This window comes from Coregonus clupeaformis, chromosome 24, assembly GCF_020615455.1.
Source record: "Coregonus clupeaformis isolate EN_2021a chromosome 24, ASM2061545v1, whole genome shotgun sequence".
NCBI lineage: Eukaryota > Metazoa > Chordata > Actinopteri > Salmoniformes > Salmonidae > Coregonus > Coregonus clupeaformis.
In genome coordinates, this window is record NC_059215.1 from 51,688,394 (window position 1) to 51,976,751 (window position 288,358).

At 43.0% G+C, this 288,358-nt stretch overlaps 7 protein-coding genes, 2 long non-coding RNA genes and 1 pseudogene across 21 annotated transcripts; 2 read left to right on the top strand and 8 right to left on the bottom strand.

Annotated features, from left to right (window-relative positions):
- Nucleotides 1–18,333: 18,333 nt before the first annotated feature.
- On the bottom strand, nt 18,334–158,857 carry LOC121565411 (tumor necrosis factor receptor superfamily member 5-like). 7 transcript variants are annotated; one of them, XM_045207311.1, is made up of 15 exons: nt 153,818–154,151; nt 151,383–151,417; nt 134,143–134,261; nt 133,618–133,717; nt 133,396–133,521; nt 133,091–133,246; nt 132,843–132,930; nt 132,606–132,706; nt 132,249–132,332; nt 114,354–114,509; nt 114,155–114,242; nt 113,823–114,016; nt 18,873–18,907; nt 18,697–18,745; nt 18,334–18,571 (listed from the first exon to the last, which is right to left on the bottom strand). In XM_045207311.1, the coding sequence occupies exons 3-15, from the start codon at nt 134,170–134,172 to the stop codon at nt 18,531–18,533; spliced, it is 1,248 nt and encodes a 415-aa protein (XP_045063246.1). In that variant the 5' UTR covers nt 134,173–134,261; nt 151,383–151,417; nt 153,818–154,151; the 3' UTR covers nt 18,334–18,530. The 7 variants fall into 7 exon arrangements, with proteins under 7 accessions (XP_045063246.1, XP_045063245.1, XP_045063247.1 ...); XM_045207310.1 differs by lacking the exons at nt 151,383–151,417; nt 153,818–154,151 and adding an exon at nt 158,587–158,857; XM_045207312.1 differs by lacking the exon at nt 151,383–151,417.
- Nucleotides 36,360–45,129, top strand: LOC121565490. 5 transcript variants are annotated; one of them, XM_045207319.1, is made up of 13 exons: nt 36,360–36,441; nt 37,445–37,499; nt 37,816–37,941; nt 38,222–38,321; nt 38,457–38,582; nt 38,670–38,825; nt 40,726–40,813; nt 40,922–41,085; nt 41,257–41,276; nt 41,518–41,566; nt 41,806–42,378; nt 42,511–43,302; nt 43,336–45,129. In XM_045207319.1, the coding sequence occupies exons 11-13, from the start codon at nt 42,283–42,285 to the stop codon at nt 43,387–43,389; spliced, it is 942 nt and encodes a 313-aa protein (XP_045063254.1). In that variant the 5' UTR covers nt 36,360–36,441; nt 37,445–37,499; nt 37,816–37,941; nt 38,222–38,321; nt 38,457–38,582; nt 38,670–38,825; nt 40,726–40,813; nt 40,922–41,085; nt 41,257–41,276; nt 41,518–41,566; nt 41,806–42,282; the 3' UTR covers nt 43,390–45,129. The 5 variants fall into 5 exon arrangements, with proteins under 5 accessions (XP_045063254.1, XP_045063250.1, XP_045063251.1 ...); XM_045207315.1 differs by having other exon boundaries at nt 42,511–45,129; XM_045207316.1 differs by having other exon boundaries at nt 37,823–37,941; nt 42,511–45,129.
- Nucleotides 62,866–71,306, bottom strand: LOC121537276 (tumor necrosis factor receptor superfamily member 14-like). 2 transcript variants are annotated; one of them, XM_045207334.1, is made up of 8 exons: nt 71,029–71,306; nt 69,484–69,602; nt 67,674–67,773; nt 64,228–64,353; nt 63,923–64,078; nt 63,724–63,811; nt 63,417–63,595; nt 62,866–62,927 (listed from the first exon to the last, which is right to left on the bottom strand). In XM_045207334.1, the coding sequence occupies exons 2-8, from the start codon at nt 69,511–69,513 to the stop codon at nt 62,881–62,883; spliced, it is 726 nt and encodes a 241-aa protein (XP_045063269.1). In that variant the 5' UTR covers nt 69,514–69,602; nt 71,029–71,306; the 3' UTR covers nt 62,866–62,880. The 2 variants fall into 2 exon arrangements, with proteins under 2 accessions (XP_045063269.1, XP_045063268.1); XM_045207333.1 differs by lacking the exon at nt 62,866–62,927 and having other exon boundaries at nt 63,337–63,595.
- LOC123481104 (tumor necrosis factor receptor superfamily member 14-like) lies at nt 79,540–82,007 on the bottom strand. Of its 2 annotated transcripts, none has more exons than XM_045207326.1 (7): nt 81,899–82,007; nt 81,522–81,806; nt 81,323–81,410; nt 81,042–81,205; nt 80,851–80,870; nt 80,625–80,673; nt 79,540–80,387 (listed from the first exon to the last, which is right to left on the bottom strand). In XM_045207326.1, the coding sequence occupies exons 1-7, from the start codon at nt 81,909–81,911 to the stop codon at nt 80,230–80,232; spliced, it is 777 nt and encodes a 258-aa protein (XP_045063261.1). In that variant the 5' UTR covers nt 81,912–82,007; the 3' UTR covers nt 79,540–80,229. The 2 variants fall into 2 exon arrangements, with proteins under 2 accessions (XP_045063261.1, XP_045063262.1); XM_045207327.1 differs by having other exon boundaries at nt 80,345–80,387; nt 80,625–80,742.
- Nucleotides 158,858–172,094: 13,237 nt separating the features above from the next.
- Nucleotides 172,095–172,441, bottom strand: LOC123481845 (annotated as a pseudogene).
- Nucleotides 172,442–190,603: 18,162 nt separating this feature from the next.
- Nucleotides 190,604–192,579, bottom strand: LOC123481846. Its single transcript, XR_006657401.1, has 6 exons — nt 192,381–192,579; nt 192,145–192,232; nt 191,835–192,028; nt 191,647–191,666; nt 191,397–191,445; nt 190,604–191,159 (listed from the first exon to the last, which is right to left on the bottom strand). It is a non-coding gene; the product is annotated as an uncharacterized LOC123481846 (long non-coding RNA).
- A 24,081-nt stretch (nt 192,580–216,660) lies between these two features.
- On the bottom strand, nt 216,661–222,885 carry LOC121560509 (tumor necrosis factor receptor superfamily member 14-like). Its single transcript, XM_045207325.1, has 10 exons — nt 222,861–222,885; nt 220,734–220,852; nt 220,027–220,126; nt 219,805–219,930; nt 217,973–218,128; nt 217,737–217,824; nt 217,441–217,619; nt 217,250–217,269; nt 217,001–217,049; nt 216,661–216,761 (listed from the first exon to the last, which is right to left on the bottom strand). The coding sequence occupies exons 2-10, from the start codon at nt 220,761–220,763 to the stop codon at nt 216,721–216,723; spliced, it is 789 nt and encodes a 262-aa protein (XP_045063260.1). The 5' UTR covers nt 220,764–220,852; nt 222,861–222,885; the 3' UTR covers nt 216,661–216,720.
- Nucleotides 222,886–240,065: 17,180 nt separating this feature from the next.
- LOC123481847 lies at nt 240,066–241,320 on the bottom strand. Its single transcript, XR_006657403.1, has 2 exons — nt 241,035–241,320; nt 240,066–240,917 (listed from the first exon to the last, which is right to left on the bottom strand). It is a non-coding gene; the product is annotated as an uncharacterized LOC123481847 (long non-coding RNA).
- Nucleotides 241,321–241,368: 48 nt separating this feature from the next.
- LOC121537803 (tumor necrosis factor receptor superfamily member 14-like) lies at nt 241,369–275,514 on the bottom strand. The gene is made up of 8 exons (XM_045206930.1): nt 275,274–275,514; nt 254,067–254,209; nt 247,956–248,055; nt 247,740–247,865; nt 247,536–247,594; nt 242,011–242,143; nt 241,703–241,790; nt 241,369–241,576 (listed from the first exon to the last, which is right to left on the bottom strand). The coding sequence occupies exons 2-8, from the start codon at nt 254,094–254,096 to the stop codon at nt 241,423–241,425; spliced, it is 690 nt and encodes a 229-aa protein (XP_045062865.1). The 5' UTR covers nt 254,097–254,209; nt 275,274–275,514; the 3' UTR covers nt 241,369–241,422.
- LOC121538251 (tumor necrosis factor receptor superfamily member 14-like) lies at nt 273,193–274,769 on the top strand. The gene is made up of 5 exons (XM_045206931.1): nt 273,193–273,209; nt 273,781–273,827; nt 273,916–274,041; nt 274,357–274,512; nt 274,678–274,769. Exons 1-5 carry the CDS (start codon nt 273,193–273,195, stop codon nt 274,767–274,769), a joined length of 438 nt encoding a protein of 145 aa, XP_045062866.1.
- Nucleotides 275,515–288,358: the final 12,844 nt, after the last annotated feature.

Below are 288,358 nucleotides of genomic sequence, written 5' to 3' on the forward strand. Positions count from 1 at the left end.
ACATCAACATCACGCTCATAGAAGCAGACAAGGACATCAACATCACGCTCATAGAAGCAGACAAGGACATCAACATCACGCTCATAGAAGCAGACAAGGTCATCAACATCACGCTCATAGAAGCAGACAAGGACATCAACATCACGCTCATAGAAGCAGACAAGGACATCAACAAGCAGATACAACCTCACTATGGACTGTATGGATCACAGAAGCGTGGAAAATACAATATTTCAGGAACTATCCTGAACTGCTTCCCCTCCTATCTCACATATAGGTGAGAAAAAGTATTGTAGAAGAGTGCAGGTCCACTCAGTCACCTGTGGTGTCCCCCATCCTGTTCATCCTCTCCGTACTTCCTCTCAGTTATGTTAATCAGGTGTTCTTCCACAGTTTTTCGGATGACATGCATGTCTACTTCTAAATGGCCCCAAATCCCTCAAAGTACAGGCTTGGTTGAAGCTCAACATTCTACATGTGAGCAGACGCAAAACTGAAGCCATACTATGTTGGCACCCCACACTTTCAAGTGCACCCACAGCCTGATTAGCCAAGAATATTCCAGAATGCACTATATTAAATCTGGTCCAAATAGCTATAAAGTGCCTTTCTGTATGCTGTCCTCTCTGTTCTAGACTGATGATGTAAAAAGGGCTTAAAAAATATATTTATTAGGCTTTATAAATGAATTTGATTGATTGTCCTTTATTTTATTTACCCATAGCTAGAGCCTTGCGTTACCTCGAGGCCGATACAGCGCCTTCTCACATAATGTGTGAAACAATTGTAATGTAATTATCAAATTAGTCCAAAATAAGTTCCCAACCATGTTGATTGACTTCAAATTAAATGTCTGCCGACACTCACAGCATCTTTCTCATCAGCAGGCTACACTAGGACCGGACACAACCTCTAGCCGCATAGGGCCTACAATGTTTTATCCATCTAAATAAATACCATCGTAAAAATAATGAATTGATTGTGTTAAACGCCGCACATATCTTTTTCCAACATGAGGCATTAATAAGTAGTATTTTTAAATAATCAATGGGTATTCATTAATTTATAAGTCCAAAAAAAGCTGTCATCTATTTCATAGATCACGTAGATTCAATTGACAACTCATCAATCAATGGATCATACAGTTCTCAACATGTTGCACTTTATATACAGTTGAAGTTTGTCCAATTATATCTGTATGTTACTGTACTCTGTTGCACTGACTGTCCTCAAAAATGTGAGGTAAAAACATGTAACATGTAAAAGTTATCACGTTTACTATGTCCCAGTTAAATCAGTTCAACTGAAGAGGCTAGTTGACGAGGAGAAATTAAACTACTGGTTACAAATAGATAATCATATTTCTGGCACCATTTAGCTAACCAAGATGATTGTCCATCACAGTCTTTATCAGTTAACTTTACTACAGGATTCGCTACAATCTTTTGCATCCCCAACTGTTTACAGAAATATGAGGTAGGCCATAAGATACACTAGAACTTCTGTTGTGACTTCAAAATCACCAAATGACCAGTCAAGATGTCAACATTATCCAGCAAGTTCTTTACAGAGAAAAAAAGGTGGTATAACCAAAGTTTTACACTGTGCAATACTCCCAATTGGAATAATATCCATTTTATTTAGAGATGAATGTTGTCTAATGATGAGGGATTTGTACAAAGACTGAGTCAATTTTAGAGGCCAATTTGTCCTGGAAATGAACACGACAAAAAGGAGTTGGAAAAATTGGTAATATGATCTCACAAATGTTTATGTAATGGATGTACTTGAAGGTTGAATATAATACTGTTAGATGTTAAATTCAATGTGGTTTTGCTAAACAATGTACACTTGCTGTGTTTATTATTTGAAATGCATGGAGGACATCTACAAAACAAAAACTGCAATATTTCATGCTGTTTTAAAGCTTCCAAATTGTAATGCCCACCGTTCATGGGTAAAGACTTCCATTAGCATGGGAAATTACCATATTTATTATTTTAGTAAATATTGTCAATAGCACATTTTAGAGCTCTACTGAACTGTAAATTAAAGTACAACTATTACACCAGACTGCTACAACATTATTGACCACTATTCTATGAATCCAAGTCAGAGGGTTATTAACCGAGACTCATTCTGCAAAAGCATTTTAATTTCATACAATGTGTACTAATAACATTACATGACTGCCCTCTAGAGGTTACCACAAATGAAATCAGTGGTAAATAACAAGGCAGGAAGCATGTGAAAGACAACCGTTTAGAATGTCCTGGAGGACAGGAGTATAACACAACTAAACCGTCAACATATACAGTATGTTTGGCAACCAAGTTGCATATTAGTTATTGTACACTTACACACAAAACCCAAGACCCTACATAAAGACAGCACTTTAGTTAAAGAGTGTAGGCTACAGAGATAGAGTTGATTGTATGACTGGTACATTGTAAATTAACTGGTTTTACTCAGTGGTTAACAGTTTGTTTGTAAAACAACATTTAGCTGCGTGACTTCAAGATCACCTAATCACCAATAATTCTGTCAACAGTTGCGTTATGAGACATAAATATTCCGTGTTTCAGCCGTGTCACTAGCCCCTCTGTGTGTGAAGACATTAGATCTCTTTTGGTGTTGGAGCTGCTGCTTTCTCTCATTAGATCTTATTCTGTGGTGTTGGAGCTGCTGCTTTCTCTCATTAGATTTTCTTCTGTGGTGTTGGAGCTGCTGCTTTCTCTAATTAGATCTTCTTCTGTGGTGTTGGAGCTGCTGCTTTAACTCATTAGATTTTCTTCTGCTGTGTTGGAGCTGCTGCTTTCTCTCATTAGATCTTCTTCTGTGGTGTTGGAGCTGCTGCTTTCTCTCATTAGATCTTCTTCTGTGGTGTTGGAGCTGCTGCTTTCACTCCCCCCAGTCTCAGCTTTAGCTCCTTGTACCTCACAGAGTAGGTGGAGGGATGTTCTCTCCTTTCTGTTGCAGTTTTTGGTAGAACTTTGTCATCAATTATTTTCTAAAATGAAATAATATTTAACACATAAAGCTCCCAAAATGTTATGGCCACAGTTTATGGCTACATTATAGGAAAGGCAACCATTAGTCAGGGTGTCATAAAACAAGGTTATCTGGTGAAGGGGTGTTTCAAAAGTGGGTATCTTATCTGGTATTCCATTGATTTAAGGGTTTTAACCTTTTACGAATCTAGTATCTACAGGGTACAAAAAATGGACCTGGACATATACACAGCTTATTACACAGTGATTTGTCACAAACTGTCCCCAGACCGAAACTCCCTAAAGGTACCTGCATGGTGGGGGGAAGAGCCTGATCACTGTCTTCATTCTGGGGTTGTTTGGCTCCAGGAGAAGAGAACACAGCCTGGATGATCTTCAATCTCAGCCTCACATGCTGGAAGACATGGAACCAGGTTTAATTATGACTTAATAAACAATAAACCTATAATTAATAGTTGATCTACTTAACTCTTCATAAATCCTTCATTAAGTATGCCTTCCTATTAATACCTTACACTTGTCGTTTGTAATGATGTTTAGGCTACTATTTCGTCATTTGACCATGCATCTTGCTGACCGTGCGTCTTGGTGGTTGGGGTAGATATGTTTTATTTTGTCGTTATAAAAAGAAGCTTATCAAACTGGGTGGTTCGAGTACCGAATGCTGATTGGCTGACAGCCGTGGTATATCAGACCGTATACCACAGGTATAACAAAATATTTATTTTTACTATTCTAATAATTACATTGGTAATTAGATTATAATAGTAAAAAAGGCACCTCGGGGTTTGTGGTATATGGCCAATATACTACGGCTAAGGGCTGTATCCAGGCACTCCACGTTGCGTGGTCCTTAGCCATGGTATATTGGCCATATACAGCGCATTCGGAAAGTACTCAGACTCCTTACTACCACCTTTAATCACAATGTTTTCAATCCTGTTTTATCTATACTTTGTTAGCCCAGCACCTATGTTTTTATGTTTTAAAGGATGTGTGTATGACCACAAAAAAATTATATAGCAATCATGTAAGGCATTAATAGTAAGGCATACTTAATGAAGGATTCATGAAGAGTTAAGTAGATCAACTATTAATTATCGGTTTGTTTATTTAGTCATAATTAAACCTGGTTCCATGTCTTCCAGCATGAGAGGCTGAGATTGAAGATCATCCAGGCTGTGTTCTCTTCTCCTGGAGCCAAACAACCCCAGACTGAAGTCAGTGATCAGGCTCTTCTCCTGGAGCCAAACAACCCCAAACTGAAGTCAGTGATCAGGCTCTTCCCCTGGAGTCAAACAACCCCAAACTGAAGTCAGTGATCAGGCTCTTCCCCCCACCATGCAGGTACCTTTAGGGCAGTGGACGCTGGTGACTTGAAAAATTGAGGAGGATGGGAGACCCACGGTATAGGCGCAGAACGCACAGAGACGACAGTGTGTTTCAAAAATGGTCAAAGACTAATTATTTTACCCTAAAGCGTTTAATAAAGACATAGTACAATAATGGGAATGAGAGGGCTACTTACATAGTGTTGGAAAGGGATCACAGCAGTGATTTAATGAGGGTATGAGGCATGAGTGGCGCAGTGGTCTAAGGCACTGCATCGCAGTGCTAGCTGTGCCACTAGAGATCCTGGTTCGAATCCAGGCTCTGTCGTAGCCGGCCGCGACCGGGAAACCCATGGGGCGGCGCACAATTCGTCCAGGGTAGGGGAGGGAATGGCCGGCAGGGATGTAGCTCAGTTGGTAGAGCATGGCGTTTGCAACGCCAGGGTTGTGGGTTTGATTCCCACGGGGGGCCAGTATAAAAATAATGTATGCACTCACTAACTGTAAGTCGCTCTGGATAAGAGCGTCTAGTAAATGACTAAAATGTAAATGTAAATGAGTTGAGGTGTTCAGAGGCTTGACCAGTGCTTGACTAGGAAGACAAAAAAACATTAACACAACACACTACACAGTTAGACAAAAGAGCTAAGAATGAGTTAGTCCAAGCAAGGAGTAAAATCATTGATGTGTAATAATGTGATTGTGTTTGTGTATATGATTGACTCTACATACAGTACTGAGAGAAAATTGATATGGCTCCTCACAGTGCTTGGACGCAAAACATTCAATGTGACAGTGGATGAGCGGACACATGGGATGTGGCTTCAGTTCATGTCAGGAGAAAGTTGACAATTAGTGGAGTGGAGTAGTCATCACCTCTTAATCAGGGAACAGGAGGGTGTCGTGTAATCAATCTTGTCTGTATGTGAGTAAAATAACTACTAACGGTGTATCTTTTATGAAGGCACATTTATTGCTAACTTGACGTTGCTTCACATTACAAGCCAACCGAGAGAGCGATGCTTTCCTCATGAACCCCTACAGTCCCACAGACCCTCATTAGCGTATGGCCAATCAGGATGCAATATGCAAATAACACCATCTCCCCTTTGTCTCAACAGACCTCAAGGGATTATTCTGCCCTTATGTCGTTAGGTCTGTTCCTGCCTAGTTCTTCTGGAACAGTTCAACATAGACATGAACGTAAAATATTTTCTGTGAATGTAAAATATTTCCTGTAAACTTTAACCCAAAATGCATCTCTCATTTCTTTTAACACAAATCTACCCCACAGGTATGTTAGAACTGTAACAACTTGACAGCTGTAGTTTTGTCTTTTTATACTTTGAGCTCAGTCTTGTTCTTGTTGCTCTGACTAATAAGTTCAGTCTTTGAGGTTTAACTATTACTCGCCCAGACCTTGTTCTGGGTGTAGCAGGTACATCCAGGATTACCTTGGGTGTTGGTGGTTCTGGCAATGCTGTGTGTCGGAGTGGTGAAGACACTTGAATCGTCACCTGCGTTGCGTTGTTGTTCTCAGGTCCATCCATAGGGATGAGGTGATGTCTGTTCCTGCGGACAGACCCGTGGGGAACTTCCACCATGTAGGATCGGCCCATTGTCCGTAACCAGGACCTCAGGTACTCCATGGCAGGCGAAGATGGACTTCAGATGAACTACGACATCCGCAGACTTTGTTAGTGACAGGTTTGCGATTTCCACATATCTTGAGAAGTAGTCCACCACTAGCAAGTAGGTGGTGCTTTTCAGAGTGAATAAGTCCGCTCCCAGTCTTTGCCAGGGTCTCTCAGGTAGTTGTGATGGTATGAGTGGTTCTGTGTGGTTTGTGCGCCCTTTGATGCATGTCCTGCAGTTAAGCACAAGTTTGTTCAGTTGCTGGCTGAGCCCAGGCCACCCCACAGCCTGTTGTGCGCATTCTCTGTACTTGACCACACCTTGATGACCCTCGTGCAGCTTAGTGAGGACATCATTTCGTAAGGCTGATGGAATGACAATTCTTGTTCCTTTCAACAGAAGACCGTCGTGCACTGTGAGAAAAGCGCGTTCTGCCCAGTACAGTTTCAGCGGTCTCAGACTCAGACCATCCTTCCTGTCACACAGTCATGACTTTTGAGCACACACTGTCGGCTTTGAGTTGTTCTCTCAGATTGTCCACGTAGGAAACACATCACTGGAAGCTGTTCCATGAGGGCATCCACATATAGATATTTGTGGTCTCCATGAGCTCCTTTTCTGCAGCAGTAGCTTTAGCTTTGACTGGTGCACATGACACCGTGTCTGCAGTCCACAGACTTTCCAGGGACATGAGCAATCGTGTAAGAGTATCTCATAAGTTTCATCCTGAAGCGTTGGGTTTGTGGGGGGAAGAGTGTCCAAGGTTTGGTTCCCCAGAAGGCTCAGGAGTGGTTTGTGATCAGTTTCAAGCTGAAAGTGTTGACCAATAAGAAGTGGTCTCTGAATCTTTCACATGCCCATGTCAGGCCCGAGAGCTTATTTTTCCATGAGCGTATCTCTGCTCTGTTGGTGTGAGAGACCGGGAAGCGTAGGCAACGGGTCTCCATTCCTCGCTCTCCTTCTGCAGCAGCACTCCTCCTAGTCCGTAGTCATCGGCTGACACCTTTATCTCTTTGTTTGGGTCGTACAAGGCGGCTGTGGATGTCAGCTCCTCCTTCAGCTCTTGGTCGGCCTCCCAGTACCAGTAGTTTCTCTGAGAGGTTTGTCCTTTTCTGCTAACTGAGGGATGAACTTTCCCAGTTGGTTCACCATTCCTAGAAAACTCTGTAGCTCACTGATGTTGGATGGCTCCGCCATTTCCTTGACAGCCTCTGTCTTTGTCGGTTCGGGCTGTACTCCTTTGTCCGAGATAATGTGGCCCAGGAACTTCACTTCCTCCTTTGACAGGTCACATTTGTCCATGTTCAGAGTTAAGCCGGCTTTTTCCATCTTCTGCAATGCGGCATGAAGTCTTGCATCATGCTCCTCCTGAGTTTGTCCCAGACCAACACATCATCCATGTGACAGACCACACCTTCCAGGCCTTCAGTGACCTCTGTCACCATTCTGTTCTGGAAGTGTTCAGGTGCTGAAGCAATGCCAAAAGGCAGACGGTTGAAGTAGTAACGTCCGAAAGGTGTGATGAAGGTTGTTAGCTTAACTGACTCCTCGGCTAGCGAGATCTGCCAGAAGCCCATGTTCGCGTCGAGCTTGGTCTGTTCGACAGTGGGAAGTATATATTCTTCTCTACACACTGACTCATTGAGACTGGTGAAATCGACACATATCCGCACGTCCCCGTTCTTCTTTGGGTCAACCACCATGCCGGCGCACCAGTCCATGGGCTCCTCCACTCTGGTGACAACCTTGAACCCTTGCATGCACTCTAACTCTTTCTTGACTTTTGGCAGCAATGTCATAGGAATCTGTCGTGGAGTGAGTAGGGCTCTGCGCCGGGTTTCAGCTTGATGGTATATGGTTGTTGTACTGTGCCAAGACCGCTGCACAGCTTTGGATAGCTTTCTTTCAGTGTCTGTAAATCAATGCTGTCGTGTCGAGCAACTAGCTCAAGCTTTGTGATAGCTGGTCTGCCTAGTAAAGATGTGTGTAGATCTCTGATGACATCATCCACGTCCTCCAGTGTCTCCTTTTTTCCCTTTCGTAGAACCACACTTGCGACACCGATCACGTCCAGCGGCGCTCTTCCTGGTCCTAGCAGAGGTGAAGTTGGTTTTTGCAGAGCTGGCTTGCTGGTTCCTGCAATAATGTGATTGAACACATTGTCTGGGATAACAGTCACATCGGCACCAGTGTCTTTTGAATTTCACATTTCTCTCCATGACATGAATCTCAATCATCCATGGGTCACCTCCTGCTGTTATTGTTCCTAGGAAAATGCTGTCATCCTCTTCTTGAATCTCTTTTACGGCTCTTGATGATATACACACGTTGGTAGTGTCCTTTTTTCTCACAGGAGTGACACACTACTTCATTAGCTGCACACTGTGCTCTTGGATGTGCAGGGATTTTGTCAGTAGCATTAGCATTTTCATGGCTAGCATTCTCACGCTGAAATGTCTGTTTCCACTGGCTGCCTTTCTGCATAACTCTTATCCACTGAGCATGCCTCTGTTGTTACTGTCTCACCTCGCAGGCAACGTTGCTGCTTTTTCACTTCTTCAGTTTGCCTTGCCATCTCAATGACTCTCTCTAGCTTGAGATCTTTATCTAGCTGCATAAGTTCTGACAGACGCATGTCTGCTAACCCAACGACTAGCCTGTCTCTAATTAGTTCATCGTGCAAAAGACCATAGTTGCAATACTCTGCTAGGGCATATAAGGCTGTGACAAAATAATCCACTGTTTCATTTTCCCTCTGTCTCTGCACGTTAAAGCAGGCTCTCTCATAGATCACATCCCTTTTCACAATAAAGAATGCATGAAATCCGTCTCTTATTTGTCCATACTGAGTTCGTTTAGGTTTAGACCCCTCAAAACGTCATCTGCTTCGTCGCCCATACAGTACCTGAGAGTGTTTACCTGGTTCTCCTCGGTAGATGTGTGAAGATTACACGCATGACGAAAGCGCTCGAACCTCCTCATCCATTTGGTCCAGTCTTGAGGTTTAGAAAAATCAAACGGCTCCGGCGGCTGTTCGCTGAATGTAGCACTTGGGCCTGTACGTGCGAGCATCTGTGCCCCTCCTGCTGCACCTTGCACGGACGGCTGCTGCGCTTCTCCCGCGACGTCTTCCATGCTGATTAGCCTCAAATTTCTTCCCAAAACTTTTCAACCAGGTACTGTAAGCTAAACTCTGTTAGTAAATACACTCGTTCTAGTCCACTTCTGACACCATGTCGTGTAATCAAACTTGTCTGTATGTGAGTAAAATAACTACTAAGGGTGTATCTTTATGAAGGCACATTTATTGCTAACTTGACGTTGCTTCAAGCCAACCGAGAGAGCGATGCTTTCCTCATGAACCCCTACATTCCCACAGACCCTCATTAGCGTATGGCCAATCAGGATGCAATATGCAAATAATAACCTTTACTCGCCTAAATGCAGCAATAGGCACATTGTTATGGCAAAATAAGAAGGCTCGTATTAGTTATAAAAAACTACAGCTGTTCAAAGAATTGGGTGGGCTTGGCCTCCCTAACCTTAAATCATATTATTTGGTGGCGCAACTTAATCACATAGCATCATGGATTCAACAACCGAAGGATTTGTCATGGCTTGAAATTGAGAGTCAATATTGTGATATGCCTTTACATTGTGTGGTGTCCGAACAACGATGCTGATATGCTGCGTTGACAAGGAATCCGCTGACACTGAACTTGATTATAACTTTTATTATATCAAAGATTTCAGCATCAATTTACAGACTTCTGCAGAAATCCGGAGAACAACTAACCCAATCTCAAATATGATTATTCTCCTCGTCCTTTGTTCAAACCTGGTATATATCCTATGTAACATAATATGGCGTGCTTTGAATAGACCAATCCCTGACCTCCACATAGCAAACTCTCCTATGTTTCAGGGGGCCCCTATAGTAATACCTTCCAGATGTTTCAGCAAAGCAGAGTCAAGTTCATCGAACACACAATATGCAACCTCAGCCAAAATTATAGACGGTCAGATACTACAATTGTCTTCTAGCAGACCCTATTTCTATTGACAGGATTAAACAAAACCCAATTATAACTCTTACATTGAAAACATGGAGGGAGGTTCAATGGCAATATTAACATGAGTAATGACATTTATAGACACTGGCCTAAATTCACAACCCAGCCTTTCTTCCTGCTACTAAATTTATGTCCTAAGGATTAGAGGAATGGGAAGAGAGAGGGCTTTGTAGACTCTCTCAACTATTCAAAGGTTACATTTTTTTTAAATATATAATTTCAAGAAATCCAGGAGGAATTCATTATATCCCAAACACATTTTTATAGGTACCTTCAAGTAAGGCAATTCATTGTTAAAAAAGGATTGTTACAAAAAAATGACTGAGCCGATTACTCCTATTGAAGAGATGATTGAATTACTTCATCAAGGGGAAAACATTGGAACCGTTTCAAATTTTTATCACAATATCCTTAACATGCTAATATTATCTTTAGATAATCTTAGTAACTCAAATGATATGTGGTTAGGTCTATGCGGGGAACTTGCTGACATGGAGAGAACCACATCAATCTTACAACATAGACAGCATAGGTATAAAGGTATCTGGTCAGAGTTCCTGACATATCGTACTGGTCTTATTCTGTAAATTCTGTTTTTTTGTTTGTTTCTGTTGTTTTTCTTTGGCTTTATCCAAATTGTATTCTTATTCAGACTCTTGAAGTATTTGCTCTATACAGCCAAAATGTACCCTTTACATGTGAATGTAAATACGCTCCTTTGTAAAGACAGCAAAGATATGTTGTGTATGTATGGTACATGTTCTTGAATACAAATTAATTTTAAAAAACAAACTAAAAAAACAATCCCAATATGAATGAAGAAAAGATCCATGGAATGGAGATCCAAAAGGGAATGTTAGTTGGGTGTATCTATACAGTGAAAAACATATCCACATTTGGCTTTGTATTCACACACATTATTCCCTGCTCTTAAGCAAGATGGCTGAGCTCATTACATTTTCCATGGTCTTAATAACTTTTATGGATTAGGTTTTGACCAGTTCAAAGCCAGGCTGAAACTCTCCCCCAAAAGAGTCTTTATCAACAGGATCATATTACCCTTTCAGGTTAGAACGGGGTTTAAACATCAAGGAGTAAAACTGTGGGTTAACTGAGACGTCTATGGGTTAACTGAGACCTATTCTTAGTTTTTCTAGGAACGGATCTGCATGTAAGTCCGTCTCTCGTGAGGCATTAGCTACAATATCTGTTGTACAGAAACTATTCCACAATGGGTGGTCCCACATACACATAGTTGTGCAGTAGACTCATCATTCTATAAAAACACCTGTTGCCAGTCAACATGCATGAGGACCTGTCTAATCTAGTCTGCCTGTCCTCTGATCATGCGGGTAACATCAGTGGATAAATCCTCTATATGTTGTCAAGGGGGAAGGATAACGATAAAAACAGAAATACAGAGTGTAGCGTATCCTTGAGTCCTTCTCTATCAGGTGGACTAGAAAGTATTTAGCTAAAAAACACCACAGGGACACACACACAATGATTTATTTCTCTCTCATCTGAGAGTGGAGGACTACCGTACCTGAGTCGAAGATATCGTCGAGAAAGGGGGTGGAGAGAGAGGAACATGTGAAATGTCAAAATAATGATAGACGAATGCTGCCAGTTAAACAAGATGTAAAAGGCTGATGTCATAATTGGGAAAAACAGGAGTAGTGATAAAAAAAAAAAAGATAGTTACATATAGGGATATAATTTTTGAATATACACTACCAGTCAAAAGTTTGGACACACCTACTCATTCAAGGGTTTTTCTTTATTTGTACCATTTTTTACATTGTAGAATAATAGTGAAGACATCAAAACTATTAAATACAGTGGCTTGCGAAAGTATTCAACCTTCTTGGCATTTTTCCTATTTTGTTGCCTTACAACCTGGAATTAAAATGGATTTATTGGGGGTTTGTATCATTTGATTTACACATGCCTACCACTTTGAAGATGCAAAATATTTTATTGTGAAACAAACAAGAAATATGACAAAAAAACAGAACTTGAGCGTGCATAACTATTCACCCCCCCCAAAGTCAATACTTTGTAGAGCCACCTTTTGCAGCAATTACAGCTGCAAGTCTCTTGGGGTATGTCTCTATAAGCTTGGCACATCTAGCCACTGGGATTTTTTCCCATTCTTCAAGGCAAAACTGCTCCAGCTCCTTCAAGTTGGATGGGTTCCGCTGGTGTACAGCAATCTTTAAGTCATACCACAGATTCTCAATTGGATTGAGGTCTGGGCTTTGACTAGGCCATTCCAAGACATTTAAATGCTTCCCCTTAAACCACTTGGGTGTTGCTTTAGCAGTATGCTTAGGGTCATTGTCCTGCTGGAAGGTGAACCTCTGTCCCAGTCTCAAATATCTGAAAGACTGAAACAGGTTTCCCTCAAGAATTTCCCTGTATTTAGCGCCATCCATCATTCCTTCAATTCTGACCAGTTTCCCTGTCCCTGACGATAAAAAACATCCCCACAGCATGATGCTGCCACCACCATGCTTCACTGTGGGGATGGTGTTCTCGGGGTGATGAGAGGTGTTGGGTTTACGCCAGACATAGCGTTTTCCTTGATGGCCAAAAAGCTCAATTTTAGTCTCATCTGATCAGAGTACCTTCTTCCATATGTTTGGGGAGTCTCCCACATGCCTTTTGGCGAACACCTATTTTTTTCTTTAAGCAATGGCTTTTATCTGGTCACTCTTCCGTAAAGCCCTGCTCGGTGGAGCGTACGGCTTAAAGTGGTCCTATGGACAGATACTCCAATCTCCGCTGTGGAGCTTTGCAGCTCCTTCAGGGTTATCTTTGGTCTCTTTGTTGCCTCTCTGATTAATGCACTCCTTGCCTGGTCCGTGAGTTTTGGTGGGCGGCCCTCTCTTGGCAGATTTGTTGTGGTGCCATATTCTTTCCATTTTTTTAAATAATGGATTTAATGGTGCTCCGTGGGATGTTCAAAGTGTCAGATATTTTTTATAACCCAACCCTGATCTGTACTTCTCCACAACTTTGTCCCTGACCTGTTTGGAGAGCTCCTTGGTCTTCATGGTGTCGCTTGCTTGGTGGCGCCCCTTGCTTAGTGGTGTTGCAGACTCTGGGGCCTTTCAGAACAGGTGTATATATACTGAGATCATGTGACACTTAGATTGCACACAGGTGGACTTTATTTAACTAATTATGTGACTTCTGAAGGTAATTGGTTGCACCAGATCTTATTTAGGGGCTTCATAGCAAAGGGGGTGAATACATATGCACGCACCACTTTTCCGTTATTTATTTTTTAGAATTTTTTGAAACAAATAATTTTTTTCATTTCACTTCACCAATATGGACTATTTTGTGTATGTCCATTACATAAAATCCAAATAAAAATCAATTTAAATTACAGGTTGTAATGCAACAAAATAGGAAAAACGCCAAGGGGGATGAATAGTTTTGCAAGGCACTGTAACACATATAGAATCATGTAGTAACCTAAATATATTTTATATTTGAGATTCTTCAAATAGCCACCCTTTGCCTTGATGACAGCTTTGCACACTCTTGGCATTTTCTCAACCAGCTTCATGAGGTAGTCACCTGGAATGCATTTCAATTAACAGGTGTGCCTTCTTAAAAGTTAATTTGTGGAATTTAATTCCTTCTTAATGCGTTTGAGCCAATCAGTTGTGTTGTGACAATAGATAGCCCTATTTAGTAAAAGACAAAGTCCATATTATGGCAAGAACAGCTCAAATAAGCAAAGAGAAACGACAGTCCATCATTACTTTAAGACATGAAGGTCAGTCAATACGGAACATTTCAAGAATGTTTCAAGTTTCTTCAAGTGCAGTCGCAAAAACCATCAAGCGCTATGATGAAACTGCCTCTCATGAGGACCGCCACAGGAATGGAAGGCCCAGAGTTACCTCTGCTGCAGAGGATAAGTTCATTAGAATTACCAGCCTCAGAAATTGCAGCCCAAATAAATGCTTCACAGAGTTCAGGTCACAGACATCTCAACATCAACTGTTCAGAGGGAACTGTGCGAATCAGGCTTTCATGGTCGAATTGCTGCAAAGAAACCACTACTAAAGGACACCAATAAGAAGAAGATACCTGCTTGGGCCAAGAAACACAAGAAATGGACATTAGACAGGTGGAAATTTGTCCATTGGTCTGGATTCCAAATTTGAGATTTTAGCTTCCAACCGCCGTGTCTTTGTGAGACGCGGTGTGGGTGAATGGATTATCTCTGCATGTGTAGTTCCCACCGTAAAGCATGGAGGAGTAGGTGTTATGGTGTGGGGGTGCTTTGCTGGTGACACAGTCTGTGATTTATTTAGAATTCAAGGCACACTTAACCAGCATGGCTACCACAGCGATACACCATCCCATCTGGTTTGGGCTTATTGGGACTATCATTTGTTTTTCAACAGGACAATGACCCAGCACACCTCCAGGCTGTGTAAGGGCTATTTTACCAAGAAGGAGAGTGATGGAGTGCTGCATCAAATGACCTTGCCTCCACAATCCCCCAACCTCAACCCAATTGAGATGGTTTGGGATGAGTCGGACGGCAGAGTGAAGGAAAAGCAGCCAACAAGTGCTCAGCATATGTGGGAACTCCTTCAAGACTGTTGGAAAAGCAATCCAGGTGAAGCTGGTTGAGAGAATGCAAAGAGTGTGCAAAGCTGTCATCAAGACAAAGGGTGGCTGTTTGAAGAATATCAAATATATTTTGATTTAACACTTTTTTGTTACTTCATGATTCCATGTGTTATTTCATAGTGTTGATGTCTTCACTATTATTCTACAATGTAGAAAATAGTAAAAATAAAATAAAAACCCTTGAATGAGTAGGTGTGTCCAAACTTTTGACTGGTACTGTATATCATATCGTATCATTTTGACAATAACGTAATATTATTTTTGTGCTAGATAGCTGTCCCTGCACCAAAACGCCAGTATTTTTCCTTCATAGCTTGTTCTCCATCATCTTTTTAAAATAGGGAGCCAATTCGTTTTCAGCACTTTTATTTCCATGACTGATCAAAACTAATTTTCTCATGGCTCTCTGTCTCTCTGCAGCAGACATATGGTGAGCAATATGTTTGGGACATCGAATCGCAATACATTTCGTATCGGCACCTAAATATCGTGATAATATTGTATCGTGAGGTCCCTGGCAATTCCCAGCCCTAACCAGGAGTGGACAATCTTAGGCCCATTTCTGACTAGTCCACAATCTTTATCAATTTCTCCCATCCAATCATCAGTCATTTGTGTAAGTGCCGTGCATGTTGAATGCCCTGCTCTAGAAGCGTGCTGAAAGTCTATTACATTTATTTACTGTAAAATAGCATTGTATCTGCTCAAACAATTTTCACTCCAAAAGTTTACTAAGGGTTGGTAACAGGCTGATTGGTCGGCTATTTGAGCCACTAAAGGATGCTTTACTACTTCCCTCCATGTCTGAGGGCACACACTTTTTTGTAAGCTTAGATTGAAGAGATGGCAAGTAGGAGTGGCAATATCGTCCGCTATCATCCTCAGTAATTTTGCATCCAAGTTGTCAGACCCCGGTGACTTGTCAATGTTGATAGACCCCCCCAAAAAATTCACCTCTTCCACACTCACTTTATGGAATTCAAAATTACAATGCTTGTCTTTCATAATTTGGTCAGTTATACTTGGATGTGTAGGTTCGGTGTTTGTTGCTGGCATGTCATGCCTGAGTTTGCTACTCTTGCCAATTAAAAAAATAATTGAAGTAGTTGGCAATATCAGTGGGTTTTGTGATGAATGAGCCATCTGATTCAATGAATGATGGAGCTGAGTTCACCTCCAAAGCTTTTAACTAACATTCTTTATATCATTTATTTGTTTCATAGTATTAGTTTATTTTTGTTATGTTTAGTCACATGATTTCTCAATAATGTAGTAGGTTTGCCAATCGGTTATGCAGCCAGACTTATTTGTCATTCCTTTTGCCTCATCCCTCTCAATCATAACATTTTTCAAATTCCTCATCAATCCACCAGGGATTTAACAGCTTTTACAGTCATTTCCTTAAATGGGTGCTTGCTTATTAGTAAGTGGAGTAGTGATTTCATAAATGTGTCAAGTGCAGCATCTGGTTGCTCCTCATTCCATCAGGCATGAGGGTTAACCTAATTCTCCTAACCTGCTGCATAAATTCTTCTAACCTGCTTCTAGTTGTAGCTGTGTCGACGTGGCATGTTTTTAGGGAATCTCAAACGCATTTGGGTCACAAACATCACATCCGGTTGGGCCTCCCTAGTGGCAAAGTGGTCTAAGGCACTGCATCGCAGTGCTAACTGTGCCACTAGAGATCCTGGTTCGAGTCCAGGCTCTGTCGCAGCTGGCCGCCCATGGGAGACCCATGGGGCGGCGCACAATTGGCCCAGCGTCGTCCAGGCTAGGGGTGGGTTTGGCCGGCAGGGATGTTCTTGTCCCATCACGCACTAGCGACTCCTGTGGCGGGCCGGGTTCAGTACACGGTCGCCAGGTGTACAGTGTTTCCTCCGACACATCGGTGCGGCTGGCTTCCGGGTTAAGCGGGCATTGTGTCATCGGGAGAGGCGAAGGTCGAGAGCCGTGCGTCCTCCGAAACACAACCCAACCGAGACGCACGGCTCTCGACCTTCGCCTCTCCCGATGGACCTAGACTGTAACTACCAATTGGATACCATGGAAAAAGAGGAAGCGAGACACCCCACTCCCGCAATATTTTATCTTTACATTACAGTAAATTATCTAAGCAGCCCAGACCAAGCTGCTATTGCACTGGTGTCTCAGGGAGAACCCCCCCATTAAGCAGACCCCAACTAACAATTTTTTTCAGTGGTAAACAGGTGAACTATGTTCATTTATCCACCATCCATCTTTGCTGTCAGTGTCAAATATTGGCCCCGTTGAAATTCTTTAAATGTGCATCCTTCCATAAAACCCATGTGGAGCATGGAAGGACTGTCCAATCAGTAAGTCTTCAAGGAAGGATGCACTTCTTTTAAGGAATGTAAACATAATCCTTCTAGTTTGGAATATCTGAAGAAATTCTGAATTGTTTTGGTCCCATTGAATTTAGTCTATAATACACGTCTGAAATATCAGGAGGTTCAGTATACAAATGAACTTAACTGGCCCTTGCAGTTTTCACATTTTGCTTCAATCAATTTGCTTTATTCAATTGCATTTTTACAATGTAGCTAACGTCATTGGGACACGTGAACATAAGAACATTACGAAAGTTAAAGTTAGCTGGCCTAATTCTATTCATTTTATTGCGTATCCTTACAGTGCATTTGGAAAGTATTCAGACCCCTTTACTTTTTCCACTTTGTGACGTTACAGCCATATTCTAAAATGTACATATTTTTTTTCTTCAATGTACTCAATCTACACACAGTACCCCATAATGACAAAGCAAAAACATGTTTAGACATTTTAGCACATTTATTAAAAATAAAGAAAACTGAAATATATTACATTTACATAAGTATTCAGACCCTTTACTCAGTACTTTGTTGAAGTACCTTTGGCAGCGATTACAGCCTCGAGTCTTCTTGGGTATGACACTACAAGCTTGGAACACCTGTATTTGGGGATTTTCTCCCATTTTCTCCCCTTCTCTGCAGATCCTCTCAAAGCTCTGTCAGGTTGGATGGGGAGCATCACTGCACAGCTATTTTTAGACTCTCCAGAGATGTTCGATCAGGTTCAAGTCTGGGCTCTGGCTGGGCCACTCAAGGACATTCAGAGACTTGTCCCAAAGCCAATCCTGTGTTGTCTTGGCTGTGTGATTAGGGTTGTTGTCCTGTTGGAAGGTGAACCTTCGCCCCCAGTCGGAGGTCCTGAGCGCTCTGGAGCAGGTTTTCATCAAGGATCTCTCTGTACCTTGATCCATTCATCTTTCCCTTGATCCTGACTAGTCTCCCAGTCCCTGCCCCTGAAAAACATATCCGGATGGTGCCAGGTTTCCTCCAGACATGACACTTGGCATTCAGGCCAAAGAGTTCAATCTTGGTTTCATCAGACCAGAGAATCTTGTTTCTCATGGTCTGAGAGTCCTTAGGTGCCTTTTGGCAAACACCAAGCAGGCTGTCATGTGCCTTTTACTGAGTTATTGGCTTCCGTCTGGCCAATCTACTATAAAGGCCTGATTGGTGGAGTGCTGCAGAGATGGTTGTCCTTCTGGAAGGTTCTCCCATCTTCACAGAGGAACTCTGGAGCTCTTTCAGAGTGACCATCGGGTTCTTGGTCACTTCCCTGACCAAGGCCCTTCTCCCCAGATTGCTCAGTTTGGCCGGGCGGTTGTTCTAAACTTCTTCCATTTAAGAATTAACAAATGTGCCAGCCTCCAAATGTCTAGATCACATGTCTAGAGTCTAGATCACATTTCCCATGTAGTGGACATAAATTGGGCCCTACTGCCTAGTCTAGTTTTCAAGCCAATGAACCACACATTAGACTGGACTGTTCTGATGAATGTCCTGGAGGGTTGAATCTGGAAAGCATAATATTCATAAGTAGTCAAGTTTACAAAAATATGCAAAGTAATAAATTGGTTCAAATCTGGCTGAAATTCATGAACTCAAGCATATGATTCTGATAAGTTATAGGCTACCTTACCTGTTCTTGTTCCCACAAACAGCATTGATGTTCCCTCTGTGTCTGATACCTAGTAAAAAGAAACCTAAACTCAATAAAACATAAAAAACCGTTGGGGTAATATAAATTCCTGTCAGCCATCTCCTTACCACATTGAGTATGATAGAAAATACTGTGGGTGTTACTCATTGACATACCTCTGTAGGACTTTGTGTCTCTGGAATGGTCCTCTCTGGAAAGGTACAAGAATTAACATTGAGACAAAAACTAATTTAGAAATTGATAACATACACTGTATGGCATTGTCATGATTTTCAAAACATTCTTGTGTATTTCATTCATCTTGTGTGCTCTAATATTTATTTCAGTCAGTCATATGCCAAGATGGCGTAGCAGTGCGGTCGTGTTCTCTTGTGTGTCCATGTAAATAGCCATTTTTTTGTATTTTTTTGTATTTTACGTATATATTTCCCTATCACACTTTTCATCCTTCTACTAAATATACTTTCCTGCAACCCGCCTCACTCAATGTGGAACGGATTCTATTATTTACTCACCTTTATCTAGAATCTCCAGTTGAAACTAGCCAGCCAGCTAACTAGCTACTTGCTATTAGCCACCGTTAGCGGTTTTCACCCAGAACATCGGATTTTCTGCCGGAATAACTGAATCACTGGACCTTTACACCGGATCTAGCTAGCCGCAACCAAATGGATGTCGAATGGATGTTGCTGTAGGCTAATCACCACTGCCCCCAAAGCACCAGTTAGCCTTGAGCTAGCCTCGAACAGGCCCATATCTCGGCTATCTACCTCTCTGTCTACCGGACGGGAGTAGCCAGCTAACCAGCTAACTAGCTACTTGCTATTAGCCACCGTTAGCGGTTTTTCACCATTGTCCGTGGCCTGCACTACCTACCAGCCAGCTCTAGCCTGGACTATTATCGGCCAGTCTGCACTGTCTGCACAGCGCGTTATCGACCCAGAACCTATCGGATTTTCTGCCGGAATCACTGGACCTTTAACACTGGATAATTGCAACTAGCTAGCTGCAACCAAATGAACGTTGTTGTTGTCTAATCAGCCTTGAGCTAGCCTTGAGTCAGGCACATCTCCCGGCTATCTATCTCTCTGTCAACCGGACAGGACCTCCTAGAGTCGACACGGAGCCCCGCCGATCCATCACGACTGGTCTGCCGACGTAATCGTCTGTGGTTTCAACAGGCTTCCCGTTGCGACGACCACGAAGATCCATCTGCTAGCCCCGGCCCGCTAGCACACGCAAACAACAACCGTGCTTCCTGCTCGCTGTGCTGTAGCACCAATTCGAACTGCTCTCGGACTCACATATTGCTGTTCACTGGACCTTATGATCACTCAGCTGCACAGCTGATGCCTGCTGAACTGTTCCTTTACACGGTACCCTGTCCTGTTTCTGTTTAGCCTCAGCCCAAACTTTATCGCCATTACCAGTTGTTGTCTTAGCTCTCTCTAATAACACCTGTGATTGCTTTATGCCTCTCTCCCATGTCAATATGCCTTGCCTATTACTGTTCCAGTTAGTTCTTATTATACAATTTCACTGTAGAACCCCAAGTCCCTCTCAAACTTCCTCAAATAGTTCCTTTGTTCCAACCCCCTTACACGCCGAGACCGGCTCAATCGGTGCCTCCAGTGATGCTATCTCGTTCATTGTTACCCAACGCTTAGGTTTACCGCCACTGTACTCATATCCTTCCATATCCTTGTCTGTACATAATGCCCTGAATCTTTTCTACAACGCCCGGAAATCTGCCCCCTTTATTCTCTGTACCCAACGCACTAGAAGACCAGTTCTTAAAGCCTTTAGCCGTATCCTTATTCTAGTCCTCCTCTGTTCCTCTGGTGATGTAGAGGCTAACCCAGGCCCTGCAGCCCCCATTATCACTCCTACTCCCCAGGAGTTATCATTTGTTGACTTCTGTAACTGTAAAAGCCTTGGTTTTCTGCACGTTAACATCAGAAGCCTCCTTCCTAAGTTTGAGTTATTCACTGCGTTAGCACACTCCGCCAACCCTGATGTTCTAGCAGTGTCTGAATCCTGGCTTAGGAAGGCCACCAAAAATTCTGAAATTTCCATCCCCAACTACAACATTTTCCGTTTAGATAGAACTGCCAAAGGGGGTGGAGTTGCAATCTACTGTAGAGATAGCCTGCAGAGCTCTATCATACTATCCAGGTCTGTGCCCAAACAGTTTGAGCTTCTACTTCTAAAAATCCACCTTTCCAGAAATAAGTCTCTCACTGTTGCCGCTTGCTACAGACCCCCCCTCAGCCCCCAGCTGTGCCCTGGACACCATATGTGAATTGATTGCCCCCCATTTATCATCAGAGTTCATACTGCTTGGTGACCTAAATTGGGATATGCTTAACACCCCGGCCATCCTACAATCCAAACTAGATGCCCTCAATCTCACACAAATGATCAACGAACCTACCAGGTACAACCCTAAATCCGTAAACATGGGTACCCTCATAGATATCATCCTGACTAACTTACCCTCTAAATACACCTCCGCTGTCTTCAACCAGGATCTTAGCGATCACTGCCTTATTGCCTGCGTCCGTAACGGGTCCGCGGTCAAACGACCACCCCTCATCACTGTCAAACGCTCCCTAAAACACTTTAGCGAGCAGGCCTTCCTAATTGACCTGGCCCAGGTATCCTGGATGGATATCGATCTCATTCCGTCAGTAGAGGATGCCTGGTTGTTCTTTAAAAGTAATTTCTTAAATAAATATGCCCCATTCAAAAAATACAGAACTAAGAACAGATATAGCCCCTGGTTCTCCTCAGACTTGACTGCCCTTGACCAGCACAAAAACATATTGCGGCGTACTGCATTAGCATCAAATAGCCCCCGCGATATGCAACTTTTCAGGGAAGTTAGGAACCAATATACACAAGCAGTTAGGAAAGCAAAGGCTAGCTTTTTCAAACAGAAATTTGCATCCTGTAGCACTAACTCCAAAAAGTTTTGGGACACTGTAAAGTCCATGGAAAATAAGAGCACCTCCTCCCAGCTGCCCACTGCACTGAGGCTATAAACACTATCACCACCGATAAATCTACAATAATCGAGAATTTCAACAAGCATTTTTCTACGGCTAGCCATGCTTTCCACCTGGCAACCACTAACCCGGCCACCAGCTCTGCACCCTCCGCTGCAACTTGCCCATGCCCCCCCCGCTTCTCCTTCACACAAATTCATAAAATATATATATATATATATATATATATATAAACACACATTTTAGTAGGCGCTCAAACCCACAATCCTGACGTTGCCATGCTCTACCAACTGAGCCACACGGGAACTTTACTGGTACTCCCTGTATATAGCTCCATTCTTCTGGATTTTATTCTTGTGTGTTACCAAACTGCATCGTTTGGAAGGGCTCGTAAGCAAGCAAGTCTACACTCGGTGTATTCGGCGCATATGACAAATAACATTTGATTTAGTGCTGGATATTTCTCACTTGTTCATCTGGGCAATTAAAACAATAAATGAAACTACAATTCCCCCAAATAATCTCACCATATACATGATCTTTTCTTTTTTTCCTTCTAGTTTTCATAATAGCCGTCACTGCTGCTATCACAGCTAGTACCACCACCACCACCACAACAGGATATATTATTGTAGCTATGGGAAGGGAGGTCTGTGGTCCACATTCAGAGTTGGATGAATGAGTTCCAGGTTTAATTTGCTGAAGCTTCAAGGTATCACATCTATAATAAGAGAAACAGACCACTGGTAACTGACAATTTGGTCACCAAACTTTCAGTTTTACATTCCTATGTGAGCATATTATTGTAGTATTTAGTTTATATTTTGAGGGAAATAACCATTTACTTACTGTGTGTATGGCTGGCAGGATGTAAATGATCCATCTGAATAGGTATCACCAGTGCAGTCAGCACACACAGTATCTGTAGATGTTGTTCCTGCACCAACACAGGGTGAAACTCAGGGTCCTAACTTGAGATGTGCTTAACTCACAACTGCATAAATCATGCACTGATGTCAATGGAAGACTTACATGAATACATACCTGTGTGGCTGATGTATTGACCAGGTTTACAGCTGCTGTGTCTCTGGGCTGCTCTACAACCATCCTTAGTTGGGTCTAGACAGTAGAACCCCTCCAGTGTCCCACAGACAGTGTCTGATGAAGGTCTACATGGCTGCTTTACCTTCAAACCCAAACCTATGGAGAAAACATGTCACTTGGTATCTGAAGCTAAATGTAAAGCCTGTTGTATTTCATTAAAACAACAGCTGATATTAAAGTAGCTCAGTGTTTACGCCCAGAACACATAATTCTCACCTGGATCACATGTGGTACAGTTGTTGCATGTTGTTTTCCCACTGGGCTCATCAAGGAATGTGGAGTTAATACAGGGCACACAGGAAGGTGTACGTGTAGATTTAGTACAATGACTATATACACGATATCCTGTTGAAAAGAAAACCAGAAAATAATTACGTTTTGTTATTATTATTATCATAATTATTATTATTGTTACATTTTACATTTTTTGTATAGTTATTATTATAATTAACCCCTCATAAAAATACACAAGGTCCTTACCAGGCCAACACATTATGCAATCTCTATCGCCTAATTTATAGATGGGGCGATCATATGTGAAACTGGGTTCAATGTTTAGAAGTATAGAAGTTATATGTTGGTGTTGATGATGTATTAATGTCTGGTGATTCATATGATGTAAAGAGACGGTCCTTACCTGGCCAACACATGGGACAACATTCATCCCCTATTCTGTACTTGGCTCTACCACATGAGATACAGGATCCAATGCTTCCAAGCACCAATATAATAGGTACCTGGAAGTAGAGAACATTTTAGAAATAAAATCGCAAAAATCTAAGCTGATGGTGTTTATTCATAAAACCTACAGAAGTAGTTAACAGAATTCTAACCTAAATATTCCCATTTCAAATAAAAGTATTGTAATTATGTGGGACCATTTTAAACAGGCTTTTGTGAGTGTGGTGGCACCCCCTGGTGTGTTTAATTCATCTTTAAAGGTGTGACACCAAAGACCTAGGTCAGCATTGAAAATGTACTTCTTTCCCCCACATTTTTTCTACGAAGGTTTCAGTAAAATGGACAGAACTAGTAGGCTAATAATAACTGATTTATATTTCATAGAGGAAATATTTAAATAGATAATTGGTTTTAAAACATGCCAAGCCACAAAATGTGCTAATCAGAAATGTTTCACTTACAGTCCATATCAAGGTTTCAAACTGTTCCATGGTTCCTCAATCATCTCCAACTCACTGGAAGACCCACACACTGGATTTGTTCTTAGGAGTTTTGAAGAATCGAGATGAACTGACCTGTAGACTTAATGTATTTTAGTACATGTAAATATAATCCTTTCAATTAGTAAATTTCGATATCTTGCTGAATTGAATCACTGAAAAAAACCCAACTGTAATTAGATGGTTAACTTTGAGAAGTATGAAACAGAATTAGGCAAGTAGTTATTAGAGGATGCTGCCATCTTTGCCACTCGATACAGCTATGACCAGAAGTGATTTTTGTCGCAGGTTAGGAGAGCATTTTCACTAACCCGAAACCCTAACCCTTTTCCTAACCTTAACCTAACTCTCCTAACCTGCTACGTTAATTTTCCTAACCTTCTGCGTAAGTTATTCTAACGGTCTGTGCTATCCAGGCTTCTTGGGACGTCCCTACCCCATTGATCTGAGGCATTTGCCTCTCTTGTTTGCTCTCTTTCCTCAACTTGATGTTGGGCCTGAGCATCATCATCATTATCTGGTCCACTGTCTGCTAGGTCTAGCATCATCCTAGTTGGCAATTAATAAATACACTTATTAGACAATTATAGGGAACACACATTATGATCTAATTTGACGTTTTTAAGTGTGTCTATGTAGACATCATTAGGATTATTGTGTCATAAATCATATGTGTTCCCCCTACCCTAGTGTTAATTACATATGAAAAAATACTGAATAAATGACTAATAGGTTACCATTGGCTCATAATACCTTATACAACTACTTATTTAGCAAATGAGTGCGCGACCGGGAGACTCATGGGCGGCGCACAATTGGCCCAGCGTCGTCCAGGGTAGGGGAGGGAATGGCCGGCAGGGATGTAGCTCAGTTGGTAGAGCATGGCGTTTGCAACGCCAGGGTTGTGGGTTCGATTCCCACTGGGGGCCAGTATAAAAAAAAATAAAAAAAAATGTATTCACTAACTGTAAGTCGCTCTGGATAAGAGCGTCTGCTAAATGACTAAAATGTAAATGTAAACCATGCAGCGAAACGCTTACTCGCCGTCTCTCCTCAATAGCGCAACACACATGTAGACCAGAAAAATATTTTTAAAAGAACAAGTCATAAAAGCCTACAGCCAGGCACGGCTGCTAACGTTCGCTTTATTATTTTGTCCGTTTTTTTGGTTACAAACAAACAAGCTTTAAATGATGTGTCTTTTACATCGAAGAAAACGGAGAGAACAGCCTTGTCGTCAAATTATAGCCTTGTCGTCAAATTATAGCCTTGTCGTCAAATTACAGCCTTGTCGTCAAATTACAAATACAGTCATTTATCATGATTAAAATATGTCATTATTCTTTCAAGTAACTGCACTGAACATGTTAAGTAGGCTATTTCTATATATCATCAAATAATCCATATCTTACCCCGCCTTGGTTCACAGTTCGACTGTAAATTTTACTTTTGACATACACTTTTGACATACATTGTCGGTGTGTACTCAGAGCATACTATCAGGTACCAAGTACACCTACAGCTGTGGCATGAAAGGATGCCAAGCCACTAGGCTTACACAACCGAAATGTTTAACATACCATCCATTTGCTTTGAAACTGCGCCATGGTTCTCCAATCCTCACCATCTCACTGGAAGAAGGTCCACCACCTTGGATTCTTAGGAGTTTTGAACAATAACAATGGCACCATCCCTGTTGTCTTCAATCTTAATGTAGATTTTGAGTCACGGACGAATAAAACTATTAGAAGACAAGGGAAAAGGTTTAATACACAATATTGAAACACACAGTACAATAAGATCTGATTAATTCGATTCAATGCAATTTCATATTTGGTGGCAATATTCATGTATTTCAGTGTAATGTGAACCAATATATTCAGCCTGGCCTCACAGCCTGGACAGCCGCTATTTACCGGTATTTTGTCCCTGGCCCAAAAACAGTTGTGGGAACCACAACATAATAAGAATATGACCTAACGTAATAACAATATGACCAGTCACCTTACATTTACATGTTTGTAATTTAGCAGACGCTCTTATCCAGAGCGACTTACAATTTACGGCTGTCCCCAACAACAACAAAAAATCTTTGTCGACCAAGAGTCGTCTGTTCTTTCGACCAATCGATTGGTTGAAATTTTAAAACGTGTATTTTTCCATATATATATATATATATATATCCCATGTGTTTTAATCAAATCAATTATATTCACTGAGCTTGTCTGATGCTTTAAGCACACCGTTTGATTAAATAATTAAGACACACAAATGACTAGAGGGAGTCCGACCAGCAATTGATTTGATTGTGCCGGGCTGGTATCAGACTTGTTTAAAAAAAAGACAGCGAGTAACCAGCATCTTTTGTTGTCTCTCTCCTCCCTGCTGCAGCAGCCACCAGTGTTTATTGTGCTGTTACAATATCATTTATCTGACCGTTTGGAACAATGTAAACACTAAATAAATTATAAGTGTACCAGAGAGTCTGTTGTAAAGTTTTTTTTGTTAAGCCTTTATTACAGCAAAGACTAAAAACGGTCACATTCGTGAATGTAATTTCTGTAATAGAAGGGTTTATTTATTGTTTAAGCTAATTATTCAAGGCTCGCTTTATTTTATTTTAAAACTAAAATGTTTGATTGCATTTCAAATCATGAATGACTCGTATGCTGTGTGATGACATGAACGAATGAATGATTGATACAGTAGCCTATATAAGTATTGAAATATAGGCCTAAGTAAGTTAAGGTATTAAGACTAAACAGGAGGTGCTCTTAGGCCTACAGTGATGGTGGTTATAACAGGCTGCTATACTAAGCCTACTAATGATAATGACATTACATATTATTATAATGATGATCATAATAATAACAATAAGGAGATCAAGAAAAATGAGGATTATTTGTAACTCAGCTGGTAGAGCACAGCGCTTGTAACGCCAAGGTAGTGGGTTCGATCCCAGGGACCACCCATACACAAAAATGTATGCATGCATGACGGTAAGTCACTTTGGATAAAAGCGTCTGCTAAATGGCATATTATTTATTTATTATTATTATAAATATGATTTCCGACAGTTGGGAACAGTGTAAAGAACACTAAATCAATTATAAATAATACCAGAGAGGCTGTTCTAACGAGAAAAAAAAAAGTGTAAAGCCTTTATTACAGCAAAGCAAAGATTAACAACAAACAGACGCAGGATCGGTCTTATTTCTGTAGATATAAATGGATGCTGTATAAAGCCAGGCCCATTTAACAGTTAGGCTATTGATTATAGACCTAATTAAGTTGGGGTTTCCTCTCTCCTCACTTTTCTTAGACAATAAGGCAAGAGCTTTTTTCTCATCTCCTCATTCTGCTGCTGCCTCCGCAGCATTGTTCTCTACACCAATAAGCTGGTTAACTTTGCTATTATACACACAGCAACTTGGTCTAGGAAAAGGCACCAATTCAACAGCGCACTGATGTGTTTCAGAACCGCAGACAGCAACCACTAGCCAATGCGGGAGAAGGCGCATGTTATAAAATAATATTATTTTGATTAGTGTTGCACCATTTGTTCATATGTAATATAACCATATACAATTTCAGTAGCACATATCTTAGACTGATGGACTGTGCCATCCCCACGGCCTCCACAATGGATCAGTCCACTCAGAAAGGCACGAATCCTTGGTTGACCAACAGCCTATCGACCAGTCGACTAAATGGGGTCAGCCCTAATAGCAAATAGGGACGCACGATATATCGGTAAGCATATCGGAATCGGCCAATATTAGCTAAAGATGCCAACATCTATGTCATCAACAGCTCTATGTATAGTTTAACGCCGATGTGCAAAACCGATGTCAAAGCTGACGTGCATACCTGTATAACGTAGGTAGATTACGTAATGGCGCAACGAAAAATACAGCGCTACACGTGCAACACAGCATTCCTAACCTAGCCCACAATGTCTGCTGTGTGGATCTATTTTGAAGTTTCAAAGGAAGATAACAGAAAGGCCATATGCAACGTTTGTGCTGCTATTGTTTCCTGAGGGGAAAAACACGTTTTAATGACTCCAACCTAAGTGTTTGTAAACTTCCGACTTCAACTGTAGAAATCCATAATGCAAAAAAGGCTCAAACAAAGCAGAACAATGCAAAATAAAAGGCTACTTTTAAAAACAAAACTTAGATGGGTTTTTATTTTATTTTTAAGCAAAGTAAAAGGGAGTTGTACTCCAGTCTAGTAGGTGGCGGTAATGCAACATTTATTGGATGCCAACCGCCGTTAAACCTCATCGAAGAAGACATTGTTGTTTTGTCTGGCGACATCCGGGGGTTTCCCACCTCGACCTCGCTCTCGTTTCAAATGGCGCCTGTGTGACTAAAACATATACCACAAAAACAACAAATCTTTGCGTATACTCCCGAGGTTTCCACAGCCACAAAGTCAATATTGGGAATTTCATAAAATGTCAAAAAGGAGAAAAAAAGGTTAATTTAAGGTTAGGCATAAAGTTAGCAGTCTGGTTAAAGTTAGGTTTACAATCACATTTTAAGAAGATAATTGTAGAAATAAGTTGCATTAGTGACTTTGATAACTATTGACGAACATACTCGGTCGCCATATTGGGCTGCAGCTACCCATACTTGTACATACAAATGGTATCCACGGGTTCATCTGACTCGGGTAGTAGATAAAAGGGCTTCGTTGTCAAAATCCCGAAGTATCCCTTAACCATTTAGAGTTAAAACATGCTCTCAAACACAATTTAAGGCGCTCTAGATTATAGCCTCCATAGTTATACTGTAGCCTACAGTGTAGGGCTTTCACTCACTGCTGTACGGTATATGCAGCAGCCGTTCGACGTCGCTAAATCCAGTCAAAAAATAAATACGACATTATGCACTATCAATCTATATTGAATAATTTTACCACACACTGCAGTCTTACCTGATTTTAGGACTAGTTGGCCTATTTGTAAGTCGCTCTGGATAACAGCGTCTGCTAAATGACGTAAATGTAAATGTTGGCTATCACTTTCGTTTGAGGACAGGGTTGCCAGGTGTAGCAAAATCGGGTGCAATGAAATGTATTGAATTTAAAATCAAATCAATCGTAAACATTAAAAATAAAGTTAAATGTAAAGATGATATTTTCGAGGAAGGGTGAAAAAATTACAGGAATAACTACCGTTGGACTAAACTCCCTTCCATACAGTCCCATCTCCTTCGCCTGGGTATTACCCACCCACCAAAAACTCGTGTTCGGTCTTCGCTCATGTTCCCAGCATGCCTGTAAAATCCCTTTCGCAGGATTAAACACCCCATGTCCTTGTAGGTTGACCCAGTAATTCATTGCCTGCTGCTGTCTCCTAATCTGCAATGGCATATCCCCTGTCTCCACCTGTAATGCAGCCACTGGGGACGTCCGAAACGCCCCACTACATATTCTGAGTCATTGCCCCTGTATTTACATTTACGTCATTTAGTAGACGCTCTTATCCAGAGCGATTTACAAATTGGTGCATTCACCTTATAGCCAGTGGGATAACCACTTTACAATATGTTTATTTTTTTTATTTTTTGGGGGGGGGGGGGTAAAGATTACTTTATCCTATCCCAGGTATTCCTTAATCTAGCCTTTCCAGTGAGGTCCAGGCTGCGGAACCATATGCTAAACCTCCGTAGTCTATTACAGATCGGATCAATAGAACATTATTTTTCATGTTTACGATTGATTTGATTTTAAATTCAATACATTTCATTGCACCCGATTTTGCTACAAACATGGTCTTCAATGAGAAACGCCCAGCCCCCAGGGCAGTGTTTTTGAGTGACGGTTCATCTTTAACCCAATCAATGAACATGATAGACAGGATTTTATGTATTGCGAATTTAAGCCAGCAGACTAATCTATGTAGTTAAGTAACGTATTTAAAGCACTCTAGATTATAGCCTCCATAGTTATACTGTAGCCTACAGTGTAGGGCGTTCAATCACTGATGTACGGTATATGCAGAAGCCGTTCGACGTCGCTAAATCCAGTCAACTCACAAAATTATTGCATGGCAGTGTTTGACGACAGAACAAACAAAAATAATGTTGCAAAATACGACATTATGCACATTCAATCAATATTGAAAATTTTTACCACACACTGCAGTCTTACCTGATTTAAAGACTAGTTGGCTATCACTTTCGTTTGAGGACAGGGTTGCCAGGTGTAGCAAAATCGGGTGCAATGAAATGTATTGAATTTAAAATCAAATCAATCGTAAACATTAAAAATAAAGTTAAATGTAAAGATGATATTTTCGATGAAGGGTGAAAAAATTTCAGGAATAACTACCGTTGGACTAAACTCCCTTCCATACAGTCCCATCTCCTTCGCCTGGGTATTACCCACCCACCCAAAACTCGTGTTCGGTCTTCGCTCATGTTCCCAGCATGCCTGTAAAATCCCTTTCGCAGGATTAAACACCCCATGTCCTTGTAGGTTGACCCAGTAATTCATTGACAGCTGCTGTCTCCTAATCTGCAATGGCATATCCCCTGTCTCCACCTGTAATGCACCCACTGGGGACGTCCGAAACGCCCCAGTACATATTCTGAGTCCTTGCCCCTGTATGACATCTAGCCTTTCCAGTGAGGTCCGGGCTGCCGAACCATATGCTATACTTCCATAGTCTATTACAGATCGGATCAATGCAACATACATGGTCTTCAATGAGGAACGCCCAGCCCCCAGGGCGGTGTTTTGGAGTGACGGTTCATCTTAACCCAATCAATGAACATGATAGACAGGATTTTATGTATCGCGAATTTAAACCAGCAGACTAAACTATGTAGTTAAGTAACATACTTCAAAATTGTCACGGGTCAATATACACTGAATAAAAATATAAATGCAACATGTAGTGTTGGTCCCATGTTGCATGAGCTGAAATAAAAGATCCCAGAATGGTTTATATCTTAAATGTTGTGCACAAATTTGTTTACATCCCTGTTAGTGAGCATTTCTCCTTTGCCAAGATAATCCATCCACCTGACAGGTGTGACATATCAAGAAGCCGATTAAACATCATGATCATTACACAGGTGCACCTTGTGCTGGGGACAATAAAAGGCCACTAAAATGTCCAGTTTTGTCAGACAACACAATGCCACAGATGTCTCAAGTTGAGGGAGCGTGCAATTGGCATGCTGACTGCAGGAATGTCTACCAAGGCTGTTGCCAGAGAGTTGCATGTTCATTTCTCTACCATAAGCCACCTCCAACATTGTTTTAGAGAATTTGGCAGTACGTCCAACCGGCCTCACAACCGCAGACCACATGTATGGCATTGTGTGGGCGAGCGGTTTGCTGATGTCAACCTTGTGAACAGAGTGCCCCATGGTGGGGTTATGATATGGGCAGGCATATCTTAAGGACAACGTGCACAATTGCATTTTATCGATGGCACGTTTGAATGCACAAAAATACCATGACGAGATTGTGAGGCCCATTTTTTTAAAGGTATCTGTGACCAACAGATGCATATATGTATTTCCAGTCATGTGAAATCCATAGACTAGGGCCTAATGCATTCATTTAAATTGAATGATTTCCTCATATGAACTGTAACTCAGTAAAAATCAATGACATTGTTACATGTTGCGTTTATATTTTTGTTCAGTATATTAAGCGTATCTTTATACAATACATTTCATGGTATCAAGCAAGATTGGGTCTAGGCTTCAGGTATTGTTATGGGAATAGCTATTTAGGGTTGTCGCTGTTTTATCTCACTCACGCACGCACGCTCACTCACTCATGCACGCACGGCAAACATACGGACAAACCTTTCACTGGCAGTGGCTAGCTGTACCGTGACAGGCATGCAGTCTTGCGTTTCATTTCATTTCCATTTGGCTAGCTAGTCTGACACCAAAGCCAGCCAACTAAGCTAACGTACTTCAAAATTGTCAGTCACGGGTCAATAATGTACGGATATTACAAGCGTGTCTATCTAATACTTTTAATGACAAACCATGTAACTACTTAGGTAAACATATTAAATACCTGTTGCTCAAAGTTCAGCGCAGGTGTTGGTAGCTGGTCAGCCATGTTCAGAACATTGGGCCACTGGGGGAAAGAGTTGGCGTGTAGTCACCTGGAATGCATTTCAATTAACAGGTGTGCCTTGTTAAAAGTTAATTTGTGGAATTTCTTTCCTTAATGTGTTTGAGCCAATCAGTTGTGTTGTGACAAAGTAGGGGGGTATACAGAAGATAGCCCTATTTGGTAAAAGACCAAGTCCATATTATGGCAAGAACAGCTCAAATAAGCAAAGAGAAATGACAGTCCATCATTATCTTTAAGACATGAAGGTCAGTCAAGCCGGAAAATTATGAATGTTGAAAGTTTCTTAAAGTGCAGTCGCAAAAACCATCAAGCGCTATGATGAAACTAGCTCTCATGAGGACAGCCTCGGAAATTGCAGGCCAAATAAATGCTTCACAGAGTTCAAGTAACAGGCACATCTCAACATCAACTGTTCAGAGGAGACTGAGTGAAACCACTACTAAAGGACACCAATAAGAAGAGACTTGCTTTGGTCAAGAAACACGAACAATGGACATTAGACCGGTGGACATCTGTCCTTTGGTCTGATGAGTACAAATTTGAGATTTTGGTTCCAACCGCCGTGTCTTTGTGAGACGCAGAGTAGTTGAACAGATGATCTCTGCATGTGTGGTTTCCACCGTGAAGCATGGAGGTGATGGTGTGGGGTTGCTTTGCTGGTGACACTGTCTGTGATGTATTTAGAATTCAAGGCACACTTAACCAGCATGGCTACCACAGCATTCTGCAGTGATACGCAATCCCATCTGGTTTGCGCTTAGTGGGACTATCATTTGTTTTTCAACAGGACACCTCCAGGCTGTGTAAGGGATATTTGACCAAGAAGGAGAGTGATGGAGTGCTGCATCAGATGTCCTGGCCTCCACAATCACCCGACCTCAACCCAATTGAGATGGTTTGGGATGAGTTGGACCGCAGAGTGAAGGAAAAGCAGCCAACAAGTGCTCAGCATATGTGGGAACTCCTTCAAGACTGTTGGAAAAAGCATTCCTTATGAAGCTGGTTGAGAGAATGCCAAGAGTGTGCAAAGCTGTCATCAAGGCAAAGGGTGGCTACTTTGAAGAATCTAAAATTTAAAATATATTTTGATTTGTTGAACACTTTTTTGGTTACTACATGATTCCATATGTGTTATTTCATAGTTTTGATGTCTTCACTATTATTCTACAATGTAGAAAATAGTAAAAATTAAGAAAAAACGTGGAATGAGTAGGTGTGTCCAAACTTTTGACTGGTACTGTATGTCTGCAATGGGCTGTCTTGCGTTAGATGGCGGTGGTGCTGTATTGTTCAGTATATTAAGCGAGATGGCGGTGGTGCTGTGTTCAGTATATTAAGCGAGATGGCAGTGGTGCTGTGTTCAGTATATTAAGCGAGATGGCAGTGGTGCTGTATTGTTCAGTATATTAAGCGAGATGGCGGTGGTGCTGTGTTCAGTATATTAAGCGAGATGGCAGTGGTGCTGTATTGTTCAGTATATTAAGCGAGATGGCGGTGGTGCTGTATTGTTCAGTATATTACGCGAGATGGCAGTGGTGCTGTATTGTTCGGTATATTAAGCGAGATGGCAGTGGTGCTGTGTTCAGTATATTAAGCGAGATGGCAGTGGTGCTGTATTGTTCAGTATATTAAGCGAGATGGCAGTGGTGCTGTGTTCAGTATATTAAGCGAGATGGCAGTGGTGCTGTATTGTTCAGTATATTAAGCGAGATGGCAGTGGTGCTGTGTTCAGTATATTAAGCGAGATGGCAGTGGTGCTGTATTGTTCAGTATATTAAGCGAGATGGCGGTGGTGCTGTATTGTTCAGTATATTAAGCGAGATGGCAGTGGTGCTGTATTGTTCAGTATATTAAGCGAGATGGCGGTGGTGCTGTATTGTTCAGTATATTAAGCGAGATGGCGGTGGTGCTGTATTGTTCAGTATATTAAGCGAGATGGCAGTGGTGCTGTGTTCAGTATATTAAGCGAAATGGCAGTGGTGCTGTATTGTTCAGTATATTAAGCGAGATGGCAGTGGTGCTGTATTGTTCAGTATATTAAGCGAGATGGCGGTGGTGCTGTATTGTTCAGTATATTAAGCGAGATGGCGGTGGTGCTGTGTTCAGTATATTAAGCGAGATGGCAGTGGTGCTGTGTTCAGTATATTAAGCGAAATGGCAGTGGTGCTGTATTGTTCAGTATATTAAGCGAGATGGCGGTGGTGCTGTATTGTTCAGTATATTAAGCGAGATGGCAGTGGTGCTGTATTGTTCAGTATATTAAGCGAGATGGCGGTGGTGCTGTATTGTTCAGTATATTAAGCGAGATGGCAGTGGTGCTGTATTGTTCAGTATATTAAGCGAGATGGCGGTGGTGCTGTATTGTTCAGTATATTAAGCGAGATGGCGGTGGTGCTGTGTTCAGTATATTAAGCGAGATGGCAGTGGTGCTGTGTTCAGTATATTAAGCGAAATGGCAGTGGTGCTGTATTGTTCAGTATATTAAGCGAGATGGCAGTGGTGCTGTATTGTTCAGTATATTAAGCGAGATGGCGGTGGTGCTGTATTGTTCAGTATATTAAGCGAGATGGCAGTGGTGCTGTATTGTTCAGTATATTAAGCGAGATGGTGCTGTGGAAGTGGAAGGCTGTGCTTTGTCTAACCTCTGTTGAATTATCACAGTCTGTGGGTCAAAAACAATCACATAGATGTGGAGTCATTTGAGGGGCAGTTAGGTCATCATTCTGTGAGTGTGTTCCTTGACAGGAATGACTCCATATCCACTATTTTCTGGATAGTTGATCAAAATAAAATAAAAATCTGTTTCTTTGGTTTATTTTCTATGGCCTCCTTTTTTCTGTCTGGGAAAGTTGTGAGATGGATGTCAGTTCACCACTTTCTTTTCTCTCGATGCATGTTATTTTTGTTTCTTAAGATACTCCTGGTATCTTATAGGATCTTGTTTGATTTTGTTTATATACACTACATTACCAAAAGTATATGGACACCTGCTCGTCTGTATGGACCTCACTTTGTGCAAGGAAAGGGCCTTCCCCAAACTGTTGCCACAAAGTTGGAAGCACAGAATCATCTAGCTTTAAGGTTTCCCTTCACTGGAACTAAGGGGTCTAGCCCAAACCATGAAAAACAGCTCCAGACCATTATTCCTCCTCCATCAAACTTTACAGTTGGCACTATATATTCGGTTAGGTAGCGTTCTCCTGGCACCTGCCAAACCCAGATTCGTCCGTCAGACTGCCAGATGGTTTTTACGCGCTTCAGCACTCTGTGGTCCTGTTCTGTGAGCTTGTGTGACCTACCACTTGGCGGCTGAGCCGTTGTTGCTCCTAGACGTTTCCACTTCATAATAACAGCACTTACAGTTGACCAGGGCAGCTCTAGCAGGGCAGAAATTTGACAAACTGACTTGTTGGAAAGGTGGCATCCTATGACGGTGCCAGTTGAAAGACACTGAGCTCTTCAGTACGGGCCATAATACTGCCAATGTTTGTCTATAGAGATTGCATGGCTGTGTGATCGATTTTATGCTGAAATAGCCTAATCCACTAATTTGAAGGGGTGTCCACATACTTTTGCATATATAGTGTATGTCCTTGTCCTGTTCTTGGTTGATTTAGGGGGTATCCTATAGAAAAATAAAACAGTCAGTAACCATAGTTAGTCACATAAATAGACATAAAAAATCACTCAATCATCCTAACAGACAAAATGTAATGGTCTTATTTAGCAAATAAGTCTTCAATTTCAAAGTTATTAACAATCTTTTAAGGGTTTATGAAAAGTGTATTCCCATACTGACTTTTACATGAGTCCTTTGTATTGGTGTAGACTTGACGGACCTGACGGGATTAATTCCCTCACAAACAAAAAGGAGAAATCAATATCTTCTCTGGTAAGCACAACCTACCTGGCACCCTTAACAAACAATAACCTCAAGTCAAAACCGTTAGTGTTCCAATGACCTTACATTGTAAAAATGTATTAAAGCAAAATGTGAACTGCAATGGTTGGAGTAGGCCAGTTAAATGCATTTGTATACTGTACCTCCTAATATTTCAGACCGATTATAGACTATTATAGACTAAATTCAGGGAAGAAAATATGCATTTTCAAATCATTTTAACGGGGCCAATATGACATTACACCGGATATGATTGTGACCTCACCCTGCTTGATATGCTTGTCATGAGCAACGGGGCTGATGTGTAGGATGTAGATTCTCACTGTCTCTGTTCCACGCCCCAGTACAGTAGGTGTCTGTCTTTATCAAGTCGCAATGGTATGCCTTTCGTCTGAACAGTATTTCCTCATTGGTAATTTAGCTGGTATAGCTACATTTTGGTTTTACATAATTGTGATATAAATTGGCTAGCTAGTTGGTGTCCTGATAAACCATATAGTCCAACTATCAAATTTGAGATTGAATCAGCAAACTTTAGTTAACGATGCTAGCGATCTAGCCACACCCATGGCATGTTGCTAATGTAATGAGGTACGCTTGCGATCATGTTGAATCCAAAGATAATGCTTTAATTCATCCTTCCTTGCCTAGCAGTTGAACCACAGAACAATTTATATTTGGAAGCACTATCCCATAAAATGGTCGGCATGCAAAGTTATAGCTAGCTACAACAATCTGGTTTACGCCATTAGCAAGACAATATATGAGAATAAAAACATGCAATAAGGTTGTGGGGAGCTGAGGAAGTCCTGCGGTACATTCAGACGTTTCAATCTGATGACTGAGATAAAACCCCCAATGATGATTACATGAACGTTTAATGACGGCCTTATCGACTTAGCTAAATATTCAGAGTTACTTTGTGATTAGTGTGGGCAGCTCCCCTGTAGTATAGGCTACATGGTCGCTATTTCTGTGTGGGCAGCTCCCCTGTAGTATAGGCTACATGGTCACTATTTCTGTGTGGGCAGCTCCCCTGTAGGGTAGGCTACATGGTCACTATTTCTGTGTGGGCAGCTCCCCTGTAGGATAGGCTACATGGTCACTATTTCTGTGTAGGCAGCTCCCCTGTAGGATAGGCTACATGGTCACTATTTCTGTGTGGGCAGCTCCCCTGTAGTATAGGCTACATGGTCACTATTTCTGTGTGGGCAGCTCCCCTGACTCGAAGTGGATAGTTTGTTGTCTTTAGTCAGTCTGACAGTCGTTGGTAGCCGGCCACCATCCTGTAGATTTCCACTTATTAGGGGAAGGAAGACACGAAGTCATAATTAATGTTTTAATTATAAATTCCTGTCTGTTTGTACTATTTTTAACTCCTATGTCGTTTTCATTTTATACTTGTATTTGGAAAGGATTGTGGTCCAGCAGAATACAACACTTTTGACGGGCAGTGCTGCCCAATGTGTGGTAAGGGTAATGTTAATTTATGCATTTGCTTTTTCAATGTTGTACAATTGCATGTTACCAGTAAATAAGGGGCAGACACATTTCTACAGGTAGCTTACAATATCTCTCACACACTACAGTATTTCAGTAGGCCTCATGCAGTAAATGGGAGGCATTGGCTGTGTTGACGTTACCTGGCAGCATTCTCTAATAACTATTTGCCTATTTCTGTTTCATACTTTTCAAAGTAATTTTTTTTTTACTGATTCAATTCAGCAAGATATCATAATTTTACAAATTGAAAGGATTATATTTACATGTACTAAAATACATTAAGTCTACAGGTCAGTTCATCTCCAGACTTCAAAACTCCTAAGAACTTCATAAATCCAGTGTGTGGGTCTTCCAGTGACTTGGAGAGGATTGAGGAACCATGGCACAGTTTGAAAGCTTGATATGGACTGTAGGTGAAACATTTCTGATTAGCACATTGTGGCTTGGCATGTAAAAAAAAGAAAAGTGATCAATGTAAATATGTCCTTTATGAAATATGAATCAGTTATTAGCCAATTAGTTTTAGTTAAAATTTTACTGTAACCTCGTAGAAAAAAAGTGGTGGAGAGACGTACATTTCACTAACATTTATTGACTGAATTTGCAGATAACAGGTTATCTTGGGTTTGGTGTCATCTTTAAATGTAATGTATGCTGATGCTGATGTTTTATTTCTTCTCTATTTGCAGATACCTATAACTTCTATACTTCTAAACATTGAACCCTGTTTCACATATATTCGCCCCATCTATAAAATAGGCGATAGATATTGCAGAATGTGTAGGCCTGGTAAGGACCTTGTGTATTTTTATTTACATTTACATTTAAATTTACATTTACAAATGTATTATTATGAGGGGTTAATTATAATAATAACTATAATAATACCAACATTTAATTATTTTCTGGTTTTCTTTTCAACAGGATATCATGTAAATAGTCATTGTACTAAATCTACAATCACCTCCTGTGTGCCCTGTATTGACTCCACATTCCTTGATGAGCCCAGTGAGAAAACAACATGCAACAACTGTACCACATGTCATCCAGGTGAGAATTATATCAGCTGTTGTTTTAATGAAATACAACAGGCTTTACATTTAGCTTCAGATACCAAGTGACATGTTTTCTCCATAGGTTTGGGTTTGAAGGTAAAGCAGCCATGTAGACCTTCATCAGACACTGTCTGTTGGACACTGGAGGGGTTCTACTGTCTAGACCCAACTAAGGATGGTTGTAGAGCAGCCCAGAGACACAGCAGCTGTAAACCTGGTCAATACATCAGCCACACAGGTTGGTCTTCTGTCTCACTCATAAAACTAATTGTGTTGTCATAATTCAATTGAGTCAAGTTGTTAACTTCAGTGTGAATAATCATTACAGTTAATGGAATTAAATGAGGGGAAGAAATTACATTTTTATTAATATTTCAACATGTACAGTTGAAGTCGGAAGTTTACATACACCTTAGCCAAATACATTTAAACTCAGTTTTTCACAATTCCTGACATTTAATCCTAGTAAAAATGCCCAGTCTTAGGTCAGTTAGGATCACCACTTTATTTTAAGAATGTGAAATGTCAGAATAATAGTAGAGAGAATGATTTATTTCAGCTTTTATTTCTTTCATCACATTCCCAGTGGGTCAGAAGTTTACATACACTCAATTAGTATTTGGTAGCATTGCCTTTAAATTGTTTAACTTGGGTCAAACGTTTTGGGTAGCCTTCCACAAGCTTCCCACAATAAGTTGGGTGAATTTTGGCCCATTCCTCCTGATAGAGCTGGTGTAACTGAGTCAGGTTTGTAGGCCTCCTTGCTCGCACACGCTTTTGTGGTCTTCTGTAGCTCAGCTGGTAGAGCACGGCGCTTGTAACGCCAAGGTAGTGGGTTCGATCCCCGGGACCACCCATACACAAAAATGTATGCACGCACGACTGTAAGTCGCTTTGGATAAAAGCGTCTGCTAAATGGCATATTATTATTATTATTTCAGTTCTGCCCACAAATGTTCTATAGGATTGAGGTCAGGGCTTTGTGATGGCCACTCCGATACCTTGACTTTGTTGTCCTTAAGCCATTTTGCCACTTTGGAAGTATGCTTGGGGTCATTGTCCATTTGGAAGACCCATTTGCGACCAAGCTTTAACTTCCTGACTGATGTCTTGAGATGTTGCTTCAATATATCCACATCATTTTCCTTCCTCATGATGCCATCTATTTTGTGAAGTGCACCAGTCCCTCCTGCAGCAAAGCACACCCACAGCATGATGCTGCCACCCCCGTGCTTCACGGTTGGGATGGTGTTGTTCGGCTTGCAAGCGACCCCCTTTTTCCTCCAAACATAACGATGGTCATTATGGCCAAACAGTTATATTTTTGTTTCATCAGACGAGAGGACAGTTGCAAACCGTAGTCTGGCTTTTTTAATGGCGTTTTTGGAGCAGTGGCTTCTTCCTTGCTGAGCGGCCTTTCAGGTTATGTCGATATAGGACTCGTTTTACTGTGGATATAGATACTTTTGTACCCGTTTTCTCCAGCATCTTCACAAGGTCCTTTGCTGTTGTTCTGGGATTGATTTGCACTTTTTGCACCAACGTACGTTAATCTCTAGGAGACAGAATGAATCTCCTTCCTGAGCGGTATGACAGCTGCGTGTTTCCATGGTGTTTATACTTGCATACTATTGTTTGTACAGATGAACGTGGTACCTTCAGGCGTTTGGAAATTGCTCCCAAGGATGAACCAGAATTGTGGAGGTCTACAATTTTTTTTCTGAGATCTTGGCTGATTTCTTTGGATTTTCCCATGATGTCAAGCAAAGAGGCACTGAGTTTGAAGGTAGGCCTTGAAATACATCCACAGGTACACCTCCAATTGACTCAAATTATGTCAATTACCCTATTAGAAGCTTCTAAAGCCATGACATCATTTTCTGGAATTTTCAAGCTATTTAAAGGCACAGTAAACTTCTGACCCACTGAAATTGTGATACAGTGAATTATAAGTGAAATAATCTGTCTGTAAACAATTGTTGGAAAAATTACTTGTTTCATGCACAAAGTAGATGGCCTAACCGACTTTCCAAAACTATAGTTTGTTAACAAGAAATTTGTGGAGTGGTTGAAAAACGAGTTCTAATGACTCCAACCTAAGTGTATGTAAACTTCCGCCTTCAACTGTATTTATGCAGGAACAACATCTACAGATACTGTGTGTGCTGACTGCCCTGGTAAAACTTATTCAGATGGATCATTAACATCTTGTCAACCACACACAGAGTAAGTGTGGACATTATTAGTTAGTTCAAATGGTTAAGATATAAAAATACAATAATTATTATGCTCAAATGGAATCTTTCAAAAACTATATTTATGTCTTTGACATAGATGTGAATTCTTGGAAATTGAACCAGGAACTCCTTGGTCGGATTCAGAATGCGGAGTAACCTCACTTCCCACAGCTGGAATCATAGCTGGTGTTCTGATATGTTTCCTGATATTCACCATAGCTGGTGTTTGTTTATTTATAGTGAGAACAAAACTAAACTTAGGTAAGATTACTGGAGTTTTATCTTTACCATTCATTGTTTTCAATGCCTGTGATACTCAGTATACTCTGTAAATGCTACATGTTCTACTTCTCATAGTGTAGATTACTGTTTGTTAACGTCATGGTTACACAGTATGTTTATTACAATATTGGACATCTGACTTTTTTATAGGCCCTCAAATACATACACAGGTATGTTTGGAAATCTATGAATATCTTTCATCACATTGTGTTACTAAGTGCTCTCTTCTGGCTGTGAAATTTGAATTTAATGGGCCAGTTTCCCAGGCATAGGTTACGCCTAGCTTTGGACTAAAAAGCACTTAAAATTGAGAATCTCCAATGTACGTGCTTCTTAGTCCAGGACTGGGCTTAATCTCTGTCTGGGAAACTGGCCCAATGTGGTTTACTAATTACTGATTCTGTCTGATAGGCATTCCCATATCAGGATATACCAATGCTGTCTGAGGAAACTGTAAAAGGTAAGGCAAACTTTCAAGGTTTTCTAAATATGTGTACGGAATAGTTTTTATGAGTTAAAAGAATTTCAAACATATTTATAAGTAAATGTATATGGTTTATTACTTAATCAAGTCATCAATGCTATGACAAATGATATGATCCAAGAATAAATTACTCTGGATACAAGCAATTGTTCTACAAATCATTGTCCAGAACGTAAATTAATTACTGATAAATTACAAATGACTTCTCTCCCCAGATTCAAGCCCCCATCACAGTCAGTGACTCAACATTCTGTAAGCTGTGCTCCACTGGCTGGCTGGTCCAGCCATCTATAGTGTATTTTAACACTACATGTTAAATGTGATATTGTAGAATCTGGTTGGTATAAAAACAGGATTCTACAGCACATTCAAAGAATATGACCTCTGGGTAGAGGATCACTGTGCATTGACAATTACTATTATGTGGCTTAGTGTATGAATCATATACATCAGCTTCCACCCACACTGGAACACGTGCATCAGCTTCTGCCTACAGCCTGTTCTAAAATGAAAAGGACCATGTGATGAGGATTAGGAACCAGCATCGGTAGGTGAGAACCCTCTGCTCTGCCCAGGGGAAAGTCAAATGTGTTCATAACTTCAGGACCACAACGTCTGTCAGCCCATACTATGGAACTTCAAATGGGACTTGATAATATCTTGAGACACAGATTACTGGATACTGGTGCAGGATGCAACCTTCGCTTGGGGAAGATGCCCCAGAAATTAGAAACGTCGTCAAAAGGATGGGAAGGAAATTCAAATGGATAACTTTACACTACAAGGACATCAACATCACGCTCATAGAAGCAGACAAGGACATCAACATCACGCTCATAGAAGCAGACAAAGACATCAACATCACGCTCATATAAGCAGACAAAGACATCATCATCACGCTCATAGAAGCCGACAAGGACATCAACATCACGCTCATAGAAGCAGACAAGGACATCAACATCACGCTCATAGAAGCAGACAAAGACATCATCATCACGCTCATAGAAGCCGACAAGAACATCAACATCACGCTCATAGAAGCAGACAAGGACATCAACATCACGCTCATAGAAGCAGACAAGGACATCAACATCATGCTCATAGAAGCAGACAAGGACATCAACATCACGCTCATAGAACCAGACAAGGACATCAACATCACGCTCATAGAAGCCGACAAGGACATCAACATCACGCTCATAGAAGCCGACAAGGACATCAACATCACGCTCATAGAAGCAGACAAAGACATCAACATCACGCTCATAGAAGCCGACAAGGACATCAACATCACGCTCATAGAAGCCGACAAGGACATCAACATCACGCTCATAGAACCAGACAAGGACATCAACATCACGCTCATAGAAGCAGACAAGGACATCAACATCACGCTCATAGAACCAGACAAGGACATCAACATCACGCTCATAGAAGCAGACAAAGACATCAACATCACGCTCATAGAAGCAGACAAGGACATCATCATCACGCTCATAGAACCAGACAAGGACATCAACATCACGCTCATAGAACCAGACAAGGACATCAACATCACGCTCATAGAAGCAGACAAGGACATCAACATCACGCTCATAGAAGCAGACAAAGACATCAACATCACGCTCATAGAAGCAGACAAGGACATCAACATCACGCTCATAGAAGCAGACAAGGACATCAACATCACGCTCATAGAAGCAGACAAAGACATCAACATCACGCTCATAGAAGCAGACAAAGACATCAACAAGCAGATACAACCTCACTATGGACTGTATGGATCTCAGAAGCATTGAAAAGACAACATTTCAGGAACTATCCTGAACTGCTTCCCCTCCTATCTCACATATAGGTGAGAATAAGTATTGTAGAAGAGTGCAGGTCCACTCAGTCACCTGTGGTGTCCCCCACCCTGGTCATCCTCTGCCTACTTCCTCTCAGTTATGTTAATCAGGTGACTTAGGGTCCTCTTCCACAGTTTTTCAGATGACATGCATGTCTACATCTAAATGGCCCCAAATCCCTCAAAGTACAGGCTTGGTTGAAGCTCAACATTCTACATGTGAGCAGACGCAAAACTGAAGCCATACTATGTTGGCACCCCACACTTTCAAGTGCACCCACAGCCTGATTAGCCAGGAATATTCCAGAATGCACTATATTAAATCTGCTCCAAACAGCTATAAAGTGCCTTTCTGTATGCTGTCCTCTCTCTGTTCTGGACTGATGATGTAAAAAGGACTTTAAAAATATATATTTATTAGGCTTTATAAATGAATTTGATTGATTGTCCTTTATTTTATTTACCCATAGCTAGAGCCTTGCGTTACCTTGAGGCCGATACAGCGCCTTCTCACATAATGTGTGAAACAATTGTAACGTCATTATCCAATTAGTCCAAAATAAGTTCCCAACCATGTTGATTGACTTCAAATTAAATGTCTGCCGACACTCTCAGCATCGTTCTCATCAGCAGGCTACACTAGGACCGGACACAACCTCTAGCCGCATAGGGCCTACAATGTTTTATCCATCAAAATAAATACCATCGTAAAAATAATGAATTGATTGTGTTAAACGCACATATCTTTTTCCAACATGAGTCATTAATAAGTAGTATTTTTAAATAATCAATGGGTATTCATTAATTTATAAGTCCCAAAAAAGCTGTCATCTATTTCATAGATCACGTAGATTCAATTGACAACTCATCAATCAATGGATCATACAGTTCTCAACATGTTGCACTTTATATACAGTTGAAGTTTGTCCAATTATATCTGTATGTTACTGTACTCTGTTGCACTGACTGTCCTCAAAAATGTGAGGTAAAAACATGTAACATGTAAAAGTTATCACGTTTACTATGTCCCAGTTAAATCAGTTCAACTGAAGAGGCTAGTTGACGAGGAGAAATTAAACTACTGGTTACAAATAGATAATCATATTTCTGGCACCATTTAGCTAACCAAGATGATTGTCCATCACAGTCTTTATCAGTTAACTTTACTACAGGTTTCGCTACAATCTTCTGCATTATCCAGCAAGTTCTTTACAGAAAAAAAAGTGGTATAACCAAAGTTTTACACTGTGCAATACTCCCAATTGGAATAATATCAATTTTATTTAGAGATGAATGTTGTCTAATGATGAGGGATTTGTACAAAGACTGAGTCAATTTTAGAGGCCAATTTGTCCTGGAACAAAAGGAGTTGGGAAAATTGGTAATATGATCTCACAAATGTTTATGTAATGGATGTACTTGAAGGTTGAATATAATGCTGTTAAATTCAATGCAGTTTTGCTAAACAATGTACACTTTCTGTGTTTATTATTTGAAATGCATGGAGGACATCTACAAAACAAAAACTGCAATATTTCATGCAATCTTTTAAAGCTTCCAAATTGTAATGCCCACCGTTCATGGGTAAAGACTTCCATTAGCATGGGAAATTACAGTTTTTATTATTTTAGTAAATATTGTCAATAGCACATTTTAGAGCTCTACTGAACTGTAAATTAAAGTACAACTATTACACCAGACTGCTATAACATTATTGACCTCATGAACTCCTGAATGTCACTATTCTATGAATCCAAGTCAGAGGGTTATTAACCGAGACTCATTCTGCAAAAGCATTAGAATTTCATAAAATGCACACTAATAACATTACATGACTGCCCTCTAGAGGTAACCCCAAATGAAATCAGTGGTAAATATCAAGGCAGGAAGCATGTGAAAGACAACTGTTTAGAATGTCCTGGAGGACAGGAGTATAACACAACTAAACCGTCAAGATATACAGTATGTTTGGCAACCAAGTTGCATATTAGTTATTGTACACTTACACACAAAACCCAAGACCCTACATAAAGACAGCACTTTAGTTAAAGAGTATAGGCTATAGAGATAGAGTTGATTGTATGACTGGTACATTGTAAATTAACTGGTTTTACTCAGTGGTTAACAGTTTTTGGTTTGTAAAACAACATTTAGCTGCGTGACTTCAAGATCCCCTAATCACCAATAATTCTGTCAACAGTTGCGCTGTGAGACATAAATATTCTGTGTTTCAGCCGTGTCACTAGCCCCTCTGTGTGAAGACATTAGATCTCATTTGGTGTTGGAGCTGCTGCTTTCTCTCATTAGATCTTCTTCTGTGGTGTTGGAGCTGCTGCTTTCTCTCATTAGATCTTCTTCTGTGGTGTTGGAGCTGCTGCTTTCGCTCATTAGATTTTCTTCTGTGGTGTTGGAGCTGCTGCTTTCTCTCATTAGATCTTCTTCTGTGGTGTTGGAGCTGCTGCTTTCTCTCATTAGATATTCTTCTGTGGTGTTGGAGCTGCTGCTTTCACTCCCCCCCCCCCCCAGTCTCAGCTTTAGCTCCTTGTACCTCACAGAGTAAGAGGAGGGATGTTCTCTCCTTTCTGCTGCAGTGTTTGGTAGAACTTTGTCATCAATTATTTTCTAAAATGAAATAATATTTAACACATAAAGCTCCCAAAATGTTATGGCCACAGTTTATGGCTACATTATAGGAAAGGCAACCATTAGTCAGGGTGGCATAAAACGTGGGTATCTGGTAAAGGGGTGTTTCAACAGTGGGTAGCTTATCTGGTATGCCGTTGATTCAAGGGTTTTAACCTTTTAGGAATCTAGTATCTACAGGGTACAAAAAATGGACCTGGACATATACACAGCTTATTACACAGTGATTTGTCACAAACTGTACCCAGACCGAAACTCCCTAAAGGTACCTGTATGGTGGGGAGAAGAGCCTGATCACTGACTTCAGTTTGGGGTTGTTTGGCTCCAGGAGAAGAGAACACAGCCTGGATGATCTTCAATCTCAGCCTCTCATGCTGGAAGACATGGAACCAGGTTTAATTATGACTTAATAAACAATAAACCTATAATTAATAGTTGATCTACTTAACTCTTCATAAATCCTTCATTAAGTATGCCTTCCTATTAATACCTTACACTTGGCGTTTGTAATGATGTTTAGGCTACTATTTCGTCATTTGACCATGCATCTTGCTGACCGTGCGTCTTGGTGGTTGGGGTAGATATTTTTTATTTTGTCGTTATAAAAATAAGCTTATCAAACTGGGTGGTTCGAGTACCGAATGCTGATTGGCTGACAGCCGTGGAATATCAGACCGTATACCACAGGTATAACAAAATATTTATTTTTACTATTCTAATAATTACATTGGTAATTAGTTTATAATAGCAAAAAAGGCACCTCTGGGGTTTGTGGTATATGGCCAATATACTACGGCTAAGGGCTGTATCCAGGCACTCCACGTTGCGTGGTCCTTAGCCATGGTATATTGGCCATATACAGCGCATTCGGAAAGTACTCAGACTCCTTACTACCACCTTTAATCACAATGTTTTCAATCCTGTTTTATCTATACTTTGTTAGCCCAGCACCTATGTTTTTATGTTTTAAAGGATGTGTGTATGACCACAAAAAAATTCTATAGCAATCATGTAAGGCATTAATAGTAAGGCATACTTAATGAAGGATTCATGAAGAGTTAAGTAGATCAACTACTAATTATAGGTTTGTTTATTTAGTCATAATTAAACCTGGTTCCATGTCTTCCAGCATGAGAGGCTGAGATTGAAGATCATCCAGGCTGTGTTCTCTTCTCCTGGAGCCAAACAACCCCAGAATGAAGTCAGTGATCAGGCTCTTCCCCCCACCATGCAGGTACCTTTAGGGCAGTGGACGTTGGTGACTTGAAAAATTGAGGAGGATGGGAGACCCGCGGTATAGGCGCAGAACGCACAGAGACGACAGTGTGTTTCAAAAATGGTCAAAGACTAATTATTTTACCCTAAAGCGTTTAATAAAGACATAGTACAATAATGGGAATGAGAGGGCTACTTAGTGTTGGAAAGGGATCACAGCAGTGATTTAATGAGGGTATGAGGCATGAGTTGAGGTGTTCAGAGGCTTGACCAGTGCTTGACTGGGAAGACAAAAGAACATTAACACAACACACTACACAGTTAGACAAAAGAGCTAAGAATGAGTTAGTCCAAGCAAGGAGTAAAATCATTGATGTGTAATAATGTGATTGTGTTTGTGTATGTGATTGACTCTACATACAGTACTGAGAGAAAATTGATATGGCTCCTCACAGTGCTTTGACGCAAAACATTCTATGTGCCAGTGGATGAGCGTACACATGAGATGTGGCTTCAGTTCATGTCAGGAGAAAGTTGACAATTAGTGGAGTGGAGTAGTCATCACCTCTTAATCAGGGAACAGGAGGGTGTTGTGTAATCAATCTTGTCTGTATGTGAGTAAAATAACTACTAACGGTGTATCTTTTATGAAGGCACATTTATTGCTAACTTGACGTTGCTTCACATTACAAGCCAACCGAGAGAGCGATGCTTTCCTCATGAACCCCTACAGTCCCACAGACCCTCATTAGCGTATGGCCAATCAGGATGCAATATGCAAATAACACCATCTCCCCTTTGTCTCAACAGACCTCAAGGGACTATTCTGCCCTTATGTCGTTAGGTCTGTTCCTGCCTAGTTCTTCTGGAACAGTTCAACATAGACATGAACGTAAAATATTTTCTGTGAATGTAAAATATTTCCTGTAAACTTTAACCCAAAATGCATCTCTCATTTCTTTTAACACAAATCTACCCCACAGGTATGTTAGAACTGTAACAACTTGACAGCTGTAGTTTTGTCTTTTATACTTTGAGCTCAGTCTTTTGTTCTTGTTGCTCTGACTAATAAGTCCAGTCTTTGAGGTTTAACTATTGCTCGCCCAGACCTTGTTCTGGGTGTAGCAGGTACATCCAGGATTACCTTGGGTGTTGGTGGTTCTGGCAATGCTGTGTGTCGGAGTGGTGAAGACACTTGAATCGTCTCCTGCGTTGCGTTGTTGTTCTCAGGTCCATCCATAGGGATGAGGTGATGTCTGTTCCTGCGGACAGACCCGTGGGGAACTTCCACCATGTAGGATCGGCCCATTGTCCGTAACCAGGACCTCAGGTACTCCATGGCAGGCGAAGATGGACTTCAGATGAACTACGACATCCGCAGACTTTGTTAGTGACAGGTTTGCGATTTCCACATATCTTGAGAAGTAGTCCACCACTAGCAAGTAGGTGGTGCTTTTCAGAGTGAATAAGTCCGCTCCCAGTCTTTGCCAGGGTCTCTCAGGTAGTTGTGATGGTATGAGTGGTTCTGTGTGGTTTGTGCGCCCTTTGATGCATGTCCTGCAGTTAAGCACAAGTTTGTTCAGTTGCTGGCTGAGCCCAGGCCACCCCACAGCCTGTTGTGCGCATTCTCTGTACTTGACCACACCTTGATGACCCTCGTGCAGCTTAGTGAGGACATCATTTCGTAAGGCTGATGGAATGACAAGTCTTGTTCCTTTCAACAGAAGACCGTCGTGCACTGTGAGAAAAGCGCGTTCTGCCCGGTACAGTTTCAGCGGTCTCAGACTCAGACCATCCTTCCTGTCACACAGTCATGACTTTTGAGCACACACTGTCAGCTTTGAGTGGTTCTCTCAGATTGTCCACGTAGGAAACACTCACTGGAAGCTGTTCCACGATGGCGTCCACATATAAATATTTGTGGTCTCCATGAGCTCCTTTTCTGCAGCAGTAGCTTTAGCTTTGACTGGTGCACGTGACACCGTGTCTGCAGTCCACAGACTTTCCAGGGACATGAGCAATCGTGTAAGAGTATCTCATAAGTTTCATCCTGAAGCGTTGGGTTTGTGGGGGGAAGAGTGTCCAAGGTTTGGTTACCCAGAAGGCTCAGGAGTGGTTTGTGATCAGTTTCAAGCTGAAAGTGTTGACCAATAAGAAGTGGTCTCTGAATCTTTCACATGCCCATGTCAAGCCCGAGAGCTTATTTTTCCATGAGCGTATCTCTGCTCTGTTGGTGTGAGAGACCGGGAAGCGTAGGCAATGGGTCTCCATTCCTCGCTCTCCTTCTGCAGCAGCACTCCTCCTAGTCCGTAGTCATCAGCTGACACCTTTATCTCTTTGTTTGGGTCGTACAAGGCGGCTGTGGATGTCAGCTCCTCCTTCAGCTCTTGGTCGGCCTCCCAGTACCAGTAGTTTCTCTGAGAGGTTTGTCCTTTTCTGCTAACTGAGGGATGAACTTTCCCAGTTGGTTCACCATTCCTAGAAAACTCTGTAGCTCACTGACGTTGGATGGCTCCGCCATTTCCTTGACAGCCTCTGTCTTTGTCGGATCGGGCTGTACTCCTTTGTCCGAGATAATGTGGCCCAGGAACTTCACTTCCTCCTTTGACAGGTCACATTTGTCCATGTTCAGAGTTAAGCCGGCTTTTTCCATCTTCTGCAATGCGGCATGAAGTCTTGCATCATGCTCCTCCTGAGTTTGTCCCAGACCAACACATCATCCATGTGACAGACCACACCTTCCAGGCCTTCAGTGACCTCTGTCACCATTCTGTTCTGGAAGTGTTCAGGTGCTGAAGCAATGCCAAAAGGCAGACGGTTGAAGTAGTAACGTCCGAAAGGTGTGATGAAGGTTGTTAGCTTAACTGACTCCTCGGCTAGCGGGATCTGCCAGAAGCCCATGTTCGCGTCGAGCTTGCTGAAGATCTTTGCCCCGGCTAGTGAGCCAAAGGTCTGTTCGACAGTGGGAAGTGTGTATTCTTCTCTACACACTGACTCATTGAGACTGGTGAAATCGACACATATCCGCACGTCCCCGTTCTTCTTTGGGTCAACCACCATGCCGGCGCACCAGTCCATGGGCTCCTCCACTCTGGTGACAACCTTGAACCCTTGCATGCACTCTAACTCTTTCTTGACTTTTGGCAGCAATGTCAGAGGAATCTGTCGTGGAGTGAGTAGGGCTCTGCGCCGGGTTTCAGCTTGATGGTATATGGTTGTTGTACTGTGCCAAGACCGCTGCACAGCTTTGGATAGCTTTCTTTCAGTGTCTGTAAATCAATGCTGTCGAGTCGAGCAACTAGCTCAAGCTTTGTGATAGCTGGTCTGCCTAGTAAAGATGTGTGTAGATCTCTGATTACATCATCCACGTCCTCCAGTGTCTCCTTTTCTCCCTTTCGTAGAACCACACTTGCGACACCGATCACGTCCAGCGGCGCTCTTCCTGGTCCTAGCAGAGGTGAAGTTGGTTTTTGCAGAGCTGGCTTGCTGGTTCCTGCAATAATGTGATTGAACACATTGTCTGGGATAACAGTCACATCGGCACCAGTGTCTTTTGAATTTCACATTTCTCTCCATCACATGAATCTCAATCATCCATGGGTCACCTCCTGCTGTTATTGTTCCTAGGAAAATGCTGTCATCCTCTTCTTGAATCTCTTTTATGGCTCTTGATGATATACATACGTTGGTAGTGTCCTTTTTTCTCACAGGAGTGACACACTACTTCATTAGCTGCACACTGTGCTCTTGGATGTGCAGGGATTTTGTCAGTAGCATTTTCATGGCTAGCATTCTCACGCTGAAATGTCTGTTTCCACTGGCTGCGTTTCTGCATAACTCTTATCCACTGAGCATGCCTCTGTTGTTACTGTCTCACCTCGCAGGCAACTTTGCTGCTTTTTCACTTCTTCAGTTTGCCATGCCATCTCAATGACTCTCTCTAGCTTGAGATCTTTATCTAGCTGCATAAGTTCTGACAGACGCATGTCTGCTAACCCAACGACTAGCCTGTCTCTAATTAGTTAATCATGCAAAAGGCCATAGTTGCAATACTCAGCTAGGGCATATAAGGCTGTGACAAAATAATCCACTGTTTCATTTTCCCTCTGTCTCTGCACGTTACAGCAGGCTCTCTCATAGATCACATCCCTTTTCACAATAAAGAATGCATGAAATCCGTCTCTTATTTGTCCATACTGTTTTTGCTAGAGTTCGTTTAGGTTTAGACCCCTCAAAACGTAATCTGCTTCGTCGCCCATACAGTACCTGAGAGTGTTTACCTGGTTCTCCTCGGTAGATGTGTGAAGATTACACGCATGACGAAAGCGCTCAAACCTCCTCATCCATTTGGTCCAGTCTTGAGGTTTAGAAAAATCAAACGGCTCCGGCGGCTGTTCGCTGAATGTAGCACTTGGGCCTGTACGTGCGAGCATCTGTGCCCCTCCTGCTGCACCTTGCATGGACGGCTGCTGCGCTTCTCCCGCGACGTCTTCCATGCTGATTAGCCTCAAATTTCTTCCCAAAACTTTTCAACCAGGTACTGTAAGCTAAACTGTTAGTAAATACACTCGTTCTAGTCCACTTCTGACAACATGTCGTGTAATCAAACTTGTCTGTATGTGAGTAAAATAACTACTAAGGGTGTATCTTTATGAAGGTACATTTATTGCTAACTTGACGTTGCTTCAAGCCAACCGAGAGAGCGATGCTTTCCTCATGAACCCCTACAGTCCCACAGACCCTCATTAGCGTATGGCCAATCAGGATGCAATATGCAAATAACACCACACATCAGGCTATAAAATCAACGTTGGTAGAACTATTGCAATGATGATATTTGGTGATGCACCCTCAAGTATAAAAGACAACTACGCATTTAAGTGGACTAATACAAGCATGCGTTACTTGGGTGTTCATATTACGTCAGACTATGGGAAACGATATGCTTTGAACTACCCCCCTGTGATTAGTAAAATCACTGAAGATCTCTAGACCGTTGGATGCCACTCCCTATATCTCTAGCAGGTCGGGTTGCTTCAGTGAAAATGAATGTTTTACTAAGACTGCTTCATCTGTTTTCAAAGCTTCCTGTTAAAATTCCTGCTAAAACCTTTACTCGCCTAAATGCAGCAATAGGCACATTGTTATGGCAAAATAAGAAGGCTCGTATTGGTTATAAAAAAACTACAGCTGTTCAAAGAATTGGGTGGGCTTGGCCTCCCTAACCTTAAATCATATTACTGGGTGGCGCAACTTAATCACATAGCATCATGGATTCAACAACCAAAGGATTTGTCATGGCTTGAAATTGAGAGTCAATATTGTGATATGCCTTTACATTGTCTTCTCTTTATAGCAGACCCTATTTCTATTGACAGGATTAAACAAAACCCAATTATTACTCTTACATTGAAGACATGGAGGGAGGTTCAACGCCAATATTAACATGAGTAATGACATTTATAGACACTGGCCTATATTCACAACCCAGCCTTTCTTCCTGCTACTAAATGTATGTCCTACGGATTAGAGGAATGGGAAGAGAGAGGGCTTTGTAGACTCTCTCAACTATTCAAAGGTTACATTAAAAAAAATATATAATTTCAAGAAATCCAGGAGGAATTCATTATATCCCAAACAAATTTGTATAGGTACCTTCAAGTAAGGCAATTCATTGTTAAAAAGGGATTGTTACAAAGAAATGACTGAGCCGATTACTCCTATTGAAGAGATGATTGAATTACTTTATCAAGGGGAAAACATTGGAACCGTTTCAAATTTTTATCACAATATCCTTAACATGCTAATATTATCTTTAGATAATCTTAGTAACTCATGGCAGGTTGAATTACAGGTGCAGATATCAGAGGAGAGAGTCGGTGGAGTATATGGAAAACCCTATGTAAAGCCACTACATGGAACGTTTTTTTTATGAGCCCTGATAAACGTAATAAAATGAAAAAAGGAATATCTGCTACATGTTGGAGGCAGTGTGGACAAATAGGTGCTTTAAGCAATGTCCGAAATTCCAGTCTTTTGGTGTGAAATTCTCCATGTTATACAGGACATCACAGGTATTATTATTCAACCAGACCCATGTCATCTCCTTCTAGGTATTGTTCCTGTGGATACACTCCAATCCTCTCCACTTCAATTGATAGATTATCTTTTAGCAGCAGCAATGAAATGTGTAACAAAATGCTGGAAAAATTAACATGCACCCTCAAATTATATGTGGGGAACTTGCTGACGTGGAGAGAATTACATCAATCTTGCAACATAGACAGCATAGGTATAAAGGTGTCTGGTCAGAGTTCCTGACATATCGTACTAGTCTTATTCTGTGAATTCTATTTTTTTCTGTTGTTTTTCTTTGGCTTTATCCAAATTCTATTCTTATTCAGACTTGAAATATTTGCTCTATTCAGCCAAAATGTCGGATCAAATAGCCCTACACATTTAATTTCCCATGGAGCCTTGTGTAAATAAGTAAAGTATGTGTGTGTGTTTGGGCAGGGGATGTTAAGCCTGCTTGTTGTAGTACAGTACCACGTCCGTGCGTGTGTGTGTTTCTTTCTGTGTGTCGTCTACCCTCATCCATTCCTCACCAGTTTCTGGGTCCATTGTCATTGCTGAGGCTGCATCCCTGTCCTACCAGTGTCTCTAGGGAGGGCAGAACAGAGCAGCTCAGCTGTTATCTACTCGGCCCTCTCTGGCCCCCTGGCACCGGCACCACCTCAACACCCACAGCCACTCCTCCTGCCTCTGCCTCTCCGCCTAGACCAGCACCCAGAGACCACCACCACCACCTTACAGCCCGGCCCAACGCAGCCAGGCCACTGGGGGAAATAAGAACAGAAGACATCGTCAATACAACAACAACAACAACAACAACATGCCACTACAGAGATGGACAGAGACTAAGTCAATAAAGGACAGGGTAATGTTCAGAAGGCACAACATGTAAGAAAACACAGTGAAACAGGAGGTAGAATACTATCTGAACTTGTGCAATATCAAATGCTTGTTTCGTTTTTTAAGTTGTAACACATTGTTATGGTGTGCTCTAATGAATGCAACCCAGCTTCAATAAAGAACATTAGGGTTGCACCAACATGGTTTCAATTTATCTAGGATTAGAGCTAATCTAGTTTTTGTAAATCTAGGTTTATAATTAATCAGAGATGTGTTGCACCACTTAATTTTGAATCTGGATCAGTAAATCTATGATTAACGGTTTTAAACTATGATTAGTGACATGTTACACCAATATATGAGGTATTTCGTGAGTGGAAAGAAGTAGCTAGCCTACTTGACAAAAGAGGCCACAAAGTTGCTGTTCCTTGATAAAAGAATAACAATGTAACGTTAGAACTACTGCAACTCCATCGTGAAAGGTTTTCATGGGTTGGCTGATTTGAAATAAAATCCGTTATTTACCAGTCCTAGACAGAAAACTAATTCGTTAGCTAACGTTAGCTACTGTAGATAGCTAGTTTATAAACCAAGCTAGCTAGCATAGCATAAAATAGAATGTATTATTGTCATTACTTAACGTTATTTAGCCATTTATTATTTGTCCGCTAGCCACCTGATCACGGGACGTCAAAGAAGTTCAAATTTCTCCGCTTATGAAAAACATCTCTTGTCGGAGCTGATGGAGGAATTTAGTAACGTACTGGAGGATAAAAAGACAGGCAACACGACTGTCAAAAAAAAGGAAGACACCTGGGCCATTTTACGCGACAGATTTAATGGATCGAAACGGATTAAAGAGAAGAGGGACCCAAATCGGATGAAGGCATGCTGGAATTATTTTAATGCGAAAGTCAAAAAGGATGCGGCAGTGGAGAGGCGGGGGCTATTTCAGACCGGAGGGGGGCTTCCTTCCAAGGGAATTGATCCTCTCTCCCAGAAGACATGCGAGATGATTCCCCAGCAGTTTGCCCCTCTTCTTAACCCCTATGATGACGACGGACAACTCGACCCACCAATATTTAGTAAGCATAAATAACTGCTAAATATCAATGACTATAATGCACGTTAAAACTAACGTTAATGCTACTTCACTACAAAGTTACCGTTATCAGGCCCATTACAGCATATTGCATTACATCATCATTCGTACCAAGGCTGGGCATATCATAAACCCCAATTCAATTATTGCACGAAAATAGCCTACTAATAATGAGTTAATTTTCTTTCCTTTCCTTTCGTTGAGCTGACACCCTGTGCCGTGGAGAAACAGCAGTGCCTGGATCTTGCACCAGCAGCAAAAACACCAGACAGGCCAAGTAAACGCCCCAGAACTGACATGAACCAAGCTCATATTCATGTTTTGGAGCTGAAGAGAGAGAAAAATCTACTGCAGATTGAGGTCCTGAATTTACAAAAAGAGCTACTGCAAATTCAGAAACAGAAACTCCTTCAGGGAAACAAATGCCCACTGTGTAAAGAATGCTGATATTTGTTATTTATTTAATCAATTATTTATAAAAACAATTATTTATTAAAACAATGCTTTTCCAAGCAATTTGTTGTCCTCCAGTCTTGTCCCCACTCTTGTGTTCTGGTGCTTCCAGTTCCACCCTGTATGGTATTGAGAATAACAAAGTCTAAATAATACATTTGAATACAGATAGCCTAATTAGGAATTGTATGTGTCAAAATATAATATTACTTTTTACATGTTACCAATGTTACATTATATACACCAGGCTGCAAAATGGTTCTCAATCAAGGTTCTCCTCACAGCATTCCCATTTGCATTGGCAGCATGTTGCACCTGGCCATCTTCTGCATTCTCCTCAGGTAGGTCCTCCTCAGCTAGCTCGTCTCCTTGTCTGTTGCCAAAGTTATACAGAACTGCCACTGCAATAATGATTGTCAGTGTAGTGTCCATCTTCGTGCGGAGACCCTCCTATAGGCACGGGAATCATTTTTTTCCACACTCCAAAAACTCTCTATGAGACCTCTTGCCAGGATATGAGAGGTGTTGTATTCTCTCTCTTCAGGTGTCTGGGGGTTTAAAAGAGGAGTCATAAGGTACCCACGACAGGCATATCCATTGTCATCTAGTAGGTGGCCTTCATATGCCCCCCTTTCCAGCATTTCACACAGACGACTATTGTCAAAGATTCTGCTGTTATGGGTGGATCCTGGCCGTCTAGCTACGATGTTGGTGAGCTGACCTTTGTCATCACAGACAGCCTGCACGTTGAAGGAGCAGTAACCTTTCCGATTACGGAATAGTTCTCCATTCTCACCTTGTCTTGTGGAGTCCAAAAATGTCCCCATCCACCATCTGGAAACATTCAGTTGCGTAGAACCGTAGGGTCACCAGGAGCTGAAGTAGTGGGGGTACAGCCGCGTTCCTATCACTCCCATGCTTAATGGTTAGTCCAACCTTTTTTTCCAGTTGCATTACATTACAGTGTCCTTGGAGAAGCGGTAGTGCCTTGAAAACTCATCATTATCATAAAATTCAACAGGATTTAACCTGTCTCTAATTATTTTCTGAGGAACTCTGTCGTTTTGGTAGATATGCTGCCATTTTATCAGTTAAACCACCTCAAGCAGCAGTTTAGAATTAATCTCCAATCTAAATTTATGTTCATTTTTTTATTTTTTTATTGAGCAACAGGTTTAAAATTAATCTAGGTTTAAAGTGAAAACTAAATTTAGATTAGAGGAAGGATTTAATTTATCCTCTGCTCTTGTCCTTCTAGACCTGTCTGCTGCCTTTGATACTGTGAACCATCAGATCCTCCTCTCCACCCTCTCCGAGCTGGGCATCTCCGGCGCGGCTCACTCCTGGATTGCGTCCTACCTGACCGGTCGCTCCTACCAAGTGGCGTGGCGAGAAGCTGTCTCCGCACCACGTGCTCTCACCACTGGTGTCCCCCAGGGCTCAGTTCTAGGCCCTCTCCTTTTCTCCCTATACACCAAGTCACTTGGCTCTGTCATATCCTCACATGGCCTCTCCTATCATTGCTATGCTGACGATACACAACTAATCTTCTCCTTTCCCCCTTCTGATAACCAGGTGGCGAATCGCATCTCTGCATGTCTGGCCGACATATCAGTATGGATGACGGATCACCACCTCAAGCTGAACCCTGGCAAGACGGAGCTGCTCTTCCTCCCGGGGAAGGACTGCCCGTTCCATGATCTCGCCATCACGGTTGACAACTCCGTTGTGTCCTCCTCCCAGAGTGCGAAGAGCCTTGGCGTGACCCTGGACAACACCCTGTCGTTCTCCGCTAACATCAAGGCGGTGACCCGATCCTGCAGGTTCATGCTCTACAACATTCGGAGAGTGCGACCCTGCCTTACACAGGAAGCGGCACAGGTCCTAATCCAGGCACTTGTCATCTCCCGTCTGGATTACTGCAACTCGCTGTTGGCTGGGCTCCCTGCCTGTGCCATTAAACCCCTACAACTCCTCCAGAATGCCGCAGCCCGTCTGGTGTTCAACCTTCCCAAGTTCTCTCACGTCACCCCCCTCCTCCGCACACTCCACTGGCTTCCAGTTGAAGCTCGCATCCGTTACAAGACCATGGTGCTTGCCTATGGAGCAGTGAGGGGAACGGCACCTCCGTACCTTCAGGCTCTGATCAGTCCCTACACCCAAACGAGGGCATTGCGTTCATCCACCTCTGGCCTGCTGGCTCCCCTTCCTCTGCGGAAGCATAGTTCCCGCTCAGCCCAGTCAAAACTGTTCGCTGCTCTGGCACCCCAATGGTGGAACAAGCTCCCTCACGACGCCAGGACAGCGGAGTCACTCACCACCTTCCGGAGACATTTGAAACCCCACCTCTTTAAGGAACACCTGGGATAGGATAAAGTCATCCTTCTACCCCCCCCCAAAAAAAATAAAAAAATAAAAATAAAAATAAAAATTGTAAAGTGGTTATCCCACTGGCTATAGGGTGAATGCACCAATTTGTAAGTCGCTCTGGATAAGAGCGTCTGCTAAATGACCTAAATGTGCCCTTGAGCAAGGCACTTAACCCTAATTGCTCCTGTAAGTCGCTCTGGATAAGAGCGTCTGCTAAATGACTAAAATGTAAATGTAAATGTAATTATTTTAAAACCAAGGTTTAAAATTTGGTGCAACAAGATTAATAGATAAACCTTGATTTAACCCAGTTTAACAGTTAATCCATGTTGGTGCAACCCACCCTAAGAGAGAACAGCATCAACAGGGTTGAGTTCAGGTGGATGACAATGTACACGTTGAAGATAGTAGTAGGCTTAATGTAATGAATAGAGATGATATGATTAATTGCTAGACCTACTTGGCAAAGAGATACATAAAATGACATCTAGACAATTAATTTATATCTGAACTTTCGACAATGTTGTTCTCTACTGAACCCACACACTTTACAATGACAGACAGGTGAGCGACTACACATACAGTGGGGGAAAAAAGTATTTAGTCAGCCACCAATTGTGCAAGTTCTCCCACTTAAAAAGATGAGAGGCCTATAATTTTCATCATAGGTACACGTCAACTATGACAGACAAATTGAGAAAAAAAAATCCAGAAAATCACATTGTAGGATTTGTAATGAATTTATTTGCAAATTATGGTGGAAAATAAGTATTTGGTCACCTACAAACAAGCAAGATTTCTGGCTCTCACAGACCTGTAACTTCTTCTTTAAGAGGCTCCTCTGTCCTCCACTCGTTACCTGTATTAATGGCACCTGTTTGTACTTGTTATCAGTATAAAAGACACCTGTCCACAACCTCAAACAGTCACACTCCAAACTCCACTATGGCCAAGACCAAAGAGCTGTCAAAGGACACCAGAAACAAAATTGTAGACCTGCACCAGGCTGGGAAGACTGAATCTGCAATAGGTAAGCACCTTGGTTTGAAGAAATCAACTGTGGGAGCAATTATTAGGAAATGGAAGACATACAAGACCACTGATAATCTCCCTCGATCTGGGGCTCCACGCAAGATCTCACCCGTGGAGTCAAAATGATCACAAGAACGGTGAGCAAAAATCCCAGAACCACACGGGGGGACCTAGTGAATGACCTGCAGAGAGCTGGGACCAAAGTAACAAAGCCTACCATCAGTAACACACTACACCGCCAGGCAATCAAATCCTGCAGTGCCAGACGTGTCCCCCTGCTTAAGGCAGTACATGTCCAGGCCCGTCTGAAGTTTGCTAGAGTGCATTTGGATGATCCAGAAGAGGATTGGGAGAATGTCATATGGTCAGATGAAACCAAAATAGAACTTTTTGGTAAAAACTCAACTCGTCGTGTTTGGAGGACAAAGAATGCTGAGTTGCATCCAAAGAACACCATACCTACTGTGAAGCATGGGGGTGGAAACATCATGCTTTGGGCTGTTTTTCTGCAAAGGGACCAGGACGACTGATCCGTGTAAAGGAAAGAATGAATGGGGCCATGTATCGTGAGATTTTGAGTGAAAACCTCCTTCCATCAGCAAGGGCATTGAAGATGAAACGTGGCTGGGTCTTTCAACATGACAATGATCCCAAACACACCGCCCGGGCAACGAAGGAGTGGCTTTTTAAGAAGCATTTCATGGTCCTGGAGTGGCCTAGCCAGTCTCCAGATCTCAACCCCATAGAAAATCTTTGGAGGGAGTTGAAAGTCCGTGTTGCCCAGCGACAGCCCCAAAACATCACTGCTCTAGAGGAGATCTGCATGGAGGAATGGGCCAAAATACCAGCAACAGTGTGTGAAAACCTTGTGAAGACTTACAGAAAACGTTTGACCTGTGTCATTGCCAACAAATGGTATATAACAAAGTATTGAGAAACTTTTGTTATTGACCAAATACTTATTTTCCACCATAATTTGCAAATAAATTCATAAAAAATCCTACAATGTGATTTTCAGGATTTTTTCCTTCTCATTTTGTCTGTCATAATTAACGTGTACCTATGATGAAAATTACAGGCCTCTCTCATCTTTTTAAGTGGGAGAACTTGCACAATTGGTGGCTGACTAAATACTTTTCCCCCCCACTGTACATAGAACAAGAAATAACCAAACCAGGTTATCCCAATCCTTTGGTGTGTTTTTGTGAATGTATGGACAATGGAGGAGGTAGCTATATATAAAACCAATTCTAACACTATTTCCCCTGTTTAACACCTTGAAATATATGTCATTACCCATCTATGTAGCTATTAGCTAACCAAGCTGGCTAGCTAGCTGATCATTATGTGAACATAACTCGTGAGCATCGCATTTAGATTTGCTTTTTTATTTAATTGAAAAATATATATTTCTTTGTTGCAAACTTACTAAGTAGATATCAATTTAGCTATCTATCTGTACCCATTTCTGAGGATCCATTAATCTCATCATGTCTTGACAGCTGCGTTGCAAGCTAAATTCCAAAACCGTAAAGAAATCGAGAGCTACTGATTTCGGACGACACACACACGTCCATATATGGCATTGCGATGGCAGCCGTATTGGGTTTTCTAGCCGGTGACGTAGTTCCCTGTAGCTCAGTTGGTAGAGCATGGCGCTTGCAACGCCAGGGTTGTGGGTTCGTTTCCCACGGGGGGCCAGTATGAAAATGTTTGCACTCACTAACTGTAAGTCGCTCTGGATAAGAGCGTCTGCTGAATGACTAAAATGTAAATGTAAAATGATGTCCCTGGAACCACGTTATACCTCATATTCGGTATGGTAATTACAAAGATCGGCCACCAGATGGTGTCGAAAGTGTTTATTAGTGTGTTTTTATGTTTTGATCGTGGACAGACGTGTTACCAGAGGAGTATTCCAGAAAGTCAGATGAGTGATTTAGCGAGATCTGTCAAACAAGAATTTGTGCAACCTCAGAATTTCCGGCTCCAAAAAGAGAGCCTGATCAGAAACCATAGCAACGAATGTTCTGAAACAAACCTGCTAACTACTAGATATGTTTTAATGTCTCTGTTGCATTCCCTGGCCATCAAGCTGTCCATATAATCAAAGAGGATTTAGAGAATTGCAGGTACAGTAGGCTGCGGTCACTGCCAGCAATACTTTGCAAATCTCAAATTAATAAACCTAGACATGATAAAAATGATAAATAGCCTAATTCATCCCGCAGATGATTTTCCAAACGTCATTGGTGCTATAGATGGGACACATATCCCCCATTTAAAAGACCCTGTGGACCAAATTAATGAGACTGTGATCAGAAAATCAAGCAGCTATTGAATACTGTAGCCTACGCTTTCACCAAACCAAATCATTTTCAGAAACAGTCATTCAATGATCTTCCTTACTTCTTTTGTCAGATGATCTGTGACTCCCATGGGGTTACAACTTAACATAGAACACATTGTTGTCATGAAAAGCACTCTATGAATTCAATACATTATTATTCATCCTACATAGGCTATGGAATGGGCCTACCATTGCAATTGTGACATAGCCAAAGTTGTAGTAGCCTATAGCCTTGACACTTAATATCACCAGCCTTGCAATAGAAGTGCTCTATAAAGTGAAAGCATTATTACTAATCAGCCATGTGTGTAAACTAGGCCTATTAGATATTAGAATTGTGCCACGTCACGTGTGCATTTACTCTGTTTTCAATTTGCAGAGATGTTCATGTCCCATCGCCCAAAAGCGACTCTTGTGACCGAACGGGTGCAGTGTTTCCTCCGAAACAGTGCGGTTGTGTTTCGGTGGTTCACGTTAACCAGTAACCAGCACATAAGCAGAAACAGAAGAGGTAGCGAGACATTATAGTCAATGATCAAAGTAGCCCAGACCAAGCTGCTATTGCATTGGTGTCTCAATTTGCTTTATTCAATTGCATTTTTACAATGTAGCTAACGTCATTGGGACACTTGAACATAAGAACATTATGAAAGTTAAATTCTATTCATTTTATTGTGGATCCTCTACTTACAGTGCATTCGGAAAGTATTCAGACCTCTTGACTTTTTCCACATTTTGTTATGTTACAGCCATATACTAAACAATTATATATAATGTACTCAATCTACACACAATACCCCATAATGACAAAGCAAAAACATGTTTTTAGACATTTTAGCAAATGTATTAAAAATAAATATTACATTTACATAAGTATTCAGACCCTTTACTCAGTACTTTGTTAAAGCACCTTTGGCAGCAATTACAGCCTCAAGTCTTCTTGGGTATGACACTACAAGCTTGGCACACCTGTATTTGGGGATTTTCTCCCATTCTTCTCTGCAGATCCTCTCAAGCGCTGTCAGATTGGATGGGGAGCGTCACTGCACAGCTATTTTTAGGTCTCTCCAGAGATGTTCGATCGGGTTCAAGTCCGGGCTCTGGCTGGGCCACTCAAGGACATTCAGAGACTTGTCCCAAAGCCAATCCTGTGTTGTCTTGGCTGTGTGCTTTGCCCCAGTCGGAGGTCCTGAGCACTCTGGAGCAGGTTTTCATCAAGGATCTCTCTATACTTTGATCCGTTCATCTCTCCCTTGATCCGGACTAGTCTCCCAGTCCCTGCCCCTGAAAAACATCAGCCATCTCCTTAACACATTGAGTATGATAGAAAATTCTGCTGCATAAAGTAGGTATTGGGGGGTTATTCATTGACATACCTCTGTAGGGCTTTGTGTCTCTGGAAAAGTCCTCTCTGGAAAGGTGCAAGAATGAACATTTAGACAAAAACTAATTTAGAAATCGATAACATACACTGTATGGCATTGTCATGATTTTCAAAACATTCTTGTGTATTTCATTCATCTTGTGTGTTCTAATATTTTATTTATTTCAGTCATTTAGCAGATGCTCTTTTCCAGAGTGCATACATTTTTCATACTGTTCCCCTGTGTGAATCGAACCCACAATCCTGACGTTGCAAGCGCCATGCTCTAACAACTGAGCCACACGGGAACTTTACAGATACTCCCTGTATATAGCTCCATTCTTCTGTATTTTATTATTGTGTGTTACCAAACTGCATCGTTTGGAAGGGCTCGTAAGCAAGCAAGTCTACACTCGGTGTATTCGGCGCATGTGACAAATAACATTTGATTTGATTTAGTGCTGGATATTTCTCACTTGTTCATCTGGGCAATTAAAACAATAAATGAAACTGTACAATTCCCCAAAATAATCTCACCATATACAGGATATGTTTTTTTTGTTCTTCTAGTTGCTATGACACCTAGTAGCACCACCACCACCACCACCACAACAGGATATATTATTGCAGCTATGGGTATGGAGGTCTGTGGTCCACATTCAGAGTCAGACCATTGAGTTCCAGGTTTAATTTGCTGAAGCTTCAAGGTATCACATCTATAATAAGAGAAACAGACCACTGGTAATCAACAATTTGGTCACCCAACTATCAGTTTCACATTCCTATGTGAGCATATTATTGTAGTATTTAGTTTATATTTTGAGGGAAATAACCATTTACTTACTGTGTGTGTGACTGGCAGGCTGTAAATGATCCATCTGAATAAGTATCACCAGTGCAGTCAGCACACACAGTATCTGTAGATGTTGTTCCTAAATCAACACAGGGTGAAACTCATTAAGGGTCCTAACTTGAGATGTGCTTAACTCACAACTGCATAAATCATGCACTGATGTCAATGGAAGACTTACATGAATACATACCTGTGTGGCTGATGTATTGACCAGGTTTACAGCTGCTGTGTCTCTGGGCTGCTCTACAACCATCCTTAGTTGGGTCTAGACAGTAGAACCCCTCCAGTGTCCCACAGACAGTGTCTGATGAAGGTCTACATGGCTGCTTTACCTTCAAACCCAAACCTATAGAGAAAACATGGCATGTATTATCTGATGCAAAATATGAGACACATTTCATTCATACAACTGACATCCTCATAGCACAACAGCATAGACTAACATGTCAGTGTTTGTGTCAGGGTTTCAGTGCAGACACACAGGACCACTCTTACCTGGATCACAGTTGGTACACACTTTGCATTTTATGAGGTCATTGGGCTCATCAAGGAATGTAGAATCAACACAGAGCACACAGATGGTGCTGGTGAATTCAGTACAATGCTTATGTACATGATTTCCTGCAGAAGAGAGAATCAAAATGTCATGTGTTTCTGTTAGTGTTGATGATATACAGTTGAAGTCGGAAGTTTACCGACACCTTAGCCAAATACATTTAAACTCAGTTTTTCACAATTCCTGACATTTAATCCTAGTAAAAATTCCCTGTCTTAGGTCAGTTAGGATCACCGCTTTATTTTAAGAATGTGAAATGTCAGAATAATAGTAGAGAGAATGATTTATTTCAGCTTTTATTTCTTTCATCACATTCCCAGTGGGTCAGACGTTTACATACACTCAATTAGTATTTGGTAGCATTGCCTTTAAATTGTTTAACTTGGGTCAAACGTTTCGGGTAGCCTTCCACAATAAGTTGGGTGAATTTTGGCCCATTCCTCCTGACAGAGCTGGTGTAACTGAGTCAGGTTTGTAGGCCTCCTTGCTCGCACACGCTTTTTCAGTTCTGCCAACACATTTTCTATAGGATTGAGGTCAGGGCTTTGTGATGGCCACTCAAATACTTTGACTTTGTTGTCCTTAAGCCATTTTGCCACAACTTTGGAAGAATGCTTGGGGTCATTGTCCATTTGGAAGACCCATTTGCGACCAAGCTTTAACTTGCTGACTGAGGTCTTGAGATGTTGCTTCAATATATCCACATAATTTTCCTTCCTCATGATGCCATCTGTTTTGTGAAGTGCACCTGTCCCTCCTGCAGCAATGCACCCCCACAGCATGATGCTGCCACCCACGTGCTTCACTGTTGGGATGGTGTTCTTCGGCTGGCAAGTAACCCCCTTTTTCCTCCAAACATAACGATGGTCATTATGGCCAAACAGTTCTATTTTTGTTTCATCAGACCAGAGGACATTTCTCCAAAAAGTACAATCTTTGTCCCCATGTGCAGTTGCAAACCGTAGTCTGTCTTTTTTATGGCGGTTTTGGAGCAGTGGCTTCTTCCTTGCTGAGCGGCCTTTCAGGTTATGTTGATATAGGACTTGTTTTTACTGTGGATATACAGTGGGGAGAACAAGTATTTGATACACTGCCGATTTTGCAGGTTTTCCTACTTACAAAGCATGTAGAGGTCTGTAATTTTTATCATAGGTACACTTCAACTGTGAGAGACGGAATCTAAAACAAAATCCAGAAAATCACATTGTATGATTTTTAAGTAATTAATTTGCATTTTATTGCATGAAATAAGTATTTGATACGTCAGAAAAACAGAACTTAATTTTTGGTACAGAAACCTTTGTTTGCAATTACAGAGATCATACGTTTCCTGTAGGTCTTGACCAGGTTTGCACACACTGCAGCAGGGATTTTGGCCCACTCCTCCATACAGACCTTCTCCAGATCCTTCAGGTTTCGGGGCTGTCGCTGGGCAATACGGACTATCAGCTCCCTCCAAAGATTTTCTATTGGGTTCAGGTCTGGAGACTGGCTAGGCCACTCCAGGACCTTGAGATGCTTCTTACGGAGCCACTCCTTAGTTTCCCTGGCTGTGTGTTTCAGGTCGTTGTCATGCTGGAAGACCCAGCCACGACCCATCTTCAATGCTCTTACTGAGGGAAGGGAGGTTGTTGGCCAAGATCTCGCGATACATGGCCCCATCCATCCTCCCCTCAATACGGTGCAGTCGTCCTGTCCCCTTTGCAGAAAAGCATCCCCAAAGAATGATGTTTCCACCTCCATGCTTCACGGTTGGGATGGTGTTCTTGGGGTTGTACTCATCCTTCTTCTTCCTCCAAACACGGCGAGTGGAGTTTAGACCAAAAAGCTATATTTTTGTCTCATCAGACCACATGACCTTCTCTCATTCCTCCTCTGGATCATCCAGATGTTCATTGGCAAACTTCAGACGGGCCTGGACATGCGCTGGCTTGAGCAGGGGGACCTTGCGTGCGCTGCAGGATTTTAATCCATGACGGCGTAGTGTGTTACTAATGGTTTTCTTTGAGACTGTGGTCCCAGCTCTCTTCAGGTCATTGACCAGGTCCTGCCGTGTAGTTCTGGGCTGATCCTTCACCTTCCTCATGATCATTGATACCCCACGAGGTGAGATCTTGCATGGAGCCCCAGACGGAGGTTGATTTACCATCATCTTGAACTTCTTCTATTTGCTAATAATTGGGCCAACAGATGTTGTCTTCTCACCAAGCTGCTTGCCTATTGTCCTGTAGCCCATCTACAATTTTATCCCTGATGTCCTTACACAGCTCTCTGGTCTTGGCCATTGTGGAGAGGTTGGAGTCTGTTTGATTGAGTGTTTGGATTGGTGTCTTTTGTACAGGTAACGAGTTCAAACAGGTGCAGTTAATACAGGTAATGAGTGGAGAACAGGAGGGCTTCTTAAAGAAAAATGAACAGGTCTGTGAGAGCCGGAATTCTTACTGGTTGGTAGGTGATCAAATACTTATGTCATGCAAAATAAAATGCAAATTAATTACTTAAAAATCATACAATGTGATTTTCTGGATTTTTGTTTTAGATTCCATCTCTCACAGTTGAAGTGTACCTATGATAAATATTACAGCCCTCTACATGCTTTGTAAGTAGGAAAACCTGCAAAATCGGCAGTGTATCAAATACTTGTTCTCCCCACTGTAGATACTTTTTGTACCCGTTTCCTCCAGCATCTTCACAAGGTCCTTTGCTGTTGTTCTGGGATTGATTTGCACTTTTCACACCAAAGTTCGTTCATCTCTAGGAGACAGAACGCGTCTCCTTCCTGAGCAGTATGACGGCTGTGTAGTCCCATGGTGTTTATACTTGCATACTATTGTTTGCACAAATGAATGTGGTACCTTCAGGCGTTTGGAAATTGTTCCCAAGGATGAACCAGACTTGTGGAGGTCTATAATTGTTTTTCTGAGGTCTTGGCTGATTTCTTTAGATTTTCCCATAATGTCGAGCAAAGAGGCACTGAGTTTGAACGTAGGCCTTGAAATACATCCACAGGTACACCTCCAATTGACTCAAATGATGTCAATTAGTCTATCAGAAGCTTCTAAAGCCATGACATCTTTTCTGGAATTTTCCAAGCTGTTTAAAGGTACAGTCAACTTAGTGTATGTAAACTTCTGACCCACTGGAATTGTGATACAGTGAATTATAAGTGAAATAATCTGTCTGTAAACAATTGTTGGAAAAATTACTTGTGTCATGCACAAAGTAGATGACCTAACCAACTTGCCAAAACTATACTTTGTTAACAAGACATGTGTGGAGTGGTTGAAAACAAGTTTTAATGACTCCAACCTAAGTGTATGTAAACTTCCGACTTCAACTGTATTAACGTCTGGTGATTCATATGATGTAAAGAGAGGTTCCTTACCTGGTAAACACATGGGACAACATTCATCCCCTATTCTGTACTCGGCTCTACCACATGCAATACAGGATCCGGTGCTTACAAGCACCAATATAATAGGTATCTGGAAGTAGAGAAAAAAGTATATACAGTGCTGCTAGAAAGTATGTGAACCCCTTGTGCAATTACAGGTTTTTTTATATAAGTGAACCCCAAGTTGCATTGGTTAAATCAAGTAGGTAAGTAGAATCAGGTGGGTAAATAATTAGCGACCAAATTAACCAATCAAAGGAGAGATCGTTAGAAAAGGGTTTGGGCGGGACTCTGATAAATAGAGATAAGAAACCTGGTTAGTTTGGTGTTACCCATCCAGGTGAATGCAAAGCACACCATGCCAAGAGGAAAGGAGATCTCAGAGGACATCAGGACGAGGGCAGTGAGAGCCCATCAGTCTAGTGAAGTCTATAAAATAATTTTAAAAAGATTTGAGCTCCATTAGTCCACTGTGAGGCAAATAATTTACAAATGGAGAGCATTTAACATGACAGCAACTCGGCCTAGAAGTGGACGCCCTTCCAAAATATCCCCAAGAACAATCATAAATCAGGTAAAAGCCAGCCCAAACATAACATCTTGAGATTTGCAGACCTCCCTTGCTGCATCTCAGGTAACTGTGCATGCTTCAACAATAAGAAGAACACTGAATCTAAATGCCATTCATGAGAGGGTTGCTAGGAAGAAGCCTCTGCTGTCAAAAAAGAACCAAACTGCCCATCTTAACTTTGCCAGAGACCACCTCGACAAACTTGAAGGTTTCTGGAAGTCCGGTTTCTGGAAGTGCATTCTCTGGACTGATGAGTCCAAAATTGACCTTTTTGGTCACAATCAACACTGCTATGTTTGGCAAAAACCCAACACTGCCTAACACCAAAATAACCTTATCCCAACAGTCAAGCATGGTGGTGGGAATGTCAAGATCTGGGGCTGCTTTTCCTCCTCTGGACCTGGACGAATCCACATCATTAAGGTATACCAGGAGATTCTTGAACAGAACGTCAGGCCATCAGTCAAGGAGCTAAAGCTGGGCCGAAAACGGGTCTTCCATCAAGACAACGACCTAAACCATTCAAGCAAATCTACCAAAAAATGTCTCAGGAGAAAGAAGATTTGTGTTTTGGATTGGCCAAGTCAAAGTCCTGACCTAAATCCAATTGAGATGCTGTGACAGGACCTGAAGCGGGCAGTTCATGCCAGACACCCCTCAAACCTCACTCAATTGTCTGAGTTCTGTAAGGAGGAGTGGGCAAAAAACCCTCAAAACAGATGTCAGAGACTGATTCTTGGCTATAGGAGACGTTTAGTCCAAGTTATCGCTGCTAATGGAGGTGCCACCAGCTATTGACCGAAGGGGTTCACATATTTTTGCACACATCAAATCTGAGTTTCTGTTAAATAAACTGAAAATCTATCATATTTATTTGTTTCTGTCATTTATTTGTTTACTTGGAATGTATTTTATTACGAATTGGGGTTTAGATAAGGATTTTATGTTTATTTTATAGCAAAATAATGACCAGCCCTGTAGGGTTCACATACTTTCAAGCAGCACTGTATGTTTTATCACAAAAATCTAAACTGATGGTGTGTATTCATAAAACTTACAGAAGTAGTTAACAAAATTCTAACCCAAATATTCACATTTCAAACATAGTTATTGTAATTATGTGGGACCATTTTAAACAGTGTTGTGTGTTTTTATTTTGTCTTTAAAGGTGTGACACCAGACCCAAGATGCCAAGCCACAAAATGTGCAAATCAGAAATGTTTCACTTACAGTCCATATCAAGGTTTCAAACTGTGTCATGGTTCCTCAATCCTCTCCAACTCACTGGAAGACCCACACACTGGATTTATGAAGTTCTTAGGAGTTTTGAAGTATGGAGATGAACTGACCTGTAGAATTAATGTATTTTAATACATGTAAATATAATCCTTTCAATTTGTAAATTACGATATCTTGCTGAATTGAATCACTGAAAAAACCCCAACTGTAATTAGATGGTTAACTTTGAGAAGTATGACACAGAATTAGGCAAGTAGTTATTAGAGGATGCTGCCATCTTTGACACTTGATACAGCTATGACCAGAAGTGATTTTTGTCGCAGGTTAGGAGAGCATTTTCGCTAACCCTAACTCCATTTCCTAACCTTAACCTAACTCTCCTAACCTGCTACGTAAATTTTCCTAACCTTCTGCGTAAGTTATTCTAACGGTCTGTGCTATCCAGGCTTCTTGGGACGTCCCTACCCCATTGATCTGAGGCATTTGCCTCTCTTGCTTGCTCTCTTTCCTCAACTTGATGTTGGGCCTGAGCATCATCATCATTATCTGGTCCACTGTCTGCTAGGTCTAGCATCATCCTAGTTGGCAATTAATAAATACACTTATTAGACAATTATAGGGAACACACATGATGATCTAACTTGACGTTTTCAAGTGTGTCTATGTAGACATCATTAGGATTATTGTGTCATAAGTCATATGTGTTCCCCCTACCCTAGTGTTAATTACATATGAAAAAATACTGAATAAATGACTAATAGGTTACCATTGGCTCATAATACCTCATACAACTACTTATTTAGCAAATGAGTGCCTGGTTGTCATCAAATAAAATAAAACTTGATTGGTCACATGCCCAGAATACATTGGCGCAGTGGTCTAAGGCACTGCATCGCAGTGCTAACTGTGCCACTAGAGATCCTGGTTCGAATCCAGGCTCTGTCGCAGCCGGCTGCGACCGGGAGACTCATGGGCGGCGCACAATTGGCCCAGCGTCGTCCAGGGTAGGGGAGGGAATGGCCGGCAGGGATGTAGCTCAGTTGATAGAGCATGGCGTTTGCAACGCCAGGGTTGTGGGTTCGATTCCCACGGGGGGCCAGTATAAAAAATGAAATAAAAAATGTATTCACTAACTGTAAGTCGCTCTGGATAAGAGCGTCTGCTAAATGACTAAAATGTAGGCCTAAATGTAAACCATGCAGCGAAACGCTTACTCGCCGTCTCTCCTCAATAGCGCAACACACATGTAGACCAGAAAAATATTTTTAAAAGCCTACAGCCAGGCACGGCTGCTAACGTTCGCTATATTATTTTGTCCGTTTTTTTGTTACAAACAAGCAAGCTTTAAATGATGTGTCTTTAAAAAAATTCAGGAGCGCACTTTCACATCGAAGAAAACGGAGAGAACAGCCTTGTCGTCAAATTACAAATACAGTCATTTATCATGATTAAAATATGTCATTATTCTTTCAAGTAACTGCACTGAACATGTTAAGTAGGCTATTTCTATATATAATCAAATAATCCATATCTTACCCCGCCTTGGTTCACAGTTCGACTGTAAGTTTTACTTTCCCAGTGTGAAACAAGGCTACTGATAAGCCACCACCAGAAATAAAAATCAATGAACTCCTTTCAATTTGTGGGTAAAATAAAATGTTTCCCGACGATTTAACTTCTGCATTCTGTATTTAAGTCTTATATTTATTAATTTAATTGTTTTAATAAAGTTGTTTCTTTTTTTTTGTAATTATGTTCCGGTCACCCCGACCATTCGTTCCAGAAAGATTCACACCGTTGTTTGAAAACAGACCTTTCTGACCACAGCTCATCGTTTCAGCATGTGAACCCCTGCCTCTCCAGTCTGAAACATGGTCACGCCTCTTTCTGCTTGAGTCTGGTTTGTTTGTGGGTCGTAGTGAAAAGCCTTGCAAAGCTTTTAATGATACCAAAATACATCATTTTGTGATGTCACTTTTGCTCATGGATGTGTAAGAAAATAGACTAGGGCAAGTGCATTGTTTATGTCAAGGAATGCTTCAATGAGCAACCTCAAAGATTGGCAAGTAATGTAAAAGAAAGGGTGTAGATAATGTATCTCCAGCGACACATGGCTTGCATCCGGTCACGGGATTGTACTGCCCTCTAGTGGCAGACGCATTAACAGATATTAACTAAATCTGTCAAGCCAATATTACATTTGCATTTTAGTCATTTAGCAGACGCTCTTATCCAGAGCGACTTACAGTTAGTGAGTGCTCCGTTCAAGCCATTATTATGAGCTGTCCTCCCCTCACCTCTCTCCACATTCATAGTCATCTGGAGTACAGACCAGGGTATGATTGACTTGAAACCCCACCTCTTTAAGGAACACCTGGGATAGGATAAAGTAATCCTTCTACCCCCCCCCCCAAAAAAAATTGTAAAGTGGTTATCCCACTGGCTATAGGGTGAATGCACCAATTTGTGAGTCGCTCTGGATAAGAGCATCTGCTAAATGACGTAAATGTGCCCTTGAGCAAGGCACTTAACCCTAATTGCTCCTGTAAGTCGCTCTGGATAAGAGCGTCTGCTAAATGACTAAAATGTAAAATGTAAACCTCTCTCCTCATTCACAGTCATCTGGAGTAGGGACCAGGGTATGACTGACCTCTCTCCTCATTCATAGTCATCTGGAGTACAGACCAGGGTATGACTGACCTCTCTCCTCATTCATAGTCATCTGGAGTACAGACCAGGGTATGACTGACCTCTCTCCTCATTCATAGTCATCTGGAGCACAGATCAGGGTATGACTGACCTCTCTCCTCATTCATAGTCATCTGGAGTACAGACCAGGGTATGACTGACCTCTCTCCTCATTCATAGTCATCTGGAGCACAGATCAGGGTATGACTGACCTCTCTCCTCATTCATAGTCATCTGGAGCACAGATCAGGGTATGACTGATCTCTCCTCATTCATGGTCATCCTTATCATGCTGTCACCGAATGCAATGATGTAGTTACCAGTGATGTAGTCACCAATGATGTAGTCACCAGTGATGTAGTCACCAGTGATGTAGTGATCAGTGATGTAGTCACCAGTGATGTAGTCACCAACGATGTAGTCACCAGTGATGTAGTGATCAGTGATGTAGTGACCAATGGTGTAGTCACCACTTACAGTACCAGTTACTTTATTTTTACTATTTTCTACATTGTAGAATAATAGTGAAGACATCAAAACTATGAAATAACACATATGGAATCATGTAGTAACCAAAAAAGTGTTAAACAAATCAAATTATATTTTATATTTGAGATTCTTCAAAGTAGCCACCCTTTGCCTTGATGACAGCTTGGCACAATCTTGGCATTCTCTCAACCAGCTTCATGAGGTAGTCACCTGGAATACATTTCAATTAACAGGTGAGCCTAGTTAAAAGTTAATTTGTGGAATTTCTTTCCTTCTTAATGCGTTTGAGCCAATCAGTTGTGTTGTGACAAGGTAGGGTTGGTATACAGAAGATAGCCCTATTTGGTAAAAGACCAAGTCCATATTATGGCAAGAACAGCTCAAATAAGCAAAGAGAAACGACAGTCAATCATTACTTTAAGACATGAAGATCAGTCAATCCGGAAAATTAGAGTTACCAGCCTCAGAAATAGCAGCCCAAATAAATGCTTCACAGAGTTCAAGTAACAGCCACATCTCAACATCAACTGTTCAGAGGAGACTGTGTGAATCAGGCCTTCATGGTCAAATTGCTGCAAAGAAACCACTACTAAAGGACACCAATAATAATAAGAGACTTGCTTGGGCCAAGAAACACGAGCAATGGACATTAGACCTGTGAAAATCTGTCCTTTGGTCTGATGAGTCCAAATTTGAGATTTTTGGTTCCAACCGTTGTGTCTTTGTGAGACGCAGAGTAGGTGAACGGATGATCTCCGGATGCGTGGCTCCCACCGTGAAGCATGAAGGTGGTGGTGTGATGGTGTGGGGGTGCTTTGCTGGTGACACTGCCTGTGATTTATTCAGAATTCAAGGCACACTTAACCAGCATGGCTACCACAGCATTCTGTAGCGATACGCCATCCCATCTGGTTTGCGCTTAGTGGGACTATCATTTGTTTTTCAACAGGACAATGACCCAACACACCTCCAGGCTGTGTAAGGGCTATTTGACCAAAAAGGAGAGTGATGGAGTGCTGGATCAGATGACCTGGCCTCCACAGTCCTCCGACCTCAACCCAATTGAGATGGTTTGGAATGAGTTGGACCGCAGAGTGAAGGAAAAGCAGCCAATAAGTGCTCGACACATGTGGGAACTCCTTCAAGACGGTTGGAAAAGCATTCCAGGTGAAGCTGGTTGAAAGAATGCCAAGAGTGTCCAAAGCTGTCATCAAGGCAAAGGGTGGCTACTTTGAATAATCTCAAATATAAAATATTTATTTAACACTTTTTTGGTTACTACATGATTCCATGTGTTATTTCATAGTTTTGATGTCTTCACTATTATTCTACAATGTAGAAAATATAAAAAATAAAGAAAAACCCTTGAATGAGTAGGTGTGTCCAAACTTTTGACTGGTACTGTATGTAGTGACCAATGATAATAATAATATGCCATTTAGCAGACGCTTTTATCCAAAGCGACTTACAGTCATGCGTGCATCATTTTTTTTGTGTACAGGTGGTCCCGGGGATCGAACCCACTACCTTGGCGTTACAAGCGCCGTGCTTTACCAGCTGAGCTACAGAGGACCACAATGATGTAGTCACCAGTGATGTAGTCACCAATGATGTAGTCACCAGTGATGTAGTCACCAGTGATGTAGTCACCAATGATGTAGTCACCAGTGATATAGTCACCAATGATGAAGTCACCAGTGATGTAGTCACCAATGATGTAGTCACCAGTGATGTATTCACCAGTGATGTAGTCACCAATGATGTAGTTATAAAAAGAACAGAAAGGCCTGTACATTGTATTATGCTTCTTACTACCACCTTTAATGACAATGTTTCAGTCCTGTTTTTATCTCTACTTTATTAGCCCAGCACCTACCTTTTTAAGGACGTGCATCTGACCACAAACATTTCTATAGCAATCATGTAAAGCATTAAGAGTAAGCCATACTTAATGAAGGATTTATAAAGAGTTAAGTAGATCAACTATTAATTATAGGTTTATTGTTTATTAAGTCATAATTAAACCTGGTTCCATGTCTTCCAGCATGAGAGGCTGAGATTGAAGATCATCCAGGCTGTGTTCTCTTCTCCTGGAGCCAAACAACCCCAAACTGAAGTCAGTGATCAGACTCTTCTCCTGGAGCCAAACAACCCCAAACTGAAGTCAGTGATCAGGCTCTTCCCCCCACTATACAGGTACCTTTAGGGAGTTTCGGTCTGGGGACAGTTTGTGACAAATCACTGTGTAACAAGCTGTGTATATGTCCAGGTCCATTTTTTGTACCCTGTAGATACTAGATTCCTAAAAGGTTAAAACTCTTGAATCAACGGAATACCAGATAGGCTACCCACTGTTGAAACACCCCTTTACCAGATAACCTTGTTTTATGCCACCCTGACTAATGGTTGCCTTTCCTATAATGTAGCCATAAACTGTGGCCATAACATTTTGGGAGCTTTATACATTAAATATTTGTATTTATTTTAGAAAATCACTGATGAGCGTTCAAAATTCTACCTAAAACTGGAGCAGAAAGGAGAGGACACAACCTCTAGCCTCCTCTGTGATCAGGCTCTTCTCCTGGAGCCAAACAACCCCAGACTGAAGACATCCCTCCTCTGACTCTGTGAGGTACAAGGAGCTAAAGCTGAGACTGGGGGAGTGAAAGCAGCAGCTCCAACACCACAGAAGAAGATCTAATGAGAGAAAGCAGCACATCCAAAACAACAGAAGAATATCTAATTAGAGAAATCAGCAGCCCCAACACCACAGAAGAAGATCTAATCAGTGAAAACAGCAGCTCCAACACCACAGAAGAAGATCTAATTAGTGAAAATAGCAGCTCCAACACCACAGAAGAAGGTCTAATGTCACAATCAGAGGGGCTATTGACACAGCTGAAATATTTTTGAAGCAGGCGTCCTCCATGCGTTTCAAATTATAAACACAGCAATTATACTTTTTTTTACCCATGTATGTCTCCCGAGTGGCGCAGTGGTCTAAGGCACTGCATCGCAGTGCTAGCTGTGCCACTATAGATCCTGGTTCGAATCCAGGCTCTGTCATAGCCGGCCGCGACCGAGAGACCCATGGGGCGGCGCACAATTTGTCCAGGGTAGGGGAGGGAATGGCTGGCAGGGATGTGGGTTCGATTCCCACGGGGGCCAGTGTGAAAAATATATACAAAATAATGTATGCACTAACTGTAAGTTGCTCTGGATAAGAGTGTCTGCTAAATGACTAAAAATGTTTAAAAAAAATGTAAATTCCTTTATTAGGTAACTGGGAGACCTATTCCCCCCTATTTCCATTGTCTGATAGCACAACTGTTGACAGAATTATTGGTGATTAGGTGATCTTGAAGTCACGCAGCTAAATGTTGTTTTACAAACCAAAAACTGTTAACCACTGAGTAAAACCAGTTAATTTACAATGTACCAGTCATACAATACAATCAACTCTATCTCTATAGCCTATACTCTTTAACTAAAGTGCTGTCTTTATGTAGGGTCTTGGGTTTTGTGTGTAATTGTACAATAACTAATATGCAACTTGGTTGCCAAACATACTGTATATCTTGACAGTTTAGTTGTGTTATACTCCTGTCCTCCAGGCCATTCTAAACAGTTGTCTTTCACATGCTTCCTGCCTTGTTATTTACCACTGATTTCATTTGGGGTAACCTCTAGAGGGCAGTCATGTAATGTTATTAGTGCACATTGTATGAAATTAAAATGCTTTTGCAGAATGAGACTGGGTTAATAACCCTCTTACTTGGATTCATAGAATAGTGACATTCAGGAGGTCATGAGGTCAATAATGTTATAGCAGTCTGGTTTAATAGTGGTGCTTTAATTTACAGTTCAGTAGAGCTCTAAAATGTGCTATTGATAATATTTACTAAAATAATAAAAATGGTCATTTCCCATGCTAATGGAAGTATTTACCCAGGAATGGTGGGCATGACAATTTGCAAGCTTTAAAACAGCATGAAATACTGACAGTTTTTGTTTTGTAGATGTCCTCCATGCATTTCAAATAATAAACACAGGAAGTGTACATTGTTTGGCAAAACCACATTTAATTTAACATCTTACAGTATTATATTTAACCTTCAAGAAGTACATCCATTAGATAAACATTTAGTAGATCATATTAAAAAAAAATCTAAATAAGTTTTGTCATGTTCATTTTCAGGACAAATGTCTGTAAAACTGAGTCAGTCTTTGTACAAATCCCTCAACATTAGACAACATTCCCCTCTAAATAAAATGGATATTATTCCAATTGGGTTTATTGCCCAGTGTAAAACTTTGGTTATACCACTTATTTTTCTGTAAAGAACTTGCTGGATAATGTTGACATCTTCCCAGGTCATTTGGTGATTTTGAAGTCACAGCAGAAGCTCTAGTGTATCTTATGGCCTACCTCATATTTCTGTAAACAGTTGGGGATGCAAAAGATTGTAGCGAAACCTGTAGTTATGTAGTGAAGTCTGATAAAGACTGTGATGGACAAACATGGTGCCAGAAATATAATTATCTCTGTAACCAGCTGTTAAATTTCTCCTCTAGTCAACTAGCCTCTTCAATTTAACTGGGACATAGTAAATGTGATAACTTCACATTTTGAGGACAGGTAGGCTGTAAATCCAATAGTTAGTGCAGTTGCATATTCTTCCCAAGGGGGTAGACCAATATCAACAGATTTTCATACAATTTAAAGTTTGTTTGCCATTGATATCTTAAAAGGGGCAATCGGCAGTTGCTATATCAATTTTTGGATGTATAAATTCATGATATATGCCCATTGATGATTGAAAATTATAAACTTGGTGGTTGAGCCCTGAATGCTGATTGGCTGACAAAACATGTATTTTTACTGCTCTAATTACATTTGTAACCAACTTATAATAGCAATAAGGCACCTCGGGGGTTTGTGGTATATTTCCAATATACCACGGCTAAGGGCTGTCTCCAGTCACTCCGCGTTGCGTCGTGCATATGAACAGTCCTTAGCCGTGGTATATTGGCCATATACCACACCCCCTCGGGCCTTATTGCTTAAATCTAACTTATTAATGCCTTGTAGTGTCATGATTAAGGTCTATGATTTTGCTGACATTTGCAAATGGAGCAATAGATGAACTTTACTCTGCTTTGCTGAAACATCTGGAAAGCATTACTACATAGGCTTCTTGGAATATAGGACATTTGGAGATATGTGGAGGCCAGGGATTGGTCTATTAAAATCACGCCATATTATGTTACATAGGATATAAATACCATGTTTTGAACAAAGGACGAGGGGAAACAACATATTAACAGATTGGGCGGTTATTCTCCAGATATCTGCAGATGTCTGTAAATTGACGCTAAACTCTTTGGATACAATAAACCTTTATAATCAAAGTACAGCGTTAGCGGACTTCTTATCATCACAGCATAATAATAATATATAATAATATGCCATTTAGCAGACGCTTTTATCCAAAGCGACTTACAGTCATGCGTGCATACATTTTTGTGTATGGGTGGTCCCGGGGATCGAACCCACTACCTTGGCGTTACAAGCGCCGTGCTCTACCAGCTGAGCTACAGAGGACCACATAAGGACCAGCATAATTAGCAACATATTTTCAGACACCACAGCCTCATGTTGGAAAAATATATACTGTGTGTTTAACACAATCAATTCATTATTTTTACGATGGTATTTATTTTGATTGATAAAACTAATTAACTAATTACTTTAGATGAGTACGTTACAATTGTTTCACATATTTTTTTATTTTTTTATTTCACCTTTATTTAACCAGGTAAGCCAGTTGAGAACAGGTTCTCATTTACAACTGTGACCTGGCCAAGATAAAGCAAAGCAGTGCAATAAAAACAACACAGAGTTACATATGGGGTAAAAAACACAAAGTCAAAAATACAACAGAAAATATATATACAGTGTGTGCAAATGTAGCAAGTTATGGAGGTAAGGCAATAAATAGGCTATAGTGCAAAATAATTACAATAGTATTAACACTGGAATGCTAGATGTGCAAGAGATTATGTGCAAATAGAGATACTGGGGTGCAAAAGAGCAAAATAAATAACAATATAGGGATGAGGTAGTTGGGTGGGCTAATTTCAGATGGGCTGTGTACAGGTGCAGTGATCGGTAAGTGTGGTGTGAGAAGGTGTGAGAAGGTGCTGTATCGGCCTCTTGAGGTAATGCAAAGCTCTAGCTATGGGTATATAAAATAAAGATGGGAAATTAATCAATGACATTAATTTATAAAGCCTAATAAATCTAATAAATATATATTTTTTAAGCCCTTTTTACATCGTCAGTCTAGAACAGAGAGGACAGCACACAGAAAGGCACTTTATAGCTGTTTGGACCAGATTTAATATAGTGCATTCTGGAATATTCCTGGCTAATCAGGCTGTGGATGCACTTGAAAGTGTGGGGTGGCAACTTGGTATGGCTTCAGTTTGGCTTCTGTTCACATGTAGAATGTTGAGCTTCAACCAAGCCTGTACTTTAAGGGATTTGGGGCCGTTTTTGATGTAGACATGCATGTCATCCGAAAAACTGTGGAAGAGGACCCTAAGTCACCTGATTAACATAACTGAGTGGAAGTAGGCAGAGGATGACCAGGGTGGGGGACACCACAGGTGACTGAGTGGACCTGCACGCTTCTACAATACTTATTCTCACCTATATGTGAGATAGGAGGGGAAGCAGTTCAGGATAGTTCCTGAAATGTTGTATTTTCCACGCTTCTGTGATCCATACAGTCCATAGTGAGGTTGTATCTGCGTGTTGATGTCCTTGTCGGCTTCTATGAGCGTGATGTTGATGTCCTTGTCTGGTTCTATGAGCGTGATGTTGATGTCCTTGTCGGCTTCTATGAGCGTGATGTTGATGTCTTTGTCTGCTTCTATGAGCGTGTTGTTGATGTCCTTGTCTGCTTCTATGAGCGTGATGTTGATGTCCTTGTCTGCTTCTATGAGCGTGATGTTGATGTCCTTGTCTGCTTCTATGAGCGTGATGTTGATGTCCTTGTCTGCTTCTATGGGCGTGATGTTGATGTCTTTGTCTGCTTCTATGAGCGTGATGATGATGTCCTTGTAGTGTAAAGTTATCCATTTGAATTTCCTTCCCATCATTTTGACGATGTTTGTCATTTCTGGGGCATCTTCCCCAAGTGAACACTGCATCCTGCACCAGTATCCAGTAATCTCTGTCTCAAGATATTATCAAGTCCCATTTGGAGTTCCATAGTCTGGGCTGACAGACGTTGTGGTCCTGAAGTTATGAACACATTTGACTTTCCCCTGGGCAGAGCAGAGGGTTCTCACCTACCGATGCTGGTTCCTAATCCTCATCACATGGTCCTTTTCATTTTAGAACAGGCTGTAGGCAGAAGCTGATACACATGTTCCAGTGTGGGTGGAAGCTAATGTATATGATTCATACACTAAGCCACATAATAGTCATTGTCAATGTGATCCTCTACCCAGAGGTCATATTCTTCCTACTGGAGGTATCATTTCTTTACACTACAATATAATGTGCTGTAGAATTCTGTTTTTATACCAACCAGATTCTACAATATCACATTTAACATGTAGTGTTAAAATACACTGTAGATGGCTGGACCAGCCAGCCAGTGGACCACAGCTTACAGAATGTCCCTGACTGTGATGGAGGCTTGAATCTGGGGAGAGAATTCATTAGTAATTTTTCAGTAATTAATTTACATTCTGGACACTGATTTGTAGTACAATTGCTTGTATCCAGAGTCCTATATTCTTGGATCATATCATGTCTTATCATTGATGACTTGATGAAGTAATATACCATATACATTTATTTAGAAATATGTTTGAAATTCTTTTAACTCATAAAAACTATTCCGTACACATATTTAGAAAACCTTGAAGGTGTGCCTTACCTTTTCCAGTTCCCTCAGACAGCATTGATATATCCTGATCTGGGGATGTCTATCAGACAGAATCCGTAATTAGTAAAACACATTGGGCCAGTTTCCCAGACAGAGATTAAGCCCAGTCCTGGAATAAGAAGCATGTTCAATGGAGATCTATTGTCTGGGAAACTGGCCCATTAAATTCAAATTTCACAGCTAAAAAGATGACTTATTCATAGATTTCCAAACATACCTGTGTCAGTATTTGAGGGTCTATAAAAAAGACAGATGTCCAATATTGTAATAAACATACCATGTAACCATGACGTTAACAAACAGTAATCTACACTATGAAAGGTAGAACATGTAGCATTTACAGAGTATACTGAGTATCACAGGCATTGAAAACAATGAATGGTACAGATAAAACTCCAGAAATCTTACCTAAGTTCTCTCTTGTTCTCACTATAAATAAACTAACACCAGCTATGGTGGCTATCAGGAAACCTATCAGAACACCAGCTATGGTTCCAGCTGTGGGAAGTGAGGTTACTCCGCATTCTGAATCCGACCAAGGAGTTCCTGCTTCAATTTCCAAGAATTCACATCTATGTCAAAGACATAAATATAGTTTTTAAAAGATTATATTTGAGGATAATAATGATTGGATTTATATATCTTCAGGGGAATACCCATTTGAACTAACTAATAATGTCCACACTTACTCTGTGTGTGGCTGGCAGGATGTTAATGATCCATCTGAATAAGTATCACCAGTGCAGTCAGCACACACAGTATCTGTAGATGTTGTTCCTAAATCAACACAGGGTGAAACTCATTAAGGGTCCTAACTTGAGATGTGCTTAACTCACAACTGCATAAATCATGCACTGATGTCAATGGAAGACTTACATGAATACATACCTGTGTGGCTGATGTATTGACCAGGTTTACAGCTGCTGTGTCTCTGGGCTGCTCTACAACCATCCTTAGTTGGGTCTAGACAGTAGAACCCCTCCAGTGTCCCACAGACAGTGTCTGATGAAGGTGTACATGGCTGCTTTACCGTTAAGCCAAAGCCTGGGTCACAGTTGTTGGTACACAGTTTGCATGCTGTAAGACCATTGGGTTCATCAAGGAAAGTGGAGTCGGTACAGGGGACACAGGAAGTACTTGTAAATTCTGTACAGTGTTTATGTACCCGGTTTCCTGTGGGATAGAAGGTCAGTGTCATGGATTGATTGGTATTGAAATGTATTTTCTTCATAATAATCCATATTGTATACAGAACTGGTCCTTACCTGGCGAACACATAGGACAGCACTTATCAACTATTCTGTACTCTGCTCTACCACATGCGATAGAGAGTTCAATGTTTAGAAGCACCAAAATGAGTGCTAGGTTAATCTATAAATAGAGAAAATTAACACATTACCACTGTTTGAAAATGGGGGAGGGGGGGGGGTCACACATTGGCAAAGCAGGGATGAAGAGAGTTTGTGGTTAGGGTGGAGATGTGAGAGGAGGAGATTTCAGATTGAGGAGCGATTGACAGTTTCAAAATGAGAGAAAGCATAGTTAAGATTTCCATGTTTTTATTATTCAGGAAATAAATGTCAGTGAAATTTACTTACTCAGATTGATTTTTTCATAGAGGAAATATTTACATTGATAATTTGCTTTTGCAAGGCCACGTCCCCTGCTGGAAGATTTGACGATCAAAGACCAAACAATTTTTAAAACAAGAATTTGACACAGACAGTGTATAAACCCAGGATGAATTGAGCACCACGCAGCCAGTTTGGTAAAGATTCTATCACAAACACCTTAATGCATACTTATAAATTATATTATGTGAACTAAACATAACAATTTAAAAATAACCTATTTCTTAAAGTATTTTTTTTTTTAATACTAATGTTACTGTCCCCACATCAACAAATAAATACTAAAATACAAGTAATTTCGTCCTTAAAATATTTTATTGAATGTAATATTCCATTCATTCCTATGGAGGACTGCTTCCAATATACATCATTGGTGTATCCTATCTGGTGCCAAGTACTGCTGTAGCGTGAAAGGATGCCAAGCTACTAAGCTTACAAAACCAAAAACGTTTAACTTACCATCCATATCGAGCTTTGAAACCGAGCCATGGTTCTCCAATCCTCAACATCTCAGTGGAAGAAGGTCCACCACCCTGGATTCTTACTTTTGAACTATCACAATGGCAACATCTCTGTTGTCGTCCTTCCTCATGTAGACCTTGAGAGTCACACACTAATACAATTATTGGAAAAGTTTAATACCATACAATATTTAAATATTTGTCGTACAATATCTAACAAATGTTAAACTAGAACTGATAATTTTTGGTTCAAGGGAATTTTATCATATACAGTGGGGAGAACAAGTATTTGATACACTGCCGATTTTGCAGGTTTTCCTACTTACAAAGCATGTAGAGGTCTGTAATTTTTATCATAGGTACACTTCAACTGTGAGAGATGGAATCTAAAACCAAATCCAGAAAATCACATTGTATGATTTTTAAGTAATTCATTTGCATTTTATTGCATGACATAAGTATTTGATACATCAGAAAAGCAGAACTTAATATTTGGTACAGAAACCTTTGTTTCAATTACAGAGATCATACGTTTCCTGTACGTCTTGACCAGGTTTGCACACAATGCAGCAGGGATTTTGGCCCACTCCTCCATACAGACCTTCTCCAGATCCTTCAGGTTTCGGAGCTGTCGCTGGGCAATACAGACTTTCAGCTCCCTCCAAAGATGTTCTATTGGGTTCAGGTCTGGAGACTGGCTAGGCCACTCCAGGACCTTGAGATGCTTCTTACGGAGCCACTCCTTAGTTGCCCTGGCTGTGTGTTTCGGGTCGTTGTCATGCTGGAAGACCCAGCCACGACCCATCTTCAATGCTCTTACTGAGGAAAGGAGGTTGATGGCCAAGATCTCGCGATACATGGCCCCATCCATCCTCCCCTCAATACGGTGCAGTCGTCCTGTCCCCTTTGCAGAAAAGCATCCCCAAAGAATGATGTTTCCACCTCCATGCTTCACGGTTTGGATGGTGTTCTTGGGGTTGTACTCATCCTTCTTCTTCCTCCAAACACGGCGAGTGGAGTTTAGACCAAAAAGCTCTATTTTTGTCTCATCAGACCACATGACCTTCTCCCATTCCTCCTCTGGATCATCCAGATGGTCATTGGCAAACTTCAGACGGGCCTGGACATGCGCTGGCTTGAGCAGGGGGACCTTGCGTGCGCTGCAGGATTTTAATCCATGACGGCGTAGTGTGTTACTAATGGTTTTCTTTGAGACTGTGGTCCCAGCTCTCTTCAGGTCATTGACCAGGTCCTGCCGTGTAGTTCTGGGCTGATCCCTCACCTTCCTCATGATCATTGATGCCCCACAAGGTGAGATCTTGCATGGAGCCCCAGACCGAGGGTGATTGACCATCATCTTGAACTTCTTCAATTTTCTAATAATTGCGCCAACAGTTGTTGCCTTCTCACCAAGCTGCTTGCCTATTGTCCTGTAGCCCATCCCAGCCTTGTGCAGGTCTACAATTTTATCCCTGATGTCCTTACACAGCTCTCTGGTCTTGGCCATTGTGGAGAGGTTGGAGTCTGTTTGATTGAGTGTGTGGACAGGTGTCTTGTATACAGGTAACGAGTTCAAACAGGTGCAGTTAATACAGGTAATGAGTGGAGAACAGGAGGGCTTCTTAAAGAAAAACGAACAGGTCTGTGAGAGCCGGAATTCTTACTGGTTGGTAGGTGATCAAATACTTATGTCATGCAATAAAATGCAAATTAATTACTTAAAAATCATACAGTGATTTTCTGGATTTTTGTTTTAGATTCCGTCTCTCACAGTTGAAGTGTACCTATGATAAAAATTACAGACCTCTACGTGCTTTGTAAGTAGGAAAACCTTCAAAATCGGCAGTGTATCAAATACTTGTTCTCCCCACTGTATGTCAATGTTATGCCAACATATAGAATGTAATGCCGACAATATAGAATGTAATGCCAACAATATAGAATGTAATGCCAACATATAAAATGTAATGCCAACATATAAAATGTAATGCCAACATATAAAATGTAATAGCAACATACTAAAACCTAATGCTGTTCTCCAATCGCCAAGCAACCAAAATGCCTTCTATCACACAGTGATTTGTAGTACAAATGCTGGACTCTGATAACCAACTAAATGTATGTTCTTCATTTAAAGGGTAGAAGGCATGAGTTTTTACTCACCAGTGTAACAACACAATGTGGTCAAAGACGTAGTTGTAGTCACGATCTGGTTACCTATAAGTACAAACATAGTTATGTTTTGCTGTTATTACATACACTACATGACCAAAAGTATGTGGACACCTAATCGTTGAACATCTCATTCCAAAATCATGGGAATTAATATGGAGTTGGTCCCCCCCTTTGCTGCTATAACAGCCTCCACTCTTCTGGGAAGGCATTCCACTAGATGTTGGAACATTGCTGTGGGGACTTGCTTCCATTCAGCCACAAGAGCATTAGTGAGGTCGGGCACTGATGTTGGGCGATTGGGCCTGGCTCGCAGTCTGCATTCCAATTCATCCCAAAGGTGTTCGATGGGGTTGAGGTCAGGGCTCTGTGCAGGACAGCCAAGCCCGAAACATGAAAAACAGACCCAGACCATTATTCCTCCTCCACCAAACTTTACAGTTGGCACTATGCATTGGGGCAGGTAGCGTTCTCCTGGAATCCGCCAAACCTAGATTCGTCTGTCGGACTGCCAGATGGTGAAGCGTGATTCATCACTCCAGAGAACACGTTTCCACTGCTCCAGAGTCCAATGGCGGTGAGCTTTACAACACTGCATCCAACGCTTGGCATTGCATATGGTGATCTTAGGCTTGTGTGCGGCTGCTCGGCCATGGAAACCCATTTCATGAAGCTCCCGACAAGCAGTTCTTGTGCTGACGTTGCTTCCAGAGGCAGTTTGGAACTCTGTAGTGAGTGTTGCAACTGAGGACAGATGATTTTTATGCGGTTCAGCACTCGGTTGTCCCGTTCTGTGAGCTTGTGTGGCCTACCACTTCGCGGCTGAGCCGTTGTTGCTCCTAGACGTTTCCACTTCACAATAACAGCACTTACAGTTGACCGGGGCAACTCTAGCAGGTTAGAAATTTGATGAACTGACTTGTTGGAAAGGTGGCATCCTATGACGGTGCCACGTTGAAAGTCACTGAGCTCTTCAGTAAGGCCATTGTACTGCCAATGTTTGTCAATGGAGATTGCATGGCTGTGCGCTCCATTTTATACACCTGTCAGCAACGGGTGTGGCTGAAATAGCCAAATCCACTAATTTAAAAGGGGTGTCCACATACTTTTGTATATACAGTTGAAGTCGGAAGTTTACATACACCTTAGCCAAATACATTTAAACTCAGTTTTTCACAATTCCTGACATTTAATCCAAATAAAAATTCCCTGTTTAGGTCAGTTAGGAACACCACTTTATTTTAAGAATGTGAAATGTCAGAATAATAGTAGAGTGATTTATTTTAGCTTTTTTTTCTTTCATCACATTCCCAGTGGGTCAGAAGTTTAAATACACTCAATTAGTATTTGGTAGCATTGCCTTTAAATTGTTTAACTTGGGTCAAACGTTTCGGGTAGCCTTCCACAAGCTTCCCACAATAAGTTGGGTGAATTTTGGCCCATTCCTCCTGACAGAGCTGGTGTAACTGAGTCAGGTTTGTAGGCCTCCTTGCTCGCACACGCTTTTTCAGTTCTGCCCACAAATTTGCTATAGGATTAAGGTCAGGGCTTTGTGATGGCCACTCCAATACCTTGACTTTGTTGTCCTTAAGCCATTTTGCCACAACTTTGGAAGTATGCTTGGGGTCATTGTCCATTTGGAAGACCCATTTGTGACCAAGCTTTAACTTCCTGACTGATGTCTTGAGATGTTGCTTCAATATATCCACATAATTTTCCTTCCTCATGATGCCATCTATTTTGTGAAGTGCACCAGTCCCTCCTGAAGCAAAGCACCCCCACAGCATGATGCTGCCACCCCCATGCTTCACGGTTGGGATAGTGTTCTTCGGCTTGCAAGCCACCCCCTTTTTCCTCCAACATAACGATGGTCATTATGGCCAAACAGTTATATTTTTGTTTAATCAGACCAGAGGACATTTCTCCAAAAAGTACAATCTTTGTCCCCATGTGCAGTTGCAAACCATCTGGCTTTTTTATGGCGGTTTTGGAGCAGTGGATTCTTCCTTGCCGAGTGGCCTTTCAGGTTATGTCGATATAAGACTCGTTTTACTGTGGATATAGATACTTTTGTACCCGTTTTCTCCAGCATCTTCACAAGGTCCTTTGCTGTTGTTCTGGGATTGATTTGCACTTTTCGCACCAAAGTACTTTAATCTCTAGGAGACAGAATGCGTCTCCTTCCTGAGCGATATGACGGCTGCGTGGTCCCATGGTGTTTATACTTGCGTACTATTGTTTGTACAGATGAAAGTGGTACCTTCAGGCGTTTGGAAATTGCTCCCAAGGATGAACCAGACTTGTGGAGGTCTACAATTTTTCTTCTGAGGTCTTGGCTGATTTATTTAGATTTTCCCATGATGTCAAGCAAAGAGGCACTGAGTTTGAAGGTAGGCCTTGAAATACATCCACAGGTACACCTCCAATTGACTCAAATGATGTCAATTAGCCTATCAGAAGCTTCATAATTTTCTGGAATTTTCCAAACTGTTTAAAGGCACAGTCAACTTAGTGTATGTAAACTTCTGACCCACTGGAATTGTGATACAGTGAATTATAAGTGAAATAATCTGTCTGTAAACAATTGTTGGAAAATTACTTATGTCATGCACAAAGTAGATGTCCTAACCGACTTGCCAAAACTATAGTTTGTTAGCAAGAAATTTGTGGAGTGGTTGAAAAACGACTTTTAATGACTCCAACCTAAGTGTATGTAAACTTCCGACTTCAACTGTATAGCCACAATGCACCATTTCTCAACGTCATATGGAGGACCTACTCTGTGCTACATAGTTCGTATCACTGAGATTTAATAAGAACTGGAGACTGCGTCCAAGATGTCCGCCCGTTGTTTTCAAGGTAATCTACTCACGTTCGCATACGCCAATTCATGGACCGTCTATACCCGGGTTGCATCCAGTTTATACGGACCAACATCACATGGCACTAGCACTCGGGAGCAGCGGCAATGTCATCACGTCATCCAAAAACATGGCATACATTGGATGAACGCAATATGTTAATATCTTAGTGATGAAAGAAAAAAAAACACGGCCTCAGCAACAATTATTTGAATAATTCAATGGGATGTTTTGTGCACAAAGGTGATGAATAAAGTGTCTCATTAGGAATTTTCTAATCTGACATCTCTATGCGGCCGTGTATGGAAATTGTCTTTCTGGGCCGGGCGTCAGTTAAACTGCAGTACCAAAGCAAAACTGTAGGAGCAGTCGAAACCGTCCTTCTAGACCGGAACCCTGGCCCCTTGGTTCATATGCTAGCTCAAGTTGGCTAACAGTAGCCACTAGCCATGGTAGCATGTAATTACATTCCAGACCAAATGTTGGCGGTGATGAGCGAGATATACATCAGGTAATCCATCAATCACAGGAAGTGTGATGTAAACAAGGAGCACGTTCGGCCAGGCAGCATCACAGATAGAACAAGGAGCCAGATGAATTACCTGATGTATAAATCTGAAGCATCCGGTTGGCATTTCCACTCACTACCAAATATGGTGTGAGAGGAAACCCAGAGAAGATTGAGCGAGATGGATTTTGGCTGACATTCTGCTAATTTTCTCATCAATGAAACATTTGATCTCAATACAGTTTCTGTTCCCAAAACTAGAACCTATTATGAACAGAGTGGACTACGTTTTGTAGACTTGACCCTTTGCCGAAGTTTACTGTATTTTTAAATTGCGTTGTTCAGAAGGAGTGCAAGGGTGAATTGAGTTATTGCACACACGCACTTCACAGAGTAGGTCGTTCCCTAACGGAAATATGCAAATACATGCTCGAACGCGCCAATAGAATCTCGCTAGCTCGTGCTTGGCTCTGCCCACCTCTGCCCACCTCCCTGCTTGTTCAGCCCACTATGATTCATTTGCTTCCATTGGAAAACGACAAGATGTGGTCCATCTTGGTTAGTTATAAAAATCTTTGGCAGCATGCTCTTCAGACTTTGTCACTTATCTAGTGGGAACCCGTTAGCACGGCAGGCTCTGGTGCCTTGATGCCGTGGACTCAAAACGAAAGAGAAAATCATACCTGCTTGCTCTTATTGTGTAGTACCTCGTCTTTTTTGTTTTGTCAACTTTTCGGGATGTTCTCTGTGAAGTAGGCTACGGGAGTTTTGTAACTTTTTCCACCTTGGCTTAGTGCTAGCACGCTAGCTGACATCTAGGTGTAGTCCCCTGTAGCTCAGTTGGTAGAGCATGGCGCTTGCAACGCCAGGGTTGTGGGTTCGTTTCCCACGGGAGGCCAGTATGAAAATGTATGCACTCACTAACTGTAAGTCGCTCTGGATAAGAGCGTCTACTAAAATGTAATGTAAATGTAGAATCTGTTTTGGATTACCCCGACACGTCATCGGCCAGTGAAGCGCCACCTCCCCCTGGCTTTGGTCGCCAACTCAGTCTGCACACTTTTAAAGCTGCAATATGTAACTTTTGAGTGACCCGACCAAATTCACATAGAAATGTGAGTTATAGATCTGTCATTCTCATTGAACAGAAGTCTAAGAAGCACTATTTCTATGTTTCCCGTTCTTAAGTTTAGTTTTTGCGTCTTTTACTTTCGGTTTTGTACACCAGCTTCAAACAGCTGAAAATACAATATTTCTGGTTATGGAAAAGATACATTGTGTATATATAGTGTATGTTGACACCAATGTTCCTTTTCGGCACTGAACAAATTTCAGGTCTGCTGAGCGCAAACTTTAACGTTGTGAAAATTCTGTGCAACACTGAGGCTGTACCTGCTTTCTGTTACAGTTTTAACAGTGGCCACGTAGGCTACTGTGGCTATTTGATCATAATGCAGGCCTACCAGAATGGCCTACCATCAAAAACAATGGAGGAAATGCTTCCCATAACATTTGAACATGGAAATAGCTGTTATCATTCAGCCTACAGTAGCAGCCAATGTGTGGTGTTCAATGTAGACCTACATTCCATTAGTCTTTGGAAAAAAGCATTCAGGGCTTGACATTAACCTGTTTATCCACTTGTCCTTCAGACAAAGAGGTGACTGAAAATGTGTTATTTGATGCAAGAAACCACTTTACAAAACAAAATGCACTATTATTACAGAGAATCAGACAAATTATGCTACCCTCTGCCAATTGGCTACTTGGCTTATTCAAGCCTGTCTCAAAATACAACACTGCCCCTTTAAGGCAAAAAAACTATTTTCCTGACTTGCTTTTCAAAGATGTCTAGAAATGTACACGTTTTGTGCTCTTGTAGGAAGCCATCACTCCCCTATTGCTGACTACAAATTAACTATAACTGGGCTAATAACTCACTAACTAGTAAAGGATATTAACTAAATGTGCACACGTGGCTACATGCGTTTGTTTTGAGATTAAAGCGAGAGCTGCATCTACTCACAACCGGCTCATAGTGTAAACAGTCCAGTTCAAAGTAAATGGCACAGAATTATTTGCATATAGGCCTACTGCAGTTCTGATTGGTTATGCCGCAGGTAGAGTACGGGCTGAGTGGTGCATTGGGACTTTTTGATGTGTATACTAACGCAAAGCCATATGTGACTTGTTTCAGGAAACTAGGCCAATGTCATTCGACACTACTGCACAGGAGAGGCATTTGAATGTAAACATTTATTTTTATCGAAATACGTTTTTGGCAGAAATGCCTGCTGGAACATGTGAACTTTCAATAACAAACTTGTATGCCATCTAAATACGAATTAAATTGTTCAATTACGAGGTGGTTTAGCCACGGAAAAAGACAGGAACCTTCCTGCTAGCCATGATTGGCTGAGATAATGGATGGGCTGGACATGCCGTGATATAAGTTTGGATTGTTCTGCCATGTAGCACGCTTCTGTCTATAACATGAGCTGCTCAGTATGTGTAGGTAATCCTTTCTTACACGGCTATATTGAAAGATATCACGAAGAACTGCATAAGTGTTGCTAATGTGCTCCACTTTCTGGAGGACTGAGTTTTGAAATCAGTTGAATGCCCGGTGGAAGCAGAGTATGATAGCTAAGGAGATGGAGAAAATTCTGCCTTTGATTGCAAATAATGCGGAGGGAGTCGAAAAGAGAACACACATAAGAAGGCTGTTGTATAAAACACCTGTCTCCGGATTACATCTTCAAACTAAGGGCAACCATGGCATCCATGACAGAGAGGGAGAAGCGTTCATCCATGTATACGGGTAAGAGAGTCTAACTAGCTACATTTTCAGATATTATACGTTTCTAATTTTGTCAAAATCATTTTCATTGTAAGTTAAAGCGTACTGTTAGCTAGCTAACTAACGTTAGCAGGCTGGCTCACTAGCTAACGTTACGTGTATGATCTGTGTAGTAATATTATTCGTATCTCAGAGCCATTTGCATTGCTAGTTATAGCCTAACGTTAGCTAGACAGCTAACATTGAACCTAGCTAGTTGGTTAGCTTTAGCTAAGATGACCAGCACCAAAGTCAAATCAGGATAAGACGTTAGGGCAACGAGACAGTGTCCAAGTTCTAAAATTCTCCGGTAGAATGCACTGCTTTTATTTAGTCACACTCACAACTGTAAGCTATTTTCTGTAATTAGCTCGCCATTAACTTGTAAATAATGATCTTGAGAGTTTATTTTACGTCATAACAAATACAAATTAGTTAAAGTTAAGATGTTAGCTATACAGTAGAATATGGTCATTATTTGAACTGGCTAGCCAGCTAACTTAAAGTTAGCTAACTAGCCAACAAGCTAACCAAATAATTATTTAGAAAGTTGCTTTTAGTTGCCTGGTTTGCTAGATTGACATAAACCAAATTCATTTTTAAATACGGATGGGTTTATTGGTGTTAAAATACACCAGTCATGCAGCCTGTCGTTTTTGTGTTTATACTTTTTCATAACAACAAGTTTGATGTTGGACCACAATAGAATGTTCATGATGTCACTGCGACAACTGTCTACAGATATGTTGATAGACGTAGTATAAACCAGCCTTTAGTCTTGCAATCTTTGGTTGTTTAGTACACTACCGTACTCACTCTGTATAGCACATTTAAAGAAATGGGTGGGCTAAGGCTTATGAGGGTGTGAATGATGCTGAATGGGTGTAGACAAAGAAGAGCTCTCAAGTAGTCCGCCAGATCAGAGGCAGTAGATGACCATGGATGTTCTCTTGATAAGTGCATGAATTGGACCATTTTCCTGTCCTGCTAATCATTCAAAATGTAACAAGTACTTTTAGGTGTCAGGGAAAATCTATGGAGTAAAAAGTACAGTCGTGGTCAAAAGTTTTGAGAATGACACAAATATTAATTTTCACTAAGTCTGCTGCCTCAGTTTTTATGATGGCAATTTGCATATACTCCAGAATGTTATGAAGAGTGATCAGATGAATTGCAAAGTCCCTCTTTGCCATGAAAATGAACTTAATCCCCAAAAAAATTTCCACTGCATTTCAGCCCTGCCACAAAAGGACCAGCTGACATCATGTCAGTGATTCTCTCGTTAACACAGGTGAGAGTGTTGACGAGGACAAGGCTGGAGATCACTCTGTCATGCTGATTGAGTTAGAATAACAGACTGGAAGCTTTAAAAGGAGGGTGGTGCTTGAAATCATTGTTCTTCCTCTGTTGACCATGGTTACCTGCAAGGAAACACGTGCCGTTATCATTGCTTCGCACAAAAAGGGCTTCACAGGCAAGGATATTGCTGCTAGTAAGATTGCACCTAAATCAACCATTTATCGGATCATCAAGAACTTCAAGGAGAGAGGTTCAATTGTTGTGAAGAAGGCTTCAGGGCGCCCAAGAAAGTCAAGCAAGCGCCAGGACCATCTCCTAAAGTTGATTCAGCTGTGGGATCGGGGCACCACCAGTGCAGAGCTTGCTCAGGAATGGCAGCAGGCAGGTGTGAGTGCATCTGCACGCACAGTGAGGCGAAGACTTTTGGAGGATGGCCTGGTGTCAAGAAGGGCAGCGAGGAAGCCACTTCTCTCCAGGAAAAACATCAGGGACAGACTGATATTCTGCAAAAGGTACAGGGATTGGACTGCTGAGAACAGGGGTAAAGTCATTTTCTCTGATGAATCCCCTTTCCGATTGTTTGGGGCATCCGGAAAAAAGCTTGTCCGGAGAAGACAAGGTGAGCGCTACCATCAGTCCTGTGTCATGCCAACAGTAAAGCATCCGGAGACCATTCATGTGTGGGGTTGCTTCTCAGCCAAGGGAGTGGGCTCACTCACAATTTTGCCTAAGAACACAGCCATTAATAAAGAATGGTACCAACACATCCTCCGAGAGCAACTTCTCCCAACCATCCAAGAACAGTTTGGTGACGAACAATGCCTTTTCCAGCATGATGGAGCACCTTGCCATAAGGCAAAAGTGATAACTAAGTGGCTCGGGGAACAAAACATCTAAATTTTGGGTCCATGGCCAGGAAACTCCCCAGACCTTAATCCCATTGAGAACTTGTGGTCAATCCTCAAGAGGCGGGTGGACAAACAAAAACCCACAAATTCTGACAAACTCCAAGCATTGATTATGCAAGAATGGGCTGCCATCAGTCAGGATGTGGCCCAGAAGTTAATTGACAGCATGCCAGGGCGGATTGCAGAGGTCTTGAAAAAGAAGGGTCAACACCGCAAATATTGACTCTTTGCATAAACTTAATGTAATTGTCAATAAAAGCCTTTGACACTTATGGAATGATTGTAATTATACTTCAGTATACCATAGTAACATCTGACAAAAATATCTAAAAACATTGAAGCAGCAAACTTTGAAGACCAATACTTGTGTCATTCTCAAAACTTTTGACCACGACTGTACATTATTTTCTTTAGGAATGTAGTGAAGTAAAAGTACAGATACCAAAAAAACTACTTAAGTAGTACTTGAAAGCATTTTTACTCAAGTACTTTACACCATTGCTACTTAAGTAGTACTTTACTATTTATATTTTTGACTACTTTTACTTCACTACATTCCTACAGAAAATAATGTACTTTTTACTCCATAAATTTTCCGTGACACCCAAAGGTACTCATTACATTTCGAATGCTTAGCAGGACAGGAAAATGGTCCAATTCACACACTTCTCAAGAGAACATCCCTGTTCATCTCTACTGCCACTGATCTGGCGGACTCACTAAACACAAATGCCTCATTTGTAAATTATGTCTGAGTGTTGGTAGTGTGCCCTTTGCTATCCGTAAATTAAAAAAAAACAAGAAAATGGTGCCGTTTGGTTTGCTTAATATAAGGAATTTGAAAATGTATACTTTTACTTTTGATACCTAAGTATATTTTAGCAATTACATTTACTTTTGATACTTGAGTATATTTAAAACCATATACATTTAGACTTTTACTCAAGTAGTATTGGACTGGCTGACTTTCACTTTTACTTGAGTCATTTTCTATTAAGGTATCTTTACATTTACTCAAATATGACCATTGCGTACTTTTTACACCACTGCATACGACAGAATCGAGCCGGTCGGTCACATATGTTACATGTAGTTACGTTTATGCTACCTAACGTTACCCTTTAAGCCTGTATGTAGCTAAAAAAACACAACGCTGACCAGCCTCTTGGTGTTTGTCTTTTATCATGTATGTAGATAGCCAATAAAGTAGCTAGGTTAGCATAATGAAGGTACAATAATGTAACTTTGATAAACTACAATTTGTCTTGGCTACACAAACGGCTGGACAGCGCATGCATTTCAATGAACCGTGGCGTGGTGTCCTTTAGGGCTAGCACCAACTTCAACGTTAAATAATACTTTAGCTAACGTTTCATTTCGAACACGATGTTGCAAAATACGATATTACACATATTTAATCAATATTGAATACACTTTTCCTACACATGTAACAGAGCAGCCTTACCTGTTAGATGAACTCGGACTAGTTTACACTTTCGTTTATGAGGGACTTTCCATGGTTAGTGCTCAGATATTCTTAACCCTTCCCACCTTCTCCTTATTTGGTGTAATGGCGTTTGCAAAAATTATATTTGCATTCTGCAACCCACTGTACAGGTGGATAAAAAATGCGGGTTTAAAAAAATAGAAACTCCATACAAACTATCAGTAACGAAATGTTCATTAAACTAAATCAACCAGTTTTTTGTTTAATCAGTTCCCTACACAGGCTCAGAAGGATCATGTGATGGCGGGACATTTCCTGGCAACAGTAGTCATTTTTTAATTGTTTTTATTGCAGAAACATCAGCATACCTACAAGAAGTATACAAACAGACAATGATAACATTTGCTAGCGTGTACAACAAATTACAGATTATACAAAGACCTTAAAAGATACACACACATTTGTTAGAAATTGCGTAATTCAAATCTGGTATTGGAATAAGAATCAAGAGATCTTCAATCCAAGCTAAATTTATTATATGCAAAATGTATGGATGATAAGTATGTTGGTTCGTATACGGGCTCACTGAAAAACCTCGCAGGGCAGACAGAGAACTAAATCCATTGTTTACATGTACTTCCTCAAATACTCTGACAGAGAGTTTCCCACCTCTCAGCTGGCCAATTAGAGTAGAGACTTGAGCGTGGTTTAGACTTACTCAGCCAATCCGTTGATGCACCCCTGTTGCCAGGCATAAGTCCATATCATAACAACCTGTCATAGTGAGAAGAGCCAGCTCCCTTAGACACCATTCCTACGTCCAAGGAAGGTTCACAGATCACAAAGAACCAGTATATTCCAGTATCTGGAGACACAAATCCTTATCTCATTTTACCCCCTAAAACAGCTCTTCACATCAATCACAGCCTGCCAGGTGACACAACCTACATTAGCCCAGTCAAGAATGCATTCTTTCTAAGTTAGTCGTCCCATCAATTATAAAAATAATACATCTCTCACACATTGATTGTTTTAACAGCTTTCTTATTGGAAGAATGTAGAATGATCTTAAATGTACTGCTCGAATTCCTTATAGAAAACATGGAAGAGTGGTTTTTTATTAGTGAATTTACATTCATGAATATGAAATTTTGCCTTTAGCACAATTAGATTTAAGAGGTAAAATAGTTTTTCTTTATCCTTATTATAGTAAAGGAAACCGAGCAACACATTCTCCCATAAAAAACTAAAGTCATCAAGAATATTAACAATTATAAAACTATAAATATCTTGCCATAATTTCTTTACATGTAGACAATGCCAAAATAAATGCAAAACTGTTTCCAGATGCTCAACACAAAAAGGACAGTTAATGTTAATGTATTTTTTGAGTTTCTTCAGGTAATGATTCGCAGGGTAATACTTATGGATCATTCTGAAAGAGACCTCTTTGACCTTGTTAACAAGCAGGTATTTGTGTGGTAATAACCAGTCTTTTTTCAAACAGATATTATTGACAAATGTATTCCAGTAAGTTGTGACATAAGGAATAGATACAATATCCCTTTGAAATAAAGCACGTATAGATCTGTTGTTCTGAGGGAGCAAGGAGAAACAAATGTTTCCTATTGGAGAGTCAACTGGATTAAGCTAGGGTAGCTCAAGGAGGTGAGGTCTGGTTACACCTCTAAACAACGTGAGAGTTCCAGATGGAATAGTATCAAAGACTATGGCGATCTCGCTAGGTGTAACAGGGATATTGTAACGAGATAAAAAATCCTCGGAATTCAGTAACAATCCTTCTGCATTAATAAATTGACTCACCAGCAGGATATGATTATTAAACCAGTTCTTAAAAAATAAAGACTTGTTTCTATACAAAATATCCTTATTGTTCCAAATGAAATACCTATGCGGGGAAAAATTATGTTTATATATATTAATGACCACGCTAAGAATACTTTGTAGGAATCTTATCAATGTTATAGTTAAAAAGTAACATCAAATTGAAGCCACCAAAACCGGAGAAGTTATAATGAGGGATGAAATTCCAAATTGAAGTTGGATTCTTTAAGAAATGTTTAGCCCAATTTATCTGAAAAAATTGAGACCACCATATTCATATGTGTTCATAACGACAGATTTCCTAATATAATGTGTACGATTTTTAAAGATGAAGTTGAAAAGCATCTGGTCAACCGCTTTACCTATTTTGTTGTGAAGATGTAGGGACTGGGCTGCGTAAGTAAGTCTGGAGATACCTTCAGCTTTAGAAAGCAATACTCGACCTTTCAAGGACTAATCCTTCTGCAACCAATGGTTCAACTTCTTTTAGTTTTTTTCAATAATAGGTATGACATTTAATGAGCATCTTTCCTGTTGATCCTTAGATATGGTAATCCCAAGGTATATTACTTTTTCCTTGACTGGAATATTGCAGATATAGAGTATCACAGTCTTTAACAGCAAACAATTCACACTTATTAAGGTTTAGGCAAAGACCAGATGCTTTGGAAAAAATATTTATCACATTGACTGCTCTAGAAATCTGGTCAGCATCTTTCAAAAAGAGGGAGGTGTCATCTGCAAGCTGATTTATGATAATATCTCTGTCAGCAATAGAGATCCCTTGTATATCGCTGGATTTAACAAAACTTGTCAGAAGTTGGGTTGCAAGCAGGAAGAGATGGCACGATTGGGCAACCTTGCCTAATTCCTCTTTTCAAATCAGATCTAGGAGAAGTGGCATGCTTTAATTTAATGGAACTGTTCCCATTCATTTTTTTTTTTTTTTTTTTTGTCATTTAGCAGACGCTCTTATCCAGAGCAACTTACAGTTAGTGAGTGCATAATTATTTTTGTTAATGTTGTTTGTTTTTTCATACTGGCCCCCCGTGGGAATCAAACCCACAACCCTGGCGTTGCAAGCACCATGCTCTACCAACTGAGCTACACAGGACTATTCATTCATATAAAGCGTTTTAATAGTACTACAAAATAATTCCCCAAAACCACATTTCTCAAGCGAGAGAAATAGAAACTCACGTTCCACTGTATCGAAGGCTTTATAAAAGTCTAAGACAATAAAACTATCTTCGAAGATTAGATCAGAAGAGTCAATAAGGTCTAACACCAGTTGGATATTATTAGATATACAGTACCAGTCAAAAGTTTGGACAGACCTACTCATTCCACGGTTTTTCTTAATTTTTACATTGTAGAATAATAGTGAAGACATAAAAACTATTAAATAACACATATGGAATCATGTAGTAACCAAAAAACTGTTAAACAAATCTAAATATTTTTGAGTTTTTCAAATAGCCACCCTTTGCCTTGATGACAGCTTTGAGAAGAATGTCCTCTCTTGCCACAAGAGTTCAAATCAAATCAAATCAAAGCATTTTATTGGCCACATGCGCCGAATACAACAGGTGCAGACATTACAGTGAAATGCTTACTTACAGCCCTTAACCAACAGTGCATTTATTTTTAATAAAAAAGTAAAGTAAAACAACAAAAGAGTGTTGAGAAAAAAAGAGTAGAAGTAAAATAAAATAACAGTAGGGAGGCTATATATACAGGTGGGTACCGGTGCAGAGTCAATGTGCGGGGACACCGGCTAGTTGAGGTAGTTGAAGTAATATGTACATGTGGGTAGAGTTAAAGTGACTATGCATAAATAATTAACAGAGTAGCAGCAGCGTAAAAAGATGGGGTGGGGGGGCAGTGCAAATAGTCCGGGTAGCCATGATTAGCTGTTCAGGAGTCTTATGGCTTGGGGGTAGAAGCTGTTGAGAAGTATTTTGGACCTAGACTTGGCACTCCGGTACCGCTTGCCGTGCGGTAGCAGAGAGAACAGTCTATGACTAGGGTGGCTGGAGTCTTTGACAATTTTGAGGGCCTTCCTCTGACACCACCTGGTATAGAGGTCCTGGATGGCAGGAAGCTTGGCCCCAGTGATGTACTGGGCTGTACGCACTACCCTCTGTAGTGCCTTGCGGTCGGAGGCCGAGCAGTTGCCATACCAGGCGGTGATGCAACCAGTCAGGATGCTCTCGATGGTGCAGCTGTAGAATTTTCTGAGGATCTGAGGACCCATGCCAAATCTTTTCAGTCTCCTGAGGGAGAATAGGCTTTGTCGTGCCCTCTTCACGACTGTCTTGGTGTGTTTGGACCATGATAGTTCGTTGGTGATGTGGACACCAAGGAACTTAAAGCTCTCAACCTGTTCCACTACAGCCCCGTCGATGAGAATGGGGGCGTGCTCAGTCCTCTTTTTTTTCGTGTAGTCCACAATCATCTCATTTGTCTTGGTCACGTTGAGGGAGAGGTTGTTATCCTGGCACCACACGGCCAGGTCTCTGACCTCCTCCCTATAGGCTGTCTCATCGTTGTTGGTGATCAGGCGTCATCTGACCACTTTTTTATTAACCGAGTCACTGGTGCTTCCTGCTTTAGTTTTTGCTTATAAGCAGGAATCAGGAGGATAGAGTTATGGTCAGATTTGCTAAATGGAGGGCGAGGGAGAGCTTTGTATGTTTGTCTCTGTGTGTGGAGTAAAGGTGGTCTAGAGTTTTTTTTCCTCTGGTTGCACATTTAACATGCTGGTAGAAATGAGGTAGAACAGATTTAAGTTTCCCTGCATTAAAGTCCCCGGCCACTAGGAGCGCTGCCTCTGGATGAGCGTTTTCCTGTTGACTTATGGCCTTATACAGCTCATTCAGTGCAATCTTAATGCCAGCATTGGTTTGTGGTGGTAAATAGACAGCTATGAAAAATATAGATGAAAACTCTCTTGGTAAATAGTGTGGTCTACAGCTTATCATAAGATACTCTACCTCAGGCGAGCAAAACCTTGAGACTTCCTTAGTATTTGATTTTGTGCACCAGCTGTTGTTTACAAATATACACAGACCGCCACCCCTTGTCTTACCGGAGTCAGCCATTCTATCCTGCCGATGTAGCGTATAGCCCGCTAGCTGTATGTTGTCCATGTCGTCGTTCAGCCACGACTCGGTGAAACATAATATATTATAGTTTTTAATGTCCCGTTGGTAGGATAACCGTAATCTTAAATCATCCAATTTATTCTCAAGTGATTGAAGATTGGCTAATAGGATTGATGGGAGCGGCAGTTTACTCGCTCGCCGTCGGATCCTTACAAGGCACCCCGACCTACGTCCACGATATCTCCGTCTCTTCCTCATGCGAATAACGGGGATTTGGGCCTTGTCGGGTGTCTGTAGGATATCCTTCATGGCCGCCCCGTTGAAGAAAAAATCTTCGTCCAATACGAGGTGAGTAATCGCTGTCCTGATATCCAGAAGGTCTTTTTGGTTATAAAAGACGATGGCAGAAACATTATGTACAAAATAAGTTACAAATAACGCGGAAAAACACACATAATAGTACAATTGGTTAGAGGGCTGTAAAACAGCAGCCATCTTCTCCGGCGCCATTAGGATAACATGAAGGTTAGTCAATACGGAACATTTCAAGAACTTTGAAAGTTTCTTCAAGTGTAGTCGCAAAAACCATCAAGCGCTATGATGAAACTGGCTCTCATGAGGACCACCACAGGAATGGAAGACCCAGAGTTACCTCTGCTGCAGAGGATAAGTTCATTAGAGTTACCAGCCTCAGATGCAGCCCAAATAAATGCTTCACAGAGTTCAAATCACAGACACATCTCAACATCAACTGTTCATAGGGGACTGTGTTAATCACGCCTTCATGGTCGAATTGCTGCAAAGAAACCACTACTAAAGGACACCAATAATAAGAAGAGACCTGCTTGGGCCAAGAAACACGAGCAATGGACATTAGACAGGTGGAAATTTGTCCTTTGGTCTGGAGTCCAAATTGGAGATTTTTGGTTCCAACCGCCGTGTCTTTGTGAGACGCGGTGTGGGTGAACGGATGATTTCCGCAAGTGTAGTTCCCACCATAAAGCATGGAGGAGGAGGTGTTATGGTGTGGGGTGCTTTGCTGGTGACACTGTGATTTATTTAGAATTCAAGGCACACTTAACCAGCATGGCTACCACAGCATTCTGCAGCGATACGCCATCCCATCTGGTTTGTGCTTAGTGGGACTATCATTTGTTTTTCAACAGGACAATGACCCAAAACACACCTCCAGGCTGTGTAAGGGCTATTTGACCAAGGAGGAGAGTGATGGTGTGCTGCATCAGATGACCTGGCCTCCACAATCCCCCGACCTCAACCCAATTGAGATAGTTTGGGATGAGTTGGATGGCAGAGTGAAGGAAATGCAGCCAACAATTGCTCAGCATATGTGGGAACTCCTTCAAGACTGTTGGAAAAGCATTCCTCATGAAGCTGGTTGAGAGAATGCCAAGAGTGTGCAAAGTTGTTATCAAGGAAAACGGTGGCTACTTTGAGGAATCTAAAATCTAAAATATATTTTGATTTGTTTAACACTTTTTTGGTTACTACATGATTCCATATGTGTTATTTCATAGTTTTGATGTCTTCACTATTATTCTACAATGTAGAAAATGTTGGGGGAAAAAATCTATATTTTATGAATATTTTATTGTGGATATTTCCATGAAGCCACCATAATTTAATCAATAAAGCCTACAAAATTTATGATTATTTTGCTGGATCTCATGTTTTCAATGAGTACAGCAAGCTAGCGGTCAGGCTGATCTTCGGCTAAATTTGGACCAAAACGGACAGACTATTTTTGGGCGAAATATCAGCCACGACGGACGGACCTGATATTGCTCATATTTCGACATCCATGGACGTCACGTGCTGAGTGGGCTAGCCTAGCTAACGTTAGCCAGCTAGTTAGCGTTAGCCACCTAGCAAACGTTAGCTACAACAAATTGAAATTGGAAACATATCATACGTTTAGCAGATTCATAACTTATTTTACTTTTGCAAATTCAAAACATAATGTACGAATTGCAATTCGTAACATATCATACGAATTGTAATGCGTAACATATCATACAAAATAAATTATGGACATCCAAAAGTTAATAGATATCATACTAAAAGGAGTATCTTGGTTTTATATACAGAATAATACGAAATGCTCTGAGACCAGGTTGCAGCGTAGGATAGACTATTGCACAACACGCATAATGACAACACATTACATAGCATAGTGGGTTTATTCACAATATGATCTGGTTATGAAATAACATAACAAATACATTTGGTTTTCTATGTTACACCTGCAATTTTAAACAATACAAGGGGCTTGAAGTAGCCTATTTGAACTTGAATTTGGAGTTCAGAAATGCAAGTACTGGAATAGGCCTACCTTGAACATCTGACATTTCCTCAATTTGGTGCTTGAAAGGTCCAAATAGCCAATTTATAAGTTATCGTGCTCCCTTGTAATTATCCGTGATTTCATTTTTTATCCGTTTTTGTGAGAGATGTCGCCACTTTCATTTGTTTCCTGCCGCTTCAATTGAAGAATGTTGCGCTACTCTGCATAAAAAACATTTTGAAAATGTGATCCCATTGTCACACATTGGCCCCATTATTTATAGAAATACCCTTCTACAAAGTAATGAGATATTTATATATTTAATTTTCAATACATTTGCAAAAATGCCAAAAAACATGTTTCACTTTCTCTTTATGGGGTATTGTGTATAGATGGGTGAGAAATAAAATCTATTAAATCCATTTTGAATTCAGGCTTTAAAAACATTTGGAATAAGTCAAGGGGTGTGAATACTTTCTGAAGGCACATTATGCTTTGTCAAATAATAAACATGCCTTTTGTTACAATGGACTAACTAGTGCAGACTCATCAAAACATATATTATATTCTAGCACATTATGACATGGTGATATGGACATGGACTGATGAGCAGTAGCAAGCATTCTATGACAACAGTCAGAATACAGGATTAGTTGGGAGGTTATGACTTGCTTCACTTGACTCAACCACATTCAGGTTCTCTCATTGAAGCAGGGATTCTGAGCCTCCATACTGTACATCTAAAAGGTCTAACGAGCCAATCATATTTCATTTTGATGATGATCTCTTTTTGATAATGATCACTGAATGATTTCCTTTACAAGTCAGTATTAAAGACAGCTCTGTGTCACCGTTCTTTTACACAACTTGCCAATCATCTTTTAGGTTTCATTAAAAGCTTTTAGGTTTCAAAAAAACTGACTGAAGCAGATAGCAGAGGCATAATCACACTGAAAGAGCTGTGTTTGTGGCCTTGTTCCAAGACACAGACAAGGCCACCATGCAAGATTAGATTCGTTTTAGGTCTTATACAAGAAGAAAACATTACGTTAGGAACCCTCCATGTTCAGGACCCCACCCAGGGCTGGCCTCTCTCAGCCTGTGGAGCTCCTCTTCTAGCCTGGTTATCTGCTGGCTCTTCTCCTGCACCTCCTTCTCCACCTCCCTCAGATTCCTGACCTCTTCTGACAGACGCACTATCAACTCCGCCTTCAATACAAAGAAACACACAGAAAACTATGTGAGATGACCAAGGTTACTTCAGCTCCTCATTTTCACTATACAATTTTGGCTTTTCATTTGTTTTATTTTAGTTTGACAGGTTTTTATATTTAATTCTAGATGTGTGCTGTGCTCTGTTGGATCTGGTATCAGTTTTAGTTTGAAAAGTCTTGTAACCTGAAGTTTCAAGGTTTATTTTCTTTTTCGTTTCTTTTACAATGTAGTTTTAGATTCAATTTTTGTCAACCATGAGGGTTTTAAGGCAGAGGGATAGATGGTACTGTTAAAGTTAGAGCACTGCTGTGGTAATCAGTATATGGCTGTATACCCATCAAACCTTATCAAATGGACAAAGGTCACAACTTGTTGTTCAGTACATGTATCAGTACATGATTATTGTACACTCTCAAAGCACTCAAATATACACTGAGTGTACAAAAAAACAAACAACATTTCCTTCAGAACAGTGTCAATTCGTCGGGGCATGGACTCTACAAGGTGTCGAAAGCGTTCCACAGGGCTGCTGGCCCATGTTGACTCCAATACCTCCCACAGTTGTGTCAAGTTGGCTGGACACCGGGAAAATGTTGTGTGAAAAACCCAGCAGCGTTGCAGTTCTTGACACAAAACGGTGCGCCTGACAGTCTATGTCATGATAAGAGCAGTTCTTAATGTTTTGTACTACATTTACGTTTTAGTCATTTAGCAGACGCTCTTATCCAGAGCGACTTACAGTTAGTTAGTGAGTGCATACATTCTTTTTATTTTTCATACTGGCCCCCGTGGGAATCAAACCCACAACCCTGGCGTTGCAAACGCCATGCTCTACCAACTGAGCTACATCCCTGCCGGCCATTCCCTCCCCTACCCTGGGCCAATTGTGCGCCGCCCCATGGGTCTCCCGGTCACGGCCAGCTACGACAGAGCCTGGATTCGAACCAGGATCTCTAGTGGCACAGCCACTGCGCCACTCGGGAGATACTCTCAGTGTACAGCGCAGAAAGGTTCTTACTTCCTACCTGACCTCTGGCCACTTCCTCATTATGAGAAATGATCAGTTCTGTCAGCTTCTCCTGAAGCACAGAGATCTCTTGGTCTTTCTTCACCTCTTCAAACTGAGAGGCGAGGGATTTCCTCACCTAACATCAGTATGTTCTGCTCCTGCAGGCTTCAGCTCCTGTGGAACGCTTTCTGCTCCTGATGCTCATGGACACTTCTGATTGTCCTCAACCAAAGGCAGATGGACCTTTCTCTGACCGTTGACTGGATTTCTTGTAATTCACAACGTCAGATCAGTCTGTCAAATGAAAGCGATTGAAATGTGTGTTCACCTGGTTAACTATTTGATCACTCCACTGGGCAGAGATGTCAGATTAACATTCCTGTGAGTTATAGATCTGTCATTCTCATTGAAAGCAAGTCTAAGAAGCAGTAGATCTGTCCTAAGTGCACTATTTCTATGCTTCCCGTTCTTAAGTTTCTTTTTTTGGTTATTGAAAAGATATTCCAGAGTGGTTTAGATGGTACACTGATTCTCTATGTTATACATAGCTTGTTTTGTCGCATAAACTGAAATTAGGCAAATTTCTGTATATTGCACCTTTAAAATATGTATAAAAAGATGGTCTACGTTCATGACTTGCAAATCCAATTTGTTTTCCATGTATACTGAACAAAAATATAAACGCAACATGTAAAGTTTTGGTACCATGAGCTGAAATAAAAGATCCCAGAAATGTTCCATGTGCACAAAAAGCTTATTTATCTCAAATTTTGCCCATTAATTTGTTTACATCTCTGTTAGTGAGTATTCTCCTTTGCCAAGATAATCCATCCACCTGACAGGTGTGGCATATCAAGAAGCTGATTAAACAGCATTACACGGGTGCATCTTGTGCTGGGGACAATAAAAGGCCACTCTAAAATGTGCAGTTTTGTCACACAACACATTGCCACAGATGTCTCAAGTTTTTGAGGGAGTGTGCAATTTGTATGCTGACTACTGGAATGTCCATCAGAACTGTTGCCATATAATTTAATGTTAATTTCTCTAGTTTAAGCCGCCTCCAACGTCGTTTTAAAGAATTTGGCAGTACGTCCAACCAGCCTCACAACCGCAGACCACGTGAAACCACGCCAGCTCAGGACCTCCACATCCGGCGGAAGAGTATTTCTTTCTGTAATAAAGCCCTTTTATGGGGAAAAACTCATTCTGATTGGCTGGGCCTTGCTCCCCAGTGGGTCGGCCTGGCTCCCAAATGGGTGGGCCTATGCCCTCCCAGACCCACCCATGGCTGCACCCCTGCCCAGTCATGTGAAATCCATAGATTAGGGCCTAATGAATTTATTTCAATTGACTGATTTCCTTACATGAACTGTAACTCAGCAAAATCTTTGAAATTGTTGCATGTTGCGTTTTATATTTTTGTTCAGTATATTTCCAAACTCCATCTCTTGCGATCTTCACTAGTCACACATGCGTAGACTAGAGAGAGGATTCTTTATTTGCACTTTCAGGAACTTGCTGACAACATAATTTATGGTCTAGTAAAACCAACACAATCACAAATAATTGTATTATTCCAGCTGCCAGGCAGCTCTAGAAACATGCTTTGAGTCTGATCTATGAGCTGAATTTCTGGGAACAGTTCCTATTTGGTGCAGCAGTCTACAAGTCCATCATCAGCAAGTTTGTAAAATAGCATCACAAGTTTGGCCACTTCATGGATACACTATATATACATAAGTATGTGGACACTCCTTCAAATTAGTGGATTTGGCAATTTCAGCCACACCCGTTGCTGACAGGTGTATAAAATCAAGCACACAGCCATGCAATCTCTATAGATTAACATTGGCAGTAGAATGGATTACTGAAGAGCTCAGTGACTTTCAATGTGGGACAGTCATAGGATGCCACCTTTCCAATAAGTCAGTTTGTCAAATTTCTGCCCTGTTAAAGCTGGCCCGGTCAACTGTAAGTGCTTTTATTGTGAAGTGGAAACGTCTAGGAGCAACAACGGCTCAGCCGCGAAGTGGTAGGCCACACAAGCTCACAGAACAGGACCGCCGAATGCTGATGTGCGTAAAAATCATCTGTCCTCGGTTGCAACTCTCAATACTGAGTTCCAAACTGCCTCTGGAAGCAATGTCAGCACAATAACTGTTTATCGGGAGCACAAGAGCCGTTCGTTGGGAGCTTCATGAAATGGGTTTTCAAGGCCGAGCAGTCGCACAAGCCTAAGATGACTGTGTGCAATGCCAAGCGTCGGACGAATCTGGGTTGGGCAGATGCCAGGAGAACGCTACCTGCCCCAATGCATAGTGCCAACTGTAAAGTTTGGTGGCGGAGGAATAATGGTCTGGGACTGTTTTTCATGGTCCGGGCTAGGCCGAATCTAGTACTGAGAGCATAAGCTACAGCTAGCTAGCACTGCAGTGCTTAACATGTGGTGAGTTGTAAAACAAAGGTGATGTGGTTCGGTAAGAAGAATACTCACGAGATACCTTCTGCTCACTCCCCCCTATCTGAGATACCTACTGCAACCCTCAACATATATAACACCTGTTCTGCCAGTCAAATTCTGTTAAAGGTCCCCAAAGCACATACATCCCTGGGTCGCTCCTCTTTTCAGTTCGCTGCATTTAGAGACTAGAACGAGCTAAAAAAAACACTCAAACTGGACAGTTTTATCTCCATCTCTACATTCAAACCCTCAATCATGGACACTCTTACTGACAGTTGTGGCTGCTTTGTGTAATGTATTGTTGTCTCTACCTTTTTGCCCTTTGTGCTGTTGTCTGTGCCTAACAATGTTTTGTTGTAGAAACATTTGACTAGATAATCAACTCAAAAATATCTCTCAAGACATCGGAGCCTGTGAATTTTTAAGAATTTAGACTTTATTGAATAACAAGGCCTGAGCTTTGCTCCATGGAGCAACAACTCGCTCTCCTTGGCTCAAAGATCTCCTTTTATACAAATACAAGCGCATAGTCATCCTTACATAGCATACACAGTTGCTACCCTTAGGGTAATTGATTAACTTCTTCCATGGCCACGCCACCCTTATCTTTCAACGTCTAGATGTCACATGTAGTTTTTCTCCAAAAAGGCTATGTGAACTTTTCCATATGACCTCTTCCTCTTATCTCATTATATTGGTGGCAGACCCTTTCTCAAAAATAATACACATACATACATTAAGGCATGGTTACACACTGTATTGGCTATATTGCTTATTTAAACATACATCTGGATTATAGAATGTCAATCATGTTTACTATATTTTACTTTTGACATTTCCCAACATTTGCCTTAATGATACATAAAATAATACCATAGTTTGTACCATGTTTGTGCTGCTACCATGTTGTGCTGCTGCCATGCTGTGTTGTTGTCTTAGGTCTCTCTTTATGTAGTGTCGTGATGTGTGTTTTGTCCTACATACAGTTGAAGTCGGAAGTTTACATACACTTAGGTTGTCATTAAAACTTGTTTTTCAACCGCTCCACAAATTTCTTGTTAACAAACTATAGTTTTGGCAAGTCGGTTAGGACATTTACTTTGTGCATGACACAAGTAATTTTTCCAACAATTGTTTACAGACAGATTATTTCACTTATAATTCACTGTATCACAATTCCAGTGGGTCAGAAGTTTACATACACCAAGCCTTTAAACAGCTTGGAAAATTCCAGAAAATGATGTCATGGCTTTAGAAGCTTCTGATAGGCTAATTGACATCATTTGAGTCAATTGGAGGTGTACCTGTGGATGTATTTCAAGGCCTACCTTCAAACTCAGTGCCTCTTTGCTTGACATCATGAGAAAATCAAATGAAATCAGCCAAGACCTCAGAAAAAAAATTGTAGACCTCCACAAGTCTGGTTCATCATTGGGAGCAATTTCCAAACGCCTGAAGGTACCACTTTCATCTGTACTAACAATAGTACGCAAGTATAAACACCATGGGACCACGCAGCCGTCATACCGCTCAGGAAGGAGACGCGTTCTGTCTCCTAGAGATGAACGTACTTTGGTGCGAAAAGTGCAAATCAATCCCAGAACAACAGCAATGGACCTTGTGAAGATGCTGGAGGAAACAGGTACAAAAGTATCTATATCCACAGTAAAACGGGTCCTATATCGACATAACCTGAAAGGCCGCTCAGTAAGGAAGAAGCCACTGCTCCAAAACCGCCATAAAAAAGCCAGACTACGGTTTGCAACTGCACATGGGGACAAAGATCGTACTTTTTGGAGAAATGTCCTCTGGTCTGATGAAGCAAAAATAGAACTGTCTGGCCATAATGACCATCGTTATGTTTGGAGGAAAAAGGGGGTGGCTTGCAAGCCGAAGAACACCATCTCAACCGTGAAGCACGGGGGTGGCAGCATCATGCTGTGGGGGTGCTTTGCTGCTGGAGGGACTGGTGCACTTCACAAAATAGATGGCATCATGAGGAAGGAAAATTATGTGGATATATTGAAGCAACATCTCAAGACATCAGTCAGGAAGTTAAAGCTTGGTCGCAAATGGGTCTTCCAAATGGACAATGACCCCAAGCATACTTCCAATGTTGTGGCAAAATGGCTTAAGGACAACAAAGTCAAGGTATTGGAGTGGCCATCACAAAGCCCTGACCTCATTCCTATAGAACATTTGTGGGCAGAACTGAAAAAATGTGTGTGAGCAAGGAGGCCTACAAACCTGACTCAGTTACACCAGCTCTGCAGGAGGAATGGTCCAAAATTCACCCAATTTATTGTGGGAAGCTTGTGGAAGGCTACCCGAAACGTTTGACCCAAGTTAAACAATTTAAAGGCAATGCTACCAAATACTAATTGAGTGTATGTACACTTCTGACCCACTGGGAATGTGATGAAAGTAATAAAAGCTTAAATAAATCATTCTCTCTACTATTATTCTGAAATTTCACATTCTTAAAATAAAGTGGTGATCCTAACTGACTTAAGACAGGAAATTTTTACTAGGATTAAATGTAATGAATTGTGAAAAACTGAGTTTAAATGTATTTGGCTAAGGTGTATGTAAACTTCCGACTTCAACTGTATGTTTGTTTTTGTAAACCCAGCCCCCGTCCCCGAACTAGGATTTTGCCACTTGGTAGGCCGTCATTGTAAACAAGAATTTGTTTGTAATTTACTTGCCTAGTTAAATAAAGGTTAAATAAAAAAAATACAACAAATTGACACAAAGAGAAAGACAATAGTTGAACAGTTTTGAACAAATTAATTTCATCAAAAATGAAGGAGAAGCAAGAGAGGAGAAAGAGCTAGCTATATTTTGTTGTAGTTTTTTCATGTTCACTTACTTTGCTAGTGAATGCAACTAGCTTGTTTAGCCTACTCAAACACACGGCTCAAATAGAGAGGGATGCTTTGTTAGCTAGCTTGCTATGGCTATCCAACACTGGAACTCTTCCAAGTCAGGCTAAGCTTTTGGTTTTATAAATGTATTGCCACCGGGTCCCACCGGCGTAACTGCTAAAGTGCTTGCTGACTGTACACTGTACTGCATGATTGTAGCGGGTTTACTAACGCGTTAGTTCTAGTAGCTATGTTGACTATGACGTTAGCTAATATGGTGACAACGATGTAGTCTGTGTGTAGTGGTTATGGTAGGAAGGTATGGCTTGGAAAATGTTTTTTTTCGCCTGGTCATAGACAGCTGTTGAAGTCCACAAGTGAAGGGAAAAGGTGAGAAGAGGAGAGCGCATAGATGCGAGAAGGAATTATACAACAAGCAAAGTGATCATGCTGTTTGTATGTGGCTGCTATGAAAGTGAACTGTGTTTGCGGGTGATCAGGGGTGTATTCATTCCACTGATTCTGTTAAAACGTTTCATGAACAGAAGCAAAAGGAACGAAACAGGGATAAACATACCTGAATTTGTCCAATAGAAACTCGTTTGCAACTGTTTGGACTAATGATTACACCCTAGATCAGATAGATACAGGCAAGAGTGTGCAAGGCGGTATTGAATGTGTCACTGTCTGTCACCTTGATTACTCAAATATTTCCCTCGACTTGTGCACCTACGTTGTAAACTTTCATTCGTACGCTAGGTTGTAGCAATCTAATGATGGGTATAGGGAAAATTAGAGTATTATGTAGTAGCCTAAACCTAGCCTGTTACATTGAGCTGGGTGTATAGAATATGAATTACAGTCATCCAATATGCTGTAATAGAAATAAGGCCATGCTCATAAAAAAGAAATAAATCGCCCTCCCTAATCTTAAACGGTACTGACCACCACTGCCTTCCATCCTTCCTTGAGATATAAATGACAGGTGAAACCCATGTGGAGCCAATTCACCTGTCCAATCATGTCCAATCAGTATTTTATTTTTATTTATTTATTTAACCAGGTAAGTCAGTTAAGAACATATTCTTATTTACAATGATGGCCTACCAAAAGGCAAAAGGCCTCCTGCGGGGACGGGACTTGGATTAAAAATAAAATGCAAATATAGGACAAAACACACATCATGACAAGAGAGACAACACTGCATAAAGAGAGACCTAAGACAACAACATAGCATGGTAGCAACACATGACAACACAGCATGGTAGCAACACATGACACCACAGCATGGTAGCAACACATGACAACACAGCATGGTAGCAACACAACATGACAACACAGCATGGTAGCAACACATGACAACACAGCATGGTAGCAACACATGACAACACAGCATGGTAGCAACACATGACAACACAGCATGGTAGCAACACAACATGACAACATGAAGTCTTCAAGGAAGGGAGGAAGGATGCACTTTTTAAAGGATTGTTAACACAATCCTTCTCGTTTGGAATCTCTGAAGAAATTAAGAATTGTTTTGGAATTTAGTCAATAATACAAGTCTGAAATATCAGGAAGTTCATTACACAAATGAACTTAACTGGCCTCCTCACACCCTTGCAGTTTTCACATTTTGCTTCAATCAATTTGCTTTATTCAATTGCATTTTTACAATGTAGCTGGGACACTTGAACATAAGAACATTAAGAAAGTTAGCTGGCCTAATTTTATTGGGGATCCTCTACTTATTCATCCCAAGAGGGGACATTGGATCTGTCACCATCAATACACTTACAGCAACAATATACATCATTTGTAGCTTGTTTTTGGACACAGGTCCAGGAATTGCTAAAGGATTGCAATATTTACCTGGAGCTAACCCTGCAGATAGCATTACTGGGTGATCTGAAAAGTCATAGTCAATCGATCAATAATATAATAATACTTTTAGCAAAAATGTTTATTTTCAATTTACAATCTGTAGAAACAATGAGAATAGAAAGGTTCAGAACTTTTGTAAAACATCACAGTACGGTTGAAATATATATGGCAAATAGAAATCCAATATGGATGGTGTTAAGAGATAGATGGGTGGTGTTGAATGGAGTTGAAGGATGGGACTAATAACAACAAGATAACTAATAATGTAAGCATACTGTGTCCATAATAAGTATATAGGTTATAGGTTGAGAGCTTTAGTGAAAGAGCACAGTTAGAAAGATATGACATAAAGAAGCAAACCAGATGGTTGAGGAAGTTCAGGAGTAAAAACAAACAAACAATGTATGTATGTGTGTATATATATATATATATATATATATATGTGTGAGAGAAAAAAAACATCTGGGGGATTGGAAGTGATGCAGACAAATACATTGATGGAAGTTACAATCTATCTGCAATATTAAAGCTCATCTACCTATCATCAGAGAGACTGAGCACTGATGGCTGGTGAAACAAGCACAACCCATGACTTACAGAGAAGCAAATGGATTCAATAGAATAGACTTTAAACCCATGGAATCAAAAACATAAATTCATTATCAATACAATGAATAATGGCATTGAATAATGTGCAAAGTATAATACAATATCTACAAAATACACACCAAAAGCAAAGGAACTGTACAATACAAATAACTACACAATCAAGGTGAAAAATCTGTCGATGTGCCCTTGAGCAAGGCACTTAAACCTAATTTGCTCCAGCGTACTACTATGGCTGACCCTGTAAAACAACACATTTCACTGCACGTATCCCGGTGTATGTGACAATAAATAATATATTTTGGGAGGATTGTAAGAAGAGAACTGTATGCAAAAGATTTGCATAAAACATTTGTCCCATTGGTATGCATCATGGGTCACACACTGCACCATTGCCTCTTGATGTTTATTCTGTGGGATTATACAAATCCATGGTCACAAAACAAGTAAGTGGAGTCCATTTTTCCATACCAGTGTCCAGGCCATGTCATTCATATGTCCTTTGCAGTTTGTGTCAACAGAATCTACAGTACACCATCACCAGAAGCACAAGTTCCACAAGTTCCATGAGGATGTTGTGGGATCATCTGTAGATTTCCTCAAAGGGCAATTGCTCCAATTTGTCCTTGTATCTTGCACCACCATCCAAAGACCAGGTGCAGTGTCTTACAAAATCTCCTTTGTGTTTTATTCCATATTACCTTCAACTGACTTGGACTGACCATTGAAATCATGGACACACCTGACCTTTCCTGGCCAGAACAGACCTGGCTCCTACTACGGTCTCCATCTTCATCCCCAGTATTGGAAGATGAAAAATACATTGAAAAAAATAGTTACATTTTAGTGTTTCAGGTTGTCTATCAAAGTCATGGTCTTTTTAATCTGTACACCACAAAAAAAATATGCCAGCCTCCAACATTTATTAAAAAATTGAGTCTAGATCACATTTACCGTGTAGTGTACAGAAATTGGGCCCTACTGCCTAGTCTAGTTTTCAAGCCAATGAACCACACATTAGACTGGATTGTTCTGATGAATGTCCTGAAGGGTTGAATCTGGTAAGCATAACATTCATAAGTAGTCAAGTAATAAATCATAAATATTTTTAGTTCAAATCAGGCTGAAATTCATGAACTCAAGCATATGATTCTGATAAGTTATGATTCCTTACCTGTTCTTGTTCCCACAAACAGCATTGATGTTCCCTCTGTGTCTGATACCTAGTAAAAAGAAACCTAAACTCAATAAAACATAAAAAAACGTTGGGGTAATATAAATTCCTGTCAGCCGTCTCCTTCCCACATTGAGTATGATAGAACATACTGTGGGGGTTATTCATTAACATACCTCTGTAGGACTTTGTGTCTCTTGAAAAGGCCTCTCTGGAAAGGTACAATAATTAACATTGAGACAACTAATTTAGAAATTGATAACATACACTGTATGGCATTGTCATGATATTTAAAACATTATTGTATATTTAATTGTATTCATCTTGTGTGCTCTAGTACTGGTACTCCTGTATATAGCTCCATTCTTGTGTATTTTATTTTAATCCTTGTGTTACTATTTGTATTTATTTTTTAACCGCATCGTTTGGAAGGGCTCGTAAGCAATCATTTCACGGTAAAGTCTACACCCGTTGTATTTGGCGCACGTGACAAATACATTTTTATTTGATATAGTGCTGGATATTTCTCACTTGTTCATCTGGGCAATTAAAACAATAAATGAAACTACAATTCCCCCAAATAATCTCACCAGATATAGGATCTTTTCTTTTTTTCCTTCTAGTTTTCATAATAGCCGTCACTGCTGCTATCACAGCTAGTACCACCACCACCACCACAACAGGAGATATTATTTCAGCTATGGGAAGGGAGGTCTGTGGTCCACATTCAGAGTCAGACCAATGAGTTCCAGGTTTAATTTTCTGAAGCTTCAAGGTATCACATCTATAATAAGAGAAACAGACCACTGGTAATCAACAATTTGGTCATCCAACTTTAAGTTTTACATTTCTATGTGAGCATATTATGTAGTATTTAGATGATATTTTGAGGGAAATAACCATTTGCATGAGCCACACTTACTCTGTGTATGGCTGGCAGGATGTAAATGATCCATTTGAATAAGTATCACCAGTGCAGTCAGCACACACAGTATCTGTAGATGTTGTTCCTAAATCAACACAGGGTGAAACTAATTAAAGGTCCTAACTTGAGATGTGCTTAACTCACGACTGCATAAATCATGCACTGATGTCAATGGAAGATTTGCATGAAGACCAACCTGTGTGGCTGATGTATTGACCAGGTTTACAGCTGCTGTGTCTCTGGGCTGCTCTACAACCATCCTTACTTGGGTCTAGACAGTAGAACCCCTCCAGTGTCCCACAGACAGTGTCTGATGAAGGTCTACATGGCTGCTTTACCTTCAAACCCAAACCTATAGAGAAAACATTAAGTTATATCTGATGCAAAATATGAGACACATTTCATTCATACAACTGACATATCCTCATAGCACAACAGCATAGACTAACATCAGTGTTTGTGTCAGGGTTTCAGTGCAGACACATAGGACCACTCTTACCTGGATCACAGTTGGTACACACTTTGCATTTTATGAGACCATTGGGCTCATCAAGGAATGTAGAATCAACACAGGGCACACAGCTGGTGCTGGTGAATTCAGTACAATGCTTATATACACGATTTCCTGGGGAAGAGAGAATCACAATGTCATGTTTTTCTGTTGGTGTTGATGATGTATTAATGTCTGGTGATTCATTTGATGTAAAGAGACGGTCCTTACCTGGTGAACACATGGGACAACATTCATCCCCTATTCTGTACTCGGCTCTACCACATGCAATACAGGATCCAATGCTTTCAAGCACCAATATAATATTTATCTGGAAGTAGAGAACATGTTAGAAAAAACATCTGAAAAATCTAAACTGATTGTGTGTATTCATAAAACTTACAGAAGTAGTATCTGCAAATTCAGTCAATAAATGTGAAAATGTACTTCTCTCCACCACGTTTTTTCTACAAGGTTTCAGTAAAATGGACAGAACTAGTAGGCTAATAATAACTCTGATTTATATTTCATAGAGGAAATATTTACATTGATCAATTGTTTTTGAAAGATGCCAAGCCACAAAATGTGCAAATCAGAAATGTTTCACTTACAGTCCATATCAAGCTTTCAAACTGTGCCATGGTTCCTCAATCCTCACCAACTCATTTGTGAAGTTCTTTGGAGTTTTGAAGTATGGAGATGAACAGCTGGTCCTTTTGTGGCAGGGCTGAAATGCAGTGGAAATGTTTTTTGGGGATTAAGTTCATTTTCATGGCAAAGAGGGACTTTGCAATGAATTGCAATTCATCTGATCACTCTTCATAACATTCTGGAGTATAGGCAAATTGCCATCATAAAAACTGGGGAAGCAGACTTTGTGAAAATTAATATTTGTGTCATTCTCAAAACTTTTGACCACGACTGTACTAGGAATACATACACAATAGGAATATGCAGTATATGCTGGGATGTGCAATAAAGTCAATAGTAGCAGCAGTATTGACCGTGTGTGTGTCTGTGTGTGGTATTCCTACCTCCACTACACTTGACTCTGTAGCAGCAGCTGAGCTGTCTGTGCTATGACTAGCATCACTGGGAACAGAGGAGGAGGGGACCACACTGCCTGTACTGGTCTCATCAACATCCTAGTTGTGAATGAATAAACACATACATATTAGACCAAGAAGAAAATCACCGAATAAATGCCTTATAGATCAGTGGTTTTCAATGTGGGGGTTGTGGCTTCCTGGTGGGTAGGAAGTGGGAAACTGAAATAAAGCTATATATATATATATACAGTGCATTCGGAAAGTGTTCAGATCCCTTGACTTTTTCCACATTTTGTTATGTTACAGCTTTATTCTAAAATGCCATAATGACAAAGCAAAAACTTTTGTAAAGAAATGTTTGCAACAAAAAAAACATATATAGGGAAATATCACATTTACATTAGTATTCAGACCCTTTACTAAGTACTTTGTTGAAGCACCTTTGGCAGCGATTACAGCCTTGAGTCTTCTTGGGTATGACGCTACAAGCTTGGCACACCTGTATACCTGTATTTGGGGACTTTCTCCCATTCTTCTCTGCAGATCCTTTTAAGCTCTGTCAGGTTTGATGGGGAGCGTTGCTGCACAGCTATTTTCAGGTCTCTCCAGAGATGTTCGATCGGGCTTAGGTTGGGCCACTCAAGGACATTCGGTGACTTGTCCCGAAGCCCCTCCTGTGTTATCTTGGCTGTGTGCTTAGGGTTGTTGTCCTGTTGGAAGGTGAACCTTTGCCCCAGTCTGAGGTCCTGAGCGCTCTGGAGCAGGTTTTCATCAAGGATCTCTCTGTACTTTGCTCCGTTCATCTTTCCCTCGATCCTGACTAGTTTCCCAGTCCCTGCCGCTGAAAAACATCCCCACAACATGATGCTGCCACCACCATGCTTCACCATAGGGATGGTGCCAGGTGTCCTCCAGACGTGACACTTGGCATTCAGGCCAAAAAGTTCGATCTTGGTATCATCAGACCAGAGAATCTTGTTTCTCATGGTCTGAGAGTCTTTAGGTGCCTTTTGGCAAACTCCACGCGGGCTGTCATGTACCTTTTACTGAGGAGTGGCATCCGTCTGGCCACTCTACCATAAAGGCCTGATTGGTGGAGTGCTGCAGAGATGGTTGTCCATCTGGAAGGTTCTCCTATCTCCATAGAGGAACTCTGGAGCTCTGTTAAAGTAACCATCAGGTTCTTGGTCTCCTCCCTGACCAAGGCCCTTCTCCCCCGATTGCTCAGTTTGGCCGGGCGGCCAGCTCTAGGAAGAGGCTTGGGGGTTCCAAACTTCTTCCATTTAAGAATGGTGGAGGCCACTGTGTTCTTGGGGACCTTCAATGCTGGCCAGCATTGTTATTTACGATTCCCCAGATCTGTGCCTCGACACAATCCTGTCTCAGAGCTCTACGGACAATTCCTTCGACCTCATGGCTTGGTTTTTTCTCTGACATGCACTGTCAACTGTGGGACCTTTACATAGACAGGTGTGTGCCTTTCCAAATCATGTCCAATCAATTCAATTTACCAGAGGTGTACTTCTATCAAGTTGTAGAAACATCTCAAGAATGATCAATGCAAACAGGATGCACCTGAGCTCAATTTCGAGTCTCATAGCAAAGGGTCTGAATATTTATGTGAAAACCAGTTTTGGCTTTGTCATTATGGGGTATTGTGTGTAGATTGTTGAGGAAAATGTTTTATTCAATCCATTTTAGAATAAGGTTGTAACATAACAAAAGTCAAGGGGTCTGAATACTTTTCTGAATGCACTGTATATATACACACATATTTTAATAGGATACATATAGCCTACCATTTGTATTTAATAGTTATGCCTTTGCCTATTCAATCTGGTCACTAACATTGTCTTATGGCATTGCACCAAATTATTGTCTCAAAAACAGCAGGTTAGTATTTTTTTGTCATGAATCTTGTTCTGGAGGCAGCTCTGCAGTGGTCCCTAGCTGGCACAGCCACAAAGTCATAAAATCTGATTGTAAACTTAACCCTAACCTTAACCACACTGCTAACTCTAATGACTAACCTTAAATTAAGACCAAAAAGCACACTTTTGTTTTAATAAATGTTTACAATATAGCCAATTTTGACTTTGCAGCTGGCCTATTTAAGGGGAAATTGCTTAGTTCTGCCTCCAGGACAAGACCCATGACTAATGATCCTCTATTTGGGAAGCCAGCAATCTGGGCGGCGCACGACGAAATAGGCCTAGCTGATTATTGAGTTTTGTCTGTCAGTGAAAAGCATCTAAAATGTGTGACGATAATGTGTCTTGAGTATAATTTAAAATATTGAGACAAGAAGAAGCAGAGAGGTGTGTGGCCAATATATGGGCGTCTTTCTCCAGAATGAATGCACTCAGCTCTCCAGAATGTGCTCTGCTGTCTCCAGACAATTCTTGAACATTCATTGTTTTATTGTGTGAATTGTTTGCCCTTTGATTATTTATTTTGATCAATTCCCCATTACATATGTAACCAGTAGGCCTAGTAAATGTACTGTTAATCCCTGTCATTTGGTTACATTAATTACTGTTAATGCATGCATTACAATAATTTACCGTTCTCATTCTCGGAGTGGAAACGTTGTTTGCAACCTGCTACACTTGTGAGAAACACGTTTTGGTTTATTTCATAATCATAATTTAGGAGTTTTGTCCATTTTTTATTGTCTTTTGTTTGGAGTGCTCCATGTGAGCAGTGAGCATGTGTGGTTTCTCTGTGCTGATAACGTTGAGGGAGCGCGTGCCCCTGAGCCCACCAACCTCCTGAGTTGATACAATGTTGCACTTCACTAGCATATCTCAGAAAAAATACATATCACATGTAGTGTTCCACAAGATTAGATTTTTGTTCCGGTACTGTTCAGTTTATATATGTTACCCCATTGCAGCGTTATCAGAAAGCACAGCATTGATTTTCACTGCTATGCAGACGACGCAACTTTACATTTCTGTGTCACCAGAGGATTTTAGCTCCACGGATATATTTATTAGACTATATTAGTGATGTAAATACTTGGATGGCTCACAACTTCCTCCAGCTAACTCAAGACAAGACTGAGGTACTTATTGTTGGAGCCAAAGCACAGAGAGAATCTGGCCGCACATTTTAATTCACAGGTAATAAAGATAAAACACCAGGTAAAAAACCCAGGTGTCATTTTAGATTCTGAACTCAATTACGAATATGCACATTAGGAATGTGACCAAAATAGCTTTTTACCACCTGAGGAACATTGCCAAGGTGTGGCCGTTTCTCTCTCAGGCTGATACAGAGAGACTCATCCATGCTTTTATTACAAGCAGGCTTGACTACTGTAATGGTCTCCGAATAGCACACATTACAGTTCCGTATGGAACAGCGGGGACTGTGGAGCGACACAAACATACACACACGCAATAACATACGCACTATACACACATGTATACATGGATTTTGTGTTGTAGATATGTGGTAGTAGAGTAGGGGCCTGAGGGCACACACTGAAGGTGTTGTGAAATCTGTTGTGAATGTATTGTAATGTAAATATATATATATATATATATATATACAGTGGAGAGAACAAGTATTTGATACACTGCCGATTTTGCAGGTTTTCCTATTTACAAAGCATGTAGAGGTCTGTAATTTTTATCATAGGTACACTTCAACTGTGAGAGACAAAAATCCAGAAAATCACATTGTATGATTTTTAAGTAATTAATTAGCATTTTATTGCATGACATAAGTATTTGATACATCAGAAAAGCAGAACTTAATATTTGGTACAGAAACCTTTGTTTGCAATTACAGAGATCATACGTTTCCTGTAGGTCTTGACCAGATTTGCACACACTGCAGCAGGGATTTTGGCCCACTCCTCCATACAGACCTTCTCCAGATCCTTCAGGTTTCGGGGCTGTTGCTGGGCAATACGGACTTTCAGCTCCCTCCAAAGATTTTCTATTGGGTTCAGGTCTGGAGACTGGCTAGGCCACTCCAGGACCTTGAGATGATTCTTACGGAGCCACTCCTTAGTTGCCCTGGCTGTGTGTTTCGGGTCATTGTCATGCTGGAAGACCCAGCCACAACCCATCTTCAATGCTCTTACTGAGGGAAGGAGGTTGTTGGCCAAGATCTCGCGATACATGGCCCCATCCATCCTCCCCTCAATACGGTGCAGTCGTCCTGTCCCCTTTGCAGAAAAGCATCCCCAAAGAATGATGTTTCCACCTCCATGCTTCACGGTTGGGATGGTGTTCTTGGGGTTGTACTCATCCTTCTTCTTCCTCCAAACACGGCGAGTGGAGTTTAGACCAAAAAGCTCTATTTTTGTCTCATCAGACCACATGACCTTCTCCCATTCCTCCTCTGGATCATCCAGATGGTCATTGGTAAACTTCAGACGGGCCTGGACATGCGCTGGCTTGAGCAGGGGGACCTTGCGTGCGCTGCAGGATTTTAATCCATGACGGCGTAGTGTGTTACTAATGGTTTTCTTTGAGACTGTGGTCCCAGCTCTCTTCAAGTCATTGACCAGGTCCTGCCGTGTAGTTCTGGGCTGATCCCTCACCTTCCTCATGATCATTGATGCCCCACGAGGTGAGATCTTGCATGGAGCCCCAGACCGAGGGTGATTGACCGTCATCTTGAACTTCTTCAATTTTCTTCCAGTTGTTGCCTTCTCACCAAGCTGCTTGCCTATTGTCCTGTAGCCCATCCCAGTCTTGTGCAGGTCTAAAATTTTATCCCTGATGTCCTTACACAGCTCTCTGGTCTTGGCCATTGTGGAGAGGTTGGAGTATGTTTGATTGAGTGTGTGGACAGGTGTCTTTTATACAGGTAACGAGTTCAAACAGGTGCAGTTAATACAGGTAATGAGTGGTGAACAGGAGGGCTTCTTAAAGAAAAACTAACAGGTCTGTGAGAGCCGGAATTCTTACTGGTTGGTAGGTGATCAAATACTTATGTCATGCAATAAAATGCAAATTAATTACTTAAAAATCATACAATGTGATTTTCTGGATTTTTGTTTTAGATTCCGTCTCTCACAGTTGAAGTGTACCTATGATAAAAATGACAGACCTCTACATGCTTTGTAAGTAGGAAAACCTGCAAAATCGGCAGTGTATCAAATACTTGTTCTCCCCACAGCCTTAATTTTGCTGGACCCCAGGAAGAGTAGCTGCTGCCTTGGCAGGAACCAATAATAAATACAAATTACACCAGTTTTAAGGTCTCTCACTGGCTACCTGTGAGTTTTAGAATTCATTTAAAGATTATTCTATTGGTTTTTAAATCAATTCACGATTGTGCACCCCAACACATGTCAGACATGCTTTTAAGTTATGTACCCAGTATGTCCATCAGGTCCTCTGGCACTGGCCTTTTAACTATCCCAACGCCTAGGACCAAGAGGCATGGAGAGTCAGCTTATAGTTATTATAACCCCAGCCTCTGGAATAGCCTGAGGGGGGCCGAAACTGTGGACATATTTAAAAGAGATCTTAAAACATACGTTTTTAGCTTTTTAGTCGTTCAGTTTTTACATTTAGCAGATGCTCTTATCCAGAGCATAAATAAAAATAAAAATAAATCATACTGGCCCCCCATGGGAAACGAACTCACAACCCTGGCGTTGCAAACGCCATGCTCTACCAACTGAGCTACATCCCTGCCGGCCAATCCCTCCCCTACCCTGGGCCAATTGTGCACCGCCCCATGGGTCTCCCAGTCACGGCAGAGCCTGGATTCAAACCAGGATCTCTAGTGGCACAGCTAGCACTGCGATGCAGTGCCTTAGACCACTGCACCACTTGGGAGACTTTGGTTTTTTATCCTCTTATGTTTGTTGTTTAATAAAATAAAATATTTAATTCATTGTCATTATAATTTTTTTCCTGTGAAGAACATTGCGTTGCATTCCATGTCTGACATGTGCTGTATAAATAAAGCAAGATTTGATTTGAATGTGTCCTTATGGCAAAGGCTTTAGTTGAATTTTAACTTTTTGATTTTTATAATGTTTATTCAGTTTTATGATTGACCACGTGACAATACTTTTGAGAAACGAAAACGTGCATATAAAAATAATCATAACTGGCATGCAGTTAACACTTATTTTTCTTAAAACTGCATTGTTGGTTAAGGGCTTGTAAGTAAGCATTTCACTGTAAGGTCTCTACACCTGTTGTATTCGGCGCATGTGACAAATACAATTTGATTTGAGATATTTAGAAATAAATTGTAAGCTTCCCCAAACTTCAAACTCAAGAGCTGCCTATGGTCTTTATTAGAACACACATTATCAAAATTCTCAAGCGCGTGAACACAGGAGGTCGCGTGAAAAACGGGCCCGCATATAGAAATAAAATGCCCATCCTACTGATTTAGTTCTGCAGCAGCAGCTGGTCTGTAATTTCTAACAGACACAGCACTCGGACCAGCAGAACCATCAGGCAGCAGGTATTTCTCTCTTTGATACCCGTTTGATTTTGAATGTGAATTTGCGCCACTTCAGCTCAGCCAATCAGAAAACCGGGCCGGCCCATCTCGGTAGGGGAACAGCCGTTGCCTACTGGTCAGCCAAATGCTCAATATTGATTATTGTGACAACAGAGAAATGTCACAAAAGTCGTAGAAAAACAGGCCGATGAGCCGCCGGCCATGTTTATTTGTAGAAAAAATGCATCATTGCATTTTTTTTTTTTTTTCGACCAGCCCTATCTAATAAAAAATGGTCCGTGCTATCTGCCTTTTCCCAGAATAATTGTCAGACGGCCAATTCGCCCTGGCAGCAAGCCAACATAATTCATGGAGAAGACCTACGTTCGGTTCAAGTCAGGGCTGCTGCCGTTCGCTATATTATTTTCTCTGTTTTGTTGTTACAAACAAGTAAGCTTTTAATTATTTTTCTTGAAAACGACAAGGCCAAAGCTTTTAATTTTTCAAAAACAGGGAAAAGTCGACTGAGTTCAGCAGCGCACTTTCAAATCAAAAGGCAGTTGAGTCACCAGAGGAAAAACAGACATTGAAGAAAACAGGGAGAGAACAGCCTTGTCGTCAAATTACAAATACAGTCATTTATCAAGATCAAAAGATGTCATTATTATTTCAGTTACTGCACTGAATATGTTAAGTTGGCTATTTCTATATATAATCAAATAATCCATATCTTACCCTGCCTTGGTTCGCATTTGGACTATTGTACTTTCACTTTCCAAATAACGTTTGCGAGATGTGGAGGCAGGGCTAAAATCATGAAACTCCTGTCAATTTGGTGAAAGCCTATGTTGTATCAGTCGGTAAAATAAAACATTTCCCCATGATTTCACTTGTAAATTGTTCGCCTGTGAAAATCAGGAAATCGTGTTGGAACGCTTCATAGTTATATCATTATTTTCACTGGAGATATGGGATCACACACTATCACATTATCATAACGCTTTTAATACAATGACCTACACTCCAGATCGCCAAATCAGATAATAGATGGTATGGCCATACTTGTCTGGAACACATCCATCTGTTTATATCGTCATGACAAAGTGTAGATTTCGTTTAGATGTGCTCAATCTAAACAGAGTACCAAATTATTAACCCTTCAAGTACCATGTCACAATGCGCTGTGTCTGTAGGATAACCGGACAGGCTTTAAGCTAATATTTTATTTAAATACCCATAAAGGTTATCAAAAGGGATGTTTATTCTGAGTGGATATTAGCCCCATTGTGAATCCATATTAAATGTGTGATTTCGTAAAAAATAAACGTGTTTGTTTTTAAAGAACATTTAGCCTGCAATTTAATTTGATGAATTTGTTTCCGTAATCCCCATTGTTTTCATGTAATTTAAACTACATACAAACAATAATGCTGCAATGAAGCAGGAAGGCATGCACGCTAAGGGCTTTTTCTTAGCATGATGCAAAGCATGATCATTCTCATTCATTCTGATTGTGTCCCTCAAACGCCTTTGTTTAGATTTACATCATTTAATAGGATCTCTGTGGTAGGCTAACAACCCATATAAATATAATTTTTGAATATAACGGGCTTGGAAACTCTAACCCTGGCAATTCATTATATTTCTATGCAACAACCACTCTATGACATTAGCAGCCATAGAGACAGAACGTGTTTCATCTTTATGGTGGCAGTCTCAAAGAAAAACTATATTCATTGAGATGGAATGTTAAAACCTTCTATGTAATAACCATAAATATTGTAAACTATATGATTAAAAAAAAGAAATTGTCCCATTGACTTTTTTTTCTCTCTCATATGATCTTTGTAAAATGTCAACATAAGTACTGGTCGTCTAACATCTAAATTATTATTAAGATGAACTTTCTTGACATTCTAAAGATACATTTAGTAAACATTTCCTGATGGTGGTTTCCACCTGTAGGATATCCCTCCAAGGTAAACAATGATGAGGGCAGCAGGTGAGTCACCAGGTAGGCCAAACACATCCATGAGTGCAGCCAAGACACAACATCTGCTCCTGTGAAGGACCTGCTGGACCCCTCCACACTCCCAGGACAACCAGTTACCCAGACTTACCAGATATGTTGTATAATATTGTAACGGGCTGTAGCAGCATCACAGACTGTCAAACTCAACCTTTGTTGTCCAGTGGGAACCCCACTTTGAATCCAGTTTATAAACTGTGACTTACATTTTTCATTTAACATTTAATCACTCTGAGTTGATAGTTTGGTTTACTGACCGAAATGACAAGGAATCCAGTCAACAGTCAGAGAGAGAAGGTCCATCTGCCTTTAGTTGAGGACAATCAGAAGTGTCCATCATGTGCCAGAGCATCAGCAGAGCATCCCAAAGTCATCCCTAAATCTGCCCCCTCCCTCAGGTGTAAGGTGACAGGACTACTCATGTTGCTAGCTTATTGAATGGATGATACTTAAAATGTAACCCTTGCAATTGCCATTAATAAAAGCATATGCCCATAGGTAATAACACGTCAAAACAAAACATTGAAATAAACGTTTGTTTAGTGTTGGATAGGTAAAACAAACAGCTCGTGTAAAAAGAAAACTATAGGTTTAATGAATAAAGTGAATGTTAATGAATGTTTCTTGCATGCAACTGAAGCCTGCAGGTTAATTGCTCCACCAAAGGAAATGGCAGGTTTAGCCTGCTTGGACCCAGGAGCAGCCAGAGAAGGTCATCAGAACAAGCCTAACTTCACCAGAACCACCATGTCTGAGGACACAGGGGGGAAGGTACCATGGTACATGACCCTACTACATGAGAAGGTTCATCATTTTATACAGATTGGTGGGGATCAGTCTGAAATCAAAACATCCATGTAGACACTTTATTGATAGCCCAGATCTGATGGTTGTTAGCACTATGGTTGGTTCAGTGGGCTGTGCACCATATTAGAGGTTGGTAGTGACTGTAGTTGTAGTATTGTAATCCCACTTTTTACAGGAGCAGAACATACTGATGTTAGGTGAGGAAATCACTCGCCTGTCAGAGTTTGAAGAGGAGTGTTCGAAGAAAGACAAAGAGATCTCTGTGCTTCAGGAGGAGCTGACAGAACTGATCATTTCTGGTAATGAGGATGTGGTCAGAGGTCAGGGAGGAAGTAGGAACTTTTCTGCACTGTATATTTCAGACTTCTGTGAGAGTATTTCAGCTCATGTACTGAACAAGTTGTGACTTTTGTTCATTTGATACGGTCTGATGGGTATACAGCCATATACTGATTACCACAGCAGTGCTCTAACTTTAACAGTACCATCTGTCCCTCTGCCTTTGAACCCTCAAGGTTGACTAAAATGGAAACTAAAACAAAATGAAAAAGAAACAAAAAAGAAAGTAAAAACTAGAAACTTCAGGTTACAAGACTGTTCAAACTAAAACTGATACCAGATCCAACAGAGCACAGCACACGTCTAGAATTAAATATAAAAACCTGTCAAACTAAAATAAAACCAATAAAAAGCCTAAATTGTATAGAAAAAAAAAAGTGAAAATGAGGAACTGAAGTAACCTTGGTCATCTGACAAACTTCTCTGTGGGCTTCTTTGTATTGAAGGCGGAGTTGATAGTGCGTCTGTCAGAGGAGGCCAGGAATCTGAGGGAGGTGGAGAAGGAGGTGCAGGAGAAGAGCCAGCAGATAACCAGGCTAGAAGAGGAGCTCCACAGGCTGAGAGAGGCCAGCCCTGGGTGGGGTCCTGAATGTGGAGGGTTCGGAGCCCTGTTGGACAGAGAAGCAACTCACTCTGAGACAGAACACCAAGACATAGAGCATGAGGTTAACCCTTAGTTAACTTGGTCAGAGTTAGGAATGAATCATTTGATAATATTTGAAATTGATGTAAAGACTGCACGTAATGTTACCATCTGTGTCACGACTGTCTGTGAGATGCGGTAAACGAAGTCAGGCGCAGGACACAGAACTCTCGGATACGTACTTTTAATACGAAAAGGATCCAAAAGGACACAGAAAATAACTCCACGCAGGGAGGAAATAACCCGCTCACAAAATAGACAACCGTGAAGGGGAAAACAATCACACACAAAGTACAGATGAGAGACGGGTAATATAAGGGAAACAATTAACATAATGACGAACAGGTGTAAAAAATACAGACAAAACTAAACAAACACCGATAACATCGAACGGCAGTAGCTAGTACTCGGGGACGACGAACGCCGAAGCCTGCCCGAGCAAGGAGGAGGAGCAGCCTCGGCAGAATCCGTGACAATCTGGTATAAGACCTAAAACTGATCTAATCTTGCATGGTGGCCTTGTCTGAGTCTGAGCCTCAAACACAGCTCTTCAGATATACAGATAATGCTGTGGACAGTGAGGAGGAAGACAACAGAGTATCACTTACTGAACAGATGAGAGAAGTGGAGAGAACTTAGAGGAGGCCAGGAAGAATTATGTGATCTCTTCTGGTGTGTACAGACTTATCAACCATAGGTTTAGAACCCTAAACTGGGTGGTTGAGACCGTAATCCCAAATTTAACCCTGGCCCCATATGTACTTGCAGAGATCTGAGAGGATTGGATAGGTAGATAGATATTATCCCAATCAATACTGTATTTGTACTCTGCAGGTACAGTGAGTTCCTTGTGTAGAACTCTGTCCATAAAGGAAGGAGAGCTGATCTCTGCTAAAAGCCAGCAGGATGAGTTGAGACAGCAGCTGAAGGACCGGTTGGTCCAGCTACAGGCCATGTCTAGGAAGGTAGTGAAGAACAGGTTTTTCCAGCTACAGGCCATGTCCAGGAAGGTATGCATTGAGTGTGTATATTTGTACATTAGGCTATATAGCTATATATGTGAATCAGACCTGGGTCAAATATGTATTTCAAATAATTTCAATACTACAGCTGCTCATGATTTAGCTCATGATAACAGCAGGCAGTGTTTGCACTTTTGGCACACTTCCGTTGTTTCCATTGTGCCTAGATCGAGCACACCTAAAGTCCTTTCAAATAAACTGTGAATGTGACTTTTCTATGAACTGCCTCTACTTTCAGTTATTTTAGTTCTTTACTTTCAGTTCTCCTGTTTATGTGTATAAGAAACTCGTGACAATGCTGGAGGAGGAGAGTGGAACTCATGATAATGCTGGAGGAGGAGAGTGGAACTCATGATAATGCTGAAGGAGGAGAATGGAACTCATGATAATGCTGAAGGAGGAGAATGGAACTCATGATAATGCCGAAGGAGGAGAATGGAATTCATGATAATGCTGGAGGAGGAGAATGGAACTCATGATAATGCTGAAGGAGGAGAATGGAACTCGTGATAATGCTTGAGGAGGAGAATGGAACTTGTGATAATGCTTGAGGAGGAGAATGGAACTTGTGATAATGCTGGAGGAGGAGAATGGAACTCATGATAATTATCATTTGATAACTTTGTTTATACTCTACACTTCCTCTTAAAGAGACATGCCCATGGTTAGAAAGCCTAAATACTTTTGTGTTTGAATTCATATTCGGCTTATTATTTTCATGAACTGTGCTAGATAAGGCATTGGTTACACTTCTAGCAAAGTACAATTTCCTTCCAACTAAGATAAATAGTTTAACGTCCAAGCGAAAAAGTACCAATGTCACTTTTCAGGCTCATTAACACATTGTAAATAGATACTTTTACTGTTGGATATTTGGTTAACATTTAAGATTATTTCTGTTAGAAGTGTATGTATCTACCAAATGTGTAAGTGGTTGGAAACATGCCATGTTGTCTCAAAAAGTCACACTTGTTGAACCAATATAGCCTAGCTACGCTTTGTGTTAACCACCATGGAAGTGTTCATAACCCCAGGTTGAAGAGTGAAAAGCATTTGCATTGTTGTTTGTGAGAGCAAAGCTCTTTACAATAACAAAATATATACTGTATGAGCATCATCTAGTAAAATCGTATGGAGGTAAAGGAAGGAAGATTCACACACACTGCGATTATGTTTTAGGTTTCTCACTGGAGCGTTCTCAGTCAACTAATAGGACTAAAGTATTATATTGTGTTACAAGTTGGGATTAAAATGGATTTAATTTGGATTTTTTTGTCACAGTTTTACACAAAATACTCTAATGTACCCTGTGATTCTACTACAGGTTGTAGTCCAGGTGGAAGAGGAGTGTCCCAGAGGAAAAAGGAAGGAGCAGAGGTCAAAGGTCAGACTAGAAGCTCAGCCGAGCGCTGAAGCCCAGAGGATCCTGAGGAGAGAGGTCCAGGTCTGCCAGGAGACCATTGACTCTCTGAACCTGAAGAGCAACAACAGCCTAGTGGCTCTGGAGTAGATAAAGACCAGGGTATGACTGACCTCTCCTCATTCATAGTCATCTGGAGTACAGACCAGGGTATGACTGACCTCTCTCCTCATTCGTAGTCATCTGGAGTACAGACCAGGGTATGACTGACCTCTCTCCTCATTCATAGTCATCTGGAGTACAGACCAGGGTATGACTGACCTCTCTCCTCATTCGTAGTCATCTGGAGTACAGACCAGGGTATGACTGACCTCTCTCCTCATTCATAGTCATCTGGAGTACAGACCAGGGTATGACTGACCTCTCTCCTCAAGTCATCGTCATTATGCTGTTGCCATATGCAACGATGTATTGACAAATGATGCAATAATGTTAACTTTACGTTTATAGATAGTGTATCAATCAGATACAGATCAATCTCCTTCCAGTTTAGTGTAGGCCTTGGTTTCGGCGGTTTTCTCACTGACGTATTAATGTGTGGTTACACTGACAGCACTGACAAACTGCACTGAATGTTAAACAATTTAGAGCTGTTCATAAATGGTTGAACTACATAGAAGCTATTGGCACCTTTAGAAGGCTGTGTGGATAAACCTGGTTCCATCTACATTATTTATATCTATACTTTGTTGTTATTGTTTATTAAGTCATAATTAAACCTGGTTCCATGTCTTCCAACATGAGAGGCTGAGATTGAAGATCATCCAGGCGGTGTTCTCTTCTCCTGGAGCCAAACAACCCCAGACTGAAGACAGTGATCAGACTCTTCTCCCCACTATGCAGGTACCTTTGGGGAGTAGTTTGATTTAACTTTAATTGAGCTTCATCCAGGTAAATGTTTACAGGTCAATCCATTACTAGGTAACAGAGATTTACAATAGTCCCTTATATCCAATGTCTTATGTCTGATAGTAAAACTGTTGACAGATTGATTCAAGATTTGGTGATCTTGAAGTCACACAGCAAACTACAAGCAAAAAATCTGTAAATTTACAATGTACCAGTCATAGAATAAAACGCAATATCTCTGTAGCCTATACCTTTTTATCAAAGTGCTGTGTTTACCTAGGCTTTTGGGTTTCATGTGTACAATAACTAAATATCCATCCAAGTAAATGTTTCCAGGTCAATCCATTACTGGGTAACAGAGATTTACAATAGTTCCTTATTTCCATTGTCTTATGTCTGATAGCGCAACTGTTGACAGATTGATACAAAATTTGGTGATCTTGAAGTCACACAGCAAACTAAGTTTTTACAAGCTAAAAAACAAATGTACAATGTACCAGTCATACAATCAAACTCAATATCTCTGTAGCCTATACTCTTTAACTAAAGTGTTAATCTAGGGTTTTGCAGTACAATAGTTTGTCATATATTCTTGGATCATATCATTTGTCTTAGCATTGATGACTTGATGAAGTAATATACCATACACATTTACTTATAAATATGTTTGAAATTCTTTTTACTCATAAAAACTATTCTGTAAACATATTTTTAAAACCTTGCCTTACCTTTTCAAGTTCTCACAGACAGCATTGATATTTCCTGATCTGGGGATGCCTATCAAATGGAATCAGTAATTAGTCAAACACAATGGGCTGCTTTTCCGGACAGAGATTAAGCCCTTTTCAATGGAGATTCTCCATTTTAAGTGCTTTTTAGTCCAAGGATAGGCTTAATCTATGCCTGGGAAACTGGCCCATTAAATTCAAATTTCACAACCAGAAGAGGTCACTTAGTAACACAATGTGATGAAAGATATTAATAGATTTCCAAACATACCTGTGTCAGTATTTGAGGGCCTATAAAAAAGTCAGATGTCCAATATTGTAATAAACCATGATGTTAACAAACAGTAGTAATCTAGACCATACCTGGGTTCAAATACTATTTAGGGTATTTCAATTACTTTCAAAGACATTTGGAAATAAGTATTTTGATATTTTTTATTTGAAAACACAAGTCATTGAATATTGGTCTGTATTTGGAAATACACTTAGAAAATTGTGGCATGTATTTATTAAATATATAGTATTTATACAAATATTTAAATACTCCCATGCAATTGAATCAGGTCTGTTAGGTATTTGAAATAATGTATTTGGAAATAAGTATTAGAAAATACTTTCGAATAGTAGTCTGTTTAGAGGAAAGTATTTGAAAATACACTGAACAAAAATATAAACGCAACATGTAAAGTGTTGGTCCCATGAGCTAAAATAAAAGATCCCAGACATTTTCTATACGCACAAAAAGCTTATTTCTTTCAAATTTTGTGCACAAATTTGTTTACATCCCTGTTAGTGAGCATTTCTCCTTTGCCAAGATAATCCATCCACCTGACGAGTGGCATATCAAGAAGCTGATTAAACAGCATGATCATTACACAGGTGCACCTTGTGCTGGGGACAATAAAAGGATACTCTAAATATGCAGGTTTGTCACAAAACACAATACCACAGATGTCTCAAGTTTTGAGGGAGCGTGCAATTGGCATGCTGACAGCAGGAATGTCTGCAAGATCATTTTATGTTAATTTCTCTACCATAAGCCACGTTGTTTTAGAGAATTTTGTCAATATATCATCAACACTAAGAGAAAAACATGACCTGGTGATTCTCTCTTCCCCAAGAAATCGTGTACATAAGCATTGTACTGATGTCACAACTTCCTCCGAAGCTGCCTCCTCTCCTGGTTCGGGCAGGCTTCGGCGTTCGTCATCACCGGCCTTCTAGCCACTGCCGCTCCTCATCTCATCATTCCAGTTGTTTTGTCTTGTCTATTACACACACCTGGTTCATATCCCCTCATTAGTACTTGTATAAGTGTTCCCTCTGCCCCATTGTCCTTGTGTGTGATTGTTTATTGTGAGGAGAGCGTAGCTCTGTTGAGCGCCGTGTATTTTGTATTGCCGGGATATTTTTCCCCGTGTGCCTGTTTTGCACACTGGACTGTTTGACGCATTTCTGCATAACTCTGTATTCCGGAATAAATTCTGTATTCTGTGATTTACCCTCCTGCGCCTGACTCCTTCAAATCACCCATCACAACTGAATTCACCAGCACCAGCTGCGTGCCCTGTGTTGATTCTACATTCCTTGATGAGCACAATGGTCTCAGGTAAGAGTGGTCCTTTTATTTCAGCTCATGAAATATCGGACCAACACTTTACATGTTGCGTTTATATTTTTGTTCAGTGTAGATTTAATTTATTCCCGGTACTTGACCTCCTATGTGTTCACACGCGTGCATCAAAACAAGATAAATGAAATTGAATATAAATTAACTTTCATTTTCAGTCTCATTCTGCGGTTTGATAAAAACTCACTGGAGCGCGATCAGCGTGTTCTAGGCTCTCTTACAAAGATACAATGTTTGCTTTCCAGTCTTGGTGATGTTGTAATCTGTACATTTCCCCATGCTTCTGCGCTATAACCTTTAGCCCCCTCATACTCTGCTCTCTGGGGCAGACGCTCCAAGCAGCTACTGTACCTGTATTATAACGCTAACTTACCAGTGTCATTTTTTGTGTCACGCCTGCTCCCGCTCTCGCTCCCGCTCCCGCTCCCGCCCCCTGGTGCTCGAGGACGCCAGGCTGCCCATCATTACGCAGACCTGTCACCATCGTTACGTGCATCAGCGACCAGTAATGAACAAGGACAGTGTGAGAGTGAGGCTATAGTTTTATAGCACTTTGACCATATCTTAATTGTCATCATAGCATTGATAACGTGAAGCAATAGAGCGTACATCTTTTGTCATACGGCTGAAGTTCTTGACAACTCACCATTACTTACTTCCAAAACGAACACATGCAAGACGCTGTACCTTCTTCTGTTTCATTGTACATTGCTTGGTGTTTCCTCTAACTCTGATGATGCCTAATAGAAGGAAACATATTACTCAATAAAACATTTCAAGTTCAGCCCCAAAGTAGAACAATAACAACAACCGGTCAGCTAACCTTAACACAGTGACTGTTCAAAATGAAAATATGGACTCTTTAAAATGTACATGATATCAACATACCTCTACAGCAATTACTGTCACTGGAGAAAAAGTCACTGTTGTTGGACTTTTTTTCCTCCTTAGAATTACAAATCCTATTATTATTATTATTATTATTATTATTATTAGGACTGATGCCGCAACACCAATTATGATTCCAGTTTCTATTTTTGAGGATTGTGGTCCACATTCAGAATTGGACAAATAAGTTCCTGGTCTAAGTTCTTGAAGACCTAAGGATTTACACCTGTAACACATAATATAACAGTCTGAGATACCAATCTGATAATTCAACTTTCCGTTTTATTGTAGATTTGTACTTTAGTATATTATTGTAGTCTTTATCTTACACTTTTGATTTATGTAAACATATGTGAACTTACTTGGTGTGTGGCTGGCAGGATGTTAATGATCCATTTGAATAAGTATCACCAATGCAGTCAGCACACACAGTATCTGTAGATGTTGTTCCTGCATAAATAGATGTTGAAATGTTAATTAAAAATTGCATTTAGTTTTTCCCCTACTAATTTAATTCCATTAACTGTAATGATTATTCACACTGAAGTTAACTTGACTCAATTGAATTATGACAACACAATTAGTTTTATGAGTGAGACAGAAGACCAACCTGTGTGGCTGATGTATTGACCAGGTTTACAGCTGCTGTGTCTCTGGGCTGCTCTACAACCATCCTTAGTTGGGTCTAGACAGTAGAACCCCTCCAGTGTCCCACAGACAGTGTCTGATGAAGGTCTACATGGCTGCTTTACCTTCAAACCCAAACCTATTGAGAAAACATTGTGTGTTATATCTGATGCAAAATATGAGACACATTTCATTCATACAACTGACATCCTCGTAGCATAACAGCATAGACTAACATGTCAGTGTTTGTGTCAGGGTTTCAGTGCAGACACATAGGACCACTCTTACCTGGATCACAGTTGGTACACACTTTGCATTTTATGAGACCATTGGGCTCATCAAGGAATGTAGAATCAACACAGGGCACACAGCTGGTGCTGGTGAATTCAGTACAATGCTTATAAACACGATTTCCTGCAGAAGAGAGAATCACAATGTCATGTTTTTCTGTTGGTGTTGATGATGTATTAACGTCTGGTGATTCATATGATGTAAAGAGACGGTCCTTACCTGGTGAACACATGGGACAACATTCATCCCCTATTCTGTACTCGGCTCTACCACATGCAATACAGGATCCAATGCTTTCAAGCACCAATATAATATTTATCTGGAAGTAGAGAAAATATACACTAATCACTCAAATTGAAACTGATGTGTATTCATAAAACTTACAGAACTAGTTAGGAAAATTCTAACAAATATTCACAATTCAAATATAATGTAATTATGTAGGACCATTTTAAACTGCCTTTTGTAAATGTGGTGGCGTACTGTGAATTGAGCATACTATGAATTGAGCGTACTGTGAATTGAGCATACTGTGAATTGAGCATACTGTGAATTGAGCATACTGTGAATTGAGCATACTGTGAATTGAGCATGCTGTTTGGTGCCAGGAATATATGTTGCGTGAAAAGAGAGCCTCATACAAACCATCCTGATCTCGCAAGTTTACATTCTGTTTCGCGGCATACGAGGCTAGTAAAAACATGCCAAGCCACAAAATGTGCAAATCAGAAATGTTTCACTTACAGTCCATATCAAGGTTTCAAACTGTGCCATGGTTCCTCAATCCTCTCCAACTCACTGGAAGACCCACACACTGGATTTATGAAGTTCTTAGGAGTTTTGAAGTATCGAGATGAACTGACCTGTACAATTAATGTATTTTAGTATGTATGTACTGTATAGTAAGAATAGCTAAATTATATTCTGCTTAAATATTGCATACACTGCCCAGTTAATAAATACAATATAGTAATGTACGTTGGCTGGCCACCCTGAGTTATCAGTCACCACCATCAACGTGAATAAAACTGAACTAAATCATAAAAATATATAATGACCTTTCACTTAGTAAATTATGATATCTTGCTGAATTGAATCACTGAAAAAAACTGTGATAAGCTATTTATCAACTTTGAGAATTATGAAACAGAAATTGGAAAATGATTATTAGCGAATGGTGCCCTCTTGTGGTGACGTAGCCTTGTACATGGAGCAATGTCCGTTCTACCAAAGACAGTACAGTATGAAGACAGACTAAAACTGCTTCACCAATAGAAATCCTCGATCACACTTGTAGGCGATGTCATGGCTACGTTGGCTCGCTAAGCGCATGCGTAGAAACACGTAATCGGGTCTTATGGTCATCTCGGTTTGCACATGCACCGAACTGCGCATGTGCAAACCGTCAACTCAAAAGGCACCCCTTCGATATAAAGTTGTTTTTGACGAAAATGAAAACGTGTCAGTTTGTCACTTTCACGACTACTTAAGACATTGGCTCCAATCTAGGTTGTGCCTTTAGTTTTCGAGAAAATGTACAACTAAGGAGGAATTTATCAATTCTCTAATTGATTTCTCAAACCCCAAACCCTGGCCTGGGGCCTCATTTATAAACCGTGCATATGTACAAAATAGACCCCAAAACATGCGTGTGCCAGTTTTCCCGCAAAAGTTGGCATTTATAAAAACTGAACTTGACATGAAAATGTGCTCATCTTCCTGCAAACTAGACAATGCCTACGCAAAGTTTCTAGTGGTTGAAGTATAGTTTGGAAACAGGCAAGTAGACTAGTATTTTGTACAAATGGGGGATATGATGGACAGGCTTATTCATAACAATAAACAGCTTAATAACGAGATGCAATCATTTGCCATTAGTGAGAAGAGAGGAAATCTACTTTGCATTTAAAGATACCGTAATTTTCGGACTATAAGCCGCGCCTTTTTTCCCATTTTTCGACCCTGCGGCTTATATAACGGTATATAAATCTATGGATTTTTACAGCTAACGGCCACTAGAAGACCTCCTAAATCTATGGATTTGACAGGTTACAGTCCACCAACTTTAACTCTATGGGCTCTATGACCGGTCCGCGCCCCCCACCTTTAAGCGGCGGGCTCCAGCAGGAAAAGCTGGAGGACGGAAAAGAGTGAGACAGGTAGCGCGCAAAAGTAAAAGTGGAACCGAGAGTGGTACGAGAGACAGAACGAGAGCAAGACAGACATTACGAGAGCGAGACAGTTTGTCTCTTTCCCGACAATCCCCTCTGTGCACAAACCCTTACATAAGGTAATTAAACATTAAAACACCTGCGGCTTATAGTCCAGTGCGGCTTATATATGTACACATCATTCAATATCATTCAATTTAGCTGCTGCGGCTTATACTCCGGTGCGCCTTATAGTGCGGAAAATACGGTAATTACTAATAGGCATCTAAATCCCAGAACCACACAGGGGGACCTAGTGAATGACCTGCAGAGAGCTGGGACCAAAGTAACAAAGCCTACCATCAGTAACACACTACGCCGCCAGGGACTCAAATCCTGCAGTGGCAGACGTGTCCCCCTGCTTAAGCCAGTACATGTCTAGGCCCGTCTGAAGTTTGCTAGAGTGCATTTGGATGATCTAGAAGAGGATTGGGAGAATGTCATATGGTCAGATGAAACCAAAATATAACTTTTTGGTAAAAACTCAACTCGTCGTGTTTGGAGGACAAAGAATGCTGAGTTGCATCCAAAGAACACCATACCTACTGTGAAGCATGGGGGTGGAAACATCATGCTTTGGGGCTGTTTTTCTGCAAAGGGACCAGGACGACTGATCCGTGTAAAGGAAAGAGTGAATGGGGCCATGTATCGTGAGATTTTGAGTGAAAACCTCCTTCCATCAGCAAGGGCATTGAAGATGAAACGTGGCTGGGTCTTTCAGCATGACAATGATCCCAAACACACCGCCCGGGCAACGAAGGAGTGGCTTCGTAAGAAGCATTTCAAGGTCCTGGAGTGGCCTAGCCAGTCTCCAGATCTCAACCCCATAGAAAATCTTTGGAGGGTGTTGAAAGTCTGTGTTGCCCAGCGACAGCCCCAAAAAATCACTGCTCTAGAGGAGATCTGCATGGAGGAATGGGCCAAAATACCAGCAACAGTGTGTGAAAACCTTGTGAAGACTTACAGAAAATGTTTGACCTGTGTCATTGCCAACAAAGGGTATATAACAAAGTATTGAGAAACTTTTGTTATTGACCAAATACTTATTTTCCACCATAATTTGCAAATAAATTCATTACAAATCCTACAATGTGATTTTCTGGATTTTTCTTTCTCATTTTGTCTGTCATAGTTGACGTGTACCTATGATGAAAATTACAGGCCTCTCTCATCTTTTTAAGTGGGAGAACTTGCACAATTGGTGGCTGACTAAATACTTTTTTCCCCCCACTGTACAGGCCCGTCTGAAGTTTGCCAATGAACATATGAATGATTCAGAGGAGAACTGGGTGAAAGTGTTGTGGTCAGATGAGACCAAAATTGAGCTCTTTGGCATCAACTCAACTCGCCGTGTTTGGAGGAGGAGGAATGCTGCCTATGACCCCAAGAACACCATCCCCACCGTCAAACATGGAGGTGGAAACATTATGCTTTGGGGGTGTTTTTCTGCTAAGGGGACAGGACAACTTCACCGCATCAAAGGGATGATGGACGGGGCCATATACCATCAAATCTTGGGTGAGAACCCCCTTCCCTCAGCCAGGGCATTGAAAATGGGTCGTGGATGGGTATTCCAGCATGACAATGACCCAAAACACACGGCCAAGGCAACAAAGGAGTGGCTCAAGAAGAAGCACAATAAGGTCCTGGAGTGGCCTAGCCAGTGTCCAGACCTTAATCCCATAGAAAATCTGTGGAGGGAGCTGAAGGTTCGAGTTGCCAAACGTCAGCCTCGAAACCTTAATGACTTGGAGAAGATCTGCAAAGAGGAGTGGAACAAAATCCCTCCTGAGATGTGTGCAAACCTGGTGGCCAACTACAAGAAACGTCTGACCTCTGTGATTGCCAACAAGGGTTTTGCCACCAAGTGCTAAATCATGTTTTGCAGAGGGGTCAAATACTTATTTCCCTAATTAAAATGCAAATCAATTCATAACATTTTTGACATTCGTTTTTCTGGATTTTGTTGTTGTTATTCTGTCTCTCACTGTTCAAATAAACCTACCATTAAAATTATAGACTGATCATGTCTTTGTCAGTGGGCAAACTTACAAAATCAGTAGGGGATCAAATACTTTTTTCCCCCTCACTGTATATATATATATATATATACACACACACTGCTCAAAAAAATAAAGGGAACCCTAAAATAACACATCCTAGATCTGAATGAATGAAATAATCTTATTAAATACTTTTTTCTTTACATAGTTGAATGTGCTGACAACAAAATCACACAAAAATTATCAATGGAAATCAAATGTATCAACCCATGGAGGTCTGGATTTGGAGTCACCCTCAAAATTAAAGTGGAAAACCACACTACAGGCTGATCCAACTTTGATGTAATGTCCTTAAAAACAAGTCAAAATGAGGCTCAGTAGTGTGTGTGGCCTCCACGTGCCTGTATGACCTCCCTACAACGCCTGGGCATGCTCCTGATGAGGTGGCGGATGGTCTCCTGAGGGATCTCCTCCCAGACCTGGACTAAAGCATCCGCCAACTCCTGGACAGTCTGTGGTGCAACGTGGCGTTGGTGGATGGAGCGAGACATGATGTCCCAGATGTGCTCAATTGGATTCAGGTCTGGGGAACGGGCGGGCCAGTCCATAGCATCAATGCCTTCCTCTTGCAGGAACTGCTGACACACTCCAGCCACATGAGGTCTAGCATTGTCTTGCATTAGGAGGAACCCAGGGCCAACCGCACCAGCATATGGTCTCACAAGGGGTCTGAGGATCTCATCTCGGTACCTAATGGCAGTCAGGCTACCTCTGGCGAGCACATGGAGGGCTGTGCGGCCCCCCAAAGAAATGCCACCCCACACCATGACTGACCCACCGCCAAACCGGTCATGCTGGAGGATGTTGCAGGCAGCAGAACGTTCTCCACGGCATCTCCAGACTCTGTCACGTCTGTCACGTGCTCAGTGTGAACCTGCTTTCATCTGTGAAGAGCACAGGGCGCCAGTGGCGAATTTGCCAATCTTGGTGTTCTCTGGCAAATGCCAAACGTCCTGCAGTAAGCACAACACACACCTGTGGACGTCGGGCCCTCATACCACCCTCATGGAGTCTGTACTGACCGTTTGAGCAGACACATGCACATTTGTGGCCTGCTGGAGGTCATTTTGCAGGGCTCTGGCAGTGCTCCTCCTGCTCCTCCTTGCACAAAGGCGGAGGTAGCGGTCCTGCTGCTGGGTTGTTGCCCTCCTACGGCCTCCTCCACGTCTCCTGATGTACTGGCCTGTCTCCTGGTAGCGCCTCCATGCTCTGGACACTACACTGACAGACACAGCAAACCTTCTTGCCACAGCTCGCATTGATGTGCCATCCTGGATGAGCTGCACTACCTGAGCCACTTGTGTGGGTTGTAGACTCCGTCTCATGCTACCACTAGAGTGAAAACACCGCCAGCATTCAAAAGTGACCAAAACATCAGCCAGGAAGCATAGGAACTGAGAAGTGGTCTGTGGTCACCACCTGCAGAACCACTCTTTTATTGGGGGTGTCTTGCTAATTGCCTATAATTTCCACCTGTTGTCTATTCCATTTGCACAACAGCATGTGACATTTATTGTCAATCAGTGTTGCTTCCTAAGTGGACAGTTTGATTTCACAGAAGTGTGATTGACTTGGAGTTACATTGTGTTGTTTAAGTGTTCCCTTTATTTTTTTGAGCAGTGTATATATAAAACACTGGGATATAACCCAAACAAAAGAGCGAGGCGTAACCTCTACACAATACACAGGACGAGACCCGTAAACAACTAGAGCACAATACACGGTACTCAAGAGACCAACGGACATGGGACAATAGTCGACAAGGACAATGGGTAACTGAGGGCACATACTAACCAGGGGAAATGGGAACCAGCTGTGTGTAATGAGACAAGACAGTCCGGGGTTGGTGGTAATGATCCATGTCAGTGACGCCTAGAAAGCCGGTGACGTAGACCTGGTGAATGGAATGAGCAGCAGTACCGGGGAGATCCGTGACATTTCCACAGCCACCCCGGAATTTGGTTAAATTCCACACTCCTCAAAAGGCTCATCCCCCACGTCCTCTGTCATCTCGGAGAGAGTATTTATCCGGGCAACTGGCTTCGGAAAGTATTCACCCTTGAGATGTTTCTACAACTTGATTGGAGTCCACCTGTGGTAAATTCAATTGATTGGACATGATTTGGAAAGGCGACATGGTTCCAGTAATGCCTGGCGATAACCAAACTCTGCATTCCACAGTAAGAACATCATACCAAAGGTCAAGCATGGTGGTGGTGGTGTGATGGTTTGGGGATGCTTTGCTGCCTCAGGACCTGGACGACTTGCCTTAATAGAAGGAACCATGAATTCTGCTCTGTAGCAGAGAATTCTACAGGAGAATGTCAGGCCATCCGTCTGTGAGCTGAAGCGCAGCTGGGTCATGCAGCAAGACAATGATCCAAAACACACAATCAAGTCTACATGAAAATTGCTAAAAAGCAACAAATTGGAAGTTTTGGAATGGCCTAGTCAAAGTCCAGACCTAATCCCAATTGAGATGTTGTGGCAGGACTTGAAACAAGCAGTTCATGCTTGAAAACCCACACGTCACTGAGTTAAAGCAGTTCTGCATGGAAGAGTGGGCCAAAATTCCTCCACAGCGACGTGAGAGACTGATCAACAACTACAGGAAGCATTTGGTTGGAGTCATTGCAGCTAAAGGTGGCACAACCAGTTATTGAGTGTAAGGGGGCAATTACTTTTTCACACAGGGGAATTGGGTGTTGCATAACTTTGTTCATGAAATAAATATGTAATTGTTGTGTTATTTGTTCACTTATGTTCCCTTTATCTAATATTAGGTTTTGGTTGAAGATCTGATAACATTCAGTATCACAAATATGCAAAAGTAAAGAAAATTAGAAAGGGGGCAAATACTTTTTCATAGCACTGTAAATAATAGCAAATGATCGCATCTTTTTATTAACCTGTTTATTGTTATGAATAAGCCTGTCCATCATATCCCCCATTTGCACAAAATACTAGTCTACTTGCTGGTTTTCAAACTATACTTCAACCACTAGAAACTGTGCCTACGGATGGTCTAAAGTTTGCGAGAAGGTGAGTACATTTTCACTTCAAGTTCCGTTTTTTAAAATGGCAACTTTTGCGTGAAAACTGGCGCAAGCATGTTTTGGAGTCTAGTCTGTACATATACACGGTTTATAAATGAGGCCCCAGGTTTGTTTGCTCTGTTTCACAAGCGTTCTCGGAAATCTTGCAATGTTCCGCGTCTGGATTTAGAAACTCTGTGGTTCTACCCCCACAGCAGCGCAAAGAACAAACAGTACAGCCAGGCAAAGTCTGGGCTGCTGACTGGTGATCATGTGATGTTGTGTTCCTTATATTATTTTGCAGTGGAGGAAAAAGTACTCAATTGTCATACTTGAGTCAAAGTAAAAGATACTGTCGTATCTGAAGATTATGCCTTTGTTAAATGTTTTTCATGACGAAATGGAATGTTGGTTATGTTAGTATCACAAGACAATGGTTAGTATAATGTAACATATAATAGACAGGAAGTGTATTGTAAACTGGCCAGCAGAGGGAGCCCATCTTGTTGCATTGGTTATAAATAGGGGTACACGAAGAAGATAGGACAGAGCAGACATTAGAATTGGACACCACTGCTCTCCGGACTACGCGTGTCTGTAAACTCATGCTGAAGCTTGTGGTCTGAATAAACCTTATGATCAATGTTCAGTATGAGCAGACTCCTTTTGTTGACAGCAATAATTGCCACCATTCATCATATACGACAGAATGGCGAGCTTGCCAGGAGGGATGATGCAATCCTTCTTTGCTGCATTTGGAGTCGCCAAGCTAACTCAAGCTAACTTCGGTCTGGAGTCATGACCCGACCAAACACAGCTAAGTTGTTGGTTTTGTTACTGCTTGTGTACACTGGAGGAATGTACCCTTATGACCGTGCCTCAGGTGGTGTTTTTGCTGATGACTGGGGTCTGGCTAATCATTATACAAATTTTAAAAATTGTTTATAGAGATGTGTTGCTTGAATAGTAAGTCAAGAACAGTCGGGGCCAAGATATGTATACAATTTTAGAGCATTGCAGGTTTAGATAAGCCCTCGTGACGAGGCGACCACAGGGTGGGCCAAAATCCTGGACATGCGTTATGAGTGTTCAGGTTCAGTCTGGGACTGGGGGTTGGTGGGACATTTCTTGGGGATGGCTTACTCAACTTCTGTTCGACGGGATAGTTGCATTGGGGGGGATCGCTCACTGAAATAGCCATACCCACGGCAGAATAAATTTAGGGCAAACGAAACAGTAATCAATTAAAGGAACGCAATGCTGGGTTTTGTTACATGTTGTAGGCCGCAGTTAGCGAAAGGCTAATGCTAAAGGCTAATTGTGTTGCGTGCTACATGATAATCTCAACCTTAGAGGTTCACTGCGATGGATTCAAGCCTCTTAAACTTGTTTGTATGTGGTGGAACTGAAAGTTTTACGCAAATGTGAGCTCTGTTATGTGTAATTGTGTGAGTATAACGTATAAAATAGTGACGCTGTAGCGTAATGCTATCGGTCTATTGTGTGGGAAGCATGGGCTTAAGGGGATGTGCGCATGCGTGTGATTTTACGGGGCTAAAACTACAACATGTGTTTATGTGCTAAGCCTACAAAGCACGGCATTATGGGTAAGGGTCATAGGTCCCCCCAAGGGACAATAGTCACAGAATAGAGAGATTTTGGGGAAAAATCTCCTAGGTGTTAAACGGCTGTTGTTCGAACGTGAAACTATTTGGCGAGATGTAGTAAAGTTATAAATCAAATATATGTTGACGGAGTATAATTAATTAAGGTAAAAGACGATTAAAATTAAATGAAATGTTTTGGAGCGATCTATTTAATAAATGTATGGGCATGTGTTTAATTTTGCGACATTACACTACAGAACGGGGGAGTTGGAGTTTATGGCATGAGATTAGGGAACGTTTTGTTTTACGGCACTAGACGGCATCACGATGGGATGCTGCAACTCAAGCATGAGGTTAAATGATATTTGCGCATGCGTGGAATTCTGTAAAACAACACATTGGTTAAACTGCAGGGGGAGACAGAGGAACACAGACGACGGAACAAATACGCATAAAGAGATTTTAACACGATGATTCTAGTTTAAACTGCGATTGGTTAAAGATGAAACTTGTTTTGTAGCCTATTGAATTTATAAATTAAATATAGGATAATGGATTATAATAGATTGAATTAAATAATTAAATGACGGATTAAAAGCAAAATGTTTTTGGGCGATCTATAATTAGTCCTGAGTTTAGTCTTAGAGTGAATAATGTAGAACGAATGAATTTTGAATGGTTGGAAATACTCAGTGATGGCATGAACTACTAAAAGCTGTTCTTGTGTCTTTGTCCCTTGTCATGAGAGACAGGAGAGAGGGGGAGCGAGGAGATACAGGAAGTGATCACGTCACGTGGCAGAGGATCAAGTCAAAAAGGTTTTGGTACTGATTATGGTTACAAAATCTTTCCCTAACAGGATATGTGATGTTATGACAATTTTACATAGACTTGGCAAATACTATTTCATTAAAAATTGCATTTTGGAGGCTATGTGCATCACTGGGGTTTAATTACAGATGTGTTGGGAATCCAGGATGGATTGAGGAGTCTTCTGTAAATTTATGATAATTAGAGCTAATAGAGCAAGGGGTTATGGGAATTGGAGTATTGAAGGGTTGTAAGGTTAGAAGGCTTTGTTTATGGGTATTTTAGTCTGAAGATGACTAACTTGCATTTACTTGCATTTGATGGGTTGTGGTAATATACTCAACACTAATGGATAAATTGGTGACATAGGAATAAAATTGGGTTTAATTATTCAGGATGGTTAATGGATTTGTTTAGGTTATATTAAGAATTACAGGGGGGGAAGCCTATATAACTTATATAGTCTAAAATAGGATAGTTCACAATAAAGGAATTTAAAAGGGCTTGATATAGGGGAAAATTGATTAAAATAGTCATTTTTTAATCAAAGTAATCAAAGTAGGGTTAGAGTAGTGTTAGGAGAGACTAATGGCAGAAGTTAGTACACCTTTCTCACATACGGATTCAGCAGAAAGACATCATCCAGCAGGGTGATTATGGCATCAGAGATGAAGACGAATACGAGCAGAAACAACGATGAAGATGAATCCAGAAGACGGAAGGAAAACCGGGATGTCTGGGAACTTAAGGAGATGAGGAGGATGAAGAGGAGAGTGATGGATGAGAGGCCATGGGTGGAGGTGACTCTGTGACCAGAAGGAAGTGGCAAGAGAGGAAAGAAGGATACTGGAGACTTGATCTCTGATGAAAGTTGAACGAAGAAGGAGACAAGAGATTCGAGTTCTGATGAAGAAAGTGATGAAGATTTGGAGATGAAAGGTGTTGTATGTTCAAGAGGATTTTATCCTACAATGACTGGCAGAGAAGAAATAGGAGATATAGACCGAGGCGTATCAGGCCTGGAGGAAGAGACGACTTTGGGAGAGGTAAGGGAGCTAAAAGGAACAGCTCGAGACGCTGAAGATACAGAAGAGACAAGGAGAAAACCTGCGGAGAACATTTTTAATCCCAAGAATTGGAGGAGAAGAAGAATACATTGAGGCAAAGATGCTGAAGAAAAGTAAGAAGATGATGGAAGACGATATTTCGAGGACAGAACTTGAAATATAAGCTTTTGAAGAATCCTGATATGTCAACAACAAAGAACAGGACGAAGAAACTCTGAGAAGTCAATCATACAACTGGTGGAGAAGAGAAGCTTGTGTGATGAAGAATCAGGGTGAACCAAATCAACAATCACTGTTACAGCTTCAACGGAACAATATCAAAGGCAATTGTACCAGCCAAGGGGGGACCAGATGTTCCATATCGACCGCCAGTTTCTGGACAGACACAGAATTGGAGAGGGAGAAGAACAAAGAAGAAGGAGGAATATTTCAGCTACACTTTCAGCAACTTTCAGAAGACTGGTATAATTATGGACAGATTGGGTACTTTACCTGTTCATGCAACAAGTTAGGAGGAAGAACAGAGAACCTTTTTAAGGAAGATACAGGGGCAATTCAAGATCACCTGTTAGTGTCTAGAATATCCGGAAGGGGGGTATCAGCTGAGAGCATCGATTAGAGAAGAAGAGAAAATAGCCAACAATTGAAGTAAAAACAACTGACCATTAGAAGTGATAGTGAATAGGGGAAAACTTATCTGGGTTTAGGCCTAAAGAGGTTAAACATATCACTAATTGATAACGAATTAGGATAGGGATTTGAGGTAGTAAAACAGTTAATCAAAATAGACATACTAATATTAGAAGATACTGTTATTGCAGTGTTGGGAAGAGAATTGAATTGTACAATAAGATGTACACTAGACTGTCTAAGACAATCTGTCTGAAAACTTAATAGGGGTGACTGTTATTTTGGGTTATATTCTTACACTAAGAGATTTGAGGTTAGGCTAAAAGGTGTTTAGTCGGTTTTGCCAAGTCTGTGTAAAGGAGTCAGGAGCAGGTGGGGAATTCCCAATCACATATTCTAAAAATTTGGTGGTAAGAGATTTTGTCAATAAATCAGGGGAAAAGGTTTTAAATGTTATGAGAGAAAAGATTAGATTAAAATAAGTTAGGAGAACTAGGGGTGAAGGAACTCTGAGACAGTGAGCTAAGTTTCAAAGTTAGTAGTAAGACAGAGAGAGAACAGTGAGGAAGGACATTTTAAAGTTTAGTGGGAAGATATGGTAGGAGTTTAAATAGATTAGGAGCAGATGCATTGAGAAAGTATGTGTTGCTGAATGATTTGAGGGTGATTGAGTATCTATATTTACAGTTTCCAGCAGGGAGATCAAGGTCATTATAGGTGTACTTTGTGTAATCAAAAGTTTGAAAGTCAGGGATTTAGAGATAGGACTGAGATTTGGGGAAAAAGTGACACTAGTGGTGATGGATGGAAGTACAAGGAAAGAGTTCAAAGTTTTAGGGGAAAACTGGGGGGAAACTAGGAGTAAATAAGGACATTAACACTTCAGTCTATTAGAACAACAGAGAGAAGCAATTTAACTCTTTCAACATTGATAGGTATTAAAGTCATAAACATATCGCATTTGATTATAAGGGAACCAATACAGCACCAATTTTAGGGGGAAAACACTTATTAGGGTTTAGGATGGGGACGTTTCTCTCATATGGAGAGATAATTATGGAGAATAAGTGTTGTTATCAGGACCAGGAGTAAAAGGAGGTATAGTTTAGAAGAGGGTTAGGAGTGACTGTTCCCTTATTTTGCGTAAGGTTACAGATAAAGATCAGGGAGAATATGTGTACTTATCTAGTGAAAGCATAGAAATTTGTTCCGGTTAAGAATTATTGGTTAAAGGGCTATGTAATTTGTAAGGTGATGCTTATAATGGAAGATTTGAAGTCTGTAAAACTTTCCACAGTCACAGAGGGAGTTAAGGATAAGTTTATTACAGTAGTCACTCCAATAGGGAATAATCGAATAGGATGTTGGTAGTTTCCCACTAGAGGGAATTAAGGGTTTTAATTCATCAACTAAATCAACAACGTTAATGGTAACTTTGGGAAGGGATTAATGATACGATGGTAATAGCAAATGTAGGAAGGATGACAACAACTTTTCTGAAATTAAAGGAGGCAGCAAGAGAGACTCAGGGGTTTAGGTTACTACGAATAGGGTTAAAAAGTAGAGCAGATAGTAGTAGAGAGCAATATAGGTTAATCTGAAATGGAGAAGAGAGATTCATCATGGAAGCTGCAGGATGGGGTCTTTTGATTTTGATGACAGAGGGGGGGGGCATCTGATCAGTGCTGCTCGTTCCTCTGTTGTGAAAATTAGAGATAGATTAACTCATTCGGTAAGAATCAGTGAGGAATCTTGAGGGTTGATGTCTGTTGGGGATGCCAGCCCAAGACGTGTTGGACGGTCGCGCGGCCTCTAGCGGGTCTGGGTCAGGGTTATGCTTTGTCATGACTGTGGTATCGGCAACAGTCATTGACAGATAAAATAATGTAGTTGTCAGAACAGTAGGGTTTAAGTGTTCTTGGGTAAATGAATTATCCTATGGGAATTGTTAGATGGAAAGTAAGGTCAGGTAACAATGGAAACCTGAAGTATTCAGGTGAAACATTGAGGGCTAAAAGTTATTGTTGTTATAATAAAACATATGAGGTAAGGGGTATGTTTATGGGAATATTATATTGGGATGTTATATGATAACTTTGGATAAGCATTAACATAAGGTTAGAGATGACAAATATAATGTAATTTTTTATATATCAGGTAGTAAGAAAAGCAGGACTTTGATGGTTAAATGATTAGCTTTTGACTGACAATGTGACTATGGGGAATCTTAGAGATATTTAGGGGGTTTGGGGTGATAAAGCATCTATATTCTTACATTAGGGATGGACAGGATTTGGTTACATGTCAACATTGAAGCTTCCATATGAGGCTTTTACCATTAAAAGAGAGTTAGCACCGAACACAGCTAAATCTAGGGTTAAAAGGGTGACATGGCTACATGTCATAGTCTTCAAGCCTACCATTGGAGAATGAGTCTAAGGGAGAAGGGGGGACCTCTTCCATGATATGGTGTAACATTTGAGAGATCTGATAGGATTTGGGTGCAAAATCAGTTAGGCCAGTAGGGGCAGTGATGGGTCAGATTTTAGTTTCAGCTTTGATAACACTGTGTAAGATGTTTGTACTGACTTTTGAGAAAGTTATGAGATTGAGATAGGTTGGAGAAGTGGTGCCTGGAGACAACACTCAGATGCCGGTGTTGACTGTTCCTGATCTGGATAAAGATTGACAAGTGGAACTGATGGATAAATATCCTTTTTGATTATTTGATCATTTTATTTTTATTGTTTCAAGGAAAACATTTTTTTTAGTATGATTTTAGTATGATTTATGAATCAAGGGGGGGATAGGTTAATGTGATTCATGCATCATTTATGTATCATTTTTTAAAATTCTTAGGTGAAATGGAGGTTTAATTTGAAAGTGGTTGTTTTGCAAAGGATACTGTTTGGTCGTTTATTTTCTTGTCATTCCAGAAGCATTTGGGAGAACATGTGGAGATTGGAATACTCAAACAAAGACAATATGAAGGGAGAATATGACTGGAGGAGATGAAACAAGGAGGGTGTGGCTGATTCCATCATCAACAAGTCCATTGGAAGAGGACACTACAGGGAGATGAAGTGTAGTGGACTACATTCCAGTGTCTGCAATGAAATATAGACATATTTGATGTGTAATACATAATTGTGTCATATTCTTAGGTATTGATTTTAGTAGAATGATGTTTGATGTTATTGAATGCAGATGAGGATCTTAGATGCTTTTGTTTATTTCGGTGAATGTTTAGGGACAGAGAAGGTCTAGGAAGGGAGAGATTCATTGTACGATTCGATGGGTTGACCAGCCGTACAATGGATATTTATGGATAGGATTTAGTTTACATGTGTATTTAATTACATCATAGTTTCAAATGCATTTACATGGTTAATGAGGTTATCTGGAGTACCGACGGTGGTTGCCTGGGGCAGAGGGACCGTGAGAGAATTTTACTGTCTTGATTGATATGGATGGATGGCTGCTGGACAGTTTTTCGCTCTTACACTCCATAGAGATTTCTTCATATGTCATAGTAATGTATTCACACTTCATAAACAGGTATTTCATAGAAAGGTATTTACACTCTAGAGGAGAATGTGTTTGGTTTAATGTTAAAGATACTCAAGGAGATAAATGGTTAATAGTCATAATCTTATTCTGTTTGTTTTCGAGACGTTTATTTCGTCTCGAAAGGGGGGAATGTCGTATCTGAAGATTATGCCTTTGTTAAATGTTTTTCATGACGAAATGGAATGTTGGTTATGTTAGTATCACAAGACAATGGTTAGTATAATGTAACATATAATAGACAGGAAGTGTATTGTAAACTGGCCAGCAGAGGGAGCCCATCTTGTTGCATTGGTTATAAATAGGGGTACACGAAGAAGATAGGACAGAGCAGACATTAGAATTGGACACCACTGCTCTCCGGACCACGCGTGTCTGTAAACTCATGCTGAAGCTTGTGGTCTGAATAAACCTTATGATCAATGTTCAGTATGAGCAGACTCCTTTTGTTGACAGCAATAATTGCCACCATTCATCATATACGACAATACCTTTATAGAAAATGACTCAAGTAAAAGTGAAAGTCACCCAGTGAAATACTACTTGAGTAAAAGTCGAAAAGTATGTGGTTTTAAATATACTTAAGTATTAAAAGTAAATGGAATTGCTAAAATATACTTAAGTATCAAAAGTAAAAGTATAAATAATTTAGAATTCCTTATATTAAGGAAACCAGACGGCACCATTTTCTTGTTTTCTTTTATTGCGGATAGCCAGGGGCACACTCCAACACTCAGACATAATTTACAAACGAATGTATGGAGTAAAAAGTACATTATTTTCTTTAGGAATGTAGTGAAGTAAAAGTTGTGAACCATAAAAATAGTAAAGTAAAGATACCCCCAAAAACGACATAAGTAGTACTTTAAAGTATTTTAACATAAGTACTTTACACTGCTGTTAGTCATTTTTTTAAGTTACAAAAAAGCAAGCTTTAAATAATAATGACAAGGCGATAGCTTTTGATATTTCAAGAAAAGTGTAAATTCGAGTGACTTCAGTAGCGCAATTTCAAATAAAAACCGAGTTACGGGAGTCACCTGAGGCAGAACAGACATTGAAAACAAAAGGGAGAGAACAACCGTGCGTGGGTCTGCCTATTCGTTGTAGTAAAATTACACAATCATTCATCAAGATGAAAAGATGTCAGTCTTAAAGTTAGGCTACATCACGGAACATGTAAAGTAGGCTATTTCTACGTAAACACATTTATCTTACCCCAGTGTAGGCCCCTGGACTAACTTTACTTTCACGATCAGCGTCTTGCCAGGAACAAAACATTTAATTTCCGGAATTTTCAAAATAAAAGCCCCCCCACGTAATAATACAAACGTGTCAATAACCTGTATTTATTCATTACAAATAATTGTCTAAACATAAACAATGATTAATATTTTTTCACATTTAAGTGACATTTGCAATAAATGTGGGTTTTAAAACATGTTCCAAGGTCAAATAAATCCCCCAATGCAAATCACTGTGTATGAAATACATATTGGCTTACAGAGCAAAAACTATTTTAGGTGCTGCAGTAAACAATTGTTGGGAATACTCAGTAGGGTTTGTAGAATGTACATTGAACAAAAATATAAACTCAACATGCAACAATTTCTAAGATTTTACTGAGTTACAGTTCATATAAGGAAATCAGTCAATTGAAATCAATTCATTAGGCTCTAATGTATGGATTTCACATGACTGAGAATACAGATATGCATCTGTTGGTCACAGATACCTTTAAAAAAGTAGGGGCGTGGATCAGAAAACCAGTCAGTATCTGGTGTGACCACCATTTGCCTCATGCAGTGCAACACATACCCTTCGCATAGAGTTGATCAGGCTGTTGATTGTGGCCTGTGGAATGTTGTCTCACTCCTCTTCAATGGCTGTGCGAAGTTGCTGGATATTGGCTGGAACTGGAACACGCTGTCATACACGTCGATCCAGAGCTTCCCAAACATGGGTGACATGTCAATGGGTGACATGTCTGGTGAGTGTGCAGGCCATGGAAGAACATGGACATTTTCATCTTCCAGGAATTGTGTACAGATCCTTGCGACATGGGGCCATGCATTATCATGCTGAAACATGAGGTGATGGCGGCGAATGTCACGTGACAATGGGCCTCAGGATCTCGTCATGGTATCTGTGCATTAAAATTGCAATCGATAAAATGCAATTGTGTTCGTTGTCCTTAGCTTATGCCTGCCCATAGCATAACCCCCCCCGCCACCATGGGGCACTCTGTTCACAACGTTGACATCAGCAAACCGCTCGCCCACACGAGCCATCTGCCCGGTACAGTTGAAACTGGGATTCATCCGTGAAGAGCACACTTCTCCATTTTGCCAGTGGCTATCGAAGGTGAGCATTTGCCCACTGAAGTCGGTTACGAAGCCGAACTGCAGTCAGGTCAAGACACTGGTGAGGATGACGAGCACGGAGATGAGCTTCCCTGAGACGGTTTCTGACAGTTTGTGCAGAAATTCTTCGGTTGTGCAAACCCACAGTCTCATCAGCTGTCCAGGTGGCTGGTCTCAGACGATCCCGCAGGTGAAGAAGCTGGATGAGGAGGTCCTAGGCTGGCGTGGTTACATGTGGTCTGCGGTTGTGAGGACGGTTGGATGTACTGTCAAATTCTCTAAAACGACGTTGGTAGAGAAATGAACATTCAATTCTTTAGCAACAGCTCTGGTGGATATTACTGCAGTCAGCATGCCAATTGCATGCTCCCTCAAAACTTGAGACATCTGTGGCATTGTGTTGTGTGACAAAACTTTACATTTTAGAGTGGCCTTTAATTGTCCCCAGCACAACGTGCACCTGTGTAATGATCATGCAGTTTAATCAGCTTCTTGATATGCCACACTTTGGCAAAGGAAAAAAATGCTCACTAACAGGGATGTAAACAAATGTCTGCACAAAATTTGAGAGAAATAAGCTTTTTGTGCATAAGGAACATTCTGGGGGGGAGGGGGGTTATTCATTAACATACCTCTGTAGGGCTTTGTGTCTCTTGAAAAGTCCTCTCTGGAAAGGTACAATAATTAACATTGAGACAAAAACTAATTTAGAAATTGATAATATACACTGTATGGCATTGTCATGATATTTAAAACATTCTTGTGTATTTAATTGTAGTCATCTTGTGTGCTCTAGTACTGGTACTCCCTGTATATAGCTCCATTCTTGTGTATTTTATTTTAATCCTTGTGTTACTATTTGTATTTATTTTTTCTTTCTGCATCGTTTGGAAGGGCTCGTAAGGAAGCATTTCACTGTAAGGTCTACACCTGTTGTATTCGGCGCATGTGACAAATAAAATGTAATTTGATTTAGTGCTGGAGATTTCTCACTTGTTCATAAAGGCAATTAAAACAATAAATGAAAATGTACAATTCACCAAAATATTCTCACCAGATATAGGTGTCACGAGAATTTTGTTATCTCAATGGTTGAAGTCAACTACTTCTTAAATCTTTGAACTGTGTTTGCGTGTTATAAGGGATGTATTATTTCCGACGATTCTGTTAAAAATATATTCTTAAACGGAAGCAAACGAAACGGGGATTAAAAAACCCTGAATTTGTCCAATAGAAGTTCACATTTGCAACTGTTGCACTAATGATTACTCCCTAGATCAGCTAGATGCAGGCAAGAGTGTGCAAGGTGGTATTGAATGTCACTTTTTGATTACTCAAAATTCTCAAAATTGTAAACTTTCATTCATAGGCTAGGTTGAAGCAACTTCATGATGGGTAGGCTATAGGGAACATTTGTAGTAGCCTAAACCTATCGATGTTACATTGAGCTGGTTGAATGGAATATGAATGATAGTCATCCAATATGCTGTAATAGAAATAAGGCCATGCTCATAAAGAAAAGAATCATCCTCCCTCATCTTAAACGGCCACGACCGCCACTGAGCCTAAACCTATTGATGTTACATTGAACTGGAGTTGAACATTTCACATTTTAGTCATTTAGCAGACGCTCTTATCCAGAGCGACTTATAGTGAGTGCATACATTTTTCATACTGGCCCCCCGTGGGAAACAAACCCACAACCCTGGCGTTGCAAGCGCCATGCTCTACCAACTGAGCTACAGAGGACTGCCATGGAAACCCATTTAACTGGGAATTTAACCACAAAAGTTATTTTATATGCACTACGTGTTTACGCACAGACTTTGATCAGCAACAAGTCAATTTGATAGAAAAACAACTCTGATGTGAAAATGCGCCAGGGTTTCCCTTAGCCGGTAATTGCGTCTTTTGGACGATAAAAAGTGAAAAGCCAATAAATACAATTGTAGTGAAGATGGAGGCCTTTTTCATTGATGTAAAACAAAAGTTCGAGTAAAAACAGTTTGCCTCTATAGTGAAAAGCCTCCAAGGGGAATTGAATGTAGGTTTTAATATTGTAGTGAAAGATGAGAAGAACGTTGGCAAGACCAAATGCAGGCTACTGTGCAACTCCCTATTCAGGTAGAATGCAATTTTGGAACTTATATTTATTCATAATTATTTGTTTTATCATAATTATTATTGTATATCATTTATTATTGTAAGCCTATTTATTAATCAAAACCAGTTTAAATATGCAAAATCTGTTTTGTTTAATTCGGTTAAGACATTATCATTGGCTAAATTAAATTGATGATCTATATATATCAATTTTGAACAGGATTATCTATTTTGGATGCCATTTGAATGGAATTGATGGAGAGAGAAAATTACTATGACGGACTGCTGGCGTCCACTACTCTACAGCAAATAAATAAATACAAATCTTTACAATTAAAAAATAAGGTGACCCCTGAAAGCCAGATGGAGATGTGTAAATTAGACGTGCATTTGGTCCTTGTATTACTGTAGCATATGCTGCAGCAAATATAGGAACCACAATGGAAATAAGACCCCGACTTTATTGTGCAATCCCAGTCACTTGTAAAATGATTTGTGTATATAGACAGTATGTATTTTTAAAAACTGACAAATTAAATTAAATCAATCAATCCAAACTGTGTGGCGGCAATTTGATGAATAGAAAGATAAATCTGTTACAAAACACCAAAAAGTTTGACGTTTGGAGATTGTCAGAACCAAGCCTTTGATACTGGGTAAACCTACATAACACCGTAGGGAGGGATGTATGTTCTGTTTGTCGAGATTGACATAATCTATTTATTGTGGTGTTGAAAACGCAAACATTTACATTACATTACATTTTAGTCATTTAGCAGACGCTCTAATCCAGAGCGATTTACAGTTAGTGATTCAGGAGATATCAGATGTTGAAGTGCCCGAAGTCGGTTTGTTTTGTTTCGTGGTTGTGTGGTGCACTAGCACAGAAACCTGTTGGTGGAACATTTGTTGCATATATTTTATATAATTATAAATATGGAATCAAAATCTGATTCCCCCATACCTGATCATTGTCTGCAACCGGCTCTGATCGTGAAGTAATACAACAGGCAGGAAGAGGGAGTTCGGCGAACCCTCACCCTTCTAGCCTGTAGCCCTGCGTGGCATCGACTGTGCCACAAAGCATACTGAAGTGACAAAGTCGATATCCACGTTTATAAACACAGGGTCGCTAGTTGTTGTTATTTGTGGGCGTAAACATTATTTTCAGTTAATTCTATGAGAGGGGAGTGTGTTCAATCTATTTTACAGTACAAGGAGAGGGTCATGTGAAAATATTTGTAACGTTGGGGAGGGGGGTGCATTTATATTTTTTATGAAACTTTTATGTGTACCAATTTTGTCATGATTCCACTATTTTCATGTTTGCATCAGTTTGAATAGGGACTTTTATTTTGAAGGCAAACCACCGATTACACAAATGTTGCACATACTAATGCTGTTCACGACACACACATGGGGTTCCAGGGACTTTCCAGAGGGTGTATTAATTACGGAAACCGTTGACCATTTCAGGATCAAACGGAAGCAAACAGAGCAAAACAAGAGTTTCTATTGGACAAATTCAGGTAGTCTCTCCCCGATTTCCATATTTAGCTTCCGTTTAAGAAACGTTGTGCAACAGAATCAGCGTAATGAATATACCCCAGGCTGAACATAAAACAAAACAAATAAAATACGATTTAACCCTCAAACTACCAACATATTTTACATGGATTATACCGTTCTGGGGTCATTTTGACAGCAGAAAGAAATTATTGGAAAAAGCAACAATCAAAGCCGAACATCAACATTTTTCTTATCAAAACATCATTAGACATGGACACAGACTGGAACATGACACAGACTGGAACATGTTCCGGGATTCTTCAGACAGCATTGAGGAGTACACCACATCAGTCACTGGCTTCATCAATAAGTGCATCGATGATGTCGTCCCCACAGTGACCGTACGTACATACCCCAACCAGAAGCCATGGATTACAGGAAACATCCGCACTGAGCTAAAGGGTAGAGCTGCCGCTTTCAAGGAACGGGACTCTAACCCGGACGCTTATAAGAAATCCCGCTATGCCCTCCGACGAACCATCAAACAGGCAGAGAGTCAATACAGGACTAAGATTGAATCGTACTACACTGGCTCTGACGCTCGTCGGATGTGGCAGGGCTTGAAAACTATTACAGACTACAAAGGGAAGCACAGCCGCGAGCTGCCCAGTGACACAAGCCTACCAGACGAGCTAAACCACTTCTATGCTCGCTTCGAGGCAAGCAACACTGAAGCATGCATGAGAGCACCAGCTGTTCCGGATGACTATGTGATCACGCTCTCCATAGCCGATGTGAGTAAGACTTTTAAGCAGGTCAACATTCACAAGGCCGCAGGGCCAGACGGATTACCAGGACGTGTACTCCGAGCATGTGCTGACCAACTGGCAAGTGTCTTCACTGACATTTTCAACATGTAAATAAAAAAAATAAATAGGTCATTTAGCAGACGCTCTTATCCAGAGCGACTTACAGGAGCAATTAGGGTTAAGTGCCTTGCTCAAGGGCACATCGACAGGTTTTTCACCTAGTCGGCTCGTGGATTAGAACCAGCGACCTTTCGGTTACTGGCACAACGCTCTTAACCACTAAGCTACCTACATGTCCCTGACTGAGTCTGTAATACCAACATGTTTCAAGCAGACCACCATAGTCCCCGTGCCCAAGGACTCTAAGATAACCTGCCTAAATGACTACCGACCCGTAGCACTGACGTCTGTAGCCATGAAGTGCTTTGAAAGGCTGGTCATGGCTCACATCAACAGCATTATCCCAGAAACCCTAGACCTACTCCAATTTGCATACCGCCCCAACAGATCCACAGATGATGCAATCTCTATTGCACTCCACACTGCCCTTTCCCACCTGGAACACCTACGTGAGAATGCTATTCATTGACTACAGCTCAGCATTCAACACCATAGTGCCCTCTAAGCTCATCACTAAGCTAAGGATCCTGGGACTAAACACCTCCCTCTGCAACTGGATCCTGGACTTCCTGACGGTTGTGGGTTGTGGGTTTGATTCCCACAGGGGGCCAGTATGAAAAAAATAATAATGTATGCACTCACTAACTGTAAGTCGCTCTGGATAAGAGCGTCTGCTAAATAACTCAAATGTAAATTAAGCTAGAGCTCATTTGCATAAAAAAACAAATGTACATTTACCCTTGTATAATGGGCATATTTTTTTCCAAAATACAATCCACATTAAAAAGCTTGATTCACTTTCCAAACTGAAAGATCTAGTATATAGTAGATGATTTCATATGAAATGAACAACCAATTCATGAAAAATGGTTGAATAGGGAAAGATGTATTTTTTAGATAATTTACATATATTTTAAATCAACTTTACAAATGGCATCCTGAAGATGATGTGTGAGACACCTGGTAGACTAAAGACACCTGGAGCCAAGACCCACTACTGTTTAAGACTTCCTGGAGCCAAGACCCACTACTGTTAAAGACTTCCTGGAGCCAAGACCCACTACTGTTAAAGACTTCCTGGAGCCAAGACCCACTACTGTTAAAGACTTCCTGGAGCCAAGACCCACTACTGTTAAAGACTTCCTAGAGCCAAGACCCACTACTGTTAAAGACTTCCTGGAGCCAAGACCCACTACTGTTAAAGACTTCCTGGAGCCAAGACCCACTACTGTTAAAGACTTCCTGGAGCCAAGACCCACTACTGTTAAAGACTTCCTGGAGCCAAGACCCACTACTGTTAAAGACTTCCTGGAGCCAAGACCCACTACTGTTAAAGACTTCCTGGAGCCAAGACCCACTACTGTTAAAGACTTCCTGGAGCCAAGACCCACTACTGTTAAAGACTTCCTGGAGCCAAGACCCACTACTGTTAAAGACTTCCTGGAGCCAAAACCCACTACTGTTAAAGACTTCCTGGAGCCCTCCAAACTACCAGGAAAACCAAGCTCTAATACACTACTAGAGCTCATTACATTGTCCACACTCACAGTGGAGTGCTGACTGGGAAAATGGTGCTAAATCAGCATTTTAACAACTTTGTCCAACTGATCTTTTTAAAATCAATTATGCATGGAAAACAAATTGGATTTGCAAGTCATAAACGTAGACTCTTTATACAACTTTTAACCTAATTCACATTGAATTTATGTTGGTTGACAACTCAATGAAATATCAATCAAAACTGAATGTTGATCTGACATCTCTGCCAAGTAATCAGAGTTAACCAGGTGAACTTACTACAGTCTCTTCTTTTGACAGACTGATCTGACACGGTCAATGACAAGGAATCCAGTCAACAGTCAGAGAGAGAAGGTCCATCTGCCTTTGAGGACAATCAGAAGTGTCCATCATGTGCCAGAGCATCAGCAGAGCGTCCCAAAGTCATCCCTAAATCTGCCCCCTCCTTCAGTTGTAAATTGATTAATGTCACCATCTTATTTAAATGAATGAATCTGTAATAAAATCCACATTTGACCTTCGGTTGCCTTTAAAAGTATAATTGTCAGCCCCTTTCAGCCGTTGGATTGTTTGTAACCTTTCAGCCAGTGTTGTGCTTCTGCAACCATGCTCAACTATAAATGTTTTTCTCTGAAGCCTGCAGGTTAATGCCTCTAGAAAGGGAAATTACCAGTTTAGTCTGCTTGGACCCAGGGGAAGCCAGAGAAGGTCATCAGAACAAGCCTAACTTCACCAGAACCACCATGTCTGAGGACACAGGGGGGAAGGTACCATGGTACATGACCCTACTACATGAGAAAGTACATCATTTTATATAGATTGGTGGGGATCAGTCTGAAATCAAAACATCCATGTAGCCACTTTATTGATAGCCCAGATCTGATGGTTGTTAGCACTATGGTTGGCTCAGTGGGCTGTGCACCATATTAGAGGTTGGTAGTGACTGTAGTTGTAGTATTGTAATCCCTCTTTTTACAGGAGCAGAACATACTGATGTTAGGTGAGGAAATCACTCGCCTGTCAGAGTTTGAACAGGAGTGTTTGAAGAAAGACAAAGAGATCTCTGTGCTTCAGGAGGAGCTGACAGAACTGATCATTTCTGGTAATGAGGATGTGGTCAGAGGTCAGGGAGGAAGTAGGAACTCCTCTGCACTGTATATTTCAGACTTCTGTGATAGTATTGTAGCTCACACATGTACTGAACAACAAGTTGTGACCTTTGTTCATTTGATAAGGTTTGATGGGTATACAGCCATATACTGATTACCACAGCAGTGCTCTAACTTTAACAGTACCATATGTCCCTCTATCTCTGATAGAGATTTTATACTACAGTATAAAAGTGCTCTAACTTTAACAGTGTCATCTATCCCTCTGCCTTTGAACCCTCAAGGTTGACTAAAATGTTAACTAAAGGAAAATAATCAAAAACGAAACAAGATCAGGTTACAAGACTGTTCAAACTAAAACTGATACATGAACCAACAGAGCACAACACACATCTAGAATTAAACTGTAAAACTAAAATGAAACATAAATGAAAGCCAAAATTGCACTAACTTTGCTCATCTCATATACTTTTCTTTTAGGTTCTTTGTATTGAACGATATCCTCATCCAATTCTCTTTCACTTTGCCTAAAATTTGAACTAAAATAGAACATCTCTAATTGAAAGATAACCTGCTGTAAAATGTATACTGAAACTGGCATGAATTAACTTCAAATTAAATAAAGAATAAATTAACAAATTAAAGTCAACAAAATAATTTGTACATACCATTAACAGATTATTCTCCTCCTCGCCTCCTTATGGTGTTTTGAAAAGTTGTCGGGAAGAGGACGAATGATAGAAGACATGAGGAATGAGGAAAAACTTCTCCCTGTTTCACCCTGTGTTTCTTTGTATTGAAGGCAGAGTTGATAGTGCATCTGTCAGAGGAGGTCAGGAATCTGAGGGAGGTGGAGAAGGAGGAGCCAGCAGATAACCAGGCTAGAAGAGGAGCTCCACAGGCTGAGAGAGGCCAGCCCTGGGTGGGGTGTTGAACATGGAGGGTTCCGAGCCCTGTTGGACAGAGAAGCAACTCACTCTGAGACAGAACACCAAGCCATACAGTATGAGGTTAACCCTTAGTTAACTTGGTCAGAGTTAGGAATTAATATTTGTTAACATTTAAAAATTGATATACAGGCTGCATGTAATGTTATTTTCTAAAATATGACCTAAAACTAATCTAATCTTGCATGGTGGCCTTGTCTGAGTCTTGGAACATGGCCTCAAACACAGCTCTTCAGATATACAGAGAATGCTGTGGACAGTGAGGAGGAAGACCCCGTCTGGATTACTGCAACTCGCTGTTGGCTGGGCTCCCTGCCTGTGCCATTAAACCCCTACAACTCATCCAGAATGCCGCAGCCCGTCTGGTGTTCAACCTTCCAAAGTTCTCTCACGTCACCCCGCTCCTCCGCACACTCCACTGGCTTCCAGTTGAAGCTCGCATCTGCTACAAGACCATGGTGCTTGCCTACGGAGCTGTTAGGGGAACGGCACCTCTGTACCTTCAGGCTCTGATCAGTCCCTACACCCAAACGAGGGCATTGCGTTCATCCACCTCTGGCCTGCTGGCTCCCCTACCTCTGCTGAAGCACAGTTCCCGCTCAGCCCAGTCAAAACTGTTCGCTGCTCTGGCACCCCAATGGTGGAACAAGCTCCCTCACGACGCCAGGACAGCGGAGTCACTCACCACCTTCCGGAGACATTTGAAACCCCACCTCTTTAAGGAATACCTGGGATAGGATAAAGTAATCCTTCTACCCCCCCTTAAAAAAATTGTAAAGTGGTTATCCCACTGGCTATAAGGTGAATGCACCAATTTGTAAGTCGCTCTGGATAAGAGCGTCTGCTAAATGACGTAAATGTAAATGTAAACGTAAATGTAAGACAACAGAGTATCACTTACTGAACAGATGAGAGAAGTGGAGAGAACCAATGAACAACTGATGAGGGAGTTAGACGAGGCCAGGAAGAATCATGTGATCTCTTCTGGTGTGTAGGAGAGGAGATACAATATCAAATCAAATTGTATTTGTCACATGCGCGGCATCAACAGGTGTAGACTTTACCATGAAATTCTTACTTACAAGCCCTTAACTAACAATGCAGTTTTAAGATAACAGAGTTAGGAAAATATTTACTAAATAAACGAAAGTAAAAAAAAGTAACACAATAAAATAACATAATAATAACAAGGCTATATCCAGGGCTACAGGTTAGTCCAGGTAATTTGTACATGTAGGTAGGGGTAAAGTGACTATGCATAGATAATAAACAGTGAGTAGCAGCAGTGTAAAAACAAAGGTGGGGTGGAGGTGTCAATGCAAATAGTTCGGGTGGCTATTTGATTAATTGTTAAGCAGTCTTATGGCTTGGTGGTAGAAGCTGTTGAGGAGCCTTTTGGACCTAGACTTGGCGCTCCGGTACCACTTGCCATGCGGTAACAGAGAGAACAGTCTATGGCTTGGGTGACTGGAGTCTTTGACAATTTTTTGGGCCTTCCTCTGACACCGCCTGGTATAGAGGTCCTGGATGGCAGGAAGCTAGGCCCCAGTGATGTACTGGGCCGTACGCACTACCCTCTGTAGCACCTTACGGTCAGATGCCGAGCAGTTGCCAGTACCAGGCGGTGATGCAACCGGTCAGGATGCTCTCGATGGTGCAGCTGTATAACTTTTTGAGTATCTGGGGACCCATGCCAAATCTTTTCAGTCTCCTGAGGGGGAATAGGCATTGTCAAACTCAGTGAAAGGTTTGGATAGGTGTGAACAATCCTGTCAATAAAAGGTGACACTTCTGTTGTATTTTATCCCAATCAATACTGTATTTTGTATTCTGCAGGTACAGTGTGTTCCTTGTGTAGAACTCTGTCCATAAAGGAAGGAGAGCTGAACACTGCTAATGGCCAACAGGATGAGTTGAGACAGCAGCTGAAGGACCAGTTGGCCCAGCTATATGCCATGTCCAGGAAGGTAGTGAAGGACCGGTTGGCCCAGCTATATGCCATGTCCAGGAAGGTAGTGAAGAACCGGTTGGCCCAGCTATATGCCATGTCCAGGAAGGTAGGGAAGGACCGGTTGGCCCAGCTATATGCCATGTCCAGGAAGGTAGTGAAAGACCAGTTGGCCCAGCTATATGCCATGTCCAGGAAGGTAGTGAAGGACCGGTTGGCCCAGCTATATGCCATGTCCAGGAAGGTAGTGAAGGACCAGTTGGCCCAGCTACAGGCCATGTCCAGGAAGGTAGTGAAGGACCAGTTGGCCCAGCTATATGCCATGTCCAGGAAGGTAGTGAAGGACCAGTTGGCCCAGCTATATGCCATGTCCAGGAAGGTAGTGAAGGACCGGTTGGCCCAGCTACAGGCCATGTCCAGGAAGGTAGTGAAGGACCGGTTGGCCCAGCTACAGGTCATGTCTAGAAAGGTATGAACATGCTTTTAGTGTGTATATTTGTACATTAGGCTATATAGCTGTATATGTGAATCAGACCTGGGTCAAATATGTATTTCAAATAATTTAAATACTTCAGGTGCTCATGAGTTAGCTTAACCGACAGGCAGTGTTTGCACTTTTGGCACACTTCCATTGTTTCCATTGTGCCTAGATCCAGCACACCTAAAGTCCTTTCAAATATATTACCCCAACCCAAACCCCAACCCAAAAACTAAAAAAAAAAAAAACCATTGTGAAGTGGTGATCCCACTGGCTATAAGGTGAATGCACCTATTTGTAAGTCGCTCTGGATAAGAGCGTCTGCTAAATGACGTAAATGTAAATGTAAATAAACTGTGAATGTGACTTTTCTATGAACTGCCTTTACTTTCAGTTCTCTTGTTTACGTGAAGGTGTGAGGGACTCGTGAGAATGCTGGAGGAGGAGAATGGAACTCATGATCTGATAACTTGGTTTATATGCTACACTTCCTCTTAAAGAGATATCATGGTTAGAAAGCCTAAATACTTTGTGTTTGAAGTCTTATTCGGGTTAATATCTCACCTTAATGAACTGTGCTAGATAAGGTATTGGTCTACATACTTCTAGCAAAGTAAAGTTTCCTTCCAACTAAGATAAATAGTTTAACGTCCAAACGAGAAAATACCAATGTCATCTTTTCAGCCTTATTAACACATTGTAAATATATACTGTTACAGTTGGATATTTGGTTCACATTCAAGATCATGTTTGTTAGAAGTGTATGTATCTACCAAATGTGTATATATATACACTGAGTGTACAAAACATTAAGAACACCTGGTCTTTCCGTGACATAGACTGACCAGGTGAATCCAGCTGAAAGCTATGATCCTTTATTGATGTCACTTGTTAAATCCACTTCAACCAGTGTAGATGAAGGGGAGAGACTTGTTAAAGAAGGATTTTAAGCCTTGAGGCAATTTAGACATGGATTGTGTACTTGTACCTATCAGAGGGTGAATGGGCAAGACAAAATATTTAAGTGCCTTTGAACGGGGTATGGTAGTAGGTGCCAGGCACACTGGTTTGTGTCAAGAACTGCAATGCTGCTTGGTTTTTCACGCTCAACAGTTTCCTGTGTGTATCAAAAATGGTCCACCACCCAAAGGACATCCAGCCAACTTGACACAACTGTGGGAAGCATTGGAGTCAACATGAGCCAGCATCCCTGTGGAACGCTTCCGACACCTTGTAGAGTCCATGCCTCGACGAATTGAGGCTGTTCTGAGGGTGAAGGGGGTTTAACTCAATATTTAGAAGGTGTTCCTAATGTTTGGTGTACTCAGTGTATTTACATCATCTAGTAAAAACATATGGATGTAAAGGAAGGAATATTCACCCACAGCGATTATGTTTTAGGTTTCTCACTGGAGCAATCTCTGACAACTAATTGGCCTAACACATGAGATTGTGTTACAAATTGGGATTAATATGGATTAAATGTTTTTTTGTTTTTTCACTGATCTACACTTTTTGTCACTGATCTACACAAAATACTCTAATGTACCCTGTGATTCTACTACAGGTTGTAGTCCAGCTCCAGGAGTAGCTGGGGTCAAAGGTCAGACAAAGCAGCTCAGCCAGGCGCAGAAGGTGGAGAGAGAAGCCCAGAGGAGCCTGAGGAGAGAGGTCCAGGTCTGCCAGGAGACCATTGACTCTCTGAACCTGCAGAGCAACAACAGCCTAGTGGCTCTGGAGTAGATACAGACCAGGATATGACTGACCTCTCTCCTCATTCATAGTCATCTGGAGTACAGACCAGGGTATGACTGACCTCTCTCCTCATTCATAGTCATCTGGAGTACAGACCAGGGTATGACTGACCTCTCTCGTCATTCATAGTCATCTGGAGTACAGACCAGGGTATGACTGACCTCTCTCCTCATTCATAGTCATCTGGAGTACAGACCAGGGTATGACTGACCTCTCTCCTCATTCATAGTCATCTGGAGTACAGACCAGGGTATGACTGACCTCTCTCCTCATTCATAGTCATCTGGAGTACAGACCAGGGTATGACTGACCTCTCTCCTCATTCACAGTCATCTGGAGTACAGACCAGGGTATGACTGACCTCTCTCCTCATTCACAGTCATCTGGAGTACAGACCAGGGTATGACTGACCTCTCTCCTCATTCATAGTCATCTGGAGTACAGACCAGGGTATAACTGACCTCTCTCCTCATTCACATTCATCTGGAGTACAGACCAGGGTATGACTGACCTCTCTCCTCATTCATAGTCATCTGGAGTACAGACCAGGGTATGACTGATCTCTCTCCTCATTCACAGTCATCTGGAGTACAGACCAGGGTATGACTGACCTCTCTCCTCATTCATAGTCATCTGGAGTACAGACCAGGGTATGACTGACCTCTCTCCTCATTCATAGTCATCGTCATTATGCTGTCGCCAAATGCAACGATGTATTGACAAATTATGTAATAATGTTAACTATACGTTTATAGATAGTGTATCAATCAGATACAGATCATCTCCTTCCAGTTTAGTGTAGGCCTTGGTTTCGTTTTTTTCCTCACTGACGTATTAATGTGTGATTACACTGACAGCACTGACAAACTGCACTGAATGTTAAACAATTTAGAGCTGTTCATAAATGGTTGAACTACATAGAAGCTATTGGTACCTTTTGAAGGCTGTGTGGATAAACCTGGTTCCATGTCTTCCAGTGTGAGAGGCTGAGATTGAAGATCATCCAGGCTGTGTTCTCTTCTCCTGAAGTCAAACAACGCCAGACTGAAGACAGTGATCAGACTCTTCTCCCCACTATGCAGGTACCTTTGGGGAGTAATTTGATTTAACTTTAATGGAGCTTCATCCAGGTAAATGTTTACAGGTCAATCCATTACTAGGTAACAGAGATTTACAATAGTCCCTCATATCCAATGTCTTATGTCTGATAGTGCAACTATTGACAGATTGATTCAAGAGTTGGTGATCTTGAAGTCACACAGCAAACTACAAGCAAAAAATCTGTCAATTTACAATGTACCAGTCATAGAATAAAACACAATATCTCTGTAGCCTATACCTTTTTATCAAAGTGCTGTGTTTAGCTAGGCTTTTGGGTTTAATGTGTAAGTGTACAATAACTAAATATGCACCTTGGTTGCCAAACATATACAGTACCAGTCAAAAGTTTGGACACACTTACTCATTCAAGGCTTTTTCTATATTGTAGAATAATAGTGGGGACATGAAAATATGAAATAACACATATGGAATCATGTAGTAACCAAAAAGTGTTTGACAAATCAAAATATATTTTATATTTGAGATTCTTCAAAGTAGCCACCCTTTGCCTTGATGACAGCTTTGCACACTCTTGGCATTCTCTCAATCAGCTTCACCTGGAATGCTTTTCCAACAGTTTCCTTACATATGCTGAGCACTTGTTGGCTGCTTTTCCTTCACTCTGCGGTCCAACTCATCCCAACTCATCCCAAACCATCTCAATTGGATTGAGGTCGGGGGATTGTGGAGGCCAGGTCATCTGATGCAGCACTCCATCACTCTCCTTCTTGGTCAAATAGCCCTTACACAGCCTGGAGGTGTGTTGGGTCATTGTCCTGTTGAAAAACAAATGATAGTCCCACTAAGCGCAAACCAGATGGGTGTGGTAGCCATGCTGGTTAAGTGTGCCTTGAATTCTAAATAAATCACTGACAGTGTCACCAACAAAGCACCCCCACACCATCACACCTCCTCCTCCATGCTTCATGGAGGGAACCACACTTATGGAGATCATCCATTCACCTACTCTGCGTCTCACAAAGACATGGTGGTTGTAACCTAAAATCACAAATTTGGACTCATCAGACCACAGGACAGATTTCCACCGGTCTAATGTCCATTGCTCGTGTTTCTGGGCCCAAGCAAGTCTCTTCTTCTTATTGGTGTCCTTTAGTAGTGCTTTATTTGCAGCAATTCGACCATGAAGGCCTGATTCACGCACTCCTCTGAACAGTTAATGTTGAGATGTGTCTGTGACTTGAACTCTGTGAAACGTTTCTTTGGGCTGCAATTTCTGAGGCTGGTAACTTTAATGAACTTATCCTCTGCAGCAGAGGTAACTCTGGGTCTTCCTTTCCTGTGGCGGTCCTCATGAGAGCCCGTTTCATCATAGCGCTTGATGGTTAACTTTTTGCGACTGTCACGGTTTCGGCCGAGGCTGCTCCTCTTCCTTGTTCGGGCAGGCTTCGGCGGTCGTCGTCTCCGGAGTACTAGCTGCCACCGTTCTATGTTTCATGTTCTTTTGGTTTTGTCTGTTCATAACACCTGTCCCTTATTTGTGTCTTAATTGTTCTCTTATTTAGTTCGTGTGTTTGGGTCAGGTGTTATGCGTGATTGTTTGTTGTCAGACTGCCTCTGTATGGTCTATTTTCTCTCGTTGTTGGCTTGTCCCGAGAGTTCGACTGCGTGCGCTTTTCATGTGTATTTTCGCACTGTGTTGTGCGTAATTATTTTTGCGCCACCCGGTTGGGTTGGCGACTATTTTGTTCACGTGTTGAACAGTAACATAAAAGACGGTTGAAGTCATCCTGGTTCCTGCGCTTGATTCCTTTCCACTCATCTACACACACCACTCTGACAGAATCACGCATCTTCACCATGGAATCAGCAGGAGCGACGCGCCCGACGGCCGAGATGGCTGAACGTCTTGGTGGTCAGGAGGACCGCATCAACCAGGTCTGTCATGCCCTGGAGGGGGTGATGAATACTCTGCACCGATGGGAGACCAGCGGGGTTCCCACACCTCCAAGAACCGAACCAGCCCCATCGGTCAGCCCCCCTGTCTCATCTCCGGAACCTAGTGGGATTCGGCTCTCGCTCCCGAGGGCGTACGACGGCTCCACTGCCGGGTGTCAAGGATTCCTGCTGCAGGTGGAGCTCTACCTCGCCACCGTACACCCGGCGCCCTCGGGACACGAGAGCGTCTCAGCCCTCATCTCCTGTCTCACCGGCAAGGCGTTGGAGTGGGCCAACGCCGAGTGGAGGAGAATGGACGCCGCTACCACGAACTATGCGGAGTTCTCCCGCCGCTTCCGTGCTGTGTTCGACCATCCACCGGAAGGGAAGGCGGCGGGGGAACGTCTATTCTACCTCCGACAGGGGATGAGGAGCGCCCAGGACTTTGCCTTAGAGTTTCGGACCCTAGCGGCTGATGCAGGGTGGAATGAGCGGGCCCATATCGACCATTTCCGCTGCAGCCTCCGGGAGGACGTCCAGCGAGAGTTGGCGTGCAGGGACACGTCGTTGACGTTCGACCAGCTGGTCGACATGGGCATCCGGCTGGATACCCTGCTCGCCACCCGTGGGCGCCCCGGAGGGGGGGGTTCGCCCATTCCACTCTCCGGCACCTCCGAGCCGAGCCCTATGGAGCTCGGAGGTGCTGGCGCTAGGGAACGGAGGAGGAGGAGCCCGAGGGGACCCGGCCCTTGCACCAACTGTGGTCGTGGAGGGCACACCGCGGCTAGGTGTTGGGGCGGGTCCTCCAGTGAGGGAGATGGCAGGTCACGCATTGGGGGGTCCCCCCAGGTGAGTAGGCGCCCTGCTTACCCAGAGCTTTCTGTCGTGCACCTAACCTTGCCTGTTTGTTTCCCACAGGTTGCACCTCGTTCCCAGCATAAGGCGCTGGTAGATTCAGGCGCAGCTGGGAATTTTGTAGATCGCCAGTTCTGTATAGAGTTAGGGATTCCCCTCCTTCCAGTGGATAAGCCTTTCCCCGTCCATGCCCTAGATAGCCGTCCGTTAGGGTCTGGGTTGATTAGGGAGGTCACAGCACCCATTCAGATGACGGCGCAGGAGGGTCATGAGGAGAGAATTCAGCTCTATCTGATTGACTCTCCTGCGTATCCGGTAGTGCTGGGTCTTCCCTGGTTGATGACTCATGACCCTATGATTAGGTGGCGAGAGAAAGCTCTTAAAGGGTGGTCTGCTCAATGTGAGGGGCGGTGTCTGGGTGTTTCCATAGGGGCGACCTCGGTGGAGAGTCCGAATCTAATGCCAGCACTGCAGATTCCCCCGAGTATGAGGATTTAGCACTGGCGTTCAGTAAGACTAGGCGGCGCAGCTGCCGCCTCATAGACGGGGGATTGTGCGATAGATCTCCAGTCAGGAGCAGCTCTCCCGCGGAGCCATGTGTATCCCTTGTCTCAAGAGGAGAGAAAGGCTATGGAGACATACATCTCTGAGTCTCTTAGACAGGGATACATACGGGCCTCCGTTTCACCCGCTTCCTCAAGTTTCTTTTTTGTGAAGAAAAAGGATGGAGGTCTGCGCCCGTGTATTGATTACCGCGGTCTCAATCAGATCACAGTGAAGTACAGCTATCCACTTCCTCTGATTGCGACTATGACGGAGTCACTGCACGGTGCGCAGTTCTTTACAAAATTGGATCTTAGGAGCGCATATAACTTGGTACGCATTCGAGAGGGCGATGAATGGAAGACAGCGTTTAGCACGACTTCCGGACACTACGAGTATCTAGTCATGCCATATGGGTTGATGAATGCTCCCTCAGTCTTCCAATCCTTCGTCGATGAGATTTTCCGGGACATGCAGGGACAGGGAGTAGTTGTGTACATCGACGACATTCTGGTGTATAGTCCTACCCGTGCTGAGCATGTAGCCCTGGTGCGCCGAGTATTGAGGAGGCTGTTGGAGCATGACCTATATGTCAAGGCAGAGAAATGTCTGTTTTTCCAGAAGTCGGTCTCCTTTCTGGGTTACCAGTTATCTGCGTCAGGGGTGAAGATGGAGGTAGACCGGGTGTCAGCTGTGCGTAATTGGCAGACCCCAACCACTGTGAAGGAGGTGCAACGGTTCTTGGGTTTTGCGAATTATTACCGGAGATTTATCCGGGGTTTTGGACAGGTGGCAGCTCCCATAACGTCTCTGTTAAAGGGGGGTCCGGTGCGCTTGCGGTGGTCAGCTGAGGCGAACAGGGCATTTGGGAGACTAAAGGACCTGTTTACCTCGGCGCCGGTGTTGGCGCATCCGGATCCCTCTTTACCGTTCCAAGTAGAGGTGGACGCGTCAGAGGCCGGGATAGGGGCCGTTCTGTCCCAGCGTTCTGGCACTCCACCTAAACTCCGTCCCTGTGCGTTCTACTCAAAGAAGCTCAGTCCGGCGGAGCGGAATTATGACGTAGGAGACAGGGAGCTGTTAGCCGTGGTACAGGCCCTAAAGGTGTGGCGGCATTGGCTCGAGGGGGCTCAACACCCTTTCCTCATTCTAACTGACCATCGTAACCTGGAGTACATCCGGGCAGCTAGGGAGACTGAATCCTCGCCAGGCTCGCTGGACTATGTTCCTAGCCCGGTTTGTGTTTAAGATCACATACATCCCTGGGTCCCAGAACGGGAAGGCAGATGCTCTGTCTCGGCGGTATGACGCAGAGGAGAGGTCAGTTGAGTCCACGCCCATACTACCGGAGTCTTGTCTGGTTGCTCCGGTGGTGTGGGAGGTTGATGGTGAGATCGAGCGGGCGTTACGCACCGACCCGAGTCCTCCACAGTGTCCTGTGGGTCGGACGTACGTTCCGCTCGAGGTACGCGATCGCCTCATTTGTTGGGCTCATACGTCCCCTCCTCTGGCCATCCGGGTATCGGCCGGACAGTGCACTGCCTTAGCACGAAGTACTGGTGGCCAACGTTAGCTAGGGATGTGAGGATTTATGTCTCCTCCTGTTCGGTGTGTGCCCAGTGTAAGGCGCCCAGACATTTGCCCAGGGGTAAGTTACAACCCCTGCCTATTCCACAACGACCCTGGTCCCACCTCTCGGTGGATTTTGTTACCGACCTCCCCCCTCACAGGGGAATACTACCATCCTGGTCGTTGTGGATCGGTTCTCTAAGGCCTGTCGTCTCCTTCCCATGCCGGGTCTACCCACTGCCCTACAGACCGCTGAGGCTCTGTTCACCCATGTCTTCCGGCATTACGGGGTACCCGAGGATATAGTGTCTGACCGAGGCCCCCAGTTCACCTCTAGAGTGTGGAGAGCATTTATGGAACGGTTGGGGGTTTCGGTAAGCCTTACCTCGGGGTACCACCCGGAGAGTAATGGGCAGGTTGAACGTGTCAACCAGGATGTGGGTAGGTTTCTGAGGTCATACTGTCAGGGCCGGCCGGAGGAGTGGGCGAGATATGTGCCCTGGGCCGAGATGGCACAGAACTCTCTTCGCCACTCCTCCACCCAACTAACCCCTTTTCAGTGTGTGTTAGGGTACCAGCCGGTTCTGGCACCATGGCATGAGAGCCAGATCGAGGCCCCCGCTGTGGATGAGTGGGTGCGGCGCTCGGAGGAGACGTGGGACGCTGCACACGTCCATCTGCAGCGTGCCATACGTCGACAGAAGACGAGCGCCGACCTACACCGCAGTGAGGGGCCAGTGTACGCACCTGGAGATCGAGTCTGGCTCTCAACCAGAAACCTGCCCCTCCGCCTGCCCTGCCGGAAGCTGGGTCGGCGGTTTGTGGGGCCATTTAAAGTCCTGAGGAGATTGAACGAGGTGAGTTATAGGTTAGAACTACCTGTTGATTACAAAAATATTAACCCCTCTGTCACAATCCGGGTTAGAACTCCGGTCTCAGAAGTGTAGAGCTGGGGGTACTACCCCTTAGCCACAGAGGAGATGTTGTAGGACCCAAATGAAACACCCAAGGCAATACTCCAGGCAAGTAGATTTAATGTTCCAAAACAGGAGGCAAAACAAAACAACTCCACGAGGGGAGAAAAACAAACTAAAGATAACTTCAAAAACTTACTAGGACAGACACGGTGAGACAAAGCAGGAGACACACAGTCAGGACGCAATAACCAAGTGAGAAACAAGGGGAAAACACACAGCTAAAATACACAAGGGGAAACAAGGCACAGGTGACCTGGATAAGCTAATTAGGACACATGAGGAAGAACTAAGGCAAAGGGGGAACACAGCTGACCTCTAGAGGCCAGGAGACAAACAGGGGAAGCAGGAAGCTGACAGGACCCCCTCCTCTAGGAACGACTCTGACGTTCCTTCCAGAACACCCTGGCCCCAGGGTGCGAAAATCTCGGATCAACCCTGGGTCCAGGATGTCCCTGGCTGGAACCCAGGAGCGCTCCTCTGGCCCGTAGCCCTCCCAGTCCACCAGATACTGCAGAGAGTTCTGGACCCTCCGGGAGTCCAGTATCCGGCGGACTGTGTAGGCTGGCTGGCCGTCTATGATCCTGGGAGGTGGCGGGGGTCTGTGTGGGGGGGGCAAAAGGAGAAGACAAGACAGGTTTAAGGAGTGAAACATGGAAAGTGGGGTTAACTCTAAGGGGAGCGAGGCAGAACTAAACGATACGAAACAGGGTTAACCTTTCTAGCAATGCGGAAAGGGCCGATGTATCTCTGGGGAAAGCTTCTTGGATTCGACCCGGAGGGGCAAGTTCTTAGTGGCCAACCAAACTCTCTGACCAGCTCGGAAACTAGGGACCGTCGCGGTGGCGATTAGCCTGACTTTGGTATCTCTGGGAGGTCCGAAGGAGGGTACACCTGGCCTTCTTCCAGGTCCGCCACAGCGTTGGACAAAGCGCTGGGCCGAGGGAACACCAACTTGCGCCTCTTCCTCTGGAAATAATGGAGGGTTGTAACCGAACTGGCATTCGAAGGGGGACAATCCGGTGGCTGAGGACTGGAGGGTGTTGTGGGCATATTCAGCCCAAATGATATAGGTGGCCCAAGACGTGGGATTACTGGCCGCCATACACCGCAGGGTGGTCTCCAGATCCTGATTAATCCGTTCCGTTTGGCCATTAGACTCTGGATGGAATCCTGACGATAGGCTGGCTGTGGCCCCAATAAGCCTGCAGAAGGCCCCCCAAAACCGGGGACGAGAATTGGGGACCTCGGTCAGAGACCACGTCCAGGGGAATGCCAAATATCCGGAAGACATGGTTCCATGAGGAGCTCAGCAGTCTCCTTAGCCGAGGGCAGCTTGGGCAGGGGAATAAACCGGGCAGCCTTAGAGAAACGGTCTACCACCACAAGGATGACGGTGTTGCCCTGGGATAGAGGAAGTCCCGTAACAAAGTCCAGAGAAAGGTGTGACCATGGCCTTCGAGGAACAGGTAAGGGATGGAGCAGTCCCTGGGGTCGCTGGCGTGTCGACTTTCCCTGGTTGCACACAGGGCAGGCCTCAACATAGACCTGCACGTCCTTCTTGATGGACGGCCACCAAAACCGCCGTCGGAGGAACTCCAGTGTGCGAGCACTGCCAGGATGGCATGTCAAGGGCGACTCATGACCCCACTGCAAGACGCGGGCCCGAACCGAGAGAGGAACGTACAGGCGACCGGGCAGGACCACCGCCTGGATCGGGCTCATGGGCAAGAGCTTCTCGTACCCCTCTTTCTAGTTCCCACTGAAGAGGTGCGACGATCCTAGACCTCGGAATAATCGATGCCAAGGGCTTCTCTTGTACCTCGGGAGAATAGACTCGAGACAGAGCATCCGGCTTGACGTTCTTGGTGCCAGGTCGGTAAGTCAGGAGGAACTGGAATCGATTAAAGAAAAGGGACCATCGTGCTTGCCGAGGGTTCATCCGCTTAGCCTGTTGGAGATATTCCAGGTTCTTGTGGTCTGTGAGAACCTGGAAAGGGTGCTGAGCCCCCTCAAGCCAATGGCGCCACTCTTCCAAGGCCAGTTTTACCGCAAGCAACTCTAGATCCCCCACGTGGTAGTTGCGCTCGGCCTCAGACAGGCGGCGAGACATGAAGGCACAAGGGTGTAATCTCCCATCCGCACCCTCTCTGTGACAGGACGGCTCCCACCCCCACCTCTGAGGCGTCCACCTCCACCACCGAAAGGTCTCTCTGGGTCAGGGGTCACCAGAATCGGAGCAGAAGTGAAGCGGCGCTTGAGATCCTCGAAGGCCCCTGCTGCTTCCGGACCCCAGTGAATCTTGGTCCCTCCTCCCTTGGTAAGCGTCGTCAAGGGGGCTACCACCGAGCTGAAATTCTTGATGAACTTCCGATAGAAGTTAGAAAAGCCAATGAACCGTTGAACCTCCTTGACCGTGGCAGGTGTGGGCCAATCGTGGACCGCCTTGACCTTCTTGGGATCCATCTCTAGGTGCCCGGGAGTGACAATAAACCCGAGAAACTGAGTCTGAGAAACATGAAATTCACACTTCTCAGGCTTAACGTAGAGGTGATTGTCAAGGAGCCTCTGGAGAACCCGGCTAACATGCCCCTCATGTTCCTTCAGTGACCTCGAGAAGATGAGGATATCGTCCCAGGTACACGAAGACGAACAGATTAAGCATATCCCGGAGAACATCATTAATCAGGGCTTGGAATACTGCGGGGGCATTGGTGAGCCCGAACGGCATCACCCGATATTCATAGTGTCCCGTGGGCGTGTTGAAACGCCGTCTTCCATTCGTCTCCTGGCCGGATCCGCACGAGATGGTAAGCATTGCGGAGATCCAGCTTAGTAAAAATGGAAGCCCCTTGAAGCAGCTCAAAAGCAGTGGCCATGAGAGGAAGAGGGTAACGATTCCGAACCGTGATCTTGTTGAGTCCCGGTAATCAATACAAGGCCTCAGACCCCCGTCTTTCTTTTCAACAAAAAGAAGCCCGCCCCAGCCGGGGAAGTAGAGGCATAGATGAGGCCGGCTGCCAAGGACTCCTTAATGTAGGTGTCCATAGCTGCGTGCTCGGGGAGGACAAGGAAAAGATCCGACCTCTAGAGGGCAGCACCCAGGGAGTAGATCAATGGCACAGTCATAAGTGCGATGAGGCGGTAAGGCAGTAGCCCGGGCCTTGCTGAACACTGCCTTGAACCGATGGTAAACACTGGGGACTCGGGAGACGTCAACAGACTCTTGAAACTGGGTACTAGGGGCTGAGGAACTCTGAAGCATGCAGGTGAGTTGGCAAGTGGGACCCCAGCTAAGAATGGTGCCAGTAGGCCAGTCGATCTGGGGATTATGTCTGCATAGCCAAGGGTGACCCAGGATAATAGGATACTCGGGAGAGTCAATGAGATAGAAGGTCTCCTCCTGCTGGTGTTGAGAGATGGTAAGTCGCAGGGACTGAGTCGCCTCAGTAACTTTTCCTGGTTCCAGAGGTCTGCCATCTAAGGCTGTAACTGCCTGGGGTTGAGGAAGTAGTTGGGTAGGGATCTTAAGTTCCTTAGCCAAGGTTACATCCATAAAATCACCTGCGGCACCGGAATCGATCATAGCCTGGACCCGATGCTGGTGGCCCTCCCAGGACAGAGTGGCTGGAATAGCTAGGACCGCGTTAGTAGGAGGAGCTCTAATTTTCCCCATCACAACCCTCCTGTAGCTGGGCGGGGACAGGCGTTTCCCGAAGCTCGGGGCAAGTGGAGCGGAAGTGGCCGGCAACCCCGCAGTAGAGGCACCGACGCTCCCTCATGCGACGTTCCCTTTCGTTGGAAGAAAGCCTGGAACGGCCTAACTGCATGCTCTCCGGGGAATCCTGGGGCAGTTCAGGAGCCGGGGCAGCTCTGAATGACGGAGTCCAAACAGGAGAAACAGAGCTGCTCAGAGGAACTTGGGACTGAGACACCTGACGGCGAGCCGTTCTCCGCTCTCTTAGACGATTGTCCAGGCGGATGGCCAAGGCTATGAGGGACTCGAGATCTTCAGCTGGTTCACGGGTGGCTAACTCATCTTGAAGGGGCTCAGATAACCCTCCCTGAAAGCAGACCCTCAGCGCTTCATCATTCCATCCGCTCCTTGCTGCTATGGTTCGAACTCAATGGCAAAATCTGCCGTGCTTGGGGGCCCTGACGGAGAGACAGTAGGCGCTTGGAAGCCTCCCGCCCACTGACAGGATGATCGAACACCCGCTTGAACTCTTCTACAAATGCAGCGTGGGAGTCACAACAGGCCTCCTGGGACTGCCACACCGCAGAGGCCCAGGCGAGCGCCTTGTCTGAAAGAAGGGTAATGAGGTAGGCAATCTTGGACCGGTCTGTGGGAAAACTTGAGGGTTGGAGCTCGAAGGTGAGGGAGCATTGGGTGAGGAAACCCTGGCAAGAGCTTGGATCGCCAGAAAAGGGCTTGGGAGGTGGTAGTCGGGGCTCCGCCAACCGAGAAGGCCTGTCGTCACTGGGAGGTGACCGGGGGGAAGGGGGAGGACCAAGGAGGCGTTCAAAGAGCTGGTGAAGGGAACTCATCATTTCGGCCAGGAGTTCTGGGAACTGAGTGTTTCTGGGTCCATGATTGACTTGGTTATTCTGTCACAATCCGGGTTAGAACTCCGGTCTCAGAAGTGTAGAGCTGGGGGTACTACCCCTTAGCCACAGAGGAGATGTTGTAGGACCCAAATGAAACACCCAAGGCAATACTCCAGGCAAGTAGATTTAATGTTCCAAAACAGGAGGCAAAACAAAACAACTCCACGAGGGGAGAAAAACAAACTAAAGATAACTTCAAAAACTTACTAGGACAGACACGGTGAGACAAAGCAGGAGACACACAGTCAGGACGCAATAACCAAGTGAGAAACAAGGGGAAAACACACAGCTAAAATACACAAGGGGAAACAAGGCACAGGTGACCTGGATAAGCTAATTAGGACACATGAGGAAGAACTAAGGCAAAGGGGAACACAGCTGACCTCTAGAGGCCAGGAGACAAACAGGGGAAGCAGGAAGCTGACACCCTCGTTCCATGTGTCTCTCCTCAGGCCGGTGGTAGCTGGTCCACTCCAGGACTTTGAGATTGAGGAGACTCCTCCGCCCCCGTTGGACATCGAGGGGGCTCCGGCGTACACCGTGAGGTCCATCCTGGATTCTAGACGCCGGATGGGGGGTCTTCAATATCTCGTGGAGTGGGAGGGGTACGGCCCGGAGGAGCGGTGCTGGGTGCCAAGGAGGGGACGTCTTAGACCAGTCCCTACTGACCGATTTCCATCGGGGGTCATCCTGCGCGCCCTGCTCCGCGTCGTCCGGGTCGTCCCCGAGCTCGGGTCGGCGCACGGCTGGAGCCGCGCGTCAAGGGGGGTACTGTCACGGTTTCGGCCGAGGCTGCTCCTCTTCCTTGTTCGGGCAGGCTTCGCGGTCGTCGTCTCGGAGTACTAGCTGCCACCGTTCTATGTTTCATGTTCTTTTGGTTTTGTCTGTTCATAACACCTGTCCCTTATTTGTGTCTTAATTGTTCTCTTATTTAGTTCGTGTGTTTGGGTCAGGTGTTATGCGTGATTGTTTGTTGTCAGACTGCCTCTGTATGGTCTATTTTCTCTCGTTGTTGGCTTGTCCCGAGAGTTCGCACTGCGTGCGCTTTTCATGTGTATTTTCGCACTGTGTTGTGCGTAATTGTTTTGCGCCACCCGGTTGGGTTGGCGACTATTTTGTTCACGTGTTGAACAGTAACATAAAAGACGGTTGAAGTCATCCTGGTTCCTGCGCTTGATTCCTTTCCACTCATCTACACACACCACTCTGACAGCGACAGTGTTCAAAGTTCTTGAAATGTTCCTGATTTACTGACCTTCATGTCTTAAAGTAATGATGGACTGTCATTTCTCTTTGCTTAATTGAGCTGTTCTTGCCATAATATGGACTTGGTCTTTTACCAAATAGGGCTATCTTCTGTATACCACCCCTACCTTGTCACAACACAACTGATTGGCTCAAACGCATTAAGAAGGAAAGAAATTCCACAAATTAACTTTTAACAAGGCACACCTGTTCATTGAAATGCATTCCAGGTGACTACCTCATGAAGCTGGTTGAGAGAATGCCAAGAGTTGTGCAAAGCTGTCATCAAGGCAAAGGGTGGCTACTTTGAAGAATCTCAAATATAAAATATTTTTGATATTTTTTGGTTACTACATGATTCCATATGTGTTATTTCATAGTTTGGATGTCTTTCACTATTATTCTACAATGTAGAAAATAGTCAAAATAAAGAAAGACATTTGAATGAGTAGGTGTGTCCAAACTTTTGACTAGTACTGTATGTAAAAATGGCAAATATAACAAAAGCTAAATCAAGCATTGATTTACAACCATTTAACCATGTTAATCATTACTGAAACATGCAAACTACAAACATCGAAGCAGTTAAATATAAGAATACATGACAACTACATACAAATATTTTATAATAAATAATTGATACAAAAGTCAAGAGTTGGCTGTAACATGAGGACAAACAAAGTGAGTGTGTGTATATGTGTGTAAGTGCTTTGTGCGTGTGTGTCACGATCGTCAAAAGGATTGGACCAATGCGCAGCGTGGAATGCGAACATACTTTATTATATATTCACCACACGAACAAAAACAACAAAACGATACGTGAAGTCCTTGGTAACAAACACAAACCAACACGGAACAAGATCCCACAATACACTGTGCCAAACAGGCTGCCTAAGTATGGTTCCCAATCAGAGACAACAAGCAACAGCTGATTCTCGTTGCCTCTGATTGAGAACCACCCCGGCCAACATAGATACACATGAACTAGATCCTAACATAGAAACACAAACACATAGAATCTACACACCCTGGCTCAACATATAAGAGTCCCAGAGCCAGGGCGTGACAGTACCCCCCCCCAAAGGCGCGGACTGCGACCGCGCCAACCATAAACCGAACAGGGGAGGGCCGGGTGGGCATTCCTCCTCGGAGGTGGATCCGGCTCCGGGCGTGACCACCACCCTCTAATAACCCCCCCGTAGTGCCTGGCGACGCGCACCATTGGCTTGGTGCGGGGAGCAGGAACAGGCCGGGCCGGGCTGGCGACGCGCACCATTGGCTTGGTGCGGGGAGCAGGAACAGGCCGGGCTGGCGACGCGCACCATAGGCTTGGTGCGGGGAGCAGGAACAGGCCGGGCCGGCGACGCGCACCATAGGCTTGGTGCGGGGAGCAGGAACAGGCCGGGCCGGGCTGGCGACGCGCACCATTGGCTTGGTGCGGGGAGCAGGAACAGGCCGGGCCGGGCTGGTGACGCGCACCATTGGCTTGGTGCGGGGAGCAGGAACAGCCCGGGCCGGGCTGGCGACGCGCACCATTGGCTTGGTGCGGGGAGCAGGAACAGGCCGGGCCGGGCTGGCGACGCGCACCATAGGCTTGGTGCGGGGAGCAGGAACAGGCCGGGCCGGCGACGCGCACCATAGGCTTGGTGCGGGGAGCAGGAACAGGCCGGGCCGGGCTGGCGACGCGCACCATTGGCTTGGTGCGGGGAGCAGGAACAGGCCGGGCCGGGCTGGTGACGCGCACCATAGGCTTGGTGCGGGGAGCAGGAACAGGCCGGGCTGGCGACGCGCACCATAGGCTTGGTGCGAGGGACAGGAACAGGCCGGACCGCACTGGGAACACACACCACTGGCCTTATACGGGGATCAGGAACGGGCCGGACTGGACTGGCAACACACTTCAGTACCTCTCGCCGTGCCTCTACACTTTCCCTCCCTCTAATCTCCAATGGCTCCCGTAACCCGGTGGCCTTCTCTCCTCGTCCACAAACTCGCCCCTTATCTGCCTCCAGCAGCCCCGTCGTCCATGCCATGTGCCCCCCCCTAAAAATGTATTGGGGTTGCCTCTCGCCTGTCCGACGACGACACTGTTGGCGCCGTACCTCCTCTCTCGCCAAGGCTTTAACCTTTGCCCATGGTCCTCTGCCCTCGAACATGTCCTCCCAGGACCACCATTGGCCCACCTGGGCCATCGCCAACTTCTCCATCTCCTTACCCGGCGTTAGCTCCGAAACATGCTGCTTGGTCCAGTATTGGTGGGATCTTCTGTCACGATCGTCAAAAGGATTGGACCAATGCGCAGCGTGGAATGCGAACATACTTTATTATATATTCACCACACGAACAAAAACAACAACACGATACGTGAAGTCCTTGGTAACAAACACAAACCAACACGGAACAAGATCCCACAATACACTGTGCCAAACAGGCTGCCTAAGTATGGTTCCCAATCAGAGACAACAAGCAACAGCTGATTCTCGTTGCCTCTGATTGAGAACCACCCCGGCCAACATAGATACACATGAACTAGATCCTAACATAGAAACACAAACACATAGAATCTACACACCCTGGCTCAACATATAAGAGTCCCAGAGCCAGGGTGTGACAGTGTGTGTTTATTATGGTGTGTATTATCATTTCCCAGCATAAAAATGTATCCCCATTCCCCAATCAAATACCTTCATCGATACCAAAAAATTAACTAAACCCTCATTAAATTTGTCATAGCCTTGTATTAAATGCATTTAGAAGAACATTTTGTAATATGAACTGCATTATGAAGAAAACCGTGTAGGGCTACTGCTGCCTATACGAAAAAAGGGCCTTTCTCACTACAAGTGGACTAGTAGCCCAATGTTTTAAGCAAAAACAAACATAGAAAACAGCATGAATAAAAATAAAACGTAAGGCTACTATTATATTATAATTATTTCGGTGACAACCTGATTAATTAACAATATTTGGTTGTTAACACATTCGTTTTTTTATATAAATAAATGTGGGACACAAAAAAAGGCAGTGTAGAACACCATTGCCTATCATGCATTGCTCCAATAACGTTCAAAAGATTGTTCCGAAGTTTGCCCCCAGAATTATTTTTCTTCCTATGAATTAAGTTGCACAAAAATGTGTGTATTTTCCTACGAATTAAGTCGCATGACATTCGTGTCTTTTCACACAAATTAAGCCACACAACAATGCACAAAACACACAAAATCTGCTGCAATACTTTTTGTACATATTTGCACGAATTGAGTGTGAGATTGTGTTGATGGGAACGTCTCTTCTTAGAGATCACCACAGATAAGGTATGTTTGAACCTTGCAATAGTCCACAGATGGTCTGCCATCCAGACAATTTCATAAATCGTGATTGAGTCATCATGCTGGGCCTCGCACGCCAGCCAGTCACCAATCGCGAGTATATCACCTTCTCTCATTCTTCCACTACAGTAGTCATTTATGGAAAACTAATGAAAAATCTAAGGGCCCATGCAGAGCATCGAAACATTCAAAGCTTATTAATAGGACTACATTTAGCCTAATTGTGAACACATATGGCTGAGGGGAAAGGTCAAAGGATCCTAGTCAGGCTATTGTTTGTGAAATCCAGATTAAATATAGGCCTTCATGTGTATCAAATGTGTAGGCGATAGTGGGCTAAATCAATGAGAAATGAGCTGAAATGTGCAGGCTTTGTCATGATCTGTGATCAAAATAGGCTGGGGTGTTTCCGGTTCCGTTTAAGGTAAGGGTATGTGTAAGAACGCAACTGCACTGAAATGAATAGCCTGATTTAATGCGATTCTCCAGAATAAAAACATGTGTTTATCTGTTAAGCTGTTTGGTCTATGAATACCGCTTCTATACCGAGTCTATCTTTTTGGTATTTTGCTATAGGCATAGCCTACCACTAATATTCTAAATTGCGGAGACATTAATAAAACAACCATATTTTCCTGTGATAATGACACTTGCTTTTCATTTAAAAGTGAATGTTTTCATTAGCCTATAGGCCTACCAAGAACCCATGTTGAGGGTGGGCAAGACCTTCGATAGGCTAGTGGACTATGCAACAAAAATCTTGGAGTTAATCATAGCCTAGATCGCTTTATATAATCTGGACTGTTGTTTTTTTCTAAGTCTGAGCAAACAAGGGGTACATATGCTTTTAGCCCGTCTCTATAACAAGAGTTAGGCTTATATCCTCACATACCCCCTCAATTCAAGCCCTGCATTTAACTATAAGACATCTCCACAGGAATTGGTAGCCTGCATGGTGACAGTGATTAAACAGGGAACCCCTGGAAAGGAGAAGGACAACACTAAAAGGCCACTGAACCCACACGTGGCGCCCGCACGATACAAAATTAGAACACAAGTTGTACTAATCATTAAGATTGTTGTCAGGTTGACTTTCAACTGCACGATATGCATGAATTCAAAAATGTTCTGCTGAATTGGCCCTAGAAATGTAGCCTAGATAGTATCACTTCTTTTTTTCCCTTGTGAAACCTGTTCTATTTCCAGCAAGTAAATACACTTCTATCCACAGTTCTGAGGGAATCATATTCACCCAAAAGCACCTTTTTACTGAATTACCATAGACATATCATTTACAGTTGACAGTCTTAACATCCCCCCACAAAACACATAGTTATAACCTACGACTAGATGCAAATCCTCGAACTGAACGAATAAAAGAGCAATGGACTTTTAAAACTTACCCATCCCTAACACTCCCTGTTATACGACTGAACATGTTGTTTTAACTCTAAGCTGTAGGCCAAGGTTTCCTTCCTCATAAAACTCCCCCCTCTTCATGTTTTCAATCTCTGGACAAATGGATTTAAAGTTAAATTAGTCCAACAACAATATAACTATTTTCAGTTTAGTAGTAATATTATGATGAATTTCTCAAGACTATTCAGACGGTAAACAGAATGTATATCGAAGCCTGCAAGCCTTGGGTACTTTCCACTCTCCGCCCAACACCTTTCATAAAAGAACTACAGGGACTTTCCTAATCATAAGACGAAGGCAGAACCTGCTCCCCCTGTCCCACCATGCCCTCCTGGCCTCCTGATCTGAAAGAACTGGACGGGTGAAAACAAATACCATAATGCTTTCTCCTATCTCCTGTTCAGATCAGTGACAATGAAAGAAAGGAGATAGAGGAAGCCACTGTAGACTGTTGAGGTGCACCCCTACAGTAGGCTATGACTGCCTTGTTATCAGTCCTGTGTAGGACACAGGGAAGGGTGTATTAAGACTTTCTCACAGATGAGACCAAGGAGCTGCTCTCACTTATGACTCCACTGTCTGATGAACAAACAAAGCCGCTTGATGACATTGGATCCTTCTCAAGAGGTCAAAGGGCAGACTGTACCCTCTCAGGCAGTACCATCCCAGTCTGCTTCAGTGGTCCAGAAATCAGGAGCTGACTCAGCGCTGGATAGGTAAAGGATAGCATTATCATAATCAAACCCAGACTCAGAGCTGGATAGGTAAGAGATAGCAGTATCATAATCAAACCCAGACTCAGAGCTGGATAGGTAAGATATAGCAGTATCATAATCAAACCCAGACTCAGAGCTGGATAGGTAAGAGATAGCATTATCATAATCAAACCCAGACTCAGCGCTGGATAGGTAAGAGATAGCAGTATCATAATCAAACCCAGACTCAGAGCTGGATAGGTAAGAGATAGCAGTATCATAATCAAACCCAGACTCAGCGCTGGATAGGTAAGAGATAGCAGTATCATAATCAAACCCACACTCAGAGCTGGATAGGTAAGAGATAGCAGTATCATAATCAAACCCAGACTCAGAGCTGGATAGGTAAGAGATAGCAGTGTCATAATCAAACCCAGACTCAGCGCTGGATAGGTAAGAGATAGCATTATCATAATCAAACCCAGACTCAGCGCTGGATAGGTAAGAGATAGCAGTATCATAATCAAACCCAGACTCAGAGCTGGATAGGTAAGAGATATCAGTATCATAATCAAACCCAGACTCAGAGCTGGATAGGTAAGAGATAGCAGTATCAGAAATCAAACCCAGACTCAGAGCTGGATAGGTAAGAGATAGCAGTATCATAATCAAACCGAGACTCAGAGCTGGATAGGTAAGAGATAGCATTATCATAATCAAACCCAGACTCAGAGCTGGATAGGTAAGAGATAGCAGTATCATAATCAAACCCACACTCAGAGCTGGATAGGTAAGAGATAGCAGTATCATAATCAAACCCACACTCAGAGCTGGATAGGTAAGAGATAGCAGTATCAGAAATCAAACCCATAACACTCTGGAACACCTCTTGTTATACACTACATTCATGAACATAATGTTGTCTGTGAAATTGAAGTTTTATATTTAATTAAAATCACCACAACTTAATTCAGCTTCCCACGGGCAGTTAAGGCATGTTATAGAGCTCACCGGATTGTAGTCCTCTGGTTTATTAAGACATTCCTGTGGGGAAAATGTATGGGGAAAGAATAGGGTTTTGGGATAAACGCCGAAAATAAGGTCTGAGGTTAAATCAGGCTTAGGAAATCTTATACGTTTTGTTCTGTGAGATAATATCAGTCAGTTAACTTGACCTTGATGAATTATGAAGCGTTTATGTGGTTTTTATGATTACGTAAATGCTTAGAAATTCACAGACCTTATTTTCTACATTGATTGAAAACCCCTACCAAAACACCATTCGTTTCCCCACAGGCTTTGTACAACAAACCCTAGTGGAGTTAGTGCCTACAAAAAGACGCCATTGCTATTTCTCTCTATAGTAATGTTGTATTAACTAGTCTCTCTATGTCCCTGTTCTGTGTGTGTATGAACCAGTGATTATTCACTCTCCCCCTGCGATGTCAGCTGACCAGGGGATGAGCCAAGCCACCCAACCTCGCTACCCCGAGACCGTCTGGAGGGTAAGATACAGAATATAGGTCTCTCCATGGGTGAGAGATGGATATTTAAGCTAATCAACACTCCCTTTAGATTGACTGACTTGTTGAATGATCGATCCATTCATCCTTCCATCCCATCCCAGCTTTCCTCTCCTCTGAGGACCCAGCGAGGGTGGAGCACAGTCTGAGAGCTGTTGAGGGAGAACACTTCTACAGCCAGAGAGGTGAGAGGTCACATGGTTTAGATGGTACATTTTTATGTCACGTAAGCAAAAGGGAATATGTTCCATCATTTATGTTCATTCACATTAATGAAAAATTCCTCCAGAAACGACAGAACAAATAATGCAACAAATATTGTGGTTAAACTCAAATATACTAATTGATAAAAAACCATTCTGTTAGGCCTACTGCTGCTAGGTAGCTCTCTCTCTGCTCTCCCCCTCCCCTCTGTCTGTCCTTGATTGCAGGAGTGAAGTCTGGTGTGCGGGAGTCAGGGTTCCAGCTGCAGCTCATTCACCATAATCACCTCAGCCTTTAAGACCCGGTCAAACTTACCACTCATCGTCAGATCATAGTCAAGACGACCATGTTAGTCTCGCTGCCGACTCAACCTGTTTGTTTCAACCCGACTATTTGTGTTTTTGGCCTGTTCTATTTACTTTTCTCCTGTGCCACAGATTATTGGAACCTGACTCCTGCCTCCGCTTCACTCCTGCCACCACCATCCTGCTCTCCACTACCGGACCTCCCTTTTGGACTCACCACGGACACTAGGACATTACGGTACCACATCTGCCCTGACCTGGGTCTGTTACCCTCCCTGTAACCTGGACTTGCTCTTCCACTATTATTGGAAACCTGGACTAATTGAACATTGTAAATAAACCTGTTAAACCTTCTCTGGCTTGGTGTAGTTGTCTGCATTTGGGTTCAATCCAGTTAAATCATGACACATTCTTAAAAAAAAAAATAGTTTAACAAAGGTATGATCTTCGTAAAAGATATCATAGGTAGGACTGGTGGAGTTATGTCGCACATGCAGCTAACATAAACATATGGCAATGTCTGCTCTACCCAAAATTACAACCAAATAATTGCAGCATTACTGCAAAAATGGAAGAGGAAAGTGGAAGGGGGAAAAAGTAAGGAACTTGTCTTTTGGGCCTGCATTAAAGACCATAATTGGTTAAAGAAAATTGTGATAAATAAAAAAGTATACCAGTTTAATTTCAGGACCAAAGGATTGACAGCCGTCCCATATAAATTGCAAAATAGTTGGGAATAGATTTGACGTATCGATTCCATGGCATAGTGTTTATGAACTGATACACAAAACAACGCCAGAGTCAAAACTTATAATTTTTCTATTTAAATTATTATACAAAATTCTTGCTACCAATAGAATGTTATTTATATGGGGGATACAATCTTCCCAGCTCTGCAGATTTTGCTGCGAAGAGACAGAATCATTAGATCATTTGCTTTGGTACTGTCCATTTGTAGCTTGTTTTTGGTCACAGGTCCAGGAAAAGATGAAGGATTGCAATATTTACCTGGAGCTAACCCTGCAGATAGCACTACTGGGTGATCTGAAAAGTCATAATCGATCAATAATATAATCATACTTTTAGCAAAAATATTTATTTTCAATTTACAATCTGTAGAAACAATGAGAATAGAAGGGTTCAGAACTTTTGTGAAATATCAATGTACAGTTGAAAAATATATGGCAAATAGAAATCCAATATGGATGGTGTTAAGAGATAGATTGGAGGTGTTGACTGGAGCTGAAGGATGGGACTAATAACAGCTAATAACAACTAATAACAACAAGATAACTAATGTAAAACATACTGTGTCCATAATAAGTATATAGGTTATAGGTTGAGAGCTTTTGTGAAAGAGCACAGTTAGAAAGATATGGCAAATAGAAGCAAACCGGATGGACATCATGAAAATGATCGGAGAGGTTGAGGAAGTTCAGGAGTAAAAACAAACAAAATATAATTATTGTAAAATTGACTGTGTCCATAAAATGTATATAGTATGTATACGCTGGAAGTAGAGGCCTAAGCGTTGTTGTTCACTAGTTTACTCCAATTAAGGAAGGGGTGGTGGGGTTGGAAAGTAATAAAGGGAAATATATATATATTTTAAAGGATATGCATATACACTACTGTTCAAAAGTTTGGGGTCACTTAGAGATTCTTGTTTTCCATGAAAACATACATGAAATGAGTTTGAATAGGAAATATAGCAAAATGAGTAGGAAATGTAGTCATTGACAAGGTTAGAAATAATGATTTTCAATTGAAATAACTTTGTCCTTCAAACTTTGCTTTCGTCAAAGAATCCTCCATTTTCAGCAATTACACCCTTGCAGACCTTTGGCATTCTAGTTGTCAATTTGTTGAGGTAATCTGAAGAGATTTCACCCCATGCTTCCTGAAGCACCTCCCACAAGTTGGATTGGCTTGATGGGCACTTCTTACGTACCATACGGTCAAGCTGCTCCCACAACAGCTCAATAGGGTTGAGATCCGGTGAATGTGCTGGCCACTCCATTATAGACAGAATACCAGCTGACTGCTTCTTCCCTAAATAGTTATTGCATAGTTTGGAGCTGTGCTTTGGGTCATTGTCTACAGGGTATGGCATGGTGTTGCAAAATGGAGTGATAGCCTTCCTTCTTCAAGATCACTTTTACCCTGTACAAATCTCCCACTTTACCACCACCAAAGCACCCCCAGACCATTGCATTGCCTCCACCATGCTTGACAGATAGCATCAAGCACTCCTCCAGCATCTTTTCATTTGGTCTGCGTCTCACAAATGGCCTTCTTTGTGATCCGAACACCTCAAACTTCGATTCGTCTGTCCATAACACTTTTTTCCATTCTTCCTGTCCAGTGTCTGTGTTCTTTTGCCCATCTTAATCTTTTCTTTTTATTGGCCAGTCTGAGATATGGCTTTTTCTTTGCAACTCTGCCTGGAAGGTCAGCATCCCAGAGTCGCCTCGTCACTGTTGATGGTGAGACTGGTGTTTTGCGCGTACTATTTAATGAAGCTGCCAGTTGAGGACCTGTGAGGCGTCTGTTTCTCAAACTAGCCACTAATGTATTTGTCCTCTTTCTCAGTTGTGCACCAGGGCTTCCCACTCCTCTTTCTATTCTGGTTAGAGCCAGTTTCTGCTGTTCTGTGAAGGGAGTAGTACACAGCGTTGTACGAGATCTTCAGTTTCTTGGCAATTTCTCGCATGGAATAGCCTTCATTTCTCACAACAAGAATAGACTGACGAGTTTCATTAGAAAGTTATTTGTTTCTGGCCATTTTGAGCCTGTAATCGAACCCACAATTGCTGGTGCTCCAGATACTCAACTAGTCTCAAGAAGGCCAGTTTTATTGCTTCTTTAAATCAGCACAACAGTTTTGTTATTGTACAGAGGTGTTTGCACATTATTAGAGTAATGAAAGGAGTTGGCTAGTTGTTACTAATAGAGTAATTATCTATTTGGTTTGTCGTCATGTCAGATACATGGTAACTTGGCACTTGCTTTGTATTTATGCAACTTCAACTTGAAATGTATAATGTACAGCTACAGTATGTCAATGTGAATTGAATACTAAAGTATATTATTTTCTGTATTTGCAGTTTCACAACATAAACGTTTTCAATACATTCGTTCAAGAAAAGTCACGCCTTGGAAGTCAAAATATGACATATTCAGTATTGCACCATCCCATTCTCTGGGCTCTGTCTGCAATCATAACCAGTAGTATATACCAGGAATAATGAAACAGAATAATAATAGATGTTTGGTGAATCTATGAATTATGTATGACCACTGGAGTCTTATAATTCTTTCAACAGAATATTTAGAAATGTATTTCATCACTCAAAATCTTGCCAAAGCATATTCTGTAGGAGGGGTTAATATGAATGTAAAATAATTTGACATGATTTACATAAATGGAGTCATGAACATATGGACTTTGAAATGAACAAGGGAGAGGTTAAACGTAGACTAAGTCTGGCATAAGCTTATTCCCACACTTTACAATAACTCTGTTGCAGTGGTCTTAGGTAGTCTCCGTATAGGCTATGCCCTCCATCGCGACACTGCTGCTCTGTTGAAGAGCTTGTGATCTCCGTGCAGCACCACAGCACCATGCGCCTTCGGAAAAGCACCCGTCAGCCTCAGAAGATGCCCTTCTGGAGGCATGCAGCCATAGTCATTATACCCTAATGTAGGCCTATTTGCCTACTAGACAAATAAAGTGCAGAGCATGCATGATGCGTGCAACTCGGCATTCCAACATATTTGAACATTTAATTCATCCTTCATTCAGTTGTCAGTCAGTATGTCATCCATTCTGTCATTTGTCTGAGTTGCAATAAGAACTAAATCAAAGAGAATAGACCAGTCTTATCCATGTGTTTATTCAAAATACAGTGGGGAAAAAAAGTATTTAGTCAGCCACCAATTGTGCAAGTTCTCCCACTTAAAAAGATGAGAGAGGCCTGTAATTTTCATCATAGGTACACGTCAACTATGACAGACAAAATGAGAAAAAAGAATCAAGAAAATCACATTGTAGGATTTTTAATGAATTTATTTGCAAATTATGGTGGAAAATAAGTATTTGGTCAATAACAAAAGTTTCTCAATACTTTGTTATATACCCTTTGTTGGCAATGACTCAGGTCAAACGTTTTCTGTAAGTCTTCACAAGGTTTTCACACACTGTTGCTGGTATTTTGGCCCATTCCTCCATGCAGATCTCCTCTAGAGCAGTGATGTTTTGGGGCTGTCGCTGGGCAACATGGACTTTCAACTCCCTCCAAAGATTTTCTATGGGGTTAAGATCTGGAGACTGGCTAGGCCACTCCAGGACCTTGAAATGCTTCTTACGAAGCCACTCCTTCGTTGCCCGGGCGGTGTGTTTGGGATCATTGTCATGCTGAAAGACCCAGCCACGTTTCATCTTCAATGCCCTTGCTGATGGAAGGAGATTTTCACTCAAAATCTCACGATACATGGCCCCATTCATTCTTTCCTTTACACAGATCAGTCGTCCTGGTCCCTTTGCAGAAAAACAGCCCCAAAGCATGATGTTTCCACCCCCATGCTTCACAGTAGGTATGGTGTTCTTTGGATGCAACTCAGCATTCTTTGTCCTCCAAACACGACGAGTTGAGTTTTTACCAAAAAGTTCTATTTTGGTTTCATCTGACCATATGACATTCTCCCAATCCTCTTCTGGATCATCCAAATGCACTCTAGCAAACTTCAGACGGGCCTGGCCATGTACTGGCTTAAGCAGGGGGACACGTCTGGCACTGCAGGATTTGAGTCCCTGGCGGCGTAGTGTGTTACTGATGGTAGGCTTTGTTACTTTGGTCCCAGCTCTCTGCAGGTCATTCACTAGGTCCCCCGTGTGGTTCTGGGATTTTTGCTCACCGTTCTTGTGATCATTTTGACCCCACGGGGTGAGATCTTGCGTGGAGCCCCGGATCGAGGGAGATTATCAGTGGTCTTGTATGTCTTCCATTTCCTAACAATTGCTCCCACAGTTGATTTCTTCAAACCAAGCTGCTTACCTATTGCAGATTCAGTCTTCCCAGCCTGGTGCAGGTCTACAATTTTGTTTCTGGTGTCCTTTGACAGCTCTTTGGTCTTGGCCATAGTGGAGTTTGGAGTGTGACTGTTTGAGGTTGTGGACAGGTGTCTTTTATACTGATAACAAGTTCAAACAGGTGCCATTAATACAGGTAACGAGTGGAGGACAGAGGAGCCTCTTAAAGAAGAAGTTTCAGGTCTGTGAGAGCCAGAAATCTTGCTTGTTTGTAGGTGACCAAATACTTATTTTCCACCATACTTTGCAAATAAATTCATTAAAAATCCTACAATGTGATTTTCTGGATTTTTTTTCTCTCAATTTGTCTGTCATAGTTGACGTGTACCTATGATGAAAATTACAGTCCTCTCTCATCTTTTTAAGTGGGAGAACTTGCACAATTGGTGGCTGACTAAATACTTTTTTCCCCCACTGTATATGTAAAGTTCTGTAAAGAACTTGCTGGATAATGCTTAACAGGTAATTTGGTGATTTTGAAGTCACAGCAGAAGCTCTAGTGTATCTTATGGCCTACCTCATATTTCTGTAAACAGTTGGGGATACAAAAGATTGTAGCGAAACCTGTAGTTATGTAGTGAAGTCTGATAAAGACTGATGGACAAACATGGTGCCAGAAATATAATTATCTCTTTGTAACCAGCTGTTAAATTTCTCCTCTAGTCAACTAGCCTCTTTGTAATGAATACTCAGGGAGAAAAAGGTGTAGCTTCACGCTCAGAGCGTGGCAGGTGTTTATTTCGCCTTCGCAGAAGGCAGGAATCGTGGTCACACGCAGGCAATGGTCATACACAGGTAGGCAAACAGGCAGGAGAATCAAAAACTAGGACTGAAGACTATAACTGGTTCTCACAAACGAGCTAGGAAAAGGCTTAGTAGAGTCAAAACGAACAACACCTCACAAGGCACAAACAGAAAGAACTGAGCTAAATAAGGAGCTGATGAGACCAGGTGAGTAACTAACACAGGTGAAATCAATGAACAAAAATGAAAGACAGGGCTACGTTCAAGAACACAAAGAAACAGGGCTACGTTCAAGAACACAAGGTTGACTAAGAAAATAAAAATACAGAACGTTACACTCTTCAGTTTAACTGGGACATAGTAAGTGTGATAACTAAACATTTTGAGGACAGGTAGGCTGTAAATCCAATAGTCAGTGAAGTTGCATATTCTTCCCAAGGGGGTAGGCCAATATCAACAGATTTTCATACAATTTAAAGTTAGTTTGCCGTTGATATCTTAAAGGGGCAATCGGCAGTTGCTATATCAAGTTTTTGACTTCTAAATTAATTATATATACCCATTGATTATTGAAAATTATAAACTGGGTGGTTCGAGCCATGGATGCTGATTGGCTGGCAGCCGTGGTATACCACGGGTATGACAAAACATTTATTTTTACTGCTCTAATTACGTTGGTAACCAGTTTATAATAGCAATAAGGCACCTCGGGGGTTTGTGGTATATGGCCAATATACCACGGCTAAGGGCTGTGTCCATTTAATTTGAAGTCAATCCACATGTTTGGGAACTTATTTTGGACTATGGGTAAATAAAATAAAGAAGGACAATCATCAGTCCAGAACAGAGAGAGGACAGCATACAGAAAGGCACTTTATAGCTGTTTGGAGCAGATATAATATAGTGCATTCTGGAATATTCCTGGCTAATCAGGCTGTGGGGTGGCAACAAAGTATGACTTCAGTTTTGCTTCTGCTCACATGTAGAATGTTGAGCTTCAACCAAGCTTGTACTTTGAGGGATTTGGGGCCATTTTTTATGTAGACATGCATGTCATCCGCAAAACTGTGGAAGAGGACTCCAAGTCACCTGATTAACATAACTGAGTGGAAGTAGGCAGAGGATGACCAGGGTGTGGGACACCACAGGTGACTGAGTGGACCTGCACTCTTCTACAATACTTATTCTGACCTACAGTACCAGTCAAAAGTTTGGACACACCTACTCATTCAAGGGTTTTTCTTTATTTTAATTTTACTATTTTCTACATTGTAGAATAATAGTGAAGACATCAAAACTATGAAATAACACATATGGAATTATGTAGTAACCCAAAAAGTGTTAAACAAATCAAAATATATTTTATATTTGATATTCTTCAAATAGCCACCCTTTGCCTTGATGACAGCTTTGCACACTCTTGGCATGCTCTCAACCAGCTTCATGAGGTAGTCACCTGGAATGCATTTCAATTAATTAGGTGTGCCTTCTTAAAAGTTAATTCGTAATCTGTGTCTCAAGATATTATCAAGTCCCATTTGGAGTTCCATAGTATGGGCTGACAGACGTTGTGGTCCTGAAGTTATACACACGTTTGACTTTCCCCTGGACAGAGCAGAGGGTTCTCACCTACCGATGCTGGTTCCTAATCCTCATCACATGGTCCTTTTCATTTTAGAACAGGCTGTAGGCAGAAGCTGATACACATGTTCCAGTGTGGGTGGAAGCTAATGTATATGATTAATACACTAAGCCACATAATAGTCATTGTCAATGCACAGTGATCCTCTACCCAGAGGTCATATTCTTCCTACTGGAGGTTGGGTTTCAAAGTGTTTTTCATTTCTTTAGACTACAATTGAATGTGCTGTAGAATTCTGTTTTTATACCAACCAGATTCTACAATACCACATTTAACATGTAGTGTTAAAATACACTATAGATGGCTGGACCAGCCAGCGGACCACAGCTTACAGAATGTTGAGTCCCTGACTGTGATGGGGGCTTGAATCTGGGAGAGAATTCATTAATAATTTATCAGTAATTCATTTATATTCTGGACACTGATTTGTAGTACAATTGCTTGTATCCAGAGTCCTATATTCTTGGATCATATCATGTGTCTTAGCATTGATGACTTGATGAAGTAATATACCATATACATTTATTTAGAAATATGTTTGAAATTCTTTTAACTCATAAATCTATTCCGTAAACATATTTAGAAAACCTTGAAGGTGTGCCTTACCTTTTCCAGTTCCCTCAGACAGCATTGATATATCCTGATCTGGGGATGTCTATCAGACAGAATCCGTAATTAGTAAACCACATTGGGCCGGTTTCCCGGACAGAGATTAAGCCCAGTCCTGGACAAAGACGCACATTCAATGGAGGTTTATTGTGTGGGAAACTGGCCCATTAAATTCAAATTTCACAGCCAGAAGAGATGACTTAGTAACACAATGTGATGAAAGATATTAATAGATTTCCAAACATACCTGTGTCAGTATTTGAGGGCCTATAAAAAAGTCAGATGTCCAATATTGTAATAAACATATGTAACCATGACGTTAACAAACAGTAATCTACACTATGAGAAGTAGAACATGTAGCATTTACAGAGTATACTGAGTATCACAGGCATTGAAAACAATGAATGGTACAGATAAAATTCCAGTCATCTTACCTAAGTTTTGTCTTGTTCTCACCATCTCTCTTGTTCTCACTATAAATAAACAAACACCAGCTATGGTGCCTATCAGGAAACCTATCAGAACACCAGCTATGGTTCCAGCTGTGGTTCCAGCTGTGGGAAGTGAGGTTACTCCGGATTCTGAATCCGACCAAGGAGTTCCTGGTTCAATTTCCAAGAATTCACATCTATGTCAAAGACATAAATATAGTTTTTTTGTTTTGTTTTTGAGCATAATAATGATTGTATTTTTATATCTTCAGGGGGATAACCATTTGAACTAACTAATCATGTCCACACTTACTCTGTGTGTGGTTGACAAGATGTTAATGATCCATCTGAATACGTTTTACCAGGGCAGTCAACACACACAGTATCTGTAGATGTTGTTCCTGCATAAATACATGTTGAAACGTTAATGAAAAATTCATTTTTATTTAATTCCATTCACTGTAATGATTATTCACACTGAAGTTAACAACTTGACTCAATTGAATTATGACAACACAATTAGTTTTATGAGTGAGACAGAATACCAACCTGTGTGGCTGATGTATTGACCAGGTTTACAGCTGCTGTGTCTCTGGGCTGCTCTACAACCATCCTTAGTTGGGTCTAGACAGTAGAACCCCTCCAGTGTCCCACAGACAGTGTCTGATGAAGGTCTACATGGCTGCTTTACCTTCAAACCCAAACCTATGGAGAAAACATGGCATGTATTATCTGATGCAGATACAACTGACATATAGTGCATTCGGAAAGTATTCAGACCCCTTGACTTTTTTCCACATTTTGTTACGTTACAGCCTTATTCTAAAATGCATTAAATATTTTTTTCCCCCTCATCAATCTACGCACTATACCTCATAATGACAATGGGAAAACAGGTTTTTACCTATTAAAAATAAAAAAACAGAAATATCTTATTAACATAAGTATTCAGACCCTTTGCTATGATACTGGAAATTGAGCTCAGGTGCATCCTGTTTCCATTGATCATCCTTGAGATGTTTCTACAACTTGATTGGAGTCCACCCGTGGTAAATTCAATTAATTTGACATTTTGGAAAGGTACACCTGTCTATATAAGGTCCCACATTTGACAGTGCATGTGAGAGCAAAAACCAAGCCATGAGGTCGAAGGAATTGTCCGTAGAGCTCCGAGACAGGATTTTGTCAAGGCACAGATCTGGGGAAGGGTACCAAAACATTTCTGCAGCATTGAAGGTCCCCAAGAACACAGTGGCCTCCATCATTCTTAAATGGATGAAGTTTGGAACCACCAAGACTCTTCCTAGATCGGGGGAGAAGGGCCGATGGTCACTCTGACAGAGTTCTAGAGTTCCTCTGTGGAGATGGGAGAACCTTCCAGAAGGACAACCATCTCTGCAGCACTCCACCAATCAGGCCTTTATGGTAGAGTGGCCAGACGGAAGCCACTCCTCAGTAAAAGGCACATGACAGCCCGCTTGGAGTTTGCCAAAAGGCACCTAAAGACTCTCAGACCATGAGAAACAAGATTATCTGGTCTGATGAAACCAAGATTGAATTCTTTGGTCTGAATGCCAAGCGTCAAGTCTGGAGGAAACCTGGCACCATCCCTACGGTAAAGCATGGTAGTGGCAGCATCATGCTGTGAGGATGATTTTCAGCGGAAGGGACTGGGAGACTAGTCAGGATCGAGGGAAAGATGAATGGAGCAAAGTACAGAGAGATCCTTGATGAAAACCTGCTCCAGAGCGCTCAGGACCTCAGACTGGGGCGAAGGTTCACCTTCCAACAGGACAACGACCCTAAGCACACAGCCAAGGCAACGCAAAAGTGGCTTCGGGACAAGTCTCTGAATGTCTTTGAGTGCCCCAGCCAGAGCCCGGACTTGAACCCGATCAAACATCTCTGGAGAGACCTGAAAATAGATGTGCAGCGACGCTCCCCATCCAACCTGACAGAGCTTGAGAGGATCTACAGAGAAGAATGGGAGAAACTCCCCAAACACAGGTGTGCCAAGCTTGTAGTGTCATACCCAAGAAGACTCGAGGCTGTAATCGCTGCAAAAGGTGCATAAAGAAGTAAAGTGTCTAAATACTTATGTAAATGTTATATTTCAGTTTTATTTTTGCAAACATTTCAAAAAACCTGTTTTTGCTTTGCCATTATGGGGTATTGTGTGTAGATTGATGAGTTAAAAAAATTATTTAATCAACTTTAGAATACGGCTGTAAAGTAACAAAATGTGGAAAAAGTAAAGGGGTCTGAATACTTTCCGAATGCACTGTATCCTCATAGCATAACAGCATAGACTAACATATCAGACCATTGGGCTCATCAAGGAATGCCACAGGGTGGCAGAGAAGAACTGCTGTGATGCCAGCTGACAAAAGGGTAGGGAGGGCAGAGAGACAGCAGAGGAGAAGAAGAAGAAACAGAGACAGACAGACAGACAGACAGACTAGGAGAATCACAGACAGACAGAGAGACAGCAGAGGAGAATCACAGACAGACAGAGTGACAGCAGAGGAGAACAAGGAGAATCACAGACAGAGAGACAGTGACAGCAGAGATGCATAGACAGACAGCACGACAGGGAGAAAACAGACTCAGAGGCCCAGTTATAGTGGTGAGTTGTATCTCCAGACTCCAGTGATGTCTTAACATGTATTTGTTTTAAACATGAGCTGGTTAAAAATGGAGGAAGACCATGTTCCTTCAGTCACTGGTATACGCAGCAGGTTAGGAGAGTTAGGTTAAGGTTAGGAAATGGGGTTAGGGTTAGCGAAAATGCTCAAACGCATTAAGAAGGAAAGAAATTCCACAAATTAACTTTTAACAAGGCACACCTGCTCATTGAAATGCATTCCAGGTGACTACCTCATGAAGCTGGTTGAGAGAATGCCAAGAGTTGTGCAAAGCTGTCATCAAGGCAAAGGGTGGCTACTTTGAAGAATCTCAAATATTAAATATTTTTTGATATTTTTTGGTTACTACATGATTCCATATGTGTTATTTCATAGTTTGGATGTCTTTCACTATTATTCTACAATGTAGAAAATAGTCAAAATAAACAAAGACATTTGAATGAGTAGGTGTGTCCAAACTTTTGACTAGTACTGTATGTAAAAATGGCAAATATAACAAAAGCTAAATCAAGCATTGATTTACAACCATTTAACCATGTTAATCATTACTGAAACATGCAAACTACAAACATTGAAGCAGTTAAATATAAGAATACATGACAACTACATACAAATATTTTATAATAAATAATTGATACAAAAGTCAAGAGTTGGCTGTAACATGAGGACAAACAAAGTGAGTGTGTGTATATGTGTGTAAGTGTTTTGTGCGTGTGTGTCACGATCGTCAAAAGGATTGGACCAATGCGCAGCGTGGAATGCGAACATACTTTATTATATATTCACCACACGAACCAAAACAACAAAATGATACGTGAAGTCCTTGGTAACAAACACAAACCAACACGGAACAAGATCCCACAATACACTGTGCCAAACAGGCTGCCTAAGTATGGTTCCCAATCAGAGACAACAAGCAACAGCTGATTCTCGTTGCCTCTGATTGAGAACCACCCCGGCCAACATAGATACACATGAACTAGATCCTAACATAGAAACACAAACACATAGAATCTACACACCCTGGCTCAACATATAAGAGTCCCAGAGCCAGGGCGTGACAGTGTGTGTGTATTATGGTGTGTATTATCATTTCCCAGCATAAAAATGTATCCCCATTCCCCAATCAAATACCTTCATCGATACCAAAAAATTAACTAAACCCTCATAAAATTTGTCATAGCCTTGTATTAAATGCATTTAGAAGAACATTTTGTAATATGAACTGCATTATGAAGAAAATCGTGTAGGGCTACTGCTGCCTATACGAAAAAAGGGCCTTTCTCACTACAAGTGGACTAGTAGCCCAGTGTATTAAGCAAAAACAAACATAGAAAACAGCATGAATAAAAATAAAACGTAAGGCTACTATTATATTATTATTATTTTGGTGACAACCTGATTAATTAACAATATTGGGTTGTTAACACATTCGTTTTTTTATATAAATAAATGTGGGACACAAAAAAAGGCAGTGTAGTACACCATTGCCCATCATGCATTGCTCCAATAACGTTCAAAAGATTGTTCCGAAGTTTGCCCCCAGAATTATTTTTCTTCCTATGAATTAAGTTGCACAAAAATGTGTGCATTTTCCTACGAATTAAGTCGCACGACATTCGTGTCTTTTCACACAAATTAAGCCACACAACAATGCACAAAACACACAAAATCTGCTGCAATACTTTTTGTACATATTTGCACGAATTGAGTGTGAGATTGTGTTGATGGGAATGTCTCTTCTTAGAGATCACCACAGATAAGGTATGTTTGAACCTTGCAATAGTCCACAGATGGTCTGCCATCCAGACAATTTCATAAATCGTGATTGAGTCATCATGCTGGGCCTCGCACGCCAGCCAGTCAGTCACCAATCGCGAGTATATCACCTTCTCTCATTCTTCCACTACAGTAGTCATTTATGGAAAACTAATGAAAAATCTAACGGCCCATGCGGAGCATCGAAACCAATTGATTATTAAAAAAATTACCGATGCCTGTTTATTCATACAAAGCAGAAGATAGTAAATATAATTAATCACAATGGTTAGCCTATGCAAATTTTTAGGAAAACATTCTAAGCTTATTAATAAGACTACATTGAGCCTAATTGTGAACACATATGGCTGAGGGGAAAGGTCAAAGGATCCTAGTCAGGCTATTGTTTGTGAAATCCAGATTAAATATAGGCCTTCATGTATATCAAATGTGTAGGCGACAGTGGGCTAAATCAATGAGAAATAGAGCTGAAATGTGCAGGCTTTGTCATGATCTGTGATCCAAATAGGCTGGGGTGTTTCCGGTTCCGTTTAGGCTAAGGGTATGCGTAAGAACGCAACTGCACTGAAATGAATAGCCTGATTTAATGTGATTCTCCAGAATAAAAACATGTGTTTATCTGTTAAAGCTGTTTGGTCTATGAATACCGCTTCTATACCGAGTCTATCTTTTTGGTATTTTGCTATAGGCATAGCCTACCACTAATATTCTAAATTGTGGAGACTTTAATAAAACAACCATATTTTCCTGTGATAATGACACTTGCTTTTCATTTAAAAGGGAATGTTTTCATTAGCCTATAGGCCTACCAAGAACCCATGTTGAGGGTGGGCAAGACCTTCGATAGGCTAGTGGACTATGTAACAAAAATCGTGGAGTTAATCATAGCCTAGATCGCTTTATATAATCTGGACTGTTGTTTTTTTTCTAAGGCTGAGCAAACAAGGGGTACATATGCTTTTAGCCCATCTCTATAACAAGAGTTAGGCATATATCCTCACATACCCCCTCAATTCAAGCCCTGCTTTTAACTATAAGACATCTCCACAGAAATTGGTAGCCTGCATGGTGACAGTGATTAAATATGGAAACTTGAGGTAAACTGGGAACCCTGGGAAAGGAGAAGGACAACACTAAAAGGCCACTGAACCCACACGTGGCGCCTGCACGATACAAAATTAGAACACAAGTTGTACTAATCATTAAGGTTGTTTGTCAGCATGACTTTCAACTGCACGATATGCATGAATTCAAAAATGTTCTGCTGAATTGGCCCTAGAAATGTAGCCTAGATAGTATCACTTATTTTTTTCCCTTGTGAAACCTGTTCTACTTCCAGCAAGTAAATACACCTCTATCCACAGTTCTGAGGGAAACATATTCACCCAAAAGCACCTTTTTACTGAATTACCATAGACATATCATTTACAGTTGACAGTCTTAACATCCCCCCACAAAACACATAGTTATAACCTACAACTAGATGCAAATCATCTAACTGAACAAATGAAAGAGCAATGGACTTTTAAAACTTACCCATCCCTAACAGTCCCTGTTACACAACTGTACATGAGGTTTTAACACTAAGCTGTAGGCCAAGGTTTCCTTCCTCATAAAACTCCCCCCTCTTCTTGTTTTCAATTTCTGTATTGTTTCAATATTGTTATGATGAATTTCTCAAGACTACTCAGACAGATGGTAAAACAAATACCATAATGCTTTCACTTATCTCCTGTTCAGATCAGTGACAATGAAAGAAAGGAGATAGAGGAAGCCACTGTAGACTATTGAGGTGCACCCCTACAGTAGGCTATGACTGCCTTGTTATCCGTCCTGTGTAGGACACAGGGAAGGGTGTATTAAGACTTTCTCTCACTCAGGCAGATGAGACCAAGGAGCTGCTCTCACTTATGACTCCACTGTCTGATGAACAAACAAAGCCGCTTGATGACATTGGATCCTCCTCAAGAGGTCAAAGGGCAGACTGTACCCTCTCAGGCAGTACCATCCCAGTCTGCTTCAGGGTCCCAGAAATCAGGAGCTGACTCAGCGCTGGATAGGTAAAGGATAGCATTATCATATAATCAAACCCAGACTCAGCGCTGGATAGGTAAAGGATAGCATTATCATAATCAAACCCAGACTCAGAGCTGGATAGGTAAGAGATAGCAGTATCATAATCAAACCCAGACTCAGAGCTGGATAGGTAAGAGATAGCAGTATCATAATCAAACCCAGACTCAGAGCTGGATAGGTAAGAGATAGCAGTATCATAATCAAACCCAGACTCAGAGCTGGATAGGTAAGAGATAGCAGTATCATAATCAAACCCAGACTCAGAGATGGATAGGTAAGAGATAGCAGTATCATAATCAAAACCATAACACTCTGGAACACCTCTTGTTATACACTACATTTATGAACATAATGTTGTCTGTGAAATTGACGTTTTATATTTAATTAAATTCACCACAACTTAATTCATGTCACGTTCATTGAATGACGGGTCAGACCAAGGCGCAGCGTGATATACGTACATGTTTATTTACCATATAAACAATACGACATACATACTAGATCCTACACATAGAAAAAGCACAACAAGGAATATACACACCCTGACTCAACATATAAGCGTCCCCTGAGTCAGGGCGTGACAGTACCCCCCCCAAAGGTGCGGACTCCGACCGCGCAACATAAACATAACAGGGTAGGGGCCGGGTGGGCATTCCGCCTCGGAGGCGTATCTGGCTCGGGGCGTGACGACCTCTCACTCTCCGCCTCCCTGTTGCGCCCCTGGACTGGACCTCGGCGCGCTGGTTCCCCTCTCCTTCCTCCCACGATACGGCAGGCCCTGTCTGGACCCTGGTGTGGGAGACCCCGAACCTGGAGAGGGGCTGACGTCATGGTCTGGACTGGACACCGGTGGAGCGGACTGCTCTGGCTCCGGAGTGGAGCCGCTGACCGGAGCTGGATCAGGCACCGGTGGAGCGGACTGCTCTGGCTCCAGAGTGGAGCCGCTGACCGGAGCTGGATCAGGCACCGGTGGAGCGGACTGCTCTGGCTCCAGAGTGGAACAGCTGACCGGAACTGGACCAGGCACCGGTGGAACGGGCACGGGCCGTGCCGGGCTGGCGACGCGCACCACTGGCTTGGTGCGAGGAGCAGGAACAGGCCGGGCCGGGCCGGCGCTGGCGACGCGCACCACTGGTTTGGTGCGAGGAGCAGGAACAGGCCGGGCCGGGCTGGCGACGCGCACCACTGGCTTGGTGCGGGGAGCAGGAACGGGCCGGGCCGGACTGGGAACATGCACCACTGGCTTGATGCAAGGAGCAGGAACGGGCCGGACCGGACTGGCGACACGCACCACTTGCTTGGTGTGAGGAGCAGGACTGGGTTCCTTTATTAACCCCCGCTCCTTCTGCTGCCTAACCAGCTCCTCTCACCGTGCCTCTACTATTTCCTTTTCCCTCTGAGCCTCCAGTAGCATCACCCTCTGACCGAATAACTCCTGCTCCCTCTGAGCCAACAACCCCCGTAACATGGTGGCCTCCTCTCCTAACCTGCAGATCCGCCCTTCCACGGCCTCCTGTTGCCTCGTCGTCCACCCCGTATGCCCCACCCCAACATTTTCTTGGGGTTGCCTCTCGGGTCTCCGTCGTCGGCACGGTTGGCGCCGTTCCTCCTCTCCTACCATCATCGCCTCCCAATAACGGACGGCCTCCTCCTCTCCTGCCTGGGCATCTACCTTAGCCCATGGTCCTCTCCCAGCGAATATCTCCTCCCATGACCACAATTTGCCCACCTGTGACATGGCTATTCGCTCCGCCTGGGCACGCTGCTTGGTCCTCGTTTGGTGGGATCTTCTGTCACGTTCGTTGAATGACAGGTCAGACCAAGGCGCAGCGTGATATACGTACATGTTTATTTAACGTATAAATAATACGACAAAACAACAAACTAAACGAAACGTGAAGTTCTAAGGTAGTACAGACAACAAACCTTAACCGGAACAAGATCCCACAACATGACAGTGCCAATAGGCTGCCTAAGTATGGTCCCCAATCAGAGACAACGAGCGACAGCTGCCTCTGATTGGGAACCACACCGGCCAACATAGAAATATACATACTAGATCCCAAACATAGAAAAAGCACAAGGAATATACACACCCTGACTCAACATATAAGCGTCCCCTGAGTCAGGGCGTGACAATTCAGCTTCCCACGGGCAGTTAAGGCATGTTATAGAGCTCACCGGATTGTAGTCCTCTGGTTTGTTCAGACATTCCTGTGGGGAAAATGTATGGGGAAAGAATAGGGTTTTGGGATAAACGCCGAAAATAAGGTCTGAGGTTAAATCAGGCTTAGGAAATCTTATACGTTTTGTTCTGTGAGATAATATCAGTCAGTTAACTTGACCTTGATGAATTATGAAGCGTTTATGTGGTTTTTATGATTACGTAAATGCTTAGAAATTCACAGACCTTATTTTCTACATTGATTGAAAACCCCTACCAAAATGCCATTCATTTCCCCACAGGCTTTCAATCAATCAATCAATTTTATTTTATATAGCCCTTCTTACATCAGCTAATATCTCGAAGTGCTGTACAGAAACCCAGCCTAAAACCCCAAACAGCTAGTAATGCAGGTGTAGAAGCACGGTGGCTAGGAAAAACTCCCTAGAAAGGCGAAAACCTAGGAAGAAACCTAGAGAGGAACCAGGCTATGAGGGGTGGCCAGTCCTCTTCTGGCTGTGCCGGGTGGAGATTATAACAGAACCATGCCAAGATGTTCAAAAATGTTCATAAGTGACAAGCATGGTCAAATAGTAATCAGGAATAAATCTCAGTTGGCTTTTCATAGCCGATCATTAAGAGTTGAAAACAGCAGGTCTGGGACAGGTAGGGGTTCCATAACCGCAGGCAGAACAGTTGAAACTGGAATAGCAGCAAGGCCAGGCGGACTGGGGACAGCAAGGAGTCACCACGGCCGGTAGTCCCGACGTATGGTCCTAGGGCTCAGGTCTCTCAGTTGGCTTTTCATAGCCGATCATTAAAGAGTTGAAAACAGCAGGTCTGGGACAGGTAGGGGTTTCGTAGCTTTGTACAACAAACCCTAGTGGAGTTAGTGCCTACAAAAAGACGCCATTGCTATTTCTCTCTATAGTAATGTTGTATTAACTAGTCTCTCTATGTCCCTGTTCTGTGTGTGTATGAACCAGTGATTATTCACTCTCCCCCTGCGATGTCAGCTGACCAGGGGATGAGCCAAGCCACCCAACCTCGCTACCCCGAGACCGTCTGGAGGGTAAGATACAGAATATAGGTCTCTCCATGGGTGAGAGATGGATATTTAAGCTAATCAACACTCCCTTTAGATTTATTGACTTGTTGAATGATCGATCCATTCATCCTTCCATCCCGTCCCAGCTTTCCTCTCCTCTGAGGACCCAGCGAGGGTGGAGCACAGTCTGAGAGCTGTTGAGGGAGAACACTTCTACAGCCAGAGAGGTGAGAGGTCACATGGTTTAGATGGTAAATATTTATGTCACGTAAGCAAAAGGGAATATGTTCCATCATCTATGTTCATTCACATTAATGAAAAATTCCTCCAGAAACGACAGAACAAATAATGCAACAAATATTGTGGTTCAACTCAAATATACTAATTGATAAAAAACCATTCTTAAAAAAAAAAAAAGTTTAACAAAGGTATGATCTTCGTAAAATATATCATAGGTAGGACTGGTGGAGTTATGTCGCACATGCAGCTAACATAAACATATGGCAATGTCTGCTCTACCCAAAATTACAACCAAATAATTGCAGCATTACTGCAAAAATGGAAGAGGAAAGTGGAAGGGGGAAAAAGTAAGGAACTTGTCTTTTGGGCCTGCATTAAAGACCATAATTGGTTAAAGAAAATTGTGATAAATAAAAAAGTATACCAGTTTAATTTCAGGACCAAAGGATTGACAGCCGTCCCATATAAATTGCAAAATAGTTGGGAATAGATTTTTGACATACCGATTCCATGGCATAGTGTTTATGAACTGATACACAAAACAACGCCAGAGTCAAAACTTATAATTTTTCTATTTAAATTATTATAAAAAATTCTTGCTACCAATAGAATGTTATTTATATGGGGGATACAATCTTCCCAGCTCTGCAGATTTTGCTGCGAAGAGACAGAATCATTAGATAATTTGCTTTGGTACTGTCCATTTGTAGCTTGTTTTTGGTCACAGGTCCAGGAAAAGATGAAGGATTGCAATATTTACCTGGAGCTAACCCTGCAGATAGCACTACTGGGTGATCTGAAAGTCATAATCGATCAATAATATAATCATACTTTTAGCAAAAATGTTTATTTTCAATTTACAATCTGTAGAAACAATGAGAATAGAAGGGTTCAGAACTTTTGTGAAATATCAATGTACAGTTGAAAAATATATGGCAAATAGAAATCCAATATGGATGGTGTTAAGAGATAGATTGGAGGTGTTGACTGGAGCTGAAGGATGGGACTAATAACAGCTAATAACAACTAATAACAACAAGATAACTAATGTAAAACATACTGTGTCCATAATAAGTATATAGGTTATAGGTTGAGAGCTTTTGTGAAAGAGCACAGTTAGAAAGATATGGCAAATAGAAGCAAACCGGATGGACATCATGAAAATGATCGGAGAGGTTGAGGAAGTTCAGGAGTAAAACCAAACAAAATATAATTATTGTAAAATTGACTGTGTCCATAAAATGTATATAGTATGTATACGCTGGAAGTAGAGGCCTAAGCGTTGTTGTTCACTAGTTTACTCCAATTAGGGAAGGGGTGGTGGGGTTGGAAAGTAATAAAGGGAAATATATATATATTTTAAAGGATATGTATATACACTACTGTTCAAAAGTTTGGGGTCACTTAGAGATTCTTGTTTTCCATGAAAACATACATGAAATGAGTTTGAATAGGAAATATAGCAAAATGAGTAGGAAATGTAGTCATTGACTGTGATACTCTGGCTCCATGGACTTTGATTATTTGAGCCAGGGTTGTTCATTTTCATTGTTTGGGTGTATTTCTATGTTGGGTTTTGGGTGATTTTCTATGGTTGCATTTCTGTCACGTTTATTTCTAGGATTAGTCATATGACTCCCAATCGGAGGTAACGAGTGTCAGCTGTCGGCTCGTTATCTCTGATTGGGAGCCATATTTAAACTGTGTGGTTTCTCCTTGGTTTGTGGGTTTTTGTTCCATGTTTCTGTCAGTGTTACAGAGGACTTCACTTTCGTCATTTGTTGTTTTTCGTGGTTGCTTTATTAAATAAAGTCATCATGTTCACTCCACGCGCTGCGTATTGGTCCGCTTCTTCAGACGATCGTGACAGAAAAACCCACCATCAAAGGACCAAGCAGCGTGTCAAGCGGCAACAGGACCCAGCTCCAAAGGCTTCCTGGACATGGGAGGAGATTTTGGACGGAAAGGGTCCTGGACTTGGGAGGAGATCCTGGATGGGATGGATCGCCGTCCATGGAGCGAAACGGTGGAGAGGCGACGGCGAGAGGAGCAACGGCGTCAGCAGGGCCATCATCGTTGGAAGGACGAGAGGCAACCCCAAAAAGTTTTTGGGGGGCACATGGCTTGGCGACCAGGGGCTAACGGGCGAATTCAAGAGGCAACCAGGTTACGGGGTCACTGGCCAAAGTAGGGAAAGGAGATGTAGAGGCACGGCGTGAGAGACTGAGGTGTGTATCCAGTCCGGTCCGGCCCGTTCCAGTTCCCGGGGTAGAGCCAGTGGTGTGTGCCTCCAGTACGGTCCGGCCTGTTACGACCCCTCGCACCAAGGATACGGTGCGCCGCCAGCCCGGCCCGGCCTGTGCCGGCCACCGCACCAGGGATACGGTGCGCTTCGCCAGCCCAGCCCGGCCTGTTCCCGCCACTCGCACCAGGGATACGGTGCGCTTCGCCAGCCCAGCCCGGCCTGTTCCGGCCACTCGCACCAGGGATACGGTGCGCTTCGCCAGCCCAGCCCGGCCTGTTCCGGCCACTCGCACCAGGGATACGGTGCGCTTCGCCAGCCCGGCCCGGCCTGTTCCGGCCACTCGCACCAGGGATACGGTGCGCGTCGCCAGCCCTTTCCCACCAGTGCCTACACCACGCCCCAAGCCTCCTGTGTGTCTCCCGAGTCCTGTGCGTCCTGTTGCTGCTCTCCGCACTAGGCTTAATGTGAGTCCCCAGGGTCCAGCATGCCCTGTTCCGGCTCTCCGCACTAGCCCTTATGTGCGTTCCCAGGGTCCAGCATGCCCTGTTGCTTCTCCCCGCACTAGCCCTGAGATGCGTGTCCTCAGCCCGGTACCTCCAGTTCCGGCACCACGCATCAGGCCTACGGTGCGTCCCCAGGGCCAAGCATGCCCTGTTGCTGCTTCCCGCACTAGCCCTGAGATGCGTGTCCTCAGCCCGGTACCTCCAGTTCCGGCACCACGCATCAGGCCTACGGTGCGTCCCCAGGGTCCAGCATGCCCTGTTGCTTCTCCCCGCACTAGCCCTGAGATGCGTGTCCTCAGCCCGGTACCTCCTGTTCCGGCACCACGCACCAGGCCTACGATGCGCCTCAGACGGCCAGAGTCTGCCGTCTGCCCAACGGGGTCTGAACTGTCCGTCTGCCCAACGGGGTCTGAACTGTCCGTCTGCCCAACGCCGTCTGAACTGCCCGTCTGCCCAACGGGGCCTGAACTGTCCGTCTGCCCAACGCCGTCTGAACTGCCCGTCTGCCCAACGCCGTCTGAACTGTCCGTCTGCCAAGCGCCGCAGGAACTGCCCGTCTGTACTGAGCCTGCAAAGCCGCCCGTCTGCCATGAGCCTTCAGAGCCGTCCGCCAGACCCGGAGCCGCTAGAGCTCTCCGCCAGACAGGAGCAGCCAGAGCCTTCCGCCAGACAGGATCAGCCAGAGCCTTCCGCCAGACAGGATCAGCCAGAGCCTTCCGCCAGACAGGATCAGCCAGAGCCTTCCGCCAGACAGGATCAGCCAGAGCCTTCCGCCAGACAGGATCAGCCAGAGCCTTCCGCCAGACAGGATCCGCCAGAGCCGTCCAGCCAGGATCCGCCAGAGCCGTCCAGCCAGGATCCGCCAGAGCCGTCCAGCCAGGATCCGCCAGAGCCAGCCAGCCAGGATCCGCCATTCAGTCCGGTGCTGCCCCTTAGTCAGGTACTGTCCCTTAGTCCGGTGCTGCCCCTTAGTCCGGTGCTGCCCCTTAGTCCGGTGCCGCCCCTTAATCCAGTGGGGGTTTAATTGGGGGTGGTCAGGTGGAAGGGGCCTACGGAGCGGATAGTGACTAAGGTGGGGTGGGGACCACGACCTGGGCCAGAGCCGCCACCATGGACAGACGCCCACCCAGACCCTCCCCTAGACTGTATGCTGGTGCGCCCGGAGTGCGCACCTTTAGGGGGGGGTACTGTGATACTCTGGCTCCATGGACTTTGATTATTTGAGCCAGGGTTGTTCATTTTCATTGTTTGGGTGTATTTCTATGTTGGGTTTTGGGTGATTTTCTATGGTTGCATTTCTGTCACGTTTATTTCTAGGATTAGTCATATGACTCCCAATCGGAGGTAACGAGTGTCAGCTGTCGGCTCGTTATCTCTGATTGGGAGCCATATTTAAACTGTGTGGTTTCTCCTTGGTTTGTGGGTTTTTGTTCCATGTTTCTGTCAGTGTTACAGAGGACTTCACTTTCGTCATTTGTTGTTTTTCGTGGTTGCTTTATTAAATAAAGTCATCATGTTCACTCCACGCGCTGCGTATTGGTCCGCTTCTTCAGACGATCGTGACATTGACAAGGTTAGAAATAATGATTTTCAATTGAAATAACTTTGTCCTTCAAACTTTGCTTTCGTCAAAGAATCCTCCATTTGCAGCAATTACACCCTTGCAGACCTTTGGCATTCTAGTTGTCAATTTGTTGAGGTAATCTGAAGAGATTTCACCCCATGCTTCCTGAAGCACCTCCCACAAGTTGGATTGGCTTGATGGGCACTTCTTACGTACCATACGGTCAAGCTGCTCCCACAACAGCTCAATAGGGTTGAGATCCGGTGAATGTGCTGGCCACTCCATTATAGACAGAATACCAGCTGACTGCTTCTTCCCTAATTAGTTATTGCATAGTTTGGAGCTGTGCTTTGGGTCATTGTCCACAGGGTATGGCATGGCCTTGCAAAATGGAGTGATAGCCTTCCTTCTTCAAGATCACTTTTACCCTGTACAAATCTCCCACTTTACCACCACCAAAGCACCCCCAGACCATTGCATTGCCTCCACCATGCTTGACAGATGGCATCAAGCACTCCTCCAGCATCTTTTCATTTGGTCTGCGTCTCACAAATGGCCTTCTTTGTGATCCGAACACCTCAAACTTCGATTCGTCTGTCCATAACACTTTTTTCCATTCTTCCTGTCCAGTGTCTGTGTTCTTTTGCCCATCTTAATCTTTTCTTTTTATTGGCCAGTCTGATATATGGCTTTTTCTTTGCAACTCTGCCTGGAAGGTCAGCATCCCAGAGTCGCCTCGTCACTGTTGATGTTGAGACTGGTGTTTTGCGCGTACTATTTAATGTAGCTGCCAGTTGAGGACCTGTGAGGCGTCTGGTTCTCAAACTAGCCACTAATGTATTTGTCCTCCTTCTCAGTTGTGCACCAGGGCTTCCCACTCCTCTTTCTATTCTAGTTAGAGCCAGTTTCCGCTGTTCTGTGAAGGGAGTAGTACACAGCGTTGTACGAGATCTTCAGTTTCTTGGCAATTTCTCGCATGGAATAGCCTTCATTTCTCACAACAAGAATAGACTGACGAGTTTCATTAGAAAGTTATTTGTTTCTGGCCATTTTGAGCCTGTAATCGAACCCACAATTGCTGGTGCTCCAGATACTCAACTAGTCTCAAGAAGGCCAGTTTTATTGCTTCTTTAAATCAGCACAACAGTTTTCAGCTGTGCTAACATAATTGCAAAAGGGTTTTCTAATGATCAATTAGCCTTTTAAAATGATAAACTTGGATTAGCAAAAACAACGTGCCATTGGAACACAGGACAGAAGGTTGCTGATAATGGGCCTCTGTACGCCTATGTAGATATTCCATAAAATATAAAATCTGCCGTTTCCAGCTACAATAGCCATTTACAAAATTAACAATGTCAACACTGTATTTCTGATTAATCTGATGTTATTTTAATGGACAACAAAATTGCTTTTCTTTCGAAAACAAGGACATTTCTAAGTGACCCAAAACTTTTGAACGGTAGTGTATATATCAAAGTTCTGAGCAAGGCTAGGAGGAAATAAGATATAAACTCAGCAAAAAAAGGAACGTCCTCACTGTCAACTGCGTTTATTTTCAGCAAACTTAACATGTGTATATATTTGTATGAAGATAACAAGATTCAACAACTGAGACAAACTGAACAAGTTCCACAGACATGTGACTAACAGGGGAGGGTCAAAATCTAAAAAAACTGTCAGTATCTGGTGTGGCCACCCGCTGCATTAAGTACTGCAGTGCATCTCCTCCTCATGGACAGCACCAGATTTGCCAGTTCTTGCTGTGAGATGTTACCCCACTCTTCCACCAAGGCAAATGCAAGTTCCCGGACATTTCTGGGGGGAATGGCCCTAGCCCTCACCCTCCGATCCAACAGGTCCCAGACGTGCTCAATGGGATTGAGATCCGGACTCTTCGCTGGCCATGGCAGAACACTGACATTCCGGTCTTGCAGGAAATCACGCACAGAATGAGCAGTATGGCATTGTCATGCTGGAGGGTCATGTCAGGATGAGCCTGCTGGAATGGAACCACATGAGGGAGGAGGATGTCTTCCCTGTAACGCACAGCGTTGAGATTGCCTGCAATGACAACAAGCTCAGTCCGATGATGCTGTGACACATCACCCCAGACCATGACGGACCCTCCACCTCCAAATTGATCCCGCTCCAGAGTACATGCCTCGGTGTAACGCTCATTCCTTCGACGATAAACGCGAATCCGACCATCACCCCTGATGAGACAAAACCGCGACTCGTCAGTGAAGAGCACTTTTTGCCAGTCCTGTCTGGTCCAGCGACGGTGGGTTTGTGCCCATAGGCGACGTTGTTGCCGGTGATGTCTGGTGAGGACCTGCCTTACAACAGGCCTACAAGTCCTCAGTCCAGCCTCTCTCAGCCTATTGCGGACAGTCTGAGCACTGATGGAGGGATTGTGTGTTCCTGGTATAACTCGGGCAGTTGTTGTTGCCATCCTGTACCTGTCCCGCAGGTGTGATGTTCGGATATACCGATCCTGTGCAGGTGTTGTTACACATGGTCTGCCACTGTGAGGACGATCAGCTGTCCGTCCTGTCTCCCTGTAGCGTGGTCTTAGGCGTCTCACAGTACGGACATTGCAATTTAATGCCCTGGCCACATCTGCCGTCCTCATGCCTCCTTGCAGCATGCCTAAGGCACGTTCACGCAGATGAGCAGGGACCCTGGGCATCTTTCTTTTGGTGTTTTTCAGAGACAGTAGAAAGGCCTCTTTAGTGTGCTAAGTTTTCATAACTGTGACCTTAATTGCCTACCGTCTGTAAGCTGTTAGTGTCTTAACGACCATTCCATAGGTGCATGTTCATTAATTGTTTATGGTTCATTGAACAAGCATGGGAAACAGTGTTTAAACCCTTTACAATGAAGATCTGTGAAGTTATTTGGATTTTTACGAATTATCTTTGAAAGACAGGGTCCTGAATAAGGGACGTTTCTTTTTTATACTATAGTTTGTTACTGTTTCTAGTTTATTATGCTTTGTTATTGTACAGAGGTGTTTGCACATTATTAGAGTAATGAAAGGAGTTGGCTAGTTGTTACTAATAGAGTAATTATCTATTTGGTTTGTCGTCATGTCAGATACATGGTAACTTGGCACTTGCTTTGTATTTATGCAACTTCAACTTGAAATGTATAATGTACAGCTACAGTATGTCAATGTGAATTGAATACTAAAGTATATTATTTTCTGTATTTGCAGTTTCACAACATAAACGTTTTCAATACATTCGTTCAAGAAAAGTCACGCCTTGGAAGTTTTATTGAAGACTCAGTTGTTAGCTATCTGTCTAGTTTTGCATGGGAACGCAATTCCAGGGCAGAATAGAGTTTGTCCCCCATTTTTAATGATATAACAGCCCCTATAAATGTCTCCCGAGTGGCGCAGTGGTCTAAGGCACTGCATTGCAGTGCTAGCTGTCCCACTAGAGATCCTGGTTCGAATCCAGGCTCTTTCGTAGCCGGCCGCGACCGGGAGACCCATGGGGCGGCGCACAATTGGCCCAGCGTCGTCCAGGGTAGGGGAGGGAATGGCCGGCAGGGATGTAGCTCAGTTGGTAGAGCATGGCGTTTGCAACGCCTGGGTTGTGGGTTCGATTCCCACGGGGGGCCAGTATGAAAAATAATGTATGCACTCACTAACTGTAAGTCGCTCTGGATAAGAGCGTCAGCTAAATGACTAAAATGTAAATGTACTCTTCTGGGAAGGCTTTCTACTAGATGTTGGAACATTGCATTAGTGAGGTCAGGCACTGATGTTGGGCGATTAGGCCTGGTTCGCAGTCGGCTTTCCAAGTCATCCCAAAGGTGTTCGATGGGGTAGAGGTCAGGGCTCTGCGCAGGCCAGTCAAGTTCTTTCACACCGAACTCGACAAACCATTTCTGTATGGACCTCGCTTTGTGCACGGGGGCATTGTCATGCTGAAACAGGAAAGGGCCTTCCCCAAACTGTTGCCGCAAAGTTGGAAGCACAGAATTGTATGCTGTATTGTTAAGATTTCCCTTCACTGGAACCATGAAAAACAAACCCAGATTTGTCTGTCGGACTGCCAGATGGTGAAGCGTGATTAATCCCTCCAAAGAACACGTTTCCAGAGTCCGGCAAGCTTTACACCACTCCTGCCGACGCTTGGCATTGCGCATGGTGATCTTAGGCTTGTGTGTGCCTGCTCGGTCATGGAAACCCATTTCATGAAGCTCCCGACAAACAGTTATTGTGCTGACATTACTTCCAGAAGCAGTTTGGAACTCGGTAGTGAGTGTTGCAACTGAGTACAGACAATTTTTATGCGCTTCAGCACTCGGCGGTCATGTTCTGTGAGCTTGTGTGGCCTACCACTTCGTGGCTGAGCCATTGTTGCTCCTAGACGTTTCCACCTCACAATAACAGCACTTACAGTTGACCGGGGCAGCTCTAGCAGGGCAGAAATTTGAGAACTAACTTGTTGGAAAGGTGGCATCCTATGCCGGTGCCAAGTTGAAAGTCACTGAGTGCTTCAGTAAGGCCATTCTACTGCCAATGTTTGTCTATGTAGATTGACATAGAGGCTGGTAGTATGTTTCTGAAATAATTATTTTCACCATCTTAACTGAAATGGTGCTCACATAACTTTCATTAGCTAGCTAAGGTTAGCATGCTAGCTAGTTACACTGACAGTCAGTGGCCCATTTGTTGTGATTTCTCTGCTACACGTGGGAATCACCACAATATTCCCACCCCCAATTTGTGAATATGTATTAGCAGCCTGAGTCACTCGTTGAGGTGGAACCTAAATGAAAATTTCCGCTCTAGGAAAGGATTGCAGTTACTTGAAATAGGAACAGCAACTTCCTCTGAGTTGGGCCTTTTAAAGGGGAATTTGTCAAAGTACTTAAACTGTTGTGTATTGGGGTTTTGTCGCAGACTAGAGCATCACCCCTTTAAGAATTGACACGGCGGGTTTGTTTGCGTCAGAGTAGAGAAAAATCAAATAGCTAACGTGCCATTGATAGCCCCCCTAGCTGGTAGACTATTGCCGCATTCACGTGCTAGTCGGAACTAGGAAACTCTGAAGAGTCGGATTCCAAGTTTCCCAGATCAGGATCAACCAATAGGAAGCTCTACGCAAATAACATATATATTATTTTTTTACTCAGAGGTTCCTAGTTCCGACAAGCACATGAACGCCATTCATGTCCATTTGGAAATTAATTATGTGAAGGCAACATATAAAAAAAACATACAGTATAGCAATTTTTTATAGAAAGAATAATGGATGTATAGCCAACATGCTATGAACTATACAACAGGAATAGCCTACAGTAGTCATACATTGACTAAAAAGAGAAAATTTTTAACAATAACTCAGATGGTTAAACGTCTTCTCTTTTTAGTCAATATGGCTAAAGGAGTATGCGAGCGCATTTATGCCGAGTTCTGCTAGGAGCAAACAGAACCTGGTCTTCAGTCGCCTAAAGCCTACAGAATATAAACATGCTCGGTAATAACAATTTATATAAACAAATTGTATAAACTGCCTTAATTTTGCTGGACCCCAGGAAGAGTAGCTGCTGCCTTGGCAGGAACGAATGGGGATCCATAATAAATACAAATAGGGGTATGGACTCTAAAACGTGTCGAAAGCGTTCCACAGGGATGCTGGCCCATGTTGACTCCAATGCTTCCAACAGTTGTGTCCAGTTGGCTGGATGTCCTTTGGGTAGTGGACCATTCTCGATACACATGGCAAACTGTTGAGCGTGAAAAACCCATCAGCGTTGCAGTTCTTGACACAAACCGGTGCGCCTGGCACCTACTATCATACCCTGTTCAAAGGCACTTTGGGGGGTGCAACTCAATATTAGGTAGGTGTTCTTAATGTTTTGTACACTCAGTGTATGTTATGGATTGGAAGGTAGACACTGCCTGTTTTTTCATTAAGGGATGGTCTGGAGACCAGCCGTTGTTGTGTTTTCACTGGAGACCAAAGCTTGTGGGGGGGAGGCCTTGCAGGGGCTACGGCCTTGCAGGGACCGAGAGGTTGTGAGTTTAAATTTAAAGTGAGGTTGACCCCAAGTAATCAGAATTTTGCTGGCAAAACCACGCCCATTGTTATTATATTTCCCAGCATGCTGTATTGCGGTTAGATTTTAATAATTGTTTCTTAAAATATCTGTGTTTTTGATTAACAGTGGTGTACCGCAGTTTCGCGAGGCCCTTCGCAAGGTCTGAGCAGGATATAGCTAGTCTCATACTATTCAACACATTTTGCCATGAAGCTGAGAGAAAATGTTGCTGTTTCCAATCTAATTTCCTGCAATTCTACACATATTGCCTGAACTGAACTAGGCGTCAGGAGCTCAGTAAACAGAGCGTGCATAAAGTTGTGGAAAGCTGAACTATATACAAATTCCCTGTGAAATCCCAGCGCAATGGAGGCTTCATATATATTTCAGTCCATGCTGGATTAGCTGTTGATACATTCATTACCTAGCAAGCTATGGGTTTGCTGCTGGAAAGAAACACCCACATAATGTAACGTAAAACAACACCTTCATAGCACTCTGACAGGGGATTTCCGCTGAAAGTGACGGAATGCTTGATTCGCCTACGGTTGATCGCTATAGCAATCCAGAAAGCAGAAATCCCCTGTCAGAGTGCTATGAAGGTATTGTTTTAGGCTACATAATACTCAACAACAAGTTTTTACCTTTGAGTTCATGTTTATACAGCCATAATTACCACAGTAGCACTATAATGGCATATTTTAAGTTGCATAAAAGTTCCCTATCTTAAATTACTTTTACATATAAATTTTGACTAAAATTGAAACAAAAAAAGATCATCTCTGATTGAACGATAACCTGCTGTAAAATGTATACTAAAACTGGCATGAATTAACTTCAGATTAAATAACAAAAAACAAATGAACAAAACTAGACAACTTAAAGTGAACATAGTAGAAACATGTAGGAGGTTATTCTGTTATTCGGGCTGCAGAGCTGGTGACTGTGTTATATGGAGCCAGATAGCTGCCAACAGGTTGAACGTGCGTAACATTAGGTTCGTAAGAAAATCCATACGTAAATTGTTAGGATCGTGAGAAAAGCCATGTGTTAGGTAGTTAATGTAATGGATTTGTTTGCCAGCACAAGTCTAGATAGCACTAGCTGTATTATGCCTACAACAGTGAAGTTTCAGTCCGCCAGGTGTATCTCTACAGCATGGGCATATCTCTGGGTGACGTGGACATCCCCATGCATGCACCTTGTCAAAATATGACATATTCAGTATTGCACCATCCCATTCTCTAGGCTCTGTCTGCAATCATAACCAGTAGTATATACCAGGAATAATGAAACAGAATAATAATAGATGTTTGGTGAATCTATGAATTATGTATGACCACTGGAGTCTTATAATTCTTTCAACAGAATATTTAGAAATGTATTTCATCACTCAAAATCTTGCCAAAGCATATTCTGTAGGAGGGGTTAATATGAATGTAAAATAATTTGACATGATTTACATAAATGGAGTCATGAACATATGGACTTTGAAATGAACAAGGGAGAGGTTAAACGTAGACTAAATCTGGCATAAGCTTATTCCCACACTTTACAATAACTCTGTTGCAGTGGTCTTAGGTAGTCTCCGTATAGGCTATTCCCTCCATCGCGACACTGCTGCTCTGTTGAAGAGCTTGTGATCTCCATGCAGCACCACAGCACCATGCGCCTTCAGAAAAGCACCCCTCAGCCTCAGAAGATGCCATTCTAGAGGCATGCAGTCATAGAGTCATTATACCCTAATGTAGGCCTATTTGCCTACTAGACAAATAAAGTGCAGAGCATGCATGATGCGTGCAACTCGGCATTCCAACATATTTGAACATTTAATTCATCCTTCATTCAGTTGTCAGTCAGTATGTCATCCATTCTGTCATTTGTCTGAGTTGCAATAAGAACTAAATCAAAGAGAATAGAACAGTCTTATCCATGTGTTTATTCAAAATAAATGTAAAGTTCTGTAAAGAACTTGCTGGATAATGCTTAACAGGTCATTTGGTGATTTTGAAGTCACAGCAGAAGCTCTAGTGTATCTTATGGCCTACCTCATATTTCTGTAAACAGTTGGGGATACAAAAGATTGTAGCGAAACCTGTAGTTATGTAGTGAAGTCTGATAAAGACTGTGATGGACAAACATGGTGCCAGAAATATAATTATCTCTTTGTAACCAGCTGTTACATTTCTCCTCTAGTCAACTAGCCTCTTTGTAATGAATACTCAGGGAGAAAAAGGTGTAGCTTCACGCTCAGAGCGTGGCAGGTGTTTATTTCGCCTTCGCAGAAGGCAGGAATTGTGGTCACAGGCAGGCAATGGTCATACGCAGGTAGGCAAACAGGCAGGAGAATCAAAAACTAGGACTGAAGACTATAACTGGTTCTCACAAACGAGCTAGGAAAAGGCTTAGTAGAGTCAAAACGAACAACACCTCACAAGGCACAAACAGAAAGAACTGAGCTAAATAAGGAGCTGATGAGACCAGGTGAGTAACTAACACAGGTGAAATCAATGAACAAAAATGAAAGACAGGGCTACGTTCAAGAACACAAAGAAACAGGGCTACGTTCAAGAACACAAGGTTGACTAAGAAAATAAAAATACAGAACGTTACACTCTTCAGTTTAACTGGGACATAGTAAGTGTGATAACTAAACATTTTGAGGACAGGTAGGCTGTAAATCCAATAGTCAGTGAAGTTGCATATTCTTCCCAAGGGGGTAGGCCAATATCAACAGATTTTCATACAATTTAAAGTTAGTTTGCCGTTGATATCTTAAAGGGGCAATCGGCAGTTGCTATATCAAGTTTTTGACTTCTAAATTAATGATATATACCCATTGATTATTGAAAATTATAAACTGGGTGGTTCGAGCCATGGATGCTGATTGGCTGGCAGCCGTGGTATACCACGGGTATGACAAAACATTTATTTTTACAGCTCTAATTACGTTGGTAACCAGTTTATAATAGCAATAAGGCACCTCAGGGGTTTGTGGTATATGGCCAATATACCACGGCTAAGGGCTGTGTCCATTTAATTTGAAGTCAATCCACATGTTTGGGAACTTATTTTGGACTATGGGTAAATAAAATAAAGAAGGACAATCATCAGTCCAGAACAGAGAGAGGACAGCATACAGAAAGGCACTTTATAGCTGTTTGGAGCAGATATAATATAATGCATTCTGGAATATTCCTGGCTAATCAGGCTGTGGGGTGGCAACAAAGTATGACTTCAGTTTTGCGTCTGTTCACATGTAGAATGTAGAGCTTCAACCAAGCCTGTACTTTGAGGGATTTAGGGCCATTTAGATGTAGACATGCATGTCATCCGCAAAACTGTGGAAGAACACCTGATTAACATAACTGAGAGGAAGTACGGAGAGGATGACCAGGGTGGGGGACACCACAGGTGACTGAGTGGACCTGCACTCTTCTACAATACTTATTCTGACCTACAGTACCAGTCAAAAGTTTGGACACACCTACTCATTCAAGGGTTTTTCTTTATTTAAATTTTACTATTTTCTACATTGTAGAATAATAGTGAAGACATCAAAACTATGAAATAACACATATGGAATTATGTAGTAACCCAAAAAGTGTTAAACAAATCAAAATATATTTTATATTTGAGATTCTTCAAATAGCCACCCTTTGCCTTGATGACAGCTTTGCACACTCTTGGCATTATCTCAACCAGCTTCATGAGGTAGTCACCTGGAATGCATTTCAATTAACAGGTGTGCCTTCTTAAAAGTTAATTCGTAATCTGTGTCTCAAGATATTATCAAGTCCCATTTGGAGTTCCATAGTATGGGATGACAGACGTTGTGGTCCTGAAGTTATGAACATATTTGACTTTCCCCTGGACAGAGCAGAGGGTTCTCACCTACCGATGCTGGTTCCTAATACTCATCACATGGTCCTTTTCATTTTAGAACAGGCTGTAGGCAGAAGCTGATACACATGTTCCAGTGTGGGTGGAAGCTAATGTATATGATTCATACACTAAGCCACATAATACTCATTGTCAATGCACAGTGATCTTCTACCCAGAGGTCATATTCTTCCAACTGGAGGTTGGGTTTCAAAGTGTTTTTCATTTCTTTAGACTACAATTGAATGTGCTGTAGAATTCTGTTTTTATACCAACCAGATTCTACAATACCACATTTAACATGTAGTGTTAAAATACACTATTGATAGCTGGACCAGCCAGCGGTGTCACGGTCGTCTATGTCGTCTAAGTATGACCAAGGCGCAGCGTGTCCAAGAAACATGACTTTATTAATTAAACGTTATAGAACTACAAAACAAAAGACGACTCAATGAAGTCCACGGTACACTGACCGAAACGGAACAAAAACCCACAATTCCCACAGGAAAACATTCAGATTAAATATGGCTCCCAATCAGAGATAACGAGCCGACAGCTGACACTCGTTACCTCCGATTGGGAGTCATAGACCAAACCTAGAAATGAAGCCAACATAACAAAATACACCCTGGCTCAAATACAAAAGTCCCGGAGCCAGAGTGTCACAAGCGGACCACAGCTTACAGAATGTTGAGTCCCTGACTGTGATGGGGGCTTGAATCTGGGGAGAGAATTCATTAGTAATTCTTCAGTAATTCATTTATATTCTGGACACTGATTTGTAGTACAATTGCTTGTATCCAGAGTCCTATATTCTTGGATCATATCATGTGTCTTAGCATTGATGACTTGATGAAGTAATATACCATATACATTTATTTAGAAATATGTTTGAAATTCTTTTAACTCATAAAAACTATTCCGTAAACATATTTAGAAAACCTTGAAGGTGTGCCTTACCTTTTCCAGTTCCCTCAGACAGCATTGGTATATCCTGATCTGGGGATGTCTATCAGACAGAATCCGTAATTAGTAAACCACATTGGGCCGGTTTCCCGGACAGAGATTAAGCCCAGTCCTGGACAAAGACGCACATTCAATGGAGGTCTATTGTATGGGAAACTGGCCCATTAAATTCAAATTTCACAGCTAAAAAGATAACTTAGTAATACAATGTTATGAAAGATATTCATAGATATCCAAACATACCTGTGTCAGTATTTGAGGGCCTATAAAAAAGTCAGATGTCCAATATTGTAATAAACAGACTGTGTAACCATGATGTTAACAAACAGTAATCTACACTATGAGAAGTAGAACATGTAGCAGTTACAGAGTATACTGAGTATCACAGGCATTGAAAACAATGAATGGTACAGATAAAACTCCAGTAATCTTACCTAAGTTTTCTCTTCTCACCATTTCTCTTTTTCTCACTATAAATAAACAAACACCAGCTATGATGCCTATCAGGAAACCTAGCAGAACACCAGCTATGATTCCAGCTGTGGGATGTGAGTTTACTCCGCATTCTGAATCCGACCAAGGAGTTCCTGGTTCAATTTCCAAGAATTCACATCTATGTCAAAGACATAAATATCGTTTATTTTTTTTTATATTTGGGCATAATAATGATTGTATTTTTATATCTTCAGGGGGATAACCATTTGAACTAACTAATCATGTCCACACTTACTCTGTGTGTGGTTGACAAGATGTTAATGATCCATCTGAATACGTTTTACCAGGGCAGTCAACACACACAGTATCTGTAGATGTTGTTCCTGCATAAATACATGTTGAAACGTTAATGAAAAATTCATTTTTATTTAATTCCATTCACTGTAATGATTATTCACACTGAAGTTAACAACTTGACTCAATTTAATTATGACAACACAATTAGTTTTATGAGTGAGACAGGAGACCAACCTGTGTGGCTGATGTATTGACCAGGTTTACAGCTGCTGTGTCTCTGGGCTGCTCTACAACCATCCTTAGTTGGGTCTAGACAGTAGAACCCCTCCAGTGTCCCACAGACAGTGTCTGATGAAGGTCTACATGGCTGCTTTACCTTCAAACCCAAACCTATGGAGAAAACATGGCATGTATTATCTGATGCAGATACAACTGACGTATAGTGCATTCGGAAGGTATTCAGACCCCTTGACTTTTTTCCACATTTTGTTACGTTACAGCCTTATTCTAAAATTCATTTAATATTTTTCCCCCCCTCATCAATCTACACACTATACCCCATAATGACAATGGGAAAACAGGTTTTTACTTATTAAAAATAAAAAAACAGAAATGTCTTATTTACATAAGTATTCAGACCCTTTGCTATGATACTGGAAATGGAGCTCAGGTGCGTCCTGTTTCCATTGATCATCCTTGAGATGTTTCTACAACTTGATTGGAGTCCACCCGTGGTAAATTCAATTAATTTGACATTTTGGAAAGGTACACCTGTCTATATAAGGTCCCACATTTGACAGTGCATGTGAGAGCAAAAACCAAGCCATGAGGTCGAAGGAATTGTCCGTAGAGCTCCGAGACAGGATTTTGTCAAGGCACAGATCTGGGGAAGGGTACCAAAACATTTCTGCAGCATTGAAGGTCCCCAAGAACACAGTGGCCTCCATCATTCTTAAATGGATGAAGTTTGGAACCACCAAGACTCTTCCTAGATCGGGGGAGAAGGGCCGATGGTCACTCTGACAGAGTTCTAGAGTTCCTCTGTGGAGATGGGAGAACCTTCCAGAAGGACAACCATCTCTGCAGCACTCCACCAATCAGGCCTTTATGGTAGAGTGGCCAGACGGAAGCCACTCCTCAGTAAAAGGCACATGACAGCCCGCTTGGAGTTTGCCAAAAGGCACCTAAAGACTCTCAGACCATGAGAAACAAGATTATCTGGTCTGATGAAACCAAGATTGAACTCTTTGGTCTAAATGCCAAGCGTCAAGTCTGGAGGAAACCTGGCACCATCCCTACGGTAAAGCATGGTAGTGGCAGCATCATGCTGTGAGGATGTTTTTCAGCGGAAGGGACTGGGAGACTAGTCAGGATCGAGGGAAAGATTAACGGAGCAAAGTACAGAGAGATCCTTGATGAAAACCTGCTCCAGAGCGCTCAGGACCTCAGACTGGGGCGAAGGTTCACCTTCCAACAGGACAACGACCCTAAGCACACAGCCAAGGCAACGCAAGAGTGGCTTCGGGACAAGTCTCTGAATGTCCTTGAGTGCCCCAGCCAGAGCCCGGACTTGAACCCGATCAAACATCTCTGGAGAGACCTGAAAATAGATGTGCAGCGACGCTCCCCATCCAACCTGACATAGCTTGAGAGGATCTGCAGAGAAGAATGGGAGAAACTCCCCAAACACAGGTGTGCCACGCTTGTAGTGTCATACCCAAGAAGACTCGAGGCTGTAATCGCTGCCAAAGGTGCATAAAGAAGTAAAGTGTCTGAATACTTATGTAAATGTTATATTTCAGTAAATTTTTTATTTATTTTTATTTGCAAACATTTCTAAAAACCTGTTTTTGCTTTGGCATTATGGGGTATTGTGTGTAGATTGATGAGTGAAAAAAATTATTTAAATCAACTTTAGAATACGGCTGTAAAGTAACAAAATGTGGAAAAAGTCAAGGGGTCTGAATACTTTCCGAATGCACTGTATTCTCATAGCATAACAGCATAGACTAACATATCAGTGTTTGTGTCAGGGTTTCAGTGCAGACACATAGGACCACTCTTACCTGGATCACAGTTGGTACACACTTTGCATTTTATGAGACCATTGGGCTCATCAAGGAATGTAGAATCAACACAGGGCACACAGCTGGTGCTGGTGAATTCAGTACAATGCTTATGTACATGATTTCCTGCAGAAGAGAGAATCACAATGTCATGTTTTTCTGTTTGTGTTGATGACGTATTAACGTCTGGTGATTCATTTGATGTAAAGAGAGGTTCCTTACCTGGTGAACACATGGGACAACATTCATCCCCTATTCTGTACTCGGCTCTACCACATGCAATACAGGATCCAATGCTTACAAGCACCAATATAATAGGTACCTGGAAGTAGAGAACATTTTAGATTTTTTTTTGCACAAATCTAATCTGATGGTGTGTATTCATAAAACGTACAGAAGTAGTTAATCAAATTCTAACCCAAATATTCACATTAAATACAATTATTGTAATTATGTGGGACCATTTTAAACAGGCTTTTGTGAGTGTGGTGGCACCCCCTGGTGTGTTTTTATTTTGTCTTTAAAGGTGTGACACCAAACCCTAGATAACCTAGGTCAGCGTTTCCCAAACTCGGTCCTGGGACCCCAAGGGGTGCAGGTTTTGGTTGTCTCCCTAGCACTACACAGCTGACTCAAATAATCAAAGCTTGATGATGAGTTCATTATTTGAATCAGCTGTGTGGTGCTAGGGCAAAAACCAAAATGTACACCCATTAGGGTCTCCAGGACCGAGTTTGGGAAACGCTGACCTAGAGAAAATGTACTTCTCTCCACCACGTTTGTTCTACAAGGTTTCAGTAAAATGGACAGAACTAATAGGCTAATAGTAACTCTGATTTATATTTCATAGAGGAAATATATACATTGATCAATTGTTATTTTAAACATGCCAAGCCACAACATGTGCTAATCAGAAATGTTTCACTTACAGTCCATATCAAGGTTTCAAACTGTTCCATGGTTCCTCAATCCTCTCCAACTCACTGGAAGACCCACACACTGGATTTATGAAGTTCTTAGGAGTTTTGAAGTATCGAGATGAACTGACCTGTAGAATTAATGTATTTTAATAGATGTCAATATATTCCTTTCAATTTGTAAATTATGATATCTTACTGAATTGAATCACTGACAAAAAAAAACAAATAAGCGAGTTATCAACTTTGAGAAGAATGAAACAGAATTAGGCAAGTAGTTATTAGAGAATGCTGCCATCTTTGACACTTGATACAGCTATGACCGAAAGTTTTTGTAGCAGGTTAGGAGAGCATTTTCTGCAGCATTGAAGGTCCCCAAGAACACAGTGGCCTCCATCATTCTTAAATGGATGAAGTTTGGAACCACCAAGACTCTTCCTAGATCGGGGGAGAAGGGCCGATGGTCACTCTGACAGAGTTCTAGAGTTCCTCTGTGGAGATGGGAGAACCTTCCAGAAGGACAACCATCTCTGCAGCACTCCATCAATCAGGCCTTTATGGTAGAGTGGCCAGACGGAAGCCACTCCTCAGTAAAAGGCACATGACAGCCCGCTTGGAGTTTGCCAAAAGGCACCTAAAGACTCTCAGACCATGAGAAACAAGATTATCTGGTCTGATGAAACCAAGATTGAACTCTTTGGTCTGAATGCCAAGTGTCAAGTCTGGAGGAAACCTGGCACCATCCCTACGGTAAAGCATGGTAGTGGCAGCATCATGCTGTGGGGATGTTTTTCAGCGGAAGGGACTGGGAGACTAGTCAGGATCGAGGGAAAGATGAATGGAGCAAAGTACAGAGAGATCCTTGATGAAAACCTGCTCCAGAGCGCTCAGGACCTCAGACTGGGGCGAAGGTTCACCTTCCAACAGGACAACGACCCTAAGCACACAGCCAAGGCAACGCAAGAGTGGCTTCGGGACAAGTCTCTGAATATCCTAGAGTGCCCCAGCCAGAGCCCGGACTTCAACCCGATCAAACATCTCTGGAGAGACCTGAAAATAGATGTGCAGCGACGCTCCCCATCCAACCTGACAGAGCTTGAGAGGATCTGCAGAGAAGAATGGGAGAAACTCCCCAAACACAGGTGTGCCAAGCTTGTAGTGTCATACTCAAGAAGACTCAAGGCTGTAATCGCTGCAAAAGGTGCATAAAGAAGTAAAGTGTCTGAATACTTATGTAAATGTTATATTTCAGTTGTTTTTTTTGCAAACATTTCTAAAAAACTGTTTTTGCTTTGCCATTATGGGGTATTGTGTGTAGATTGATGAGTTAAAAAAGTATTTAATCAACTTTAGAATACGGCTGTAAAGTAACAAAATGTGGAAAAAGTCAAGGGGTCTGAATACTTTCCGAATGCACTGTATCCTCATAGCATAACAGCATAGACTAACATATCAGACCATTGGGCTCATCAAGGAATGCCACAGGGTGGCAGAGAAGAACTGCTGTGATGCCAGCTGACAAAAGGGTAGGGAGGGCAGAGAGACAGCAGAGGAGAAGAAGAAGAAACACAGACAGACAGACAGACAGACAGACAGACAGACAGACAGACAGACAGACAGACAGACAGACAGACAGACAGACAGACAGACAGACAGACAGACAGACAGACAGACAGAGAGACAGCAGAGGAGAATCACAGACAGACAGAGAGACAGCAGAGGAGAATCACAGACAGACAGAGTGACAGCAGAGGAGAACAAGGAGAATCACAGACAGAGAGACAGTGACAGCAGAGATGCATAGACAGACAGCACGACAGGGAGAAAACAGACTCAGAGGCCCAGTTATAGTGGTGAGTTGTATCTCCAGACTCCAGTGATGTCTTAACATGTATTTGTTTTAAACATGAGCTGGTTAAAAATGGAGGAAGACCATGTTCCTTCAGTCACTGGTATACACAGCAGGTTAGGAGAGTTAGGTTAAGGTTTGGAAATGGGGTTAGGGTTAGCGAAAATGCTCTCCTAACCTGCTGCGTATACCAGTGACTGAAGGAACATGGTCTTCCTCCATTTTTAACCAGCTCATGTTTAAAACAAATACATGTTAAGACATCACTGGAGTCTGGAGATACAACTCACCACTATAACTGGGCCTCTGAGTCTGTTTTCTCCCTGTCGTGCTGTCTGTCTATGCATCTCTGCTGTCACTGTCTCTCTGTCTGTGATTCTCCTTGTTCTGATCTGTTGTCACTCTGTCTGTCTGTGATTCTCCTCTGCTGTCTGTCTGTCTGTCTGTCTGTCTGTCTGTCTGTCTGTCTGTCTGTCTGTCTGTCTGTCTGTCTGTCTGTCTGTCTGTCTGTCTGTCTGTCTGTCTGTCTGTCTGTCTGTCTGTCTCTGTTTCTTCTTGTTCTCCTCTGCTGTCACTCTGCCCTCCCTACCCTTTTGTCAGCTGGCATCACAGCAGTTCTTCTCTGCCACCCTGTCAATGACATCATCTGTATCCAGGACCATAAGGATTTCCTTTTCAGTTGTCATTAGCATAATGCCTCCAAGTGATCGTAGAATAAGGGTGCTCCTGAGTCGATGTTTTATGAATTTGAGAGTAGAGAAGCTCCTCTCACAGGTTACCTGGGTGACAGACAGGGTGAGTAGGAACTTGTACCCCAGGCCTATAACATGGTAAGCCTCTGTCAACAAGATGTACCACCATAGAAGTTGATAACAACATACAGAACAGTTCTTACATGTTGAACAACTTTTATTCATCCTCTCCACTTGTTCTTTATCATGTCCATCCGCTGGTATCTCACTCACATTCCTGGTTGTGTCCTTCTGCACTGCTGATGTTTTCACGCTCTCCCATTGACCGGCAAGACTGGTCAACTCACACTGCAAAGTGCTGACAGCTGCTCGGCTGGCAAATTTAAGCAAGAGTTTGCTTAGTTTAGCAAGTTATGTCTGGAGCAATCCATTGTATTTTATCTCTGAGAACCTGCTGGGGTCCAGATAAGCAAAGTCTGTGTACAATGTGCCTTGTGTCAGAAAGCGCTGATAGATGCTATCAGTGACTGTATCCATGATGACAAAGTGCACCTTAGTCTTGTAGACCCTCTCTGCATCTCTCTCAGTCTCATCCTGAGCAAACTCCCCAGGCATGGGCTTCCTTTCCTTGTTCTTTTCTGAGGCATCTCAGCTTGCACTTCCTGTTTGGGGTCTTCATCCTGTTCTTGCAGGTTGTCAGTGGCCCACTGCACAAAGCTCTCCGTGGCCCTCTTCACAGCATCGAAGTCCCTCACATTATTTTGCAGAGCCTCTTGTGTTCCCAATCCCATCCTGCTGTCAGGATGTCCATGCCACTGGTTTGTAGGTACTTGGAGAGAGGGGATGTTTCCTCAAATATACACAGAAATGTTTGGGGAGTGAAGATTGTCTCAAACCTTGAGCAGGGCCTCTGTTAATGCGCTGGCCTTGACACGTACAGTTGGATTGTGACTGTCCATCTCTTCAATAGCTGTCAAGGTGAGAATCACATCCACAAACAGAGCATTTTGTGGGTTGCAAAAGAATCCAAAGACCTTCTTCAGAGCAGCATCCTTGGCCCACCAGCATGTTTATCTTACAGGAGAGTCCAGGCACTTTTTTTCCCACCACATATTCATTATTTGTTAGGACTGGAATGAACACTGCCAGGTTATTTAGTAGAGACAACAGCAATGCACTTGCTATAACTACTCCTATTGTGTCTGCCATCATTTGTGTCTTTACATTTTTTTGTGAGCAGTGAGCATGTGTGGTTTCTCTGTGCTGATAACGTTGAGGGAGCACCTGTGGCTGAACACACCAACCTCCTGAGTTGATATAATGTTGCACTTCACTAGTGATAGCTCATGTCAAGACCAATAGAAAGAGAGGCAGACAAGCGGAGTAGAGATTAATGCGATTGAAAGAACCTGCATTTTTATCAGGATATTTTCTACAGTTTTTATTTGTTGGCCTTAGGCCTATGTATTTTACTTAGTTGACGATGGAAGTTATAGGCCTACTGCTGCATTGGCCTATAGGCTATCTCTGAGTTCCATGTGCTAATGTCTTTAGCCGCTGTAAGGGATCGGGGGTTGGCAGGGTCTAGACAGAGTCTGACACTTCCCCGATCTACAGAGAGGGGGAGTCATCAGACTCGATCGGGTTCACCTGAGTTCTGAGCACACCTGTCAGTAATTAGTGTAGGATTTAAGGTGTGCTCAGAAGCTCAGTCGGCGCGAGGTATTGTTCCATTGTGACTTGCTAAGCGTTTTGTTCCGAGAGAGAGAGAGAGTTTGTTGTTTTTGATTACCCGTGTATCCGACCTGTGCCTTGTTGTTTGACTCCCCGAATTGCTCAATCCTCTGCTTGTCTACCCCAGTGATTACCGTCCTCTGATCCTGTGCCTGTGCCCTCGACTACGACTAAGCCCGCTCCATTGGTACCTCTGCCTGTCTATGCCTGGCCCGGTTTTGACCACAGCCCGCCCGACCACGATTAAGCTATTCCCTTGTCTGTACTCTAATAAAGCATCGCTATTCTGCGATTGGATCTTACCACTCTGTCCGAGTATTCATTACAGAATACCTCGCCAATACCATGGATCCAGCGGAATTACAGAGGCGATGGGAGATACAGGAGAAACGGATGGATGAACTCCTACAGCTACTCAACGCTGGTGCGGCTGAAGGCACCACCCCGAGCACGGTCAGTCCTCGTCATGCACCTCCGATTTCTCTACCTACTAGGTACGACGGGGAACCTGGCAAATGTCAGGGGTTTCTACTCCAGACGTCCCTGTATATGTCGTATAATCATACTATGTTTTCCGATGACCGTAGCAGGGTGGATTTCATGATTTCTCTGCTAACGGGAAGAGCACTGGATTGGGCTACTGCGCTTTGGGCAGCTGAGGTCCCCGAGTTGAATGCGGAAGTTCAGTTCAAGAGACTGTTTCAAGAGGTGTTCGACCACCCAGAGTCTGGGCGTAGTGTGGGAGACCAACTATGCGAACTTCAGCAGGGCCGTCGCACAGTAGCCGACTACGCTTTAGAGTTCCGTACTATAGCAGCCGGTAGCGGATGGAGCGAGACTGCTTTGCTCACAGTTTTCCGAAGAGGGCTGCGCAAAGACGTACAGACTGAGTTGGCTTGTCGAGGAGATATCACTGCGCTACATGAGTTTATCAAAATAGCCATCTCTATTGATAATCTTATAGTGCAACAAGGCATCCACAGTCCGGGAGTCCTCCATCACTGGTCCTATGCAATCGACAGAGCGGAGGAGAGAATCTGAGGAGGAACCTATGCAACTGGGACGGTCACCTCTACAAGGTTCGGTGAGACAACAACGTCGGCAAGACGGACTATGCCTGTATTGTGGTCAGTCGGGTCATTTCGTTCGTCAATGTCCGGTACGACCTAACCGTACACCAGGATATCGCCTCGGAACTGCCAAACCGGTGAGTGAGAATCAAGTTTTGAACATTACATCGAAACAAATGTATGTGCCAGTTACCTTATCTGTCGGAGAGAAAGTGCGCAGGTTGGAAGGACTTATTGATTCCGGAGCGGCTGCCAGCTTTCTGGATATGGGTCTTGCTGAGGAGTTGGGAGTTCAACTTATCCCAATTCAACCTCCCCTGCGAGTCAACGCGTTAGATGGTGAGCCCATGGGCACTGGGTTTATTACGCACCGTACCGAGGTAATCAAGTTACAAGTGGGCTCCATACACCAGGAGAACATCTTTTTTTTTCGTCATCTCCGCTCAACGGGAGCCACTAGTTCTCGGCCACCCCTGGCTCGTCCTCCATGATCCGGTCATCTCCTGGAAATCTGGCGATATCACAGCTTGGAGTGAGGTATGTAGGGCAGATTGCCTCAATTTACCGTGCAAAATGTCTACTGTGGAGGATGCGCAGGGTGCGGTGTCTACTGTGGTCCCTACAGAATACCAGGATTACGCGCAGGTGTTCTCCAAGGAGAGGGCTACCATGTTACCACCTCATCGGGCCTGGGACTGCAGGATTGATCTGCTATCCGGAGCTACACCTCCTCGTGGAAGAATCTACCCGTTGTCACAGCCGGAACGAGAAGCGATGAGCCAGTATATTGATGAGGCGCTACAGCAAGGGGCCATTCGCCCATCGACGTCTCCCGCCGCATCCAGTTTTTTCTTTGTGAAGAAAAAGGATGGCAGACTGCGTCCTTGTATAGACTATCGAGGGTTGAATGATATTACCATCAAAAATCGTTACCCTCTGCCTTTGATTCCAGCAGCCCTTGAACAGGTGGGACAGGCCTCCATGTACAGTAAACTGGACCTCAGGAGTGCGTACAATCTGGTGCGTATTAGAGAGGGGGATGAATGGAAGACTGCCTTCATCACACATCGAGGACACTACGAATATTGTGTCATGCCCTATGGACTTACCAACGCGCCCTCAGTATTCCAGGCGTTCATGAATGACATTTTCAGGGACATGATTGATCGATTTGTTATAGTGTACATTGATGACATCCTAATATATTCTAACTCTCTGAGTGAACATGTGTCCCATGTACGACAGGTTCTGGATCGGCTCCTACAACATTCTCTGTTCGTGAAGGCAGAAAAGAGTGAATTCCATGTCACTACGATTTCCTTCCTTGGGGCCATACTCACTCCCGACGGGGTTAAACTGGATGAATCCAAGGTGCAAGCGGTACAAGACTGGCCTCAACCCCAGACGGTGAAGGAGCTCCAGAGGTTCTTAGGGTTTGCCAATTACTATAGACGGTTCGTGCGTAATTTCAGCACAACCGCAGCGCCCCTGTCGGCGATGACCAGCTACAAGGGTCGCGGTCTGAACTGGACGGAGGGGGCAGTGCGTGCGTTTGAGACGTTGAAACAACGCTTTACCACCGCTCCTATTCTATGTCACCCGGACCCTACCTTACCGTTTATCGTGGAAGTGGACGCTTCGGAGGTTGGAGTTGGAGCCGTATTATCCCAACGCCAAGGTGAGCCGCCTAAATCACGACCCTGTGCTTTCTTTTCAAGGAAACTGAATTATGCCGAGCAGAACTATGACGTGGGTAATCGGGAATTACTGGCGGTGAAGTTAGCACTGGAGGAGTGGAGACATTGGTTGGAGGGAGCAGAGCATCCGTTCCAAGTGCTCACCGACCACCGCAACCTGGAGTATCTTCACAGTGCCAAACGACTGAACTCCCGACAGGCAAGGTGGTCTTTATTCTTCAACCGTTTCCGATTCACTGTCTCTTATATCCCCGGGTCCAAGAATGGTAAGGCGGACGCGCTTTCCCGACGGTTCGAGCGCACGGAAAGACCCGTGGAGCCAGAACCTATTCTCCCCATGAGTTACCGTGCTGGTCCGGTGAGGTGGGCTATTGATGACACGATTCAGGAGAGCTTACAAGCGGAACCAGCCCCTCCAGAAACCCCGGGGTCTAAGGTGTTTGTGCCAGCTCCTCTTCGACCTCAACTGATGGAATGGTGCCACACGTCGCTGGGATCTGGTCATCCCGGAATCACTCGAACTACACGACTCATCAGCCGAAAATACTGGTGGGATTCCCTCACAGATGACGTCAGAGACTATGTCTTATCCTGTCCAGTATGTGCTCATTCCAAGGTACCTCGTGCACTACCGGAGGGTAAGCTGATGCCATTGCCAACTCCTCAACGACCATGGTCGCACATTGCTATGGACTTTGTTACCGACCTACCAGAATCAGAGGGCCATACTGTAATTCTCGTGGTCATCGATCGTTTCTCCAAGATGTGCCGGTTAGTACCCATGACCCGTTTGCCTAACGCCACTCAGATGGCTGAGACTATGTTTACCCAGGTGTTCCGGCAGTTTGGTGTCCCGGAGGATATTGTTTCCGACCGGGGACCCCAGTTTGTATCCCGGGTATGGAAGGCCTTCTGCGAACGCTTGGGCATCTCGGTTAGCCTAACCTCCGGATATCATCCCCAGGCCAATGGGCAGACAGAACGGCTCAACCAGGAAATTGGGAAATATCTACGGCAACAATGTTCGCGGCAGCCGCAAGAGTGGAGTCGATTCCTTCCTTGGGTAGAGTATGCTCAGAACTCACTCATTCACACCTCCCTACGCTTAACGCCCTTCCAGTGTGTTCTAGGGTATCAACCCCCCCTGTTCCCGTGGGATACCGCTTCAGGGATGGTACCGGCGGTGGACGAGTGGTTCCGTCGGAGTGCGCAGGTCTGGGAAACAGCCCATCAACATCTCAGTCAAGCCTCACAACAGCAAAAGACCTACGCCGACCGACGCCGGAGACCTACTCCCACTTATCAACACGGGCAACGAGTGTGGCTGTCTACCCGAGACCTGCGGTTCCGACGGAGCTGCAAGAAGCTCCAACCCAGGTACATTGGTCCTTTCAAAGTTCAGAGACGTATTAACCCTGTCACCTACCGTCTGTTACTCCCTCGACACTACAGGATAAACCCTACGTTCCACGTCTCCCTGTTGAAACCTGTCCATTATAGCCCGATGTATCCACCAATCGCTCAACAACCTACTACACCACCTTTGGAGGAGGAACAGGACACCACCTATACAGTCCACGAGATACTGGAGTCAAGACGGAGACGAGGGGGCATCGAATATCTCGTGGACTGGGAGGGATATGGACCTGAGGAACGGTCCTGGGTTCCGGCTAAGGACATACTGGATCCCGCTCTCAAGACCACTTTCCACGCTGAGCACCCAGATCATCCAGGACCCCGACCCAGAGGAAGACCACCCGGTAGAGGTAGAAGGCCGTCAGGAGCCGGCCCTGGGGAGGGGGATACTGTAAGGGATCGGGGGTTGGCAGGGTCTAGACAGAGTCTGACACTTCCCAGATCTACAGAGAGGGGGAGTCATCAGACTCGATCGGGTTCACCTGAGTTCTGAGCACACCTGTCAGTAATTAGTGTAGGATTTAAGGTGTGCTCAGAAGCTCAGTCGGCGTGAGGTATTGTTCCATTGTGACTTGCTAAGCGTTTTATTCCGAGAGAGAGAGAGAGTTTGTTGTTTTTGATTACCCGTGTATCCGACCTGTGCCTTGTTGTTTGACTCCCCGAATTGCTTAATCCTCTGCTTGTCTACCCCAGTGATTACCGTCCTCTGATCCTGTGCCTGTGCCCTCGACTACGACTAAGCCCGCTCCATTGGTACCTCTGCCTGTCTATGCCTGGCCCGGTTTTGACCACAGCCCGCCCGACCACGATTAAGCTATTCCCTTGTCTGTACTCTAATAAAGCATCGCTATTCTGCGATTGGATCTTACTACTCTGTCCGAGTATTCATTACAGCCGCCAATGGATCATGGTGTTTCAATGTTCACTTCTAAATTGGTTTATGACCTATTTAACCGGTTGAGAGTTTTTTGTCACCTTGGTAAACATAACTCTGAGAAAATACATATCACATGTGGCATTCCACAAGATTCGATTTTGGTTCCGGTACTGTTCAGTTGATATATGTTACCCCATAACAGCGTTATCAGAAAGCACAGCATTGATTTTTTTTACAGACGATACACAACTTTACATTTCTGTGTAACCAGAGGATTTTAGCTCCACGGATACATTTATTAGACTATATTTGTTATTTAAATACTTGGATGGCTCACAACTTCCTCCAGCTAACTCAAGACAAGACAGAGGTACTTATTGTTGGTGTGATGAGTGTGATTAGAAGGAGTCAGGCGCAGGAGGGTAAATCACTGAATACAGAGTTTATTCCGTCGTACACAGTTGCGCTGGATAGCGACAACAAAATACAGGCACAGGAGAAACCATCTACCCTGGCAATACAAGGTACGGGTAGCTCCAACAAAATACAGTCACAGGGGAAATATCTACCCCGGCAATACAAGGTACGAGTAGCTCCACCGAGCTACACTACTCTCACATAAAACAATCACCCACAAGGAAAGCGGGCAAAGGGAACACTTATACACGGACTAATGAGGGGATAGGAACCAGGTGTGTGTAATTGACAAGACAAGACAAATGGAATGAGGATATATGGAGCGGCAGTGGCTAGTAAGCCGGTGACGATGAACGCCGAAACTGCCCGTACAAGGAGGGGAGGCAGCCTCGGCAGAAATCGTGACAGTTGGAGCCAAAGCTCAATAACGGGCAATAAATATAAAACACCAGGTAAAAAACCTAGGTGTTATTTTAGATTCTGAACTCAATTGACAACAGACTTTCAGCATGCTTATAGGGAAGGACATTCAAAAAATACGGCACTTACACAAATGACTGATGATTGGCTGAGAGAAATTGATGATACAAAGATTGTGGGAGCTGTTTTGTTAGACTTTAGTGCGGCTTTTGACATTATCGATCAGTCTGCTGCTGGAAAACGTATATGTTATTGCTTTACACCCCCTGCTATATTGTGGATAAAGAGTTACCTGTCTAACAGAACAGAGGATGTTCTTTAATGGAAGCCTCTCCAACATAATCCAGGTAAAATCAGGAATTCCCCAGGGCAGCTGTCTAGGCCCCTTACTTCTTTCTATCTTTACTAATGACATGCCACTGGCCTTGAGTAAAGCCAGTGTGTCTATGTATGCGGATGACTCAACACTATACACGTCAGCTACTACAGCGATTGCAATCACTGCAACACTTAACAAAGAGCTGCAGTCAGTTTCAGAATGGATGGCAAGGAATAAGTTAGTCCTAAATATTTCACAAACTAAAAGCATTGTATTTGGGACAAATGATTCACTAAACCCTAAACCTCAACTAAATCTAGTAAATAATCATGTGGAAATTGAGCAAGTTGTGACTAAACTGCTTGGAGTAACCCTGGATTGTAAACTGTCATGGTCAAAACATGTTGATACAACAGTAGCTAAGATTGGGAGAAGTCTGTTCATAATAAAACGCTCCTCCGCCTTTTTAACAACACTAGCCACAAGGCAGGTCCTACAGTATCTAGTTTTGTCGCACTTGGACTACTGTTCAGTCATGTGGTCAGGTGCCACAAAGAGAGATCTCAGTAAATTACAATTGGCTCAGAACAGGGCAGTACGGCTGGCCCTTAAATGAACACAGAGAGCTAACATTAATAACATGCATGTAAATCTCTCATGGCTCAAAGTGGAGGAGAGATTTACTTAATCACTACTTGTTTTTGTAAGAAGTATTGACAAGCTGAATGCACAGACGTGTCTGTTTAAACTACTAGCACACAGCTCGGACACCCATGCATACCCCACAAGACATGCCACCAGAGGTCTCTTCACAATCCCCAAGTCCAGAACAGACTATGGGAGGCGCACAGTACTACATAGAGCCATAACTACATGGAACTCTATTCCACATCAGGTAACTGATGCAAGCAGTAGAATCAGATTTAAAAAGCAGATAAAAATACACCTTATGGAACAGCGGGGACAGTGAAGAGACACACAGGCACAGACACACAAAAAGATAAGATAAGACTGTACACACACATACACATGGATGTTGTATTGTAGATACGTGATGCGTAGAGTAGTGGCCTGAGGGAACACACTAAATGTATTGGGTAGAGTGTTATGAAATGTAATGTCATGTAATATTTTAAATTGTATACAATTGCCTTAATGTTGCAGCAGCTAATGGGGTTCCTTAATAAATACAAATACGAATCACACGTTAGGAATGTGACCAAAATAGCATTTTACCACCTGAGGAACATTGCCGTTGTGTGTCCGTTTCTCTCTCAGGCTGATACAGAGAACCTCACCCATGCTTTCATTACAATCAGTATTGACTACCATAATGCTCTCCTAAGATCACACATTACACCGGCTGCCTGTGAGTTTTAGAATTCATTTTAAGATTCTTCTTTTGGTTTTTAAAGCAATCCACAATTGTGCAGACACGCTTTTGAGTTATGTACCCAGTAGGTCCTCTGGCACTGGCCTTTGAACTATCCTTTAGACTTATAGGAGCCTTGCTCAAGGGCACAGACTTTTTAAAATATATTTTATTCCACCTATTCGTCTCAGGGATTCAAACCAGTGACCTTTCAGTTACTGGCCCAACACTCTTAACCGCTAGGCTAAGTAGCTCCCTCAGAGCCTGTGGCACCAGCCTTTTAACTATCCCAAAGCCTAGGACCAAGAGTTGTGGGTTCGATTCCCACAGGGGTCAGTATGAAAATGTATGCACTCACTAACTGTAAGTCGCTCTGGAAAAGAGCGTCTGCCATATGACTAAAATGTAAAAATGTAAGAGGCATGAAGAGTCAGCCTGTAGTTATTATGCCCCCAGCCTCTGGAATAGCCTGCCAGAGAACCTGAGGGGGGACTAATCTGTGGACATATTTAAAAGAGATCTTAAAACACACCTTTGTAGCTTTGCTTTTCCTCAGGGTGCTTTTTAGACATTCAGTTTTATTGTTATTCTTTTGTTTTCTATCCTCTTATGTTTGTTGTCTAGTAAATATTACAGTTTTTATTTTAACTGTTTTCATAGTTTTTTTCCCCTGTGAAGCACATTTCATTGCATTCCTTGTCTAAACAGGTAAAATTCGACTGAGTTCAGCAGCGCACTTTCAAATCAGAAGGCAGTTGAGTCACCAGAGGAAGAACAGACATCGAAAACAACAGGGAGAGAACAGCCTTGTCGTCAAATTACAAATACAGTCATTCATCAATATTTTTTTTCTCTCCAGTTACTGCACGGAACATGTTAAGAAGGCTATTTCTACATATACACAAATAATCCATATCTTACCCTGCCTTGGTTCGCATTTGGACTATTGTACATTCTTTCACTTTGACTTTCCAAATAACGAAACGTGGGAGGCTACTGATAAACGAAAAAATCATTACCAGAAAAATAAGTAATGAAACTCCTGTCAATTTGGTAAAAGCCTACATTCTATTGGTGGGTAACATAAAATGTTTCCACATGATTTAACTTCGTGTAGGAACGCGTCATAGCTATTTAAACCTTCACTGGAGATATGGGATCACACACTATCACATTATCATAACGCTTTTAATACAATGACCTACACTCCAGATCGCCAAATCAGACAATAGATGGTATGGCTATACTTGTCTGGAACACATCCATCTGTTTATGTCGCCATGACAAAGTGTAGATTTCGTTTAGATGTGCTCAATCTAAACAGTGTACCAAATTATTAACCTCAATCTCATTAATTCTGAATGTGTCCCTCAAACGCGATTGTTTAGATTTACATAATTATATACATAATTTAATAGGATCTCTGTGGTAGGCTAACAACTAATTTACATAGAATGAATATAATGGGCTTGAAACCTCTAACCCTGGCAATTCATTTTATTTCTATGGAACAACCACTTTATGACATTAGCAGCCATAGAGATAGAACGTGTTTCATCTTTATGATAGCAGTCTCAAAGCAAAACTGTATTCATTGAGATGGAATGTTAAAACATTCTATGTAATAACCATAAATATTGTAAACTATATGATAAAAAAAAAGAAATTGTCCCATTGACTTTTTTCTCTCTCATATGATCTTTGTAAAATGTCAACATAAGTACTGGTCGTCTAACATCTAAATTATTATTAAGATAGGCGACTTCTATCACTGCTTTCTACAATAATATGCTACATGAACTTTCTTGACATTCTAAAGATACATTTAGTAAACATTTCCTGATGGTGGTTTCCACCTGTAGGATATCCCTCCAAGGTAAACAATGATGAGAGCAGCAGGTGAGTCACCAGGTAGGCCAAACACATCCATGAGTGCAGCCAAGACCCAACATCTGCCCCTTTGAAGGACTGTCAAACTCAACATTTCTTGTTCAGTGGGAACCCCACTTTGAATCCAGTTTATAAACTGTGACTTACATTTTTCAATTCACATTTAATCACTCTTAGTTGATAGTTTGTTTTACTGACCGAAATGACAAGGAATCCAGTCAACAGTCAGAGAGAGAAGGTCCATCTTTAGTTGAGGACAATCAGAAGTGTCCATCATGTTCCAGAGCATCAGCAGAGCATCCCAAAGTCATCCCTAAATCTGACCCCTCCCTCCGGTGTAAGGTGACAGGACTACTCATGTTGCTAGCTTATTGAATGGATGATACTTAAAATGTAACCCTTGCAATTGCCATTAATAAAAGCCTATTCCCATAGGTAATAACACGTCAAAACAAAACATTGAAATGAACGTTTGTTTAGTTCTGGAGAGGTAAAACAAACAGCTTGTGTAAAAAGAAAACTATACGTTTAATGAATAAAGTGAAAGTTAATGAATGTTTCTTGCATGCAACTGAAGCCTGCAGGTTAATTGCTCCACCAAAGGAAATGGCAGGTTGAGCCTGCTTGGACCCAGGAGCAGCCAGAGAAGGTCATCAGAACAAGCCTAACTTCACCAGAACCACCATGTCTGAGGACACAGGGGGGAAGGTACCATGGTACATGACCCTACTACATGAGAAGGTACATCATTTTATACAGATTGGTGGGGATCAGTCTGAAATCAAAACATCCATGTAGACACTTTATTGATAGCCCAGATCTGATGGTTGTTAGCACTATGGTTGGTTCAGTGGGGTGTGCACCATATTAGAGGTTGGTATTGACTGTAGTTGTAGTATTGTAAGCCCTCTTTTTACAGGAGCAGAACATACTGATGTTAGGTGAGCAAATCACTCGCCTGTCAGAGTTTGAAGAGGAGTGTTCGAAGAAAGACCAAGAGATCTCTGTGCTTCAGGAGAAGCTGACAGAACTGACCATTTATCATAATGAGGATGTGGCCAGAGGTCAGGGAGGAAGTAGGGACTCCTCTGCACTGTATATTTCAGACTTCTGTGATAGTATTGTAGCTCATACATGTACTGAACAACAAGTTGTGACTTTTGTCCATTTGATACAGTCTGATGGGTATACAGCCATATACTGATTACCACAGCAGTGCTCTAACTTTAACAGTACCATCTGTCCCTCTGCCTTTGAACCCTCAAGGTTGACTAAAATGGAAACTAAAACAAAATGAAAAAGAAAGTAAAAACTAGAAACTTCAGGTTACAAGACTGTTCAAACCATAACTGATACCAGAACCAACAGAGCACAACACACATCTAGAATTAAATATAAAAACCTGTCAAAATGAAATAAAATGAATGAAAAGACAAAACTGTATGAAAATAATATTAACCTTGGTCTTCTCACATACATTTCTGTGTGTTTCTTTGTATTGAAGGCGGAGTTGATAGTGCGTCTGTCAGAGGAGGTCAGGAATCTGAGGGAGGTGGAGAAGGAGGTCCAGGAGTAGAGCCAGCAGATAACCAGGCTAGAAGAGGAGCTCCACAGGCTGAGAGAGGCCAGCCCTGGGTGGGGTCCTGAACATGGAGGGTTCGGAGCCCTGTTGGACAGAGAAGCAACTCACTCTGAGACAGAACACCAAGACATAGAGCAGGTTAACCCTTAGTTAACACTGTCAGAGTTAGGAATGAATCATTTGTTAAAATTTGAAATTGATATAAAGACTGCACGTAATATTACCATCTGGTATAAGACCTAAAACGGATCTAATCTTGCATGGTGGCCTTGTCTGAGTCTTGGAACATGGCCTCAAACACAGCTCTTCAGATATACAGAGAATGCTGTGGACAGTGAGGAGGAAGACAACAGAGTATCACTTACTGGACAGATGAGAGAAGTGGAGAGAACCAATGAACAACTGATGAGGGACTTAGAGGAGGCCAGGAAGAATCATGTGATCTCTTCTGGTGTGTAGGAGAGGAGATACAATATCAAACACAGCTTTAGAGCCTAAACTGTGGGAGGATGAGCCCCCAATCCCAAATCTCCCCCTTGCCCCTTGCCCCTTTCCCCTTAACCCCTATGTACTCTGAGAACTGAAAGGTTTGGATAGGTGTGAACAATCCTGTCAATAAAAGGTGACACTCTTATTGTATGTTATCCCAATCAATACTGTATTTGTACTCTGCAGGTACAGTGAGTTCCTTGTGTAGAACTCTGTCCATAAAGGAAGGAGAGCTGATCTCTGCTAAAGGCCAGCAGGATGAGTTGAGACAGCAGCTGAAGGACCGGTTGGCCCAGTAACAGGTGTTGGTGAACACATATTTAGGAGAGGAAGTACAAAACCAACGACGCTAGACAGAGTGGAATTAGGTTTAAGCAAAAGGCAGTTTATTAAACACAGAGATATCTTGTACTGTTTAAGCTACATGCATGGACCCAAACAATTGCCTCTTATGGAGACAGTTGAGAAGGATGTCTAAACAGAGTTTACAGCATTACTTTATACAATGTAACATAAAGGAAGGGGTCCTTCTTCTAGTCCCTTGATTGGTTCCCGAGGCGTAGGAGGCGGGTCTGCTCTGTCCAGAGCAGATGCCCCATTGGTGCACGGCAGAGTCCTCTGCCCTTGGCACCCGACCAGTAGAAGGAAGTGGAGTTTGAGTGTGCGTCCACAGTGAAATGTCTGTGTGTGTCAAAGAACTCGTGAGGCATGAGAATGAGTGTGCGTGCAAATGAAATATTTGTGTGTGTCCAGGGAACTGGTGAGGAGGATCTGGTGATTGTGGCCTTGGGCGTGGGTGTTGTCCTGTTATTGCACTCCTGCAAGACTAGGCCATCTGGTGACAAGATATGGCTGCTCTTCTCTGTCCTTTGTTCGACAACTAACACAACAGCCCACTGTTAATATCAGACACATGACACAGGCCATGTCTAGAAAGGTATGAACATGCTTTGAGTGTGTAGATTTGTAGATTAGGCTATATAGCTGTATATGTGAATCAGACCTGGGTCAAATATGTATTTCAATAAATCAAACACATTTTATTTATAAAGCCCTTTTTACATCAGCAGATGTCACAAAGTGCTATACAGAAACCCAGCCTATTTCAAATTATATGAATATTTCAGGTGTTCATGATTTATCTTAATCGGGAGGCAGAGGTTGCACTTTTGGGACTATTCAGTTGTTTCCTTTGTGTCTAAATTGAGCACACCTAAAGTTTTTCAAACACAATGTGAATGTGACTTCTCTTTAACCTGCCTTTATTTTCAGTTCACCTGTTTACGATACGGTATGAGGAACTCACTATAATGCTGGAGGAGGAGAATGAACCCTGAGGCAGGTTGGGACACACCTTTCCTGTTACTTCATCAGATAACTTTGTTTACACTCTACACTTCATCTCAAAGAGACAAAGTTAGAAAGCCTGACTCACGGTTAGAAAGCCTTAGTACTTGTGTGTCTGTGTAATGTCCACTAGAATAGAATACAGCATATCTACTGTGTGGGGTTGGAAACATGATGTGTTTGTGACTGTTACAATAAGAGAAAGCTGAAAGTGAAAGTTGAAGTCAGACTTGAAAAAACATCCTCTCTCTGACCACCTAACAGAAGTGTTCCAACCCCTGCCTCTCCAGTGTGAAACATGGTTACACCTCTTTCTGCTTGAGTCAGGGTTTTTTGTGGTTCTTAGTGAAAAGCCTTGCACAGCTCTTAATGATACCAAAATACATCATTATGTGATGTAACTTTTTGCTCAGTGATGTCTAAGTAAATAGACTAGGGCAAGTGCATTGATTATGTCAATGAATGCTTCAATGAGAAACCTCAAAGATTGGCAAGTAATGTAAAAGAAAGGGTTTAGATAATGTATCTCCAGCAACACAGGGCTTACATCCGTTCACTGGATAGGTTGTACTGCCCTCTAGTGGCAGTAGCATTAACAGATATTAACTAAGTCTCATGTTAATCCAATATAAATACAAGGTATTTGTCAATGATCCACTGATTGCGATCCTCCAGGTTGTAGTCCAGCTGCAGGAGGAAGTGTCCCAGAGGAAAAAGGAAGTAGCTGAGGTTAAAGGTCAGACGAAGCAGCTCAGCCAGGCGCAGAAGGTGGAGAGAGAAGCCCAGAGGAGCCTGAGGAGAGAGGTCCAGGTTTGCCAGGAGTCCATTGACTCTCTGAACCTGCAGAGCAACAACAGCCTAGTGGCCTTGGAGTAGATACAGACCAGGGTATTACTGACCTCTCTCCTCATTCATAGTCATCTGGAGTACAGACCAGGGTATGACTGACCTCTCTCCTCGTTCATAGTCATCTGGAGTACAGACCAGGGTATGACTGACCTCTCTCCTCATTCATAGTCATCTGGAGTACAGACCAGGGTATGACTGACCTCTCTCCTCATTCATAGTCATCCTTATCATGATGTAGGCACCAATGATGTTGTAACCAATGATGTTGTAACCAATGATGCAATGATGTTAACTATACGTTTATAGATAGTATGCAATGATGTAGTTATGAAAACAGCAGATAGGCCTGCACACTGTCTGTATCGAATTACCACCTTTAATCACAATGTTTCTAACCTGTTTTTATGTATACTTTATTAGCCCAGCACCTACCTTTTTAAGGATCTGACCACAAACATTTCTATAGCAATGATGTAAGGCATTAATAGGAAGTCATACTTAATGAAGGATTTATAAAGCGTTTCTAAGTAGATCAACTATTAATTATCAGTTTGTTTATTAAGTCATAATAAACCTGGTTCCATGTCTTCCAGCATGAAAGCTGAGATTGAAGATCATCAAGGCTGTGAAAGCAGCAGCTCCAACACCACAGAAGAAGATCTAATGAAAGCAAGCAGCAGCTCCAACACCACAGAAGAAGATCTTATGAGAGAAAGCAGCAGCTCCAACACCACAGAAGAAGATCTAATGAAAGCAAGCAGCAGCTCTAACACCACAGAAGAAGATCTAATGAGAGAAAAAAGCAGCTCCAACACCACCGAAGAAGATCTAATGAGAGAAAGCAGCAGCTCCAACACCACAGAAGAAGATCTAATGTCACACAGTGGAGGAACTCCTGACAGCTGCAACTGGAAGGGATATCCTTGAGTGTGACTGTAACTGTTACACTTGTCCGCCATCTTGTGGAATGACATGTCAATTAATTTAGGCTACTATTGGAATCAATTCACTAGTGGCCTAGGCATTTTGCTTTATTTAGCAAACTTTTTTTTTTTTTACAAAATAAGGTACACTTGCTGAATGTATGTTGATTATTTTCACAATATTAACAAATGTACAAATGTTTTGTGCCAATGTAGCTCAGCTGGTAGAGCACGGCGCTTGTAACGCCAAGGTAGTGGGTTCGATACCCGGGACCACCCATACACAAACATGTATGCACGCATGACTGTAAGTCGCTTTGGATAAAAGCGTCTGATAAATGGCATATTATAATTATAATTATAATTATACAAATTACTGTACAGCAAAACAACAAGTAATGTAAAATGTATCAGATCATTTAAATAGAATTTACATAGAATTTTAATTCAAGCAATCATCAAACCAGTTTTGTTAAAAGGCACAAGTAAAGACTGTTCATATCACATTTGATTTTTAAATAACAGGTGAATCAAGATCACAGATCCCAGTAACGTTGGCTGAATACAGCCAACTCCTGATAAATCCACATTGGATTAGTCCAAATTCAAGTGGAAGTGCTTGCAGTTCATTTTATCCACGGCGTTGTGGATATCTTCACGCTCCAGTTCTCCAGACACTTCATCTGAGTACAGTGGATGGTGATCATTTATGATATTGCACGTTTTCAATGGTACACTTTCAAACTGAGCTCCCAGATTAGTGCAGGCTGCGAGATGCGACTGACATTTTACGGGTGGGGAGAGAGCGAGAGTGGGGGGTGGACATGGAGGGCGCATGGCTTGAAGCACTGAACATCATGATGTGAATTGGAATGTGTTTAGGCTATTACTAGCATCAGAACTTCACTGAATTACATAATTATATACTAGACATTAGGAATACTTTTGGAACTTAAAATAACATTATATAAACCGATTTTCAAGATTTGTAAATAACAGTTCTGTTCCAGAAGACTAGACATCACTTTTGTTCCCAGTTCAGTTTCTGTTTCATGAAGAAAATGTACATTTAAATAATTTAGCAGAAGCTCTTAGGGTTAAGTGCCTTGCTGAAGGGCAGATCAACATACTTTTTTTTCTTCCACCTAGTCTGCTTAGGGATTCCAAACAGCAACCTTAGTCAGCTAGTCGGCTGAGGGATTCCAAACAGCAACCTTAGTCAGCTAGTCGGCTGAGGGATTCCAAACAGCAACCTTAGTCAGCTAGTCGGCTGAGGGATTCCAAACAGCAACCGTAGTCAGCTAGTCGGCTGAGGGATTCCAAACAGCAACCGTAGTCAGCTAGTCGGCTGAGGGATTCCAAACAGCAACCTTAGTCAGCTAGTCGGCTGAGGGATTCAAACGGGCGACCTTTCAGTTACTGGCCTAACGCTGTTAACCGCTAGGCTACCTGCCGCCCAGTGGTCCTCTCTCTGACTCACTCACTCACTCTCACACACGCACACACACAAACACTAAAAAAGAATTCACACACACACTTAACAATAATTTACAGATGCAATAGAAACAGATACAATTCCTAAAATGAATCTGAGTTTTTTCTTTTTTTCACTATTATTAAAACTATGTCCAGTGTAGCTCAGTTGGTAGCACATGGTGTTTGCAATGCCAAGGTTGTTGGTTCAATTCCCATGGGGGACCAGTATTAATGAAAATGTATGCACTCACTACTGTAAGTCACTCTGGATAAGAGTGTCTGCTAAATGACTAAAATGTAAACAGCTCCAGCTAATATCACTGTCATGGATGCCACAGCACTGCTTCTAGCTGTGGAATGGGATAGTTGTGGTCCACACTCTGAATCCGACCAAGGGGATCCTGGTTTCATTTCCTGAAGTCCCAAGGATTCACATCTATAAACAGATAAATACTGGCCATTAATGATTCATTTATAACTTGGTCATACATCTTTCAGTTTTAGATGTGTGTTAGGTAACTTTGTATTTAGGGTAAAAACTATTTGTGTAAGCCACACTTACCCAGTGTGTGACTGGCAGGCTGTAAATGATCCATCTGAATAAGTATCACCAGTACAGTTAGAACACACAGTATCTGTAGATGTTGTTCCTGCATAAATGGAGGTTTAAACATACGTTTACATTATTAAAAAACAAGACATCCCAAAACAAACTTGTAAACATCGTACTTAAACTTTCTTGATTTATTTTTAATTCTCTAATGATTTCAATCAATCAATCAAACGATCAGCTACTTTTAATTCAGTAGAGTAACTTGGCACACTAGAAATCATGACAAAATCACGTTGAATACTTGAGAGGAGACCAACCTGTGTGACGGATGTATTGACCAGGTTTACAGCTGCTGTGTTTCTGGGCTATTCTACAACCATCTTTGTTAGAGAGCAGACAAAAGAACCCCTCCAGTGGCCTGCAAAAATCATCTGATTCTGGTTTGCATGGCTGTTTTTGTAACGATCCCGGCTGTCTGAGTCGGGTCCTGTCTGGTGACTAGTTTTTCCTGTTCGTAATCTCCAGTTTCCCGAGGGTTCGGGAACGCTCCGGGGAGCGCTCTGGTTTTCCGCACCTGCATCCCATCAGCAATCTGCACACCTGGTCCTGATCATCACCCTTCTTAGGCTCTGGCCGAACATCCAGTTCCTGCCGGATCGTTAGCTATGAACAGTATGTTTGTCAGCGTGTCAGCCTCTGAGCCCTTAGTTAGTTTTGTTGTTTTGCACCTTGTTACTTGCTGTGTACTGACCTCCGTTTTTGTTCTGTCTGCAGTCTCTCACCCGGAACCTTCACCCAACCTCTGCCTGATGGTCGGCGGCTGCCGAGCCAGTACCGGACCAACCACTGCACCCTCAACAACCCATCCACGCCACCCGCTCTGTTCCCTGGATTATTCAGCCTCACTCGGAATCTACTAAATAAACACTCACCTTTCTCTCAACGTACCTTGTCCTTGTCTGCTTCTGGGTTCTGGCATAGTAAACCCTGACAGAACGATCCGGCCAGTAATGAACCCAGCGGACCTGGACTCCGTTCGCCATGCTATTACCCAGCAGGAGAAGATGTTGGGCCATCATAGCACGGTACTACAGGAGATCGCGTTGTCAGTTCGGAACCTTTCTACCGGTCTGGCGGAGGTCCAGAACCAACGTAAGTGTCCGGTGGAGGATCCACTACCGGTTTCACCCATCTCGCCTGCCGCTTCTGAAGCTGTGTCCATCCGTGAGCCCAAGGTTCCGACGCCGGATAAATATGAGGGGGAGCTGGGAAGATGCCGTTCCTTCCTTATGCAGTGTGGATTAGTGTTCGATCTACAGCCCTACTCTTATGCCACAGACAAGGCTAGGATAGCCTTTGTGATTGAGTTGCTGCGTGGTCGAGCGCTGGAGTGGGCTTCAGCCGTTTGGGAACGACAGGATCCCTGCATGGCTTCATACCAGGGGTTCACGGCCGAGATGAGGAAGCTCTTCGACCATTCCGTCCGAGGGAGGGACGCAGCTAGGCGCCTGTTTTCGCTTCGCCAAGGAACTCGCAGCGTGGCCGACTTCGTGATCGAGTTCAAGACGTTGGCTGTGGAGAGTGGGTGGAACGAGGAGTCGCTGCAAGCGGCCTTTTACCAGGGTCTGTCGGAGCAGCTCAAGGATGAGTTGATCTCCTATCCGGAGCCTAGTGACCTGGACAGCTTGGTAGCCTTGTCTATTCGGGTGGATAATCGAGTCCGAGAGCGAAGGAGGGAGAAGCAATGGGGTCCGTCCAATCGATCAGCTTCTCAGTTCCCAGTCGGGTCGGGTGGTGGACCAGAACACGTCGATCATTCTCCACCACAATGGATTAGTGGAGAGGTCCTCTCTCCCGATTCTGAACCCATGCAAGTGGGGCGGCACGGGTTAACCAAGGAGGAGCGTCAACATAGACGTAAGACCAACTGCTGCCTCTACTGTGGTAGCTCGGGACATTACATCTCCACTTGTTCCCGGCGGTCGTCAAACTGCCCGGCTCGCTAAAGTTGGGAGGACTTTTAGCGAGCCAGTTTCAACCTCTCAGTACCTCTGTCAGACCCCGTTTCCGGCTACCCTTGTGAACAGGAATCAGAGCTTAGCGCTTAACGCTTTTATCGATTCAGGTGCCGATGGAAGCTTTCTTGATGCCGAAGTTGGTGGAACAGCTGGGGCTTTCCAAGGAGCAATTGCCGGAAGCCATTGAAGCGACCACTCTGAACGGCAGTAGTCTGGCACGTATCACGATGAGGACTGAACCGGTTAAGATGCGGTTGTCGGGGAATCATTCTGAGATGATTTCATTCTTCATTCTGCCGTCTTCCCATGTTCCTCTGGTCCTTGGATACCCCTGGCTGAAGGAACACAATCCCACGTTCGATTGGGTGACGGGCAAGGTAACGAGTTGGAGCCTTGATTGTCATGCTAACTGTCTCAAGACTGCCTGCCCCCATTCGGTTCCCAGTCAGGTGATTGAGGCTAAACCCCCAGATTTGTCCCTGGTTCCCGAGACATATCACGATTTGGGGGAAGTTTTCAGTAAGCAGAAGGCTCTGTCACTCCCTCCCCACCGACCATATGATTGTGCCATCAACCTGGTCCCTGGAGCTGTCTACCCCAAGGGAAGGTTATACAGTATCTCCCGACCTGAACGTGAGGCGTTGGAGACCTACATCAAGGAGTCCCTAGCTGCTGGTCTCGTTCGTCCCTCGTCATCACCCCTGGGGCAGGATTCTTCTTTGTGGGTAAGAAGGATGGCTCTCTTCGACCGTGTATTGATTATCGGGGGTTGAATGACATCACGGTCAAGAACAAGTATCCCCTGCCCTTGATGAGTTCTGCCTTCGACTCCTTACAGGGTGCTACGGTGTTCACCAAGCTAGACCTACGCAATGCGTATCACCTGGTCCGGATCAGAGAGGGGGACGAGTGGTTGACGGGTTTCAATACACCGATGGGTCACTTCGAGTATCAGGTGATGCCGTTTGGACTGACCAATGCTCCAGCGGTATTCCAGAGTATGGTGAACGACGTCCTGAGAGATATGATCGGTCTCTTTGTGTTTGTTTACCTGGATGACATTCTGATCTTCTCGAAGGAACCTTCCGACCACGTCCAGCATGTCCGGCAGGTTCTGCAGCGATTGTTGGAGAATCGCCTGTTCGTGAAGGGCCGAGAAGTGCGAGTTTCACGCCCACACGACATCCTTTCTCGGGTACATCATCTCCAGGGGAGAGATTAGGATGGACCAGGAGAAGGTTAGAGCGGTTCTGGAGTGGGCCCAGCCCGGTACGAGATTGCAGCTCCAGAGATTTTTGGGGTTTGCGAATTTCTACCGCAGATTCATCCGGGATTACAGCCGTGTGGCCGCTCCGTTAACTGCCTTGACTTCCAGTATCAGGACCTTCAAGTGGAATCCGGAGGCGGATCGAGCGTTTCTGGATTTGAAGAGGCGATTCACCAACGCACCGATTCTCTCTCAACCGGACACGGCCCGTCAGTTCGTCGTTGAAGTGGACGCGTCTGATGTGGGAGTTGGCGCCATCCTGTCGCAGCGATGCTCCACGGACAGTAAACTCCATCCCTGCGCCTACTACTCGTCGCCTTTCGCCTGCGGAGAGGAATTACGATGTGGGTAACCGGGGAGCTTCTCGCGGTGAAACTTGCCTTGGAGGAGTGGCGCCACTGGTTGGAGGGGGCGGAGCAACCGTTTATTGTCTGGACTGACCACAAGAATCTTGCTTACGTGCAATCGGCTAAACGTCTCAACTCCCGTCAGGCCAGGTGGGCGTTGTTTTTCGGACGATTCAAGTTTGCCCTGACGTTCCGACCTGGATCTAAGAACGGCAAGGCGGACACCTTGTCCCGGATGTTCTCCAAGACGGAGGAGAGTGGGTCCAAGACCGAGACAATTCTCCCCCGGAACTGCGTCGTGGGAGCAGTTATGTGGAAGATTGAGGAGGAGGTGCTGGCGGCCCTTCGGACTCAGCCCGGTCCCGGTAACGGTCCACCCGGTCGGTTGTTTGTGCCTGAGTCGGTTCGTCCGGCTGTCCTCAAATGGTCCCACGCCAGCAAGATGGCTTGTCACCCTGGCGTGGCTCGGACAATGGCGTTTCTTCGCAGACGTTTTGGTGGCCTGCCATGGCCGAGGATACTCGGGGGTTTGTTGCTGCCTGTCCAGTGTGTGCGCAGAATAAGAGTACCAATCGGCCCAGCTCTGGACTACTTCACCCCCTTCCTATTCCCCGCGACCATGGTCGCATCTGGCCCTGGACTTCGTCACTGGGTTGCCCGCTTCTGAGGGGAACACGGTCGTTCTGACTATCGTGGACAGATTCAGCAAGTTCGCCCACTTTGTGCCAATTGCCAAGCTTCCCTCTGCCTCGGAGACGTCCGAGATCCTGGTTAGGGAGGTTTTCAGGGTCCACGGTTTGCCCAGTGATATCGTTTCCGACCGTGGCCCTCAGTTTACCTCTGCTGTCTGGAAGTCCTTCTGTTTGGCCATTGGAGCTACAGTCAGTCTCACATCTGGTTTTCACCCCCAATCCAATGGTCAGGCGGAGAGAGCCAACCAGAAGATGGAATCCACGCTACGCTGTCTGGTCTCTTCCAACCCCACCTCCTGGGTCTCTCAGTTGCCTTGGGTTGAGTATGCCCACAATACTCTTCCTACATCTGCCACTGGGATGTCTCCCTTCCAGTGCCTGTATGGCTACCAACCTCCCCTGTTTCCTTCTCAGGAGAAGGAGCTCTCAGTGCCTTCTGTTCAGGCCCATATTCGTTGTTGCCACCGGACCTGGCATCGGGCCAGAAAGGCACTCCTTAGAGTTTCGGACCGGTATCAGCTCCAGGCGAATCGTCGCCGGATCCCCCGCTCCCACCTATACCATCGGAGATAGGGTTTGGTTGGCCACACGGGATCTTCCGTTACGGACTGAGTCTAGGAAGTTGTTACCGAAGTTCATTGGTCCGTTTGTGGTGGAGAAGGTGATCAATCCAGTGGCAGTTCGACTCAAACTACCGAGGACGCTCAGAGTCCATCCCACCTTTCATGTCTCCTGCCTCAAGCCTGTCTTCCTCAGTCCTCTGTTGCCTCCTCCGCCTCCTCCTCCTCCTCCTCGGATGATCGGAGGTGGTCCTGCCTACACGGTGCGTCGCATCATGGATTCCAGACGGCGGGGCCGGGGTTTCCAGTATCTCGTGGACTGGGAGGGGTATGGTCCTGAGGAGAGGAGTTGGATTCCGCGGCGACAGGTCCTTGATGCGGACCTCATCAGTGACTTCTACCGCCTCCATCCTGGCGCTCCGGGGAGTCCGCCCGGTGGCGTTCGTCGGAGGGGGGGTACTGTAACGATCCCGGCTGTCTGAGTCGGGTCCTGTCTGGTGACTAGTTTTTCCTGTTCGTAATCTCCAGTTTCCCGAGGGTTCGGGAACGCTCCGGGGAGCGCTCTGGTTTTCCGCACCTGCATCCCATCAGCAATCTGCACACCTGGTCCTGATCATCACCCTTCTTAGGCTCTGGCCGAACATCCAGTTCCTGCCGGATCGTTAGCTATGAACAGTATGTTTGTCAGCGTGTCAGCCTCTGAGCCCTTAGTTAGTTTTGTTGTTTTGCACCTTGTTACTTGCTGTGTACTGACCTCCGTTTTTGTTCTGTCTGCAGTCTCTCACCCGGAACCTTCACCCAACCTCTGCCTGATGGTCGGCGGCTGCCGAGCCAGTACCGGACCAACCACTGCACCCTCAACAACCCATCCACGCCACCCGCTCTGTTCCCTGGATTATTCAGCCTCACTCGGAATCTACTAAATAAACACTCACCTTTCTCTCAACGTACCTTGTCCTTGTCTGCTTCTGGGTTCTGGCATAGTAAACCCTGACAGTTTTACCCTCAAACCCAAACCTATGAAGAACACATTGCATTCATTATCTGAAGAAAACATATTAAGCCAGTCAAATGTCAATCATAAATCACATCTGATATAGCCTGTAGCACATTACCTCAGTATTAAAGTCTGGCTATTGTATAAATACAGGACAACTCTCACCTGAATCACAGCTGGAACATGGTGCACATTTCATGAGACCATTGGGCTCATCAAGGAATGTAGAATCAACACAGGGCACACAGGAAGTGCTGGTGAATTCAGTACAATGCTTATGTACACGATTTCCTGGGGAAGAGAGAATCACAATGTATGGAATTTCTATTGGTGTTGATCATTTATGAACCTATGATGATGATTTAAAGAGAGGGTCTTTACCTGGTGAACACATGGGACAACATTCATCCCCTATTCTGTACTCGGCTCTACCACATGCAATACAGGATCCGATGCTTACAATCACCAATATATTAGGTATCTGGAAGTAGAGAAAATGTTAACAAATTCCCAAAATCAAAACTGATGTGTATTTATATAACTTAAAGAACTAGTTAGCACAATTCAAACAAAATTATTATAATTTCAAATCAATGTAAATATGTAGGACCATTTTATACAGGCAGTGGGACCTGGTTTGAGCCCCAAAACAGGTGTGGGGGGGTGTTGGGGGGGTTTGCCTGTTTTGCATGTTATTTTGGCATTAATTCATGTCACGTATCCGTTTGCAAACAATGTAAAAAAAAAATATTGAGTTAATAAAGCAGCATACAAACATGCTCTCTTTCTCTTCTTTGATTGGATGTCACGCCCTGGCCTTGAGAGGCCTGTTGTCTTTAGTTGGTTTAGTCAGGGCGTGAGGATCTATGTTAGAATTTCTATGTTAAGGATCTACAGTGAGGGAAAAAAGTATTTGATCCCCTGCTGATTTTGTACGTTTGCCCACTGACAAAGAAATGATCAGTCTATAATTTTAATGGTAGGTTTATTTGAACAGTGAGAGACAGAATAACAAAAAAAAAATCCAGAAAAATGCATGTCAAAAATGTTATAAATTGATTTGCATTTTAATGAGGGAAATAAGTATTTGACCCCTTCTCAATCAGAAAGATTTCTGGCTCCCAGGTGTCTTTTATAGAGGTAACGAGCTGAGATTGGGAGCACACTCTTAAAGGGAGTGCTCCTAATCTCAGCTTGTTACCTGTATAAAAGACACCTGTCCACAGAAGCAATCAATCAATCAGATTCCAAACTTTCCACCATGGCCAAGACCAAAGACCTCTCCAAGGATGTCAGGGACAAGATTGTAGACCTACACAAGGCTGGAATGGGCTACAAGACCATCACCAAGCAGCTTGGTGAGAAGGTGACAACAGTTGGTGCGATTATTCGCAAATAGAAGAAACACAAAAGACCTGTCAATCTCCCTCGGCCTGGGGCTCCATGCAAGATCTCACCTCGTGGAGTTGCAATGATCATGAGAATGGTGAGAAATCAGCCCAGAACTACACGGGAGGATCTTGTCAATGATCTCAAGGCAGCTGGGACCATAGTCACCAAGAAAACATTTGGTAACACACTACGCCGTGAAGGACTGAAATCCTGCAGCGCCCGAAAGGTTCCCCTGCTCAAGAAAGCACGTATACAGGGCCGTCTGAAGTTTGCCAATGAACATATGAATGATTCAGAGGAGAACTGGGTGAAAGTGTTGTGGTCAGATGAGACCAAAATTGAGGTCTTTGGCATCAACTCAACTCGCCGTGTTTGGAGGAGGAGGAATGCTGCCTATGACCCCAAGAACACCATCCCCACCGTCAAACGTGGAGGTGGAAACATTATGCTTTGGGGGTGTTTTTCTGCAAAGGGGACAGGACAACTTCACCGCATCAAAGGGATAATAGACGGGTCCATGTACTGTCAAATCTTGGGTGAGAACCTCCTTCCCTCAGCCAGGGCATTGAAAATGGGTCGTGGATGGGTATTCCAGCATGACAATGACACAAAACACACGGCCAAGGCAACAAAGTAATGGCTCAAGAAGAAGCACATTAAGGTCTTGGAGTGGCCTAGCCTGTCTCCAGACCTTAATCACATAGAAAATCTGTGGAGGGAGCTGAAGGTTCGAGTTGCCAAACGTCAGCCTCGAAACCTTAATGACTTGGAGAAGATCTGCAAAGAGGAGTGGAACAAAATCCCTCCTGAGATGTGTGCAAACCTGGTGGCCAACTACAAGAAACGTCTGACCTCTGTGATTGCCAACAAGGGTTTTGCCACCAAGTACTAAGTCATGTTTTGCAGAGGGGTCAAATACTTATTTCCCTCATTAAAATGCAAATCAATTCATAACATTTTTGACATGCGTTTTTTCTGGATTTTTTTGTTTGTTATTCTGTCTCTCACTGTTCAAATAAACCTACCATTAAAATTATAGACTGATCGTGTCTTTGTCACTGGGCAAACGTACAAAATCAGCAGGGGATCAAATACTTTTTTCCCTCACTGTAGATGTGTATTTCTATGTTTGGCCGGGTGTGATTCCCAATCAGAGACAGCGGTCGCTCGTTGTCTCTGATTGGGGATCATACTTAGGTAGCCATGTTGCCTACCTTTATTTTGGGATCTTGTTCCTGTTAGGCTGGTATGTGTATAGCCTTTTGGACTTCATGTTACGGTGTTTGTTTTTGTTGTATGTTTATTGAGTATATAAACATGTACGCTTTTCACGCTGCACCTTGGTCTGACCCGTCTCTCAACGATCGTGACAGAAGATCCCACCAAACGAGGACCAAGCAGCGTGCCCAGGAGGAGCAAACACCCTGGACACAGCGGGAGGCTACGTTGGTAGATGTCCTCCTCGGTTGGGGGAAAATCACAGAGGAGGAGGCCGTCCGTTACGGTAAGGCAATGAAGGAGGAAGCCCGGGTAGGAGATGATCAACGGCGACATCAATGGTACCGGCCGAAGAGGAAGCCCGAGAAGCAGCCCCCAATAAAAAAAATTGGGGGGGCTCACGGGGTGGACGACGAGGCAGCAGGAGGCCGTGAAAGGGCTGACTAGAGAGGAGGAGGCCGCTATTTTAGAGGTCCTCCAAGACCTGCGGATCCAGAGTCTGAGAGAGGAGGCCACCACGTTACGGGGGCTGTTAGCTCAGAGGGAGCAGGAGTTATCCGTTCAGAGGGAGGCGCTACAGGAGGCTCAAAGGGAGAATGAAGTAGTGGAGGCAAGGAGAGAGGAGCTGGTCAGGCAACAGATGGAGCGTGTGTTCATAGAGGAACCTAGGTGTGCGGTATGTGGTATGTGTCGCCAGTGCGCATTCATAGCCCAGTGAGTCCTGTGCCAAAGTGGGCATCCAGCCAGGACGGGTTGTGCCAGCTCTAAGCTCCAGACCTCCAGTGCGCCTCCACAGCCCGGCACGGCCCGTACCTGCTCCTTACACCAAACCAGTGGTGCTTGTCGCCAGCCCGGTACTCCCCGTACCTGCTCCCCGCACCAGGCCAGCGGTGCGTGTTCCTAGTCCGGCCCGGCCCGTTCCTGCTCCTCGCACCAGACCTGTGGTGCGTGTCCCCAGTCCGGCCCGGCCCGTTCCTGCTCCTCGCACCAGACCTGTGGTGCATGTCTCCAGTCTGGCCCGGCCCGTTCCTGCTCCTCGCACCAGACCAATGGTGCGTGTCCCCAGTCCGGCCCGGCCCGTTCCTGCTCCTCGCACCAGACCTGTGGTGTGTGTCCCCAGTCCGGCCCGGCCCGTTCCTCTCCAGGTTCGGGGTCTCCCACACCAGGTTCCAGACAGGGCTTGGTGCATCGTGGGAGGAAGGAGAGGGGAAGCATCGCGCCGAGGTCCATACCAGCGGCGCAACGGGGAGGCAGAGAGGAAGAAGTCGACACGCCCGGAGCCGGATCCGCCTCCGAGGCTGAAAGCCCACCCGGACCCTCCCCTAATGAGTCAGGTTGGTGCGGCCGGAGGATGGTACTGTCACGCCCTGGCCTTGAGAGGCCTGTTGTCTTTAGTTGGTTTAGTCAGGGCGTGAGGATCTATGTTAGAATTTCTATGTTTAGGATCTAGATGTGTATTTCTATGTTTGGCCAGGTGTGATTCCCAATCAGAGACAGCGGTCGCTCATTGTCTCTGATTGTGGATCATACTTAGGTAGCCATGTTGCCTACCTTTATTTTGGGATCTTGTTCCTGTTAGGCTGGTATGTGTATAGCCTTTTGGACTTCATGTTACGGTGTTTGTTTTTGTTGTATGTTTATTGAGTATATAAACATGTACGCTTTTCACGCTGCACCTTGGTCTGACCCGTCTCTCAACGATCGTGACATTGGACTGATCAAGTTACTTTCAAAATCTTAGCTAGCAAGCTAGACAAGCAGTCATCATCATGAATCCCGTCGACAATCTACTGGCAAATTCTTTTCAATCCTTGTCATATAAATTATTGTCAAGGGGTGCTGAAGGTGGGTGTGGTGCATGAATCAAGCGCAGGACGCAGAAGCACAGTCCAAAAGACTTTAGTGCAATATTCACGTAGAAAATAAGCACAATAAGCCCAAAGGCGAAATCACGGCGCACACAGGCGTCAAACAAACGGCGCACTAACATGTGCGAAAAACCTCTCCAAAACACTGGAGGGAAGTACGTAGCTCCAACACGAAAACAGAAGAGCAATCACACACAAAGACAAACACAACCAACGAGAACTAAATAGGACACTAACGAGGACTAACAAGACACAGGTGTACAACATCAAGACAAAACCAAACGAACATGAAACATAGATAGGTGGCAGCTAGTACTCCGGGGACGACGACCGCCGAAGCCTGCCCGAACCAGGAGGAGGAGCAGCCTCGGCCGAAACCGTGACAATTATAGATAAAAGGTATTGGTGCTCATCGGCCATTGGACATAAACATTACACAACAAGTCGGAAATCGCCAATTCAACAATGAGGGGTTTGGAAGGAATCAGTGGCTAACTGCAAATGTTGCAAAGCAATCATTATTTTGCTTCCCTCTGCCTGCTATTCGGTGGAGAGGGTGTGTGGTCCAAGTCTGGGTTTAAGGATTTAAAACGTTGTCTGAAATGGTCTCTTTTCCAAGATTAAAAGGATAAACATTCACTCGCAACACCATGGGGCAGTAAAGGTTGAACGCATTGGCCATGCTGTCAATCCAGCATGACTTCTGCCGCATTCAAAACAACTGGAAACTCGGAACTGGGAAATATCACACTTCAGTGAGTTCAAGACAATTAGGAACTCTGAAAAAAACTAGCTCCGACTGGGAAAATACGGTTTAAACGGTCATCCAACTCGGAATTCCAAGCCGGGAACTCTGGCCTCTTTCTAGAGCTCTGACCTGAAGATCACTGACATCATGATTCAACCTTGTTTTTTTCAGAGTTCCCAGTTGTCTTGAAAGCACCTTTGATGACAACATTTGCCCACAAGAAAGACCGCCGCACCACCTTCCTGTTCAAGTGAGCACAGCACAACAACGGTGAGTTCAGATATGTGCTTTTCTTCACGAGGAGGGGATACTATATAATGTTGTTGGGTCTGTAACCATGTTTGCCAGTAACAGTCTCTTCCCATTCAAATATTTGTTTTCAACAAAACGTTCAGTAATAGACCCATATAATTCCAGTTGATATTGCGAGAGTTGTTTTGTTTGCGCAATGTGTCGGTATATTGTCTATAAAATTGGATCCTCGTGAATGTATTTTCCTTCCTTTTTAGACCACATAATAAAATACTTAAAATGGTAGGCTAACCGCGTCTCTCTCTCTCTCTCTCCCTCTATCTGAATCTATTTGAATTTCAGTCGGTGGCCATTTTGAAAGTGCTGAACGAATAGGCCTACCTCGTCACAACTCGTTTGCTTGCACTTGCTTAAACTTAGAGCTAAGTGTCAATGATATAAGAACAAACATTATGAATTTACTGAACATAAATGTAATGTTGGTGTATGGTTCAAAGGTCAAAACTTATGTTGGCTTTTGTTATTATTGAAGGACAATGAGGTTCTTATCGACTTACACAAATCCACAAGGAGTCAGTAGAAACCACATCTGTTTAAGCAAGTCAGCCATATCTTTTAAAAAGTCAGTAAATGAGGCTGAATTAACTGCTTCACTGACAGACAAGGCTCCGCTGACAGCCAGGTGTAGCGTTGGTAAGGATTCACTCCATGGTGCTGAAAGGAAAGCTCTGCTGTCGGGACAGCTTTATGTAGGCCCTAACAGTTTGTGGGCACCGTTTGTCACCGTTATAGTGCAATTAATGTATTGTTTAGTGTTGTGTTGTGTAGTGGCTTTGCTGGCATGCATCTAAAAATTGTTTTTGAGTTTCCACCAACAAGAATTACATGCTAAAATCGCCACTGGGTGGCGCCCCCTGGTGTGTAAAAATGCAGCATACTGTGTAGTGCCAGGAATTTATGCTGTGTGAAACATGCCAAGCTACAAAATGTGCAAAACATAAATGTTTTACTTACAATCCATATCAAGCTTTCAAACTGTGCCATGGTTCCTCAATCCTCACCAACTCACTGGAAGACCCACACACTGGATTTGTGAAGTTCTTAGGAGTTATGGAGTATCATGAACTGATGAACTGACCTGAAGACTTAATCAAAACCTTAGGAATCAGAGAGATGAATTACATGAATAATTGGAATATGAGGGGATCTATGGAATATGAGTGTTTAACAGAAATAGTCAAAAAAGTTGTAGGAAAATAGACATGTGAGGTGGATATACAATTGAGTAACAAGAATAATAATTTGTGCCTCTGATAAAAAAAAACTCTGTTTGCAAGTTAAAATTGGTGTACGGCAGGTTTATAAAATACCCTCATTTAATTATTACTTGGAATGATGAAGAACTAGGAAACTCACACAGCTTATGTGCTACCAGGTGCATGGACAAAAGTTAACTCAATAAAATGCTAAAATAAGCAGAAGAACCCCCCCGACCCAGCCAACATGTCTCCACCCCCAACCTCCAATCCCATCCCCCCAACCCCACCCAGCCAACATGTACAACATGTGATCATGCTCGCCATAGCCGATTTGAGTAAGACCTTTAAACAGGTCAACATTCACAAGGCCACATGGCCAGATGGATTACCAGGACATGTACTCCGTGCATGCGCTAACCAACTGGCAAGTGTCTTCACTGACATTTTCAACCTGTCCCTTGCCGAGTCTGTAATACATACAGAGGGGAGAAGAACAAGTATTTGATACACTGCCGATTTTGCAGGTTTTCCTACTTACAAAGCATGTAGAAGTCTGTAATTTTTTATCATAGGTACACTTCAACTGTGAGAGACGGAATCTAAAACAAAAATCCAGAAAATCACATTGTATGATTTTTAAGTAATTCATTTGCATTTTATTGCATGACATAAGTATTTGATACATCAGAAAAGCTGAACTTAATATTTGGTACAGAAACCTGCAATTACAGAGATCATATGTTTCCTGTAGGTCTTGACCAGGTTTGCACACACTGCAGCAGGGATTTTGGCCCACTCCTCCATACAGACCTTCTCCAGATCCTTCAGGTTTCGGGGCTGTCGCTGGGCAATACGGACTTTCAGCTCCCTCCAAAGATTTTCTATTGGGTTCAGGTCTGGAGACTGGCTAGGCCACTCCAGGACCTTGAGATGCTTCTTACGGAGCCACTCCTTAGTTGCCCTGGCTGTGTGTTTCGGGTCGTTGTCATGCTGGAAGACCCAGCCACGACCCATCTTCAATGCTCTTACTGAGGGAAGGAGGTTGTTGGCCAAGATCTCGCGATACATGGCTCCATCCATCCTCCCCTCAATATGGTGCAGTCGTCCTGTCCCCTTTGCAGAAAAGCATCCCCAAAGAATGATGTTTCCACCTCCATGCTTCACGGTTGGGATGGTGTTCTTGGGGTTGTACTCATACTTCTTCTTCCTCCAAACACGGTGAGTGGAGTTTAGACCAAAAAGCTCTATTTTTGTCTCATCAGACCACATGACCTTCTCCCATTCCTCCTCTGGATCATCCAGATGGTCATTGGCAAACTTCAGACGGGCCTGGACATGCGCTGGCTTGAGCAGGGGGACCTTGCATGTGCTGCTGTATTTTAATCCATGATGGCGTAGTGTGTTACTAATGGTTTTCTTTGAGACTGTGGTCCCAGCTCTCTTCAGGTCATTGACCAGGTCCTGCCGTATAGTTCTGGGCTGATCCCTCACCTTCCTCATGATCATTGATGCTCCACGAGGTGAGATCTTGCATGGAGCCCCAGACCGAGGGTGATTGACCATCATCTTGAACTTCTTCCATTTTCTAATAATTGCACCAACAGTTGTTGCCTTCTCACCAAGCTGCTTGCCTATTGTCCTGTAGCCCATCCCAGCCTTGTGCAGGTCTACAATTTTATCCCTGATGTCCTTACACAGCTCTCTGGTCTTGGCCATTGTAGATCCAAGATGGCGAAGTAGTGCAGTTGTGTTTTTATCGTCTGTCTGTAAATAGCCTGTAAATACCCTATTTTTCGTACATTTTTCGTACATATTTCCCTATCAGACTTTTCATCCTTCTACAAGATATACTTTCCTGCAACCCGCCTCACTCAATGTGGAACGGATTCTATTATTGACTTACCTTTATCTAGAATCTAGAATCTCCAGTTGAAACTAGCTAGCCAGCTAACTAGCTACATGCTATTTGCTATTAGCCACAGCTAGCGGTGTTTCACCCAGAACATTGGATTTTTTTTCGCGGGATTAATTTTAATCACTGGACATTGATCACCGGATATTCGGCCAGTCTGCACAGCGTGTATCGACCCAGAACATATCAGTTTTTCCGCCGGAATCACTGAATCACTGGACCTTTAACTCCGGATTCATCGCTACCAGCTAGCTACCACCAGCCAGCTACAACAAAACGGACGCTGTGGTCTGGCTAATCATCCTGAGCTAGGCCCATCGCCCATCTCCCGGCTATCTACCTCTCTGTCAACCGGACGGGACCACCTAGTGTTGACACGGAGCCCCGCCGATCCTACACGACTGGTCTGCCGACGAAATCGTCTGATGTGGTTACGACGTTAACCACGAAGATTCCATCCATCTGCTAGCCCTGGCCCGCTAGCACACGCTAGCCGTGGCCTCTTACTAGTGCTTCACCACCGGACCTTATGATAACTCAGCTATACAGCTGATATCTGCTGGACTGTTCCTTTTACGGTACTACATCCTGTTTATGTTTAGCCTCAGCCCAAACATGGTTAGTTTATTGTTGTTTCGGTTATTTCTAATTGTACTATATCACTGTAGACCCCCCAGCCTAGCTAAACCTGCCTTAGATAGCTCCTTTGCCCCTCCCCCTATACACGCGGAGACCGACTCAATTGATGCCTCCAGCGATGCTATCTCTTTCATTGTTACCCAACACTTAGGTTTACCTCCACTTTACTCATATCCTTCCATATCCTTGTCTGTACATAATGCCCTGAATCTTTTCTATAACACCCGGAAATCTGCCCCCCTTTATTCTATGTACCCAACGCACTAGAAGACCAGTTCTTAAAGCCTTTAGCCGTATCCTTATTCTAGTCCTCCTCTGTTCCTCTGGTGATGTAGAGGCTAACCCAGGCCCTGCAGCCCTCAGTATCACTCCTACTCCCCAGGCGCTATCATTTGATGACTTCTGTAATCGCAAAAGTCTTGGTTTCTTGCACATAAATATCAGAAGTCTACTTCCTAAGTTTGAGTTATTCACTGCGTTAGCACACTCTGCCAACCCTGATGTTCTAGCAGTGTCTGAATCCTGGCTCAGGAAGGCCACCAAAAATTCTGAAATTTCCATCCCCAACTATAACATTTTCCTTCTAGATAGAACTGCCAAAGGGGGTGGAGTTGCAATCTACTGTAGAGACAGCCTGCAGAGCTCTATCATACTATCCAGGTCTGTGCCCAAACAGTTTGAGCTTCTACTTCTAAAAATCCACCTTTCCAGAAATAAGTCTCTCACTGTTGCCGCTTGCTACAGACCCCCCTCAGCCCCCAGCTGTGCCCTGGACACCATATGTGAATTGATTGCCCCCCATTTATCCTCAGAGTTCGTACTGCTTGGTGACCTAAATTGGGATATGCTTAATACCCCAGCCATCCTACAATCCAAGCTAAATGCCCTCAACCTCACGCAAATTATCAACGAACCTACCAGGTACAACCCTAAATCCGTAAACATGGGTACCCTCATAGATATCATCCTGACTAACATACCCTCTAAATACACCTCAGCTGTCTTCAACCAGGATCTCAGCGATCACTGCCTTATTGCCTGCGTCCGTAACGGGTCCGCGGTCAAACGACCACCCTCATCACTGTCAAACGCTCCCTAAAACACTTTAGCGAGGAGGCCTTCCTAATTGACCTGGCCCAGGTATCCTGGATGGATATAGATCTCATTCCGTCAGTAGAGGATGCCTGGTTGTTCCTTAAAAGTAATTTCCTCTCAATCTTAAATAAACATGCCCCATTCAAAAAATACAGAACTAAGAACCGATATAGCCCCTGGTTCTCCTCAGACTTGACTGCCCTTGACCAGCACAAAAACATCCTGTGGCGTACAGCATTAGCATCAAATAGCCCCCGCGATATGCAACTTTTCAGGGAAGTTAGGAACCAATATACACAAGCAGTCAGGAAAGCAAAGGCTAACTTTTTCAAACAGAAATTTGCATCCTGTAGCACTAACTCCAAAAAGTTTTGGGACACTGTAAAGTCCATGGAGAATAAGAGCACTTCCTCCCAGCTGCCCACTGCACTGAGGCTAGGAAACACTATCACCACCGATAAATCTACAATAATCGAGAATTTCAACAAGCATTTTGCTACAGCTGGCCATGCTTTCCATCTGGCTACCACTAACCCGGCCACCAACTCTGCACCCTCTGCTGCAACTTGCCCATGCCCCCCGCTTCTCCTTCACACAAATTCAGACAGCTGATGTTTTGAAAGCGCTGCAAAATCTGGACCCCTACAAATCAGCTGGGCTAGACAATCTGGACCCTTTCTTTCTAAAACTAGCCGCGAAATTGTCGCTACCCCCTATTACTAGTCTGTTCAACCTCTCTTTCATAACGTCTGAGATCCCCAGAGATTGGAAAGCTGCCGCGGGTCATCCCCCTCTTCAAAGGGGGGTGACACTCTAGATCCAAATTGCTACAGACCTATATCCATCCTGCCCCTGCCTTTCAAAGTATTCGAAAGCCAAGTTAACAAACAGATCATCGACCATTTCGAATACCACCGTACCTTCTCCGCTATGCAATCCGGTTTCCGAGCTGGTCACGGGTGCACTTCAGCCACGCTCAAGGTCCTAAACGATATTATAACCGCGATTGATAATAGACAGTACTGTGCAGCCGTCTTCATCGACCTGGCCAAGGCTTTCGACTCTGTCAACCACCGCATTCTTATTGGCAGACTAAATAGCCTTGGTTTCTCAAATGACTGCCTCGCCTGGTTCACCAACTACTTCTCAGATAGAGTTCAGTGTGTCAAATCGGAGGGCCTGTTGTCTGGACCTATGGCAGTCTCTATGGGGTGCCACAGGGTTCAATTCTTGGGCCGACACTTTTCTCCGTGTATATCAATGATGTCGCTCTTGCTGCTGGTGACTCTCAGATCCACCTCTACGCAGACGACACCATTTTGTATACATCTGGCCCTTCATTGGACACTGTGTTAACAAACCTCCAAACGAGCTTCAATGCCATACAACAATCCTTCAGTAGCCTCCAACTGCTCTTAAACACTAGTAAAACTAAATGCATGCTTTTCAATCGAACGCTGCTGGCACCCGCCCACCCGACTAGAATCACCACTCTCGACGGGTCTGACCTAGAGTATGTGGATAACTACAAATACCTAGGTGTCTGGTTAGACTGTAAACTCAACTTCCAGACTCACATAAAGAATCTCCAATCCAAAGTTAAATCTAGAATCGGCTTCCCTATTTCGCAACAAAGCCTCCTTCACTCATGCTGCCAAACATGCCCTCGTAAAACTGACTATCCTACCGATCCTTGACTTCGGCGACGTCATTTACAAAATAGCCTCCAACACTCTACTCAGCAAATTGGATGTAGTCTATCACAGTGCCATCCGTTTGTCTCCAAAGCCCCATACACTACCCACCACTGTGACCTGTACGCTCTTGTTGGCTGGTCCTCACTACATGTTCGTCGTCAAACCCACTGGCTCCAGGCCATCTATAAATCACTGCTAGGCAAATCCCCGCCTTATCTTAGCTCATTGGTCACCATAGCAGCACCCACCCGTAGTCTGCGCTCCAGCAGGTATATCTCACTGGTCATTCCCAAAGCCAACACCTCCTTTGGCCGCCATTCCTTCCAGTTCTCTGCTGCCAATGACTGGAACGAATTGCAAAAATCTCTGAAGCTGGAGACTCTTATCTCCCTCAATAACTTTAAGCATCAGTTGTCAGAGCACCTTACCGATCACTGCACCTGTACACAGCCCATCTGAAATTAGCCCACCCAACTACCTCATCCCTATATTGTTATTTATTTTGCTCTTTTGCACATAATCTCTTGCACATCTAGCATTCCAGTGTTAATACTATTGTAATTATTCTGCACTATAGCCTATTTATTGCCTTACCTCCATAACTTGCTTCATTTGCACACACTGTATATATATTTTCTGTTGTATTTCTGACTTTATGTTTTTTACCCCATATGTAACTCTGTGTTGTTTTTTATTGCACTACTTTGCTTTATCTTGGCCAGGTCGCAGTTGTAAATGAGAACCTGTTCTCAACTGGCTTACCTGGTTAAATAAAGGTGAAATAAAATTAAAAAAAAAAAAAAAATTGTGGAGAGGTTGGAGTCTGTTTGATTGAGTGTGTGGACAGGTGTCTTTTATACAGGTAACGAGTTCAAACAGGTGCAGTTAATACAGGTAATGAGTGGAGAACAGGAGGGCTTCTTAAAGAAAAACTAACAGGTCTGTGAGAGCCGGAATTCTTACTGGTTGGTAGGTGATCAAATACTTATGTCATGCAATAAAATGCAAATTAATTACTTAATCATACAATGTGATTTTCTGGAGAAAAAAAATTAGATTCCGTCTCTCACAGTTGAAGTGTACCTATGATAAAAATTACAGACCTCTTCATGCTTTGTAAGTAGGAAAACCTGCAAAATCGTCAGTGTATCAAATACTTGTTCTCCCCACTGTATGTAGCCTTAGAAATAAGGTTCATGAAATCAATAACTTGTTAACATCAGATAACATTAATATATTAGCCGTTTCTGAGACTCAGTTAGATAATTCATTTGATGATACAGCAGTAGCAATACAAGAATATAACATCTATAGAAGAGACATAATTGCTTATGGGGGAGGTGTTGCTGTATATATTCAGAGCCATATCCCTGTAATGCTTAGAGAAGATCTTATATCAAGTGTTATTGAAGTGTTGTGGTTGCAGGTTCACTTGCCACATATAAAGCCTTTTCTTTTGGGGTGTTGCTATAGGCTACCAAGTGCGAACAGTCAGTATTTAAATAATATGTGTGAAATGCTTCAAGAGGAAGCTTCTCACTGTAACCAGTGCCTGCCATCTGGTTCAGGTAATTAATCAACCTACCAGGGTCTTTACAAACACTACAGGAACAAGATCATCAACATGTATCGATCACATTTTTACTAATACTGTAGAACTTTGTTCTAAAACTGTATCCGTACCAATTGGATGCAGTGATCACAATATAGTGGCTATATCCAGGAAAGCCAAAGTTCCAACAGCTGGGCCTAAAATAGTGTATAAGAGATCATTCAAAAGATTTAGCTGTGACCCATATGTGGATGATGTAAAAAATATTTGTTGGTCTGATGTGATTAATAAGTAGCATCAGATGCTGCACTTGCTGAATTTATGAAATTGCTTCTTCCATTATTGATAAACATGCACCTGTTAGGAAACTGACTGTTAGAACTGTTAAGGCTCCATGGATTGATGAGGAATTGAAAAACTGTATGGTAGAAAGAGATGGGGCAAAAAGAGCGGCTAAGAAGTCTGGCTGCACATCTGACTGGTTGACTTACTGCAAATTGAGAAATTATGTCACTAAACTCAACAAAAAGAAGAAGAAACTGTATTATGAAGCCAAGATCAATGATATAAAGAATTGTTGAAAAAAACTTGAGTACTTTAAATGAAATTATGGGTAGAAAGACAAATTCAACTCCATCTTTCATCGAATCAGATGGCTTATTCATCACAAAACCATTTGATGTTGCCAATTATTTTAATGATTACTTCATTGGCAAAGTGGGCAAACTTAGGCAGGAAATGCCAACAATGAACAGTGAGCCAATAATGAAAGAAAAGCTTTGCAAGTTTTAAGTTAGTGTGGAAGAGGTGGAAAAATGATTGTTATCGATCAATAATGACAAACCTCCTGGCATTGACAACTTAGATGGAAAGCTACTGAGGATGGTAGCTGACTCTATAGCCACTCCTATCTGTCATATCTTTAATCTGAGCCTAGAGGAAAGTCTTTGTCCTCAGGCCTGGAGGGAAGCCAAAGTAATTCCTCTACCCAAGTATTGTAAAGCGGCCTTTACTGGTTCTAACAGTAGACCTATAAGCTTGCTGCCAGCTCTTAGCAAACTGTTGGAAAAAAAATTGTTTAACCAAATACAATGCTATTTCTCTGTAAACAAATTAACAACAGACTTTCAACATGCTTATAGGGAAGGGCACTCAACATGTACTGCACTGACACAATTGTGGGAGCTGAAGAAGATTGTGGGAGCTGTACTGTTAGATTTCAGTGCAGCCTTTGATATTATTGACCATAACCTGTTGTTGAAAAAACGTATGTGTTATGGCTTTTCAACCTCTGCCATATCGTGGATTCAGAGCTATCTAACTGTCACGCTCTGGCTCCGGGACTTTGTATGTTGAGCCAGGGTGTGTTCGTTTCGTTGTGTTCTGTTTGGTTGGGTTGTTCTATGTGGTTGTATTTCTTTGTTTGGATGAGTGACTCCCAATCAGAGGTAACGAGTGTCAGCTGTTTGGCTCGTTGTCTCTGATTGGGAGCCATATTTATAATGTCTGTTTTCACCTTGTGTTTGTGGGTTTTTGTTCCTTGTCAGTCATTGTCTGAGGACGTTACGTATCGTTTATTGTTTTGTATTCGTGTTTGCACTGTACTATTAAAGTATGTTCGCTCAACACGCTGCGCCTTGGTCCTCTCTAACCAACGATCGTGACAGAAAAACCCACCTTAACCAGATCAAGCAGCGTGACGAGGAGAGAGGATGGACGTGGGAGGAGATGATTGCGAGTCTGGCAAGAGGGAGAGAAGCCTGGGCCACGGGGAGGAGAGACCCCCAGGAAATTTTTAGGGGGGGGCTCACGACGTCGGGGCAGCAGGTGTACGGGTTAGAGCGGTGCAAAGCGTTGGCAGAGAAGGCCGCCAGGTTAGGGGGGCCACTGGGCACAGAGGAGAGGGAAAGTGTGGAGGCACGGCGAGAGGTACTGGGGTGTGTTACCAGTCCGGTCCGGCCCGTTCCTGATCCCTGCGTGGGGCCAGTGGTGTGTGTCCCCAGTACGGTCCGGCCTGTTCCTGCCATTCCCACCAAGGCAGTGGTGCGCGTCGTCAGCCCAGCCCGGCCTGTTCCTGCCATTCCCACCAAGTCTGTGGTGTGCGTCGACAGCCCGGCCCGGCCTGTTCCTGCCATTCCCACCAAGTCAGTGGTGCGCGTCGTCAGCCCAGCCCGGCCTGTTCCTGCCATTCCCACCAAGTCAGTGGTGCACGTCGTCAGCCCAGCCCGGCCGGTTCCTGCCATTCCCACCAAGTCAGTGGTGTGCGTCGACAGCCCAGCCCGGCCTGTCCCTGCTCCACGCACCAAGCCTACGAGGTGCGTCGCCAGTCCAGCCCGGCCTGTCCCTGCTCCACGCACAAAGCCTACGGTGTGCGTCGCCAGCCCAGCCCGGCCTGTTCCTGCTCCACGCACAAAGCCTACGGTGTGCGTCGCCAGCCCAGCCCGGCCTGTCCCTGCTCCACGCACAAAGCCTACGGTGTGCGTCGCCAGCCCGACCCGGCCTGTTCCTGCCACTCGCACCAAACCAGGGGTGCGAGTCGCCAGCCTGGTCCAACCCATTCCTGCTACTCGCACCAAGCCAGGGGGTGCGAGGCGTCAGCCTGGTCCAGCCCGTTCCTGCTACTCGCACCAAACCAGGGATGCGAGTCGTCAGCCTGGTCCAGCTCGTTCCTGCTACTCGCACCAAACCAGGGAATGGAGTCGTCAGTCCGGTGAGGCCCGTTCCTGTTCCACGCACCAAGCCAGGGGCGCGTGTCGTCAGTCCGGCTCCGACCAGCGGGGCTAGACAGGACCAGGGGGTACTTTGGGGGTTGGAGAGGAGGTGGGGATCAGGGCCGGAGCCAGAACCACCGCCGAGGAGGTATGCCCACCCAGCCCTCCCTTGTTTAGCCCTTATTGAGGCGCGGTCGCAGTCCGCGCCTTTAGGGGGGTACTGTCGCGCTCTGGCTCCGGGACTTTGTATGTTGAGCCAGGGTGTGTCTGTTTCGTTGTGTTCTGTTTGGTTGGGTTGTTCTATGTGGTTGTATTTCTTTGTTTGGATGAGTGACTCCCAATCAGAGGTAACGAGTGTCAGCTGTTTGGCTCGTTGTCTCTGATTGGGAGCCATATTTATAATGTCTGTTTTCACCTTGTGTTTGTGGGTTTTTGTTCCTTGTCAGTCATTGTCTGAGGACGTTACGTATCGTTTATTGTTTTGTATTCGTGTTTGCACTGTACTATTAAAGTATGTTCGCTCAACACGCTGCGCCTTGGTCCTCTCTAACCAACGATCGTGACACTATCTAATAGAACTCAATTTGTTTTCTTTAATGGAAGCTTCTCTAACGTCAAACATGTAAAGTGTGGTGTACAACAGGGCAGCTCTCTAGGCCCTCTACTCTTTTCTATTTTTACCAATGACCTGCCACTGGCATTAAACAAAGCATGTGTGTCCATGTATGCTGATGATTCAACCATATACGCATCAGCAACCACAGCTAATGAAGTCACGAAACCCATAACAAAAAGTTGCAGTCTGTTTTGGAATGGGTGGCCACTAATAAACTTGTCCTGAACATCTCTAAAACTAAGAGCATTATATTTGGTACAAATCATTCCCTATGTTCTAGACCTCAGCTGAATCTGGTAATGAATGTTGTGGCTGTTGAACAAGTTGAGGAGACTAAATTACTTGCTGTTACCTTAGATTGTAAACTATCATGGTCAAAACATATAGATTCAATGGTTTTAAAGACGCAGAGAGGTCTGTCTGTAATAAAGAGATGCTCTGCTTTTTTGACACTACACTCCAAAAAGCAAGTTCTGCAGGCTCTAGTTTTGTCTAATCTTGATTCGTGTCCAGTCGTGTGGTCCAGTGCTGCAAGGAAATACCTAGTTAAGCTGCAGCTGGCCCAAAACAGAGCAGCACGTCTTGCTCTTCATTGTAATCAGAGGGCTGACATAAATACTCTGCATGCCAGTCTCTCTTGGCTAAAAGTTGAGGAGAGACTGACTGCATCACTTCTTCTTTTTATAAGAACAATTAATGTGTTGAAAATCCCAAATGTTTTGCATAGTCAACTTACACACAGCTCTGACACACACACTTACCCCACCAGACATGCCACCAGGGGTCTTTTCACCGTCCCCAAATCCAGAACAAATTCAAGAAAGCATACAGTATTACATAGAGCCATTATTGCATGGAACTCCGTTCCATCTCATATTGCTCAAATAAACAGCAAACCTGGTTTCAAAAAACATATAAAGCAACACCTCACGGCACAACGCCTCTCCCCTATTTGACCTAGATAGTTTGTGTTTATGTATTGATATGTAGGCTACGTGTGCCTTTAAAAAAAATGTATGTAGTTCTATCCTTGAGCTGTCCTTGTGTATTAATGTTCTGTATTATGTCATGTTTCATGTTTTGTGTGGACCCCAGGAAGAGTAGCTGCTGCTTTTGCAACAGCGAATGGGGATCCTAATAAAATACCAAATAGACAGGTGTGTGCCTTTCCAAATCATGCCCAATCAATTTAATTTACCACAGGTGGACTCCAATCAAGTTGTAGAAACATCTCAAGGATGATAAATGGAAACAGGATGCACATGAGCTCAATTTCAAGTCTCATAGCAAAGGGTCTGAACACCTCTGTAAATAAGGTATTTCTGTTTTTTATTTTTAATACATTTGCAAACATTTCTAAAAAACAGTTTTTGCTTTGTCATCATGGGTTATTGTGTGTAGATTGATGAGGAATAATGTATTTAATCAATTTTAGAATAAGGTGGTAACGTCACAAAATGTGGAAAAAGGGAGGGGGTCTGAATACTTTCCGAATGCACTGTGTATATATATATCTCATTAGGATGTATGTATTTATATATATGTACAGTGGGGAGAACAAGTATTTGATCCACTGCCGATTTTGCAGGTTTTCCTACTTACAAAGCATGTAGAGGTCTGTAATTTTTATCATAGGTACACTTCAACTGTGAGAGATGGAATCTAAAACAAAAATCCAGAAAATCACATTGTATGATTTTTAAGTAAATCATTTGCATTTTATTGCATGACATAAGTATTTGATCACCTACCAACCAGTAAGAATTCCGGCTCTCACAGACCTGTTAGTTTTTCTTTAAGAAGCCCTCCTGTTCTCCACTCATTACCTGTATAAACTGCACCTGTTTGAACTCGTTACCTGTATAAAAGACACCTGTCCACACACTCAATCCAACAGACTCCAACCTCTCCACAATGGCCAAGACCAGAGAGCTGTGTAAGGACATCAGGTAAAATTGTAGACCTGCACAAGGCTGGGATGGGCTACAGGACAAAAGGCAAGCAGCTTGGTGAGAAGGCAACAACTGTTGGCGCAATTATTAGAAGTTCAAGATGACGGTCAATCATCCTCGGTCTGGGGCTCCATGCAAGATCTCACCTCGTGGGGCATCAATGATCATGAGGAAGGTGAGGGATCAGCCCAGAACTACACGGCAGGACCTGGTCAATGACCTGAAGAGAGCTGGGACCACAGTCTCAAAGAAAACCATTAGTAACACATTACGCCATCATGGATTAAAATCCTGCAGCGCACGCAAGGTCCCCCTGCTCAAGCCAGCGCATGTCCAGGCCCGTCTGAAGTTTGCCAATGACCATCTGGATGATCCAGAGGAGGAATGGGAGAAGGTCATGTGGTCTGATGAGACAAAAATAGAGCTTTTTGGTCTAAACTCCACTCACCGTGTTTGGAGGAAGAAGAAGGATGAGTACAACCCCAAGAACACCATCCCAACCGTGAAGCATGGAGGTGGAAACATCATTCTTTGGGGATGCTTTTCTGCAAAGGGGACAGGACGACTGCACCGTATTGAGGGGAGGATGGATGGGGCCATGTATCGCGAGATCTTGGCCAACAACCTCCTTCCCTCAGTAAGAGCATTGAAGATGGGTCGTGGCTGGGTCTTCCAGCATGACAACGACCCGAAACACACAGCTAGGGCAACTAAGGAGTGGCTCCGTAAGAAGCATCTCAAGGTCCTGGAGTGGCCTAGCCAGTCTCCAGACCTTAACCCAATAGAAAATCTTTGGAGGGAGCTGAAAGTCCGTATTGCCCAGCGACAGCCCCGAAACCTGAAGGATCTGGAGAAGGTCTGTATGGAGGAGTGGGCCAAAATCCCTGCTGCAGTGTGTGCAAACCTGGTCAAGACCTACAGGAAACGTATGATCTCTGTAATTGCAAACAAAGGTTTCTGTACCAAATTCTAAGTTCTGCTTTTCTGATGTATCAAATACTTATGTCATGCAATAAAATGCAAATTAATTACTTAAAAATAATACAATGTGATTTTCTGGATTTTGGTTTTAGATTCCGTCTCTCACAGTTGAAGTGTACCTATGATAAAAAATTACAGACCTCTACATGCTTTGTAAGTAGGAAACCTGCAAAATTGGCAGTGTATCAAATACTTGTTCTCCCCACTGTACATGTACCAGTGGAGGCTCCTCAGAGGAGGAAGGGGAGGACCATCCTCCTCAGTGAATAAAAAATAAATAGTGAAACATTAAAAAAGTTATCCTTTTTAGATAAAACTATACTAAATATATTGACATGTCACCAAATAACTGATTAAAACACACTGCTTTGCAATGGTTGTCACGTTCGTTGAAGGACGGGTCAGACCAAGGCGCAGCGTGAAATGCATACATGTTTATTATAACGATAAACACACAAACAACAACAACAAAACAGCGTAACGTGAAGTCCTCACGCTAAACACAATACAAGCCTCTACACGGAACAAGATCCCACAACTAATGAGTGCCAACAGGCTACTTAAGTATGATTCCCAATCAGAGACAACGAGCGACAGCTGCCTCTGATTGGGAATCACACCCGGCCAAACATAGAAACACACAACATAGAATGCAAACACAGAAATACTAACAGAGATATCCACACCCTGACTCAACATACAAGAGTCCCATAAGTCAGGGCGTGACAATGGTCTACAATAGCCTCAACAGCACTCTGTAGGGTAGCACCATGGTGTAGCCGTAGGACAACTAGCTTCCGTCCACCTCTGGGTACATTGACTTCAATACAAAACCTAGGAGGCTCATGGGTCTCACTCCCTTCCATAGACTTACAACTTCCAGAGGACGTCCTCCAACCTATCAGAGCTCTTGCAGTATGAACTGACAGGTTGTCCACCCAATCAAATGATCAGAGAATGAATCTAGTACTGAAAGCATAAGCTACAGCTAGCTAGCATTGCAGTGTATACAGTGAGGGAAAAAAGTATTTAATCCCCTGCTGATTTTGTACGTTTGCCCACTGACAAAGAAATGCTCAGTCTATCATTTTAATGGTAGGTTTATTTGAACAGTGAGAGACAGAATAACAACAAAAAAATCCAGAAAAACTTATGTCAAAAATGTTATAAATTGATTTGCATTTTAAGGAGGGAAATAAGTATTTGACCCCCTCTCAATCAGAAAGATTTCTGGCTCTTTTATACAGGTAACAAGCTGAAATAAGGAGCACACTCTTAAAGGCAGTGCTCCTAATCTCAGCTTGTTACCTGTATAAAAGACACCTGTCCACAGAAGCAATCAATCAATCAGATTCCAAACTCTCCACCATGGCCAAGACCAAAGAGCTCTCCAAGGATGTCAGGGACAAGATTGTAGACCTACACAAGGCTGGAATGGGCTACAAGACCATCGCCAAGCAGCTTGGTGAGAAGGTGACAACAGTTGGTGCGATTATTCGCAAATGGAAGAAACACAAAATAACTGTCAATCTCCGTCGGCCTGGGGCTCCATGCAAGATCTCACCTCGTGGAGTTGCAATGATCATGAGAACGGTGAGGAATCAGCCCAGCACTAAACGGGAGAATCTTGTCAATGATCTCAAGGCAGCTGGAACCATAGTCACCAAGAAAACAATTGGTAACACACTACGCCGTGAAGGACTGAAATCCTGCAGCGCCCGCAAGGTCCCCCTGCTCAAGAAAGCACACATACAGGCCTGTCTGAAGTTTTCAATGAACATCTGAATGATTCAGAGGATAACTGGGTGAAAGTGTCGTGGTCAGATGAGACCAAAATCAAGCTCTTTGGCATCAACTCAACTCGCCGTGTTTGGAGGAGGAGGAATGCTGCCTATGACCCCAAGAACACCATCCCCACCGTCAAACATGGAGGTGGAAACATTATGCTTTGGGGGTGTTTTTCTGCTAAAGGGACAGGACAACTTCACTGCATCAAAGGGACGATGGACGGGGCCATGTACTGTCAAATCTTGGGTGAGAACCTCCTTACCTCAGCCAGGGCATTGAAAATGGGTCTTGGATGAGTATTCCAGCATGACAATGACCCAAAACACACAGCCAAGGCAACAAAGGAGTGGCTCAAGAAGAAGCACATTAAGGTCCTGGAGTGGCCTAGCCAGTCTCCAGACCTTAATCCCATAGAAAATCTGTGGAGGGAGCTGAAGGTTCGAGTTGCCAAACGTCAGCCTCGAAACCTTAATGACTTGGAGAAGATCTGCAAAGAGGAGTGGAACAAAATCCCTCCTGAGATGTGTGCAAACCTTGTGGCCAACTACAAGAAACGTCTGACCTCTGTGATTGCCAACAAGGGTTTTGCCACCAAGTACTAAGTCATGTTTTGCAGAGGGGTCAAATACTTATTTCCCTCATTAAAATGCAAATGAATTTATAACATTTTTGACATGTTTTTTTCTGGATTTTGTTGTTGTTATTCTGTCTATCACTGTTCAAATAAACCTACCATTAAAATTATAGACTGATAATTTCTTTGTCAGTGGGCAAACGTACAAAATCAGCAGGGGATCAAATACCTTTTTCCCTCACTGTATATACAGTTGAAGTCGGAAGTTTACATACACCTTAGCCAAATACATTTAAACTCAGTGTTTTACAATTCCTGACATTTAATCTTAGTAAATATTCCCTGTCTTAGGTCAGTTAGGATCACCACTTCATTTTAAGAATGTGAAATGTCAGAATAATAGTAGAGAGAATTATTTCTTTCAGCTTTTATTTCTTTCATCACATTCCCAGTGGGTCAGAAGTTTACCTACACTCAATTAGTATTTGGTAGCATTGCCTCTAAATTGTTTAACTTGGGTCAAACGTTTTGGGTAGCCTTCCACAAGCTTCCCACAATAAGTTGGGTGAATTTTGGCCAATATCTCCTGACAGAGCTGGTGTAATTGAGTCAGGTTTGTAGGCCTCCTTGCTCGCACACGCGTTTTCAGTTCTGCCCACACATTTTCTATAGGTTTGAGGTCAGGGCTTTGTGATGGCCACTCCAATACCCTGACTTGTTGTCCTTAAGCCATTTTGCCACAACTTTGGAAGAATGCTTGGGGTCATTGTCCATTTGGAAGACCCATTTGCGACCAAGCTTTAACTTCCTGACTGATGTCTTGAGATGTTGCTTCAATATATCCACATAATTTTCCTTCCTCATGATGCCATCTGTTTTGTGAAGTGCACCAGTCCCTCCTGCAGCAAAGCACCCCCACAGCATGATGCTGCCACCCCCATGTTTCACGGTTGGGATGGTGTTCTTCAGCTTGCAAGCCCCACCTTACTAGCCACTGCCGCTCCATATATCATCATTCCATTTGTCTTGTCTTGTCAATTACACACACCTGGTTCTTATCCCCTCATTAGTCCGTCTTCCCTCTGTCCCCCTTGTCCTTGTGGGTGATTTGTTTCTTGTGAGAGTAGTGTAGCTCGGTGGAGCTACTCGCACGTTGTATTGCCAGGGTAGATATTTCCCCTGTGCTTGTATATTGTTGGTGTATCCCGTACCATGTATTGCCAGGGTAGATAGTTTCCCCTGTGCCTGTTTTCGTGTGTCGCTATCTAGCGCAATTGTGTACGATGGAATAAACTCTGTATTCTGTGATTTACCCTCCTGCTTCTGACTCCTTCTATCACACTTATCACATTTATGGCGGTTTTGGAAAGTGGCTTCTTCTTTGCTGAGCGGCCTTTCAGGTTATAGGAAGGAGACACGTTCTGTCTCCTAGAAATGAATGTACTTTGGTGAGAGAGAAAAGTGCAAATCTTGTGGAAAAGGACCTTGTGAAGATGCTGGAGAAAACAGGTTCAAAAGTATCGATATCCACAGTAAAACGAGTCATATATATACAGTGGGGAGAACAAGTATTTGATACACTGCCGATTTTGCAGGTTTTCCTACTTACAAAGCAAGTAGAGGTCTGTAATTTTTATCATAGGTACACTTCAACTGTGAGAGATGGAATCTAAAACAAAAATCCAGAAAATCACATTGTATGATTTTTAAGTAATTAATTTGCATTTTATTGCATGACATAAGTATTTGATACATCAGAAAAGCAGAACTTAATATTTGGTACAGAAACCTTTGTTTGCAATTACAGAGATCATACGTTTCCTGTAGGTCTTGACCAGGTTTGCACACAGTGCAGCAGGGATTTTGGCCCACTCCTCCATACAGACCTTCTCCAGATCCTTCAGGTTTCGGGGCTGTCGCTGGGCAATACGGACTTTCAGCTCCCTCCAAAGATGTTCTGTTGGGTTCAGGTCTGGAGACTGGCTAGGCCACTCCAGGACCTTGAGATGCTTCTTACGGAGCCACTCCTTAGTTGCCCTGGCTGTGTGTTTCGGGTCGTTGTCATGCTGGAAGACCCATCCAAGACCCATCCATCCTCCCCTCAATACGGTGCAGTTGTCCTGTCCCCTTTGCAGAAAAGCATCCCCAAAGAATGATGTTTCCACCTCCATGCTTCACGGTTGGGATGGTGTTCTTGGGGTTGTACTCATCCTTCTTCTTCCTCCAAACACGGCGAGTGGAGTTTAGACCAAAAAGCTCTATTTTTGTCTCATCAGACCACATGACCTTCTCCCATTCCTCCTCTGGATCATCCAGATGGTCATTGGCAAACTTCAGATGGGCCTGGACATGTGCTGGCTTGAGCAGGGGGACCTTGCGTGCGCTGCAGGATTTTAATCCTTGACGGCGTAGTGTGTTACTAATGGTTTTCTTTGAGACTGTGGTCCCAGCTCTCTTCAGGTCATTGACCAGGTCCTGCCGTGTAGTTCTGGGCTGATCCCACACCTTCCTCATGATCATTGATATCCCATGAGGTGAGATATTGCATGGAGCCCCAGACCGATGGTGATTGACCGTCATCTTGAACTTCTTCCATTTTCTAATAATTGCGCCAACGGTTGTTGCCTTCTCACCAAGCTGCTTGCCTATTGTCCTGTAGCCCATCCCAGCCTTGTGCAGGTCTACAATTTTATCCCTGATGTCCTTACACAACTCTCTGGTCTTGGCCATTGTGGAGAGGTTGGAGTCTGTTTGATTGAGTGTGTGGACAGGTGTCTTTTATACAGGTAACGAGTTCAAACAGGTGCAGTTAATACAGGTAATGAGTGGAGAACAGGAGGGCTTCTTAAAGAAAAACTAACAGGTCTGTGAGAGCCGGAATTCTTACTGGTTGGTAGGTGATCAAATACTTATGTTATGCAATAAAATGCAAATTAATTATTTAATCATACAATGTGATTTTCTGGATTTTTGTTTTAGATTCTGTCTCTCACAGTTGAAGTGTACCTATGATAAAAATTACAGACCTCTACATGCTTTGTAAGTAGGAAAACCTGCAAAATCGGCAGTGTATCAAATACTTGTTCTCCCCACTGTATATATATCAGGGCAGTACAAGCAATATTTGTGCAGAATATAATTGAGCTATTCTTACTATACAGTACATGTACTAAAATACATGAAGTCTACAGGTCAGTTCATCTCGATTCTTCAAAACTCCTAAGAACAAATCCAGTGTGTGGGTCTTCCAGTGAGTTGGTGATGATTGAGGAACCATGGCACAGTTTGAAAGCTTGATATGGACTGTAAGTGAAACATTTCTGATTTGCACATTTTGTGGCTTGGCATGTTTCATGCAACGAAAATGTCTGACACCACACAGTACTCTCAATTCATTTACACCAGGGGGCGCCACCACACTCACAAAAGCCCGTTTAAAACCGTCCTACTTATTTACAATCATTATATTTGAAATCTGAATACTTTGGTTAGAACTAGCTCTGTAATTTTTATGAATAGTTTAGATTTCTTCAAAAAAAAATGATCAATGTAAATACTGTATTTCCTCTATGAAATATAAATCAGAGTTATTATTAGCCTACTATTTCTGTCCATTTTACTGAAACCTTGTAGAAAAAACATGGTGGAGAGAAGCACATTTTCACATTTATTGACTGAATTTGCAAGTAACCTATGAGATCTTGGGTCTGGTGTCACACCTTTAAAGACAAAATAAAAACACACCAGGGGGCGGCACCACACTCACAAAAGCCTGTTTAAAATGGTCCCACATAATTACAAGTATTATATTTGAAATGTGAATATTTGGGTTAGAATTCTGTTAACTACTTCTGTAAGTTTGATGAATGCACACCATCAGTTTAGATTTTCTCTTCTTCCAGAGACCTATTATGGTGCTCGAAAGCATTGGATCCTGAATTGCATGTGGTAGAGATGACTACAGAATAGGGGATGAATGTTGTCCCATGTGTTCACCAGGTTAGGACCGTCTCTTTACATCATATGAATCACCAGACATTATCAACACTAACAGAATAACATGACATTGTGATTCTCTCTTCTGCAGGAAATCGTGTTTATAAGCATTGTACTGAATTCACCAGCACCAGCTGTGTGCCCTGTGTTGATTCTACATTCCTTGATGAGCCCAATGGTCTCATAAAATTCAAAGTGTGTACCAATTGTGATCCAGGTTAGAATGGTCCTTTGTGTCTGCACCCGTGGAGGCTGTTGAGAGGAGGACTGCTCATAATAATGGCCGGAATGGAGCAAATGGAATGGCATCAAACACCTGGAAACCATGTGTTGGATGTATTTGATACCATTCCACTGATTTTGCTCCAGTCATTACCACGAGCCTGTTCTCCCCAATTAAGGTGGCACCCACCTCCTGTGGTCTGCACTGAAATCCTGACACAGACACTGATATGTTAGTCTCTGCTATTATGCTATGAGAATATGTCAGTTGTATCTGCATCAGATAATACATGCCATTTCTTCTCCAAAGGTTTGGGTTTGAAGGTAAAGCAGCCATGTACACCTTCATCAAACACTGTCTGTTGGACACTGGAGGGGTTCTACTGTCTACACCCAACTAAGGATGGTTGTAGAGCAGCCCAGAGACACAGCAGCTGTAAACCTGGTCAATACATCAGCCACACAGGTTGGTCTTCTGTCTCACTCATTATACTAATTGTGTTGTCATAATTCAATTGAGTCAAGTTGTTAACTTCAGTTTGAATAATCACTAACAGTTAATGGAATTAAAGAAGTGGGGGAAAAAACCGAATGGAATTTTTCATTAACGTTTCAACATGTATTTGTGCAGGAACAACATCTACAGATACTGTGTGTGCTGACTGCCCTTGTAAAACATATTCATATGGATCATTACCATCTTGTCAACCACACACAGAGTAAGTGTGGAAATTATTACTTAGTTTAAATGGTTATTCCCCTGAAGATATACAGATACAATCATTATTATCCTCAAATTGAAACTTAAAGGCCCAGTGCAGTCAAAAATATGATTTTCCTGTGTTATATATATATTTCCGAAGTATGAGGTTGGAATAATAATGTGAAATTGTTACAATTATGATAATTCTCTGTTAGTGTAAGTGCTGTTTGAAAAGACCACCTGACATTTCAGTCTGTTTTGGTGGGAGGAGGTTTTGGCCTTCCATGATAAATTAGTCAATAGTCCAATAGGAAAGAGAGTTCCCAAATCTTTCTTCCAAGAACAGCTAATTCTGAGTTTTCCAATACCCACTGAAACCACTCCCAGACAGTCTTAGCAAAATTGCTCTTTCTATTTTTTACAATTTTAATTGAAAACAATCACAGTAAGGTACTTAGTTATTACCTAGAATATATTTGATATTGAGATAAAAACAGCTGCAATGGACCTTTAAGAAAACATACCTGTATTTATGTCTTTAACATAGATGTGAATCCTTGGGACTTGAGAAAATGAATCCAGGAACTCCTTGGTCAGATTCAAAATGCAGAGGAACTGTGATGTGTGATTTAGAAGGAGTCAGGCGCAGGAGGGAAAATCACAGAATAAGTGGTTTATTCCGTAACACAGCGGTAAGCATCAATGCGTAAAACACTCCAGTGCGGAAATACGGCGCACTGGAAAACAACAAGGCACACGGGTGAATATCCCAGCGATACAAAATACAAAAGAGCTCCACCGAGCTATAGTGACCTTCACAATAAACAATCACACACAAAGACATGGGGGGCAGAGGGAACACTGATACAGGTACTGATGAGAGGATATGAAGCAGGTGTGTGTAATAAACAAGACAAAACAAATGGAATGATGAGATGAGGAGCAGCAGTGGCTAGAAGGCCGGTGACGACGAACGCCGAAGCCTGCCCGAACAAGGAGAGGAGGCAGCTTCGGAGGAAGTCGTGACAGTACCCCCCCCCCTTGACGCGCAGCTCCAGCAGCGCACCGACACCGGCCTCGGGGACGGCCAGGTAGACGCGGAGCAGGGCGAGCCGGATTGCGACGGTGGAAATCCCGCAACAGGGAGGGATCGAGGATATCCCAAACCGGGACCCAGCACCGCTCCTCTGGACCATACCCCTCCCACTCCACGAGGTACTGAAGGCAATACACAAGTGGGACCATGGCCATTGTGGAACTGGTAAGAGATGTAACTTACCCGCTGGGAGGTGCCTATGTTCCTTACTCTGGGCACACACTGAGCAGGAGGAGACATACACCCTCGCGTCCTTAGCCAAGGTAGGCCACCAGTACTTTCCAGTCAGGCAGAGTGACCAGAGGAGGGGGACGTGTGTGCCCAATAGATCAGACGGTCACGGACAAGAGACGCCACGTACCACAGCCCAGCTGGGCACTGAGGTGGAGATGGCTCTGTGCGTAACGCCCGCTCTATGTCCGCGCCCACCGCCCACACTATCGGCGCCACAATGCAGGAGGCCGGGAGTGTTGTCTATGGGCGTCTCCTCTGTGTCGTACAGCCGTGACATTGCGTCTGCCTTCACATTCTTTGTACCCGGTATGTAGGACAGTGTAAATTCAAACCGGGTGCAGAACAGGGCCTACCTGGCCTGGCGAGGGTTCTGCCTCCTCCAGGTTACGGTGGTCAGTCCAGACGAGGAAAGGGTTTTTCGCCCCCTCGAGCCAGTGCCTCCACATGGTCAGGGCTCTGACAACAGTCAACAGCTCCCGATCACCAATGTTGTAGTTCTGCTCCGCCGGGCTGAGCTTCTTGGAGAAGAAGGCACAGGGGCGGAGCTTGGGTGGCGTGCCCTAGCGTTGAGATAGGACAGCGCCTATCCCTACCTCGGACGCATCCACCTCCACTACGAACGGTAGTGATGGATCGGGATGGGCCAGTACCGGGGCTGAGGTGAACAGAGCCCTCAGGTTATTGAAGGCCCTGTCAGCCTCAGCAGACCAGCGGAGCCGGGATGGCCCACCCTTCAACAGAGAGGTGATGGGAGCTGTGACCTTGCCAAAGCCCCGGATAAACCTCTGATAGTAGTTGGCAAAGCCAATAAAGTGCTGCACCTCCTTTACCGTGGTGGGAGTCGGCCAATTACGCATGGCTGAAATGCGGTCTCCCTCCATCTCCACACCTGAGGTGGTAATGTGGTATCCGAGGAAGGAGACGGACTGTTGGAAAAACAGACACTTTTCTGCCTTGGCATAAAGGTCATGTTCCAACAGTCGGCCCAGCACTCTGCGAACCAGGGACACATGCTCGGGGCGCATAGCGGAATACACCAGAATGTCATCGATGTAGACATTTTACATTTACATTTTTCGTCATTTAGCAGACGCTCTTATCCAGAGCGACTTACAAATAGGTGCATTCACCTTATGATAGGCAGTGGGACAACCACTTTACAATGTTTTTTTGTTTTTTTTGGGGGGGTGGAGTAAGGGGGGGTAGAAGGATTACTTTATCCTATCCCAGGTATTCCTTAAAGAGGTGGGGTTTCAAGTGTCTCCGGAAGGTGGTGAGTAACTCCGCTGTCCTGGCGTCGTGAGGGAGCTTGTTCCACCATTGGGGTGCCAGAGCAGCGAACAGTTTTGACTGGGCTGAGCGGGAACGGTGCTTCCACAGAGGTAGGGGGGCCAGTAGGCCAGAGGTGGATGAACGCAATGCCCTCGTTTGGGTGTAGGGACTGATCAGAGCCTGAAGGTACGGAGGTGCCGTTCCCCTCACAGCTCCGTAGGCAAGCACCATGGTCTTGTAGCAGATGCAAGCTTCAACTGGAAGCCAGTGGAGTGTGCGGAGGAGCGGGGTGACGTGAGAGAACTTGGGAAGGTTGAACACCAGACTGGCTGCGGCGTTCTGGATGAGTTGTAGGGGTTTAATGGCACAGGCAGGGAGCCCAGCCAACAGCGAGTTGCAATAATCCAGACGGGAGATGACAAGTGCCTGGATTAGGACCTGTGCCGCTTCCTGTGTAAGGCAGGGTCGTACTCTGCGAATGTTGTAGAGCATGAACCTACAGGAGCGGGTCACCGCCTTAATGTTAGCGGAGAACGACAGGGTGTTGTCCAGGGTCACGCCAAGGCTCTTTGCAATCTGGGAGGAGGACACAACGGATTTGTCAACCGTGATGGCGAGATCATGGAACGGGCAGTCCTTCCCCGGGAAGAAGAGCAGCTCCGTCTTGCCGAGGTTCAGCTTGAGGTGGTGATCCGTCATCCACACTGATATGTCTGCCAGACATGCAGAGATGCGATTCGCCACCTGGTTATCAGAAGGGGGAAAGGAGAAAATTAATTGTGTGTCGTCTGCGTAGCAATGATAGAAGAGGCCATGTGAGGTTATGACAGAGCCAAGTGACTTGGTGTATAGCGAGAATAGGAGAGGGCCTAGAACTGAGCCCTGGGGGACACCAGTGGTGAGAGCACGTGGTGCGGAGACAGATTCTCGCCACGCCACCTGGTAGGAGCAACCTGTCAGGTAGGATGCAATCCAAGAGTGAGCCGCGCCGGAGATGCCCAACTCGGAGAGGGTGGAGAGGAGGATCTGATGGTTCACAGTATCAAAGGCAGCAGATAGGTCTAGAAGGACGAGAGCAAAGGAGAGAGAGTTAGCTTTAGCAGTGCGGAGAGCCTCCGTGACACAGAGAAGAGCAATCTCAGTTGAATGACCAGTCTTGAAACCTGACTGGTTTGGATCAAGAAGGTCATTCTGAGAGAGATAGCAAGAGAGTTGGCTAAAGACGGCACGCTCAAGAGTTTTGGAGAGAAAAGAAAGAAGGGATACTGGTCTGTAGTTGTTGACATTGGACCACTACACCGCGACCAAGCATGTCCCGAAACACCTAATTCACAAAGGACTGGAAGACTGATGGAGCATTCATCAAACCGTACGGCATCACCAGGTATTCGTAATGCCCCCTGGTTGTGCTGAATGCTGTCTTCCACTCGTCCCCTTCTCAGACACGCGCCAGGTTGTACACACTCCGGAGATCTAATTTTGTGAAGAAGCGCACCCCATGCATTGACTCGATTACAGATGGAATGAGGGGTAGAGGATAACTGTAACGAATTGTCCCCTTGTTAAGTGCTCGGTAATCAATGCAAGGGCGCAGACCTCCGTCTTTCTTCTTCACAAAAAAGAAACTCGAGGAGGCGGGCGAAGTGGAGGGACGTATGAACCCCTGGTGCAGGGACTCGGAGACGTATGTCTCCATCTCCTCCGTTTCAGCCTGCGACAGGGGATATACATGACTCCTGGGAGGCACAGCTTCTACCCAGAGATTTATCGCGCAATCTCCCGCCCGACGAGGTGGTAATTTGGTCGCCTGCGTTTTGGAAAACGCGTGCTGCAAATCGAGGTATTCGGGGGGAATGCGCACGGTGGAGGTAGTGTCTGGACTTTCCAACATGGTTGCACCAATGGAAGCAGCTAGACACCTACCCTGACACTCTCGCGACCACCCCGTGAGAACCGTCTGCGGCCATGAAAAGGTGGGGTTGTGTAGTGCTAACCAGGGAAGACCCAACACAACAGGGAAATAAGGAGACTCAATAATAAAAAAGGTGACTTGCTCTCAATGGGTCTCTTGCGTAACCATCGTGACTGGTGCTGTAACTTCCCTAACGAACTCAGACCCTAATGGTCAACTGTCAAGTGCTTTGATGGGCAGTGGAAGGATACGGCAACCAATGTAATACCTAGACTATGTGCAAATGACCTGTCCATAAGGTTCCCATCTGCGTCTGAATCGACCAGCGCCTTACACTGGGGAACTACCGGGTAATCAGGGAAGTGGACGTGTATGGTAAAGTGTGCAGCAGAGGGCTCTGAACGAGTGTGAGTTTGCTCTACCTGGGGTGACGCGAGAGTGCCCTGCCTGCCACCTCCAGACCCGGAATAACCTTGTAGAAGGCGTGCAGCAGAATGTCCTCTCTTGCCACAATAGTTCAAATCAAATCAAATCAAATCAAATTTTATTGGCCACATGCGCCGAATACAACAGGTACAGACATTACAGTGAAATGCTTACTTACAGCCCTTAACCAACAGTGCATTTATTTTTAATAAAAAAGTAAAGTAAAACAACAAAAGAGTGTTGAGAAAAAAAGAGTAGAAGTAAAATAAAATAACAGTAGGGAGGCTATATATACAGGGGGGTACCGGTGCAGAGTCAATGTGTGGGGGCACCGGCTAGTTGAGGTAGTTGAAGTAATATGTACATGTGGGTAGAGTTAAAGTGACTATGCATAAATAATTAACAGAGTAGCAGCAGCGTAAAAATATGGGGTGGGGGGTGGGGGTGGGGGGCAGTGCAAATAGTCAGGGTAGCCATAATTAGCTGTTCAGGAGTATTATGGCTTGGGGGTAGAAGCTGTTGAGAAGTCTTTTGGACCTAGACTGGGCACTCCGGTACCGCTTGCCGTGCGGTAGCAGAGAGAACAGTCTATGACTAGGGTGGCTGGAGTCTTTGACAATTTTGAGGGCCTTCCTCTGACACCGCCTGGTATAGAGGTCCTGGATGGCAGGAAGCTTGGCCCCAGTGATGTACTGGGCCGTACGCGCTACCCTCTGTAGTGCCTTGCTGTCGGAAGCCGAGCAGTTGCCATACCAGGCAGTGATGCAACCAGTCAGGATGCTATCGACGGTGCAGCTGTACAACTTTTTGAGGATCTGAGGACCCAAGCCAAATCTTTTCAGTCTCCTGAGTGGGAATAGGCTTTGTCATGCCCTCTTCACAACTGTCTTGGTGTGTTTGGACCATGATAGTTTGTTGATGTGGACACCAAGGAACTTGAAGCTCTCAACCTGTTCCACTACAGCCCCGTCGATGAGAATGGGGGCGTGCTCAGTCCTCTTTTTTTTCCTGTAGTCCACAATCATCTCCTTTGTCTTGGTCACGTTGAGGGAGAGGTTGTTATCCTGGCACCACACGGCCAGGTCTCTGGAGCTGTCGTCCTCCGTTCTCCTGGATCGCTGCACCACCCAGCTCCATCATAACGGAATCCGGGTTGAAGGGGGGTGAAACGTTCAGGCCACTTCCAGAACGTCCTCTTGAAGCTAGCAGGTTGTCTAACCGGATGGCCATGTCCACCAGCTGGTTGAAAGTCAACCTGGTGTCCCGGCAGGCTAGCTCCCTTCGGACGTCCTCTCGCAGGCTGCACCGGAAGCGGTTGATGAGGGCCCGCTCCTTCCACCCGGACCCAGCCGCTAGAGTTCGAAACTCCAGGGTAAAGTCCTGCGCGGTCCTTGTCCCCTGCCTCAGTTGGACCAGCCACTCGCCTGTGTCTCTTCCTTCGGGCAGGTGATCGAAGACTGCCCGGAAGATGCGAGCGAACTCCCTGTATTGGTCCAACGCATCTCCTCCTTCACTCCAGACCGCGTTGTCCCACTCCAGGGCTTTCCCCGAGAGGGAGGAGACGAGGGCGGACACCTTCTCCTGCTCCGATGGAGCCGGGCTGATGGTAGAGAAGTAGAGGTCGCTCAGCTGGTCCCGAAGGGTCGGGTTCTCTCCTCTCCAGGCATGTTCCCTTCTCCTGCTGACTCCATGGTGTGTGTGTGATTCTGTGATGCGTGATTTAGAAGGAGTCAGGCGCAGGAGGGTAAATCACAGAATAAATGGTTTATTCCGTAACACAGCGGTACGCAGCGATGCGTAAAACACTCCAGTGCGGAAATACGGCACACTGAAAAACAACAAGGCACATGGATGAATATCCCGGCGATACAAAATACAAAAGAGCTCCACCGAGCTATAATAACCATCACAATAAACAATCACACACAAAGACAAGGGGGCAGAGGGAACACTTATACAGGTACTGATGAGGGGATATGAACCAGGTGTGTGTGATAAACAAGACAAAACAAATGATGAGATGAGGAACGCCGAAGCCTGCCCGAACAAGGAGAGGAGGCAGCTTCGGAAGAAGTCGTGACAGGAACTTCACTTACCACAGCTACAATCATACATTTTACATTACATTTGAGTCATTTAGCAGACACTCTTATCCAGAGCGACTTTACAGTTAGTGAGTGCATACATCTTTTTTGATTAATTTTGTTTTCATACTGGCCCCCCGTGGGAAACAAACCCACAACCCTGGCATTGCAAGCACCATGCTCTACCAACTGAGCTACACATAGTTGGTGGTGTTGAGACATTTTTGTTTGTGTCAGGCTTTATAGCTGCAGGTGTTTTTTATTGAGATTTTATTTTATTTTAAAGGGGGTAGATCAGCTTTAATATTGCAGATAGTGCCATTCATTGTTGCCTGTGATATTCAGTATACCTTGTGAATGCTACGTTTTCTACTTCTCATATAGTGTTGATCAGACCTGGGTTGAAATACATGTGTATTTGATGATTTTTTATTGAAACCAAATGTTTCTGTGTATTTAAATATTTTCAAATAGTGTGGCCCGGATCAACTACTTCTATTGGAACTATTTGAAAATATTTTCAAATACTTTCCTATAAATAGCCTACTATTTAAACGTATTTTCTAATATTTGTTTCCAAATCATTATTTCAAATACCAAACAGACCTGGTTCAATTGCAAGAGAGTATTTAAATATTTGTATAAATACTGTGTATTTGAGTATTTAAAAATACATGCCAATACTTTTAATGTGTATTTGCAAATACATTCCAATATTCAACTACTTGTAAAAAAAAAAAAAAAAAAAAAAGGATTTCCAAATGTCCTTGAAAGTAACTGATATGCCCTAAATAGTATTTGAACCCAGGTCTGGTGTAGATTACTACTGTTTGTTAACGTCATGGTATGTTTATTACAATATTGAACATCTGTCTTTTTCATAGACCCTCAAATACCTACACAGGTATGTTTGGAAATCAATGAATATATTTCATCACATTGTATTACTAAATAATATTTTCTGGCTGTAAAATAGTAATTTAATGGGCCAGTTTCCCGGACATAGACTAAGCCTATCCTTGGACTAAAAATCACTTTAAATGGAGAATCTCCATTGAACATGCTTCTTAGTCCAGGACTGGGCTTAATCTCTGTCCGGGAAACTGGCCCAATGTGTTTGACTAATGACTGATTCTATCTGATAGACATCCCCAGATCAGGAAATATCAATGCTGTCTGTGGGAACTGGAAAAGGTAAGGCACACCTTCAAGGTTTTCTAAATATGTTTACGGAATAGTTTTTATGAGTTAAAAGAATTTCAAACATATTTATAAGTAAATGTGTGTGGTATATTACTTCATGAAGTCATCAGTGTTAAGACGAATGATATGATCCAAGAATATATGACAAACTATTGTACTGCAAATCATTGTCCAGAATGTAAGTAAATTACTGATGAATTCCAAGTTACTTCTCTCCCCAGATTCAAGCCCCCATCACAGTCAGGGACTCCACATTCTGGTAGCACATGGGGATGTGTGAAGCTGTCCTCACTTGCCCCACCGAATAGCTTTTTACTGCTGTAGACACTCAACTAAGGATGGTGGTAGAGCAGCCCAGAGACACAGCAGCTGTAAACCTGGTCAATACATCAGCCACACAGGTTGGTCTTCTGTCAACATTCACTCAATCATTATGATGTCATGAGGTTTTTGGATTACATTTATTCTATTGGATTATTTTAAATTGTGAAGGTTATTACATTTCAAGTTTTATTAGTCGTATGTACAGCATATGGTAAACATCATCCAATGAAATGCTCACTTGCAGGTTCCTTCGCGACAATGCAACAACAATAAGAAATAATAAAAGATAACAATATGAACATAAAGTAAATGTCTCAGTAGAATAGAATAAACATTTTAGCATCAGTATAATACAGGAAGGCACAATTTATAGTACAATATTTACACGTTTTGGGGAAGAGGGAATTGGAGGGCAAATTTTAAAATTGTGCAGTATTTAGAAGTATTTAGTATTATCCCAATCTCATTCTGCAAAATCATTTTAATTTCATAATCTCACACTCAATTCGTGCAAATATGTACAAAAAGTATTTCTGAATTTACAGTGGGGAAAAAAAGTATTTAGTCAGCCACCAATTGTGCAAGTTCTCCCACTTAAAAAGATGAGAGAGGCCTGTAATTTTCATCATAGGTGCACGTCAACTATGACAGAGAAAATGAGGAAGAAAAATCCAGGAAATCACATTGTAGAATTTTTAATGAATTTATTTGCAAATTATGGTGGAAAATAAGTATTTGGTCAATAACAAAAGTTTCTCAATACTTTGTTATATACCCTTTGTTGGCAATGACACAGGTCAAACGTTTTCTGTAAGTCTTCACAAGGTTTTCACACACTGTTGCTGGTATTTTGGCCCATTCCTCCATGCAGATCTCCTCTAGAGCAGTGATGTTTTGGGGCTGTCGCTGGGCAACACGGACTTTCAACTTCCTCCAAAGATTTTCTATGGGGTTGAGATCTGGAGACTGGCTAGGCCACTCCAGGACCTTGAAATGCTTCTTACAAAGCCACTCCTTCGTTGCCCGGCGGTGTGTTTGGGATCATTGTCATGCTGAAAGACCCAGCCACGTTTCATCTTCAATGCCCTTGCTGATGGAAGGAGGTTTTCACTCAAAATCTCACGATACATGGCCCCATTCATTCTTTCCTTTACACGGATCAGTCGTCCTGGTCCCTTTGCAGAAAAACAGCCCCAAAGCATGATGTTTCCACCCCCATGCTTCACAGTAGGTATGGTGTTCTTTGGATGCAACTCAGCATTCTTTGTCCTCCAAACACAATGGTTTCATCTGACCATATGACATTCTCCCAATCCTCTTCTGGATCATCCAAATGCACTCTAGCAAACTTCAGACGGGCCTGGACATGTACTGGCTTAAGCAGGGGGACACGTCTGGCACTGCAGGATTTGAGTCCCTGGCGGCGTAGTGTGTTACTGATGGTAGGCTTTGTTACTTTGGTCCCAGCTCTCTGCAGGTCATTCACTAGGTCCCCCCTTGTGGTTCTGGGATTTTTGCTCACCGTTCTTGTGATTATTTTGACCCCACGGGGTGAGATCTTGCGTGGAGCCCCAGATCGAGGGAGATTATCAGTGGTCTTGTATGTCTTCCATTTCCTAATAATTGCTCCCACAGTTGATTTCTTCAAACCAAGCTGCTTACCTATTGTAGATTCAGTCTTCCCAGCCTGGTGCAGGTCTACAATTTTGTTTCTGGTGTCCTTTGACAGCTCTTTGGTCTTGGCCATAGTGGAGTTTGGAGTGTGACTGTTTGAGGTTGTGGACAGGTGTCTTTTATACTGATAACAAGTTCAAACAGGTGCCATTAATACAGGTAACGGGTGGAGGACAGAGGAGCCTCTTAAAGAAGAAGTTACAGGTCTGTGAGAGCCAGAAATCTTGCTTGTTTGTAGGTGACCAAATACTTATTTTCCACCATAATTTGAAAATAAATTCATAAAAAATCCTACAATGTGATTTTCTGGATTTTTTCCCCTCAATTTGTCTGTCATAGTTGACGTGTACCTATGATGAAAATTACAGGCCTCTCTCATCTTTTTAAGTGGGAGAACATGCACAATTGGTGGCTGACTAAATACTTTTTATCCCCACTGTATGTGCGACTTAATTCATAGGAAAATACATTTGTGGGGGCAAACTTCGGAATAATCTTTTGAAAGTTATTGGAGCAATGCATTGTGTCTGTTAAACAGGGAAACTTGTGGTAAACTGGGAACCCTTGGAAAGGAGAAGGACAACACTAAAAGGCCACTGAACCCACACATGGCGCCCGCACGATACAAAATTAGAACACAAGTTATACTAATCATTAAGGTTGTTTGTCAGCATGACTTTCAACTGCACAATATGCATGAATTCAAAAATGTTCTGCTGAATTGGCCCTAGAAATGTAGCCTAGATAGTATCACTTCTTTTTTTCCCTTGTGAAACCTGTTCTATTTCCAGCAAGTAAATACACTTCTTTCCACAGTTCTGAGGGAAACATATTCACCCAAAAGCACCGTTTTACTGGATTACCATAGACATATCATTTACAGTTGACAGTCTTAACATGACATTTACATTTACATCATTTAGCAGACGCTCTTATCCAGAGCAACTTACAAATTGGTGCATTCAACTTATGATAGCCAGTGGTACAACCACTTTTTTCTTCTTCTTTTTTTATGGGGGGGGTAGAAGGATTACTTTATACTATTCCAGGTGTTCCTTAAAGAGGTGGGGTTTCAAGTGTCTCCGGAAGGTGGTCAGTGACTCCGCTGTCCTGGCGTCGTGGGGGAGCTTGTTCCACCATTGGGGTGCCAGAGCAGCGAATAGCTTTGACTGGGCTGAGTGGGAACTGTGCTTCCGTAGAGGTAGGGGAGCTAGCAGGCCAGAGGTGGATGAACGTAGTGCCCTCGTTTGGGTGTAGGGTCTGATCAGAGACTGAAGGTAAGGAGGTGCCGTTCCCCTCACAGCTCCGTAGGCAAGCACCATGGTCTTGTAATAGATGCGAGCCTCAACTGGAAGCCAGTGGAGTGTGCGAAGGAGCGGGGTGACATGAGAGAACTTGGGAAGGTCGAACACCAGACGGGCTGCGGCGTTCTGGATAAGTTGTAGGGGTTTAATGGCACAGGCAGGGAGCCCAGCCAACAGCGAGTTGCAGTAATCCAGACGGGAGATGACAAGTGCCTGGATTAGGACCTGTGTCGCTTTCTGTGTAAGGTAGGGTCATACTCTGCGAATGTTGTAGAGCATGAACCTGCAGGATCGGGTCACCGCTTTGATGTTAGCGGAGAACGACAGGGTGTTGTCCAGGGTCACGCCAAGGTGCTTTGCACTCTGGGAGGAGTTGTCAACCGTGATGGTGAGATCATGGAGCGGGCAGTCCTTCCCCGGGAGGAAGAGCAGCTCCGTCTTGCCAAGGTTCAGTTGAGGTGGTGATCTGACATCCACACTGATATGTCTGCCAGACATGCAGAGATGCGATTCGCCACCTGGTTATCAGAAGGGGGAAAGGAGAAAATCAATTGTGTGTCGTCTGCGTAGCAATGATAGGAGAGACCATGTGAGGTTGTGACAGAGCCAAGTGACTTGGTGTATAGAGAGAATAGGAGAGGGCCTAGAACTGAGCCCTGGGGGACACCAGTGGTGAGAGCACGTGGTGCGGAGACAGATTCTCGCCACGCCACCTGGTAGGAGCGACCTGTCAGGTAGGACGCAATCCAAGAGTGAGCAGCGCCGGAGATGCCCAACTCGGAGAGGGTGGGAGAGGAGTATCTGATGGTTCACAGTATCAAAGGCAGCGGATAGGTCTAGAAGGATAAGAGCAGAGGAGAGAGAGTTAGCTTTAGCAGTGCGGAGAGCCTCCGTGACACAGAGAAGAGCAGTCTCAGTTGAATGGCCAGTCTTGAAACCTGACTGGTTTGGATCAAGAAGGTAATTCTGAGAGAGATAGCAGGAGAGTTGGCTAGAGACGGCACGCTCAAGAGATTTGGAGAGAAAAGAAAGAAGGGATACTGGTCTGTAGTTGTTGACATCAGAGGGATCGAGTGTAGGTTTTTTGAGGAGGGGTGCAATTCTCGCTCTCTTGAAGACGGAAGGGACATGGCCAGCGGTCAAGGATGAGTTGATGAGCGAGGTGAGGTAAGGGAGAAGGTCTCCGGAAATGATCTGGAGAAGAGAGGAGGGGATAGGGTCAAGCGGGCAGGTTGTTGGGCGGCTGGCCGTCACAAGTCGCAAGATTTCATTTGGAGAGAGAGGGTAGAAAGAAGTCAAAGCATAGGGTAGGGCAGTGTGAGCAGGACCAGCGGTGTCATTTGACTTGATAAATGAGGATCGGATGTCGTCAACCTTCTTTTCAAAATGGTTGACAAAGTCATCCACAGAGAGGGGGAGGAGGAGGAGGATTCAGCAGGGAGGAGAAGGTGGCAAAGAGCTTCCTAGGGTTAGAGGCAGAGGCTTGACATTTAGAGTGGTAGAAAGTGGCTTTAGCAGCGGAAACAGAGGTAGAGAATGTAGAGAGGAGGGAGTGAAAAGATGACAGGTCCGCAGGGAGTCTAGTTATCCTCCATTTCCGCTCGGCTGCCCGGAGCCCTTTTCTGTGAGCTCGCAATGTCCCCCCATAAAACACATAGTTATAACCTATGACTAGATGCAAATCATCGAACTGAACGAAATAAAAGAGCAATGGGCTTTTAAAACTTCCCCCTCCGTAACAGTCCCTGTTACACAACTGTACATGTTGTTTTAACTCTAAGCTGTAGGCCAAGGTTTCCTTCCTCATAAAACTCCCCCCTCTTCCTGTTTTCAATCTCTGGACAAATGGATTTAAAGTTAAAGTAGTCTAACAATATAACTATTTGCAGTTTAGTAGTAATAATATGATGAATTTCTCAAGACTATTCAGACGGTAAACAGAATGTATATCAAAGCCTGCAAGCCTTGTGTACTTTCAACTCTCCGCCCAACACGTTTCACCATGCCCTCCTGGCCTCCTGATCTGAAAGAACTGGACGGGTGAAAACAAATACCATAATGTCCTGTTCAGATCAGTGAC

What these genes read in the sequence shown, in the direction of transcription:
- LOC121565490 (XM_045207315.1), top strand. Translation starts at nt 42,283, where the DNA reads ATGCAACCTTCGCTTGGGGAAGATGCCCCAGAAATTAGAAACGTCGTC. An exon ending in TAACTTTACACTACAAGGAC is followed by an intron (nt 42,379 to 42,510) that starts ATCAACATCACG and finishes GCCGACAAGGAC; the next exon opens with ATCAACATCACGCTCATAGA.
- LOC121537276 (XM_045207333.1), bottom strand. Translation starts at nt 69,513, where the DNA reads ATGACACAGTTTGAAACCTTGATATGGACT. An exon ending in TTGAAACCTTGATATGGACT is followed by an intron (nt 67,774 to 69,483) that starts GTAAGTGAAACA and finishes CTCTACTTCCAG; the next exon opens with ATACCTATTATATTGGTGCT. An exon ending in TCAATACATCAGCCACACAG is followed by an intron (nt 63,812 to 63,922) that starts GTATGTATTCAT and finishes GTGTTGATTTAG; the next exon opens with GAACAACATCTACAGATACT.
- LOC123481104 (XM_045207326.1), bottom strand. An exon ending in TCAATACATCAGCCACACAG is followed by an intron (nt 81,411 to 81,521) that starts GTATGTATTCAT and finishes GTGTTGATTTAG; the next exon opens with GAACAACATCTACAGATACT. An exon ending in GAGAACAAGAGAGAACTTAG is followed by an intron (nt 80,871 to 81,041) that starts GTAAGATTTCTG and finishes TCTTTTTTATAG; the next exon opens with ACCCTCAAATACTGACACAG.
- LOC121565411 (XM_045207310.1), bottom strand. Translation starts at nt 134,172, where the DNA reads ATGGCACAGTTTGAAACCTTGATATGGACT. An exon ending in TCCTGCCAGCCACACACCAA is followed by an intron (nt 132,707 to 132,842) that starts GTAAGTTCACAT and finishes TATGTGTTACAG; the next exon opens with GTGTAAATCCTTAGGTCTTC. An exon ending in TGCATGTGTTCGTTTTGGAA is followed by an intron (nt 114,510 to 132,248) that starts GTAAGTAATGGT and finishes TTTTCTCTATAG; the next exon opens with GTTTGGGTTTGAAGGTAAAG.
- LOC121560509 (XM_045207325.1), bottom strand. Translation starts at nt 220,763, where the DNA reads ATGGAACAGTTTGAAACCTTGATATGGACT. An exon ending in TCTTGTCAACCACACACAGA is followed by an intron (nt 217,620 to 217,736) that starts GTAAGTGTGGAC and finishes TCTTTGACATAG; the next exon opens with ATGTGAATTCTTGGAAATTG. An exon ending in GGTGAGAAGAGAAAACTTAG is followed by an intron (nt 217,270 to 217,440) that starts GTAAGATTACTG and finishes ACTTTTTTATAG; the next exon opens with GCCCTCAAATACTGACACAG.
- LOC121537803 (XM_045206930.1), bottom strand. Translation starts at nt 254,096, where the DNA reads ATGGCACAGTTTGAAAGCTTGATATGGATT. An exon ending in TTGTCCCATGTGTTCACCAG is followed by an intron (nt 247,866 to 247,955) that starts GTAAAGACCCTC and finishes TCTCTTCCCCAG; the next exon opens with GAAATCGTGTACATAAGCAT. An exon ending in GCCTGCCAGTCACACACTGG is followed by an intron (nt 241,577 to 241,702) that starts GTAAGTGTGGCT and finishes ATCTGTTTATAG; the next exon opens with ATGTGAATCCTTGGGACTTC.
- LOC121538251 (XM_045206931.1), top strand. An exon ending in GTGTACCAATTGTGATCCAG is followed by an intron (nt 274,042 to 274,356) that starts GTTAGAATGGTC and finishes TCTTCTCCAAAG; the next exon opens with GTTTGGGTTTGAAGGTAAAG. An exon ending in TCAATACATCAGCCACACAG is followed by an intron (nt 274,513 to 274,677) that starts GTTGGTCTTCTG and finishes GTATTTGTGCAG; the next exon opens with GAACAACATCTACAGATACT.